Consider the following 268,023-nt stretch of genomic DNA (forward strand, 5'->3'; position numbering starts at 1 on the left):
AGTGCAAAAAGGGATTAGAGGAAGTTAGAGGTGTGCATAAAGAGGGAGGTGGGTGTTCAAAAGGATGGGAGGGTGATTCGTGTGCATGAATCCTGATGGTCCTCTGGCAGATTGACCAAAGCCGAATTGATTCGCTCCACCCGTATAAACAGAGAGCAACAGGAACAAAAGAGGCTTAAGACTGAAAAGCAAGCATTTCACTTTGAGATTAAGAGACAGTGGCAGACTGAAAAAGACGGAGAGATAAACACAGAAGAGGTGGACTGACAGAGAAAGGTGAGTAAAAAACTTTCACTTTTTGTTCTTTGCTCAGATGTGCCTCTGTTTGGGTTCAATATTTCATTTGACACTCTCATTTAAAGCTGAATTGGGGCTACTTAAAGTTAAATAGCTTGAACAAGTTTGTTATCATTGTTTATGAAACAGTACTCAATACTTATGCAGCTGTATTTTTCCAATTGGGTTTTCTGGGCACAGCAGCATCTATTGGTCTCAGTCTTTCTCTTTTCCTTTCTATCTGTCTCTCTGTTAGTAGTTAATGGCTAAGAGAGTGAATGGCTCGTGGATGGGGTCTACCTCTGTCCCGTCCTCTGTCCCTCATACCTTCCGCTCACAGCTCTCTTCGTCTGCTGACCTCAGCATAGCCATCTTTCTCATCATCACAGGTCAGTTATTAGTCTTTCATTAAATTCAACATATATCATGTTTTTGGGGGGGTCTGACATGGGAGTCTGCTCTATTTATTCAGTCAAGAGCTGATCTGCAGTCAGAGCCTATGCAATCTAAAGACACTTGTCCTCTACAATCAATACACTTCTGTGCTGATTTGCACAATAAATACAACTGGCATTACAGAGTCATTTAAAAACCGCAGGGCAGCAAGAGGTGCTCATATGCATTGGTGTGTTTGACCAAATCAATATTTTTAGCTCCTTGCAAAGAAAATTGGATATAGAGCATAAATTGCTCTAAAAACACTGGTTCATTGGTTGACCATAGTGTTAAATTACATGTAGCCTACTGTAATTTTTAATAGGGAAATACCTGTAATTTACAGTTAGAGTTAATAAATATGAATACAGTATACAAATATGTGACCCTGGACCACAACCACAAAATCGGCCATGAGTCGCACAGGTAGGATTTGTAGTAATAGCCAAAAACACATTGTATGGGTCAAAATCATCAATTTTTATTTTATGCCAAAAATCTAAAGATCACGTTCCATGAAGATATTTAGAACATTTCTTACCGTAAATATATCAAAACTTAATTTTTGATTAGTAATATTTATTGCTAAGGACTTCATTTGGACAACTTCAAATGTGATTTTCTCAACATTTAGATTTTTTTGCACCCTTAGAAAGTTTATTTATTCAGAAAACAAAAAACAAAAAGAGCCTTATGACTGGTTTTGTGGTCCAGGGTCACATATATTAAACTCTAACTGTAAAAAAGTACACGTAATGTCCCATTAACAATTACAACACGTAATTTTCAGTAACGTTAAGAATAAATACTGTGTAATTTATGGTGAAATATTTACTGTTTTCAACAAAACTAGAACTATTAAACTCAATACTCAAAAGTCAATACTTTTAGCTCACTTGCAATATTTTTAAGCTTACAGCAAAACTGTTATTTGAATGAGTACAAGTTATCTTACTGTTTAAAATACATATACATTTACTTTTAAAAGCAATACAGCAAAATGAATCGTCCTATATTTTTAATATATATATATATTTCTTTTTCTTTTTTTTACCATAAATGTAATATAATTTTTGGTTGTGTTTAGATGGCCCTTAGCACTATGATCTATAATTCTCTCTGTCTGTCCTAGGTGTGGTGTCGGTGATTGGGAATGGGCTGGTATTGTTGGTTTACGGACAGAGGAGAAAGAAGCTCAGAGTGCACGAGCTGATGACCATCAATCTGGCTGTTTGTGATTTTGGCTACAGCCTGCTGGGGGTGCCATGCCTCATCATCTCAAGGTACCACCACTGCACTGACTGCAACTGATTTAGATAGCACATTTACACAGCGTGATTCTTAACATGCATTTTGAGGGTTATACTAAGTTTGCTTGGCATGCCAGTGTACATTACAAGTTATAAAAGCTCTCTTGAAGCCTATCTGGATAGGCTGGAGTTTGTGAGTGTTTGCCAAGACAAGAGGGTTGTGTTTGTTAAGAAAGAAGATTGACAGTGCGAGTATAAGCCACTGATGGTATTACATAATGCAGAACATAAACGCAGGGTATATTATAGATCTGGTTTGACTTTAGAGAGGATTTAAAATTTAACAGGCATTTGGTCAAAATACTTTAGATGTGCTCTTGAATCAATTTTGCTTTATTTATTTTTTTAATTCATGTGCTTATGCTACTCTGAATGACAGAAATAGATTTTTGTGGAAAAATTGAAAACAAAAATCCTTTGAAATCTCAAGTCACTAGACGTTTCATGGTATTTAGAGTGCATTCTCAAGGGGCCAAAAGGGTTTCACTTTTATGTAGCTGAAAGTGTTCTTTTTTACCCACAAACCACCAAAACATGCCCTCAGGTGGGGGATGATTTGTGAAGAAGAAGAAATGCATTTGTGAAGAAAAAGAACATAGATATAACTGGGCCTCTAACATCTTGGGTCAGAAAATACAAAGCTATATAAAAATCCTCACACTTGGCTTCTTGGTTTCTGAACTTGAATATATACAAGAAGAAATTAGTAAGGTCCGGTCTCATAGAAAATAAACTTAGAAAAACCTTAGATCTGCAGAATTGGAGCATATTAAATATGTAGAGTTATTCTAGTTATTTTTGGATTTTCTGTGCTCAGTATTTTGCTTCTGCTCTGAAATGATTTTTTTTTTCTCTTTCTCTCAATTTATCTCTCTTAGTCTGTCGCATGCTTGGATTTTTGGGGAAACAGGATGTATGTGGTATGGGTTTCAGGGCTTTGTTTTTGGCATTGGGTCTCTCATCACTACCTGCCTTATCTCCCTCGACCGCTGCTTCAAGATCTGTAGCTTTCGATATGGTAACTCTCCATTTTTATCCACTGAATTTTAGTTGCTTTATTTTATTATATTATATGATGATGAGACTTGCAAGTTAGTTAAAATATTGGCCTACCCAATCATTCATTTCCACATCAGGCATTACAGATGAAAGTACAGAATTTGGTTATTCTTGTTCGACAAATAATTCAAATAAGAGCACATATCAAAGAAATAATATAATTGCCTTAGTACATAGTGTTAATATTGCTGAATAATTAGTATGATAAGTGGAATCTACATTGTAATTATATTAAATGAACTAAATTTTTACTGAACTATCTTGATCAGCTTAGTCAAGAATGAGTTTCAAGTACTTTATTGAAATTAAATGAAATATGCAGAGAGTTTCACTGCCTGCTTTACAAAAAAAAAAAAAAACTTTTTAAATCTCAAAATCTTTTTGTTGTTGAAAATCTCTTACAAAATCATTCAATGGCACTTATTTTTCTCAGACAGAGTGAAAACAAGGGAAGGGAAGTGGTGTGTGGCCAAGTGTGGTGACCCATACTCTGAATTTGTGCTCTACATTTAACCCATCCAAGTGTACACACAGTAGTGAACATACACCCAGAGCAGTGGTCAGCCATTGCTGTGGCGCCCAGGGAGCAGTTGGGGGTTCGGTGCCTTGCTCAAGGGTCTCACCTCAGTCATGGTATTGAGGGTGGAGAGAGTGTTGGTTATTCACTTCCCCCACCTACAATCCCTGCCGGACCTGAGACTCGAACCCACGACCTTCGGGTTACAAGTCCAACTATCTATCCATTAGGCCACGACTGCCAAACAAAGCATGTACTGAGAAAATGAGATCACTCAAGCTGGTTTGTGATTGAAGAAATTTATTGCATTATTTCCATAATTAAAGTTTGCCTTCCTACTTGAAAGTATAGAATATGTCATTGCACAAGATTAGAGATAATAGTAGTCATTTATGCATATCCAGTGCACAACATAGATTTCTAATTCTGATGGACTGCATATCTTTCTCTCAGCTAACAGTATCAGTCTATGACAATTGATATAATAATACCCGGCTAATACATTTCAGTCCTATCCAGCAACTAGGAGCCATCAAGTAAGCTTTTAGATGTTTACTAATGTGCTTGTTCCTTTGTCTCAGGTCAGTGGATTGAGAGAAAACATGCCTCTCTGTCTGTGGCTCTGGTGTGGATCTATACGATATTCTGGGCCTCACTACCTGTATTTGACTTTGGTAGTTACGGCCCAGAACCCTTTGGAACCAGCTGCACCATAAACTGGTAATGAACCATAAACATTAGTAACACTTGTAAATGAGTTGCTAACCTATTCCCCAAAGATTAGTTGGTATTTTCAGAGAGCGTTCTCAAGGGACAAATATAGCGTTCACTTTCAAGCAGCTGAATGTTATTTTACCCACAAACCACTGAAACATTCACACATCACAGAAAATATGTGTCGATGTGTTCATGCATTGTTTCCTGTGGCCTCAGGTGGAGAATGAAGTCTTCACTTAATGACAGAGTCTATATTTACCTGATTCTATCACTCTGCTTTGGAGTTCCCACCTTCACTATCATCATTTCATACCTCGCTATCCTCATCAAGGTGAGATAAATAGAGAGACTATCAGTATTTATAATGATTCTGAAACACTTGAAGCTAAAACGAATGTTATTTGATTCTAATGTTGACTGAATTGAAGTGTTGCTACAGTGATGTGTGATTTCAGGTGTATCGGTCTGGTCGCATATTGGCTTCAATCCCTTCATCCAATGTCACTCACAACAGCAAAGATCTCCGACTGACAAAGGTACCAGCTGTGGTTGATCACCCATCATACCGTGGGAAAGGACCCACTTAGGGTCCTTAAGTGTGAAACAATGAACAATTAAGTAAAAATGGACAAAAACCAGACTAAATTGAAATACACATTAAAAGTGAATAAAATAATCAAAATAAGACAATGGTTGCCTTGCTGTTACCTGCACACTACTGTTCAATTTATTCCTGTTCATGATTCACGTACAATTTCTTATTTCCTTCTTGGATCACACAGTTCCTGAAATGTTTTGTTGCAGATAGCAGCAGTGGTGTGTTCCTCATTTTTGATTGCCTGGACTCCCTATGCGATCGTTTCGCTCTACTCCGCTTTGACTGCCAGAGAGGAGCACACTGGAGAAGACGGAGGAACTGCTCTCACGGGTGGAATGTCAGCAGCAGGGGTCGGCCATGGTGGAGGGTTGTCTGACGTCTTTGGTTTTCCCTTCCTCATTAACTGGACCTCTTCAGAACACTTCGGGGATTCTTTTGGCTCCTGGAGGAATATGACTTCTGATCATTCACATCATTCAGTAGGGCATCATGGATCAAGTTCAACTGTGGGTTCTGCACATGGAGGAATGAATGGACATCAGTCACATCTTGTGTCCATACTAAAGCCAGAGGTCTCACTCATTCCGGCTATTTTTGCCAAGTCACACTGCATGATAAACCCCTTCATCTACCAGATCATGAACCGCGACTTCAGGGAGGACATCTATGATCTCCTGTGTCTGAGAGGAAAAGATGGAGAGAGGAGGAGAACAAGGAGCACAGATGGCAGTGATTCTGATGGTCAGGAGCTATCTATTGTCTGTCTGTCTGTCAATACTTATATATTTTCATTAATTTTATTTCTCTGTCTAAATTTCTTCACATTTCTGTTTCTGTCTCTGTATTTTCCACACATACAGGGTATCGTGGAAGCATCACACTCTCTTATATTCACAGCTGGAGGAGAAGAAGCGCAGCTACCAGTCAGTCGTCTGAGGAGCGTGTGAAGAAAGACTCCTCGCGGAAGAGTAGAGGTAGTAGAGGGAGCCGAGGGAGTAGAGGTCAGAGAGGGTCCTGTCAGGACAGTACAGCAGTCGGGTGGGCAACCTTGGATACTACAACCTTAGATACGCAGACCAACTTAGAAAGAGAGAGAGGGAAGGAGGTAGAAAGAGAGATGAAAAAAGAATTTAGAGAACCCACCTCTAACAGCTTGTTGACAGGTGAGGAGTGATGCTTGCTGTCTAAATAAACAGAAACAACATAGTTCATAATGCAGTTTGTTAGCTCAAAATATCTGTTGCTTTAGTTAAAAAACAGGGTCCCACTTTATATTAGGTGGCCTTAACTACTACATACATGTTCTTACATTGTACTTATATATTTTAAAAATACCTATATGTCGTTATATCTGTAATTAATTTCTGTAATTACATTTATAATTACACTGTTGACCCATCCTTAACCCACCCTTAAACCTACCCATACCACCAAACCTGTCCCTAACCTTACCCGTATCCCATCTCAATAGCAGCAGAAGTGTGTTGCAATACAGTATGACCACAATAAGTACACTGTACTTATTTTTTGATGTAAGTACATAGTTAAGGCCACCTAATATAAAGTGTGACTAAAAACAGTGTTTCTTTTATCCATTAGTGTCATCCAGTGTGTGATTTTTGCACACTATTTTGCACCTATCCAGTCTCACACTGGCACGACACGTTAAGCTCTATTTAGGATTTTCATATTGATTTTGTCCTTTGTATGTTTATAACTGGATCCTGTGTATCTATTTATTGATTTATATATATATTGTGTATCTAAATATTTAATGGATTTACTTATTGTATTTATGTTTTTACATATTTAGAGAGCACTATCCAGGCCAAAGTATTTCAAACAACTATTTCTGAATAAATGTGCAACGTAAATAAAGTTTACAATAATGAAACGACTTTGATGTTTACTTTGCATTTTCCAAATAGATTTTAAAAATCCTAAATCAGAAGCCCTGTAAGTCCCAATAAAGTACAAAGGCTATTTGTTGCAGATCTGTGACGTCAGCGTTGCTTTGTTATCAAGATGCATGAGGTCATGCCTTTTTACCGTAAGTACCATTCTTAGACAAACTCACAAGGGGGAGAGCACACGGAGAGCTGTTATTCGCCATCGGACAGTGATAGATTATGTATAAAGACAATTTTGCGCAAAGCCATCTACCAAATATTATTTTGCGCCACTGAATATTCAAGTAAACAGACACCAGCTGAGAGCTACTGCTGATATTACGGTAAAGTCCGCACTGAAGCGCTGCAGAGAGACTCGAGAGCGCAAGTGTATTCAGGTTTGCAGCCAAGGCACAAGATATTCGTTTGGACCTATTTTAACTGTATTTCGCTGACGTTAGTTATTATAATATTCTTTGCTTGTTTGAATAAGGCTTTTGCATGCTTTTATAGTTTTATATTTTATATCTATCGGTTGCTGCAGTCTCCATCAACGTCTTACTCAGCATTCACGCGCAAGCTGTAATACTCTTAACTCGTTACATAAGGTCTTTGGGTCGCCAAACACCACTGACCTTTGAAATCAAGCCGTTAATTATTTTGAAAGTCAGACAAAGCTGGTGTTCATGCCCGATCTGCAGCGCTTCAGTTTTCCGCACCGTAGCATGAATTCTCTTCATCAGCATCAGCAGCAGCAGCACCAACAGCATCAGAATCCAGAAGGACCCGGTCATCCCGATTCTCCCTCCGGTTTACTCCCCGAGGCGGCTGTCCTTGGAGCTCCTGACCCATCCTCGTTTTTCCTCGGAGAACAACCCGGTACACAAACCGCTCTTGACCTTACGGCATCCTCTTATCTGCACTTCAGCCCATCGCTCCACTGGTCCCAACCTCCTCCACCTACAGCCATGGCATTGAGAAACGACCTGGGATCCAATATAAGCGTCCTGAAGACCCTCAATCTGCGGTTCCGATGCTTTCTGGCTAAAGTGCATGAACTGGAGAGACGCAATAAGATATTGGAGTTACAGCTTCAGCAGGCTTTAGACAGCAAAAAAACGGGTGGATGCGTGGAGGACGGAAACACCAAAGATATTGGTGTGCAGACTGGGTTTATTGGGCCTATTGCTGTCCGGCCTGGGTCTTTGTCCTTTCAAAACACCAATAACTCTGCAAAACGACCCACTACGTTGTTTATGCCTTCTCTCACGTCTGTCCTCAAGCTTGAGCCCAATAAAGCTGACGATGAGAGCACAACTGACCCAAACACTAATAGGAACCCAACCATCACGGTTAGTCTCTCAACACCCACCACCGAACCCGCCTCGGCCAACACCAACAACTCCAATAATGCTCTGCATGTGAGCAGCGTTGGCACCGGGACGTCTCCCAACCTTCCTCCTCGCTTCCTGCCGGGCACTATCTGGTCCTACAAGCACACCCGTAAACTGGGAAGCGGGTCAGAGACTCGGGTCACCAGTCCTGGAGTGTCTTGGGTCCACCCGGATGGCGTGGGTGTCCAGATAGACACCATCACCCCAGAGATCAGAGCACTTTACAACGTCCTGGCCAAAATCAAAAGGGAGCGGGATGAGTACAAGCGAAGGTGAATATGGAGAATATAGATGCTTTTTATGGCTAAATGTTTATTAATGAGAAAGAGGTTTCTGTTTTGGGCCCTTATGACAGGTCTCTGTTGCAAAGCATCCTGCTTTTCAGGAGTGTTTAGAGAATCATGATGGTTTTGAGACATGATTGCTACCAGTTTGAATGACCTCCTGAGATCTAAAAACTGTTTTGTGTGTTTCTTGTTAATATATAATTAGGGATATTAAAATTCTAGTTGATACTGATAAGCTGATAATAGTTTGATGTTGTGGCTGAAAACTGATAATTGGACCATATTAATTTGGTATAAAAAATAAATAAATAAAACACTAAAAACTAAAATGTTTAATGCTACAAGTGAATTTAGGCATCACAACATTATCATGTACAATATGAAAAATGGATAATCATTTTCAGATTTGCTAAAGATATAATTTAATAGTGTTATTAAATTATTAGTGTTTTTGAAGATTAACATTTAGTAAGTGTTAGATGATGAAAAAGGTAATGTACACTACCGTTCAAAAGTTATCAGAATGTTTTCTAAAGTGGCAAAAATGTGACAATGAAACCTGCATTAATTGCTGCTGAAAAATTCAGCTTTGTCATTATATTTGAAATATATTCAAATAATAAACAGTTATTCTAAATGTAACAACATTTCACAATATTAATGTTTTTACTGTATTTTTGATCAAATAAATGCAGCTTTGGTAAAGAGACTTCTTTCAAAAACAATACAAATATTTTCCAAACTTATCATTCTATACTAATTATTCCAAACCTTTGAACAGATGCAAAAATAAAGGGTTAGTAGGTGAACAACTAAACATTGAAAATATGACATGCAAATTTTAATTCAAACCTGAAAATGAAAGTAATTTTTTAGAATTGTGTAATAATGTGAATTAACAAAAAAGATATTTAATAATAATAATAATAATACAGTAATAATATTCATGTCTAGGTTACTAATAAGTGCATTTGTCACAATAATCATGTGAGCTCTTAAAATAAAATAATAATTTAAAAAAACATAAAATATCAGATTTTCTTGCTTCCATTGAAAAAGAAGCTGCTCTTTGAATCATATTCAAATCATGGTGGGGAAAAAAAACACACAAATATGTGGAGTTCATGCAGCTTGAGTGCTGCTGTCATTAAATACCAGATACTCCTTTTTTTTTTAATTCACAGAATTAGGAAATTGTCTTTGCTTGATAATTTAATTTGTAAAAAAAATATGTAATTTGTCAAATATTTAGAGAGACTTTTAAGCCCATTATATATATATATATAATGTATATGTATGCATATATTGAAATCTCAGTGCCAAAGCCTTATTCCTGGATCTCAGGAGTTTAAGACTTTAAGACACCTGCACACTGGGTTATTTCTGCTCTTCTGCTGCTGAGAGTGCCTGATTCGCTCTGCCCTCTGATAACCTGTGCATCAGTCACCAACATCCCTGCTTTAATGCAGAGCAGTCTACAGTCACTGCCTCACATGAAGTGGTTACTTTTTAAACCTAAAAAAGGCTCGACCCTGCAGGTGGTCAAGACACAACAACAAAGTGGTCATGAGAGTGGAATCTGTTAAAAAAAGAGAATGAGTTGTGACTTGCAGCTTTTGTGGGATAAAATAGAGCATAAATCATTTTCAATTATCTGCTGTTAGTCATGTGCAGAGGCATGAAGTAAGGCCTATATATTTCATTACTTATTTCTAACAGCTGCTTTAGTTATTTGAGTCAAACTGAGGTTACTGAATGGAGTATTGCAAAATCTATGGCATATAAGTGCTCTTAGTAAAACTGTGAAGGTGATATGAGGAGGTTTTTAGGAAGGGTGGACTCATGTACATAAATAAATACCGAAGTCTTTTATTAGTATCACCAAGCTAGAGTTGAACATGAGAAGCAAAAGTAAGGAAAATCATATGTGCAGAATGTAGAAACAGCTGGAGGGGAAATAACGTCTGTGTTTCTCATAAATGGTGGTATTCAGTCAGTCTCACAGCTCTTTATGTCCAGACCTGCAGCAGCCGGAGCGCCTGCGCATTCCACCTGCTGTCAGTCACGTATAGCAGCTTTATTTAGGGCTGAGCAGACCGTCAGTTCGCAAACTCATTACTGTCTGTTGACTCATCAGGACAGGTAAAAAACACTGTTGAAAAGCAGAAAAGTCATTTGGGTTCTCTGTCTTAAACCCTTCTGCTTCATAACAGATGTTATCGTGCATCTCTCCGTCTGACTTCACCATTTTCCTGGTTTCAGCTCTTCTCAGACTTATTTATTTTCTGTTTTGGCTTTCTAATTTAGTAAGCATTCTTTCACTGTCTCATCCTCGAAAGGGTATTTCTATCCATCTATGATATAGCTATAAAAATATCACATTTTTGCTTTTTGAAGGAACCATAATTTCAGCCAAGCAGATTCAAAATTTAGTAAACTACTATAAAATTTTTGTTAAAAATAATCATGACATGCTTTTCACTATATTAACACAATATTTTTCTATGTTTTTAAAATAAGTCTTTTAAGATCATCAAGGATGCATTTTATGATTACAAACACAGTAAATATTTTTTATTGTAATACTGTGGAATAATATTACAATTTAATATCACTCTTGTCTATTTTAATATATTTTAAATGTAATTTATTTCTGTGATGGCAAAGCTGAATTTCTTAAATCTTTAGTGTTCCTTCAAAAATCAATCCACTGCCATTTTTACTTATTAATGTTTAAAACTGTGAAGAACAGTTTTTAAAAGAACAGCATTTATTTCAAATAGAAATCCTATGTGACTTTATAAATGTCTTTACTGTCTCCTTTGATCAATTGCTTTGATCAGTTTTGCCGATCAAATTTTAAACTTTTGAACACCATGAGGCCAATGTTATGTAGACACCCCTTTCTAAAAACTAAATGCTTCATTGAAATTCAGCTTTGTTATGACAGTTTTGTAAAGGTCTTTTCTGTTCCAAAACAGCCTGTGCAGCAAAGTCCATAAAGAAACTGTTGACCAACACTGTAAAAAACTTCGCTGACTTAAGATTTTTAGTCTATTCAGCTAAAATATTCCAGTTGTCCTTAAAATGTGTCCTTCCAGTAACTTAAGTCAGCGGGGGTAACAAATTATTTTAAGTTTTTGAAACTATTTTTTGTTTTTTACAGTGAAGTCTGTTGTGACTTAGTATCCTAATTGAACACCTTTGGGGTGAATTGGAACTGCAAATCAGGTCCCTTCACTCAGCATCAGTGCCTGACCTCCCTGATGCTTTTTTGTCTTCCTGAACATTTAATTTGAAAAGTGTGGCAAACAGCATTAATCTCCCCTTTGCTGCTAGAACAGCTTCCTCTCTTTAGAGACGGATTTACACTAGATGTTGAAACAGGGATGCAGGGATTTGGAGAGCATCAGGGACGGCAGGCAGTGATGTTGAGTAATGGGGCCTGTGTTCTGAATCATCTGAAATCAATAACAAATCTAACAAAACCTTATAAACAGCTAAATTTACCAAAGTATGGTTTAATGAAAAAAAGTTTTAATATGAAAACTATTTTTGAATAACGCAAACAAATTGCTGAATTACGAATCATTTACATGGTCTGTTCAAACTGATTAATCAGAGAAAAAGTATTTATTTTATATTGTGCTATTTTTTACAGTATTACTGTTTTACTGTATTTTTTGATCAAATAAATGCAGCCTTGAAAAGCATAAGAACATAAAACATAAAACATTTTAAAAAATCATACTGACCCTATGTTTGAATTATAGTGATCACCAAAAATGATGTGCTCTTTCAGAAACTTAATGATCAAATAAAAAGCATATTTCTATCATTTAGGCTGCTCCATTACAGCCACAGTATCCTGCAGCAGTGATCCATGTTGTATCTGCATTGCAGTACATACACAAGGACTCAGAAGAGCTGCAGAGAAGCAACCTCTCTCTCTCTTCCTCCCTCTCTCTCTCTGTCTGTCTCTCCTCTCCTCGCTCCTGGTATCTGACACTCCTCTCTGTAATTGTATGTTTGCACCTTGAATTGGCAGTAATGCACAGCCTCAAACCAACCTTGCTGTCCAGTGAGGATGTTTAATAAATATAGAGGCTGCTGCAATGCTCTGAATGTCAAGTAGCTTTACATAAGGGCAGGGCTTGTTTGCTTCCACCTCATTGCTTTATACTACTGCACTGGACAATATTTCTGTTGAACAGCGACACAGTAAATTACTGTAGGGCTGACTGGGCTGATGGATCAGTTAAAAGGACTGAATGGATGCAGTCATTGCACTTAAGTTGAGCTATAGCATACTCAGAGAAATAAAAACGCTTACACATGAAGATTTTATGTTTATGTTTTCTTAAAACTGTGGTAATAGGACCAATACGTGTTTTGCAGTTGCTTCTTCCTGCTTCACAAGATCTTCCAAACAACATTAAATTGTATTTCACTGATTGATTTTACTTCTTTTGAATGCACCAACAATATCTTCAGTAAATAATGACTTTACATTTTAGTTGATTTCTCAAGCAAAGCTAACCTGTGGTTTCAGAAGGCTTTATATATTGTGTGAGTCTTATTGACCAATTGTTTTAAGAAGGTGCTGGCTTGTTAAATAAATGACATTTTAAAGTTCTTGTTGTTGGGGCAAACTATGCTGTTGGTTTTGATGTTCTGGTTTTGTGCTGTCAGGTGGGAAGAGGAATACACCATGAGAATGGACATGGAACAGAGAATGAATGATCTTCAGGAGGTGAGGAACACTTTTCATGTGCACTTATACCAAGTGCTGTCTACAACACTTGACTTAATTTAATTTCTGTTTTAATGTTCTAGAATAATGTTAAAGACAGTCTTCAAATTTTTGCACATTCGAAAATTTGGGGTTGGTAAGATTTTTTCTTTTTGAAAGAAGTCTCTTATGCTCACCAAGACTGCATATATTTGATCAAGATACATTAAAACAGTAATATTCAGTGTCCTTCAGAAATCATATAACATATAACATGCTGATTTGGTGAGAGAAATCTTTCATACGTTTTACTTTCACTTCTGATTGGTTTAATCTGAATAAAAGTATACATTTCTTTAATAAAATCATACCGACCCCAAAATTGTGATCAGTAGTGTATATCACTTGAGCCTGTGAAAACAGATCAAAGAAATGATTTTGGCTGTTTTGGTTGAAGCTTTAGTTCATATAAAGAAACTCTCTGAAACAGTTCGGCCCTCGAGTGATTCATTTTAGCTTGAGACTTTTGGAATGTTTTACCTTTGGGATCAAATGTCACTGTACTTTATATAAGTAACAATTCGATGATTTTGTCCAAGAAAATGTCCATGTGTTTGTATAGAAATATAATAATTATGGCTATGCATTTGTGTAGGACCTACAGGAGAGTGAGGTGTGTCAGGATGAGCTGGCCCTCAAGGTGCAACAGCTGAAAGCTGAACTTGTGCTCTTTAAAGGACTCATGAGTAATGTGAGTATGAGAAGCAGAACACACTCCCAGTACACTCAAACACAGCCTGGGCTACAGCATACAGGACAGGAAATTATCATCCAAAATTAAAATTATATCAGTTACTCGGCCTCATATCATCCTTAACTTCATGTCATGCTCCCTTGTAAAAGAGAAGTGCCTTTAATTGTATTGAATGTGCACTTGTAGTGTACTTCAGATCTTAAAAGTATATTTATCTAATATAAATAACCAATATAAAACCTATATTTGCAAATAATATAATATTAATGAAATAAAATGTTTTCATGTCTTTTTTCAATTACGTCAAATGAAAAGATTTCTTTAAAGTACATTTTAAAATTTTTACGTTTGAATAATATTTTGTCACGCTATATAGAATTACAAGAAAAAACAAAAGAAGATATCTTAAAAATGTTGGTAACCAAAATGTTGACGTATCATCAACTTCCGTAATGTTTTTGTCCATGCTATGGAAGACAGTGGCTACCATCAACTGTTTGGTTACCAACATCATTTCTGGGTGAACTATCCATAGAATATATTTGAAATGTACTGCTTTTCAACTTCCTCATCACAATTGTGTAATTGCAAATATATTAAAACACAAGCTTGTTTTGTTTTTTTCAATAAAATGTCAATTCATGTTCCAGTCACTTTTTCTTGGTTAAATAAACATTACTTACACTGTCAGAAAAAGTAAAAAATAAAAAATAAAAATTATATTTTATATTTTTACACTAACAATGTAATCAATATTCTATTTATTAAAGCCAAGTATGAATCTCATCAAGTTAGAGTTTTTAAGAATTTTACATTTACAGTATTTGCAGTAACAATATTTAAACAAGATATTTTATTTGTGAAGTTATGTTCAGCTATTTTTTTTAATAGTTAACTTTTAACTAATTTTGAATCATTCAGTCATCAAAGCTTGGTAAATATTGGTCACAGACGCTGAGATTTACTACCAAACTGATTACTCACTAAAACCTCCAACAGATCATGTTTTCAGGCCATTTCAAGCCTTATTTTGACATAACAAAGTGGTTATTATCTAAGTGTATGACAAGAGGCGGGACTTATCGTATGAAACAATCACAGCCAAACATAACCAGTCATATCCAATCATATCGCAAGGCATTGCCTCCTCACGTGTGACTTTCCCCCATTCATTCTCAAATACCCTTAGCAAACCCCCTCCCCTGTTTGTTGTCCCCTGTTAAAACTCAATGAGCTCAGGGGAGGCAAGACAGATGCCGACTTCCACTGTAACTTTACCTGTTGGTGTCGCTGTAGCACAGTGTATCTTTAGAAAATGTATACACTTTTTAACGTTATATTTTGTAATATTTGTGTTTTATTTTTGTACTACAAATTTTTCTCATTCAGTATTTTGGGGAGGCACTGCCTCCTTTGCCTCCTCGGAGGAAACATCCCTGATGTACATTCAGTACATTTGGTAGTACTCATTAACTATATTTGAAAGGCAATAGAAATAATTATGAAATTACATATAAAGATGTACTGAAGTCCTACATAAAGTGGGTCTAAAAGCACTCAAAAATCTAATTGCATTTAATATAAATGTAATCTATAATACATTTTAATGTTTTCTGAAACATTAAATTCAGTTAAGAAGCATTTGTTTAAAGTATATTATTTCTGTAATAACTACTCCTTTTAAATGTATGCTAAAGTGCACTTTTTCACAAGGGCTGTTTGTGCTTTTCCATGCAATGAATGTAAATTTGTACCAGTTAAAGGGTGTCAAGATCACATTGGTTGACCAGCAATAAAAGCAACTCTAACCCAGCATGAAGGAATTCATGATGGTCTTAAATAGTTTTTCATGGCAGCCAGTTGATTTCATTGCATTACTCACGTAGAGTTTAAATCAACATATCACACACACTCAGGGGTTTGTTTTCGACAAGCTCATGAACAGTATGTGCTTTCATAGCAGCTACACTCATAGCACTCGCATTTTTCGAGACCAGACACAGTCATCACATTTTCTGGAGAAATGAATGTGCTTTGTGCCTTTGTTCACATAAATGCTTACACACAAACACGTGCCAAGTACATGTAGAATTTCCCACCTCTATACTTTCCGCAATTAGCACTTTATTTAAATCTTTGAATGTGTTTCATGGAATGTTTTATCTGAAAATGAGACATTACCCTCCTTTGTATCAAATACTTTTCCCAGAAATGATTTATCACAGAGTTCAAAGAGTTAAAAATAGCTTGTTTTGTGAATGAGTTTAATACACGCATGCTGTTCGCTGCAAATCCAAGGAACCATACAGACATCAGTTTACCTCATTGTGTGCCACAATAGACGTGGCAATGCGGTTTCAGTTTCATATCGTCTGAATCTCCAGTACCTTGAATGCTAAACAGAATACTCAGAAATTAGTTATTAGTTCTCTAACCCACGCAAATCTGCTCAAGCACAGAACCTGTCAGAGCTGGACAGTAAGATCCAGGAGAAGGCCATGAAAGTGGACATGGACATCTGCAGACGCATTGACATCACAGCTCGCCTGTGTGATGTCGCCCAACAAAGAAACTGTGAAGATCCAATCAAGATGTTTAAGGTATTCAGAAACTCACACTTCTGCATCTCCTCTTTGTTCCCTGTTTTTCGATTGTTATTGTTATACTTCATGTTTAATCTCTGTTGCTGATCTTTGTCTGAACACTGATTTTTTTTTGGGTGTTTTCTAATAAAAAAAAAAAAATTGTAAATCCTTACAAGATAAAATTACTTAAGGAGCAAAATTTCATTATATATGAAAGAGGCGAGGCTTTGAGAATGCAAAATTAATATTAAATTTGGAAATGATGCTGCGTTCCAGGCAGGTTTTTGAGCTCGTAAGTCACGACTTCAAACCACGACTCACGACTTTGTAGCGTTCCAGGCAAGTCACGCCAAAGTGATTTATTTCTCATTTATTTCTTTATTTTTTATTTCTTTCTTTATTTGTTTGTTTTATTTATTTATCCTTTTTGATTTATTGATCTATTTCTCACCGTGTACCACCTGCATAAACACCGCATCTGTAGGGGCTGCCATTGTTGTTTCGCGGGCGTGACGTCAGAGCGCGGAACTGGGAGTACATCGATCTAGTACGAGTTCACGGGTGGAAAGTCACGGGTTTGACTGCCGTTCCAGTGCACTTTGGGTAGAAGGTTGGAAAAACATGGGTTACGGGTTGCCTGGAACGCAGCATTATACAACATTACAAAGTCCCCAACTTTTTGTAAATGGTCTCTTCTTTTCTGATAAGCATTTTAATAACAATTTCATAAGAAACACCTTTAATGTTGGTTCCAATCCTCCATGTAAATCTAATTGGCTTAAATCTCACTTTATATTATGGCACAGCGCCTGGACAGTACCTTATAATTACGGTATTTCTAACAAAATTTAATAATTTACAAAATTATTCATATTCATAACTTTTTTTTTAATTACCTTTCTGTTTCAATGTGGACTGATATATATTAAAAAAAGGACATGGCAATTTTATTTTATTTTTTCTTGAAATTCTAAATTTAGAAACTTTGACATTTTACTTTATTTTGAAAACCCAAATTTTTCTGAAAAACTAAATTACATTATTATAATATTTATTAATGAATTTGGCAAGGCAAGAATAGACAAGAATAACTCAAAAGAAACCATCGTATATTACCTTTTGTAATAGTGATCTTACAATATGCTTTTAAAAACAAACTAACTTATAAAAATTATTAGAAGCTCAAGATTTTTTCTCACTCCATTTTCTTAGCAAATTGTTTTCAGCTCTGTATATAAAGTGGAATATATTAGTATGCCGCAGAAGTATGTATATTATCACCCAACTCTAATCTGCTGAATATCTAAGACATGAAATTATTAAGATACTGTAATAAACATTGTCATTATGGTGTTCTATGAAGCTGCTTTGAAACAATGCATGCTGTGTAAATCTAACAAAATTTAAGGAGGTTTATGCTTAATACAAGAGCAATTTAATGCCTGATGCTTCTCAAGTAAATGTATAGTTTTCAGTTTCAATCTTATTACTGTAAAACAAACCAAATTGATCTTCTGCAGTGAATGTCATCTACGGTGTAATCTTGCACCCTTGTAATTCATACGACACCCCAGCCCCCTCTCTATGTCACTGACTCAGCTGCTGTGAGTTTCTGCTGACGCCTGCTATAATGTCTGAGGCACAGAGAACTGATGTCTATTGCATTATGGGTAGAAGAGGGGAGCGGTCCAACCTATAAATCATTTTGCATGTTTGTTTCAATACTCCGCTGGGTCAAAAATGTTAAGGCTATGAAATGGCCTAACCATCTTTCTTTTTCTTGTCATCTCAGGTCCCCAGCCCTCAGAACGCCATCACCTCTCGTGCCCGTAAACAAGCCTCACAACCTGCCAATGGCAGCGAGACAGATGAGCCAGTCAGCACGTCTGAGAGTGATGGAGGTGGTGCGCGAGACGATGAAGTGTGCACCCCTTCAACCCTCCAGATCAATGAAGAGATGCAGAGAATGTTGACCCAACTGTGAGCCATAGAGCTGTGGTTCCTAACTGTTCTTTTTACAATATGTTTATAACTAATGTAATGACTTAACCGTGTCTTTGACAGGCGGGAATGTGAGTTTGAGGATGACTGTGACTCTCTGGCATGGGAAGAGACTGAGGAAACGCTCCTTCTGTGGGAGGATTTCCCAGGATGCACTTTAACAGCAGACACCAGTCAGGGGGAGGTTAGTGCACTGCATTCTGAATTCATTCTGGTTTATATGTGGTTGATATTTGTGGTTGAAATACTGTTCTTACTGTTATTTCTTACTACTTCCTTATTTAGTAAATGTTTATGTACACATGAAAATTTCCACATGATTAAATGCCGTTTTATAATTCAAGTGTCCATATCATATCATTTATTTTTCAAACTTTTTGCCCAACTTAAAATGTTAAAATGAGACATTTTTTTTTAAATTAACATTTTCCAGTGCTAAAATTAAACATGGTGTTTCTACAGTACGTTTATGCAAATTACCTCCGTTATGATTGGCTAGCTTCTTTGAATGGGAAATAAAAATGCTAGCGAGACCCATATAATTGCCACTGGCCCATTTTTCAAAAACAGCCTTCTGTGCAAAGATTTCATGACAAAAAAAAAAATTCAATTAATTGAATTGAATTCTTGTATTTCGAAATAGCAAAAAAAAATTTTAGATTTTACCTCCATAATAAAAATTAAACAAAACTGTTATAAAACATACAATTAAAATTAAAGAAGGAACAATAAATAAATGATATTTCATGTTAAAAAAATGTGCAGTCAAAATCATGGAAGAGGCATAATTTACAGAAAGGATCTTCAAGACGTTTGATTATATTCCAAGAATCTTATTGGTGCACCTATTAAATATTCTTGAATTTTGTTGATTTTTACTTTTTAGTATTCATCTAATTCATCTAAATGTATTTATTCATATCTTGTTCAGGAGGATTGGAACCAACATTAAAGGTGTTTCTTATGAAATTGTTATTAAAATGTTTATCAGAAAAGAAGAGACCATTTTCAAAACGTTGGGGACTTTGTAATGTTGTATAATTTGCAGTGGTTTCGTTTCTGAATTTAATAGTAATTTTGCATTTTCAAAGCCTCGCATCTTTTATATATAATTAAATTTTGCTCCTTAAGTAATTTTATCTTCTTACGAGGATTTTTTTCAGTACGAGTAACGTAAATATCAAGATAAATTGAGAAGCAAAATGAAATAAGGCTTTTGATAGAAATCGAACCCAATTTGATGAGGTTTCTAAAAATTGATGTTTGTGGTGAACTGCTGAGTATTGCTTCATCTCTCAGCGTGGGCAGCTCAGTTAGAAGCCAGGCAGTGGCAGAAACTCAGATTTACATGCTCGCCCGAGTGTCCAAAGGAGAACAGGATTCTGGTCATCCAGTCATGGGGTTCACTCATAGGACACATGCAAACACACACTCTCTCTCACACACACACACACACACACACTGCTCATATTTAGGTCATTGTACTCAGTCCAGTTTGCTGGGGGGGTGGTTCGATACTAAACATTACTGACATTAGTTAATGCGATGTTGACTAGAAGTGTGTTGCGTTTCATGGAAAGCTCAAAAGATTCAAAGTGTTTGGAGTTTTCCATCAGCGGGGTCATTAATCTAGTGTTTTATTTTCCCTCTGGTAAAATCTGATCTGCTGGTGAGTGCTTATGCTTCAGCATGAGATAATGTGTCTGTGGGCTTTGTCTCTCTTTCTATCTATCTGTCTGAGCAGGAGGAGTGCTTGGAAAAGGTTATTAAGGACACTGAATGTCTTTTTAAGTCAAGGGAGATGGAATATCAGGAGACTATAGACCAGATAGAGGTGAGAAGTTTAGATTAACCAGCATTTTACTTTACATTCATGCTTTATTCATTCTGACTGATTGCAATATTATATTAAGCAAGATAATGTACAGTCAGCTGAGCATCATCACAAAATAAACCCTTTGGTTATTGAAAAATATCCTGTCAGGGATGTAGCACAGTACTTTTTCTCCTTCATACAGTCATAAATCGTATATTTTATATTACTCTTTTCTTGTAATTTATACTGGATGCTAAATGCGTAGTGAATGCAAGTGAATAAATGTGCATAGAAATGGATGTTTAGCAGCCCATTAGCCCAGTTTTTATGCAGTATGTTTCTCTGTAGCTGGAATTGGCCACAGCAAAGTCGGACATGAACCGTCATCTTCATGAGTACATGGAGATGTGCAGTATGAAGAGGGGACTGGATGTGCAGATGGAAACCTGCAGGAGACTCATCACACAGAGTGGAAACAAGTATGCAAACATCCACAAACATATATTGGCTTTTGACACTTAGAACTGTTAGAATGGTTGTTCTTAACCCTGGGTTATCTTGTTCATACCATGTCCTAGTTTTGAGATTTCACACTTTACCTTTGTAAACCATGGATTTACATTTTTATTTGCATATTTATGAAGCAACATTGATTGGACAAATACAGCATGCAAGGAGCATTCAGCCTGTTTTACCCACTGCTGTCCCATCTGTGTAGATGTGAGATGGTCCTCACTGCAGAACACAAGATACAGGGGGCGAGGTTGGATCCAGATCCAACTCCTCCCACCTTACATATACCTAAACCTACCCGTCTGCACCCCCTGATCCCTAAACCCACCCATCTCCACCCCTAAACCTACCAATCTCCACCCCCTAGATGTGGACCCAACCCCGCCCCCTGGATCTTTGTTCTGCAGTGAGGGGCTACTGGTAGATGTTGCCATGCTAATCCATCATTTTCATAGTTCTGTAAAATTCTGTCATTATTTACATTATTTATGGTTTTTCTCCATACAATGGAAGTCAATGGTCACCAAAACTGTTTGCTTGACTTACCAACATTCTTCAAAATATCTTGTTCCACAGAAGAAATAAATAAATAGAGACAGACATTTCATTTTTGGGTGAACTGTCCCTTTAAGTATTGTGAAATGTACAGCAAAAATCACTCAAGTTAAAACATTTTTCATTACTATTCATCTACTATTTTCATCATATTCATCACAACTACAACGATTAAATTTTTTTCCTAGCTGATAAAAAATAAAAACATTGACAGCCAATCAGAATCCATCCTGCTTTAAAGACATTGAGCACTTATAGTGGCAAACGACATAACTGCAGCGTGCTTATAATAAACAGAATGTTATTATCCATAGGTGTGGATGCTATAGGGGTGTGACGCTACACAAACATGACGGTTTGCAGCAGGGGGAAAAACTAAACATAAAATTGCTTTTTTTCATTAAACAGTGGTTTACTCAAGAAATTGTTCTTTCTTTAAATGAAGTCAATTGTAATTAATTTTTTCTTTGGGATAAAAACCTACCTCAGCTTACGCTCTACTAAAAAAAAAAAAGGTTGAGCCAACTTAAAAAATTTTAGACAATAAAAAGTTGATAATCAACTACAAAAATAAGTTGAGAGAACTCAAAAATCTGCTGAAGCTGGTTGCCTTAAAATTTTAAGTTGGCTTTTTTTTTTCTTTTTTTTTTACAGTGTATAAGGTTATAATTAACAACAGAGCCCAAACTTAAATTTAATTACTATTGGACTTTTGCAAACATGTAAATTGCATATAATGCAGTTTTTAAATAAACTTGTTTGTTGTTGTAATATTCATTTACACAGTGGCTGTCATAACTTGTTTCATAACAGATTTATTTAAATATACATTCATTATTATAAGACATCACTAACAGGAAAAGTAAAATAATGAGTATACAGTCTAATATTTCGTGAAATGCTCTTCACTAGACTTAATTTCTGTAGCGAACTAACGAGCTGTAGACACTGACGACTTGCCTGAGGTAAATGAAACCATTACACCCATAATGCTAATATAGTTATCGTTATAGTTTTTTGTTTTTTTTAGTTAATGCTCTTTGAGTGAACGGGCCTTAAGGCAGTTAATGATTGATTTTCTGTTGCTAAACAACTCTAGTTGTTTGATTCTAGCACTGTATTGTTTCACACTTCATACTTCTGGCACCCTATTTGGTCTCAGCCCCACAGAAACTGAGCAGAGTTTCATAACCCAGGGAATTTTTTTTTTTTTTTATAAAAGTGTGAAATGTTGCTTTACCCACGGTTAAAAGTGGCCTAACATTTAAAAGACAATAACTGCACTATTTCCCACAGTATAGGAAAAGTATAGATTTTTTATTTTTCTCTTTGTCTCTTTTCTCACCACACAGTGAATCCACTTCCTCTATACCTGGAGGTGGTACAGATGCAAACGGAGAAACAGAGAGGGATAAAACCAAGGAAGGAGGAAGATAATGATGCCATCAGATCTGAAGAAGGTGTTTGCGTGAAGAAGAAAAAGCGCCCCTCATCTCTTCATGGCACCCTTCATCAGCCCTTTTCATGTTTTCGCAGTCACTGCCTCTAGTGGTGGTAAATGGAATTGCATTGTGTGTGCTCAGTGCCCAAAAGGGAACATTTACTGTGACATTTTTCCCCTGTGGTTGTGCAGAGCAGCTTTACTGTTTTCACACCTTCATAATCTTAAAAGATGAGAGTCCTGACAACATTGTTTGCTTTTATCTGCTTTCATTGAGCCCGTCCACCGGCGGGTATCGATTATGTTTTCCGATCCGATGCCCAAATGTCTGAGTCATCATATTTTCAGCACTGAATACAATCACTTTTGTTTTCATTTGTCTGGTAGAGAATCACTGAGAGTGTTTTTGCAAAGTTTCCATTTCCAGAGACTCCGAGGGGACATTTGCTCTCTTATTGTTGCCGCATGTACCGTTACGTGCCGCTGTAAACCGTGGGTCAGTAGGTGTGTTGTGCTTCCTGTCTGAGCTGTTGTAAATACTTGTCTGTTAATGCTAACGAAGGGTGGCGGTAACTATAGCCTGCACATCCCCCATCTTTGTGCTCAAATTCACACGAAATATATGACATTTCATGTTAACGGTATTGTGCTGATGGCAGGCTGCTTCGTAGTCTCGGTTGTATGTGCTCTTAGAATAATGAACGCTTTAACTTCCTCTCTTGCGGGTGGAAAACATGAGTGATGGGTGAGGTCAGATGAGTGAGATTTGAGGATGTTATGGCTCGGTAATGTCAGAGCATTATGCATGTCAACTTCTGTTATTTCCTTTTTACTTTTCCCCTCATTTTCTTTGAGATCAGCGATATTGAGGCTTTTTCTCATTTCAGAAAACTGAATTTCATGATAATGCTGTATATGTAACGCTGCTGTAGATGTGAGACCTGCTTCAGTCCATAAAATATCTAGGATTTCAAAAGTCTTTCTATTTTGGATAGTAAAATCCTTTCAGTGCAGTTGACCTTTGGCATTTTTCTGTTTCGGAGACCTTGCATCTTGCATCGATAGCCTCTGATGGCTGAGATTGATGCAAAGATCTGTTTGTTTGTCTGACCAGTTGTTTTCATTGGGATCAGTCTTGTAGTCCAGTATTTTAGAGCAAATTGCCTTTAGAAAGTGAGCTCCTGATAGGCTAAACTCACCAATGAAGGATCTTACTAAAGACTCTATGAAATGTTTGACACACTTTGGAACTTACAAACAGCTGGATCTATTGGAAATCCTTTTCTGCCTCAGAGTTGAAAAAAGATAACTGTGACTTTGTTTCTTGTAATCACGAGTCAATATCTCAAAGTTATGACTTTATTTCCCATAATTGCAAGGTTTAATTATCGAGTTTGTTTCTTGAAATTACAACTTGATGCCTTGCAGTTGTGACTTTATTTCACATAACTGCAACCCTATATCTTACATTTGCACCTTTATGTCTCACAATTGCAACTTTATTTTTTTCATAATTGTGCTTTTATCTCACAGCTGTGACTTCGTATCTCATTAAGACATATTTCTTTTAACTTCGACATATCTCACAGTGACTTTGTTTCTTGTAATTGCGACTTTCTGTCTCACAATTACAACTTAATTTTCTACTGACTTTATATCTTATAATTTGACATTGTTTCATGTGATTTTGACTTGATATCTCAAAGTTGTACCTTTGTTTTTCATAATTGCGATTTCAAGTCTCATAATTGCAACTTTGTTTATCGTAATTGTGACTTCATATTTAACAACATTTGTTCTTGTAATTTAGACTCTATATCTCACAGCTGCGACTATTTCAAGTAATTGCGACAAATTTTTCTCGTAATTTTGACTTGAAATTGGAAATTTGGAAAGGTGGAAAGGGGGGATATTTGGAGACAGCATTTTGGAGAAGATTTTTGTATGCATCCTGCAAAATAAGATTGGTTGAACTATTGAGTGTGAGATCTTTATGGGTTTGATCTATTGGATTAGACCCGCTAGAGATCTTAAAAATCCCATGAAATAGTTGGATGAACACATTTTCTTTTGTACCCACCTAAAAGAGTGAGATCCTAATGGGTTAGATTCACATGAGAATGATCTTTCAATCATTTTCTTGAGTAATCATGCAAATTAATGTAATCTGATTCTAGTCTAAAAATCTCAAGAACCTCACATGATTTGTAATAATCAGCTCTTTTTTTGGCAGAGCACTCTCTAATTCTGATCAAACGCCCACAGGGACTAATACAGTAGTTCCAGAAGAAACTGACAAACCGACTTCTGGTTGGCTTTGTTGGTCATTCATATCTGTAGTCAAATAGGTAGTCTGCGTGCAAACTACAGCTTGAATTCAAGAATAGAGACTAAAACTCTTTGAAAGAGACCTTTCGAGTGCCAAATGTGCAATAAAACAGTCAGGAAAGATACTTCACAGTGAAAATGAAAACCTCATGCTTTTGAAAACATGGTGCTGTACACCCAGCATTTAACTTTCCGCTGTAGAAAAACAAAGAGTGAAAGCTTTAATAAACATATTGCAGTGCATATCACTTTCTCTGATGAGCCAGAACAGAATTTAATCTTTTAAACAGTATGTTATGTACCATCCTCAGGTTGTTTTTCTTTTTATGTAGTTCTAGTGTTTGCATACTGACTGATGAACAACGCTGTGTGTCTGCCTTAGGTTTTTCCCTCTGACCACTGTGAAGTTCTGTAGGGGTTTTGCAGATTCACTGTAATTTTATTTCTATCAACAACTCGATTATTTCATTCAAAAACAATGTTCTATGGGTACCAGTTAAACAGTGTGTAAAAATCTTTGTTTGATTGAGAAAAAAAAAAAAAAAACTGCCCAGAAAAATAAAAGGATGAGCTTGGCGATTAATTAAAATGTTACAGTTTGATTTTGAGGAAAATGCTTTGTTTATCTGTGAACTAAATATTGCATTTCTGCTGCCAGTAAGAAGCACTGTAAATGGCTGAGCCATTGTTTATTCACAGATATTTTTTCATGCTGTTTCGCAGAACTATGTGTGTAAGATATGTATGCATGTGCACTCCAGGTTTCTGCAATGAGCAACTGGTTATTGTCTACAGCAATTTACTTGTTGTTTGTTGCTATATGGCCTTAAAACAAAAGTCTTTTACAAGAATTTTGTTAACAATTCAATAACCACAAATCTGGTCTCGTATGAAATATGGAAAATGACTCATTGGAACTGACTGAATTTTTCTTAAAGGGCTTTTGGATATTTCAAATTTGCAGTGGCTACAAACAATGAGTAAATTCCGCACAATATCTTCACCAAAATAACAGAATTTGAAAAAAGACAAAGTGCTTAGAAAGAATGCTTATAAATGTATGAATGCAATGATGCTGTAACCTAGAAGAGACAAAGGAAGAGTTGTATCTGCTCAAACGCTGGCTATGCAAGCAAGTCCTGAACCTTAACAAGAGAATTACAACATTTGAAATGATCACTTGGGACGTCTGAATGATTTCAGAGTCATTCCTAGCATCTCCATGTCATTCTGTAACATCTCACAGGAATGATTATTGTTCCTAGTGTGGAATCGTAGGGATGTTTCTGTTTTAGGGACCTCCGAGGGTTCTCTTTACATTTGCACATGTGCCACTGTGGTTGTGGGCATCAGATGACCAGGACCCACCTGAGCATCCAAGGGGAGGAAAAGGACCCTGACTGCAGCAATGGCGCATGTGCATTTTGATTTAAAGAGTAACAGGACTATATGTATATATAAATATGTATGTAACCCAAAGCAGAACAAGAACTGCTCGCTGCACTGCAAGTGTACAGAAAGACTGGAGCTTTAAAAAGATTTCAGAATAAAGGTTACTGCTGAACACACACACACTGCGAGGAGTGGAGTTTTTGTGTCATAGTGTGTTTTTTGTTGTTGTTTTCTTTTTCATTCTATAGGTCATTTTTTCCTCTTAGTAGCTGTTTTTCTGTCAGACTGTTACGCACTTAGTTGCTTAATAAGGTAGTACTGGAAAAAAAAATGCCAACGAAATGGCATAAATTGAAAAAACATTTAAGGTCATAGCCACAGACATTTGTGTGAGTTGACCTTTTGTCTTTGTCTGCTTCATGACGATGATTTTAGGCCTGGGAACATAACACTTAAAATGAGTTTAAAACAGAACAAACGTTTCAGTTTTATGTCCAACTAACTCCTTTTTAGTGTACATGTTTGCACGGAGCTGCACGCAAAAAGAAAATAACTCATTCAAGTTATTTTCTTTTTGTGTGCAGCTCTGTGCAAACCTGTCTGCAAGCATATGAATGTGAGGCATCCCAAAACTGCTCCAATTAGAAATACAATCACATTCTGAATGTGTCTTATAGCTTTAATGAAACCAGTAATAATGAAACATCAATGAGACCGTGACAGCCACACAGTGAAGCTATTGCTTCTCTCTCTCTTTTCACAACAGTAAGCAGGTGAAGGGCAGTGTGAGAAAGAGAGGGAGGGAAATGACAGGAAGAGACAGCAGGTGAGGAAACGATGACATGAAATGATCAGAACAGAACACAGACTGGCAGAAGACACAGAAATAGAGACGGAAAGCATTTGATGACATTTTGGATTCGACTAATTGTGAGGTACCGACTATTTTCACTTATATCGCAGCTATTGTTATGCTATTTTTTCACTTGCTTGTTTTTTTTTTTAAGTGCAGGTCTTTCTTTTAAGATGTTGACTACAATTTAAAATGACTTAAAGTTACAGTAGGAGCCAGTCGCATGCTTATTTGTTATTTTTATCAGATCCACAAATCTACTTCCCCCTTTATCTTGGCAAACTCAGCTGTTGCATAATACAATATATTATTTTATTAGTCATGAACATGTGAACATTGAAGTGAAACTTTAATCACACTCCTAAATCACACTTGTTTTATTCTAAAGTTTAATTGAGTTTGTTCATATGGTCTCCAGTGAGTGACAGAGGGTGTGTGATATGTTGTAGATCACTGATATAGTTGTATCGTTTACAGATGTTTGTGACAGTCTTATCTGTAGCCATGGTGATGCTGACAGGTCACCTGATGTATGGGCTGCCTATGGTAAATTATGTTATATGTACTATTTATATTGTTGCTAAAACACTAGAGACTTGTAGTATGCTGCATGCTCTGTGTTCACATTAATTAACTAATCTGAATTGTGATCTGAACTAGTGCAGAACCGTACTTCGGTGTGCATTTTAAAAACCATTATACATTTTCTTGTTTTGAGCAGGACGGAAAAATTAGAAATCTGAGGGCCCTTTCAGAAGAGCTGTGTGATCCAGGTGAGAAAGCATTTCGGCCCGATATTTCTCTCAGTCTCTTGTATCCGGTATCACTTTCTCTGAATTACCTTTCTATCACAACACTTCCCAGTATTACATATGTGGTCTGAGCAAGAAATCAGGACATAAATGGTTGTTTATTAGTTTTTTCATCACCGTTCTTTCTTCTTTCTCTCTTTCTTTCTCTCTCGTGATGGGAAATGGTACGTTCTGACATAGAAGCATAAACCACTTCCTTCATTAGAATGCCACTGCCACTGTTTGAGCTACTTTGTAACGTCCTGTTTTTGAGCTATTTCTCATCTCTCCCCTTAAGAGACCTCATTCAGCAAGTCTGAGTCTGTGCAGAAAAGTGTGTGTGCATATATGTGAGTGTGTCTGTGTGCGAGCACCCACATCCGCCTTTAAAAATTCAACATGTGCCCTTTGAGCTGAATGTCTGTGCACAGTCAAACACAAATGTAGTTATTACACTTTTAAATGGGCTACGATAGCCATTTTAGTATCTATGCAGTGAATTAAGTTAAATACTAAAGGGACATGATGGGAGAGATTTCAGTGTTTTTACATTCTCTCACAAAACCTTTGCACCCTGATAAACTTTTGCGTTCACTTGCAAAACCTTTGTTATGGAAATTATTTGAGGTGGGAGGGAAAGCTATTTCAGTGCTTTTGCGAATGAAAGAACGGAAAGAATCTCATAGGAGTGCGATAGTTTTGCTAGAGAATGCACCATTGATTCAAAATGTTCAGTAACAGTTAGTGAAATTAATTATTTTTTTGGATTAAAAAAGTCAATTTGAATGGTTTGACAAATTCATTTTGTATCATGGTCTGAAAGTGATTTCATTTTCATGAAAATTGGAGTAACGGTCTAGGATGAATAGTTTTTTTTGGAAATTCTAAATGGAATGGCATTTTGTTAACGATGGAAAAACGTGTGCAAGTTTGGACAGTTGGTGGTGCTAGAAGGACTGAGTTAAAGACTCCAAATTTGCTATGATTAATGTTCATACACTTTTCTATCAATGTGCCAAATTTCATAACTTTCATGTAAATGGTTCTATGGGCTGCCAAAGACTCAAGAGCAGAACTACCATGCAGTTCACAGTACAGCAACTTCATGATACCCAAAACACTCATGTAGTATGAAAGAAACAGCGATCTGATGAATTGAATCTTCTGACACGGCATCATAAATTTGCACTCACACAAGTGAGAGATGTAACAGCTAAAGACATCCATCTGACGCCTGCATACCTATATTAGACCAACAAGTGTGGCCTCTGTCTATTTTAGACTGATAAACTCAACTGACTCTAAAATGTGGTGGTGTGAACTATAGTCCAATTATAGGCTTAAAGCCACTAACATCTTTCGTTTGAATTCATTTGACCTTAATATCCTTGTCTTTTTTTTGTCCTCTGCATTTCCACTTCCTCTTTTTCCACTCCATCTTCCTTACTGTTCATCATCTCTTAGGATATTTCAAGGATGGTGATGACTGTGTTCAATGCAAGTCCGGTTTCTACACCAGTGAGAAAAACAGAGAGCAAAGTTGCCATCGCTGCTTCCAGAACTGCATTCCAGGTATGAAGCTTGTTACACTTAATTAATCCATGATAGTATAAGATGAAGTGAAAATAGAAACAGGAAGTATGGTAAAACATGCTTCATTTTGAAAACAAATGTGTCTATGTGTGTGTGTGCGCGCACTAGATTTCAACATGGAGGTGAAGAAGAATTGCACAAGCACATCAAATGTGGAGTGTCGCTGTCGAGAGGGTTATGTTTGTTCCGATCCACACACACACCTATGTGGCAGCTGCATTCCTGTCTCCACCACGATCCCATCCTCCACCTCTGCTGATGTCCCATCATCCACTACATCGACAGAGATAGCTAAGAATAAAAAGGGTAAGCAAGCACTGTTGTTTTCTTCTGCATGATGTGTGTACACTTGTATTCTAAGGGTAGCATGCTTGAAGCAAGTTTGGATTATGGACTGGGCCAATGTTTTAACAGGGGCTTCCAAAGCATCAGGCCCCATGGCCAGGGCCGGATTTACGCATAGGCATTCTAGGCATGTGCCTATGCTCATACATCCAAGAGGGTCCAATTACAATAAGGAGAAATAATTAACCAAGCAAATAAATATAACACACAATAGGATAAAAACAACAACTATTTCTATGTTATCCTGAAGATACGTCCTTGATGATAATTGTTTCTCCCGCTATTTCGCATACAAAGAGACTTTTTAGACTTTTAGAGTAGATTTGCAACTGTCAAGCATACCATTTCTCAGTATTGAGGTGGTAGTGTTTTTTAAGATGTTAAACTTGCATATACGCCATTCTTCTGCCAAACACTGTTGAGTTGAACAGTTGGACACTGCTGTAATGTTGCTGTTAAGATTTGAAAAGTTACAAAGTCAACTCCTATTTAACAGAAAACACTTTCATGAACTGCAACAAACGGCTTGCTTTAGTAGCACATTGTTGCAGTTATTGTAAGGGGCGTGACATTTCCGGAACATGCTCTAAGCAGTTCGCCAGTCCTAACTCTCTGGGCCAGCTGACCAATCAGAGCACATTTCATATTTTGAAAGGAGGTGTTTCATCGAAACAGGAACTAAACAGTGCGTTCGAGACAGATTTGGAAGAGAGATGCTGCAATAATGTCAAATATGTGAAAAATAATCTGTTTTTGGAACGATCAAGCACGAAAACCTTTTCTAGTAAACCCTCCAAAACCAAATCAATGCTTTATAAAAAAGGGCATAATAGGACCCCTTTAAAGTATAGTAAGTGGCCTGCCACTAGGGGGAGCAGGAGGTGGGGTATAATCCTTGAATCCTGATTTTTGTCAACTTGTAACCCAATAGGATTTCCTATTGGTTTTTGGATTTTTGTAGAAAATAAACTCTGTGACTAAGCAATAAATAAATAATTACTAAGTCAAATAAATAAATAAATATGTCCTCAGGAACCCTAAAGCAATAAAATCACACACACACACACACACACACACACACATATATATATATATATATATATAATATCTTTAAAAAAAAGTATTGCATTGCTAATATATCATTATATATATAATATATCATTATACAAACATTATTTCAGGAATCAACAACACATTCAAAATTATTTCCAGGTTTCAGGGGTCATTCGTGCAGCACTTTAGAAAGTCAAAACAAGTCATTTCATGATATTCATTAGATATTTAATTGCAGACATTCATTTTTGCCTGTTTTAGTTCTTAGATTACTCTTGCTATTACCTCATATAACCTTTTTGGGGAACTGTTTCTAGAGGAGATCTTTCCCTTATAGGATCTTTTCCATTTAACCTGTTCAACTATTCATCTTAACATAAATGATAACTTACATCCTTGTATTTATTTTACAGGTGAAAGTAGGGCTGTGGTGTGGATTTTATGTGGATTAAGTTCTCTAATGTTATCCATTATCATCCTTATGCTGTTCCTCCGGCTCTGCAGGAAGAAAGAGAAGGAATGTTTTAAACAATGTGAGTAACAAAGTGAACAAACGATTAATCGCATCCAAAATAAAATATTTATTTACATATGTGTGTGTGTGCTGTGTATATTTATTATGTATATATAAATACACAAACATACAAGCATATATTTTGAAAATATTTACATTTATGTACATGTATATATTTATATATATTTTATATCAAATATAAATATATAAACATAAAATTTTTCTTAAATATATACATGCATGTGTGTATTTATATATACATAATAAATATGCACAGTACACACACATATTATGACAAAACTTTTATTTTGGTTGTGATTAATCGCGATTAATCGTTTGACAGGACAATTTTTTTTTCAGATGTTTTGTGAGTTAATCTTACCTTTCACTGTCTCTTTCTGTCATTAGTTGTCAGGCAGTGCTCGTTGGGAAATATAGAGGTAAGTAATGAGCCACTGCACATTTTGGTAGTACAAGTTATGAATTATCTGACCCACAGTCCTTCAATTTCATCAGGTGGACGGTGAGACTACACCTCCTACTAGTCATGAGCAGCCGCATGCCCAGGAGATGCTGTCACATGGCAGCACACCCACCAATCACAACACAGACTCCACGTTTCCTCAGCCAATCAGTTCAGAGGAGGCTGTGCCTCCAGCTGGCAATTTAGGTACTATAAAGGGTTGCTGTTTGCCATTTTCTTCTTTTATTAAAAGGATTGTGAAATATTTGATTTGACTGTGAAATCATGTCAAGTGGCCAAACCAATATACATAAACATGCAGTAAAAAAAACAAAACAGAAAATTATATCATAAAGAGGACCACAGCAGACCCTCATGACTGTGTGGCAAGGTCAATAAGCTGCTTAAAATATCACATAAATTGATTGTATATATATTCGTCTAGGCTATGTATAAAAATAAATGTATAACAGACTTTTCACTTGAAGGTTATGCAGTTACACCACATGACATTTGTATGAATTATTCATGATATAATAATAAATTAAATAGTAAATAAGAATTAAAATAACCAGACATATAACAATAGAAATACTCATTTAAAAACATATTATAATGCGTGTGTATGTGTGTGTGTGCATGTTTATGTGGTTTATGAGGACACACATTTGTATAATGACATGGGTATGACAGAGGTATTACAATATGAAGGTGGTTTATGAGGACACTGCCTATGTCCCCGTAATTCAAAAGACTTAAAAAAACATACTAAATGGTGTTTTTTTGAAAATCTAAAAATGCACAAAGTCTCCTGTGAGGGCTAAGTTTAGGTGTAGGGTTGGTGTAGGGCAATAGTACACACAGTTTGTTCAGTATAAAAACCATTACGCCTATGGAGAGTCCCCATAAACCACAAAAACCAACGTGTGTGTGTGTGTGTGTGTATTTTACCCCATGGAAGCCTGTTTCCACAACTGAATAAAAAATAAAACAAGGTAAATGTGACTTTTTATCTCAAAATTCTGACATTTTTTCTCAATTGCGAGTTTACATCAATTGCGAGATATACACTTGCAAGAAAAAAAGTGAGACAAAAAGTCATAATCACAAGATTTAAACTTGCAAGATTTCAGAATTGTGAGAAAAATGTCTGAATTGTGGGATATAAACGTACAATTACGAGGAAAAGGTGTGAATTGCGAAATATAAACTCGCAATTGCAAGAAAAAAGTCTGAATTGCAAGTTTATATCAAACAATTCTGACTTTATAACTTGCACGCTATTGCGATAAAAAAGTCTGAATTCTTGCAATTATTATGAAAAATTATTAGAATTATAAGATAAAAAGTCACATTTACCTTGTTTTATTTTTTATTCAGTGGCAGAAACAGGCTTCTATACGTAGCTACCCTATAAAAAAGCAATGGGAAAAAACAAACAAACGTGCAAATAGTATGAAAATTCAACATTCTCTCTTTCTCGTAGGCCCTCTTCACATCTACGGTCCCCAGACAGTTTTTGTTAGTTTGCTCAATCAATTTGGATGGGATGGCGGTGAGAAAAAAGCACAAGAACTCCAAAAAGAATCGGTAAAAAACGTCAACGTGCCCAACCCTCAGTCTCCCCCCGTCCATCTGTCTGAGGAGGAAAGAAGCGGAGAGAACGATTTCATCTTCTTCCCATCTCAGGAGCAAGGGAAAGAGTGCCACATATCTAAAGAAGAGGTGCTGTGAGGGGAGGGATAACGGAATATTTGTGTCCGTCTTCTTCCGTAATGCTCGACTGCTGTGTGGTTTGTTTTAACTGATGCTTCGTGAGTGCCCAGTATTAAAACTCTAACCCTGGCAGGGGATTTCATCTGGAGAGTAACAGGCTGCGTTTGGGGAAGGCCTGGGGGTGTCACTAACAGTGTGGACGACATAATTGTTGCGTATGAGCTTGAGTTCATGCCAGCTTTGCAATATCACCCATAAAGTACATTTATGCGTAACCACTGATTCTAAACCATCAGAACGGCAGTGGGATGCTTTTGTTGGCTGTAGGAAGGAAGAGTCGATACCAAAGGCTTTCACGTCTTACGATGGCTGAATGACTCTCAGGAAGTGTTTGAAAGCAAAGAGCAGCTCTGAAACACTCCGAAGACCAAAGATTCACATGTGTTGCGATATTTATTTCATGTAAATTTATTGGTCATAGTAACTGCAATGTGTCCCATAATTTCCTTTAAATCTATTGACTTCTGGGGCATTTTGAGTCTTGATATTATTGAATATAAAACATTTACATTTATTTATACTCGTTAATAATTCTATTACAAATGTTAAAAACACAAAAACAGTTTTTTGTTCTCACGCAGTTTATCAGTGTTCAATCATGTTAAGTCCCTGGTTAATGTTGTCAGTGTTCTTCCTCTTTTCTTTGGTTTTTATGCGACAGACATGATGGATTGTGCCATCAAAAAGCCCTGACATTTTGATGGTGGTCAGGAAATGTCAGCATTGTTTCTTCATTTAGAAGTCAATAAGCACAGCACAGGAACACGCAGTATTATGTTTTATATTCGCTGTAATACACATTTTTAAACTTGATATTAATTGCAAAGTGCAATAAAATCAATAAAGGTTTATTTTTTGGTATGTTTCTCAGAGTACTTCATTAATTTCACTGCAAGATAGCAAATACAACTATGTTTTCTGTTATATACAACTGGGTAGGAAATGACATGCTATATTCCCATCAAAAACTCATTTTTAAAATATTTTAAACAATATTTTGTTCATTCTATTTTATAGATGCATCTTCTATAACCTCATATTATTTTGAGATATTAAAATAAATGAAAAACTTCATAAAAATAACTTCATAACTTCAAACTTACACTTTACCTTATATTTATATACACTTAAAAAAGTCCATGGGCAACTTGTGCAAAAACTACCCAATTATAAATACAAACAAGCATGCAGAGAATAAAACCTTCATTTGTTGAAAAAGATCAGCTCTATGTTGTATGTTGAGTGTGTCCTTATGTGCAGTGGCAACACAAATCTCTTATCTCCGCATTTCTCAGGAAGGACAGTCATTCTCACAGAACCTTCAGATGGGCCACCTGAGTGCAGATTTTCTCTTGCGTAAATGGCAGCAGCAGGTTTGAATCAGAGTAAATATTCAATCGACAAACGCATCAGCGGTCTTCTTCCTGCTCTTTTCTCAGACATCCTCCAGTTTTTCAGTCTTTCCGCACATCTCCTGCACTGGCATTGGTACCTCCTCTTCCTCTGTGCACTGACTGGATCCAAAGTTGCTCTTGATGGAGCGGCAGAGATCTGACAACCCAGTACAATACACATCATTAAAGTTGTGAAACACTCAAAACAGATAGTCAGTCCATCTTAGATTTATATTATATTATATTATATTATAGTATATTATAGTATATTATATTACTAGATATAAAAGCTGGAAAATGGGTATTAATTATATAATACATATAATATTTATTTTATTTTATTTTATTAGATATAAAAACTGGGAAATAAACAAAATATATGGTCAGTCCATTTTAGATATTATTCTATTATATTCTATTATATTATATTAAGAATATATTAGATTAGATTAGATAGGATTAGATTAGATTATTAGATATAAAAACTGGGAAATAAACAAAAAAATATGGTCAGTCCATCTTAGATATTATTATATTAGATTAGATTAGATTAGATTAGATTAAGAATATATTATATTAGATTATATTATTAAATATAAAAGATGGGAAATATGCAAAATAGAAGGTCAGTCCATATTATATTATATTATATTATATTATATTATATTATATTATATTATATTATATTATATTATATTATATTATATTATATTATATTATATTACCAGATATAAAAGTTGGGAAAATGGGTATTAATAATATAATACATATAATATAATATAATATAATATTATATTATATTATATTATATTATATTATATTATATTATATTATATTATATTATATTATATTATATTATATTATATTATATTATATTACCAGATATAAAAGTTGGGAAAATGGGTATTAATAATATAATACATATAATATTTATTATATATTATATTATATTATATTATATTATATTATATTAGATTAGATTAGATTAGATTAGATTAGATTAGATTAGATTATTAGTAGGGCTGTAAACGTTAACGCGTTAACGCATGTGATTAATCTAAAAATTTTAACAGGTTAATATTTTTTAACGCAAATTATTAGTTTGATAAGGTTTGACCCCAACTTTTTGCCATCATCGCAGCGCGGAAGGAAATTATTGCCTGTGTCCCAATGTGCACACTATCCATCCTAAATTCTATGTGATATTAGTAATTTTCAATACTATTTAGGGCAGATAGGGTGTATATTATGCACATTGGGATGCAGGGATTGTGTGATTATGAGGTGCCGGGCTCGACAAAAGTGAAGCGAATGCAGAGAGAGAGAACGAGTGTGTCCGAGAGAGAGAGAGAGAGAGAGAGACAGTGCACGAGAGATATGTATACTCATATCTGATAAGGGTACAGCGAACCAGTGTTGCCAGGGTCGCGGTTTTCCAGCACAATTGGGTGCTTTTATAATGTACCGCGGCCGCACAAAGTGTATATACACATGTGATTGCAAAAGGATGTTATTACAAACACTCCATGGTGGTTTAAAGTGAGTTCTGAATAAAAGTGTACTATTAATCTCATAAACTGTCTTATGTAGCATGACGCTAATGTTAGCTCTAATGCACCTGCAGAACAGGTCCAATTCTTCTCCATAATGCATTTTGTCATAATACTTCATGTAAGGTCGCAAGAAAATGTTTTGTTGTATTTATTTAGAAATACTTTTGATAATAGTTGGGTAAATGTGTACTGGGATTGAAGCAATGTGGCTTGGTAAACGTTTTATTGCCAGTATAAAGGCTGATAATGGCTGAATTTAAATAAAAGAATAATATGGATTATGTCTCATAACTGGCGGAGATGTGAAAGGTTCTGTTTCCTTAAACCAGTTTGTCATGCATTTCTTTATTTCAACACATTTACAGGTAAATCCTAGTATTTTAAATTTGCGATTAATCGTGATTAATCACGATCCAGCACTGTGATTAACGCAATTACATTTTTAAATTAGATTAGATTAGATTATTTTATATACAAGCTAAGAAACACTCAAAACAGATGGTCAGTCCATCTTAGATATTATTATATTATATTATATTATATTATTTTATATACAAGCTAAGAAACACTCAAAACAGATGGTCAATTGATCATAAATATTAATATTATATTATATTATTCATGCAATAGAGAATAGAGCGAATAAAGAGCTGGTTTTCTTTGTGAATTAAAGCGTTGATGTGTTGTTTATAGTAGCACTGACCGGATGATGTTGACATGATCCATCCACATTGTCGTGTATGTCTGCTGATGAGAAGGAAACAGGTGAGCAGAACGCACACACACACACACACGCAACACAGACTCACCAAGATCCACATTATATCTGGAAGAGGTTGATAGAAAGGGAGAAAATGGATGGAGAAATGGAGAGAGAAAGAGTAAACAGGTCAATAGAGAATACACCTGATATACTCTGTGTGTGATAGTCTGTTTGCCTTAAACAGCAACTAATTTAACAGACTGACAACAACGGGTCAGGACACTCACCATGGGTGGGCGGTATTGTTTTAGTAGATGTCGGAGTAGAAACTGTAGTTGTCTGAATTTTCTCACACTCATTGCATTTACTGTCTGTGCATCTGTAGCCCTCAACACATGTACACACTGCATCACTTGTCGCTGTACAGATCTTCTCATACTTCATATCTGCAACATTAAAAGAGTGAAAGGGCTTATGGAGAACTGTAAGTGTATATCAGTTTCTTCAACTGTGAGAACTCACACTTATCAAACAATAGTTCATTTAATTTCATTTTTCCCCAGAACTTATCATTTCTAACATTATTACCACAATTAAATGAATGCTGATTTGAGATGAGGCGGATATAACATTGATTGATTGATTGATTGACAGATTAAACTGTCATTTGAAATTTTGTAACAATTGTCAGAATTACTGTTTGATTGTAAATGACCCACAATAGAAAAATATTTATTATTCACATTTACCTTGACTTTTCTTTGTTTTAATCACATTTCATCTCAGAGATGCTTTATTCAACCATTTGGGGTCAGTAATGAATACTTTTATTGAGCAAGGTCACATTATATTGATCAAAAGAGACCGCCAAAGTATTTATTGTTACAATAAAAGACTTTGATTTTGCTGTTCTTTAGAATTTTGTATTCAACAAAGAATCCTGAAAAAAAGGATAACGGCTTCCAGCACAACCGTTTTTCAACACTGACTTTCATGTGCACCAAAGATTATTTTTAAGCACCAAAACAGAATATTAGAATGATTTCTGAAGGATCCAGTGACACTGAAGTGTTCAAATGTGACCATCTTACAAGAAAAAGAACGAAACCCTCTAAGACATAAAAGTGCCTGAATTCATATATGAGCACAGTCATTTCAACAAGACACAAGTGTCAAAATAAAACAGCAAGCTCAAACACAGTTTTTTTTTCTGCTGACTCACAAATAAACTCGCACAGCATCTCAGCATATTCACTTTTCGTTTCTGCTCATCTCTTTTTATCACAAGACTCCTTAGCCTGGTCATTTGACCATAGGCATCTACAATCATAGAGCATGTTTGGCAATTTGCAAACATTCTGCAAAATTGACAAGGATTTTTTTCTACGTCTATCTTTGGTGAATTAAAATGTATGCTGGGCTTTTAAATTCTTGTTTGTTCAGTTACTTCAAACGTTAGTTTTATCTCGTATTGCTCGCTATATCACCTTTTCTTCCCAAACAACAATTTTTCAAGTATTTTGTTTGTTTAATCGTCAAATTCAGTTTTTAGCAGGATACAGTATCTGCTTATCAAAACATCTCAGTAGGCAGTTATTTCCATTACCACTAAGGTGCGCTTGTTTTTTTCCAGCGCTACACGTGTATTTTCAAGATTTTCTGTCGTATATCATGTTTGTTACCAGACGGCTTTCAGACCCCCACCTACATTACCTCCATACTAAAAACCCACCAAGATCTGAAGGGGAAGCCCCCGCTTTGTTTTACTGTCATGTTTGGTGTTTCTAGTTCATGACTTTTCATACTGATTCATCTGAAGATTCAGAACATATCATTCTAAGAACATACAACCTGTTTTGTGATCATAAAGAAATCGAGTGGACATACGCTCTTTGGTGCACGTCGTGCAATGTTTGCACCATTTGTAATTGTTGTTATAGCTGTCCATGAAGAAGCCGTTTGTGCATGGGACACACTTAGTTTTCAGACTTCCTTTGCATTGCTCTGACACATACTCTCCTGTATAAACAAACACAAAGGCACGGAAACATGCATGTAATGAGATGCACTGAGACATTAGTGTGGCAGTCATGCTGACTCTACTGCTGTTCAGACAAAATTATAACATTTATGAACACAGATTTCAACACTGACTGGTTTGAGAGTTTACCAGGGTGAGTTCAGAGAACAAGTCATCCTCATACGAGAAACTTGATGTGTCATTCTAAGACCTTAGGTAAATGTCATTAAACCAGACTATAGCTGAACCCTGAAATATTCTTACATAATGCAACCGGCACATCCTGGCCTTTTCAGGATCTAATATGCCTCAAAAAGCCGAACATAATTTCAATTGTCTTGATTCGGTCTGCATAAACAGTCTACAATCAATTCTATAATAATAACATTGCCTCAAACTAATGCCTAATCTAAACTCAGCTTCTTTTGTTTCAGTACACTTTACGTTAATTATCTAATCTTAACTGAAGAACAGCTTAGCTCTTTCTCATCTTAAATTCAACTCTGACTCAACTCTGCTCACAGTGATGAGGTAGCTGATTTCATTTACCTGGTTTACATTTTTCGCAGCATGTTTTTTCATTTAAGTACTGTGTTTTGTCATCGCACGATATTGATTGGACGAGAGGAAGGACATGTGATGAAAGCAGGAGAACACTGAGTAGGGCCAGCATCTTACTGGAAGAGAAAAAAAAAGAAGCGTGTGAAGGTTCAGAATGACACATGAGACCTGGAATGACTTTAAATGTGTTCGCAGAGAATGTAAAGAGTCATACAAATCATGAATATATTACTAGGCTGTAACTGGCCGTACTTTGTGTTAAACGTTTAATGTGATAATTACTGATAAATAACTTTTTGGTTATATTAGGTTCCCTTCTTTTATATTGATCTTTTGTCACAAATTATGATCAATTACATCTGCAATATATAAAAGCAATATATATATATATATATACATACACACATAGTATTTAGCAGAAATTTTATCTTTTCATATTTGTATTTATGATTTTTGTTTCACTTTTGATAAGTTATAGATTAAAAATCACTTACTTTTATTACAAAACAAACACAATTTACAATAACTTCATTTTGCCATTATGAGAAATTATAAGTTATATATTTAAAATTACATTTATTCCAAAACACATATACATTTGTTGAAACAAACAATGAGTCAATAATGTTATTTTGCCATTGCTCATCTCTATACTCTATAAGTGGCAATGATTATACAACAAACTTTTGAACATAGTTTCAAAAAACAACCGACAGATCCAGCCCCTCACTTACTAAATTCAGCTTGACCTAGTTAGGTTTTTGTAGTTGTCATTCATTTGAACTTTTAATTAACATTGATAAAAGCATTTGCTTTCTTACAATAAGAGCACTATAGATTTGCTGCAACATCACATGGTACAGCTCAACAAGTTAGCCATTTTTTTACCATCCCTGTTAAATCACACATCCTTTAAATACGCTCTAAGATAGTGAAGTCTTCGAAGATAGTGACTGAAGTCTTACCTTGAAAGTGTGTACCAGACAGGAGACAGTGAGTAAAAGACGAGAGCTGTGAGTTAGTCGGGCCCCTCTGAAACTTTGAAGATGAGGGGACAACTCTTCAGCATTAAATCTTTATCATAAATGTCAGATGAGTCATATTTAAACTAAGGTCAACTAACGTTATGAATGACTCTACCTTAGGACCCTCAATAGCAGCAGCAGGTTTTCTGTTGATATTTCTCCTGCGCCTCTTTTTCTTCTACCCCAAACGTTCAACGAAACGTTTTCTATCTTGTTATAACTTTTAACTAGTTCCAAAACAAACTCTCTCTTTCTCTCCATCTCTCTTTGAAACGAATACATGCGCACACAAACACTCTAGATGAAAAGGGTCTTGTGTCTCATTCTGAGTAAAAAAGAAAAGAAGCTCTAACAGTCACTCATTCTGAGATGTGAAATTAGTAGTGAGGCCAGTGGTTGAATAACGTCCAATCACACAGAATCCATGAAGCTCATCATTTAGATTAAAAAGTATGCTTAGCATAAAGCACATTATGTCTGAGAGCTCCCATAACGGTTTCTATTTTGGCTTTATTTTCCAAAACATGAATTCACTTAATCTAATCTTAATCTGCTAACTCCTTCCCCCTAACTATTACTCACACTTATGAGCTGTCAGTTTATTGGTTTTATTCAGTGGAACTGATACCACTATGAAAGAAGAGTCATGTCCTTCTTGTAGTTTGTAGATCAGACATGCCACCGCAGCACACGTGCACACACACAAGCGAAATAGTGTTTACAGTAAAAGGAGGGCTCACCACAACATCGCTACAACTGCAAAGATATAAGAAATGTTACATCAGCACCTGCAGATAACATCGCCTGCTAACAGGCAGGCAGCTTTACTGTTAAAACAGTTTTCCCCTTATAAGTGAGACCCCTCCTCTAAGCAGTCACATGAGGTCAACTTGAATTTCTATTCCGTCACATACCTGTTACTGGTGTGGTGTGTTTTTGTATTTAAGCATGTTTCCTCTCAATATTTTCACACTTTCCTTTATAGGTGACAGCTGAAATTGTGAACTAACCGGTGTTCTTTTGAAGGTTGCAGATGAAAATCCTGACTGATAATGAAATGTTTTCTTTTAACATTTATACTGTCATTTTTGTCAACTTTAGTCATCTCTTGCAGAGAAACTGTATTCCGCCATATGTTCAGTAGCCAGATTCATAAGACAGGAGTTATAAAAATTTCTTAAGATAAATTTGGTGTAAGTGTAGTTCTTGAAAATGTTCTCATATTGAAGTATTTTCAAAGGCTTGAAAATGACAAGACTGAGTGGCATATTGAAATGTGCTGTGTGTTTGAAATAGTTAGAGTCTGTCTAAAGTAATATATTTAAAATAAGCCGTCATTTATTCCATACTAAGTATAGTTCAAATCTATTAACATATTTACTGACATATCGCTTGAGACGTGCTGATATAAAAATATAATTAAACTTTATTTGGAGTTCTACTTGTGCACAATGCACATTTCTTAATATTATAAGTAAAATGTGTTTTAATATCACTATTGATGAGGATTGTATGATCTTTGAATTTTATCAGGCTTTAATGCAAGATATTTAAAGTATACCTGAAGTAGTTCCACTTTAGCAAAGTCAAATATGCTTCAGTATATCTTTAGTTGGACTTCAGCACTACTTCTGCACAATTAAACTGCATTAAGTACAAAGTAATTAGTTGTTCCAATAGCAGGGTTTAAGTATACCAGTTTAGTATGCTAAAAGTACAATTGCAGGGTATTTTTATTAAGTGCATAAATATGTAAATGTATTTGTGGTATATGAAATAAATGTATTTAAAATACACATTTATTTTTCATTAGGGGAGCCTGTTGCATTGAAGAGAGTTACTGAATTTCGAATTTAGCAAAAAACTCACACATATCCATGGCTTATCATTGTTTACGCTCTTGATCATTCGTGTCACTTTAGAGTTTCATGCACAACCCTAGTAGCTATCGTTGCAATATTTAATAACAACAATTATTCTGAAACCAATAAATTCACTTAAAATCTTACCTTTTAGAATTTAAGAGAAGAACAGGCCAATTAGGGTAATGATGATGGAAGAAACCGTCTTAGGTTACGTATGTAACCCCAGTTCCTCGAGGGAACGAGACGCTGCGTCTGGAGACGCTTTGGGGACGCCTTCACACTTTCATGTGAGCGAGAACAACATCTCGATGTTGAGCCGCCATCCGCTCTGACTGAGCGAGAATCAAACAATCGTCGATGTAATTGAGTATGCGGATGCCCTGTAGCCACAGCGGAGCTAACGCAGCATCCACACACTTCGTGAAAGTGCGGGGTGAGAGTGCTAGGCCGAAGGGAAGAACCCGATACTGGTAAGCTTTGCCCCCGAAAGCAAACCTCAGGAACTTCATGTGAGTGGGAAGGATGGAGACATGGAAATATGCATCTTTTAGATCGATCGCGACAAACCAGTCCTCGGACCTGATTTGAGACACGACCTGCTTGAGTGTAAGCATCTTGAACTTCAGTCTACTGACTGAGCGGTTCAACTGACGCAGATCTAAAATGGGACGCAACCCTCCATCCTTCTTTGGAACTATGAAGTACCGGCTGTAGAACCCGGAATCTCTTTCGTGAGGAGGAACCACCTCGATGTCTCCTTCCTTAAGAGAGCAGGGCTCACAAAATCGCTAGCCCGACGTCCCGGGGCTATTGTGTTTTCCAGTCGGGCTACCAAAATGTATCACTGCCCTGCCCGACAGGCTACCTTAAATACAGGGCTCCCATGCAGTGTTCCCTCTAAGCTGAGCGCGCGCAACCGCGCGTAAGAAATAATTGTGCCTCGCGCACACAAAAATGAGTTGGGAAGCCATTTGATTGAATGCCGCCAGTAAAAGGGAAATAATAACAATGCTCGGGCAAACTGCTATAGAGCTGATGTCACGACAGAGTTCGAACCGGTTTCATAGAAAGAGAACAATATGCACCAAATGAGTCGCTGTAGAAACTGAATACTTCAATGGTTGAAGTGCGCTCAACACGAGAGACAACGCAAACGCAATGACATGTGAAATAAAACGTCCTCATGTATTAAAGAAGAGCGGCTTGATTAAGTGCTGGAAATAGCGGAGGATGGGCAAAGAACGGTAACAAAACTCTGAAACATGTACAGTCACACACAAGAGTATTGTACAAACTGTACTTCATAACGATGTTTAGACAGCTATAGAAGAATTCATATTTTCACGTTTTTTTTTTTATATTTAACTTACAGATCTCAGCTTAAGTTTTGCTTCAGTTTGTATTCTATTCTATTCTATTCTATCAGTTTAAATAGTTTGTTATGATAATATATTATGCTAGGGCTATATTATAAACCTGATAAATAATTGACCTTGTTGTTGAGTCTTTGACTTTGAGTCTCTTGCTCATCAAGGCTGTATTCATTTCAAAAATACAGAAAAAACATTGATATAGTTTGATAACTGTTGTGCTGCTTCATATTTTTTTGGAACCTGTGTTACTTTTTTCTTTGATTAATAAAAAGTTTAAAAGAACAGCATTTATTCAAAATAGAAATATTTTCTAACAATAGAAGTCTTTACCATCAATTTTATCCATTTAACACATCCTTGCTGAATAAAGTTTAACTTTCTTTAAACTTTTTTAAAGTATCTAAAAGAAAAACATTTCTGACCCCAAACTTTTGAATAGTTTATATTGTAACACAAAATCTCTATTTTGACTAAACACTGTTCTTTTTAACTTTTTGTATTTTAAAAATATCACAGGTCCCAAAAAATACAGTATATATATATAAAAAAAGCAGTACAACTGTTTCCAACATTGATTAAAAATCTTCTAAAGGATCATGTGACTCTGAAAATACTGCTTTGCTTCACAGGAATTAATTACATTTTAAAGTATATTAAAATAGAAAACATTTATTTTAAATTGCAATAATATTTCACAATATTATTTTGTGAAATAATATTCAGTATTTTTTTATCAAATAGATACAGCCTTGATGAGCATAAGAAACTTCTTTAAAAAACTTTATTGATCCAAACTTTTGAACTGCAGTGTATTGTACAGTAAAAATGTTTTCTCAGGTAACCTAAAATGTACATCATTTACTTACATCAAGGGTCAAATCAAATATAAATAGCACATTAAAGTTAAAAGTTACACACTTTTTTTGTGTGCATGCTGTACAGGTCTGGTATAAAGAATGCTTTTGCTCAGGTGCCCGAAATGTCCGCCCAATAGAGAAAAGTTTTGCTCAGCAAGAAAACAAATTAGAGGGAACACTGCTCCCACGGGTCCTTAAATTTGATAGAACTAAACTGAAGAGTTTTTAAGGCCTTAGACAGTTTTAAATACGTTAAATGGTATAAGAAATATTTTTTCAAATTGCCTTAAATTAAGAATTCTGCAGATACCTTGTAAATAGTAAAATAAAACTCTTTCCTTGATATTCGTTGATATTTGTGTATTGAAAATGTTTTTGATTGACATTTATGGTCTTTATTTTATTTGGGCTAGTTAAATTAATTTTCGGGCGACCAAAATCTGAAGAGTACCTGCCCGAAGGGTTACCAGGGATTTAGAAATTTTGCGAGTCCTGGAGAGTATCTACCTCTTGTTCCATTACCAGAGCCTGCTCGGGGTCCACCAGAGTGGAATTCACCCCGTTGAATTGAGGTGGACGAGAACCGAACTGGATTCTGTAGCCTCTCTCTACAGTGCGCAGGACCCACTGAGACACATTTGGCAGTAGTTCCCACACTGCAAAATAGTCTACTAAGGGAACCAGTCTCTCGAGACTGGCTTCTGGTGTAATCAGAGCGGTGCCCTGGAATGGCACACCGGCATGGAACGGCCGAACTAGCTGCTCCAGAGACCCCCGAAGGGGTGGCGAGCATCCCAGTTCTGCTACGTTTCCGGGCAGAAGAAACTGGGATATATGCTCGCTGGAGATCGCTGTGCCCTGGAACACCGAACGTGGCAGGGTTGGCAGACCGATCTGAGGAGAGACGGGCACAGAATACAGCTGTGTAAGCCGCTCTTCCCCAGCGGGACCTGCCCTCATGAGTCCTGGGCCATGGGCACCAGGACTGCCTCAGCCAATGTCTCCTATCGAATCAACTGTCGTCAGACCCGTCATCTTCTAGGAATACTAGACTGGTAGAACCAGAGCCTGCAACGCAGGACCCAATGAGACATGCTTGGTAGGGGCTCCCACACCGCCAGGTGCCCACTAAGGGACCCAGTCTCCGGAGACTGGCCTCTGGTGTAATCAGAGTGACTAGTTTGGTATCCTGGAATGGCACACCGGCAGGAGAAAGCCGAACTAGCTGCTCTAGAGACTCTCAGAAACCGACTCTAGAGCATCTCAGCTCCGCTACGTTTCCGGGCGGAAAAAACTGAGATGTGTGCTCGCTGGAGATCGCTGCGCCCTGGAACACCGTACGTGGCAGGGTTGGCAGACCGATCTCCTGAGGGCACTGAGGAGAGACGGGCACCGAGTACCGCGATGTACACCGTTCTTCCCCAGAGGGGCTGGCCCTCAGAAGTCCTGGGCCATAGGTGGCAGGATCTTTTAGCCGAAGACTATCCAGCAAGAATGACGGTCCGCAGATCCGCCTTCTGCTAGAAAGCTATGGCCCGGGAGCGCCACTCTGACTCCAGCAATCTGGGGAGTACGAGAAGTGACGCCCCCTAAATGAGGAGCTGGAACATTGGTTGGGGCTGCTACAGCATTCATAATGGCATTCATACAGGATTCATAATATGAACGAGAATGACGTAATGCATGCGTCGCCTCGGCAACACACGCTGCAGTTCACAATAAGCCCTCTCTGTCTGGGGGGAAGAAACCGCGGTGCGGGCTTCCGAACCCAGAGAGTGGGCACTGGATCTGATGGAAAGGAAGAAGAAGATCGCCCGTCTTCATTCCCTCCACCTGATCCATCTGCGATCCCCACGAGCGCAGCCGCCAACCCCGCCCTTTTCGGTGAAAGCGGGGCCGGTACCACGAGCAACGCTGGTGAATGCTCCCTCCTCAAAGAGAGCCCTCTGAGAGCAAGCATACGCAGTGACAAACGCTCACAAAGCGGGCAGTCAGCTCCCTCAAGAGCTGATTCTGCGTGCTCTGCTCTCAAGCAGACCACACACGGCCTGTAATGCGATCTGCTCTTGCCCAAGTGCTAGTTCCCTGCACTTAAAGACATTGTGGAGCTTATTTCAAGTGACTGTAAAACAAACAACACTAAATAAGACTTACCTCATAGATCGACAGACACACACAGAGTAGCGGTTGCTGAATGACAAAAAGCTGACGCCGGTTTCACCGCACGTGCTTTTATACCAGCTGGTCATTACGTCACCTCGCCCGTGGCGTCTCGCCCATCCTTTGGACAGGTTTCACTTGTATTCAGAGATGGTTACGCTGAAGGCGTCCCCAAAGCGTCTCCAGACGCAGCTCGAGTTCCTGAAGAGGAACTGATTCTTCAGCATAAGCCACGAGTCATAGGGAAGTTACAAAAATGATAATGCGGTGGAGAGAAGGTGCAGCCATGGAGGGAGGGAGTTAATGGAGGGAGGTACTAGGATGGAATGAGGAGTAGAAAACCAAAGTGGAGCAGGAGGGTCACAAACTCTTGGATAAGGAGATGAAACACGATCATGATGGATCTGGCAGAATAGTAAATTGTGGTGAAGCCGGTTACGCCAAAGGTCCTTGGGAGAACAAATTGAGCAGAAGGATGAGGAAGACTCAGATGAGCTTAAAGTATAGACCTGTGCTTCTCAATTCCAGTCCTCGCGTACCACCGCTCTGCACATTTTGTATTTATCTCTTATCACTTCAGACGTTTGCTCTACTTGACCTGCGAAGTGGACATCACAGGATATTCCACCATGATTCCAGTTCAAAAGGAATGTATAGCTATGTTCCATTCAACCCATTTTAAGGCTCTTATGGACTGACTTATTTCAAGATAAACAAATTGGGAGTCATCTGAACAGTTGCAGCAGTTACCTGCAGTGTTTGATTCACTACAATTATTCAGTTCATGGCAACACAAACACCATTCATCCTTTTCCTCCCTCTCTCAAGCTTTTAGCAAGGCATTCTTGGAAGTTTAATGGAATACAACCAGTTTTAGTATTTTTTTAACTACCATTAGATAGAAAAATGAAAAATAGCTAAATATAAAAATATGTGCTTAGTGTACAATGTGAATTAAATATCAGACCTTTAAGAAGATCTTTAACACCAATAATATGTTATTTGTTTTTGTTTTTAATTAATTTTGGCACCATGCTAAAGAACAATCTGTGGGCATTTGTACAATCTCCATGGTTACATTGCAGGTCACAGAGGAAATGGAGACAGGATGTGGTTTCAGAGGTGAGGAAGTTATTTATTTGCCTCAGTGCGCAGTTAAGTACGTACATTCTGTCTGCAATAAAAAAAAAAAAAAAAAAGCTTTTAACTTCTTCCTTAACTCAGTGAAGAATTGAAGTTCTTTATTAGGTCATATTACCTGGAGACAAAACATGCTATTTCAAAACAAAGATAATTTCCTTAGTTGTTATGCAATGCAAAAGCACACACATACTTTTTCATACATACATTTATTTTTATGTTAAGTCTGATATATGGCCTTACTGATAGTTCACTCATAAATGATAATTCTGTTGCTCACCCTCAGATGAACGCATTTGACTTCCTTTCTTATATGGAACATAAAAGAAGAAATTCTGAAGAACTACTCCTCCGATCCATGCATTGCTAATGAATGGTGAATGAAGATATCAAGCTTCAAATGGGGCAAAAATTCACCATAACATGACAATGTTACGCGCTGTGCTGAACAAGGAGCACAACGAGGAGCAGGAACAATTAAACAGTCTTTTTAATATACAATCCAGGAAGAAATACAAGGAGTCTCAGCGAAGCAACAGCACTAACACGGAAACGTGAAATAATAACCAACAAACTAAAACTCAAATGCAGGAACTTATAAAGGGTAGCTAATGAGGACCGACAGGTGAACACAATGACTAATTAGACAACACGGGGAAAACTAGGTCAGAAGGGAAGACACAGACATGTTACAGTTCGCCCCCTCCCGGAAAGGCGCGTCCTCGCGCCGTAATCCAGCTGAGGAGGGAGGGTGGGGGCTCTGGAGGAGGGAGTGGAGCAGGAGAACAGACAAACACCACACAGAACATAATAAAAGTCCATGGGGGAGTGGAGGGTGGGAGGAGCCAAGGGGAAGCCAGGAGCAGGAGGAGCCAGATGAAGACCCAGGCCACAGTCACGATGGTGGCCCACGGAGGAGCCGACGGAGGGAGGAGCCATAGTGGAGGAGTGACCGCCAACTCCATGGGGCCGACCAACAGTGGCGGAGCAGGTGGTGGTGGAGCCCGAGGTGGCGACAGAGAGCCGAAGAGCCAGGGTGAGGCCGAGGATCCGGAGGGCCAAGGCGGAGCCGGGGGCTTCGGCGACCGAGGTGAAGGCGGAGTTCCGGAAGGCCGCGGTGGAGCAGGAGCGACAGAGGACTGAGGTGGAGCTGGAGGGAAGGAGGAGCCAAACGGAGCCAGAGGGACGAAGGGACGAGGCGTAGCCAGAGGACTGTAGTCCCGAGGTGGAGGTACTGACCAAGGCAGAGCCGGAGGGACGAGGGAGCTGGTGGACTGATGGGCTCCGGTGGAGACGAGGCAGCTGGAAGCCCAGGTGGAGCCGCTGGGTCGCAGGACCGAGGCGGAGTCTGAGTCTCGGAGGCTGAGGGCGGAGACGAGGGATCCTCCAGACTCAACGCCAAAAGAGCTGGAGATCGTCAGACCAGCGGCGAGCCCACGCCACAGATGGTGAGCTGAGGGTGAGCAGAGGGGCTGACGAACTCCGGCGATGAAGGTGTTGGGATGGGGACCAGATCAATGAGAGGAGGTGGGAGAAGGAGGTTGGGTTGGATAAATTCCCAGGAATATAACTCAGGAGATGGCTTAAGGATGAGTGTGTCAGGGTGAAAGTCAATGAGATCTCCCAGGTCCAGTTCATGCTCACCCCCAGCGGTGGCACTGTGGGCGGGGCGTTCCATCGCCCCCACGATCTCCACAGCTGAATCCACCGTCGGTTGAACTGCCGGCTCTCGCACCTGGTCAGACACTTGGGGCTTGGGCTCCGGGACGATCGGCAGCTCCTGATGGCGATGGCTCAACGACTCTGGCTCTTAGGCTCTGGCTCTCTGTCTGCGGTGGGCTCGGGCAGCTCCGCAGTGCGGGGTGGTAAAGGACTGGGCACTGGGTCCCAAATGGGGCTGGTGTCATTATCTGCGATGTCCACGGTGAGTTTCGATTTGCAAGACACCAGCACTCACTCGATGAATGCGGCGAGGCTCTCTCGAGGACCGTCCCCGGACAACTGCGCTCGTGTGGAGGTGTTCAGTCCAGTTTGATAAAACGAGCAGAGGCAGCTGTCCGGGTAGCTCGTATAATTCGCCAGGAAAACGAAATCCTCGGTGTGGTCCTCGAGAGAGCGGTCCCCCTGCTCCAGCAGGAGGACGAGGACGGCAGGATCAAGTATAACGAAAAAAAATAAAAACTGGCAAAAAACGGGAAACAAAACGGGGAAAAACACGCCGCTAAACTTCTGTTTTGGTCGGTTATTCTGTTACGCGCTGTGCTGAACAAGGAGCACGACGAGGAGCAGGAACAATTAAACAGTCTTTTTAATATACAATCCAGGAAGAAATACAAGGAGTCTCAGCGAAGCAACAGCACAAACACGAAAACATGAAATAATAACCGACAAACTAAAACTCAAATGCAGGAACTTATAAAGGGTAGATAATGAGGATCGACAGGTGAACACAATGACTAATTAGACAACACGGGGAAAACTAGGTCACAAGAGAAGACACAGACATGTTACAGACAAACCCACATGACTGATTTTCTGAAGTCATGCGATTGCTTTGTGTGACAAACAGACTGAAATTTTTATCTGCAGACTTGCTCAACTGAGGTCAGCACATCCAGGCTGCAAATTAGGGGCAAAAGTCATGTAAGTAGAGATGTCTGATTTGTGAAGAAAGATTTGAGTCGGATCTTTTCAAAGAATCGGTTGATCCTATTCATAAAACCGCTCTGAATGATTCAATCTGATCGTGTTCTAAGTTCAAATCATTCAGCTGAAAGTTGCAACCATTAACCAGAATATTAAAAATGTCTTCTTTTTTTTTTCACAAATTAAGAAAGTCATGACATGAGGGTGATTAGGCTAAATTGATTTTCATTTTGGGCTTAATTGTGGCATTTTTAAGTCTAGTTTGACATTCTGATATATAAACCCTAGTACAAAAAATAAATAAAATTAATTAATATAAATACATTTATTATTTATAACTAAGTATAGTTCAAATCTATTAACATATTAACTGACATATCACTCGAGACTTACTGATATAAAAACATTTACCGGTCTTTAAATGCAAGAAATTTTAAGTGCACCTAAAGTTTACTTGCAATAGTTCCACTTTATCACAATAAAATATACTTCAGTCTTTAGTTGGACTTCAACACTACTTCTGCACAATTAAAGTGCAAAATTTGTTGTATACCAGTTTAGTAGACCTATAGTGCAGGGTATTTTTATTAAGTACATAATATGTAAATGTATTTGTAGTATACTTATTTCAAATACATTTTAGTATATTAATTTTTCACTAGGGAAGGCTATGTGCATGCATATACTGTATGGTAAGTCTCCAACGCCCAACAAAAGGCATTCAACAACACAGACAGTAATGTAATAGGCTACCTTTAGTGCATTGTCCAAGGACGTTTTGCGTCCCACTATTACTGTGTAAATACTGTGATTTTCTCGAAGTTGTTACAGAAGCTTTAGAGTGCTTTCGGTTTCATCCAGCCTCTCGAATTCCTTCAAGAGAATTGGCACGCGAGGAGGAGCGGTGCTGTTGTGACGCATAGCGTTTCCAGTTAAAGACTGCCCTTCTCCTCCGAGGAAATGGACGGTAGCGATACTTCACCCATCTCACATTTTTAAAAAACGTTTTTAAATGTAGGCTATATTTTAGCTCTATCGGGGATGACAGACCGCGTCTGGGAGAGTAAGAAAAGGCAATGTTGTATCGCCATGAGTAGAGGTAAGTTCACGCGCTGTAAAAGCTCCATACGGAACTCGATTGTTATCTCTAATGTGGCACTTTTAAGTGTGGGTGTAGAGATTGTACCGTAGGTTTGAAACGGATGGAAATGTTAAAGCTTCTCCCCGTTTGCCGTCTTTCCTGTAGCGTGCATGTCTGTAGTGGTCTCAGCTGGCATTAACAATAAAAACTGTATTTTAGATGTTACTGTGTGTGGTTTTGGTTTGATTATTAGTTTCTCATGTAGCCTAGGGACTATTTCGCAACAGGTTACTGTAAGAATAATCTGCTTGATATAGGCTACAAGGACATCAGAGTTCATGAAAACTGATGTTTTTATTTATTAGATAATGCTGTGAAATTAATATTTTGTAAATCTACCTACACTTCCCCCCTCTTCTGTCCGGACAGTGTGTTTGGTGAAGTGAGAAGTACTGCTTTAGCGCCCCCTATAGCTGCCATGAGGAAATGTCAGCTGTTCGCTTATGTTTTGCTGGTAAGTTAGTACCTGCAGAGCATTTACTCAGCAGTTTTGTGTGCCCCAGGTGGCCATTTAAAATACTTAATTAAAATGTTTGTTTTGGGACGCTTTTCATCATGGTTGACTATGATTAAAGGCATGTTTCAATTGGTTAATTATTCAGTGATTTTACCTATACATAAAATGAATAATCAGGTTCCATAATCTAATTTTAACTAAAACATATAAACATTTTAGGACAGACCTACATTGAGATTTTGTAAGTTATGATGAGTGTAAGCCATGAGTCAGTGTAATTTCATTAAAAAATAAAATTAGGACTACCTTACCCATAATTCTAAAGAAATATCCACCAATCACAGAAGCTTCTCTTTTATATTGTTATAGTTCATTCCTCCAAATAATTTATGAGGTATTTATTTTTCATTACTCATTATTTGATCGTACTTCTACATATATATTATATGTATTATATATAAGATGAACACTGAACACAAAATTAAACATGTGACGAGGCTAGCATATGAAATGAGATAATGTGATAGCAATAGCATATTAATATTTCAGTAATTTATCATGTATTAATGCTTGCTGTTGGTAATGAAAACTGTATAGTTTTCATAATAATGTCTGACACAGCCTGATCAAATAATGAGTGGAAAAGGTTTGAATGAGGTTTATTCACCAGACTAGAAAGGAAAGGAAAAATAAAGCACTTTTCATTGTGGAATACAGTATTGCACTGTGCACTCACACATAATATAAGGTGCATGCTATCATTTCCCATGATATTTTTAACCTAAATGGTCTTTTGTTCCCCACAGGCTCTAATCAGCCAGTCATATACATTATCACATTTTGCAATTGGTGGAGGTCAGACTGTGAAAGGAACTTGTCCTGATAATGAATACTGGAATAATAAGGGATTCTGCTGTAATAAATGTCATATAGGTAAATCAAATTTAAATACAGGATCTATGTTATAGATGTACAGAGTGTATATCCTTTCAATAAATGCTGTGACTGCTGTGTTTTTTGCTTAGAAGAACATTTATCATAAAATGGAACAAAGCTGTTAACATTTAAAACAGTTAACTATGGATAATGGGTAGCAACAGGGTGTGTTTTTGTTTTTTCAAAGAAACCCTTTGTTCAGCTTTCATTGATGGCTTTGTTCTGTCCTTTGTCCTTCTGTTTTCTACTCTAGGGTTTAAATTGAAAGAGAAATGCCCTGAACCAAATAAGAGGTCTGTATGTGTAAAATGTGAGAATGGAACCTACCTAGATAACGCAAACCACAATGAAAACTGCTTCAGTTGCAGGAAGTGCACCAAAGGTAATGTCATTTTAAAACTTTGATTTTCATATTTCTTGTTATTGAAGAGGTGGTTAACCCAAAAATGAAAATTCTGTCATCATTTACATAACCGTTCCATCGTTCCAAATCTGTATGACTTTCTTGCTTCTGCGGAACCCACTTTGGAAGAATATCTTAAGAGTTTTTGTCTAAACAATGAAAGTGAGTGGGGTCAATTTAATTGACTTTAATTGTTTTGACAAAAAAACACCAAGTCATTTTTTAAATTATCTTCTTTTGTGTTCCACCGAAAAAGTAAATGATGACAATTTTCATTTTAGGATGAACGTATCCCTTTAATATGTGGATGATTGTTAAAAAACTTCACACAACCAATTAATTTGACCTTTGCTCAGTTTTCATATGTCTTTCATCCTTTAATCACAGCTCATTCCATAGAGAAATCACCGTGTACAATCAAAACTAATAGGGTGTGTGGGTGTGAGACTGGATACTACTATAAGAAATTAGGCGACTTGGGATGGGAATGTTCTCCCTGTAAGACGTGTGGACCTGGGCAGATGATAACTGGGGAATGTAAGTCCCTCAAGTTTAATAAAGCTTCATAAATGAATTAAAGTTATATATTAATCTTGGTTTTACATTATAGGATACCCTTAATTAATGTTTTCACTTTTGTCAGGTACTGAGGACCAGAATACAAAATGTCAATGCAAAGAAAACCATTATGCGGAGAGCAAAAGCCTCTGTAAGCTATGTGTTCAGTAAGTCATGCTTTGGTACTCTTCAATATCTTGCTGGCACCTGTTATGATGTGGCACTTGTTCAAAGGTTAAGTTGATGAATTTTGTTTTTGAAAAGTCTACAAGTACAGACTTCCTTCCTTGCATTTATGTCTGCTGTCCTGAAAATTTTATGTTAACGGTTAAGTGTGTGTTGCAATACTTTACATCACATACTAATGTGCAGAGACATACTCTAGCATTTAACAGAAGCATTTAACTACACAAGCTCAATTTTGTGCGTTGTTGCATTTTGAAATGCGTTTAACCGAAATTAATAACTTAATACAAGTACCCATCTTGGATATTATAGTCATTTTAAATTTTTAATTGATTCTAAATAATTTTATTTTTCACTGTTTTGTTGGTTTTAGTTTAGTTTTTTTTTTTTTGTATTTTAGATTTTTTTGTATTTTATTTTTTATTATTGTTAATATTTTATTATTTTTTAATCATATTATTATTTTACTCTTAGCATTTTAGGTCTACTACAATTAAGATGCTAATTGGTATCCTTAAAAAAAAAAAGTTTAACGCCACTAAATTTGCCATTACAGTTTTGATCTAGTGACAATTACAGGTTGGAATCTATTTTAGATTAGTTTCAACTTTTCTCACTTATGATTTATTTTTCAGTTCAAAATGTATTCAGTTTTCATTTTTTGTAACAATAATAATCCATGCTGTAAGCAAATGAGAATCAATTTAGTCTTTTTTTAGATCAACTACTGTCAGTATGAAGAGAACCTTCCTGAGCCAGTTAGTTACATGCATAAAATATGCATTTAATGTTGTAATGACGCTGACCAAGTTCTCCTTTTGTGTTCTTGCATAAATGTCTGGCCTGCAGACAGGATGATTCACCATTATTTTATAAAAACTGAAGTGAGAATATCTACAAATGTTAAACTATCCTTTATAAAAACCTTTATACGGAATGTATTATTCCCCGTTGTTACCGGTCATCCACATACTCTCCAGCACATACTTCTGGTACACCAGCATTCACTAAAGTGTTCTGAATTAGCACATGAAAATTATTTTAATGGGTAATGAACAGATACATTTACAGATCTGTATAACATTAGACATGACGGACAAAATAATCAACGTGTGTTCTTTATATCTTATAGATGTCAGGATGGGTGTCCACACTTGTGCAAATCCAGCACACCTCCTATCCCTGTTAAGACCTTCTTCCCAACCACTCCTCCAGGTGAGTACTGATCTGGGACATTTCCTCTGAGGAGGCAAGGGAAGCAGTGCCTCTTCAAAAAAACTGGATGAGAAAACTATGCAAATATTGCAAAATATGAAATTAAAAAGAAAATCACTAGTTTTTTTTAAGTAACACTACAACAGTGATTACAGAAGGAGGCTGCATCTCTCTTGCCTCTCCTAAGCCTATTGAGTTTTAACAGATCCCGTGTGGTGGGGTTTGTAAGGGGTACAGTAAATTGAGAATGAATCAGGGAAAATCACATGAGAAGAGCCAATGCCTCCATCGTGCTATGATTGGTTCATGCAATAAATCCCGCCTCCAGTTTTTGTATTTCTCACACATTCGCTTATCAGTCTGAATGAACAAACTGATGACATTAATGGGAAGCCTAATTAAAATGTAAAAAAAAAAAAAAAAGTCATATCAAAATAAAACTTCAAATGGCCTGACAACATGATCTGTGGGTTTTTTTTAGTGAGCAATTAGCTTCTTTTTTTTGTTTGCTGAGCTTTGATGACTGATGATCTGAAAAGTTGACTATTAATAAGAAAAGCTCAATAGTCATTATTACTGAATAGTAATTATTTTGGAATGAGTGTAAAAAATGCTTGAAACAGCTTGGTGATATTTCTACTTGGTTTTAATAAATAGAACATTACTTACATTATATTGTTAACAAAAAATTAAAAATAGAATTGGGTAACACTTTAATTTAAGGTGTCCTTGTTATACATGTTGCATATACTTACTAATATAATAACAATAAATTATGCATAATTACGTGCAAGTAACATTACACAGTACTTAAATGTAAAATTACACTGTAACAAGGACACCTTAAAATAAAGTGTAACCTAGAGTAGTACTTGTTTTTGTTTTTTGATACTGTAAGTAATGTTTATTTAACCAGGAAATTGCGTAACTGAGACAAGAATTTACATAAAAAAACACCACTGCAAACCTCTGGTACTGATCAACATTCATCCAAAAATGTGTATCCTTCAGAAACAGAAAATATTGAAAAAGTTGTTGATGTCTGTTGGTTTTCCTAATATTGTGGATGCCAGACAGGCGACTGTTGGCAAACTATGGCTTTAGAGTGTATCGATAAAGAGAGCTAGTACTAAAATTGTTTAGAAAGCATGAGTAATCTTGGGAAGTCCCCTCTCATGTTCCTTTGAATTTGTCTAGCCATGACTAAGCAAAACGTCTCTGTGTGGTCCAAAAACAACACGTGTCCTCAGGCAAGAAATAATATTGAGGGGTGATTTTAATTTGCTTGTTTCTCATCTCATTGATGTTTCAGGCTCAGCACCTCAAATACTGGTCCCTGTGTGTGCCTGCATCACGGTTCTAGCACTGGGATTGTTCATGTCATACGAGGGCATCAGACTTTGGAAGAAAAAGAGGCATGCTTTGTCATCACAGAAATCATTTCCTGCTTCTGACGATCAGGTAAAATGCTTGATTGAACTATGACAAACAATGACAAAGACACCACAACCATTCTTCTTCACAATGCGAGTGATTCACATTTGATGCTAAACACATAATTACTGTAGCTCTGTTTGCATAGAAGATGATTCAGCTTTTATCGTAAATAATAATACTAATATTCTTATAACAGGGACGCCCATCTGAACTCTCGGCCTAAAAATAATGACAAATAATATTAATAGAATTGCACTAATGTCTTTCAGAAATAAATGCTAAAGTGGGGCTGTATGAACTGGTTTCTATTTTAATATATTTTTAAATGTAATGTATTCCTGTGATGGTAATTCCGAATTTTCAGCAGCCATTTATCCAGGCAGCATTTCTTCAGAAATGATTTAATACGCTAATTATTGTCATTGTTGAAAACACTTGTGCTCCTTAATACGTTTGTGAAAACCGTGATTATTAGTCCATTATAGACACTTGCAGTATATCTTCATGGAAGCCATGTTATGATCATGTGAGCTGTTATATCCTATTTGACTGGTGCTGTTTTGATTATTGTGTTGTTTATTAAGTAATTAATATATATTTTTAATGTTCTCCACAGACATTGATTATCACAGTGGCACCAGACACAGAACACAATGAGAGCGTTCCTCTCACAAACCAGCCGTGCGAAACAGAACAAAATGGAAAACTCCCAGACTGCGTCCCAAGAGAGATCAAAAGTATGTCTGTTTATTTGTTTCTACACAAAGCCTCTTGGGGGCTTAAGTTATCATGCTTAAAGATGATTCACGTGTTGTCGTTCTCTTTCTCTGACTTTCGCTTTTGTAGTTCACGAGTTCTTCTATTTTGTGCTGGACGAGGTGCCAATCGGAAGATTTAAAGAGCTCGTACGTCACCTTGGTGTTTCTGAGCAGAACATTGACAGGGCGGAACAAGACCACAGGAACAGCAAAGATGCCCACTATCAGATGCTGAAGGTTTGGAGTGACAGTGGCAGTGGAGGAGGGAACAATGTTTTGCCATGTCACCGCATCCAGATGTTAGTAGACACTCTGAAGGACATGTATTTGGTTAACTGTGCAGACAACATCTGGAGCAGGTTCCTTTCACAGGACACAAGCACTTCACACTGAGGCCATTAGAAGAGAAAGAAGAAAAGGGCATTAAAAGACAACTTACCCTTCCACCGACTTCCTTTGTTTTCCTTTGAGAGTGGAAGTGCGTCTACAGCTGTTTTTGGCCATGTCATATTTCCAGTTGTCTGAAGATTTCACACTAAATTTTTTTTATGAATATGCATATGTTCTTTGTTATATGTTTGAATGCTATCCAGGCTTTTATTATTTCTGTCAAAGTAAATGTATCTGAATGAGGGTGGTGGGATGGTTGGGGATGGGTTGTAATTTTTTCAGATATGTAATGGAGATAACATACGCATATGCATATTCTCTCCAAGTTCTCCTTATCATGGCACACATCTCACAATAACATGTCCAGGTCACACACCCCCACACACACACATACAACATTGTTCAACATTTTAAGAAAGTTTTTTATGTTAGTTTTTTAAGTTTTTTTTAAAGAATTTTGACAGAAGAATATGTTCACTAAGACTGCGTTTATTTGATCAAAAATTGTCAAAAAATATTTTCCTGTGGTTTTTGCAGCCTTCTGTCTGACTCCAGTCTTCAGTATTAAACTTGAAAAACTTTGAGATTCTTATTCCTTTCTTTTAAATTTCTTTTGGCGGTGACCTGGGCATGTTCTTGATAGGTTTTGTGAGAGGCCTTATTGCTCCTTAACTGTATAGATGAATTTAATTCTGATAGCAATGGTATTTGCATGTGCAAAACAAACACAGTTTATAATTGCATCTGTATTTGAGGGTATTTTATACAATTTGATAGGTGATTTCTATTATTGCTTTATTCCACAGGCTAATATGGGGCTTCAGCTAGAAACTAGCATTAAAATTCAATGCAAATGCAAATTATGAAGCTAATTTAACCACAGATGTTTTTTTTTTTTTTGCCTTAATGGAAAATTCCTATATGAAAAACACATATATCCTGGCATAAAATGGTGCAGTATTTTTTGTAAAATGACCTTGAATAATTTTTGTCACTTTTTTTTACAGTGGGAGAATAAAAATATAAAAAAGCCATGTAAATGTATTTTTCCCCAAATACATTTTGATATATTCTATCTTCTTTTTACATTTAATTGCAAAAAAAAAGAAATCCACAAATAAACAGCTTATATATTTTTAATTCATGTGTAATTTGCTTGTCATTCTAATTCATTATCATTTTAGATGAAACCTGGAAGTACATGCTTTGTAAAAGGCCTCACCAGCACTAAATCTACAAGTGTTTTGTCTCCTTTAATGAAGGCGCATCTGTTATGATCTTGCGCAATGTTGCTTTTCTTCATTCCTATCCCACTGAATTTATTCCTGTCTGATATTTCTCAGGCCCTCTTTCACTTCCTTTTTTAAAAATCAGCTGAGCTACACGCGTTCACAGCTTGACTGTTACCGCACAATCTGTACTATAGACATGAATAATTTTAACAGATGATCAAATGTTCAAAATCGGATTTACACTAAAGGAAGATCCTTTAAATCTGCAGCCAAATCTAAGTGTACCTAAATATTACCATGGCATCATGTTGATGGGTTTTTCTTGGGTAAGCACCTGTCAAATCCTCCCAGCATTTTAATTTCCTGATTGGAGACAAAATAACATCTTTCTTCCTTATTTTGCATGTTTATGTGCATGTGTGTGTGTGTGTGCATGCTTGTCTTTGTGGAACTAAACCACAAACCTGTCATCCCTGTCTAAACAATTCTAACTTTACATGTTATTATGTACCTGTGATCAATGGCTGGTTGGTTGTCAATCACATCAGAAAGCACTAATGGCCCAGTCAGGTTTATCTTCTCAGGGTGCAGCCATGCCTGAAATCTAAGTATGAAGAATCTGGTCTCGCTTGCTCAACCTGTTACTGAAGGAAGGGTTAAAGAAAAACTATATAGAAAGACACTGAGGACTCCGAAAGACAGATTCAGGGAGACAAGAGGGACAGAAAAGACCTTGAAGATGTCTGTGTGAGGGAAATGGACATAGTTAAATCCAGGTATCTGTTGGGGAAGACTTGCCTGAGGAGGGATGTGTGCGTGTGTGTGTGTGTGTGTGTGTGTGTGTGTGTGTGTGTGTGTGTGTGTGTGTGTGGTAAATGAGATTGTCTAAAACTAGAATCACATTAAATAATTAAAGAACTGAGATTGTACTGAATCTAGTTGTGCTTCAGACTTTGTGGGACTTGCTGATGTAAATTGCATTTAAATCTACTTTTACATATCTGATGCTGAATTTGTTTTCAAAATTATGTGTTATGACTTTGTGTTTATGGTATATTCAATGTTATGCCTGTATGTGTAACTACAAATGTGCTTTTGCAAACGGTATATATGTGCATGTATATGGCTGTGCGTGAGTGTTTGTTCGTTCGGGGTATTTTACCCTGAATTGATGGCTGATGATAATGTTGACAGTCAAGGTGAGTCTGAGCGGAATTGGTTTATTGCCAAAAAGTGATGTCAAACGTGGGCGGATATTCAAATCTTTCTCAGAACATGTGTGTGTGAGTCTCCTGAATCACACACCAGTGTGTTTTATGACCGTGAGATTCAGGGGAAAAGTGACTCACTTGAATTACAGTGAATTATGAATCAGAGTTGGCGTGTAAGAATATGTGTGTTTATAAGCTTCAGCTTATCTGTGCATGGCCAAGTCTCTTGTTTATGGAGTCCTGGTATGTAGTGTGTGTGTGTGTGTGTATTTAACAATATATTTACTTGTATTTAAAATTATACCTCTGAAGTGAGCTAAACCTTCCTTTGGGGATAAAAATACTTTTAAATGTACGGTTTTGGGAAATAAAAGAACAAGTCATCCTATAATTTCAAAATGAAAAAAAAAATCTATCATTGCCAGAATTGCCTGTGTGATGCTTCAACGTTCAATGATTTTTCATTAAAAAAATTATAGTGATTATGCTTTCAGCAGAAAGGGTCTGTTAGAGTTAGTGGTTTAATTTAAATATTTTAACTTAGTTATTTATTTTTGTAAGTTACAACATTTTTAAACTGCATATATATATATATATATATATATATATACACAGTCAGGTCCATAAATATTGGGACATCGACACAATTCTAACATTTTTGGCTCTATACACCACCACAATGGATTTCAAATGAAACGAACAAGATGTGCTTTAACTGCAGACTGTCAGCTTTAATTTGAGGGTATTTACATCCAAATCAGGTGAACGGTGTAGGAATTACAACAGTTTGCATATGTGCCTCCCACTTGTTAAGGGACCAAAAGTAATGGGACAATTGGCTTCTCAGCTGTTCCATGGCCAGGTGTGTGTTATTCCCTCATTATCCCAATTACAATGAGCAGATAAAAGGTCCAGAGTTAATTTCAAGTGTGCTATTTGCATTTGGAATCTGTTGCTGTCAACTGTCAAGATGAGATCCAAAGAGCTGTCACTATCAGTGAAGCAAGCCATCATTAGGCTGAAAAAACAAAACAAACCCATCAGAGAGATAGCAAAAAAACAAAACAACTGTTTGGAACATTCTTAAAAAGAAGGAACGCACCGGTGAGCTCAGCAACACCAAAAGACCCAGAAGACCACGGAAAACAACTGTGGTGGATGACCGAAGAATTCTTTCCCTGGTGAAGAAAACACCCTTCACAACAGTTGGCCAGATCAAGAACACTCTCCAGGAGGTAGGTGTATGTGTGTCAAAGTCAGCAATCAAGAGAAGATTTCACCAGAGTGAATACAGAGGGTTCACCACAAGATGTAAACCATTGGTGAGCCTCAAAAACAGGAAGGCCAGATTAGAGTTTGCCAAACGACATCTAAAAAAGCCTTCACAGTTCTGGAACAACATCCTATGGACAGATGAGACCAAGATCAACTTGTACCAGAGTGATGGGAAGAGAAGAGTATGGAGAAGGAAAGGAACTGCTCATGATCCTAAGCATACCACCTCATCAGTGAAGCATGGTGGTGGTAGTGTCATGGCGTGGGCATGTATGGCTGCCAGTGGAACTGGTTCTCTTGTATTTATTGATGATGTGACTGCTGACAAAAGCAGCAGGATTAATTCTGAAGTGTTTCGGGTAATATTATCTGCTCATATTCAGCCAAATGCTTCAGAACTCACTGGACGGCGCTTCACAGTGCAGATGGACAATGACCCAAAGCATACTGCAAAAGCAACCAAAGAGTTTTTGAAGTTATTGGACTGTTATGCAATGGCCAAGTCAATCACCTGACCTGAATCCGATTGAGCATGCATTTCACTTGCTGAAGACAAAACTGAAGGGAAAATGCCCCAAGAACAAGCTAGAACTGAAGACGGTTGCAGTAGAGGCCTGGCAGAGCATCACCAGGGATGAAACCCAGCGTCTGGTGATGTCTATGCGTTCCAGACTTCAGGCTGTAATTCTGAACAAGTCCCTTAACAAGTGGGAGGCACATATGCAAACTGTTGTAATTCCTACACCGTTCACCTGATTTGGATGTAAATACCCTCAAATTAAAGCTGACAGTCTGCAGTTAAAGCAAATCTTGTTCATTTCATTTGAAATCCATTGTGGTGGTGTATAGAGCCAAAAATGTTAGAATTGTGTCGATGTCCCAATATTTATGGACATGACTGTATATATATACAGTGGTGTGAAAAAGTGTTGGCCCCCTTCCTGATTTTTTTTTTTTTTTTGCATGTTTGTCACACTTTAATGTTTCAGATCATCAAACAAATTTAAATAAAGATAACACAAGTAAACACAACATGCAGTTTTTAAATGAAGGGTTTTTTTATGAAGGAAAACAAAATCCAAAACCACATGGCCCTGTGTGAAAAAAAATTAAAACATAACTGTGGTTTATCACTCCTGAGTTCAGTTTCTCTAGCCACACCCAGGCCTGATTATTGCCACACCTGTTCACAATCAAGAAATCACTTAAATAAGACCTGCCTGACAAAGTGAAGTAGACCAAAAGATCCTCAAAAGCTACACATCATGTTGAGATCCAAAGAAATTCAGGAACAAATGAGAAAGAAAGTAACTGAGATCTATCAGTCTGGAAAAGGTTATAAAACCATTTCTAAAGCTTTGGGACTCCAGCGAACCATTATCCACAAATGGCGAAAACATGGAACAGTGGTGACCCTTCCCAGGAGTGGCCGGCCGACCAAAATTACCCCAAGAGCGCAGCGATGACTCATCCAAGAGGTCACAAAAGACCCCACAACAACATCTAAAGAACTGCAGACCTCACTTGCCTCAGTTAAGGTCAGTGTTCATGACTCCACCATAAGAAAGAGACTGGGCAGAAATGGCCTGCATGGCAGAGTTCCAAGACGAAAACCGCTGCTGAGCAAAAAGAACATGAAGGCCCGTCTCAGTTTTGCCAGAAAACATCTTGATGATCCCCAAGACTTTTGGGAAAATACTCTGTGGACTGACGAGACAAAAGTTGAACATTTTGGAAGGTGTGTGTCCCATTACATCTGGCGTAAAACTAACAAAGCATTTCAGAAAAAGAACATCATACCAGTAGTAAAATATGGTGGTGGTAGTGTGATGGTCTGGGGCTGTTTTGCTGCTTCAGGACCTGGAAGACTTGCTGTGATAAATGGAGCCATGAATTCAGCTGTCTGTCTACCAAAAAATCCTGAAGGACAATGTCCGGCCATCTGTTTGTGACCTCAAGCTGAAGCGAACTTGGGTTCTGTAGCAGGACAATGATCCAAAACACACCAGCAAATCCACCTCTGAATGGCTGAAGAAAAACAAAATGAAGACTTTGGAGTGGCCTAGTCAAAGTCCTGACCTGAATCCTATTGAGATGCTGTGGCATGACCTTAAAAAGGCGGTTCATGCTCGAAAACCCTCCAATGTGGCTGAATTACAACAATTCTGCCAAGAAGAGTGGGCCAAAATTCCTCCGCAGCGCTGTAACGGACTCATTGCAAGTTATCGCAAACGCTTGATTGCAGTTGTTGCTGCTAAGGGTGGTCCAACCAGTTATTAGGTTTAGGGGGCAAGCACTTTTTCACACAGGGCCATGTGGGTTTGGATTTTGTTTTCCCTTCATAATAAAAAACTTCATTCAAAAACTGCATGTTGTGTTTACTTGTGTTATCTTTGATTAATATTTAAATTAGTTTGATGATCTGAAACATTAAAGTGTGACAAACATGCAAAAAAAAAAAAAATCAGGAAGGAGGCCAACACTATTTCACACCACTGTATCTGTATATGTATATATATATATATATATATATATATATGCAGTAAACACAAATATAAAATATATTTTAATAATTAAAATAATATTTGTGTAATATTAAAAATAATAGTATGCTATATTAATATATTTCTACATGTTATAATATTACTTCCATTAATAATTATTAGGTTTTTAATAATGAATTAATTGAAATTATTAACATTTTATCAAATAAAATTATATTTTATTAATATCAGTATACAGTATGTTTTATTTTAAGGTTAGGGTTATGGTTTAGGTTAGAATTAACCTGTATTTTTACATTTAATGCCATATAAAACAATAGAAGTCCATAATATGTCCTTATTTAAATAATCAAATGCATGGGAGGGTCAACTTTTGTCTATATTTTGGGGTCCAGAAGACCACCTAAGGATTGCAAAACCTCAGTTCACCTACAGGGGAGCAGCTGACAGTTCCCACGGCGAAAAATGCCTTAATAACATAGTAAATAATGTCATAATGACAATATAAATGAATAAAATGTAAAACATAAAATGAAAAATAAAAAAATTATATAAAAATGGTTTGTGCGAGGGTTCAGATTGAGGGGGTAAAAGACATCATTAGCTCAATATAAAAGCAAGATACGTCAATGGAAAATGATAGAAAACCCACCCTGATAGAAAAACAAGTGTGTGTGTGGCATGCAAGGTCAGGTCATGAGATGTGAAATGTTTTGAAATTTAAAGGTCACATCAGTGGGCTTCAAAAGTCTGGTATCAGTTCCTTCTAGTTGCGGTTTACAGTTTTTTGTGGGTTTTAAATTATGTATTATGCACAGCACAGAGATAAATGAAGCATAGCGGCTTTTTTTTGTAATTACTCAATGCTGCTACTATTTTCTCTTCTACTTTCCCTGTTTATTGTTGCACTGTCTCTGATCTTATTCATGTGTTAGACTATTAATCCTTTTATTGTAATCCTATCTGTGTCTATTAGTAATCCATCAAAAGGACCGGAACTAAGAAATGTCATGGCCCCAGAGGAAACTGCCACCGGGGACAAGAGTGATAGACAGGGGAAGGAAGAGAAAGAGGCAGGCCCCGACACTCCTGATGGATTCGTTGCAGTACCACCAGTCGCTCAGCGGAGGGCACAAGAGAAACACAGATACAACACTGTAGGCTACCAGGTACTGAATTCATCAGATTATATTCAGCACTGGAATTTGTTTTGCATTATGCAGATGCTTTCATATAATCTGACTTTTAATGCATTTTAGATCAATAGCGTGACAGTCCAAAATGGTCAAAAATATAGGGTACTATAGTAATCAACATTTTAAGTGGATCAAAATCTTTCATCAAAGTTGTCCTAAAACAAAAACAATACTCGTTCTTGCCTTAGGACAACTTTGATTAACTTTTTTCATCCACTTCAGATGATGACTTCTGTATGGTTCTGATACCATAATTAAGAAAAAAGACCTCATTAAAAGATGAAATTCTTCAGAGGAAAATTTTAAGTACACATGATTTTGACGCATATTGTTTTATTAGCAAAAATCATGTGGTCATGTGGTGCGACCAGCAAAGTCAAGTGGTGCGACCACAGTGCTGAAGAAAACCAAAAAAAGGAAATGATATCAGGACCCCTAAAAAATAATGTGTTATGACATGATAAGGTTTGTAAAATATTGTGTGGTACAACCTTCCAATATGGAGTGCCAAGTAAGTCAAAATTAAATAATTAAAAAAAAAAAAAATTAATAAATGATTATATTTTATATATTGTCATTATTATTAAATAGTTAGGCTAAAAAAAGCACCAGAAAAATCTGTACATTAATTTTGAATTCACTACGCAAATTCACGAATGACTGTAATTTGGCCCTCCATATCCCAAAAACTTTATATTTATGATTTTTTTTTTCTTTGCTGAAATTGAATGGTATGTAAGTTTTTAAAAAAAAAATCTATGCATCTATAATCCCTGGGAAATTATCCCAAAAGCCAGGACATTGGATTTCCCTACTTCCAATTTTTAGTTTTAGAACACCTCACACATAGATTCAGGCTTAGGTCTTTTCACCAATTAAAATTTCCTCTGGTTTCATTCTCCAACTCACATGTTCAGATGTCCAGACAGGCACTGTATTATGTGTCCTCAAGTGATTTAACCAAATAGAACATGGAACAATGTCCTTTGTTGGTTCTGAAATAATATTTCTATCAATCACGCTATGAAGAATGCTTTTCCAGGACCAACAAAGGATGTTTTTGCAGGATCATGTTCTAGTTAGGTAAATCCTGTTGTGCTTTATAAGCAGTCACGGATTTAATCAGGCTTTAGCTGATTGCTGTCAATTCAGCTTGTCACATTTATCAATTTTCGTTGTCAGAAAAAGAAGCAGAGGGCAGCTGTGGACTTTTCTACAGTGAGCAAGGGAACATCTGCCGGGGGGAAGAGCAGAGGTACATTAAAGCAGGCACTTTTTAGCCAGGGAGTGTCTGACAAAAATGGCACATTTGAGGTAGGCCTAATTAATTTTTTTTTGCCTGAACTGGTTCATAGTTGGATACATAGACTGATTACATTATTCTTATTCCAATCTCTCTCTCAGGAACGATCAGGTGGTATACAGGGGCAGGTGGATGCGCTGAAGCAGATTCTGGTCTTATTCAGTATACCAGAGGACCTGAGGTGGACATGGGGGGAGGGAGGGACTGAAAAAGCACTGGAAAAGAGCTGGACAGACATAGTGGAATCCCATGAGGTAACAGGGCTAAGGCTAGATGGTACACAGATTCAGCTATTGGGCATGCACACATCAATATAGCGTAAATTTTGTCAACTGTACAACTATAATTACTGTTTTTGCATTATTATAAGAGGTAGGTTTAGGGTTGAGCTAGGCGTAGAAGTTAATAAAACACAATCTAATATAGGTAGAATACTGCACAACTGTTTTAGCTCTATCCCTTCTAGCCACAACCAGGTAACAGAGAGAAATAGAAAATAGCCTACATTCGCAATTCAGGTTACTTCCAAAATCCGACATATTTCTACAGAACCCCAATATAGAACAATGCTTTTTCGATGCTTTTGCGTAGGACTACTTGTCAATAACATTTATAAAACATTTTATAACATTTATAAATAATAAATAACATCATATAAATTAATAAGAAACCTTTCACCTAAATCTTTTCACTAAAATAGTTTACATAGCATGTGATTAGTGATGTCTGCCGAAAGAATAACACAGAATCATGCGCAATACCAGGAATGTGCTGATTTAAAAATAAAAATAAATCAGATTGTATGTTGTATGTTGGAGGAGTATTGGTGACATTCTCTAATTGTCTCTATTTCTAGTCTATGTCAAAAACCCAGCGACACCAGCAGGAGGCGCTGTGGGAGCTTATTAATACTGAGCTAACCTACATCAACCAACTCACTACAACCAAAGAAGTATGCCATAACATTACCGTTTTTTATTATTAAGGATTTATTACAGTTTATTTGATCAGATATAGACAATCAATTCACTATAACAACAAAAATTAGAATAATAATATGTTTATGGTGTACAGATATTTTTGAACTCATTGTTTCTCAGTTCTTTGTATTTTCATTCGTGCATTTTAAATGTATTATTTACACTCTTGCTAAAGCTTTGGCTAATGCACATCCTCTTTTCTGCACAGCTCGTGATAGCAGCATTGTCACACTGTCACAGATATGGATTCCTTCAAGAAGTATGTGCATCTCGACTCATCTTTCATGTTTACATGGAACCTTTTTCTTAAGAATTGACCTTCTAGAGTTACATACTTAGCATATCTAAATGGCAGGCAGACAGACTGCACAGCTGTATGTGATGGCAGAAGTGCGGTCAAATAATGTGCAGCTCACTGTCATCTGTCTGAGATCACTCATTCTGCTCAGTCTATAATCTAGAGCATTACCGGTGATGTCAGAAATGGAAACATTTTGTACGGACGAGATGGAAAATAATTTTGCTCTGTTGTAGAGCGTGTGGGCGACACCACCTGTATCAATTAATCTTTTTCCATTTCTGTCTGTTCTTTCTTTCTGTCTGTTCTTTCTTTCTTTCTTTCTTTCTTCAGGTCCACCCCACAATGCTCTTTTCCAATCTTCCTTCTATCCTTGATGCACATCGACTCTTTTGGCATGAAGTGATGTATCCAATGTTACAAGAGGTCCGGCTCACTGGGAAACCATTTGACCCTCTCAGACTTGAGGCAGGATGTTTGCAGGTATTATAAAACAACAGTACATACAATTCTCAGCGATAAAGCTAAATAGATCAATTTTTGCCCCCCAAAAAAATTCAATCTTTTTACCTCATTTTACACCTGTTTCAGTTTCCTGACCGTTTTCCTGCATACTTTGAATACTGTTCGGAAGAGGAGAGAAATGTGGAGCTTACACGCAGACAGCTTGACACAAACCCACACTTTCACACCTATCTTACGGTACTGAAAATCACATTAATATGTTGAAAGCAAGGAATTATTCTATTGGAAAAAAAAAAAAAACTAATTAAGAAACAGTATCAAGAGTGATGATGCTCTAAATATTAGCATGATTCGGCTGTAGACATGAGGCTGAAGGTAGTCACAGTCACACTGAATATTAACTAACTTACATTTTATTCAATAACTGCTTCATTAAAACAGTCACTTGGTTCATTTCTGAACAAGTCAGGGGTCATCAAACTTGATCCTGGAGGGCCGGTGTCCTTCAGAGTTTTGCTCCAACTTGCCTCAACACACCTGCCTGTATACCTAGTAAGACCTTGATTAGCTGCTTAAGGTGTGTTTGATTAGGGTTGGAGCTAAACTCTGCAGGACACCAGCCCTTCTGGACCGAACTTGGTGACCCCTGAACTATAGGGTCACAGAAAAACACCTAAAACTTTCAAAAATATAATGCTACAAAAAATCAAAAATCCCACTTCTGCTCCAGGCCAGAAATCAACACATTTGGAACACCAACAAACCGATGAAATTCTAGTTGTGTTCAATGTTAATATTTGCAATGTTGTCTTTTTCCGTTCTTGTTTCTCCCTTAGGTTTAATTCTTGTGCTGTGCTGAAGGACTTTACCAAATTTTGTGTTCGCAAAATGACCAGCCTTTTAAAAATGTATAGTAAATGTACCATTATGGTACAGTATATGATCACCAAATCTTGGATTGAGTTGTTTTGTCAACTTGTTTTCATTCATTTAGCACAGGTTTTTTTATTTATTTTTGGAACTGAGTGGTTGTATGCCTCATTGACTGACCTTGTGGAGATTTTGAGTGAAAAAAAGCAATATTTGGGGACATTTTTGCCAATATTCACTGTGTATAACCGCAGATCAATGGGGCCTACGACCAGTCAATTTCAAATTTAAAAAGAAATACACAAACTGTGAAATGAAAGAAACTGTGAACTGAATGAAAGAAAAAAGACTGATAAAAAGACTGAATCCTATATTTGGTAATTAGTGAGACATTTATAATCAGTATTTTGTAGGCTGGTCATTTTTTACCATTAAGTGTAACAAAGTGTAGGAAAAAATCCCCCTAAAAGTACAAAAATTATAAAAAATTAAAAATTAATAAAAATAAAAAATTGACATTGTTATACCCTGTGTGAGCAAAGTCAGTAGGTTATAGCCCACACTGTAAAAAAAAAAGAAAAAGAAAAAAGTTGAGCCAACTTAAAAGTTTAAGGCAACCAGCTTCAGCAGATTTGAGTTTTCCCAACTTATTTTTTTTAGGAAATTTCTCAACTTTTTGTTGTATAAACTTAAAACAAGAAATTGAGAAAACTCAAAAATTTTAGTTTGCCCAACTTTTTTTTTTTTTTTTACAGTGCTGTGCGATAATATTAACTAGCATTTTCAGAAAATCCTCTCCAGACCTTAATGTGCAGAACATGTTTGAAAAGTTTTGAAAATGTTCTGAACTTTAAAAGGAAGATTTTTTTTGTTTATGTTAGTTCAAAAAAAAATTGAAGCTAAATTAAGGCTGGAAAAAATGGTCAAATATAGACATACAAATGGGTTACGAGGTGTGAAATTGTTTTCCACATTTCAGATGAACTCTTTACCACACCAAGTTCCCCTGCCAATGTTTTTGTCACCAGTGGACATTATGCAAAGTAAGCAGGGTAGAAATGACTGTGAGATCGCCTGCCTTTATGGTGGTTTGACTGTAGTGGTAGGTTAAGGGGGTGTGCTGTGTCCTGAAGGGTACATAGTAGAAATAACTGCACATTGCGCCCTGAAATTGCTTAATTCAATTTATATTTAATTGTCTAGCTGTACAGTAAAATGAAATTCAAAGATAAAATGTCTATGCTGAAGTCAACATGCTATTGTGTAATCATTTAATCATTTAATGTAATCATTTAAGCAAAATAAGTTTCGTTATTAAATGAGTTCAAATGCACATTTCAAACCACAGATGAACATGAGCTATAGATTACAATCGAATATGTTGCATGAAGAAACATGCATGCATGATTTTCCTGATTACCTTGATGTAATCTGTTCTGCAGTGGGTGGAGAATCATCCACAGTGTGGGCGAATGAGACTGGGCGATATGCAGGCCAAACCACACCAGAGAATCACCAAGTACCCTCTTTTGCTGAAAGCTGTTCAGAAGACCACAGAAGACCTCCCCACCAAAAACGCACTTGAAAATATGGTGAGACTGTGACCCAATCGTGGTGAATCACATCATTCACCATACATTGAAAACAAATAACAAATTGCATTGTGAAAATGACATAAGGTACTAAAAAGTAATCATTGGCCTTTGTGTTGTCACTTGACTAAAGCAAAATGACTTTATGAGATGGAAAATTTTATTTTTTTATTTAAATATTTAATAAGTAAATGTAAAAAAAAAAGAAAGTATTTCTTCATGATGGACTAACTGATGGTGAGATCAAAATACTAACATCCTTTAAGGATTTGAAGCATGATTATAATGAAATTGAATAAAAAAGATTTATACTTTGCAAACACTTGTTAATGCAGTTAATGCAGCTTAAGTGCTGCTGTCATCAAAGCAAAAACAGGGACAAATATAATACATTTTTAAATCCAATTAAATTGTTACTATGAAAAAAAATAATAAAAAGAAGAAGACATATGAAATAGAAAGGAAATAGAGGCACTTTCCCTTCTAGTTGGTCTTAATTACAGTAGTATTATGTGTGAAATATCACAACATGATTGTGTCAGACTAAAAAATATGAGAAAAGTCAAACTCTTGAGCTGCATTGCCTTTGTTATCATCTTTGTAATCTCCGTCTCACTCTCTCTCTCTCGAATATGAGCTGCTTGCACAGCCTTTATTCTATCATTGAAGTTAAAGATAAAGATCTGCAGTTTCTCACTCACTGTCTCTTTTTCTCCTGCAGTTGTACAGTGTCATTAATTTTCTAGAATCTATCAATGGCTATTTGCAGCTGAAAGAAGATACTGTGGCCCTCTCTCTTGCTGCTCAAAGAATAGAGGGATGCAAAATAGAAGGGCTGAGTGAAGAAATAGACAAGGTACACAAGAACAAAAAATCTTGATTAACCATAAATTGTACAGGCTTTGCTTATATAAATAAGGCTAATAGAAAGATCTCAACAACAGTATGTTCGTGAGTTCTGCTGCTTTGATTTGATGAGGCCAGTGAGGGGGGTGGGACCAAATGTCATACGGAAGCAACTGATGGAAGAACCTTTGAAGGTCAGAATGAGAAAGGACACCAAGGCAAGTGAAAAGACATACAAGGTGCATGTGATGTATTAAGGATTTTTGTATTGACCTCATAATTTCAGCATTTGTTTCTGGTTATGTTAGGAGCTTGTGGTCCTTCTCTTCACTGATGTGTTGTTGATGACCAAAACGCAGAAGAAATCAGACAAGCTGAAGGTAGTGCGCCCGCCTCTGCCTCTGGAGAGAATACACTGCATTGAGCTCAAAGATGGATGTGAGTGTGAACAATAACTCCTACATTTAACAATCTCACCTGCCTGACAGAACGCTTTAAACTGGGCTCACAGCAGTATGAAAGGGCAGTTAATATGCATGGGCCATTTTCATGCCCTGCTCACAATATTTTACTGAAATCTTTCTGAAATACATTCTGAAATCTTTATATATAATATATACTTTAAACTGTTCCAAAAATGTTTGATACATTATATGTATGTTATCATATGCACCACATTTTTAGAAAAAATTTAAAATAAAAATCTGTAGAAAAACTGAAAACATAAAGGAAATTTTCTGCCAGGACAGTATCAGCTAAGTTTACAAAAAATGTTAACCCTAAAACACAACACTATGCAATGGGTGATTTAAAATGCTATCACTAAAATCAATTCCTTTACATTTACATTACATTTTAGTTTCTATATACTGTAATGTAACAAAGGGAGTCTCAGAGAGCAAGAGTATGATTCAATTGCAGTGTTTTTAATGAAGTGGTAATCATGAGGACACAAGGAACCATGGAATAAGACAGAACTACAACCTCAAATATACTGCAGCGAAAGCATAAAGACACAGAATGCATTACTTACAACCAGTCAGTTTGAAAATGCACATTGATTTTCCAAGTCAAGTCAAGTCAAGTTGAGCTTTATTGTCATTCCGCTACATGTGGAACGAAATGTCGTGCCTCGCAGGACCACGGTGCTACATAAATACAGACATACAACAATGAAGTAAAAAACACTATACACAACTAACCTACTGACAGATTTGAACTATAAGTATACTATATATAAGTATTTACCCTATACAAACTAAAAAAATAAAAGATAAAAATACAAACTATACGAATGCTTCACATGAATACTGTACATGTGCAAAGAGAAACATTTTGAGTCAAGCAGTTGGTTGGGGAACAGTGCAGGATGATTTGTAGTGCATGAGCATGTAAACATACATATATTACTGAGTCTTTTGTGGGATTGTGTACACGCAGCAGTGTGTGTAAAGTGTCTAGTGCACATAGAGGAGAGTGTGTTACTACAGGTGGTTTGTACAGGCCCACTCACCTGTGTGTAGCACACTTCGAATTGAACAAAAAAAGTTCCATACAGTTTTTTCTTTGGTGTGGTAAGGTTTGGGGTGGGGTGGGGTGTGGTCCATGTTTCAGCAGGTAGGGGTTTGCATGGGGTTTCAGAGGGGGGCGGGGTGGTTTGAGTTCAGGGCTCTCACAGCCTGGGGGAAAAGCTGTTGGTGGAGCGGGCTCTGATGCTCCGGTACCGTCTTCCTGAATAGCATACTATTCTTAGCAAGTCAGGGCACAGCATGGCATATTACTTGATAAACTGGTTTCTGATTGGCTTTTTTGAGAATGGCTCCACCTAAGGTTTGTCAAATACCTGCTCATCCAAGTAATGGTACATTGTCACAAAAGATTCATTATGATTATGTAATTGTGAATTCAAACATACACATTAACTGAACATGGAATTTGTAGCACATTATTACCTCAAGAGAACTTAGAACAGAAACGTTTTTTCCTATAAATATTTATTATTTGAAGCTAGATTAATTCTCACACTATGTCTATTTCTCCCCTCTTTGTTCTGTCTGGTAGATTCGTTTGTGCTGGTGGAGGTTGGGGATTTAGGTTGTGCTGTCAGTGTGAATTTTCTGTCCACACCCAGTCCAGACAGCTGCGCGTCATGGGTGTCTGCTCTGCGTGAGACTCAGGTACTTGCATTCCTATTGCAGCAAACACACTAGACACCAGTGCGACAGGATATACAAGCCCAATCCTGAAGAAATGTAGTTTGTTTTTGCAAACGTTTTTCTACTTTTGGCACTTTCCACGAATAGGGTACAAAATAGGGTCTGAAATAGTTGTTGTTAAACTTCTATTTAATAAACTATTCATTGATAGTTTATTCTTATTAAGTCACAGAGTTGTAAGTAACAGGGTTGTAGACTTTCCCTTCGATTAAGCTGCTGCTCAGTAGGGACCTATGATGTTTTGTTGAATTTGAGAATATTGAATGATAATATTTACTTTTCTTCACTCCATGTTTTAAAAAGGAGCTAATGACAATAAAATAATTTGTTCTTGGGGGAAATTGTGCAGCAATATAGGTGCATGCGTAATGTGGCAAACAGGTAATGCCTATATTATGCAGTATTAACATTTTAGTTATGCTTCTGGTAATTAAAATTAGTAAATAATTTCTGAGGAGAAAAACATAAGATTTTTGCATTTAATGCTTTATTAAAAAGTAATTGTAGTGGACACTAAATATAACATGGAAAGTGACTTTTTATACCATAATAGACTCACTAAATTTGTGAGCAGAATACTGTATCAGGACATCAAATGTGACCCTGGACCACAAAGCCAGTCTTAAGTCGCTGGGGTATATTTGTAGCAATAGCCAAAAATACATTGTGTGGGTCAAAATTATCGATTTTTATTTTATGCCAAAAATCATTAGGATATTAAGTAAAGATCATGTTCCATGTAGATATTTTGTAAATTTCTTACTATAAATATATAAAAACTTCATTTTTGAATAGTAATATGCAATTAGTAATATGCATTTTTGAATAATAAGAACTTCATTTGGACAACTGGTGATTTTCTCAGTATTTCGACTTTTTTGCACCCTCAGATTCCAGATTTCAAAATATTGTCCGATCCTAACAAACCATACATCAATGGAAAGCTTATTCAGCTTTCAGATGATGTATAAATTTTAAATATCTAAAAATTGACACTTAAGACTGGTTTTGTGGTCCAGGGTCAGAAATATAGTTGAATAGTTTGTAACTATAAACTGGTTCTTGTTGATGATCACAGGCAGCCTTAGAGACCTTGAGGAAAAATGAGACCAACAAAACACTGAAGACAAGTATGACAGAGTTTGGTGGTTCAGAGAGACCTCCCATTCAGGACGAACTGTCTGACAAAGTCATAGGGGATCCTGATGGCCAATCAGTATCTGATAGATCTGATAGTGATATAGACCCAGCTGAGTTGGTGAGGCTATATACTTTGGATAGGCGCAAGTCTGAGACCGAAATGTTGATGGAAGAAGAACAAAGTAAAGTTCAGCAGCTGCCAGAGGATAGGAACTCTCCACTGATTGGTCAATCGAATTATCAGAGCCAATCAGCTCATGAAGAAGTTGCGGCAAAAACTACTTTAGCTGGATTAAAAACTGAAGAAGGAAGAAAACAGTTGGAAGAGGAAGAGGCCCCATCTAAAAAAATGTCAGAAAGGCGAGTTACATGGAAACATGGACGACGGTCATCTGTAAATTCAAATGATGTTACACAACAGGACTTACCTGTGAGAAACCAGTCGAATGGACCATACTTCTTGATGCCTGGTGGAGTTGTGGAGACAAATAGCACTTCTGTTCAATCCCTGCCAAGCACTTCTGCATCAAACAAGCCTCCAAGAACTGCATCAACATATGGGGCAACTGCAGAAACAGGGGAATCAATGCATCAGGATCCAGATGATGACTCATCAGAAATCATGAGGAACTCTTTGTACGGTCAGTCAGTAGATGACGATGGGCTCCTCACAGAATCAGGGAGGTTCTCTAGGAAGCTGAAGTCTCCTCGCTTTCGGAGGAAACGTCCAAATAATTTGCAACCATCTGTTCCCTCAGATATTTCCAGGACAGATGTGAACGGATTGGAACTTACTCCCAATGCAAACTCCAATGGAAACCAGAGAAGAGGATCCAACCCTGTGGATGGTTTAGAACTTACCTCTAATGAAAGCTCCAGTGGAAATCAGAGAAGATCATCCAATGCTAGCATTAAACCCCAGGATTCCCACCGAGTGCTAAAGCTGGGATCTCTAAAAAACAACCATGGAACGTTATGGAATGTTCCTGAAAAAAGATTGTCACCAGACCCTCAGATGCACTCTGAACCTGAGCAGATGCGTGATGGGAACGTTCAAATGAAACCAATCAAACTGAAGACACAGAGGAGTGCCTCCATCCCAGAGATCAACTCCTCTCAGAGTTCCCTTCCACCTTCTCACAGGCGCAGCCCCTCGCCCCCACCAGGCCTGGACCCCCAGCTTCACCCTTCTCCAATCCAGGACCTGCTGCAGAGGGCAAAGGAACGGGAACGAGAACGTGGACTGGGAAAAAGAGAGGGAAAGAAAAAAACGGTATCTCTACAAAATTCTCCTACTGTTTCTGCCTCTCCATCACCATCGGTCAGTGAGGGAGAGAGAGAGGCAGAAAGAGAGGAATCGGCAGTAGACAGTATGATATCTGCTCATGGATGGAGAGAGGGGAACGTGGATGGAAGTGAGGATGAGATGAAAGAGAGGTGAGTCTACATGTTGTCACCACTTCTCTATGAGTCATTGCTAAATGTGAAAGCACAATTTGAAAACCGTTCTTAACAGGGTTGTATCAGGAAGAATCACATTTTTTTCTTGATCTTCTGAGATGAAAGAGTTTGTTGCACTAAAAACATCAGATGGCGTCATGCAACCATTTTTCTGTTCTGACTACTTATTCTAAAAGTGCAAAAAATTCTATTCAAGTCCCAACCTAACATTGTATGATGTTGTTGTTGTTTTAACTGGACTAACAGTGATCACATTGTCTTTAGCATAGATATAGATTTTGAATTGTAATAGTCAGTAATTTTGTGTTAAATGGAAAACAAGTAATATGTGAGTAATGATAAGCGAGGGATGATAGGTGATCCTGGGATTTTCAGTTCATTTTCAGCTACATGACCCACTAAGGATAAAAGTAAGGTTATATATATATATTTAATTAAATGAATTAGTTGATTATAATATAATTTTTGTCATTTAACTTTGTATAATATACAATATCATTTATAATTTACGTAGAAAGGAAGCACAGCAGCAAAAAAGGGTCAGAGAGGATGGAAAATTATTTTTAAAAAATTAAGTATAGCTTGTAAGTATATTTTATTTATTTTATATATTTTTATGTTATTATTATCATTATATATGAATCTCAATTATGAAATAATATGCAAGATATGTGATAAATACATGCATAAAAATGTGTTATGACCCCTATAAAATCCTACTGCATCTGAGTTCAAAACACAACTTTGAATTTGTATTTGTGTGTGTGTGTGTGTATGTGTGTGTAATTTTTTTGCTTAAGATATAAATATTCTTTCTTTTTAAATTAACCCTAAAAATAACCTTAACTGTCCAGTGGAAAATCAATCATTTTCATTTTAAGTATATTTGTTCCATTTGTGAGATATGACTGTAGAGAGTCCTCACTGTGCTGCGGAACTTGACAGTTTCATGTGCGTTATTTCTTCTCTCTGCCCACACGCACAATTCTTCTGTGTACTGTTACATAAAATCCTTTCTAAATTATTACATTCAAACCTTCACTGGAAATTGTATTCAAATGTGACAACGTCATTGTCCTAAAATGACATATTAGCACTTGTTACTTCTTTTGGAATATAGACAAATTATTTCTTCATTAGGACCATTAGGAGTCAGGCTTTCCCCTGAACAATTGCACTTAGAACATTTCTTTAATAACTCATCCAAAGCTATTTAATGCTCAGTACAGATGAGTTAATATAAATATTAGAGACACACAAATTAAAGTTGCATGACATTTCTGATTATTTGAATATAGCTTGAGCTTTTATACTCATGGTTTAGGAGTCTGTGGACCCTTGAGGGTCTTTTAAGGTGGTCTTAACATTTTTAGATTAATATAGCCTATATATATTAACAAATGCAGTTTTTGATCTTTAAAGACCTTTTAATTAAAAAAAAATAGATTCATAAGTAATGCTTATGAAGCAGTGTTCAAATTTAGAAATGTCAAGATTTTTATGTTTTTTTATTTTTTTACCACAGACCCCTAAACCATGAATATAAAAGCTCAAGCTACATTCAAATAATCAGAAATGTCATGCAACTTTAATTCATGTGTTTCTAATATTTATATTAACTCATCTGTACTGAGCATTACAAAGCTTTTAATGAGTTATTAACAAAATGTTCTAAGTGCGATATCATTGCATGCAATCCTTTTTATTTATATATATAATTTTTGTTAACAATAATCAAATTTATTTATTATTTTATTAATTATCACCCCTTTTTCTTTTAAACAATTTTCTCTCACATAAAATAATAACAAAGAAATGCCAAGTAACACAGAACTTAACATTACATTTTTAAGGAAAAATACTTTTTTGTAAACATTGTTTGTTTTATTTACAACTTTGAAAAAATCTTTTTCTACAGTGTAGAGAAGACAGGACATTAACCTTTTCTTTTTTGAAGACATTTACCCATAAACCCCTGTTCTCTTCCTTGAAGCAATAATGTCCAAGAGGGCATCAGTGTGGACTGGCCAGGCTGGTGTTTTGATGAAGAGGAGGTTTTTGACTTTGAGGACTTTGAAGATGAAGACTGGCTTGACAAGAAGCTAACGACAAATGAGCCTCAGAGGTCAGAGACAGAAGCATCAGAGAGGCAAGAGGAAACAGAATGTAGTGAGGTGTAGTCTATTAAATGTGTAAAAAGTGTTTGGAGAAATGTAATATATAAAGTTCTGTTGTGTTGTTTAATGATTATTTAGCATGACTATTATAGTCAAATATATTTGAGTGATACATACAGCCTGCACATGGTTTTTTATGGAAGATCGAGTAATATTTTGTCTATTGTTATTATAATGTTTACTTAAATTTATGTGTGTACAGAATGTTTTCTCTGTATAGTGATATTAGGAAACTGTTTATAATATATTTAGTGTGCACAAGAAGCAAAAATAAATTAAAACATGAGAAATAAGTATGTTTTCCCTTTATTTACATATATTTTACATTCATATTTGAAAATATAGTTGCACCAAAATTTGTTTTTACAAAATGTACACATTTATATGTCAGTGATATATTTACAGTTTAACTGGACTGCTACAATTGTCTGCATTTAAAACACACTCACACACACATCCACATAGGCATCTGCCAAACACACACACACACGCGCGCGTTTACACACACACTGGTTTGGGATCTCCGACACAAGCTTCAGCCATTTTTGGCCTGCTCCTCTCTCTCTGCTCTCGTTCAGTGGCAGCCTGATGGACGATGGTTTCCATTGCAGGGTAAAGAAGCATCATCCTCTTCTGTAAGGAGGAATAAATGAGATGAATATGAGAGATGAGATACAAATAACCCACACTAAATCTATTTTAGAGAGCTGTCTTTTGCAGCATTGAAATATCAGTATCAAGTAAGCATGAAGCAATGCATTATTAAATCAAGACTTGAGGAGATTGAAACATACCCGGCGATAGTTTCTGTACATTTGGAACAAAACCAGGAATATCACCAAGAACAAAAACCCAAATCCCATCACCATAGCGGTTTTGTTGCCAGAACTTGAATTTTCGCTCTTTACAGCACCTGTAAAAAATGACCAAAACAAAGAATCAATCAAAATGTACTGCTTCTAATTAAAATTAGGCTAATTTATGTATTTTTAAATGAATTCACAGCATGCTACTGTTATTTATAAAGATCATTTACTGTAATATAACTGCTCTACCTACCCATCACATGAAGTTCATAAGTCACGTTCCCCAGAACTCCTTGCTTCCCGTAGAAGCGACAAACCCATTCACCAGCATCTTTCTCATTCACTTCTTTAATCCTGAAGCTCTTTGCCTTTTGAACAGAGGTCACCGTTTGAGTGTCGTTTGGTCCGTAATTCACACGGAGCCACTCATAGGAAGTGATCTGGCTGGAGTTGCTGAGATGGCAGGTCAGGGTCATGGGTCCGTTGCTGCTTGATGATGAGGATCTCAAAACTAAGCAGAATTCAAAGAGAAATTCAGCATTCAGCAAATTCGGAATACCACAAAGCAGAAGTTAACTGTAAAGGAACACCATTTGGATGACTAAAAGCTGATTCTAAAATGATTTGAATGCTGATAACTGATTTATGATGTATAAACCTTTTTTATTTAGTACTATTTACAATTTTATACATATGTTATTATTATATATAATCTTATCTAGCCACAGTATTCTGAGTGTTCTAATGATATATTATTCTACTCACCTCGAGCTACAACTAGCTCCATTGTTCTTCGTACTTTATTACGCTCTCCATTCAATCCCTTCATCATTCCCGAGCATGTATACATCCCTTCATCTCCATCCTCCACTCTCCGTATAGTAGCTGATGCTGAGGGCCCAGCAGACTCATTGAAAGATGCAGGGAGAGGAAGAGGAGAGTATGATGTTTTGGAGTTTCTGTTCCACATCACAGTGTATGGGATCAAACCATCAGTAAAGATGCAGGGCAAGGAGATGGAGGAACCGACAGCAGCGTACACCACTGAAGAGTTATCCTGAGGGGTGACGATTCCTGGAAGACCAACGGATAAGGTGGATGAGCAACTCTTTCAGACGTTATTTTAAAGAAGAAGCTATTTTTTTAAATGGACACTCACCTTTGACCTGTAGGGATGTGGTTGCCTCTACCATTCCACCATTGTATGCAACCTGACAGGTCCAGTCTCCTCCATCTTTCTGAGACACGTTGGAGAGGCTGGTTTTCCTTGTTAATGTGCCGTTTCGTTTCCAGCTCATTTGTACTAACTGTGTCCCAGGACTGACATAGCAGTTTGCCTCCATTCTTAAGCCCTCAACCACTACGGCAGGAGAAAATGACGCTGCGAAGAAAGAGAAAACATTACCGATAAGGCTTCCAGAACACAGCCAATGACTTAAAGAAGAAGTGACAGCTGTTGGTTATTACCTCTTACAACTCTGAGATTGATGACCTTCGTCATCCGAATCTTTCCTTCAACTTCACAGATGTATTTTCCTCCATCTTCGATTGTTGTTTCAGTGATGTGAAGGCTATAATCAGCCTTTCCAAAATTCGGGACAGGACAGTTAACTCGTGGTGGGTCTCTAACAGGACGAAACTCTAACCCGCTCTTCTCCCGACGCCAAACTGTCTTCAGTGCACTAGGATATTGAGAAAGAGAGCGAGACATTAAAATGCTGATTGTCAGGTTTTGGATAGTTGTGTTTATGGATGGATGGATGAAATGTTCTTACTTTCCAACTATCCTGCTCCAGAAGACTGCAGTAGGATGTGAGAGCGCAGAAGTCTTGTCTATACATGGAATCACTGCTACAGAACCATGAGCTACAAACACTTCATGTTCCTGACACTGAGCACCTGCAGAACACAGAAATATGGCACATTTAAATCTACAAGCAGACAGAATTTGAAACGAGGTGAGGAAGACAAAACAATATTTTACTCATTCACTATACTCTAAAATGACATGCTTACCTTCAAAAACCAGCACTAACCCCAGAATCATCAGAAACTGTTTCTTATTCATGTTTAGCTCTTCCAAGCAGATGTTTCTTTTTCTTTTATCTGCTAGTTGATTTCCCCTAAAAACCCTTGTGCGTTTAATCCCGTCTCTCAGTTCATGTGTGCCGTCTCTGGTCTTTGTTTTTGATTATATAGTGTTGTGGGTGGTTGCGTGGGTTGCCATGTGGTCGGAAGGAGTTGCTTGCTGTAGGTAGTTCCTCTTCTTCTCTGCTTCCCAACATCACATGACTTGTAGTGAAACTGTTGATGTGCGGTCTGATTGACGTACTTTGGAAAAAGTTAGAGAGAAAGAGAGATGCTCAGAGAGTAATAGAACGAGGGAGAGGCAACTCTCCCACGGATTCACCAGGTCTATCTTGAATTTTCTCTCACCACGTGAAAACGTTTATTTGAAAGTATGTCAAACTTCAAAGAATGGAAACAAATGTGTTGAAATAAAACAAAAAAAGGAACATGGAAAATTTACACAAGCAAGAATGTCTGTGTTTATAAAAAATTAGGATACTATACTTTAAATAGGGGAAGTCGTGGCCTAATGGTTAGAGAGTCAGCCTCGTAATCCAAAGGTTGCGGGTTCGAGACTCAGCAGGGATTGTAGGTGGGGGGAGTTAATGTCCAGCGCTCTCTCCACCCTCAATACCACGACTGAGGTGCCCTTGAGCAAGGCACCGAACCCCAAACTGCTCCCCGGGCACCGCAGCATAAATGGCTGCCCATTTCTGCCCAATGGCTGTGTTCACTGCTGTGTGTGTTCACGTTGGATGGGTTAAATGCAGAGCACGAATTCCGAGTATGGGTCACCATACTTGGCAGTATGTCACTTCACTTCAGTCACTTCACTTGTATAAATATATGTAATTGAATTGATCTGCATGGCGCTTTACACAATGCATATTGCTTCAAATCAGCTTTACAGAAAATGCATGCACTGTAAGAAAAAATACGTAGAAAACTAAAGCAGAAAATTACAAGTAAATTTTCTGGCAATTTACAGACAATTCCTTCAAACCTAAAACACCACACAATGCAATGTGTAATTCAAAATATGGGTCGAACACCTGTAAAAAACAAATCAATACAAAAAATTCCTTTGCATGCATTTTTATAGTTTTTTTTTAGAGTATGCATATATTATCATTAGCAGTAGTATTTGGTATTTAAATTTTATTTGCACATTTACATATTTACTACTGTATACTTGCCAAGATTTTCTATTGCATGCAAAGATAACAAGCATTGAAATAAGTTAGCCAACATATAAATAATGTATGCTGTTTCAGCATGCAAGAAAATCCATGCCTAATTTGAGAATATATATATAGAGAGGAAGTAGGGAGAATCAATAAATTATGAAGACTTGTAATTACAAAGAATGTAATCCTGTAATCAATAAAAAGTAACTGTATTCTGATAACATGTATCATAAAATATATTTTAATATAATTACATGTAATCTGGATTATATAATGAGATTCCAAAAATTAAGTACATGTAATCAGTTACTACCCAGCTCTGTAGGGGTTTGAATACTTTTTCAAAACACTGTGTGTGTGTGTGTGTATATATATATATACACACACACAGTGTCTTGCGAAAGTATTCAAACCCCTTCATTATGTTTCACGTTTTGTTATATTGCTGCCTTATGTTAAACTGCTTTAAATGGTAACACTTTATTTCGATAGTCCACTTTAGACATTCTACTAACAGTAAGTAACTTTGTAACTACATGTCAACTAGCAGTCATTAGAGTATTAGTAGACTGTCTGCTTAATATCTTCTAACACTTTATTTTGATGGGTCCACAACATACAACATACTGACTATGAGAACCTTTGCAAGCATGTCAACTTATTCTACTAACCCTAAACCTAACCTACTGAGAGTTAGTAGACATGTAGTTGCAAATTAATGAGAATTAGTGGACATGTAGTTGACATGTAGTTAAGTAAGAAGTTACTTATAGTTAGTAAAATGTCTAAAGTGGACTATCGAAATAAAGTGTAACCCTTTAAATTACTTTTTCCCCCTCATCAATCTACACTCCATACACCATAATAACAGGCTTTTAACATCTTTGCAAATTTATTAAAGATAAAAAACCTAAATGATTCAATTGCATAAGTATTCATGCCCTTATCTGGGATAGATGAAATTTTGCCCTGGAGCATTCATTTTGCTTGTAAATGTTACCACACTTTGAGTGAAGCTAACCTGTGGCAAATTCAGTTGAGTGGGAATGATTTGGAAAGGACACCTGTCTTAATAAAAGGTCTAATAGCTGAAAATGTGTGTGTTTGTATGTATGAATTTTTTGAAATGCCAAGACAGCATAAATTATTTATTTGTACTGAAACTAAAACACCCTAAAAAACACTTATGAGATTTGAGCCTGCACCACGGCATCATTGTTTGTTTATGTGGTTGTGTAAGTGTGCTTTCTGTTATGTCAGCCTAGTATCAGAGCTGAGCTTCGGAATGCATTTGATTCAGCCGTTGATACGCGGATGTGCAATCAGCATATTCTAAAACAGCACCACTTCCAGTAAAGGCAGAGAGACTGTGTGCGAGTGACATGAATATGGGGGATGGAGTTGTTTTGATGAACAAAAGAGTTTGTGGCTGACTCAATCGCTCCCCTCCCATTTTTGCTTTGTTTTTCACTCCTCCTATCTCTCACAATCCAGTTCAAGAAGTAGTATATTTTGTAGTTTTTAGCATGCAGTGTATGACTCTAATAATCGGAAGCATCTAAACATCAAATTCCCTTCCTTTTTGTAAAATAACCCACAAAAAAAGTTTTAGACTGTGAATTTCATTGAATGAGCTAAGTAACATATCCAAACAAATTCTGATTTTCTTGTGAGCAATTTTCGCACTGACTTTAACCAAATGATCTCAAGGTGTTTATTAATGAATTTGTGAAGTTCTCACTGGTGTTCTACAGTAGTAGAGTAATCATCACATTTTCTATAGGTTTGTTTTATTAACATTTGGCAACCAGCAAGTATCTATCTCTTGATATCTATCTACATAATGCATCATTTTTAAAAAGTTGGATTTCTGAGGCTGCTCTACACAAGCTCAGTGACGTTTGGACTTTTAACCAAGTGGAAACAGTATGCTGGCTATTGAATATACAAATATGTAAATCCATGGAAAAAGCAGCAGGTAGGTATGCCTTCATGAGTTAAAGTATGGGAGGATAACCGCAGATCTTCAGACTCTTTCATTCTTAGATTCTCATCATTTCCTTCCTGTCTGTATCTTGTGAGTTTTCATGCCCATTAGGGCCCCATTTCACACAAAAACATCCAAAATATCAACCTTGATCGACGTGAACCGCTGCTATGTATCTGGGACATGTTGTGGTTACTTACAGCGCACAGATATCAGCGTTCACTTTCATGCTCTCCTTCTCTTCAGAACAGAGGGGGTGATATGAGAGAGTGATGGGGTCTTTCCTATTTACTGTATGTGGCTGATACAGCTGATTTGAATAACAGGAGAGCTGGGGAAGACCTTTGTGAGCCCCTGATGTGGAAAAAAGAGACTGTCATGAGTGGGAATATTATATGCATGCATATAGCAGCGTGAATGGAATGTATTAACACTGATTATGCTTGATGGAGGGATTGTTACATATACCCTCCCCACGTACCCTATCAGTCATTTTCTAAGAAGAACAGACACCAACGTTCTTCAGATTCATCTGTCTCACTCTCAATCCTTTGCTCTCTTGGACATGCTGAATTCAATTATTATTTGTGACCCTGAACCACAAAACCAGTCTTAAGTCGCTGGGGTATATTTGTGGCAATAGTCAAAAATCTATATTGTATGGGTCAAAATTATTGATTTTTCTTTTATGCCAAAAATTATTAGGATATTAAGTAAAGATTATGTTCCATGAAGATATTTTGTAAATTTCCTACTGTAAATATATCAAAACTTAATTTTTGATTAGTAATATGCATGGTTAAGAACTTCATTTGGAAAACTTTAAAGGCAATTTTCTCAATATTTAGATTTTTTTGCACCCTCAGATTCCAGATTTTCAAATAGTTGTATCTCGGCCAAATATTGCCCTAACAATAACAAACCATACATCAATGGAAAGCTATTTATTCAGCTTTCAGATGATGCATAAATCTCAATATTGAAAAATTGACCCTTATGACTGGTTTTGTGGTCCAGGGTCACATTTAGAATTATTTGAATATATACTTTATTTCATTTGAACATACTTTAGCAATTGTTAAATGCATTTTCCACATGGAGAAATTAAATAAGGCAATTTTAGTGACAGTAAAGTGGCATGTAGCACAAGTTCTTACTAAAGTTGTCTATTAGTATTGTAGTTTTTCATTTTAAAACCATAAAATCGTTTAAACTAAAGTTAAAAAAACACTATTTTTCTGCCAGGACATTATCTGTTTATGCATTTCGTTCATCTCTAAAACACAACAGATCGCAATTAATGATTTAATAAGGGTGAAACAACTACATATGCAAAATGAAAAAAGTTGTAATTGTTAATTATATAAAAAAGCAGTAGTTTGATTATTTGCAATTTGCTAAACATTAAAGATGTTCACTATATATTTGGTGATTCGATTTGTAAATATATGTATGACTGCAAAATTGTAATTAGATTCAATATTTAAAAGAGTGCATTTAGAATTAAATGGGTATTGTATGAGGCCTTGTATGCATATTCATAGAAACCCAGAGACACATTTTATTCAGAATGCCATGCAAAGTGTGATTTGTAAGAATTTGAGTTATTTCATGTATTACATCCTCTTTTCAAGTTCCATGAAAGCCATCAGTGGATCAAATGAGCCCACAGTTTCATTCAACACTTTGAATCACAGACCATTTCTCCATAGAACTTACTCGTTTATAGAATAGATGAATAGATAATCGTGACATACAAAGGATACGAGTCTCTGAGCGTCTGTCTGTCAGCAGATTTGTCTGCCACTTACCGTTACTTGCATCATGGCATAGAAGTGTTTCATCTAGAACATTTTGTCCTTATATAGAAAACCAAAAATGTGTTTTAAATTCAACGGACATCCGTTGGTATTCACAAGGGCTTCACATTGCGTAATATAAAACCATTTAGAAATTAAATAATCAGTGGAAATTCATTCATTGTTCATTATTAGTTATGACACCATCACATATGGCCGAAAATGCCCACAACTGCCTACTGAAATCTTTAATTTGTCCTCTATATACTGGAAATAAAAACCACAGGTTTGCAGATCAAAGGCAGTCTGTTTCTGAAGTGTTTACTCATCAATAGCAAAACTCCTTTGAATACCAGCCAAGCACTTCCTTTTTGTTTCCACATACTTCTGCTGTTGCATTGCTCATCCAAGTTGCACCATTTTTCTTCTATATTTGCATGGTCACCCTACAAATATTTTAGATGAACAGAGTTCATCAATTGAGGGCATTATAATTTATATGGCTTTCTCTCAAAACCTCTGAAGTGATCTGAATAGACTTAATTAGTTCGGTGCTCAAAACTGTATTTCATTTAGCCTACAAAGTAAAAAAAAATACTATTCTTGCATGCATTTACTTTTTTGGCAAGATGACATGCCATTGCAAACAGTGACAATAATGCCTTACAGTGCAACAAACTCTAAAACTAATTGTAAACCAATTCTTCCCGGACAAGTTATTGCCTTCCATAAAGAGTTTAGAATATTTTAACTTTTGATAATTAATTTCAACCATAATATATTACTGAAATGTTGCAAAAAAAAAAAAAGGTGATTAAAATAGCACTAAACTTGCATAAGATAATTTAAAAAACACTTTCATGAATTTCTAAAATTGTGAGCAAATTTATATCTCACTCGGAAACTTTTCATAAATGTTTAACTCAAACTGCTTAGAGCTTTTGTGCAATGTATGTGCAAATTAAAATGGAAAATTCAAGGTTGATTCAAGGTCTGCGCACCTTTCCCCTGATGTCAACTTCTTTTAAGTTGACAATTAGAATTTGTGATCTTTGAGTCAATACTGAAACCGTATTGGAAACCATACACATATACGCACATGTACAGTTGTCAACAAAACATTTCATCATTAGGTTTGCTTTTTCCACCTGATGTGGTTAAGTCACAGTCATTTCAGTGCATCAGGTGCATGTAGGGTGTCAATTTCACAGCAAAGAAGATTCAAAAAGGAAAAAGTAGTCAGCGGACTGCTGCAAAACACTAAGCTTTTTTGAACGGATCATAAAATTAGACGAAGCAACTCCAAAATATTGCTTTTGGAATATTACCCAATCTTTATTTGCATTACAATATTGAATACAAAAAGACAGATGTTTAGTTCTTGTATCCTCGGCTGGCTCTGCGACCACGGGCACGCTCGAACTTCCTGCCTTTGGAGCGCACATAGGGTCTAGAGAACAGAGAAACATGCTTTGAGTTAAACTGTTCATCAAAATGATCAACATATCAAATTCAATTTTATGATGGCTTAAAATTAAAGTGCATATTGTTTCTTTACTTGGTATGGCTGTGGGGGGTTCCAGGAGCTTTGCCAAAATGCCTGTACACCTCTCTGGCCTTACGGGGTCCTGCGGAAAAACAAGACAGGAGCATTAACAACCCTGAGCTTAGCTGAAAACAAAACATCTTCATAGAAACAACAGGGTTTCTGCTGAATTTTTAAGCTCAAATTTAAGACCTTTTTAAGACCTATACATATAAAATAAATACCATATGAGTGGGGTAGGGCAATGTCTAGAGTACCATATTAAACTATAAAAAGCATATTTTACAGTTCAGAGACAAGTTATCACAAAAACAAAGGTTTTATAAAATGATACACTTTACATTTCAGCCTTTAAACGATTTAAGAAAATTGACTAGTCAAAAGTATTTATTATATTAATTTAAACAGTATCAATAAATTATATCAATTAACAAATTAGGAGTGTGCAATATTGACAAAATTATATCTTGATAATTCTCTGAGATTTTATCGATAATTGTGCTGACAGCTGACTTCTGAATTTTTTAATATTCTTTTATGGGCATTTTTATCTTTAAGCCATTTTCTCTAAAAGTGTGCACCATCTTTTGAGTCAAATTCTTGCATTTGGGCTGTTACCAAGCAAATGAAATCAGTATCAATAAAACTGATCTTTGCAACGCAGAGGAAACATTAGAAGTGGCATTCAGATGTATTTACACTGTTTAATGCAGCTCTGAGGGGCATGGAAAACTTTAACCTTCAGTTACAATTGCATAAATAATGTTTTGATATTTTAAACATAAAACATTGAAAACTGATGTTTGAAATTATTTAAAAAATTAAAAGGTACCTTAAATGTGAAATTAAAACCGCCAGTTAAGTGAGTTATTGCGATTGAACCGAATCATTTAAACGGTTGATTCATTCAGGTACGAAACACCGTCATGTTGCTCAGAGAAGCAAAACAGCATCGTGGCTGTGTTCAGAATGATTTTTGTTGGAGAAATAGAGCAAAAACAGGAAATATGGTCTCTAAAACGTCTCTAAAGTCTGTTAATATTAACTTGTTTATTGAACTGTTGTATGAATCAATATCACATTTGCAATCATGCTGACTGAGGAAAAAAAAAAAGGCACTCTTCGTGTGATATTAACTATATGAAATGATATAAATATATATTTACTGCTCCATATCTTGAATTGTGATAATTCTAAATGCATTTTAATAGACTGATTCATGCAGTGAAAGAACGCACTATAATGCACACACGCACTAGTCTGCTAGAATTCATCATGTAATGTATGCGCGCACTCTGTAGGCGTTTTGTTTGCTTTTCGCAATATACTCGATAATATTAAATCGCACATCTTTAAAACAACAAGTACGATATTATCGCAGACCATATATAATCACACACCCCTATACGGTTTAGATTGTTAGAATGCATCATCTGATCCACCAGATCACATTTAAAGCTCTGCGTGTTAGCAGGGTAAAAACATGGGTTGATTTTTGCATTTGTTCTCTGATCAAAACAATAGTTTTATTGAAAATGCTTATTCATTATCTGGCAGCAGGTGGAGAATTTGGTACAAATAATAAGTTTCCCCAGTAACAGCAGTACACAAAGTAGCACAGCACCGGACTTTGAACGTACAGCACTCACGTTTATTTCATGAAACAACAACCTTTTTAAGTTTGTCACATTCAGTCATATCGCAATTCTGGTCTTTCCGTCCCCCAAATTTAAGACCTCTTGAAATCATAATTAAGACTTTGTTGTACAATTAAAGACTTTAAGACCCTTGGAAACCCTGAACAATTAATTTGGGTGGTTCGAGGTGGTTACGAAGACCAATTTGACTGAACTGAATTTGTACTGAAGTTGTATCCTGGCTTTACAAACACGTACCTGACAACAGAACGGTGCCCTGTCCTCTAGGTGCAGTAAGTGCCAGCTGGTCAAAGGTCATGATCTGTCCACCAGCCTTCAAGATCCTGCTACGAGCACGGTCGGTTAACTTTAGGGCACACACCTGTGAGAAAACAGGAAAGAGAAATGATCATTTAGACACCGAGACAACCTCACACTCTGTGCTTTCATCGGCAGGTGAAACAGCAAAACTACTTTGCAGCTGCCAACAGAGAGAGAATTCAGATACTTGTTTATGTATCAAAAAATAAAAAAAATCAAGACAAAGCAGCAAACAGCACCACTAAATGCAATCATTTAAAATGACTTAAAACTAAAATGCAATTAAACAAAAAATAAATAAACAGTACAGGCTTGTTTGTAGGGCTGCACAATTTGGCCAGAAAATTGATACATCACCACATATCACTTTGTGATTATGTATCAGCGGGGTAATAAAATTATTCTTATTACCATTTCTCAAACACATCAATAAAGAAATTAAAACATGACAATTTTAATATCTACATTTTCATCCATTAAATTGTGTTTTGCTTCAGGCTTCTCATTACAATTATGAGAAGATGGGTGGTCTATGTTGCGTTCCCAAAAGCATGGTAAGCATTTAACAAAGGAACAAACACAATGTCATTGAGCACATATGCGGACATACTGCTGTATCAACTGCCTTTCTACTTCTAACTTTTTTCTAAACTAAGCTAATAGAGTGTGTACAAAATATAAAAGATTGGATGACCAATAATTTCCTCCAATTAAATTCAGATAAGACAGAGATATTACTTATTGGACCCAAAAAAAAAAAAAAAAAACAGTACACAAAATCTCTTGGATTACAATTTGCAACTAGACGGATGCACCGTTACATCCTCTAAAGTCAAAAATCTGGGTATTATTTTAGACAGCAACTTGTCCTTTGAAAATCATATTTCCCATGTTACAAAAACAGCATTCTTCCATCTTAGAAACATTGCCAAGCTTCGAAACATGCTGCCCGTTTCTGATGCAGAAAAGCTAGTTCATGCAAAATCTAGATTAAAGACATCTCTTTAGCCAAGCATTCACATAATGCATTTTATAATCTTGTACTGCAGTTATATCTGATCAAATGTACATTATTATTATTCTTTAGCTTGGGTTGAACAAATCATTTTTGCGTAGATGGAACAGCAGCTACGCTAATTATGTCTCTATTTGTTTCTCTGTTTCTGTCACGGGATTAACATCCCATGGTAACTAGGAATGACAGAAGCTTCAGTCTGGATCCAACCCTTAAATGATCTGAGATGACCGAACACCTGAGAAAAGATAATGCCAACCCCTCAGAGGATGCCAAAGCTCAGACCACATAGAGAATGACCAAATTTTGCCATAAGTTACAGGGGTAGACAATAAGGGAAATTTGCCTTTGAAGTTCACTGGCCCAGGTCAACGCGTCGGGTATTGATCCCAATAATCACGAAAAAGAACAGATTGCTTGAACAACATGAATAACTTTTTTTTTAAGGTAGGTTTAGTGCAAAGTGCAGCAAAACTGTGCAAAAACATGAAACAAGTGCAAATAAACCTATTGCATAGGATTCATTCTCCGTAGTCACACAGCAATTCATTATATTATGTTCATACCATAGGTTTCATACACGTTAACTTTTCTCTAACTTACTTGCCTGCATATGTGGGCATTGATCTGCAGAGCTCACAGTAAACCTTTTTTTTTTCTCTTGATCGTAGCCCAGCTAGGGGTGGGCGATATGGGAAAAATATCATATCACGATTTTTTTTTTTTAAATATCACGATTCACGATTTTATCACGATTCTTTGTCATGTTGGTTTTACAAGTTGTCTGAGCATTACAGCCAAACTAGAAAGACAAAGCCTTTCAAGGTAACAAAAAAAGACATGGCAGATATTTAGGCCAAAGTGGGCGAAGATAAAAATCTTTGTCATTATTTTATCTTTCTTATTAAAAAATAAGACCAAAGATACAAATTACAAATACACATAATATACAAATTAGGGGTCGACCGATATGTGTTTTTCAGGGCCGATGCCGATACCAATTATTACAGACCAAGTAGACCGATAACCGATATATTGAACCGATATATATGTCTGGTGTAAAAATGAAAATGAATGTCAAAATTAAGAATAACAAGGGCTCTGACAAAAACGGCCTTCCCTAGTGTTGGTTGCACTTCTTACTCTTGTCTTCCCCCATGCATCCATCTACAATAAGGGTAATATATAAAGAGAGAGTTAAAAGTGGGGCCACTGTATGCTTCATGATTAAGCCTATGAATACTAAATACTACAGCTAAACAGCTTGGGGAAATGTAAGTATTTGGCTTCAATAATTTACATGTTAGAAATGTATGTGTAATAGCATAACCTCTCATAATTCTTCATTAATTATTTTCGGTTGACTAAATCATAACCTACAAGAGGTGACTATTCAATTCATCATCTAATGCACATCAGTTGATTTAATTTAAAAAGCGCAATGTATATAATAAGTGTAAATAATTTAATTGTCTTCATAGCTCCATTGTAGAAGTTGCGAAGAAGACCGCAACTATTTTAATGAAACTATAACACTAATAGCCTGTTATAGGCTCACTTGGTTCAATAGCCTATTGAAATGTCCCAATTTCCGTCATCCTAATCTTGGCCTATGTGACAGTAACTTAATCTTGGCCTATGTGACAGTATCTTAGTCTTGGCCTATGTGACAGTAATTTCCATTAGTTTTCATTTACAGAACAGTGCAAATGAAGGCATAAAACATTAATTTAATTTATCTTTTAATCAAATGAGAGTTGAACTATTTTTTGGCAAACAAATGGGTTTACTATTAAAATTAAAACATGTAAGAAATAGCGTATTGTGTGATTGTTCTTTTAAACAAAAGTTGTAATAATTGTAGTACCATTAGTAAATAAACCGAACTTTTATTTTGATGGGTTGCCGTCAGGACCTCTTAAGTTTCTGTAGCCTATTTATGATATGACGATCGTTTTACTCAAAAGAAACAGTCAAATGCTCATTAAGTAACTCTCAGAGCAGTTCTGGGGATGATGTTCATGTATTTATGTCCTCATTTAGTGACATGGCAGATGCGGAAAACACCGCGAGCGTCGCGCACTTCAGTGTGTGTGTGTGTCAAAACCGCGCGTCTGTGCCTTTCACATATACAGAGACACGCCGAACATGCAGAATTCATATTTAAATAGTCTTTTAGCAGCTTAATGTTTACAGATAGTCCATATCATGAGTCGATTTAAGTGTACTGACCTACTTTTGATTAATTCATCCAAACTTTGACTAATTCCGTGACTCCGCGTTATACAGTAAATTCCATATGACTGGATTCCGCGATTCCCCCTGCGTTTCCCCCATCTCGGAAACCATAAATAGATAATATTGAGGTTTTTACAACTTCAGTGTAGTGGATTGTAATTTATTGCAACTTGAACAACGTCTGCTGCTGCCTTTGAGAGAGAACTGATGCGCTGATGAAGCAGCACCTGTTAGCAAGCGCTTTCGGTGTGAGAGCGCCTTTAGTCTTCCACGTTGATTGGTCGGACTCCTGACTCTCAACAAATCAGATGCGTGGTGGGCGGAGACTGCTCTAGGCCACAGAGTGGTGAGTTCCGACAGGCTGCATCAGAGCCAAATAGCGCGTTTCATAATTAAATAATTTTATCGGCACATCGGTTTTGAAAATGACCGATGCCGATTATTATAAAAATGCTTAATATCGGTGCCAATAATCGGCCAGGTCGATAATCGGTCGACCCCTAATACAAATAAAACAAACAGTGCTTTATTTTCAGGTACAATAGGTTTAGCAGGAGCATTCAATGAAATTGAATGAACAAATATAAAAATAAAACACTAGATAGACTGATTCCTAAAGCAACTGTATTAAAGTTTTTCAGTCAAGAATAGTGAGTGATTTTTCTCTTTGCGTTTTGTTGTTTTGTCAACGTTAAATGAATAGTTCCCCCAAAAATAAATATTCTGTCATCTGTCAATTCTGTCATAATGTTTTATTTTTATACCATCATTTACTCAAAAGTTGTTTTAAACCTGAATGAGTTTCTTTCTTCTGCTGAACATAAATGCTATTTTGAAGAAGGTGGAAAACCAAACACTTGCTGGTCGACTTCCATAGGATTTTTCTTTCCTGCTATCAAAGTCAATGTAGACCAGCAACTGTTTGGTTACCCTCATTCTTCAAAATATCTTATTTTGGGTTCAGCACAAGAAATTAATAGAGGTTTGGGACAACATGTGAGTGAGTAAATAATGACAGAAATTAAATTTTAGGGTGAACTATCCCTTTAATGACAGTCAACAGCATGTTTAGTACTGTCCCTTTAAGAGCTGCAAGCATCTGTTTCTCTCTTAACTATTTACTTTCATTTTAGAGATAACCAACTGAGTCTGTATGTAAACCTTGTGTGTTTTGACAGTATTAGCGCAAAAAATAAGTTAGTTGCGTAATCAGGCGCTGTTAGACAGGCTTTTTAGTGTGCGTGCTTCAGGTGTATGCGCTCAGAAAAAGCGCACGTCAGACCAGCGCGCGAATTAAACATTTAACCAGCAAGGCTTGTGTGCAAATAATGTACTTTTGCGATCGCGAATAAGTGCAGTGTCCTGTCAGAGTAACTCTACTGCTGTATGTGGTGTTGTACAGTATATAGAGACGGAGACCAGAACTGTATTTGATATAATGTGTGCTGTAGCACGATACTACCATATTTCTTCAAAAGCAGATCGTGGAGACATTTTTATCGTCCACGATAAAAAATCGTCATATCGCACACCTCTACAATTCCAGCGGTCTCGCCACTGGGGCTGAAACTTTCTCTGCCTTTTCGTATTCCCTTTCACTTTCCCTCAATTCCTCTGGTGATTTTCTCTTCCTTGCCTTCTCTTTTTTACCCGACGTTTGGCCGGGTGATGTGGGTTTCAGAAACATGTAGCCTAGCTTAATAGTAGCTATAGGTAGGTGCTGAGCAGCAGTGTGCAGTTTGCGCGCGTAACCGCGGGAGCGAGCAAGGCGGTGCAGACGGAGCGGCTGTCGGGATCACGTAACGTGTTAGCGGTGGTTACAGAGACGATTAAACAGAAATCAAAACACAGAACCACAGGTAATTAATGTGAAATTAGACTTTTTTAATCGAGGCATTATTTTTACTGGCCCCACCGGGCTAGTGGTTGGAGCGATCTGGTGGCCCTGACGGTTTTAAAAGTACGTCCGGGCCACCGGGCCAATTATATTGTCGACCCCAGAGTTAAATATATTAAGGTTCTGCAAAATATAAATATATTGTGGAAAATTAATTTCCTGTACAGCTGCTTTGCAACGATTTGTATCGTAAAAAGCGCTATACAAATAAACTTGAACGCTATTGTTCAAATGGTTTTCTGTGTTGCATAATATGGAAATTGGCAGAAATAAGTTCATGTATTCTCTTACTTACATAAGGTAAAAATTTGACTCTTTTTCGCTACTTTTTTTTTTTTTTAAATACGTTGCATATATGTTGCAATAACAGCCCGTTTCAAATGCTTATGTGCTCCTCTTTTTGTTCCTAACAGCTCCCACTCACTGTAGTGGAGTGGTGATAAAATACTGTTCTTGTGTCCATCTTTACAAAGCATGCAAATTACCACAAAGCACAGTTACGGTGCTTGCCAAAGGTTAAAAAGCATTAGCAAAATAACACTTAGATTTATCCCTTCTAGTAATCTCAGAGATTTGGATTAAGATTGCAATTAAATTAATACACAAACTTGGTGTGCATCAAGAAAACAATAGGTAATATTGCTGGGAATTTTTTTACCAACATTCTATATTTAAGCGGCAATAAATTATAATGCTAACATACACAAAACCAAGATGTAAACAAAAGTCATTTAGGCTTTCAGTAACTATTGTTTTTACTGAACACATTAAATTTAAAACCCCCAAATTATTTACAGTTTATTAAATACACTGACACTCCCCAATTTGTTAAAGAGACCACTTTTTAATACCAGAAAAAAATATATTGGCCTAAATATTCCTGCACTAAATTTATATTACTATTATTTATATATAATAATAAAAATATCAGCACATTAAAAAAGTGCCTAAAGGAATCTAGACAGCATACTTTAATAAAAAGAGGACATATTTAATTATTCACATTTAGCAATCACAAAGATCAACCATGCAGTTCGGCTTCTCTTAAAAACAAATTTCTCATGAACACATGGAAAGAATCAGAAGATGGATGTGCAGATGTGTGGACAGACAGACCTCGAACACAAGGGCTTTATACTAATAATGTTATATGACTTTCATTGTCTGGTCTTACCTTCAGTTTAGGGATTTTCTGAATCCTGACGTCATCAGTAATAGTTCCCACAACAACAGCAGTCAGGTTTTCATGGCCTGGAAGCTTCATCTTACGGATCTAGAAGCAAAAAAATAAAGAAATTAAGTTTACAAAAAAAAAAAAAACTTGTTCATCTTTTTGAACGTAACAGATTGTTTGCTTAAGTGACAAGGCTCATCACAACAGGGCAAATGTAAATGAGATGAGTGTATACAGGAGTAAAAATGGGGTTGAAACCCACCAGTCGGGACAAGGCCATTGGAGGGCGGTTGGTCTTGCTCATGAAGAGTCTTCTCAGAATGACCTTGTTGAAGGGAGCATCAGAACGGCGAGACAGGAATCTGTACAACTACAATACAACAACAAATGCATTGGTAGAAAATTAAAGCAACAAACAGCCAACCTATGCAATCAGCCATATAAATGCACTCTCTCAAACTTAAGTTTTTTTGCTTATTTATATATGTCTTAAGATTCATTATGGTTCTTACCTTGACCAAGAGCCTCAGGTAAATATCCTGACTTTTGGGCTCCTTCCTGTGAACCTTACGGTCCTTGTTGTGTCTGATGTCAACTCCCTTTTAGATCAAACACAATCAATTACACATAAACAGAAAGAATCATTATACAAAACTATATAACTATAAAACTAATCATTATACAATAGAGCAGTGTCAGATTTAGCACGCTCTCGGTTGATTACACTAGCGAAGAACTTAAACATTAGCTAGCCACAATGATGCATAATGGCTATAATAACGACAAAACCAACGTGAAAAGAAAATAACTTCATAACACTCCTATTAATACATTTGTTTCAGATACACAGTGACTCGTGCGGCTCAGAGAACCGCATACTGCTAGCACCAACAGAGTTAGCTTAGCCAACACGAGTTTGCTCTAGCACTCTTCCGTCTGTCTAGGAAACTAAATTAAATATCAGTAAATATTTTAGGAATATCTGGGCATACAAAAACTTAATAAGAGTTAGCCATCTGTAAATATTTTAACACACGACACATTAATGGGATTTCCGCTTCGCGGCCCGATGTGCGCTAGCCGACATTTACTTATTAAATCCACTACAATACACATATTTTTTAACTTGTAGCACTATGAAATGCCTCTAAACATCATCTGCGGCAAAACTGGTAGAGATATAGCTGAGGATGGAGGTAGATTTTGGACACTGGTACTTTCCATAAGAAATCAAGCTACCTACCATCTTGAACTCAGAGTGAAAAGGGAAAAGGAAAGCTCGCGAGAGGACGTATAGCGAGATTACGGAACGCCAAGAGTCACGTGACTGTAAAAGTGAGTCTGGATTGGTTCAGGCTTCTACTGAAGAATCGTGAGCTGTTGCTGCTGCTGCTGTGCTGATATGAATGGTTACGACAAGAATACCGCGAGGGTTGTCATACATAATAGCACACTTAAATATTTTCAACTACACTATTTTCTGAAAGTCATTCTAAAACGTGTTTAACCAAACAAACAGATTCAAATGTAAGGCAAATACTCACACCAGCGCTGTCTATTTTAGCTAAGTTACATAAAGTCTAAACGAAGGTGACTGCAAGGAATGAAATTTGCATTTGTTTTCAGGAAATCTTAGTGACTGGTATGCTAAAATTACCACCAAGACAAAGAAATAAAGATTTTTACTTTTAAGCAGCTGAAATAAACTGAACTAATATTGACTTTTGAAAGACAAGCCACAGTATTTTTTTTCTTAAAATAAAAATAGTATAATTAATGTCTACTGTCCCTGAAAAATAAATATTATATATTTTATATAAATAACTAAGCTATGTAAATTAATAAATGCAATAATAATAATATAATTGTAGGTCCCCCATCATATATATTCTAACCAATTCCTATTGTTTTATTTCAATAAATCTATCAAATCTCTATTCTAAGCATGCATCATGAATAAAATGAAATCAGCATGAAATTAAAATTCACCCAAACTATTTTCTAAACTCTGGTTTTAGATGTTTTTGTGAATGATTCATCTGTGTACTGCCCACATAGCCTATCAAAATCAACAACCGACGCATAGAACCAAGTTCACACCCTTCATTTGTTCTTTTTTGATAATCTGTTTTACTCTAATTTTTGTCACAGTGTGGAAGTAAATATCTTTCGCTACCACCATTTCGGGGTAATCCAGTCCAATATAACAAGCAAAATTATTTGCTCAGATTGCATGTTGTTTAAAACATCAGCCAGATTTATTGCATCCCTTATATGTAACATGAATATATACATTGTATGTTGCATGTTGATTAAAGACCACTCTGTGTTTTGGCTAAACTCAAAGCCAAGCAGCTGCAGAGTAAAGCCTAAGTCAGGAAGTCACTCTTCTGTTGCTTGAAATTACACAAGAAGACAGTCCAGATGAGAGCGACTCCTCCAACAAAAACAGTACGAGTCACCGGCGGGATCAGCGAGAAGTTCACAGCCTGAGACATGAAGAATATAATTTAGGGAGAAAATTAGGAAACCTCTTAGAAACAGATGAACAGAAGTAAACAAATGGATGGACTAATATAGTACCTGCATTGTTGACCAATACACTACTCCAGTCTACCGGAGAGAGAGAGAGAGAACAAAATAAATCAGTGTGTCAGAATTGCTCCTGAACCTTAAATATTTACATTTATGTTGAATAGTTCTTGTGTTCTTCCTGTGCTCCTTGTGGTTACCTTATAAGAGGTCCAAAATTTAGTTCTCCAGTCTTCAAGGGGATCTTCTGCACCCTCCAATGTGCTCAGCCCTTTAGAAGTGTAATAAATGCTTTAGTAAAACATTTCCAACTATGAATTCATATGCACATATATTTATGCATTGATTTCGTTTAATTATGTAGGTAGAAGTGGAAGTATGACGAAAAACCCCTGGTTCTCACCAATGTAGAAAGCACTTATTGTCATAGGAGCTGCAAATAGCTGGTCCAGAAACACTTTAAGTGACACTCTTCTGATCCCTCCTCCTGGAAACATCCTCTCCAGTCCACGGAGCCAATGGTAATTGAAGTTGGCATGAAAGCAGAACCCAACCAGTGCCACCCGAGCAGTCTGGGCCCAGTTGATGCTGTGAAGCTGTGGAGCATGTTGTACTGGAGCTGATGTTTTATTTATTTCCAAAGCTTTTTCATTTCCTTCTGTGTCCCTTATTTTGTTATCATCATTTGTCTTGGCTTCTCCAGCCACAGTAAATTCCTCAATGAAAGTGTTGGAGGTATCTTGTCCCACTCGATCCAGTTTGTGAACTGTAACTTTGTCCTGAGATTTTCCCATCATGCTTTGCTGAATGAGGTCTGCTGTGGCAAAAAGCGTTGTGTATCCCACCACATTGGAGATGTATGGATGGGATTTAAACAAAACCCATGCTCTGCTCATGATGACCACTAAACAACGATGATAAATATTTTATTACACTGAAATTTGCACATTGGTTTGGCCTGATCTAAAAATCATTTAATCTTAATCTAAGTTTTTTTTATGTTTACAACTAACAATGATAGATAGACAGACAGACAGACAGACAGACAGACAGACAGACAGACAGATAGATAGATAGATAGATAGATAGATAGATAGATAGATAGATAGATAGATAGATAGATAGATAGATAGATAGATAGATAGATAGATAGATAGATAGATAGATAGATTTGTAATGGTTTTTAAGAGTGCATAAACACACTGCTTACAGTAACTCACCATGTAGCTGTCCTGTTTCAGAATGAATGACAAATCACAAGGTTCACTTTGTTGGATCCCTCTGACTAATTCTTGTAAACCAAGCAGGCTGGTTGGTCAAACATAGACCAATCGGACCTGTTTGTTCTGTGGTACAAAGTTCTAGTAACAAGAATGAGTGTTGATGATAACATTTATCAGTCAGTCAAAGATTGTGAGAAAAGAACACATGGTGAGAACCAGGGAATGTAAGTTAGAAAAGGAAAAGGCATTAAGCTAATAATCGGTATACAATTTTCTGTTAATTCATGATAATCATACAAAATTAAATGCAGAAATAAGATGCACAATATGAAATATGAAGCTCACCAATGTTAAACTTGAGAGAAGGACATTGTAACACCAGGCTGAAAGCTGAGGTTCTTTAAAACCGAGAGAGAGAACATGAGCTGCAATGACAGCAGGGACATGTGTGTGTGTGTGTGTGTAGTTGTACTAAATATAGTGAAGAATCTCCTGTCCACAGACCACTGCAAATGTTACCATAGTGCTGAATGATAATGGACCAATAATGATTAATATAACAACATTCAAACAAGATGCTTACCAATTTAACATCTGGGTGCTGTTAACTAAAACTACTGAAAATTGTTTATTATTTCAAATAAAGCAGAAATGCATTAGAGGAAAAACAACAAAAAAATGTAAATAATAGAAATGCTGCCTTGTTAACTAACTGCAATACAATTTTCTAGTCTAACATGACAGTGCCTCTGTGTATAAGGCAAGGTTCAAAAAGACATGATTGATTCAGTCAGTGTGGAAGAACTTGACTGGTCTGCAGAAAGCAAAGTCCTGATCCCAGCTGAACACCTCTGGTGTGACTTTAAATGCAGACCATGAGCCAAAAACTCATCACCAAACACCAATGACTTGTACATGGGTTCAGTCATTTTAGACACTTTCAAAACTGTTGCAACAGAGGTGGAAATACAGTTTTTAAATACATAAATTATGCTTCCATTTTTGTTGCCACAGTTTTGGAAGTGCCTTCTTCTGTTCTAAAGAAGGGGGTGTCCCAATACTTTTGTCCATATAGTGTATGTACAAATCATTGGTGTTTGGTGATGTGTTTTTGGCTCAAGGTCTGCATTTAAAGTCACACCAGAGGTGTTCAGTGTCAGGATCTTGGACCTGTTTTTGTTGTGTTTTGCTCCCCATGTGTTCTGTGACCCAGTTTCTCCCTCATGTTAATTGTTAATTTGATCCCAGGTGTGTCTCCTTAGGTCCCTCGTTATCCTGTGTTTATAAGCCCCAGTCCTTTCAGTTAGTTTTGTCGGTCGTTGAATTGTCTTCCCTGTCCGTGATGTGTTTCCTGTGCCTCCCATGCTCCTAGTTGGATTAAAGATTCTCGTGTTTGTGAATTCCTCGTCTCCTGGTCTCCGTGTCTCCGTGCTCCCGGGCAGAGTTGTAACAGAACGACCGACCTAAAACAGATACCTCTACTTTTACCTTCCGTTTTGTTTTCCGTCTTACCCAGTGTTTTTCTTTCCGTTGTGACCCATGGATCCCTATGTCTGGCCCGAATTCCTCCTCCTCCTGCTGGAGCAGGGGGACCGATCTCTCGAGGACCATACAAGACTGTTCCTCTTGTTAGCTAACGCCACCAGCTACCCGGACGACGTGCTCTGCTCTTTCTATTATGGAAGCCTGAACACCGCGTGCAGAGCGCTGTCGTCCGAAGATGGTCCTCGAGAGGATTTCGCCGCTTTTGTGGAGTGGATTCTGGTGAGAAACGGATCGCCTCTCACAGTCTCCTCAGAGGATGATCTCGCCAGAACCACTCCAGACCCAGAGCCCAGCCCACCATCTCCCCACGGTGCGGAGCACCAGCCCGAGCCCACCGATGACGGAGAGCCATTTCCCGCCGCGATCTGCGAGCCAGCGCGAAGCCGAGCGACTGAGCGGATGATCGTCCCGGAAGTAGAGCCCAACCCGTCAGACCAGGTGCGAGAGCCGGCGTCAGTGTTCATCACGAGGGAGCAAGCCGTGGACGGTGTGAGCGCGGAGTGGAGCTCCGCCCCCTGCACCGCGGCTGAGGGTGAGCTGAGGAGAAATCTGGGACTGCTGGACAGAGAGGGGGCGTCCGACTTTCCCGTGCCGGCTCCCTCCAGCCCTCCTGAGTTCCCGCTGGTTCCGCCCAGCCGTCCTGAAGTCCCGCTGGTTCCGCCCAGCCGTCCTGAAGTCCCGCTGGTCCCGTCCAGCCGTCCTGAATTCCCGCTGGTCCCGTCCAGCCGTCCTGAGTTCCCGCTGGTCCCGTCCAGCCCACCTGAGTTCCCGCTGGTCCCGTCCAGCCCACCTGAGTTCCCGCTGGTCCCGTCCAGCCCACCTGAGTTCCCGCTGGTCCCGCCCAGCCGTCCTGAAGTCCCGCTGGTTCCGCCCAGCCGTCCTGAAGTCCCGCTGGTTCCGCCCAGCCGTCCTGAAGTCCCGCTGGTTCCGTCCAGCCCTCCTGAGTTCCCGCTGGTTCCGTCCAGCCCTCCTGAGTTCCCGCTGGTTCCGTCCAGCCCTCCTGAGTTCCCGCTGGTCCCGCCCAGCTCTCCTGCGTCTCCACTGGTCCCGTCCAGCTCAGCTCTTCCCGAGCGCCCCCAAGTGTCCGCGCTTCCAGAGCGCCCTCCAGTGCCGGCTCCACGCACGTGCCCTCCAGTGCCGGCTCCACGCACGTGCCCTCCAGTGCCGGCTCCACGCACGTGCCCTCCAGTGCCTGCTCCTCGAAGATCCCCACCCTCCCACCCACTCCTGCCTCCTCCACCGCTGTCGTCTGGCAGCCCCCCCGCTCGCCCTCAGCCCTCTATCGGTACGGTGCGAGCCCCGTGGGTCTGCCATCCTCCAGCGTTGCCGGGGCTGGAGTATCCCTTACCTCCGCCTCCAGCCTCCGAGGCCCGGACTCTGCCTCGGTCCGTAGACCCAGTGGCTCCACCTTGGCTCCTAGCTCCCTCGCCTCCACCGTCACTCCTCGATCCACCAGCTCCACCGGGCTCCCTCGTCCCTCCGGCTCCGCCTTGGTCGGGCGCCGACCCGCCATCGCCTCTGGACTCCTCTCCTCTGGCTGCGCCTCGTCGCTCCGTCCCACCGGCTCCGTTGGGCTCCTTCCTCCCTCCAGCTCCACCTTGGTCCTCAGTCGCTCCGGCTCCGCCGCGGATCTCCGGGTCTCCGCCTCCACCTCGGTCACCAGAGCCCTCGGCTCCACCCTGTCCCCCCGGATCCTCGGCATCACCCTGGCTCGTTGGCTCTCCGTCTCCGCCTCGGGCTCCTCCACCACCTGCTCCGCCGCCGTTGGTCGGCCCCCTGGAGTCGGCGGCCATCCCTCCTCCATGGCTCCTCCCTCCGTCGGCTCCACCTTGGGCCATTTTCACGGCTGTGGCCTGGGTCCAGCTGAGCGCCTCCTGCTCCGGGTCCCTCCTGTCTCTTCCCTGGCTCCTCCCTCCTTCGTCACCGCCTTGGTCTCTGTCTGCCGGCCCCCTCCCGGGTATCCGCCCTCCTCCTGAGCCGCCTCCCAAGTTCCCACCCGCCCCTCCCCTTTGGATGTTTCTATGGTGCGAGGACGCACCTTCCGGGAGGGGGGCGATATGTCAGGATCTTGGACCTGTTTTTGTTGTGTTTTGCTCCCCATGTGTTCTGTGACCCAGTTTCTCCCTCATGTTAATTGTTAATTTGATCCCAGGTGTGTCTCCTTAGGTCCCTCGTTATCCTGTGTTTATAAGCCCCAGTCCTTTCAGTTAGTTTTGTCGGTCATTGAATTGTCTTCCCTGTCCGTGATGTGTTTCCTGTGCCTCCCATGCTCCTAGTTGGATTAAAGATTCTCGTGTTTGTGAATTCCTCGTCTCCGTGTCTCCGTGCTCCCGGGCAGAGTTGTAACATTCAGCTGGGATCAGGACTTTGCTTTCTGCAGACCAGTCAAGTTCTTCCACACTGACTGAATCAATCATTTATTATTTAACCTTGCCTTATACACAGAGGCACTGTCATGTTAGAATAGAAAAGGGCCCTATCCAAACTGTTGCAATAAAATTAGAAGCACACAATTCCCTAGAATATCATTATATGCTTAAACATTAAGATTTGTACTCATGGAAATGACTAAAGTAGTCAAACCTGTTCATTAGAAGGGGGTGACCCAATACTTTTGGCAATATAGTGTATATAGTATTTAATTAAAAATAACATTGAGCTTGGTGTTTCTTAGACTATTATGTTATAGGTGTTCATCTTTATTAAAATTAACAGAATTACCTTTGTGACTTTTCTTTTTTCATTATATGAAGGTATTTTGTGTGAAGGAAACAGGAAAATCAAGGAAATTAAGATAATAGTAATATATGCTATTATTATGCATTTTTTATGTCAAATTATGCAGATGTGAAAATATTGTTTAATTGTGTGTATAGTGTTTCCACAACTAAATGCTATCAAACATGATACATAATTTTAGATGTGATTAAAACTACTGCCACGCCTGTTTTGGGTTTTGTTTCATTTTCATGTTTTCATGTCTTATTTTGTAGTTTAGTCATGTTCCTGTCCAGTCATATGATTCCCTTGCCCTCACGTTATCCTGCTATTGGTTCTTTGGTTCATGTGTCATGTTCTCATTGGTTGTCTTAGTCATGTGTCTCGTCTCTCATTGGTTGGTTCTTGTCATGTGACCTGCTTTGTTTGATTTAAGTAGCCATCATGTTGCCTATGTCCTTTGTCGAGTATTGTCTCTGTGCCTCTGTTGGTGAGTTCTTGTTTATGCCAAGTCTGTTCATGCCATGCCATGCCATGCCATACCATGCCGAGCCGAGCAGAGCCGAGTCGAGTCTTTTTTTTTTTTTTTTTAGATATAATTTTGTTTAATAAAGCTGAACTTGGCTCCTCCACTCGCCTTCAGTGGACTCTCATTACAGAATACTCGACCCTAACTATGAACCCAGCAGCTTGTTTATTGCGCCTTCGACAAGGCATCTGGGCCATTGAGGACTATGTGGCAGACTTTTGTGAACTTTGTGACCAGGTGGGTTTCAATGACATTGCTCTTAAGGACATTTTTCATTTCAGATTAACAAAAGAACTATCATGTTTAATCCTACCACAAACCCCCACTGGTCACTACAGCAATATGCATTCCGGTTGAGTGGCTCTGCATTTACTGTTGGGATGGCTGATGAGGAGCCTTGCAATTCTGCAGTAGAGCCTGCTCACGTCATGCCTGCCAAACCAGAGCCTGCTCACGTCATACCTGCCAAGCCAGAGCCTCCTCACGTCATACCTGCCAAGCCAGGGCCTGTTCACGTCATGTCGGCCACACAAGAGTCTCTTTGAAAGATGGCTGCCACACCTGAGTCCCTAGCTAAGATGACCGCCACGCCGGAGTCCTCGGCCAAGATGGCCGCCACGCCTGAGCCTCACCACGTCATGGCCGTCATGTCAGAACCTCATCATGTCACGGCTGCTACTCCTGATTCTCGACTCATCATGACTGCCATGTCAGAGCCTACAGTAAAGATGGCTGCCACACTAGAGCCTTGTCATGCTGTGGATGCCATGCAAGTTTCCCCTAAGAATATTTTTTTGGGGGGGCTATAGTACCCAAGCTCTTGGGTACTAGTCTGATGCTTGGGCCAGGACTGATTGCCAGTGTAATGGACCCACCTTTGATGCCAGTGCGAGGAGCTGGTATCCCCAGGGTCTCAGCACTGGCTATGACAGAGACTGTTCCCCTATCCTCGGTGTATCCTGTTATGGAGGTAGCCATCCTGTGCGTTTGGACTATTACTACTCTGTTATCCAAGTCCACGAGACTGCCTCAGAGGCCTCTCCTTTCCACAAGTCTGCCTCAGAGGCCTCTCCTCTCCATGAGTCTATCCCAGAGGCCTCTCCTGTCCAAGAATCTGCTTCGGAGGCCTCTCCTGTCCTAGAATCTGCTTCGGAGGCCTCTCCTCTCCACGAGTCTGTCCCAGAGGCCTCTCCTTTCCACAAGTCTGCCTCAGAGGCCTCTCCTGTCCACGAGTCTGCTCCAGAGGCCTCTCCTGTCCACAAGTCTGCTCCAGAGGCCTCTCCTGTCCACGAGTCTTTCCTAGAGGCCTCTCCTGTCCACGAGTCTGTCCCAGAGGCCTCTCCTGTCCAAGAATCTGCCTCAGAGGCCTCTCCTGTCCATGAGCCTGTCCCAGAGGCCTCTCCTCTCCGTAAGCCTGTCCCAGAGGCCTCTCCGTAAGCCTGTCCCAGAGGCCTCTCCTGTCCACAAGTCTGCTCCAGAGGCCTCTCCTGTCCACGAGTCTTTCCTAGAGGCCTCTCCTGTCCAAAAATCTGCCTCGGAGGCCTCTCCTGTCCATGAGTCTGTCCCAGAGGCCTCTCCTGTCCATGAGTCTGCTCCAGAGGCCTCTCCTGTCCATGAGCCTGTCCCAGAGGCCTCTCCTCTCCGTAAGCCTGTCCCAGAGGCCTCTCCTGTCCACGAGTCTTTCCTAGAGGCCTCTCCTGTCCACGAGTCTGTCCCAGAGGCCTCTCCTGTCCACGAGTCTGTCCCAGAGGCCTCTCCTGTCCAAGAATCTGCCTCGGAGGCCTCTCCTCTCCGTGAGTCTATCCCAGAGGCCTCTCCTGTCCAAGAATCTGCTTCCGAGGCCTCTCCTGTCCAAGAATCTGCTTCAGAGGCCTTTCCTCTCCATGAGTCTGTCCCAGAGCCCTCTCCTGTCCATGAGTCTGTCCCAGAGGCCTCTCCTGTCCAAAAATCTGCCTCGGAGGTCTCTCCTCTCCATGAGTCTGTCCCAGAGGCCTCTCCTCTCTATGAGTCTGTCCCAGAGGCCTCTCCTGTCCATGAGTCTGTCCCAGAGGCCTCTCCTGTCCATGAGTCTGCTCCAGAGGACTCTCCTGTCCATGAGTCTGCTCCAGAGGCCTCTCCTGTCCACGAGTCTTTCCTAGAGGCCTCTCCTGTCCACGAGTCTGTCCCAGAGGCCTCTGCTGTCCAAGAATCTGCCTCAGAGGCCTCTCCTGTCCATGAGCCTGTCCCAGAGGCCTCTCCGTAAGCCTGTCCCAGAGGCCTCTCCGTAAGCCTGTCCCAGAGGCCTCTCCTGTCCACAAGTCTGCTCCAGAGGCCTCTCCTGTCCACGAGTCTTTCCTAGAGGCCTCTCCTGTCCACGAGTCTGTCCCAGAGGCCTCTCCTGTCCACGAGTCTGTCCCAGAGGCCTCTCCTGTCCACGAGTCTGTCCCAGAGGCCTCTCCTGTCCAAGAATCTGCCTCGGAGGCCTCTCCTCTCCGTGAGTCTATCCCAGAGGCCTCTCCTGTCCAAGAATCTGCTTCCGAGGCCTCTCCTGTCCAAGAATCTGCTTCCGAGGCCTCCCCTGTCCAAGAATCTGCTTCAGAGGCCTTTCCTCTCCATGAGTCTGTCCCAGAGCCCTCTCCTGTCCATGAGTCTGTCCCAGAGGCCTCTCCTGTCCAAAAATCTGCCTCGGAGGTCTCTCCTCTCCATGAGTCTGTCCCAGAGGCCTCTCCTGTCCAAGAATCTGCCCCAGAGGCCTCTCATTTCATGAATCTGCTCCAGTGCCTCCAGAGGTGGTGGCGTCTGCTGCAGAACCTCCAGAGGTGGCAGCTTCCGCTGCAGAACCTCCTGTAATGACCATGGAGGCTGTTGAAAAACTCACTGTCTGCCTTGTCATGGCCAAGGAGGCTGTTCACAAACTCACAGACTGTCCTGACACGGCCAAGGAGGCCGTTCACAAACTCCCTGTCTGCCTTGTCACAGCCATGGAGGCCGTTCACGAACTCACAGCCTTTCCTGTCATGGCCAAGGAGGCCATTCAAGAACTCTCTGCCTGCTCTATCACAGTCAAGTGGTCTATCCACGTCTCTTCTCCACCATGGATTCCTGATCTGCTGACACCACCCTGCCTTCCTGCTCTGCTTGCTCCGCCAGGGCTCCCTGATCTGCTGTGGTTGTCTTCGGCTCTGCCTTGGCTCCCTGCTCTGCCACTGCTCCATGGGCCAAGTCCTCCTTCCACTGTCTGCAACTGCTTCATGGCCCAGGCCCTCCAATGTTTCACAGACTATCACTGCTCTATGGCCCAGTTCCTCCACTGTCCCACTGCCTGCCACTGCTCCACGGTCCAGGCCCACCTCTGCTCCATAGTTTAGACCTGCCCTTGCTCCAGGGTCCAGACCCACCATTGCTCCATGACCCATTGTCTTGCCCATTGTTTGACGGTCCATGTAATGATCCAGGTCCGGTTCCGCTTCATGGGCCTGGCCCTCCATCCCACCCCTGGGCCACCTCAAGTCGTCCACCCTCCTGGACTTTTTGTTGTTTGGGTTGGAGTGGGTGTTACGTTTGGGCCTCTGGAGCCACCCATAGAGGGAGGGATCTGTCAGGCCTGTTTTAGGTTTTGTTTCATGTTCATGTTTTCATGTCTTATTTTGTAGCTTAGTATTGTCCCTGTACCTCTGTTGGTGAGTTCTTGTTTTTGTTTATGCCAAGTCTGTTCATGCTAAGCCAAGCCAAGTCAAGTCTTTATTTGTTTGTATTTTGGATATCACTTTTGTTTAATAAAGTTGCACTTGGCTTCTTCAACTCTCCTTCAGTGGACTCTACTACACTGTGGTGTCCTTCTCATGAATTTTCCAAAAAAAAAAATTTCCACAGAAGAAGGAACGTCTCTTCCAAACAGGTTTGGAACATAATGGTGAGTAAATGATGACACAATTCTAATTTATAGGGGTAAACTATCCCATTTTTCCTTATGGACATATTTGGAACTAGTTTAATTTGTCTATTAACAACTGTCCAACAGAGAACATACATACATTACAGCAGAATTCTTTAATTTTAAATGAACTATCACTTTAAAAATGAAATCTAATTTAAAATATAAATGCTATATGTGGATATAGAATATTTCATTTTCTTTGGAGTTATAAATTAAGCATGCACAGTTAAAATGAATATGTATCTGCTGCTCTGAATCATGTCATATTTCCTGTCCTCTGGACCTCGTTCCATTATGTTGAACGCCCCCATAGATATGTAAAAACAACATTTTGTCTGAGGGCTGAAAAGTGAAGGCAATTTGTCTGTGGCAACCAGCAGAGCTCTCAGAAAGGAGAATGTGTTAATGAGGATCCGAGATTAAAGAGATCAATTAAAGGCACGTTAAGCGCTTACCCGGTGCGCTGTGTTTGCTAACACTTAACAAGCGCTGTTTTTGACAATGCTTAAAGAGCACATGGCCCAAACCAGTTGACTTCTAGGTAATTGCTTTTCTTTTCATTTTGCTGCGCTTCTCTGTCCTCTTTAATGGTGCTGTCTTGCCATCCTTTATCTAAGCAGACAAAGAAGCGCTCATTCTGTGGCATCAATGAATCGATGCCACCCTCCCCTCATCATTCGCTCTCTCTCTCTCTCTCTCTCTCTCTCTCTGTATCTTGGTCAGTCAGGGTACATGACCTGTGCAAAGCCTTTTGCTTTTCTCTGTGCTTCATTTCAAAGTGGATTCTTACTGAGTAACACAAGGTAAGTTGGGCTTTCATATAGAAAGATTTAATTTGGTTACCGTCAGGTTTTAGAAATCTAAATCTTCTAGTTCTAGATCTAAATCATTTAGTTTTTGTGGTACATGACTGCCAAACAAAGTGATGAAATACTGAGCATGAGCTATTTTGACAGTCTTTGACTATTTAGAAAAGTTACTGAATCTGATGTTGAATATGATTTCCTTTTATCTCTCGGTCTTGCTTATATTTTATCCTCATTGTATTTCCAAAGTTATGCGTCCATCCAGTATTTTGACCTTTGAACCGGGAATGGAGTCTGGAGTGCCATGGGGCCGTGATCTTTTTACTTTTGTGACTTCAGCAGCTGGTCACATGATGAGGACTTTGCAAAGACCACGTAAAAACAAGCCATTAAAACGTCAAGTCAATCATCGCAGGTTTCTGCACAACATGATACAGAGGTATGTTATACTGGATATATTCATATTGTTCAAAGATCAGTACATTTTTAATGTTTTAAGCTTATGCTCACTGAGGCTGCTTTTATTTGATCAAAAATATAGTAGAAAAATATTGTGAGATTTTTAAATAACAATTTTAAATAAATGTTTTCTATTTTAATATATTTTAAAATTTCATTTATTCCTGTGATCCCAAAGCTGAATTTTCTTCACCATTACTCCAGTCTTCAGTGTCACATTATCCTTCAGAATTTATTCTAATATGCTGACTTGGTGCTCAAGAAATGCTTCTTTGTATTATCAATGTTGAATACAGCTACTTAATAATATATATATATATATATATATATATATATATATATATATATTAAAAATACAGGATTCTTTGATAAACAGAAAGTTTAAAAAAATAACATTTATTTTTGAAATATATATTTTTAAAGGTCTTTACTGTCATTTTTGATTCATTGAATGTGGCCTTGTTGAATGGATGTATTTACTTTTTTTTAAAGAAACTCTAACTGACCCCTGTATATTTGTATAATATATATTATTTCTATAAATGTATATAATATTTTATAATTACATAATTATAAATAAATATTTTAAATAATTATACACAGAAAATTTGCTGAAATAGAGGCAGCGAACCATCAGCTGGCGTCTGCTTTATTTTCAACTGATAAACCCCCCGATCATCTAACTCCCAGACTATCTCACATTGTAACAGAAGTCACAGACCAATCACACAAAACTTCAAAAAAAGGTAAAAGACCCTTACTTTTTTTATTTTCAAAACCTGTTTGTTCTGGTTTGGTATAAGTTTAATGAGTACTCGTTCTGTTTTCTAAGGTATTGATACTTTTATAAGTGCTGACAAAACCGAAGCGCTTCCTGAACAACAAGAGGATGTGTGTGACCTCTGGACATTGGACAGTCTTTTGGACACCCATATAGCTGATAAAAGTTTCTCACCTTACAAGTTCTCCAATAGTAGAGGAACAAATCCGAGAACTGAGAAAGATGGCAAAGCTTTGAAAAACAACCCTGCAAACTCAGTGGAGAAGGACATTGACTTCAGCTTCAGCTTTGAAAGGCAGCCAGCATCAACTGATTTAGAAAGCTTGACACAAATGAACAACAGTCTCCTAGAGGACAGCATGTCCTCCTGGTTTGGGTCCATTGAAAGAACAAGAACACATTTGAAACCACCTCTCACCGAGTACCATGACGTGAAGTTGCTCCCCACAGATGTTGATGTTCCAGACCTGACACCTCCTTCTCCAGTGATTTCACTATTGTCTTTGGATTCATGTGATTTGGAGGTCCAGATGCTCATAGATACAGAGTACAATGTGAACCAAATGCAAGATGCCGCCATCATAGATAGTCTCCAAATGGATGTGGTAGACGACCTTGACCTACTGGATTGTTCTGGTACTCGTGGAGATCTGGATAAAATGGCTGAGTGGATGGATCACAGTGAAGAGGATGGACGATGTTTACAGGAAACATGTGCGTTTCCAAGCTCTCTGGATTCAGATCTAGAGAACCTAACAGGTTCTGGTGGTGGGGCCACCAACTCCATGTCCAATTTGGGCCAAACGGGTCATGAATTTTTTGCTAGTGTTCCCTGTAGTCAAGAGCCACATAAACGTATTTTCCATCATGATCAAATAAACTATGCTATGAACCACAATAACATTCTAGAAGACCGTTTTGGTCAGTCTGAACCTTGCATGAAGACGAATGGAAAGGAGGATGGTTATTTAGATACAGATTTTTCTGTCATGGATGGTAATGTTTCAAGCAACCACATGTTCCCAGGATTTGAGAGACAGTTGGAGCAATCCAAAAGGATTCTTTATGATAACTGGGAACAACAACCTCTAAAAAGCTCATACAAGAACTATACAAGTCCAGATCAGATTATGTCGCAAGGCACTAATATCAGAAATGTTGACAAAAACTTTGTACTGGTTGAGAATCTCAACCAGACTTTATCAGGCCCCCAATGCCCGATAACGTGCTGCCTGGAAGGCTTTTGTTATCACGAAGAAGACTCGTGTTTTTACACGAAATTCAGAGGCAGTCACAACTTTGAGGGGGTGGCTAGATCTTTCCCAGCCACATTGCATAAGCTCCACCCCACTCCAATTCCGCCTCTAGATGATGATTGGTTGTTCAGTAATATTGTGGCAGAGGAAGCGGTGAATAGCATGAATAATACATTTGGAAAGTATTGATCAGTGGACAGCAATTGTATGAACTGTATTCGTGAATTTCATTGAATCTGGGAATGTTTGATTATTACACGTTTGTGATTTTAAGATAATTTCTGTGAAATGTTCTTGTCTGTGGTGTGAAAAATTCTATATTTTCTGTAATAAAAGATGTATGAGTATTGTAATATAATACAAAAAATATCAATTATTTAGATGGATCAATTTACTTTTCAAATTTAAAATGATTGTATTTAAAGAGCCCTGTGATGGACTGGCCATCAGTTCAGTGTTTCATTGTCTTTGGTCCAATATGGTTGGACAGGCTTAAAAAGGTGCTTTAAAAGTTATTGTTTTATTTTTGCATTCAAGTTACATTATGAACATGAATTAAACTTTGCAATTTGAAATGTCTATTTATCAGTGATTTATTACTTTATGTAAAATTAAGTTATAAATATCTATTTATTATTCATTTGATAAGTGATTTATTGATTAATTTAGGATTAGTTTATTTTATTGTTAGATGTAATCATGTTTTTAAATGTCTAATAATTTGTCAAATTCAACTGTGATTTCTATTTTTGCTTAATAAACTGACAATGCATCATATTTGTTTTTAAGTGTATTTCATTCCTTCATTGCAATTTTAAGTGGCGTTATGCTGATGGTAAATCGATAGTGTGTTAGTGTGAAAATAAACCACACTGATTTCAAAACCAATGGTATATTAAAATTCACCCCAGTCTCATTTTATCATTATAGCAAAATAAAGCAAAAGATCAAATAAACAACATGGTTAAAAATTCAAGTTCCACAAATGCAAAAAAGCACACAGTCCTCTTCAGAAACACTTGTATCTCCAACATGTATCTCCGCTGGAGTTTTAATTCCTTTTCATACATAATCTCTGCTATTGTCCACTCATCTCACACCGGTTCAAAGCTGCATTATAAAGTACAGGTTCAGTATAACAAGGCTCATTTATTAAACAAGAATTTAGGATTCAGAGAAAAACGAATTCGAATGCTCTCCAAATAGTTTTTTTGAGTTTGAACAGCTCTGCAATCTGTCCGCTAAAATCAATTAAAACGACTCGTACATTTGTCAGTGACAAACTGCATTTTTAGCAGCAATGTTGAGTTGCTTGAAATGCAATCAGTCAGATTATAGGCAGATGTAATTTAGGAACATGGACAAATAAGCAGAATAAAAACAATCTGTTGTACAAGGCTTGAGTCTTTTGGCTTGTGTGTGCGATTCTACCTTTTTTCTTAACAGCGTGGTTTCCTCCCTTTCAGTCAACATTTTACAACTGAATACAATTCCATCTTGATTCTAGAGATCAGAATTTAAAAATACACTAAATGAAACATTATTGGGGCAAATTCAAGTATCAAAATGATCTATATAACTTATTACAGACATTTTGCCTACAGAGATAATCCAATACGAAAACCCTGCTTACCGATTTACAGGACAGATACTGTTGCGGAACCACACAGGTAGTAATAACTGTGGTAATAACAGTGTAATAAACTCTTCAGTGTATCAGGGAATCAAATTGTAATTTCACAGGCTGAACAGATCTTAAATATGCTCTAATACTTAATGGTGACACACAATTATTATTCACAGTTTAACACTCTTATCACTTGAAAAACTAGCGTGTGTAAGTCAGGAACAGTGTATTAAAATGCTCATCACCATACAATATCTATGAATGACAATATATAATGAAGGTTAAGGAAACTCATTTGTCATGAATTCATCAATTTAAAAATTCCATTTCAGAACCAATGAACTACTGTAATCTAAAAAGTATCTATGAGAGTCAGATTGCTGTTCAGGGAGACCTAATATTGCAATTTATTTATCAAATTCCAGACCTCGTTCTTATTATTTCACTGATTTTCTCCGTTTTGTATTAGATACTACAGGCACTGTTGACATGCATATAGCTATACTAATGTCCCTTTAGTCATCCATATGCCCCAGATTGGGTGTAACGAACGCTTTGATCCATAAATATTTACCACATTCAAAAATGAACAAACAAACAAAAATACAATATGTCCTTTTGATAAAAAAAAAAAAATGACATTGATATAATGAGATAAGTAATAACTAGCAGCCTTCAGCCCCATGGAAAAACAGGCAAGATATTATATCTTTATATCTTCCAAGTTCACACCATGACTTAGAAACTCCTGATAACAGACTTCTCATTCTTGCCCAGTGTCAAAACCATATTGACGGATGTGTTATTTGAGTTTGATGTGTTCTATTCTTTGAGGTCCACTGCAGCTTATTTAGTGAAAATGTATTTTTATTCTGTCCAGTGTTACTGACTGATACCCTGCTTAGTGTAAACCCATCCTTACCCTCAAATTCTCTTTCATTTCATCTTGTTTTCACTTAAGATTGCAAACTATACAACAACCATGACATGTCTATGTGCAGACAAAAAATCAATACAAAACAAAATAAATAGACTGCATACTGGAATAAACATCTTACTTGATAAAAATTACAACACGCCAGTAGTCTGAAACTGGAGCCGATGTGTTAAGACATAAATTAAGAAATCCTAACTACCTATCTATGTCACTACTAACAAAAGCATCCCTTTAGAGCTACCTAACTATCTACGCACAGTATCTAATAGGGTTCGATCTGCAGCACAGATACCCTGAACTTAATAGGGAGTTGAACTGAATACTAAAGTTTGAATGAGATCACAGAATCGTTATTGTTAAATCTACATGGAGGTGAAATCTGTCAGCTTTGGCTGCTTTTCTTTAGTTTTCTGCTATTAGTCCAGTATCTGTTTGATCTTTTATGTATTTTTTTATTTTATTTTCTGTATCCTCCTTTTTTTTTCTTATGGTCAGGTTATGGCTAAGATGTAAAAGCTATAATGGACAGCTCAAATTTGTAGCATATTAATTTAATAGAAAAGCTTTTTTCTCTTTCTCACTTTGTTTTATACAATCATAGCTTTGTGCGTGTAAATTGCCATCTATGGAAGCCCCTTTTTACCTCAGAGTAAAAACTAAAAAAGATAACTCTGACAAAGTTTCAAATAAGAAATAAAGTCACACTGTGAGATAAAATGTCACAATTATGAGATATAGGGCTAGATTTACTATCAGCTCCTGCCAGCGCAAACCCTCATTTAGCGTCAAAAAACTACTGTCAGGAAGACACGCAGTGGGAAATTTGCGCTGAAAAGACGTGGACACAGTTATTTTTGCAACTCAGCTTATTTAAAATGCATTTGTAGGAGTTTCCCTTTCAATCGGTAAATTTATGGAAGGTAAGTATTTAAAAGAATCACGCAACGCTTGTAAATTCACTGGTATTTGCGCCACTATATTACGCCCAAAAAAGCATGTCTTGAAGCAGGCGGTAATTTGAGCTGCTCTTGGTAGATTGCGCTGGTCATAATGTAAATGAGATGTTGCGCCGGTGTTCTTTAATGTGCACCTTGTCAGTAAATCACCCGCAGAATTTTCCCCTTCCATCGGCGCTTATATGGAATTGCGCTCTAACGCTAATTTGCCATGTTTAGTAAATCTGGCCCATAAAGTCATACTGAAAGACATTAGGTCAAATTTTAAGTTACAAAGCTTACAATTAGTGGAAACAAACTTGCAACTGCAAGCTGTAAAGTTGCAATTGCGAAATCACACAGTGAGATATAGTCACATTTTGAGAGTTATAAAGTCGCAATTGAGAGAAACAAACTTGCAATTGCTACATATACAGTCACAATATTGAGAAAGAAAGTTGCATTTGTGAGATATGAAGTCACAATTACAAGAATCAAAATTACGATAGTGACATATAAAGTTGCAATTACCTTTTTTTTTTCTTTACTGGGGTGGAAATGGGCTTCCATAATCGTCATCTCTGCCTAATTATGTATAACAAAAAGCATTGTTGTCTATTTATCTGAAGTAGAACTATCACTTTTAAAATTTAAACACAGAGATATTCTAAAATACCACAGAGACATCCTTGATCCTGTTCAACTCTCAATTTCTTAAAACATTACATTATTTTAGGAGTGAGAGAGAGAAAGTTTCTCAGTGCTTTGAGGGTTTGATGGCTTGTGCAAGCACAGATAATGCATTTTAGCCTGATCGTGGATCATCTGTGCAATACCTGATGGCCTTTGATTGCCATCAACATGCAAATTTCTCCTAAACACATGGCTTTTGATTGATTGAGAGAGAGCTGCTTGAGATGGCCGTCATAATTTTGTCACAACAAGCCTGATATACTGCACCGATATTCAGTACTTGTATTTCCCAAGGAATGCTGGGAAATGTTGCAGTCTTTTACACTGCTTGCTTGGTTTAAAGAGTACTATAAGAGTACTGCATCAGTCTTTCTCCATCTTGCATGCTAATCTGTTCATTTAAAATCAATAAATCACATTAACTAGTTTCAAGTTATGTGTGACAGCATGGATGTTCTGTTATGCGTACGATGGCAAAAGCTATGTAAGTTAAACCAGTAAAACTGTCCATCTATCACACGCTCCCCTTCTTATTCAGCGTCTGTAAGGCTGTATGGAGGAGGGGGGCCCAGGGCATTGTCTGAGGATGTGGGGGTACCCGGCGGGCCGCTAGACGGGGTGGGAGAAGCACCTGGATCCTCAGAATCAGAGTTCTCCTGAGAAAGGTCATCCACCAGAGCCCTGCGGCCAGCACGCATGGAGATAGGGAGCGGAGCTCGCCTGAGACAGAAACACAGAATAGAGAATAAACTGCAATTCATGCACAAAATATAATATACATATGCAGTGTCCCCAAAACATATTATGCATTAGACACAAAATTTCAAAGCAAGTTTAGACTTTTCTAGACATTCTCACACTATAGCTGTTTAGATCAGAAGTTATTTGACAATATTTTTTACAGTGTACAATTTTTTTTGTCAAATGTTTCCCTATAAATGTTTTATCATATAAACAAAACAAAAAAAAACAAGTGTGTTTTAATACAATACAATAGTGTAATAATGTTTTTTTTTGTCAAAAACGTTTTGCTTTAAAACAATTGTCCTATAAACAAAACAAAAGCTAAAAATACTGTTTAAAACACGAAAAAAACAACACAAGCCAAAAGATGTTTTGTCCAATAAACAAAACAAGCAAAACAAAATGAAACAAACAAAAGAAACGCAAGCCAAAATACTGTGTAATAACGTTTTTGTCAGATGTTTTGCTTTAACACATTTTGTCCTATAAACAAAACAAAACAATAAAAAACAACTTGCATTGGTATTTTTTGCCTAATACAAAGATATATACATTTTGAGTTGTGACTTAAGTGTCCAAATACTTTTTGGGGTCACTGTTTATGAACTGAAAGAAAGAAAGGAAAAAAGAGGAAGCGGAAAGAGTGAAACTGAGTCCATGATTGGTGGAAGAGAGAGTCTGTGATTCATCACCATCTATAAACAGGAAGTGACCCACAATTCAATGTAGACTACACCAGCTTTATATGCCTCTGAATAAATCAGTTAAAAGGACTAAAAAAGGGCACCTCTACACCCCTATACAGTCTCAACAGGGCACCTCTACACACCACTAGAATCAAGAGAAGAGAGGATAATTGCTCAGAGAGGAACATAAAACACATAATGGTCACTCATGAAAACCTACTGTTCTGACTTCTGCCGTTCTGTGACGCTGAGTGGGTGTAGGAGACAAACAAACAAATATAGATGGACACACAATCAGACACATTAGATGAGTCAATGAGTGAATGAAACATGCACATACAGTGAAGAAATGGTTTGATGACATGCACATATATTTATGAACAACGGAATGGCTGGATCTTTCACTGTCCTATAAGCACGAAATGTGGCAAGTTTCCAATTTTTTCTGTTCACACAATGCAAACTGCTGCCAAACGTGACAGTCACAGCCAATTAGAGGAAATGCTTGATACATACTGTAAAAAAAATGATACCACGTGAATGGCAAAATGTCTTGTCATGGTCTGACATGCTTGTTGCTTTTTTGCTGTCTGGTTAGGACATGGTGTTGCTCTCTTTGAATTTAATACATAAAATAGCACTGTCATAACCATCCTAATCTTTACCTGAGTTGGGAGCGGAGAGTGTTGAGCTCGCGGTTCATGCTCTGCATGCTGTCGCTCATTTCCTCTAGCTCTCGCTGTAGTTTCCTGCGCTGAGCGTTGGAGCGAGAGTTCTCTTCCTCCACCTCCTCTAACTGCCTCTTCAGCTGACGGAGACGTCCCATAGACTTATCCAACTACAAAAAGAGAGATTTTAGAATCAAGCAAGTCCAGGTTACTACACTACCCATAACCCTATGGAAATCCTGTGATGAGTTTTTTTTGGGGTAATGAAGGCTGGCAAGGTACCATAAGCTACCTATGTTATGTAATATAAGCTGTTGTAAAGAAGAAAAACAGACTGAATCAATCATTAGAAATGCTTTGTGGGATGAGTTCATTTATTCCCTCAAACTAAAAGTTTAGAACTCTGGTTGAAACTTTAGAACTCTTTATTGAAATGCATTGCTTTATTAAAAGCCTATGAAAAAAATGAACAGAAAAATAGAAACAATTAGTTTAGTGTAACACAGTGTAAAAATATAAGAATGCAATTTTGTTTTAATACATCAAATATATATTTATCCATATTTTATTAATTATATTTGATAGATTGGATTAAGTTAGCCAATGAAGCAGACCAAGTGAAATCCTTTAAAGTTCACCGGTCTGGGAAGCATTTATGATGTTTTTTTTTTTTTTTTTTTTAAGGAGTACCTGTTCTCTATACTGATCCGCATGTCTCCTTTCATCTTCCACCTGTATCAGAACTTCTTTCAGTTTCTTCTCTGTTTTCCTCACCAGCTTATTGGCCATGGCTCGCTCCCTTGGAAGGGAGAAAAGGTAGAGAAGACACACCAAACAGTCATATTGCTGGTTTGATCTTTACAGTAAATTTAGATCCTTAAAAAATAATTCACAAAAAAAAAAATACAATGAAATGTAATAGTAACCATGGCTATCAAGCTTGATTTTTAGAGAATCATTTTAGTTTGTTTGTCACACAAAGCTATCAAATGGCTTCCAAGCACATGGAATATTACATGTAAGTTGTATAGGCCACTTTCATAATACTTTTAATGACATTTTTGTCCCGTTTAGATCTCTACCTGAACTGTAAGTAAAAGAACAGTTTTGACATTCTGCTAACTTCTTGTTTTTGTGTTTTTTCCCCCATGCAATAAGGGGTTTAAAAGACCATTCATATTCAATAAAATTACTGATTTAACTGTACTGACACTATCAGATGAGAACATCATTTCAACATCGTCACTGTTATTGAACTGCATTGAATCAACATTTAACTAAATTGAGCTACTGACACTATTATCTTCTGTAGAGCTGTTTTACAGTTGAAATTCATTAATAATTTCATAACTGACCAATCTTACAACTTAATTTTATTTTCCTGTTCCCTGCTATAATAATAAATGTGACTTCATTTGACTTGACTTGAATAAGAAACCATACTGTTTTGGAAAGACATCTTTCCATTCGACTGTAGCACCCCCACTGTTTTCTTACTGTCTCTCCTGTTCCAGCTGTTCCTCCGCAGATTCTATCTTGGCCTCCAGGGCGGCGACACTGAGGCGATGTTTTCCCTTCACAGCCCCCTCCATCTCACTGAGACGAGTTTTCAGCTCTTTATTCTGCCTGTCCAGAGTCTCTCGTGCACTCTCGCTCTTCTGTGCCAGCGTCCTCTCTCCAGATAACTGGACTGTAAGTGTCTCAACCTAACAGAAACAGAGAGAAGGGCTCTGTCTCTTTGTGCTTGTCTGGTAGTATAGTGTGTGTTTGCATGTTTCTTTGTCTACCTGTAAGATGCTCTTCCTCTGCCTCTCAGCTAGTAGCTCAGCATTAATTTGTTCCTCCTCCAACTCTTCCTCCAGCTGAGTGATTCTGGCTTCAAGACGCCTCTTCTCTTCCAACAGTGCAGATCTGCAGGGGAAACGAAGTTTCACAACATGAGTCCTATTTACTTTTTTAATAAACCTGGTGTTGAATAATGTGGACATATGAATTGTGCACAATAAGTCAAGGAACATCTATTAAGAAAGTAAAAAGGGGAAATCAATTTCATTATAACTGGACCTCAACACAAGCACAGATACTGACTTTCCAGTTGTGCTGTTGACGATTTCATCTGCCAGTTCATCTCTCTCCAGTTGGGCCTGTCTCCGCTGCCTCTCAGAAACAGCCAGCTCCTGAGAGAATGGCAAAAGAAGACCAAAAAAAAAAAGAATGAGAAAGACTCGCATATTAAAATATCTTCTGGGTTTCACAGGCAGAGAAACACACCTCTGTCAGCTGTAATAGTTCTGCTTCCAGCGTCTGCAGCCGTTTCTCGCTGTCCTTTGACTGGGCAACAATCTCATCTCGTGCCAACTTGGTCTCATCAAGCTCACGAATAAGCTCCTTCGTCTGAGTCTGAAAAACACAGAGTAACACACTGAATCTTCACATTAGGGCTCTTCAGCTGTTCAGCCGTCAGGCCAAATCAGATTCATCATTTTTATTCTATTTTAATGAAATCTAGCCTTTTGGTTTACAATAAATATTCCAAACATCACTTCTGATACATATTTAACGTTTAATTAAACTGACGAACCTGGAGACGTTTCATCTGTCTAAGTGCTTCCTCTCTGCCCCGATTGGCTGCTTCCACCTGAGCCTCCGCCTCCTGCAGCTCTGTCTCCAGTTGTTTTTTGACAGTCAAAGCCTGAGCTCTCTGAGTCTTCTCCTCCTCAAGCACTGTTTCAAGTTCTCGCACCTGAATAAGTGATAGAAGAAACAAATATAGGGCAGGAGAGAAAAGGAGGTCAAGATCAATTATTTTCAAATGTTACCTCATCCCTTTACTTCTTCGTTCTGCTGAAGGCAGTTACCTGTTTGTTGAGTGCTCTCCTCTTTTCTTCCCCTTTCTCCTCTTTAGTGCTGATCTCTCTCTCAAACTGAGCTCTAAGAGCCTGAAGGGTGACTTCCAGTCTGAGGCGAGCGTTCTCAGCCTCGGTCAGCTCATCCTCCATCTCCTGGGTCTGTTCTTTCAGAGACTGGGCTTCTGTTTCCAAAGCCCGTCGAGAACGTTCTAGCTCATGAACCTGAGGAGGCGTGACAAAAAGAAAGAAAAACAATTATTTTGGAACAGAGCAAGATCTTGTTATTACTACGCTATAAATAAATATGAATAAATATTATATAAGTGCATTGGTAAAAAGCAAGCTGTACATTTTTGCCCACGTCATCTTGGGCATTGACGAGCTGCTCCATCTCCTGGCGAAGCTGCTTATTGGTTCTCTCCAGCTCATCTCTCTGCTCTGTTGCTTCCTGCAATGCCCTTGAGAGAGACAGGAAACGCGTCTCCTTCTCTCGACTCTCTGCTTCTGCACGGTCCCGTTCCTCCAGCAGCCGAGCACTAACTGCTTTCTCTTCTGCCAAACACTGAAGGTTAAAGGTCATAGGGTGATGAATGTCTAGAGCTGCACTTCTCATTTTCAAGGCATTTTACTTTTTTACCACAGCCAATCCAACAATCTAACCATTTTCATCAACCAGCCAATCTGTCCATCCATCCATCCATCCATCCTTTCACCAGTCAATCCATCCATCTATCTATCCATCCATCCTTCCATTTATCTTCCATCCATCCATCCACCCACCCACCAGTTAATCTATACATCGATACTTCCATTTATCATCCATCCATCAATCCACCAGTTAATCCATCCATCCATCCATTAACCAGTCATTCTATCCATCATTCCATCCATCCATCCACCAGTTAATCCATCGATCCACAAGTCAATCCATCCATCCATTTATCATCCATCCATCCATCCATCCATCTATCCATCATTTTATCCATTTATCATCCATCCATCCACCAGTCAATCTATCCATCCATCTGTCCATTTATCATCCATCCACCAATCAATCTATCCATCCATCCATTTATCATCCATTCAGTCAATCTATATAACATTCATCCATCCAACAGTCAATACATCCATCATTCCATCCATCTCTTCAGCCATCCAAGTGAATCCATTCATGCATCCATTCATCAAGTCAAACCTCCACCATCCCATCAGTTAATCCTTCCTTCCACCAGTCAGTCAATCAATCCATCATTCCATCCACCACTCAATCCATTTATCATTCCATCCATCTCTTTATGCATTCATTCATTCAGTCGAAAAATCCACCCACCCATCCATCCATCCAACCCTTCGATCCACCAGTCAGTCCATCCTTCCAACCATCCAGTCATTCTAACATCTATCCATCCAGGCATTCAATCCATCCATCCCTCCCTCCTTCTCTGTGTTTCCTACTATACCTGATCAAATTTCTTCTGTCGTTTCTCCAGAGCAGTGCAGTTCTGTCTTTCTCTCTGCAAAGCAATTGTCATGTCCTCTATCTCTTCTCTCAGCCGTTCTTTCTGTCTCTCTATGCGTTCTTTCTCTTCTTCTTTGGCTTTCTCTCTCTGTGTGGCATTCTCTAGCTCTCTCTGCATCTTCCTCCTGGCCTCCTCCCCGGCCTCCACCGCTGAATTCACTTCCTCTGTCTGCCTCTTTAGATCAGACAGCTGCATGGACACATTATGGAGCATAATATCATAAAACAGAGTAAAGATTCAACAACAGGTTTTTACTTAGGTGAAAAATGGATGTGTACCTGTTGTGTGTGGTTCTGAATCTGGCGTATAAGTTCTCTGGTCTTCTCCTCCTCCTCCTCTAGTCTCTCCATCAATCCAGCTTTCTCTTCCTCAAGAGCACGTACACGTGAGCCCAGCGCCAACTTCTGCCGTGTCTCTTCCTGCAGTAGCTCCTAAAAAAATAGCACACACACACACATTAAGCATACTTAAGAGGTCATCATATTCACAGTCGCAGAGACATCACAGTCTCCAAGATCTGCTTTAAAATAGAACAACAATCAGAGTGTGCGGAGAATCTCTGGAGGATTTCATTTCCTATTCATCCATCCAACCATCATACAATGTGTTTCTTCAGTGTTTCTTCAAAAGCAGTTCAGTTAAGTCCCATGAGTTTACTAATATGTAGCGGAAGAGAGCAAATTAAAACACACACACACAAGTTACCTGCACATCATGTAGTTGGCTCTCCAGACTGCTGACCTCCTTACTTAGGCGGTGAGATTTGGACTCAGATGAGGATAGGCAACTGGACAGAGACTCGAGCTCCGACTGAGAGAGAGAGAATTCAAAGTTTGGATGTTTTTAAAACTGGTTTGATTTATTGGTTTGTTTGTAACATTGTGGTTGGTAAAACAGCCAATTACCAGCTTGGACCAGCTAATGACCAGTTTGGACCAACTAGAAACCAGATACCATGTAACAAAACAGCCACCAGCTTAAGCTATATTTTCCAGAAGGGGAAAGATTTCTGTTAAATTTTGTGGGCAAAATAGCTTTTTTGCCATTGTCTACAGTCAATAGTGTAGCGATGTACTGTATGAAGCATAGCTCACGGAGAACTCACTTTCAAACCAAGTAGTTTTCCATTGACCAACATAGATAATACACTTAACCAAATTGAACCCACTGCAAAATCTGCAAGGGGAAATATTTTGCCCTCATGCGAAACTACCAATCGCATAGAATCCTACTGAAACGAAAATTGGCCCAAAACACAGATTTTGAACCCAACTGTACCAAACAAACCGAGTTTACATGAATTAGACCACCATAAGGTGCTGTTCCCTGGTGCCCAACAGAAATCAGAAAACTGTTTATTTGCCATAAACCAAGATATTGAACTCTAATGTAAAATAGCCTTGGGTCCACACTGTGAAATTAGTGGCCTTAGTTGAAAGGCCCTTTTCTACCTGGAGTTTACTGAGTCGCTCCTCTCGCTCCTCTCTTTCTCTCTCAGCCTGTGCGAGGCGTGCGTTGAGTTCCTGTAACTGTCCCTCTGCTCGCTTTCTGCCCCTCTCGCTCTCCATCTTCCCTCCCTGTAAAGTCTTCAGCTCAGCACTCAGATTCATGCGCTCCTCCTCCAGAATGACCTTCGCCTTATCCAGAGACTGACGGGACTGTGAAGATACACGCACATCAAAGGTTGGCAACTTACAAATACAAACTTGACTTCCCAGTGTAAAAATAGCTTGTAAACATGATGCATTTGACGTAAACGCTAAGACGCACTCTCTTGGCGTTGTCCAGCTGCTCCTGTAGGGAGTCTATAGCAGCGGTGTGTTTGATGCGAAGCTCTGACAGCTGGGCTTCATGACGACGGGTCTCCTCCTCTAAACATCTCTGAAGCTCTCCTAATTCAGCCTCACGGCGAGACCTAAACAAACACACATGCTTAAAATCTGGATAAATAAAACTGTCCAAAATGCATGTGTTCAAATATAGTCTGCCCTTCTGATAATTGTAATGAATGTGCACTTGAAGTGTACTTCAAATCTTAAAATATACATATTTTTTAAATTGTACTTGTTGGTAATATAATATGAATGAAATAAAAGGCCACTTAAGTGTGTATCGTGAAACTACACTTAAACTGCACAATTAAAGGTTTTAAAGTACAAATCATTGTTTTAATCTTTTGTTGTGTTTTAAAGTACACTTATGTTGATTTGTTGCCCCAAATACTAAAGCACATGTAAAGTACTTAGCAGTGTGTTGAGTAAAGTAACTGTAGTGTGTTATTCAATATTACATTACAAGTTACTATTTTTAAATGTACTAAATTGCAACTTTATCATAACAAATGTGTAAGTACACATACATTTAAATACAAGCTTCATTAAAAATAAGATGAAAGTATATTGTAGTTTACCATAAATGCTTGTCACTACATTTGGCAATACACTTAATAAAATTTTTGACAATAGAAGTGATTATGAAATTATATATGAAAGTGTACATAAGTCCTGTTAAAGTGGGTCATAACAGTATACTGAAATTAAGTTAATTAAACTTAAAATTAAAAAAAAATATTTATACTAGTGCTGTCAAACGATTAATCGCATCCGAAATAAAAGTTTTTGTTTACATAATATATATGAATGTGTACTGTGTATATTTATTATATACATATAAATACACACACATGCTTGTACAGTGGTGTGAAAAAGTGTTGGCCCCCTTCCTGATTTTTTATTTTTTTGCAGGTTCGTCACACTTTAATGTTTCAGATCAAACTAATTTAAATATTAATCAAAGATAACACAAGTAAATACAACATGCAGTTTTTGAATGAATCTTTTATTATGAAGGGAAAACAAAATCCAAAACCACATGGCCCTGTGTGAAAAAGTGCTTGCCCCCCGTTAAAACATAACTGTGGTTTATCACTCCTGAGTTCAGTTTCTCTAGCCACACCCAGGCCTGATTACTGCCACACCTGTTCACAATCAAGAAATCACTTAAATAAGACCTGCCTGACAAAGTGAAGTAGACCAAAAGATCCTCAAAAGCTACACATCATGTTGAGATCCAAAGAAATTCAGGAACAAATGAGAAAGAAAGTAATTGAGATCTATCAGTCTGGAAAAGGTTATAAAGCCATTTCTAAAGCTTTGGGACTCCAGCGAACCACAGTGAGAGCCATTATCCACAAATGGCGAAAACATGGAACAGTGGTGAACCTTCCCAGCAGTGGCCGGCCGACCAAAATTACCCCAAGAGCGCAGCGACGACTCATCCAAGAGGTCACAAAAGACCCCACAACAACATCTAAAGAACTGCAGGCCTCACTTGCCTCAGTTAAGGTCAGTGTTCATGACTCCACCATAAGAAAGAGACTGGGCAGAAATGGCCTGCATGAAAGCGTTCCAAGACGAAAACCGCTGCTGAGCAAAAAGAACAAAGGCTCGTCTCAGTTTTGCCAGAAAACATCTTGATGATCCCCAAGACTTTTGGGAAAATACTCTGTGGACTGACGAGACAAAAGTTGGACTTTTTGGAAGGTGTGTGTCCCATTACATCTGGCGTAAAAGTAACACAGCATTTCAGAAAAAGAACATCATACCAACAGTAAAATATGGTGGTGGTAGTGTGATGGTCTGGGGCTGTTTTGCTGCTTCAGGACCTGGAAGACTTGCTGTGATAAATGGAGCCATGAATTCAGCCGTCTAAAAAAAAATCCTGAAGGACAATGTCCGGCCATCTGTTCGTGACCTCAAGCTGAAGCGAACTTGGGTTCTGCAGCAGGACAATGATCCAAAACACACCAGCAAATCCACCTCTGAATGGCTGAAGAAAAACAAAATGAAGACTTTGGAGTGGCCTAGTCAAAGTCCTGACCTGAATCCTATTGAGATGCTGTGGCATGACCTTAAAAAGGCGGTTCATGCTCGAAAACCCTCCAATGTGGCTGAATTACAACAATTCTGCCAAGATGAGTGGGCCAAAATTCCTCCACAGCGCTGTAACAGACTCATTGCAAGTTATCGCAAACGCTTGATAGCAGTTGTTGCTGCTAAGGGTGGCCCAACCAGTTATTAGGTTTAGGGGGCAAGCACTTTTTCACACAGGGCCATGTGGGTTTGGATTTTGTTTTCCCTTCATAATAAAAAAGTTCACTCAAAAACTGCATGTTGTGTTTACTTGTGTTATCTTTGATTAATATTTAAATTTGTTTGATGATCGGAAACATTAAAGTGTGACAAACATGCAAAAAAAAAAATCAGGAAGGGGGCCAACACTTTTTCACACCACTGTATATATTTAAGAAAAATGTTACGTAAGTATTCTTTTCAAATGTATTTATTTTTCTCTAGGATTTAATAGTGATTTTCTCACTAGCTGAATGTTTTGTGACTAATATCGAAATTTATCTTTTAGTTCTATAGTTTATGCCTTTTTTCAGTAAGTATCTAAAGATTTTACCTAAATATTATTTAAAACAGCACACACACACACACACCTGAGCTCTTGCTGAGCAGCTGTAGTGTCCAATGTATCTTCTAGTTCAGTCCTCAAAGCCTCTAACTCCTCTCCCAGATCTCTCCTCTGTTTCTCAGCTCTCTCTCTCATTCCTTTTTCATTGTCCACCTCCTCTTTGAGCTCAGAGACCTGAGACATAGCCTCTCTCAGGGATCTCTGAGCCTCTGCACGACGTGCCCCCTCTTCTTCCAGCCTGAGAGAGAGAAAATGTGAGAGATGTCATTGTTAAGGAGTATTACTTCTTAAAGTGGCTGTGCTACAAGGATTTGCTATAAGGTAGACTTATGTTTGTGCATATACCGTGTCTGTAGTGTGGTGATCTCTTTCTCTCGTTGGCTCAGGCTGCCTCTCAGCTCAGTGACGAGTAAGCTCAGGTCAGACAGCTGCTCTTGGGCCTCCACTGCCTCTCCTTCCATCCGCCTCTTCCACTTCTCCTGTTCCAGACGGCCCTGCTCTTCCCTCTTCAGACGCTCTGAGGGAAAGGAAGAGACACTTTTGTACCTGTTTGTTTTTAAAAGGAATAGTCCACCTCAAAATATATATATCTTTTAATTTATTTACCATAATGCTATTCCAACCCCAACAATCCCAGTATTTTCATATGAAAGACAAGAGGAACATTTTTTAAGAATCTTGATGCTGTCCTTTTGCATACCAAGACGTTCATATTGAACATCTAAGACAAGGTTCAAAAAGGACCAAAAAAAAAAGTACCATAAGAGTCATGTGATTTGTGTGCTATTTACAAGTCTTTTTAAACTATTCTTATGGTGCTTTTTTGTTTTCCACTGTTGTTGTATGGAAAGGAGATATTCATCATAAATCCCTCTTTTTGTGTATGATGCATAAAAACATATATATATATATATATATATACTGTATATATGGGACATGAGATACACTATCATTCAAAAGGGGTGAGTAAGATTTTTGAAAAAAGTCTCACCAAGGCTGAATTTAATTAATTAAAATACAGTAAACAGCAATATCGTGAAATATTATTACAATTTAAAATAACTGTTTTCCATTTTAATATATTTTAAAATTCAACAACGTCGTTTGCATTGCGCTCCTTCGTTACTTGATCTTTTTTATTTATTTTGGTGCGTTAATCTGTTAAGTCACTTTGTGCAAGAAATTATGATCCGCACTCACGAGAAGAGTCTTTTTCCGTTTAATTCAACAATCATCACCAATTGGGAAAGACACAAACGTTTCGGCTACCAAGCCTTCCTCAGTGTGTAAAGCAATTACATCCTTCCACCCACTTTTCAAATCACCAATTGTGTCGACGTCATCAGTCATTAATCAATGCTGAATCACCACAATCATTACAAAATTTTCCTTTTAACAAACAATTTTCACAACATAAAACATCATATTCACAAGTACATCACACTACACATCCGTGACTATAAGAATTAACAATATATCCACCAATTAACTTTAAATAGTATAACAGTGGAAAATTCAATAATTAGAAACATCAGAAATACATCCGGATTTATTATATAACATCTTAAAGATGAATTCGACCAATTCTAGTACATTAAATAAAAAAAGAAAGTTCTAGTTCTTCATTCATGCCATTTGGTGTCAGTGATTTCAGTTTATGAATCCAAAATGCTTCCCGTTTCAATAGTTCTTTATTTATATTACTCCTCGACGTGACCCAAAAACCTCTTCTATTCCTATACATTCCAATTGCTTGATGTTGTGTCCCATTTCATTAAAATATCTTGCTACTGAAGAGGTTATATCTTGTCGTCGTATACTCGATTTATGTTCGTTAATCCGTAATTTCAATTGACGAGATGATTTTCCTATATATATATATCTTTTGACAGGGACATTTTAACATATAGATCACATTACGAGTTGAACAGGTAATACAAGATGTAATTTTAAAACATTTCCGTGTTACTGGACTCATAAACTCTTTACACTTCACCAAATTCCGGCATGCAGCACAGTTTCTGCACGGGAAAGAGCCTTGTATATATGCATTTGTTTTCTCCTTACTACATCTGAATTTACCATCTTATCTGATAGGTTTCGTGATCTTTTAAAAGTGAACAATGGACAATATTTGAATTGATCATTTAAAGATTTTTCATCAGATGATAATATGTGCCAATATTTATAAATGATCGATTTTATTGTATTACTGTGCTCATTGTATGTCAATGAACAATTTACTGAAATGTATTTGTTTTTTATTGGGTTTATTTATTTTCAAAAGATCATGTCTATTCAATTTGTTCACCTTATCCAATGCGTTATTTAACCAACTTTGTGGATACCCTTTAGAACGAAATCATTGAAATAGCAGTTTTACCTGTTCCTCGAATTCATGCTCAGTACTACAGTTACATTTTATTCTATGTAATTGACTGATCGGTAAACTACGTTTTAAAGGAGCTGGATGATAACTGTCAATAGATAATATTGTGTTTTTATCCGTTGGTTTTCGAAATATTGTTGTATGTAATGACTCATTGATCTTTGTTACTTTAACGTCCAAAACATGTTTCCATTGTAAACTTAATTGATGGAATTTTCGAATTAATGAACAACACAAATGAATCTAATTCCTGTTCAGAACCTGACCAAATCATAAAACAATCATCTATATAACGCATCCAAACTTTAATATTTGACTGAAATGGATTGTTGTTATAGACATGATCTTATTCAAATTTACCCATAAATAAAGGCTTGGTAGCCAAAACGTTTGTGTCTTTCCCTATTGGTGATGACTGTTGAATTAAACGGAAAAAGAAGACTCGTGAGTCTTCTCGTGAGTGCGGATAATAATTTCTTGCACAATATATTTTATTTAATAATTTATTCCTATATGACAAAGCTGAATTTTCAATAGCCATCATTCAAGGCTTTAGTGTCACATGATCATTCAGAAATTATCCTAATATTATATTATCAATGTTGAATACAGTTTTGCTAAAATTATTGTGGAAACTATAATTTCTTTTTTTACATGCCTTTGGTGTGACACATGCCTTTGGTGTGAGAGACCCGGGTTCGAATCCCTGTGAGACACCAATGTGTCCCTGAGCAAGTCACTTAACCCCTAGTTGCTCCAGAGGCGTGTGACCTCTGACATATATAGCAATTGTAAGTTGCTTTGGATAAAAGCGTCAGCTAAATGAATAAATGTAAGATGTAACAAATGCAGTCTTGAAATCTCGAAAACAAAGACCAAATTCAATACATCTAACGAATCATCAACAAAGTTTTTCAAAGCATAATTAACACAAGGACTGTTACCTTCTAAATCAGAGATGACAGCTTCCTGTTTGTTTTTCAGCTTGTTAAGACTCTTCACCTTCTCCTCTTCTTCTGTGAGTTGATCTGTAACTTCATTCAGTCTCTCTTCCAGCTGTTTTTTATCCTGAGAAAGACAGAAAAATTCATGAACCACTGTACCATTGAAGCTGCATTCAAAGAACAATGTTCTTCTCTTTAACTACCTTGCTTAATCTGTCTCTCTGCTCTCCCACAGTCAGCGCCTCAGCCTCCAGACTCTTCACTTTGCTCTCCAGGGTGACTTTCTCCAGCTGGAGACGCTGACGTGTTCCCTCTTCCTCCTCTAGCTGTTCCTCCAGATCCTGAGAGAAAGAGACAGTGATCTTGACAGAAGATATTCAATAGTGGACATCAGACACAGACATGAACACCCATCTTCCTCACCTGCACATGTTGCTGTATTCGCTTCTTCTCATTGGTCAGCTGAAGGGTCCTCTCCTCTTCCTCCTCCAATCGGCTCTCAAGCTCCCCCAACACATCTTCAAGCTCCTGTTTGCGACTGGCCAGCCGCGCTCTCATTTCCTCTGCCTCTGCGAATAACTCCGCCTCCGCCTGCAGCTGGTCAGTCAGCACTGACTTCTCCTCCATCAGCTTTCAAAGAGGACATCAAGATGAATGTGGAAATCAAACAAATAAACACTTTCTTGTTTTGGTTTACTAACATGCTCAACAAAAATGAGCGAAACAAGGAAATAAAGTTACCTGTTGGTTTTTTCTGTCCAGTTCAGAAAAGTCATGCTCTAGTTTACTCATGTTGTCTCTGGCTTTCTGAAGCTGTGCTTCCCGAGCTTGAATCTCTTCATCCTGGCGGGTCACCTGCAGCAAGGGCTTCACCTGGACAAGAGGTCAAAGGTCACAAAGCAAATAAACACAAAAGACACCCATTCCAAATCTCATATTCTAGAGCACTATAAAAAGTGGAGAAACAGGAGAGTGGTAAGGTTTAAGGAGAGATACGTGGAACGTGGGATGAACTCTGTACTGGGGTGGAAGCTGGAGCTGGTAGGTGACTGGGTTGATTTGTTTGGTGATGGTGAAGGGACCAACAAATCTGGGACTTAATTTTCTGCAGGGTAGGCGCATCCTGATGTCTCTGGTGGACAGCCAGACCTTCTGTCCAGGATGGTACTGGGGAGCTTCGGAACGTCGAAGGTCGGCTGTCATTCTGCACCTACGCACTGCTCGTTGCAGATGATGGTGAGCGGCGTTCCAGACCCTCTCACTCTCTCGGAACCAGTAGTCCACTGATGGAACATCCGACGGTTCCCCGGACCAGGGGAACATGGGTGGCTGGTAACCGAGTACACACAGGAACGGAGTCAAACCGGTGGCAGGTTGGCGCAGGGAGTTTTGGGCGTACTCGGCCCAGCCAATGACCTGGTTCCAAGAGTCCTGGTAGCTGTGACAGAAGTTTCTAAGGAATCGTCCAACTTCCTGGATTTTTCTTTCGGTCTGCCCGTTCGTCTGGGGATGGTAACCAGAGGACAGACTGATGGTCACACCTAGGAGCTTGAAGAAGGCCTTCCATACTCGTGAAATGAATTGAGGTCCGCGGTCTGAGACGATATATTCTGGAATTCCGTAATATCTAAAGATGTGGTTGGCAGGCAGGTTGCGTGGGCTTTTGGACATTGCACACTCTGCACAGCCCTGGACGAACCTTCTTACATCCCTAGCCATATTGGGCCACCAGAAGCGATCTTTCAGCAGCAAGAGGGTGTTGTTGGCCCCTGGGTGGCAAGTTCCCATAGATGTATGTAAAGAGAGGATGAGAGGAGTGCATTGAACCTTGGGGATATACTGCAAACCGGGTGGACAGCCCGGCGGAGTGGCCGTGGAAGCATTGGAGGAGGTGAACAGGCTGAAATTCCACCGAATGGGGCTTACTATGATCTTTTCGGGTAGGATGGGTTCTGGTTCTTCTTCAATTTCCTCTTTAGAGTCATGGTGTCGAGACAGAGCATCAGCTTTAACATTCTTGGGACCAGGTCGATAGGAAATGGTGAAATTGAAGCACGTGAAAAAGAGAGCCCATCGGGCTTGACGAGGGTTAAGTCTCTTGGCTTCTTTCAGATACTGGAGATTCTTATGATCAGTAAGGACTGTAAACGGATGTTGCGCACCCTCCAACCAATGCCTCCACTCTTCAAGGTCCAGCTTGATGGTGAGGAGTTCTCGATTACCTATATCGAAGTTTCTCTCCGCCGGGCTGAGTTTGTGGGAAAAGAAGGCACATGGATGGAGTTTAGATGGTGTCCCCTGCTGCTGAGAAAGGATGGCACCAACTCCTGAGGTGGATGCATCAACTTCCACGATGAGCGGTTCACTGGGGTCAGGGTGCATGATTACTGGAGCGTTCGTAAACGCCTCCTTGAGACGCTTGAAGGCTTCGGTGGCAGCGGGGTTCCAGACGAGTGATTTGGGTTTGTTGCGAAGCAAGTTGGTCAAAGGGCTTGTGGTGGTGCTGTACTCGTGGATGAAGCGGCGGTAAAAGTTGGCAAACCCCAGGAACCGTTGCAGTTCCTTAATGGTGCCAGGAGTGGGCCATCCTTGAATGGCCTCCACCTTCCACCTTCATCTCGTCCATCCGGATGCCACCGCTATCGATGCTGTATACTAAAAACTGCACTGAGGACTGATGGAACGTACACTTCTCTGCCTTGAGGAACAGGTGGAAGTCTCTCAGGCGTGTTAGGACCTCCGCAACGTGGCGACGATGTTCGGCCATGCTCCGAGAGTAGATGAGAATATCATCAATGTAGACCAGCACAAACTTGTGGAGAAACTCCCTGAGCACCTCATGCATAAAGTCAAGGAATACGGATATGGTTGACAAGACCATAGGGCATGACTAAGTACTCATAGTGGCCAGTAGGGGTCACGAAAGCCATTTTCCACTCGTCCCCCTCACGTATTCTGATGAGGTTGTAGGCGCTGCGGAGATCCAGCTTGGAGAATACGGTGGCTCCGCGAAAATGTTCAAGCGCTGCTGGGACGAGAGGAAGGGGATAACGGAATTTAACCGTTATGTTGTTCAGGGCTTGGTAATCTATGCAAGGTCGTAATCCACCATCCTTCTTGGCCACGAAGAAGAAACTCGAAGCAGCAGGGGATGTAACCTTGCTTGAGTGCCTCCTCAATGTACTCCTCCATGGCCTTCTGCTCGGGGATTGACAATGGGTAAATTTCCCCACGGGGCACTGGCTCACCCAGTATGAGGTCTATTGCATAGTCCCATGGCCGATGTGGAGGTAACTGGGAGGCCTTCTGGGGGCAGAAGACGTCGCTGAAGTGGGAGTAACAGGCTGGGATATCTATGGAACGTTTCTCGAGGGGACTTTCTTGACAGGAACAGATTTGGGTCTGGGAGTGTTGGGAAAACAGCCGGGGAAGCAGTGGTTACCCCACTTCAGGACCTCACCAGTATGCCAGGCGATGTTGGGCTGATGTTGTAAAAACCAGGGCCTTCCCAGTATGATATCTGCTGTTGAACCTTCCAGAACCAGAAGATGAATGTCCTCCTCATGCAGCGAACCCACTTTCAGGCGGACAGGACCCGCACTGCGGTTGACACATTTACGACTGAGGGCGGTGCCAGTTACCGACTGTATTTGATAGCTGGTTTTGGAGATTGCGGTTGGGAGGTTGAGCCGACGGCTGAGATCTCCCGAGATAAAGTTCCCGGCTGACCCGGAGTCAAGGAGGGCATAGGCTGGAAGAGAGAAGTTGGAGGCAGTAAGCAGAACTTCTATGGCCAACGGTTTTAAATTCTGTATCACTGGCTGGATGGCACTCACCAAAATTCGAGGGGGTCGCACGGGGCATGCTGCCCTGAAGTGTCCTTTTTCACTGCAGTATAGGCCTAATCTGAGTGAGATCCGTCTTTGACGTTCCTGGATGGGCAGACAAGCATGATCGATCTGCATGGGTTCGCTGGCTGGTTCTGGAGGGTATTGGCTGAGTGAGTGGCGGAGGAGTGAATTGCAAAGCTTGTTCCTCAAGACAAGATATCATACGTGATGCGCATCGGATGGAAAGCTGTATCAGGCTCTTGAGTCCACAAATGTCATCATAGGCGGCCAACTGCAGAATCATCGAAAGATTGAGTGGCTGGACCCCCCTGAGCCCAGAAGGTTTCTGCCCACTGTAAGGCCTGTCCGTTTAGGAGAGAAATTATAAAAGCGATCTTTGACATTTCTGTGGGGTACAAGTGCGGCTGCATCTTGATGGCTAGGGAACATTGTAATAAAAATACGTTGCACTCCTCCGCCATGCCAGAGAAGGGCGCTGGTTTGACCATGGGACTGGAGATCACGGTGGTAGAATAACTGGTGGAGCTGTTGACAGAAGGTCAAGGTGGTGCTGGTGGAGGAGTCGGTGTGTGAGAGCCTGCCGGACGAGCTCTTGAAATGGATGCTCATCGGCTGTCTGTTCAGTGTTGGTCCGGTCTTCTGTTACAGAAGTAGGACACAGACTGAGTGACATAATGCGAACGGGTTTTATAGACAGACTTGAGGTGGTGGAATGAATCAGGTAAGTGATGATACAAGGATTCTTCGGTGTTCAGGAGGGATGGTAACTTGAATATCTTTGGCAAACCCCAGGAACCGTTGCAGTTCCTTAATGGTGCCAGGAGTGGGCCATCCTTGATGACGTGCAGGTGCAGGTGATTAGAATTCAGGTGAGGGAGTGCGCTGTGATTGACAGGTGATTGAGCCTGGCCGATCTGTGACAGTTATGTTTTCCTTTTATTTAATTTTATTAAATTAATCAACAGTGATTTGTTTAGCAATAATAATAATTTAATAATAATAATTTGTTAATTGTTACAAAAAACATCAAATACACATTGTTATTTTAAACTTTAAATTTATCAAAGAATCTTGAAAAAAGTATCAGTTTCCACAAAAATATTAAACAAAACCACCATCTTCAACTGTGATAATATGATATGTTTCTTGCACATCAGATCAGTATATTAAAATTATTTCTGAAGGATCATATGACACTGTAGACCGGAGTAATAGCTGCTGAAAATTTTGCTTTGGTTTCATATCAGCTTTTATCACAAAACAAATTGCACTTTGAAATATATATTAAATGGAAAACAGTTACTTTAATTATAATAATATTTCACACTATGACAGTTTTTACTGTCTTTGATCAAATAAATGCAGCCTTGAGAGACTTGCTTCAAAAACTTGCTTCAAAAACATTAAAAATCTTATCGATGTCAAACTTTTGAATGTGTAAGTATGCAGTGAGAGAGTATATTACTACTTCATTACATTATATATTGATACAAAATATCCATACTATTTGTGTTTGCATGTTAGCTTTAACTACATTTTAACTAAACGCATTACCTTAAAGTTCATTAATAGCCCTACTTAATTTTTGTTAATATAAAATCATTATGTAGTGCTGTGCGTTACCTTGGTGAAGAGTCTCCACCACTGCCAGTTTCTGAGCTTCAGGTACGCAGCACAGTTTCTCTGCATCACACGCAGTGCGCTGAGCTGCTGCTGCTTCTTATGGAATGCCCTGAAAGAACAGGTCAGTTAATACGCATGCATACACATGTTACAGACCACCAACCTACCACACACACACACACGCAGATGATTACCTCCTGGCAAGATATCCACGGGCCACACTCTGGAAGTGGATGATAGTGTCAGTGATCTTCAAGTCTCGTTCTTCCTCCAGGTGAGCCAAAACTCCAGCCCGGAAGAACACCTTACTCTGTCCCACCCGGAAAAGGTTCTTGTCCAGCTCCAAAGCACTGATCTGTAAGTAAAGTACCAATGCATAATCAGTGTACTGAACACACTCCAGAATACCAATCAGAGATCTGAATAAAACACTTACAAACCATTGATCCTAAAGCATTTGTGCTGTTCACATTTATTGATCAGAAATTCTAGCGTATAATATCCTTCATCAAATCAATATTGTGAACTCAAAAAAGTTTTAAGTTTGAATGGCATCACTTACCATTAGCTCACACGCCTGTTTGCCATCCATAAAGGTTCGAGGAATAGCATTTGGAGTCAAGATCTCATACCTGAGACAATATAAGATTTTTGATTTATGCAAGCAATGCCTATACACACACGTTTACTTGCTTTACTAATGTAAATGGAGACATTCCATAGACTTCTATTGTTTTTACATATAGCTAGTTATGAATAACCTAAACCTAACCCGCACCGTAACCCTAACAGTAAACTGCATTTTTACGATTTAAATAAAAGTTTTTTTTTCATTTTTATACTGTTTTAACAAATAAGGGTGTCCCCAAAAGGAGGTTTTGACTGATTTAGCTCACTTCTGGGTACAGTTTTTTTCTCAAAATATGGTTTAGAAGAATACACACACCTCTGTCTGAACTCCTGGAATGGGATGCGGTTCGGGAAGCCCTGTCTGCAGATCCTGATTCCCTCCAGCACCCCATTACACTTTAGCTGATCCAGAACCAAAAAAGGACTCAACTTCCCTGCCTGTGACAATTTAAAGAACAAACAATTAGGGATGCTCCAATATTAAAACGATGAAATGACCAATATTGAATTCAATACAAGTTTATAGTCTAAATAAATAAAAAATAAAATACTAAAAATGAACAACAATCATTGTAAACGCTGCACAATGTACAATGAGATTTAAAAAAAAAAAAAAAATGTAACATTGTCAGTAATGGCAGAGTGTCAGATGACAGCAAATATAATCTAAATGAGCATGCATAATATGTACTATTAGTTTTAACGCGAAATAAACATGAATGAACAAATCATGCCTCACGTAATTGCTCAATCAGTGTTTCTACTGCGGAAAGATGTCATTAAAACAGCTTGTAAACAAAATATCACATAGCACTTCATTTACCTCAGGCAAGTTATCGGTGTCTACAGCTAATTATTTGCTAGAGAAATTAAGTCTAGAGAAGAGCATTTTGAGAAATATTAGACTATATATTTCATTATATTTTATTTTACCTGTCAGTGATGTCTTAATTATTTTTTGTATGTTTAAATAATTTTTTTATGAAACAAGTTATGACAGCCACTGTGTAAATGTTTATATTTCAACAACAAATACAAATTATATCATTTAGAAGTTAATTTAAAAACTGCATTGTGTGCAATTTACATGTTTGCATACAAATTTGAGTGTTGATTATTAGTTACAAATAAATAGTGATTCAATTTAAGTTTGGGCTCTGTTGTTAATTGTAACCTTATAGTAATGTAAAACAGGCCCTACAGTTTAGAGCAAAAGCTGAGGTAGAAATTTATCCCCAAGAAGATTTTAATTGTAAAAGCAAAAAGCAATTTGTTCAGTAAACCATTGTTTAATTTTAAATATATACACTCACCTAAAGGATTATTAGGAACACCATACTAATACTGTGTTTGACCCCCTTTCGATTTCAGAACTGCCTTAATTCTACGTGGCATTGATTCAACAAGGTGCTGAAAGCATTCTTTAGAAATGTTGGCCCATATTGATAGGATAGCATCTTGCAGTTGATGGAGATTTGTGGGATGCACATCCAGGGCACGAAGCTCCCGTTCCACCACATCCCAAAGATGCTCTATTGGGTTGAGATCTGGTGACTGTGGGGGCCATTTTAGTACAGTGAACTCATTGTCATGTTCAAGAAACCAATTTGAAATGATTCGAGCTTTGTGACATGGTGCATTATCCTGCTGGAAGTAGCCATCAGAGGATGGGTACATGGTGGTCATAAAGGGATGGACATGGTCACAAACAATGCTCAGGTAGGCCGTGGCATTTAAACGATGCCCAATTGGCACTAAGGGGCCTAAAGTGTGCCAAGAAAACATCCCCCACACCATTACACCACCACCACCAGCCTGCACAGTGGTAACAAGGCATGATGGATCCATGTTCTCATTCTGTTTACGCCACATTCTGACTCTACCATCTGAATGTCTCAACAGAAATCGAGACTCATCAGACCAGGCAACATTTTTCCAGTCTTCAACCGTCCAATTTTGGTGAGCTCGTGCAAATTGTAGCCTCTTTTTCCTGTTTGTAGTGGAGATGAGTGGTACCCGGTGGGGTCTTCTGCTGTTGTAGCCCATCCGCCTCAAGGTTGTGCGTGTTGTGGCTTCACAAATGCTTTGCTGCATACCTCGGTTGTAACGAGTGGTTATTTCAGTCAAAGTTGCTCTTCTATCAGCTTGAATCAGTCGGCCCATTCTCCTCTGACCTCTAGCATCAACAAGGCATTTTTGCCCACAGGACTGCCGCATACTGGATGTTTTTCCCTTTTTACACCATTCTAAACCCTAGAAATGGTTGTGCGTGAAAATCCCAGTAACTGAGCAGATTGTGAAATTGTCAAAATTGCTTAAATCACCTTTCTTTCCCATTCTGACATTCAGTTTGGAGTTCAGGAGATTGTCTTGACCAGGACCACACCCCTAAATGCATTGAAGCAACTGCCATGTGATTGGTTGATTAGATAATTGCATTAATGAGAAATTGAACAGGTGTTCCTAATAATCCTTTAGGTGAGTGTATATATATATATATATATATATATATATGTGTGTGTGTGTGTGTGTGTTTTTTTTCCTCCTGCTGTACCGAAACCATGTTACACCCCTAACTATAGGTAAAACTCTCAATTAGAAACTTTAAAAAATTGAAATGTTAAGCAGTTAAGTTCTTATTGAGTAAAGAGAATTATTATGGCAATTTTTCCATTTCTATTAAGATTCTATAAAAATCTCTGCCTCTTTCTTACCCTTTTCTCATGGTTAGGGATGATGCAGCGCAGGAAGTTGGGGTTGGTGTTGCGGAGGGTGGCCATCAGTTTAGTGAGGGACTCTTTGTAGAGCTGTCCCACCGTGCGAAACATGCCCTTCTTCGTCTTCAGCCCAGCGGCCCCAAAATTAACCGGTCCACTGCTCTCTCCAGATGACACCTGATCCAGACCCACAATCCTCTCCACTGACAAGCACAAAAGAGAGATGTTATTATATAAAATTAGCTTGTGAATGGCATGTTCAGACAGCACTATGGCTCTAGTAGTTCTATTAAAACATACATACCGTACAAGAACCAAAAATATTTTTTTTCTGTTCTGGTAGAAGTCTTGTTCTGAGACTTTAAAAATTTTCCAAACAGAAAAAAAAAAATCTTTCTACATGTAAAGAACATTAAGAAAGATGCTTTATGAAGATAAACTAGAGATCACAACCATCTAATGTTAAACTAAACTAAACTAAACTAACTAGAACAAGCTCTATAGCAACCCATGAAAAACAAACAACAGTCTACTAAACTACAGTGCAAATTCAAAACAGCAACCCACACATCACATCACAATCAGATGCTATGAAAGAGAGGTGAAAGAAAGAGTGAAATGTTAATCAACAGTTAGATGAAGTCATGGAGAGATTAAAAGAGGAATAGCAGAAAAACCTACTGCTGTCAGTGCCATTGGTTTGCAGTGTGGCATAAGAGTCAAAAAAGTACACGCGAGGAAGCGTTTGAATATCTGAGAGAAGAGAAGAGAAGAGAAGAGAAGAGAAGAGAAGAGAAGAGAAGAGAAGAGAAGAGAAGAGAAGAGAAGAGAAGAGAAGAGAAGAGAAGAGAAGAGAAGAGAAGAGAAGAGAAGAGAAGGCAAAGCATTAGTCTATTGTAGATTACAATATTAAATATTAGTAATAGAATGAAATATGAATTATTAATACTGCATTATCAAACATTTATTAATAAAACAATTATATATCATACCTTTGATTGAACTGAAAACTTTAAGGCTGTAATTAAGCCGTTTTACAGTTTGGGTAACACTATATTTTAAGGTGTCCTTGTTACACGTTACATGTACTTACTATTATAATAACAATTAATTGTGCATAATTACATGCAAGTAACCCTAAGCCAAACCCTAATCCTAACCCTAACAATATATAAGTACATGTAGTTAATTAATATTACTCAGTACATATATAATATATAAGTATATAATAAATATATATAAAACTAATATATAATATAATATAGTATAATTAAACTGTAACAAGGACACCTTAAAATAAAGTGTAACCATGCCAGTTTGTTTTATTTATTTAATGTTGTTGTTGTTGTTAATATTAATAACAATAACATTTATATTTATTTATTTAAACAAACAAATGATCACTGTTATTATGAGTAGTAGTAGTTTTCTTGTTTCTGAATGTGACATTTTGGGAAATAGTAGTAATAATAATTATTATTATTATTATTAATGATTGTTTTATTATTATTATTATTATTATTAATGATTTGTTTTATTATTATTATTATTATTTAGTCATTTAGAAAAAGTTTTTATCCAAAGCGACTTACAAATGAGGACAACAGAAGCAATCAATTGTAGCATTAAAACAACTAAAAACAGATCCAAAACTAAAAGCTAAAACTTTAAAAATACTACCTATACTAATAAATTAAATTAAAATGACAAATGCATACAACTAAATTTTAAAACTTAACATTTAAATGAAAAAAAAAGCTAAAAACAATTCAAAATATTAAAGAACAAAAGGTATAAGAGTATAATTTAACATAACACTAAGCCAAACGCCAAAAAACAACTATATTAATATGTATATGTACAACCACACACACATACATACATATATACATACATACATACATATATATATATATATATACATACACATACACATTTACAAATTCTATATATATATATAATTTTTCATTTCCATGTAGTTTGTTGAAGTATTAAAATAACTCAAATTAAATCAAACTTAATAAAAGACCTATACAGACATAATAAATTCAGACATTAACTAAAATTAAAATAGATAACAAATACAAATCACGACAGTATAGTTTATCAGTAAGAAATAACACTGGCAAACACACATGCTAAAAACAACAACTTCCTTACACATAGTAAGCAATGGTTATAAAAACTGAAACAGAAGAGAAACAAGTACTAGTAGGAAAGAGGAGAAATGAAAAGCGATACTTATATCCTCTGCCGGTGTCCCTGCGCGGTTGAGTTGCACGGTAGAGTCGATGGCCTTCACACGACAACTGCCGCGGTAAACTAAGCTTTTTTATACCCATCTAACAAAATACTAATTGAATTTAGCTGGACACACTTTCCTTATTTTCCCACAACAAATGGCCAAGCAAGCGCCGACACTGACAAGATAAACGATACAGAACGAGACCAAACACGATATCAGCACATCTCCACACAGTAAACAAAACAAGCATTTCCTAGCAACGGCAACGATTTCCTTCTGACATTTAGGGAAATTAATAATAATACCAACAACAACAACAAAAACACTATCATTATTTGTTTATTTGTTGTTTCTGCTTTAAATATTAGTAATAGAATTTTAAAAATTGCATTATTAACTATTTATTAATAAATAACGCAGATATATATCATCATTTTGATTGTACTAAAAACTTTAAGGCTGTAATTAAGCCGCTTAAAGGTTTGTATTGTTTGTACCAATGTGTAATTGTATGAAGCAATTAATTAATTTATTGTTGGTGGTGGTGGTGTTAATATAATGTTAATAATAATAATAATAATATCTATTGGTTATTCATTTAAATACTTATTTAAAAACATATTTATTTAGTTATTCCTTAATAATAATTATTTTGTTTTAATTTAATTTCATTTAATTTCACTCACCCTCCCTCCACAGCTCAGAGATGAAGGGATCAGATGACTGATGCAGGAGAGATGCAACGTTATCATTCAATGGATCCATGTTCTTTATCAGCCACTCAGCTGCTTTATAGTCCACCTGGCAGAGTAAGAAAGTATTACAACTTCATGTTGAATAGAAAGCCGAGAAATAGAGAATACACTGTGGTAAAAAATAAATCTGACCTTGCCAGCATAGTGTACAATGGAGAAGTCGGCCTCTTCTTTAAGCTGCCGCGGCCGCATGAACTTTGGGTGTGAACCCTGCTCAGCTGACAGCTTGTCCACAAATGAACGATCAGTTGCCCTCGGAAACCAACACTCCTCATCCAACAATGCCAGGACGCCTGGAGGATGAGCCTGTGGTGCAAACCAGTCAGAAACACTATAAAGACACTGCATGTGAAATCAGGTGGCACGTCAGATGCTTATTTATGATGTGAATTAAGATCTACACACACACTGACCGGTCTCTCAATGAGGTCGATACAGGGCTGAAGATCCAGACCGAAGTCGATGAAGTTCCACTCGATGCCCTCTCGCTGGTACTCCTCTTGCTCCAGTACAAACATGGTGTGATTGAAAAGCTGCTGTAGTTTCTCGTTAGTGTAGTTGATACATAACTGCTCGAACGAGTTAAGCTGTTGAGAGAGAAAGACAAAGAGAGAGATTAATATTTATCAGCTGAGTAATAAACAATCATTAAGACTCTCAGAACTCGCTCACCTGGAAGATCTCAAATCCAGCGATGTCCAGGATCCCGATGAACGAGGCCCCCTGGCGCTGTCTGCGGTCCAGAGCTCTGTTGATCCGGTGCACCAGCCAGCGGAACAGACGCTCATATGTGGCCTTCGCCAAAGCCTCCACTGCAAAATCAGCCTAAACATGCACACAGAAATGAAAAAAAAACATAAAAATTAATGTTTGTATTGTACAGCATTGCTGAAGTAAAAGTAATTGTATTTGTCCTGCAATGAGTCACAAAACGCCAATCAGAACTCACTAACTGAACATAAAAAAACATTTTACTAATGTGGCAAATTTCAGTGGAACAGGATAATCACAATGGGACTTATCGATAGTGAAAAGTGATCGCTTTATCACAGAAGTGGAAGTGTGAAGGTTGAAAAAAATATGATGTAGAAAAGTAGTTGTGATGAGGAAAGTAGTTTTACATTTGGAGCAATTAATTACACTACCGTTCACAAGTTTTTGGTCAGTAACTCTTTTAATTGCTTTCGAAAAAAGGACCCTATTTTCACCAAGGCTACATTTCTTTGATTTAATATTTATTTTAAAAAGTAATTTATTCCTTTAATGGCAAAGCTGAATTTTTGGCATTACTCCAGTCTTCACAGACACATGATCCTTCATAAATCATTCTAATATGCAGATTTTCTTCAAGAAACATTTCTAATCATTATCAATGTTTAAAATGTTTGTGCTGCTTAATACTGGCTTGGACTTTAAGTTTGTTTTCATTCATCCCATGTGTCCCTTGACCTAGTTTCTGTCTCTCCTTGATTGTGTCATTCTGTTCACCTGTGTCTAGTTAATTATCCTCATTTGGTATGTGTATTTTTGTTCTTGTCTGTTCAGGTTCTAGTTTGTCGGGTCTCGTTGATGTGTATGTGTTAGTGATGGGAGAAACAAAGCTTTTCAAAGCTTCGACTCAACTGAACCAATTGCTTCACAAAATGATTAATTGTTTCGAAGCACTGGAAACACCACACACTGGTGACACCTGCTGGTCAAAAGTTTGTAAATGCAACAAATACTCAGGCTAAAACATGCATAAAAAAAGCTTTTAAAGCCCATTGCAAATGTTTTATTGAAAGTATACCATGTTAAATGCAATACAAATAATAAAATACCATTAAATATGAAGTGTCTGTATGATATGTGGTTTTTAAAATATTTTATATTAATTTGCAGGGCTTGCTTTGATTGTTTTATGGACAGCTTCTATATAGAGGCCAGTATGAGACTATTACCACGGATCGCAGTCGGGATGCTTACAATTAACTCATCAGCGGAAAAGTTGGGATCATTTGTTTCTACAATGGATGACATCAGTCTTATGTTCGGTTAAACAGAAGCAAGACAAACAGTGTTACTTACGAACTTATCATGGTTTGTGCTAAGATGTCCGGGGAGGTTTTTGGTGGACATTTCACTTGCATTGCTGGGTCAGTCTGTATGTCTACGCAAATATTCATATTTATTTGTACAGCGCTTTTTCACAACACATATCGTTTCACTGCAGCTTTACAGAACATGCATGTTTATTACAACGCTAAATGAATGCTAGTAAGCTAATCACTTCATGCCATTATTACTGATTTCATTCGTTTCATATAATGTGTTCTTAGTTTGGTCAAGTTTGTTGCTGTGGAACAGTGCTAGAAAGCATTTTAATGCTCTATCTGAGACATCATGTGGTCTCAAATAAACAAGACGAATGCAATCCAATGCTGGCTACCGTGTTTTGCGTAAACCTTTATTAGTTGTTGTTTTTTTTAGATAAAAGTATAGCCTACATGCAGATTAATAAATGCACACACACACTACATACAGTATATATGTGGGTATGTATGTTTTTATGCACATTTACTGTAAACACACATACAGGTAAAAAGTGTGCCCACAATGTTTTTGAAATAAGTCTCCAATGCTCATCAAGCCTGCATTTAATTGATCAAAAATAGACAAAACAGTAATATTTAAAATAATGTTTTTCTATTCTAATATGCTTTAAAATATAATTTATTTCTGTGATCAAATCTGAATTTTCAACATAATTACTCCAGTCTTCAGTGTCACATGATCCTTCAGAAATCATTCTAATATGCTGATTTATTATCAGTGATGGAAAAAGTTGTGCTGCTTCATATTTCTTTATAAACTGAGATCATTTTAGTATTCTTTAAATAAAAGAACAATATTTATTTATAATATTTTTTTTTATAACAACATGCACTACTGTTCAAAAGTTTGGGGTTAGTATTTTTTTTTTTTTTTAAAGAATATGAATAGATTTATTCAGCAATTTTTAAAAAAGTGATAATAAAGACATACTATTAGGAAAGATTTCTATAATTTTGAAAATCCCTGTCAGGATTCAATCAATCAATCCTGTATAAAGTATCACAGGTTCCAGAAAAAATATTAAGCAGCACAATTGTTTCCAACACTGACAATAACCAAATATCAAATCAGCACATTAGAATGATCTCTGAAGAATCATGTGACACATAAGACTGGAGTAATGGCACATCAAAATCCAGCTTTGCATCACAGAAATGAATATAAAGAATATTCAAACAAAAAAACATTCTTTTAAATTGTAATATTTGACAATATTACTGATCAAATAAATGGAGGCTTGATGAGCATAAGAGACTTCATTCAAAAACATAAAAAATAGTAATGTGTCCAGACATTTGACCAGTATTGCATATAAACAAAAGACAGAGACTGTTTCCAGCCAATTAACATGTGATCAATATCAAAAGCAGCAGGCTGACTATGAGCAGCTTTGAGTACTACATTGCATTTCATCCTCAAGTTCTCAAACACATCTGGGTGTTCATATGTTCACATGTGGTTTGGCACTGTCCTGTCTGCCTGTAGCACTCACTGTCTTAGCTGTCTTACATTACAGATGATGGCTTTCCTAAAGACAAAAGTAGAAAAACAATTATTTTTTTTAATGCACAATATTTACAAATAATACTATTGTTTAATACATCAGTACATACTGGAATTAACATTAGATAAGCATAAGTGATGAAAAATGTTTACCGTTAGCTTTTGTAAACTACTGCAGTTAACTGTTTCACTATTCAACATTCAAGTTTAGAGAACACATTTCTATAACGTGTTACTGCATTTATCTGCTGAAAAGATAGCTAGACAACTAATGAGAACTCATATTTAATTATAACCTACATAACGCTTGCAATAAAACAGAAATAAAAGCTTGGCCTTTTTCACTAAAAAAGAATCAAAATGCCTGGCGCATATGTAAACAATGACGAAAACACAATTCTGCATCATCCTTGAAGAGTTAACGTAAATAAATGCAAAGAATCAAATGGAAAAAAACAAGAACTTGTCCTTACCTGAATGGAAATGTGCGCTGTATATCCTAGAGCTGCTAGTGTCTATTCTGCTTCTCGCTTCACTGCTGCAAACCAGCTGCGTTTCTCGGACATCTAACCCTTTAATTTCCGATTATTTATAAATTAATGTTAGTTCCAGCCCAGATGGAGCACCCAACCACCGAGCAACATGGATCTAATTTTAATTTCGACATTTTAAACAGCAGGATTAAAATAAATGAATCGCAATCCCACTGTGCATCAGTTATGATGTAACGAAGCCTCGTTTGCTGAAATCATGTGACGTTTCCAATTTGATGTGTTTCTAATGTAGCGCATTACATTAGCAGCGCAAAAGGTTGTTGGTTCAATTCCCAGGGAACACACATACTGATAAAAAAAATGTATAGCCTGAATGCACTGTAAGCGTCTGCTGTGCATAAATGTAAATGTGATACACACTCTGAACCACTGATTAAAAAAAAAAAGATTTGTAAAAGTTTCAAAGCTTCATGTGTCTCAAAAGCAGCCATCACTAGTATGTGTGTTTCAATCCTTCCTTGTGTGGATTTATTAAAGACTGTTTGCCGTCATTTTTATCTTCGTGCATGTTCTTTCAACACAGCACATGACATATATTTATGGAAACCGTGATACATTTTTTTCCAGGGATCTTTGATGAATAGAAAGTTCAAAAGAGCAGCATTTATTCAAAACAGAAATCTTTTGTAACATTATAAATGTCTTTACTGTCACTTTCGATCAATCTGATGCATCCTTACTGAAAAAAGTATTAATATATAAAAAGAAAAATCTTACTGACACCAAACTTTGGACCAATTCGATTTCGCTGTAGGCAGAGCTGCTACTATCAAAATGTCTTGATGTGTAATGCTGTTCACAGCTGCTTCAGACAAAAGCTGTAATACACATTTTGCTTGATGCTTTGACACCTACTGTAGGTTAATTGTGCATTAAATATGCTGAAATAACACTGCAGTGTGATAAAAAAGGTTCCTTTCTGTATTTGTAGTTGAAATTTACATCTGTAGTATTTCAATGCACTTCATGAAGCCACACAAACACACACCTGCTGCTTGGTCTGGGCCTTCTGGACGTACTCGCGGCCCACTTTGATGCGGGGAGTGAGAATGGCTCGGCTGAACTCCAGAACACTGATGCCCAGCAGGTGGCAGAGTTTCTGCGCTGCTGTGTCATCTGGCATTGAGGCCTGATCTGTGTTCTTCTCTTTGTGAAACGTGATGTTCCCAAACTGCAGCACTGCAGAGATCACCTTTAACATAGCTGAAAATGGACAGAAGGATGGAAAATCACTTCTTTTTGTTCAGTGGTCAAGTACATGTTATATGAAATCTTGTAGATGTTTTCTTCTCCATCTATTTGAGAAGCTCCTCTCTTACATGTGGATTCTTCCTGGGTGAAGCCCATGATAGTCACTGAGTCCATTGTCTGAGTAAAGTTTTCTGAATCGCTCTGACCCGGAACAGGAAGTGACCCCCCGCAGAGGAAGCGGTACTGATCCGCACTGCCCAGCAGAAGCTCCTCTACAGAGAGAGAGAGTGAATAAATAATGACAATGATAATGTTTCCATTAAAGAGAATAAAAACCTTTATATTGTGAAGCTGTGCTATGTGTGTGTTTGTGAGCTACTGACTTCTCATGGCCTCAGAAGCTCCAGAGAGGAGCTGGTAGAAGAAATGGAAGGTTCGCTCGTCTTTAGCCTGACGAATGGCTCGAGACTTCTCCAGTAAATCTGATACACGTGCAGGTTAAAGAAAAATGCACCAATAGAAACCTTGTTTATATACTGTACATTATAGGCTATCATTTATTGAATGAGGTAAAGAGGCCCAAATTTCTGAATGTCGTTGCATAACATAAAATATAAAGCAGTATCTGCAATCAAAGATTCTATAACTTTACATTACTTTTCTGAGGAATTTTGTTTCAATTATCAACTGGTGTTAAGGTGATTTTTAGTGGATGTATGAAGGATACAGGTCTCAATATTAGCACCAACAATATATCCAGCAACATCAAAATTGATTCTGATGAATTTGCCCTAAAACAAATATAAAAACATGTTAGAACAGATCAAAATATCAAGATTAATATCTATGTTCAAGTGATGATGGTTGGATGTGCCGTTGCAGTGCTTACAAATCTGGAAGAGTTGTCATTTTTAACGGTTTTGGCGTTGCCGAAGGCCTCAAGAATGGGGTTTGCTTGCAGTAACTGTCTCTCCAGTTCCCCCTAGACACAGGACAGGAAGAATAGCATGTCAGTGCAGGAATATTACCAACATTACAGCAAAAAGCCCACAGGAAACCTCTGAATGCAGAGACCCCGCAGCATCAGCATATGACTGCACCCAAACAACTCTCACACAAACACACATACATGTTTACTTCACTAAATGGAGACTTGCCACAGAATTCTATTATTTTTAAATAAAGCAAATTATAATTACTATAGACTCCAAACATTAACTCAGTGATTATCAAGATGAGGGGTGTTCAGATGTATTGGATGTAAAACGAGTGCAGATGTACAGGTACATCTAAAAAAAAAATTATATTGTTAAATATTTGATGTATATATTTGAAATATAAATGAAAAGTTCATTTTTTCTTGTAACTTATTTCAAAAAGTGAAACTTTCATATATTTTAAATTCATTACATGTAAAGTAAAGCATTTCAAAAGTTTTTTGTTTTAATTTTGATGATTCGAGCTTACAGCTCATGAAAGTCAAAAATCAGTATCAAATCTCAAAATATTAGAATATTTACATTTGAGTTTCAATTAATGACCGTCCCTACAGTATAAATTCCGGGTATCTCTTGTTCTTTGAAACCACAATAATGGAGAAGACTGCTGACTTGGCAATGATCCAGAAGACGAACATTGACGTCCTTCACAAAGAGGGTAAGTCACAGAGGGTCATTACTGAAAGGTGTGGCTGTTTACAGAGTGCTTTATCGGTGATGGTTTGGGGTGCCATGTCATCTGCTGGTGTTGGTCCACTGTGTTGTCTGAAGTCTACAGTCAATGCAGCCATCTACCAGGAAATTTTAGAGCACTTCATGCTTCCTTCTGCTGACAAGCTTTATGGAGATGCTGATTTCATTTTCCAGCAGGACTTGGCACCTTCCCACACTGCCAAAGGTACCAAAAGCTGGTTCAATGACCATAGTGTTACTGTGCTTGATTGGCCAAGCAAACTCGCCTGACCTGAACCCCATAGAGAATATATGGAGTATTGTCAAGAGGAAGATGAGAGACACCAGACCCAACAATGCAGATGATCTGAGGGCCGCTAATCAAAGCAACCTGGGCTTCCATTACACCTGAGCAGTGCCACAGGCTGATTGCCTCCATGCCACGCTGCATTGATGCAGTAATTCATGCAAAGTATTGAGTGCATAGAAATTAACATACTTTTCAGAAGCCTGACATTTCTGTTTAAAATATCCTTTTTTTATTGATCTTATGTAATATTCAAATTTTCTGAGATTTTGGGTTTTCATTATCTGTAAGCCATAATCATCCAAATTTCAAGAAATAAAGGCTTGAAATATTTCACTCTTATGTGTAATGAATCTATATAATATATGGGTTTCACTTTCTGAAATGAGTGACAAAACATATTGACCTTTTTCATGATATTAAAATTTTTTGAGATGTACCTGTATTGTAAAACGACATGTTCTCAAATCTTGTTTGTATCAACCCCCCCCCCCCCCCCCCCAAAAAAAAATCACTGTATGATAATGCACGAAACAATATATTAAAAAATATAATTAAAAAATATAAATAAAAAAATAATAAATTATTTACATATTTATATAAAATTAAATATAAAAATAAAGCTATTATTTAGGTATAAATAAAATAAAATAACAATCTAGGTATTTTTGACCAAGTTAATCCAAATTTTTCATTCAACAATGTAATTAGAATTTTTTTTTTATTTGCAAAAAGTGATACGAAGTCAGAAGACAAATTGCATAAACCATGTTTCATAAATTAATTCAATCAATCAATACATGTACTTTTGAGATTAATAAATATACACTCACCGGCCACTTTATTAGGTACACCTGTTCAATTGCTTGGCAACACAAATTGCTAATCAGCCAATCACATGGCAGGCACTCAATGCATTTAGGTATCTAGATGTGGTGAAGACGACTTGCTGAAGTTCAAACCGAGCATCAGAATGGGGAAGAAAGGGGATTTAGGTGACTTTGAACGTGGAATGGTTGTTGCTGCCAGACAGGCTGGTCTGAGTATTTCAAAAACTGCTGATCTACTGGGAATTTCACGCACAACCATCTCTAGGGTTTACAGAGAAGGGTCCGAAAAAGAGAAAATATCCAGTGAGCGGCAGTTGTGTGGATGAAAATGCCTTGTTGATGTCAGAGGTCAGAGGAGAATGGGCAGACTGGTTAGAGATGATAGAAAGGCAACAGTAACTCAAATAACCACTCGTTACAACCAAGGTATGCAGAATACCATCTCTAAACGCAAACCACGTCGAACTCTGAAGCAGATGGGCTACAGCAGCAGAAGACCACACCGGGTGCCGCTCCTGTCAGCTAAGAACAGGAAACGGAGGCTACAATTCGCACAAGCTCACCAAAATTGGACAATAGAAGATTGGAAAAATATTGCCTGGTTTGATGAATCTCGATTTCTGCTGCGACGTTCAGATGGTAGGGTCAGAATTTGCCGTAAAGAACATGAAAGCATGGATCCATCCTGCCTTGTCTCAACAGTTCAGGCTGCTGGTGGTGGTGTAATGGTGTGGGGGATATTTTAGCCCCTTAGTACCAATTGAGCATCGTTTAAACGCCACAGCCTACCTGAGTATTGTTGCTGACCATGTCTATCCCTTTATGACTACAGTGTACCCATCTTCTGATGGCTACTTCCAGCAGGATAATGCACCATGTCACAAAGCTCAAAACATCTCAGACTGGTTTCTTGAACATGAACATGAGTTCACTTTACTCAAATGGCCTCCACAGTCACCAGATCTCAATCCAATAGAGTACCTTTGGGATGTGGTGGAACGGGAGATTCGCATCATGGATGTGCAGCTGACAAATCTGCAGCAACTGTGTAATGCTATCATGTCAATTTGGACCAAAATCTCTGAGGAATGTTTCCACCATTGGCAGTTCTGAAGGCAAAAGGGGGTCCAGCAAGGTGTAATAACCTAATAAAGTGCCCAGTGAGTTTAAATTAGGTAAATTAGGGTAAAATTTGAGACTCACTGTCCTAAACCAAACCCTAAAAGAAAACTGTGTACGATAAAAAGGAAATAAATAAAAATAAAAATTAGAGATAGATAACATCTGGAAACATTTTCCGTTAAAGTTGTCCTAAATTAAAGCTAGGTCAGAAACACACACACACACACACACACACAGCTGAAAGTGCAAACTTATAAAATTGCAGCTCAGCCACAGCCTTTAGGTGAAAACAAAACAAAACAAAAAAATTATTTACAGGCTAGATAATCTCTGAGGTTTCCCTCTTACCCATATACACCATTATGGTCAAAAAAATTAATATCATAGCAAAGCTTTAATATGCATACATTGCCCCCTACAGGCCCATAGTGGAAGCATTAGAGCAACCATACTCACATACTGCACAATCTGTTAGAGTCCACAAAAAAAGAGAGAGATGGGGTGGTTGAACGAGTGAACAGGAGATAAACAGGGGACAAAAAATAACATATTGATGAGCAAAAACATAAAAACATGGTTAGAAAAACAAAAACAAATAAATCCACACACATTAATTAGACATATCACACATTATGAGGTTAAAGTGGCAGGACATGAATTAGAACGGCTGTAGTCTGAACTCCTTCCTGTTAGCCGGATGTGTCAGTCTTGAAGAGAAAAGCCCCCACTCACCCTGTTCACAGCACTACTGCCACGACCCAGAGAGCGTGTACCATCCATCTTCAGCGCAGAGCAGAGGACAAAGAGAAAGAGAGAAAAAAAACAGAAGAGCAGAAAGAAACAGCAGGACCCAGGAAAGAGAGGAAACAGGGAGAGAAAAGCAACCAAGAAGGGTGAAAATTGAAATATTAGAGAAAAGCTGCATATAGCCCACAGATACACCAGCATTTACAGCTTTATACTTCAAGAGTTAACAATAAGCTGTGGCAAGTGTGAAAGCTTCCAGCTGACATTATAAACAATATTTAAAACAACTGATGTTATTTTTATTTCACCTTTTTAATATATATTTTGATTTCCATAAAATAGTATAATTTTATTATTTTACATTTTTGGGTTATCAGCACCAGCAGAACAAATTATCATAAGCATTCGTTATTGGCCAGAATTTTAATAATATATAAAACTTAACATTTAATGAAAAATATTTTTTGGCGATTTAATAAAAAATGTTAATGAAAAATTTAACCAACAGAATTTTTATTGGTGAGTATATTGGCAAGTCGAGTACAAACACTGGATCTCCAGAAGATTTAGTAATATTTTTGTAATTATTATTGTATTATTGCATTATGTATAATTTATTCTTATTGCTGAACAGAGTTATTGGAGAACTAGGCAGCAGAAACAAATGAATAAACAATAAAATTGCAAGGCAAGCATGTGCTAACTTGTTAGAAAAGCAGAAAGTAGAAATAGCTGCTCTTTCTCTCCCTTATAACTCCCCATCCTTACCTGTAGGGCGCTGTCTTTGGGACGACCCAGAGTGCCAGACTTGTGTGAGGACGCCACATGTGCCAGATACTGAATCACTTTTTTTGTGTTCTCAGTCTTTCCTGCACCAGATTCCCCTCTGAACACACACACACACACATATATATATATACATATATAAACAGAGCAAATAAACCGCCTTCTGCTGTAAAATAGGTTTAGACTATTTTCAGAGTTATTCAAACAAATACTAGCAGATGACTGGTTTTAACAAGATACAAAACACATATGCTGAAACAAAATTAGCAACACACACCATTAAAGGGAAAGAAAATAATGATGAAAAATCATGTTTAGATTGTCTGGGTCAAATAGCTACATCTCTCCTTATGCTGCAAAACTGTCCAACTTCTTCACATGATATGTTCAGTTAAGTGTTGATTGATTTCCAATCATTAGAAGTCATAAAAAGCATATTTTCTGAACTTTCTACTGAAATATGTAGTCAAAGTCAAATATGCAGCAGTCACAGCCACAAACTTACGTGCACAGGATGGCTTGATCTTCTCTGTCTGTGTGAGGAAAACAACACACATGAAGAAGGACATTAGCATAACAAATCAACAATTACAGAATTATGTAAATTTTGTAACTGTGACTATGAAAAAGGTGTTATTTGAGAAGAAAGATGTACTTATGTAATGAACATAATAATAATCAGAAATAATAACTCAATTATAAGGATTCTAAGGTAGTTCACTGAAAGTAACTCTAAATGACACAGTTAGACAAATATAATAATATTGAGAGCATCTACTTTGGGGATTTTGAACTGGTTTTTGCTTCAGGACATGTTGGACATTGGCGACCCAACATATTTTATTTATTTATTTACTGTTGTTGTTGTAAACTAAAACTATTAAACCTGTTGGTAATTGAAATAAAGCTAAAATACAATAATACAAATACATATGTATATATTAGACAAAAAACTAGAAATTGAAATACTACAATTACTAATACTAAAACTGAACAGAAAAAGCTAAATAGAAATATAAACAACTAATACAAATGACAAAAGCAAATGATAAAACTACCAAAACTTAAAATTAAAACTTAAAATATTCAAAATATAAATAAATAGATGTAAGACCTTCGTTCATCTTCGGAACACAAATTAAGATATTTTTGATGAATTCTGAGAGCTCTCTGACCCTCCCATAGACAGCAAGGATACTACCTCGATCAACGCTCAGAAATGTAGCAAGTACATCCTTAAAATAATCCATGTGACATAAGTGGTAATTTTACAAAGTTACGAGAATACTTTTTGTGAATACTCTCCAAAACGGCGCCCGGGTGACGAGGAGGAGATGAATTGTTAAATAAAGTTGTTATTTTGTTTTCTTTGCGCACAAAAAGCATTCTTGTAGCTTCGTAAAATTACGGTTGAACACCTGATATCACATGGATTATTTTACCGATGTCCTTGCTATGTTTCTGAGCTTTCATCGAGGTAGTATCCTTGCTGTCTATGGGAGGGTCAGAGAGCTCTCGGAATGCATCAAAAATATCTTAATTTGTGTTCCGAAGATGAACGAAGGTCTTACGGGTTTGGAACGACATGAGGGTGAGTAATTAATGACAGAATTTATTAGAAATGAGTTAAGACCCATGGCATAATCGGCATGGCTCTTTTTTCCAGAAAACACACACACACACCGGTCAGGCCAGTTTATTTACCACAGACACACCCTGAAGAGCAGGAAACAGGGTGAAAATGCCAAATCTCAGTGTCTCAGTCATGCATGCGGTTTCCCGCAGTTACTACTAAGTATGTGAAAGAATTCAATCTTCATGCAGCAACATGAAACTGGCTCTTCTGTCTAAATATTGTGATGCAGAGGTGTATGAATAAATTCACATAAACTGAAGCAGGTTAGCTGGTTGCCATGGTACCTTGCAGCATGCTCCTGTAGGCCGCCTCCGATATGGCATAGATATGTGGAGGCATCTCGTGCCGTTTCTTCCCACGATACATCTCTATGATGGATTCTGTATAGACGGGCAGGTTCTTATAGGGGTTGATCACCACACAAAACAGGCCGGAGTATGTCTGTCGGGCGTCACACATAAACACAAGAACTCAGACAGATGGAAATAATGATATTGTATATGTAGAAACTATTTTTGGCAGAGCTGCCCAGACAGACCACCCACAGTCTGTTGACTGACTGCCTGATGGACACTGCACACAAAACTAGCAGTTACAGTACTTATAAAAATCAGAAGCTCAGATCTGATTCGCTGCCTTCACTCAGCTTCCTGAAGTCAGAGTGCTCAGGTTTTATCAGTCCAAAGCACATTTTGAGTATGCTGGAAATAGGCTAATTTTTACTCCCCTAGAGATAAACAGTTGAGTTTCACCGTTTCTGAATCCATTCAGCCGATCTCCGTGTCTGGCGATAGCACTTTTAGCTTAGCTTAGCATAATCAAGGAAATGTTCTGCTGTAACGTGGGTGCAGTGATATTACGCACCGCCTGAAAGCAGTCCCCGGCTATATCATAACTAGTTACCCACGGTACGGCAGCAAGGTTCCTTGATTATTACGCCGGAACGAGAGTATAATTCCTAGCCATATCAGCCTAGAAAATTGCAACTTTTAATTTTCCATCGGTCTTAGTGCACGATGTAACCACAGAAGAGTCAAGTTTTAAATAGGAAAATTATCGAAACTCTTTGGTCATTTTTGAGCGAGATGCAAATGGTCTAATCCGATTCAAGCATGGAAACTGTTATGCACATTTTTAGAGTTTATACACATATTGATTACTTCCAATCCATTTTTTTAAGCGCAAATTTCAAAACCCTTATAAAAATAGTTGGATGTAAACCCAGCAACAATTTTTTGGTCAGAATGAGCTGTGAAGTGGACCAGACTTCATGCTGATAGCCAAAAGAGGCATGTTTGCTACTGTTCACAATGATCAGAAATATGATGCCTGTTCTGAATGTTCTACACATCCACAAACACTGAAATGTGACATTTCCAAATCAACATAATCTTACACACTCATTTAAATTTGATTACTGTACCAAGTCGGGTGAAGTAAACACTGGGCTCAAGTGACTCTTTTGACAGATGCGTTATGAATAAGGGCCCTTGATCTTGTGCATGAGTGCATCTGTGCATGTGTGTTTGTACTTTCTTGGCTGCGTTCAGCATGAAACCTGAGCAGAAATTTGAACTGTGAGCCTGTGATGAACAAACACACACATGTGTATCTGTGTGTGTAACACTATCCTTCTCGCTTACTCAGAGAAAACCCATACACACATGCCCACACACACTCATGTGATGGCAGGGCACAGTGGCAGGCATGTGTCAGGACTGAATGATTGCTAAACACACGTGGGGAACAATTGTGACTAAAGAGAAACACTCACATATATGAGTCCTGAATAGTATCTTTCTCGTAGGTTGTGTAAGACAGAGGCCTCATTGAGGCACGTGAGATCGGCCATGTCTTCAACTTTACTGAATCGGGGTGGGTTCATCCGCTGGAGCTCCTCCCTCGAAAGCGTTAGCTTCTTCCCACTGTCTGTAAGCTCCACCTCCACCTCGTCGCCCCGCTCCTCGCGCACGCTTGCAGACTGACCAAAGGAAACACAGGCAGAAAAATAAAGGATGATGAGAGACTACATGAATGTGCTCTTTGTAAAATATCTTTCATGGAACATGTGTTATCAACTCCACATTTGCAGCTGATGTGTCACTGTGTCACTGTCCTTTATTAAAGTCATGATCACTGTCAAATGTCCGATGTTGGCTTACAAAAATGTCTACATCATATTTCACTCCAAGTAAATAACAAGCAACATATATATATATATATATATATATATATATATATATATATATTATGATATAGAATGATATTATTTTCATGACAAATAAGCACATTTATGTATCTGTACTGTAATGCAATAAAAAATAAATAAAATATTTAGTATAAAATGTAAAACTATAACTATATAAAACATAAAACTATATAAACACAATTTGTGTTTCCGTATTAGTCTTATTTTTTAATTATATATACAATATATATAGATTATTGCATTATTAAACATATATTTCTTTCAATTACATAAAAAAACTTTATATTTACTTATTAATTTTTTATTAATTATTAACGCTGGGTTTATTCAAACGATATTGGGAGATAAACACATAGTTTCAGAGATTGATAATGATGTTTAATACTCAGACTGACTTTCTCACACAGGCATAGTCACTTTGTAGGAAACAGAGAATACATTCATGTTTGATGGAGACAGACAGTCTGAGGGGGGAGTGTGTCAGGGATTGAGAAACAGAAATAGATACACTGAGACATAGAGAGAGAAAGTGTACAGAGTGCCGCCTTCATGACCTCCAACAGGAAGTGCTGAGATCTCCCTCTCTGTTCTCTCTGGCACTCAGTCACATTCTCAACATGGGACACTTTATGACAAGGCCTCATTTTGAATTGCGGTGACGTCTAGCAACCACTGGCTCAACAAGTATATTGCGCTATTCATAGTCTCATATCAAAGCACTAAAGCCCTGACTCAAACACGTGTTTGGTGGGTGGGCTGCACAGAAGTAGCTTTGCAGATTGGAAACTTTAACTAGACGGAGAACAACATAAACAAGGTCAAAAGGTGAGCAGCAGATTAGAGCTTCCTGTCATGGGCTGTAATCTGCTCCTCAAGAACCTGACCATCTAATAGATCTGGCTCATTTTGTGATCATTTACTCACTGTTCTTATGTTTTAAATGCTAATGATGTGCCTTTACTTATTCAGCGGAACTGAAAATTTGAACAATATAACTCAATCTGTGGTCACAAAAGACACGAAAACCAAACCTAGCACAACAAATGAGATTTAAAAGTGGTGGAGGGGAAGATTTTCAAGATTAATAACCTTAAAAACAAGATTAATAACCTTAAAAACAAATCAGGCACAAAATTCATTCCTGTGACAAAGTCTATGGAATGTAGCATATGAGTCACATGGACCACTTTTATGGTACTTTTACAGTGATTTTTTTATCTTCTTTGAATTCATCTTGGAGTGACTGTATGCTGTCACAGTATGGAAAAGACTTCCTGTTTCCTTTGTTTTCATACTGGCTACTTTATGCCTAATCATTTATTATTATATTTCTTATTATTATCCATGTCATATTCACTGTGTTCTGTATGTGTTACCTGGTCTTTATTTGCCAAAATATGATTCCCAGAGCACCCAGACATAATCAGATTACTGAGTGCACTGTTGGTTACAATGTCTACTTCCTTTTTTAGTAACAATTTTTATATGATTGGATTATACTATAATAGGATTACAGAATCAAGAAGTTTCTATTTAAAGTAAACTATTTAAAGCTTTCTTTTTTAAGGGCTTTTTTTCACCATGTTCAAATTATTTGTTTCTAATTTAGTAAATATTATGTCAAATAACTTATATACACACACACACACAGGTCACATATATACATATGTGTGTGTTTGTGCATAGATAGATAGATAGATAGATAGATAGATAGATAGATAGATAGATAGATAGATAGATAGATAGATAGATAGATAGATAGATAGATAGATAGATAGATAGATAGATAGATAGATAGATAGATAGATAGATAGATAGATGTTTTGAACAAGACATTGAACCATTTATTCATTCATTCATTCAGGAAATAAGTAAATTGCACTCTTTATGAATGGCCCATTGAATTATTGGTTCACCTGATTTGTTCAAAACGTGGAAACTATGCGTTGCTTGGAGGTGCACAACACTTCTGATGTGGCTTTAATAGGTAATATCTGCATTGGCAAAACTGATCAAAAACAGACAATACTGTGCCTAAAATATAACACAATATTAAGTTCTTATTTACTGAACTGTTGTATAAACTCAATATCACATTTGCAATCTTGCTATTTGGGACAAAAAAAGCATTCGTGTGATATTGCACTCATTGATTATGTTATATTGCTTAACTATTTCATATGCTATAAATAGAAGACAAAATCTCAAACAGGGGCATTTCCCCCAATCTCTTGAATTCTAGGGCATATAACTGCACTATTTAGGCTACATCACGCAGTGAGCTGTACCGGTGCAACAGTGTGTTCAGCTGTACTGGTGTGTTCGACTTGACACTGAGCCGCTGGTGTGTTAATTGCGTCAATATCTGAACATGTTATTTTTGTCCACATATTGTCCATAATACGCTCTGAAATATCGTCAACAGATTTTAAAAAACACACGGCTCAACCACACTTTGTATCAATCTTACCTCAAACCCATGTTTCTCTGAAGGCACCCATACGAGTCTCTTAGCTGCCCAATCAGCTTGGCTGGAGGCGGAGAACACTGAGGTTGGTGACCCAGGCCCCGCCCCCGTGGACAGGAAGTGGGTGACATCATTAACACTGCCTCCCGCTGGCCTGGACATGGTTGTAGCACTGTGTAGGAGAAAGAAAGAAAGAGACAGCTGTAACTCTTTATGGAGGAAGCACAGCAGAGAGACCGATCATTACCCTTAATAGAATTATACCCATCATCATTATGATGCCACTGAGGCAATCAACAAGTCCATCAATCACAAAGAACAGATAAGGCAAGAGAGAGGGACGCTGAGAGACAAACCAACAGACAAAGAGTGCTGGAGAGAGAAACAGAAAGAGGATTACAGTATTGTGACATTTAAAATTGGAGTTATAATGAAGGACGGTCTGATTGAGAGCCTCAGTACCAGTATGCAAATAAGAAAATATGTGCGTGACTGTTTGTAAAATATGTGCGTGACTGTTCAAATCTGATTGCGAAAATGCACCAACAGATACATTCGTGTGTTTTGGGTCTTGCTGCTGAATATCTGCATTTACATTGACATTTATGCATTTAGGAGACGCTTTTAATCCAAAGATCAGGTACAAAAGCAATTTTCAAAGAGCCAACAATATTCGTAATATAAAATGCCAGCTTTTACATAACTAGATTAGGGTTCTGCTCCACAGCATTACCGAAGAACATTTAACATACTTTACTGAACACTTCACCCATCTACTCCTTATCGGACCAAAAGTAAGTTTATCCATTTGTTAAACCATGTTTTGTCAGGCTGTTTGGGATGCTCAAAGATGGAGAGAGCTATCCATTAGCATTCCTATTCATTTTAATGGCAGTTGCTTGGCTGACGCAGGCGAACACAATACCTGCCATCGTTGCTCATGTGTTCTCAGTTCAATTAGATTTTTTGAGCCCATCACATGAGATGTAAATGTGACTAATGCTAATACTATTCCATGGATGCTGGAAAAACACATTATGATGACCCGAATGACTGTGGCGTGAAAGGCAAAAGTACAAAAGTTTGGGGTCGTTAAGATTTTATACTGTATTTGAAAGAAGTCTCTTAAGCTCACTAAGACTGCATTTATATGATTTAAAATACAATAAAACAGTAAAATTATGAAATATTTTTACAACTTAACTGTTTTAGTTTTTAATATATTTTAAAATGTAATTTATTCATCTGATGACACTTTTGAGCAAATTAATGCATGCTTGCCAAGTAAAAATTATTAATTTCTTTAAAAATGTTACTAACCCCAAACTCAATTAATTTCAAGCTTCTCTTTTTTTTGGAGCTCGCCAAAAGGAAATGGGTACTGTTGAGGCTTCTATAACAAGTTTTACAATTTACATGATATTTGCAAAAATAAAGTTATCTATCAAAATACACTATGCCTTTTGAATGGCTGATTATGGAACAAAATGCTTTTAGCAGCCAGATGGTCTAGTTACAACTACCAGCATCAGCTAGCAGAACCATGCTAACCAGCTAAACCTTGTCTCTTTGGTTAAATCAGAGCAATGTTTTATACCACCACAGTGTTTAGACTTATGGTGGAAATCAACCTAGAAGTAGCTTATATATAATTATCTTTGCATGTTAAACTGAGATAGGAATAAGTATTGAAGCAGACAGAAATGACACACTTGGCCTTTTTTTCCTATCTGTGTGTTTGATGCAGTGCTGTGTGTATGTGCGTGTATGTGTGTGTATGTGCTTGAGTGCATGTGTGTCTGAGGTGGATAGAGGGACAATGTGCATGTTCTGAATTTGATGGATCGATGAAGTGACAACCAGGCCAGAAAGCAAAGAGTGGAAATGAGGTCTAACCTAAAACCAGGCCATTCAGATCATATATTCCAATCCAAGATGCATACTATCAAACAGCCCATTCTACATCATTACATTTTATAACCTTGTGCATTATGGTGGCGGACTACATCTTAAAGTTAGCTGAACACTAAAAATATAAAAGATATAGTTCACCCATTTACTCAGACTCATGTTTCAAACCCACTTTGCTCCCTGCAACACAAAAGGAGAGGTTACAGAATTTCCTTGCTGCTCTCTTTCTTAAAAGTGAATAGGGACAGTAGATGTGGAGCTCCAAAACTGTATTGCTATTGATTGTTATTTTGATAATCGAGTAATCTGCAGATGATTTTGGCAGTTAATCAAGTATTGTCAGTTACACTTCAATAAGGTGTTGTTGTTACAGTGTAATTATACAATTAAGTACTGAGTAATAGCAATTACCACACTTACTATAGGGCTAGGATTAGTGTTTGGTTTATGGTTAGTTGCTTGTAATTATGTATAATTTACTGTTATTATAGTAAATACATAACATGGGTGACAAGAACACTGTACAATAACGTGTTACCCAATAGCTTTTGAAATGACTTTAAATGCATAAACAACATTGGGGCAATAATAATTAATTCAATAAAGCATTAAAAAAATAATCTTAAAATGCATAATATAATAGCTATATATCTATGTAATAGTAAAGCAGACTGTTTTGCCCTACAAGAGAGACAGTTATGCATTAAAATATACATAAACATCATGAAAATTAATCTTGATTTTAAATATATTTAGAATAATGAATGTACTATATGTAAAGTTAGCAACACAGCAGTAAAGTCATAAATACTCATTTTTATGGCACTCCAAGGACATAATTTTCACATCCACATTCATTCTTTTATTGTATGGAAATGAGCATAATGGACATTGTGCAAAATGTGTCCTTTTGTGTTCATACAGAAGAAAAAAAGTCATATAGGTTTGAAACAACATGAGGGTGAGTAAATAACAGAATTCAAAACTTTGGGTGAGCTTATTTCCATATGCCAGGCTTTCATTTAATTGATTTTAATGCGGATGAAAACGAGGAAGTGTTACAATAGAACACATTGTATAAGGCACTAGCTCATGCAATTTTAACAACTCACAAATTTAAAATATTTTATAGTTTGTGTCCACAGAAAGTTTTTTCTTTCAAAAAAACATTTTGTCAGCTGAACAAAAGTTATGTTTTTAAATCAAGTGATCAAGTACATCTTCTATCCTGTCAAAAATTTATTACAGTCCTATACTGACTAAGGTCTATTGGGGTAGGGCATCTCTTACACCTTTCCACTTTATTTGAGTGCACTAGAGAAGAAAAGATCATCATGAACCATTCTGATCTTCAGTGTCGCTCAAATAAACAGGCTCCCTGGTTAAAAGAGTATCGTTATACACAGTATAAACCCATATTCAAATCAATCAGGCTACATAATAAAGCACTCTGTTGTGACATCCAGGCACTGAAGGAGGCGGTGAGCCTTTGGGCAATACAGCCTGCTTGACTGGACGCAGTAGTGACCTCACCCGACGCTGTTTCAAGACCTTTCGTTACGAAAGCAAGAACTTCACCAACGGAAAGTCATCCAAGTTTTCTGACTAAGATTGTGCAACACAAAGGGAATGTGCATGTACTAGCTGAATTCTTGTTTTTTTTTTTTTGTCATCTGCTCTTTGTCCCAGTCCTCAAAATTCCCCAGAGGGCTTCAGAGCTATTTTCCAAAGAACACAGAGTGATCGTAAATGCTGGCTGGTTGATGCATGTCAATTACTTGGGTGTGTTTTCCTATAAGTGTGTTGGCAGGATCCACCACATGACAATTAAGCCAATTGGACAATTCGGCCACTTTGATGAACTTCTAAATTACACATAACATGCCATAACAGACACATGCTCTTTCATATTCAGACTGATGTTTGATCTATAAGGATTTTTCAATGTTTGACTATCAAATAATTATATTTGCCCCTAAATATCTGTGAGCTGCATGTGATCACTACACAGGAAAGTATGGACCCAGGTTACACACCTTCCCCATCGACACCATCCCTCTCACAGAGACGATGAGATCACTTAAATGTCTTACAAGAGGTGAACCTGTCTGAGTGAGTGAGTGTGTGTGCTTGTGCATGACAAATATGCGAAGAATGAGGGTGTATCTCTTTCTTTCTCTCTGTTTTACTCTCTTTCTCTCATAATTTTTAATTTGAAGTGTATCTGTTGGAAGGATTGTTTGTTTAGCATTAAATATTATGAAAAAAAAACTAGAACAATAGGATAAAGTGACAGTATTTTTTACAAAGTAATTCCAAAATATAAGATAAAAAAAAATTCAATTTGGAACAAAAATGAAGACTTCGCTGTTGTACAGACAATGAAGTCAGTATGAATTTTAGAGCAGTGACTGGTATATGCAGTTCATATATAAATTTGGCTGTGACAGATGCATGACTGCCCTCTCTCTCACCCACTCATAGGGATGTGTATAACAATTAGGGTAGTTTAATGCTGGTCTTTCATTTCTGACTAGTGTTATAAGAACATATGCCTATATATAAACAGATGAGACCGACTAAAAGAACATCATAACTATACGGCATGTTTGGCGTATTCAGTCTGACTCGGCCAGAACGCGTCTAGCTGCCTTAAAATGCTGTCTAGGTAGGTAACGTTAGTGCACTAGGTTTTGAGACATCGCGCCGGTGTCTGTTCTGTGTATATGTCTAGCAAAGCTGATATATTCTCATTATAGAAGACCTACAATAGCCTACAAAGAGGAGAAACCACACCTCGGGCATGTGACAAATAAATAGAGCACCTCTGATGGGTTAATGCAGCAAGGAACGGTTCATACTTTCTTAAGATGGCTCAGGGAAACACCCTTTAACGGTGATTATTGACTGTATCTGCATATGAAGATGAAACATTATTGTCTCTGTATGCGTTTGAATTATTTACTATACATCTATTCACTTGATTCTCAAAGAGCGTGCTATTTGAATAGACTTAATACATAATTAATAAAACGTTTTGATACTGCAAATGCGCGTTCATGTGCCCGCGATGTGACTGTTTTTTATAATGCATTTTAATGCCGGGGTCTTTCCAGTTCTCTATACACACTCTTTGAGGGGTACTGTTCCTCTCCGGTGTCATTTTCGGCTTTATTTCGAGGCCCTATAACCCACTGAAACATGATCACGCGCACGGCACAGAATAAGGAGGTCCAGACATAATACAAGACAACGCGTGTCTTACCTTAAATGTGTTAATCCACTCTCAGGATAGAGACGGGAAGAGAAAAGAAACGTGCTCTCGTGTTTTTCTTTTCAGTGTGAGAGTACTAATAGTGCAAATGCGGCTTTTCACATTACAGCGCTCCCGTGAAGCCGCAAACTCATTCACTCTGAGAATAAAATAAGCGAAGTGATGGCAAACGAAGGACTTCACCAATGCGCCGACGCTTCCTCACTCTTGACCAATGGCGTTTAAGATTTACAAGATTAATCCCGCCCTCCAGAATTTTGAAGCTAATTAAAGCCCTTACTATCCCTTTAAACCCGCCTCGTGAATAGGACAGAGCGGTCACGCCTTTGTACTGGCAGCTTCTCGCTCGACAGCCAATTAGACGCGCGACGGATAGATTGACAGGATTGAACGACCAATCAGTGGCGTGGAATGAGTGAGGCTTGTCTTGATTGACGTGGCAGCAGGCCAATGGCAGAAGAGCAGCAGGTGCCGCTGCAGGACTGTGGCGCGGTGGGGTAGAGATGTGCGCGCTCTTTGTTGACAGCAGCGCAGGGTGTCTGTCTGTCTGACCCGAGAATGATCCCTGAAGCTGGACGCCCCAGATTCCGCATTAATGCCGAGGAAGCTGAGGTTCGAGGTCTGGATGGCCGCGCCTAACAATTATAGTCAGAAATGGTGACTACAGCTGTTTAAATTGAGCACACAAATACACCATTTGTACAATATACAAAATAAAATGACAATTTAGCATATTATTATTATTTAAGACACACTAGTTATACATAAACATGTGACAAATGTACAAATGTGACAATCAAGCATAATGATGATGATGATGATTATTATTTAATATAATAAAACAATTAGGCTACACAAGTCACATTCTAGATGATTACAGCTGTTTAAATTGAGCTTAAATGCACCATTTTTACAACTGATAAATACATTTAGCATATATTATTATTATTAATAGTATTATTATTGTCATTTAATTCAATAATTAACATGTTGTTGTTATTAGTAGGTAATACTGACATTACCCCAATTTGTGGGCTACTATTCAGAAGTTCTTCCTTATAAAAATTTGTACTTTTTTTAAGCACTTTCGGAGAAAAATTTGGAATATGAATAGAAATGAATAGGAGACGAGTCAAGAAAGCATGTTTTTTTTATTCTACACATATCCATGAAGCATATTCTGTCTTATTATTATTAACATAATAGTTATACATAACATGTGACTAATTGAAATTTTTTGACAATCAAGCATAATGATGAGGAATATTATTATTTAATATAATGAAATAATAATTACACAAGTCAGAAACATGTTGTACAGCTGTTTAAATTGAGCATAAACACACTATTTTTACAACTGATAAATACAATTACCATTTAGCATATATTATTATTATTATTTTTATTAATAGCATTATTTTCATTTAATTCAATAATTTACATACATGTTGTTATTATAAATAGGTAATACTGACATTACCCCAATTATTAGGCTACTATTCAGAAGTTCTTCCTTATAAAAATGTGTACTTTTCTTTAAGCATATTAGGAGAACATTTTGGAATATGAATAGAAATGTAGGAGACGAGTCGAGAAATCATGTTGTTGTTTTTTTTATTCTACACATGTCCATGAAGCACATTCTGTCTTACAAAGTAATGTGAATGGTATCAAAGGAACAGCACAGAGGCTTGGACACTGATTGACCAATAACATAACTGCATTTAGAAAATAAATAAAGCCACTGGATGCCATGGTGAACTCAGGCATTACTGAATTATAGAGTGATAAATGCATCTGATAATTTGTCAGGGTGATGGTTTTTCTTTAGCATTTAGAAATTTAGAAAACAAAAATGAGGTCAAAGTGCAAGTGATAGGTCCAGTTAGATGTCAAACTAGGGTAACCGGACTGACAGACAAGCACTCTCAAACACACACACACACACACACACACACACACTAGCACAGACCTATATAGAATTTTGTGGTCATGAAGATGATAAACAAGCAAGCTTACATGCAGAGGAGCAGAAAAAATAAAAGTAGATGACAATAGCATATAAGTGGATACATTGTCTATTCAAATAGAGGGCTAGATGTCTACGATTCTCCCAATATAACAACTGTACATAGCCCTAAGTTTAACCTGTGATAGGGTTAAGTCGAGTGTATGTATATTTTAGTCCACACCTAAAACTACACCAGTGGAGAGAAACAACTTGAGAGACAGAGACAATTTAATCTTCTGTCTACTATGAATATGCATTTATATGACTTAATTTGGCCATATATCCACAAAACGTTCTGTGATGCTATGCAATCATATATTTAAGCATAATTACACATTACAGGTATAATGTACATTACTGTTCAAAAGTTTGGGGCAGTTTATTCAGCAAGGATGCATTAAATTGACAATAAACAGTAAATACATTTTACAGTGTTACAAAATATTTATATTTAAATTAAATGCTGTTCTTTAATGTATTCAAATAGAAAACAGTTATTTTATATTGTAATAATATATTAGTGTTTTTACTGTATTTTTAATCAAATAAATGCAGCCTCGCTGACTATAAGAGACTTTGTTCAATAACACCGCATTCAAAAACATGTTCTACAACTCCTAACCTTTGCATATTAGTTTAATAATATATTGTGTAATATGATTATGCATGCAGCTACCAATAACTGTTGCCAATTTTTCTTCCACATTTTGTGCCGTTTATTGTTAAAATGCATTTAAAAACTGCATTAAAAATGCTGTCTCCAGCCTGTTTCCTTCCAGTTGGCCTTTTACTGATGAATCAGTTGCACAAGTAAAATAAAAAATACAAAAAAAATTATAATCATTTGTCAGTTATGCAAAGAGACATTAATTCGATGTCTGCTTTTTTCCCCTCATTTGAATTATCGTTAAATCTTTTTTAGCAAAAATACTTGGATGAAAACTCAGCTCTATTTAACACATTTTACCATATTCATATATAGACTTCAATAGATTTTTCTAAAAGAATTATAATAATAAAATAAATCAGCATAGAAAATGTGGAAAATGTCTACAGGTTCCATCTGTGCCATGTAACATCAGCATAATACAACCTACATTTCTCCATCACTCAAAACAAGCAGGCTCACTTTCAAAGGCACACTGCTGGCAAACTAATTACAAAAACACACAAGAAAAAACCTGTCCAGCAACATACTTTAGGTCAGAATGTTTGTGTGGTTGTTTAAGAATGAATGGAAGACAGGAAAAAAAAACTAAAAATGCCCCAGTCATTACATAACAATACTACAGACTGTAATAAATCATTTACCTTAGTTACTAAATTTACTTCACAATTCTGAAACACTGAGAGAGAAAAAATGAAAGTCAACAATCAAAACAGTGGCTGATGACAGATTCATGTGCTGTCCAATGAGTAAATATATAATATATATAAATATATATCCATACATACAATTAACTAATTCTTTTTTTGGTCTGTGCAATTGTGACAAATATGGTATGTTACAGTATTACAAATTACTCTGAAAGTGCTTCACATAATCTGCTATGTGTATCATGATACAAAAATGCATTAACTTGAATAAATAGAAAATAATAAAATATAGTACATAAGAGAAACAACTTGAAAATGTTGCAGATTTTCAGTAGTTTCCTATTTTGCAGTGACTCTAGCAGGCATTCCCACATTCAATGCAAGACACAAAAGTTCTCGCAACAAGTAATTTGATTTTTGAAAGAGGACTTTTTTTCTATTTCTTACTTACTTGTATGATATTGTCATAAGAAGTTATGTGCAATAGGTATTTCCTTCCAATTTCTAAATTGTAAAATCGCTCATTGGTTGCGGCCCCTAGGGGCCACTGTTGTGTCTTAATCAGGTACACATGCTGGAGCCACTGCAGCTCGTGTTGTGATTCTAAAAGATCGCCAGGTTCAATCAGCCCACTGGGTCGGTGTTGCAGCTCTCCTCATGTCAAAATGACCTTCTCCATCAATCCCTCTATATTCCCCCCACTCTTTAATTTCACTCTGCAGTTCGATCTGTTTTTGGTCATTACGTCTTTGACCTTATTTCAGTGTGATTGACCTGAATCTCCTGGTCAATCTATGTTCCTCTGCACTCTGACTTAAACATTACCTTCCTCCTTTCTGAAACCCATCTGAAAGCCTTTTCTCTACAAAGCTCCTACTTTTTGGGGGGAATTCATTAAAAATTAATAAAGTGTCAATGAGTTAATTTAAATACGGTACACCACTAAACCAGTTAAGATTGCAACAGAGACAGGCCACTTGTATTACAGTGAATAAGAGAATGTTGAAATGTCCAAGATGGTGGCTCTAGTAAATGAAGATCCACATCCCAAAAAAAGCCAATCAGCAAAGTTATCGTTTGGTTTTTACAAAGGTTCTTGGTGTTCAATAACAGACGTGAAGTGCTTGGTTTGTGAAAATTTTCTCTATATGAAGACAAGTGGAGTGCTAGCGAAATGAGTCAAAACCCAAAAACATTTTTGAACTTCTGGTTTTGTCATCCTTAAAGGGATAGTTCACCCAAAAGTGATAATTCTGTCATTAATTACTCACCCTCATGTGATTCAAAACCTGTAAAGCCCCATTCACACCAAGAACGATAACTGTAAAGATAACACCAGCGTAAAGATAAGGATATTAGCGTTCATACCATGAGCGATATCGTCTGTTTTTTCTAAGAACAGGCTGGATTCTGATTGAGTGTCAATGTTTTTATCATTCATCAGCTGGAAAAAATTTGTTCTGAAAGTGATTCCACCGATATTGTTTCTCTGTACCTTTATCGTTATAGCTATATCGTTATAGAGTGATTTTTAGAACTACAGTCAGGTCCATAAATATTGGGACATCGACACAATTCTAAAATGTTTGGCTCTATACACCACCACAATGGATTTCAAATGAAACGAACAAGATGTGCTTTAACTGCAGACTGTCAGCTTTAATTTGAGCGTATTTACATCCAAATCAGGTGAACGGTGTAGGAATTACAACAGTTTGCATATGTGCCTCCCACTTGTTAAGGGACTAAAAGTAATGGGACAATTGGCTTCTCAGCTGTTCCATGGCCAGGTGTGTGTTATTCCCTCATTATCCCAATTACAATGAGCAGATAAAAGGTCCAGAGTTCATTTCAAGTGTGCTATTTGCATTTGGAATCTGTTGCTGTCAACTGTCAAGATGAGATCCAAAGAGCTGTCACTATCAGTGAAGCAAGCCATCATTAGGCTGAAAAAACAAAACAAACCCATCAGAGAGATAGCAAAAACATTAGGCGTGGCCAAAACAACTGGAACTTTGGAACATTCTTAAAAAGAAGGAACGCACCGGTGAGCTCAGCAACACCAAAAGACCCGGAAGACCACAGAAAACAACTGTGGTGGATGACCGAAGAATTCTTTCCCTGGTGAAGAAAACACCCTTCACAACAGTTGGCCAGATCAAGAACACTCTCCAGGAGGTAGGTGTATGTGTGTCAAAGTCAGCAATCAAGAGAAGATTTCACCAGAGTGAATACAGAGGGTTCACCACAAGATGTAAACCATTGGTGAGCCTCAAAAACAGGAAGGTAGATTAGAGTTTGCCAAACGACATCTAAAAAAGCCTTCACAGTTCTGGAACAACATCCTATGGACAGATGAGACCAAGATCAACTTGTACCAGAGTGATGGGAAGAGAAGAGTATGGAGAAGGAAAGGAACTGCTCATGATCCTAAGCATACCACCTCATCAGTGAAGCATGGTGGTGGTTGTCATGGCGTGGGCATGTATGGCTGCCAGTGGAACTGGATCTCTTGTATTTATTGATGATGTGACTGCTGACAAAAGCAGCAGGATGAATTCTGAAGTGTTTCGGGCAATATTATCTGCTCATATTCAGCCAAATGCTTCAGAACTCACTGGACGGCGCTTCACAGTGCAGATGGACAATGACCCAAAGCATACTGCAAAAGCAACCAAAGAGATTTTGAAGGGAAAGAAGTGGACTGTTATGCAATGGCCAAGTCAATCACCTGACCTGAATCCGATTGAGCATGCATTTCACTTTCTGAAGACAAAACTGAAGGGAAAATGCCCCAAGAACAAGCAGGAACTGAAGACGGTTGCAGTAGAGGCCTGGCAGAGGATGAAACCCAGCGTCTGGTGATGTCTATGCGTTCCAGACTTCAGGCTGTAATTGACTGCAAAGGATTTGCAACCAAGTATTAAAAAGTGAAAGTTTGATTTATGATTATTATTCTGTCCCATTACTTTTGGACCCTTAACACGTGGGAGGCACATATGCAAACTGTTGTAATTCCTACACCGTTCACCTGATTTGTAAATACCCTCAAATTAAAGCTGACAGTCTGCAGTTAAAGCACATCTTGTTCGTTTCATTTGAAATCCATTGTGGTGGTGTATAGAGCCAAAAATGTTAGAATTGTGTCGATGTCCCAATATTTATGGACCTGACTGTATATCTTTATTGTTATCTTTATAGTTATCATCCTTGGTGTGAACGGGCATTAAGACCTTCATGCATCTTCGGAACACAAATTAAGATATTTAGCTTTATGACCCTGCTTAGACAGCAGTGCAACTGACACGTTCAAGTAGTGTTGTCAAAAGTACCGACTTTGGTACAAATCGGTACTGAAATTTTAAAAACGTTAATTTCCCGCTAACATTTGAGTGCTGTTGAGCCGATTCTTAAACACTGCTATTTGGCCAATGTGTTCACGCGCTCAGTAGATATAACTGTGATTAGCTACAATGATCACTTCACACTCTCACATAGAAGCACACGGGAGCATTTAAAAGCAGGCATAAAATTGAATTTTATAAAAATGGACGTTTTTAAAATTTCAGTAACGACTGGTCCCGAAGTTGGTATTTTTGAGAACACTATGTTCAAGGCCCAGAAAGGTAGTAAGGACATCGATAAAATAGTTCATGTGACATCGGTGGTTCAACCTTAATTTTATGAAGCTGCGAGAATACTTTTTGTGCACAAAGAAAACAAAATAAAGACTTTATTCAACAATGAACGTGGCAGTTGAGTTTCTGTCTACGCAGGCTCAAAAAGCTCTTGGATTTGCTCTCTTATAAACTATTCTCAAACTTTCTAAGCTTTAAATGAAAAATGAAAGAGTTGGTTGTGACATTGAAGTCATACGACTGTGGTGTAGTTTGTTTATAGCTAGTCTCAGCCTCAGACCGTTGGCTAAACGTCTGATGCATATGGCACACTTTTCTGGAAACACTTCAGGAATGTCGAAGTCGTCATCTGACTGGTTGAATTAAACCGGATTTCCGGGAGAAGCGAGTGTTGGGTTTATTTTCGGTCCGCTGGGAAACAAAGATGCAGTGACGCCAAACCCCCTCACAAAAGAAGACAGCCGTCGTGTTTACAAATGTGACGACGAATGCTTATCAGAGTCAACTAAATGCTAGATTTTCAAAAGTATGTGAAATATTTAAAAGTCACGGCATTGAATCTTTAAAATGCATCCGAGAGTCTCACACGCCGGTCTGTTATTTGGAGACATTTCCATGCCCTGAAACGTGTTCACGCTGAAGGTCTGGCTACGCGAGACTAGTTTATAGCCTACGTTTAGCTTTTTACTTCTGGCGATTGTATTTAGGCTTCAAAATTCATAGTTGTGGACATTCATAGTTGTTTTCATCTGAAAGGTTTTTATGGTGAACAAAACATGTAAGAATCATAAACTTTTGTTGGTCACAGAGCTTATTTTCTGAAATAATGGAAAATTCTGTTGGCTTTTTTCGAGGGAACTCGAGTGATGCTAACTTCGAGGTTTGCCTACAAAAATATATAATTTCTAAAGTGCTCTTTTAGCTGTAACAACCTAATAATGCTATTGAAGTGTGAGAGTTCAGTGTTTCCCTACCCAGTTTGATAGGACCTACTACGACTAAAAATAGCTGTGCTTCCAAGATGGCCGCCTGAATTGACTTGCTTTGAAAGATTATTTGATAACATCTGATAAAACAGGTTTACAGAGGTTAGTGAAGCCGACGCATGCAGAAATACTGCACTAGTGCAACCGATTAGTGAATTCACCCCACTGTCTTGCTATCTTGCTCTTTCGTTCTTTTCTCCCAGGCAATGAGAGGCCCCTTTCCCTTCTGTTCTCCATCTTTTGTGCATTCTGTCTTCTCTCAGCCCATCTTAAGCATGACCTATTGTCATTAATCAGTCCTACATTGTCCCTTTATGCTCCTCTTTGCCTTAGTCCCCTGTCCAAGTCTGTCTTTCCAGCCCTTTGTCCATTAGCTGGTTCTCTCTCTTTCTCCCAACCCCTGGTTCCAACTCCCTCCATCCTGACCCTTTCCCTTTCTTTCTGTATCTATCTCCCTTTCTTTCTTTGACCGCTGCTTTCCCCTGTGCCCTTTCATCCCAGCCGCATGGCTCAGTGTATGTGTGGGTGCTCACTGCAGGAGTCTTGTCGAGATGGTGGTGTGGGCCGAACGAAAGAGGGTGAGGGAGTGGGGGAAGAACAGGGGGATGGAGAGAACTGGTCAGGGCAGGGAGGGACAGAGGGGGAGAGCTGCAGAGCCACCTCGTTCTCGTAACAGAAGGAGGAACGGGAGCCCAAGATGTACTTTTTCTCGTCTAACTCTTTAGCGCTGCAGGTGGGCGTGTCCGGCACCTCGTAAGTCCTGTTGAAGTATGAGTAGTCCACCTAGAGGTGGGGAGGACACATGACAAGTACAAGGCATAACTAGATTTGCATTTCTAGAATAGTCAAGAAAAGAATATTGTTCTTTTAGTTAAGTTTTTGGGATTAGTTCTGCATAAAAAAAAAATTAAGCAGGAGAATTATTATTTTGCAGCATGAAGTTGGCTATAGATGGTTTCTGGTATCGACAGATCATATTTATTAAGAATTGACTGATATTCAGAAGTGAATTGAGAATACCTTTTTAAATTTAAATTCAGTTTAAATTCCAATTCAGTTCCAATTAATTAAAATTGATGTAAAAGCAGATTGAAGGAACTGAAATTTGAATTTAAAAATGCTTGAATTGTTTTTTGCATATATATATATATATTTTTATATATATTTTTTCTTCTCATGAGATTGTGTTGATCATATTTTATTTCATATTCATTTTTTTTCTCTGAATTGCATTTCTACAGCAAATTCTTCGTCCCGTCATTTGAATTCAAATTCTTGTGGAAAATGGCCAGTTACTCTTGTGAGTTATGAATTTAGAATTTTGCCTGACCCTATTTCATATCCACACAAAAATTGATGAGGGATTGTGGTTGCTTAGAAAGTAAAGTTGCTTATTAAGTTACTATATCAAGATTTTTTTTTTTTTTTTTTCACAGATTGCTTATTTTTCTATAAATCTGGCAACACTGTATGAAAACCAAACCAATCACAATGGCGTATGTGAACAGAATCAGAATATCACAATTTAATTGCTGTTGGTTAGAACTTAAATGGCAATAATTCTATTAGTCATCAGATTTGTTGTTGAATGGATTGATGGATTGTGTTAAGTTAAAGGTGGGGTAAGTGATTTCTGGTAGCTAATGTTGAAATTTGAAATCACCAAAACAAACACGCCCCTACCCCAAAAGGGTCTCGCTCCTATTTTGATAGCTCTGCCCCACATATACGTATGCAGCCCAGGCAACGATTAGTTCTGTGAAACAAAGCAAAACCAATGTCACCGTGTCTACACCAGACACGAGCGGAGCGACAAAACCCTATAGAAGTCATTATAATCAGTGTGCTGTCAACACTGGATTCTGCGCAGTGTGACAAATCTCAGACAGAAAACTGCTGCCGCATTCTATTTATGATGTGCTGACACAAATTTCAAAAGATTTTCAACGGTCCAGTGTAGGCAGACTTTAGCTGTTGCGGTGCAGCGCGTCCGGTTTAGACACGGTGTTACTCACCTATCGGGAAGAAACAAAGCAACCTTGGCGTCCGATCACAGGCCTTCCGCTCCTTGAGTTCTCTCCAGCGCTGGAAAGCTGATCCGATATTTACACGGGTCCTACTTCTTGCCTTATCATTCCGCAGATGTTTTCCTATTTTGTTTTTTTATCCGCCATCCCTATCTTTCTGTCGCTCGGCTCGGCTGTTCACTGAATGCTCTCTCCAACACATCATGAGTAGACACGCCCCTTACTGCTAATTGGCTACAAGCTTGTTTTGGTACTCGGCCCCGACTCAGTTTTCTAAAGCGTTTTTGAAAAATTACATACCCCACCTTTAAATGGAGCTGAATTACATAGGTCCTTAATGTCAGGTGGTTTGAAACAAATTCTAACCAGAATGTTGGGAAATATTAGTACAATGTAGCCTAACAAACACAGTAATCAGTCCAACCTGCACTCTTAAAAATAAAGGTGCTTAAAGTTCTTCACAGCGATGCCATATAAAAAACATTTTTGGTTCCACAAAGAACCATTCAGTCAAAGGTTTTTCAAAGAACCATCTCTTCCTTACCTTTTTAAAATCTGAAGAACCTTCCTTCGCCACAAAGAACCTTTTGTGAAACAGAAAGTTTCTTCAGATATTAAAGGTTTTTTATGGAACCATTTAGACAAAAAGGTTCTTCTGTGGCATTGTGAAGCACCTTTATTTTTAGGAGTGTGGTACTTCTATACTTTACATTTACAACCACTCCATTTCCTTTAAACTCCGTCACTTTCCACCCTCCATTTTTTTATTCTCTGTCTCACCTGGTAGCAGTTCTTCCTTTCATAGAGCACAGGTTCAAAGCGGTGACCCCAGAGGATCTCAGAGGCCAGGTATGAAGACCGGCATTGGGTTGTCATGGCAGTGGCCTCCACCATGCCCTCCAGAATCACCACCACTTCCATATCTTTGTCTCCCTCTAGTGTATGTTTGTCCACCTCAAAGAAAGGGCTCTCCTCATCAATTTCATGCACAATTGTCACAGGTGACACCAAAAAGATGCGATCTGTTCCTGTGTCAAAGCCGACATTGAGGTCTGCATTGTCCAATGGCAGGAACTCGCCCTCAGGGGTCACCCGTGGCTGCAGGAAAAGTCAAAAGCACTGTTAAGTTTTACATAGAGTAGATCAGCGTTTTAGTCATTTTTATTGTTTGACATAAATGTCCTTTAGCATATTTAGATTAGATAATACCTAGCCATTTAATATGTATTTTACATGTAATATGTATTAAAGTTTTCCACAATTTTGAACAAGTTTTAATACATATCATATATTTCACATTTGACAAAATTTCTGCCAGTAATTTCGATCACCAAGCTGAAGTGATGAAAGCAGCATTGTGTCATAATCAGACACATTATATGATAAAAAGCAGTAAAAGCTGTCTTCCATGGACAAATCCAATCTGTGTTTTTGTAGTGTTGCTATGAGTGATAGATTTTGTTGGTTGCTTGGTTTCTATTTTGTCACACAAAGAGGCCCCATTGGCAGTGAAATCTCATTGGACATAAAATAGTTTCTGATGGGCTGTAATTGTGTTTCATCAAACAAAATTTTTGCTTTCATTGTTGACAAATTACTAAAAAATCTGTACACAGCACCTGGTGAGACTAATATAAGATTATTAAAGAAGATATTTTAAAAAAAGTAAAACGATTGTATGTATGTGCCTACTGTTTTCAGTCATCTATTTTATTCCAGTCAGTTTAGGCAACATACTGTATGAAATATAATAATTTATTGTCTGATCTCCATGTTCAAACATCTGACCACCTGACCTCAAAAGATCAGGATGTGTTAGAAGCATTAGTATTGCATGTGGATATGAACACAATAAAAGACAAATATAAACATGATCCTCACAAACATTCACACACCTACATAATGGTATATTTGAATACGTTTACGACAATAAGATTTAATTCACTCTTAAACAAAATCATACCGACACAAATAATTTTATCAGGCCGTTAAATTAAGTCACACACACACACACACACACACACACACACACACACACACAGGGCAGACATGCAAGACAATGGTTTGCTCTGGTAAAATTAATCCCCTCTGCAAATCTTATAAACCTCCGGTATGAGCTTGAAGAAAACAAGCCGTCATTAACCACACCAACTGTCCAGATGTCAATCTCTTTCATTCTTTTTCTCTTTCATTTACTCATCTCTCCATGTGTTTTACCTAAATGCAAGGTATTTCTTTCTCGTATACACTAGACTACCCTTTAAAAGTTCGGTAAGCTTTTACAGTATAATGTATTGAAAGATGTCTCTTATGATCACCAAGCATGCATTTATTTGATCAAAATACAGTAATAATGGTAATATTGTGAAATATTATTCTATTTTTAAAATGTAATTTATTCCTGTGATGGCAAAGCTGAATTTTCAGCATCATTACTCCAGTCTTGAGTTCCACATAATCCTTCAGAAATCATTATAATAAGATGATTTGGTCCTCAAGGAACATTTCTTATTATTATCAATGTTGAACACAGTAGTGCCATTTAACATTTTTATGTTAACATTTAACATTTTTTCAAACCATGATGCATTTTTTCACAATTCTTTTATGAAAAGAAAGTTTAAAAGAACAAAATTTATTTTAAATATAAATAATAAGATGTCTTTACTGTCACTTTTGATCAATTTAATGCAACCTTGCTGAATAAAAGCATCCCTTAAAAAGTAAATAAAAATCTTACAGTCCCCAAATCTTTGAATGGTAGTGTACCTTCAAAAGTACCACAGTAATGCCATGGATTTTTAGACATGGGAACCAGTTATGGTAATGCTACAGAATTATTTGAAATACCTTGGAATATCAAAAAATCTAAATATGTAACGTTTATTTATTAAATATATTTATCTATGATATAAATTATATGAATATAAATATATACATGTAAATATTTTCAGAATTGATGTTGTATGTGTGTGTGTTTATTTTATACATAATAAATATACACAATACACATATATTATGTAAAGAAAAACTTTTATTTTGGATACGATTATTCGCGATTAATCGTTTGACAGCACTAATTATAATACTGTGGTACAGTATTACCATCACTGTACCAAGGTACAGTCATACTTGCTAGCATCCCTGTCCCTGTTAATTTTCCCAGCATTCTCTCTGATTCACTCTTTCCAATCATTCACTCTTTCCATCATGACCTCAAAGCAAAATCAACATCCACTTTAAAATTTACTTCAAAACTGAGGTTGAAATTAGCTCTTGTTTTGGGGACAGTTTCCAACACTAACCTTGCATTGTCAAATTATCTTTGGTTTCTTTTCAGAGAATTTTAATTCAGAAATTAATGCTCATCATAGAATAGGAGTTTTGGTATAAGTCACTTTATGTAATGTGTGAATTGCATTTTTATTCTGTTTAAATGAACAGACAGGACAAGACACAAACACACCATATCACTGACCTTTAGTATCTGTGCTCGTACATGGGCCTCCACCAGGTGGCTCTTGCGCAAGTTACCCACTCGCCACATCATGCAGAGTTTCCCGTCCCTCATGGCCACCACAGCCACATCCGAGAACACCAGTGTCTCATTGCGCTTCTTGGGCTTGGCGATCTTAGCCATTACCGCCCCAATGATGAAAGCGTCGATGATGCAGCCCACAATGCACTGCAACACGACAGCCAGCACCGCCAGGGGGCAGGCCTCGGTAACACTCCGGAAGCCGTATCCTATAGACGTTTGCGTCTCCAGAGAGAAGAGGAATGCTGCCATGAAACTGTTCACCTGCTGAAAGCAGCGTTCCTCCGTCTCTGCCACAGTCTTCGCTCGGCTGGAATCCTCTACGGTTTCCAGAGGAGCCAGCGAGGAGGAAACAGACGAAGGAGAAGAGGAAGATGATGCCGGGGGCGCCAGATCCCCGTGAGCGGCGGCGATGAGCCAGAACATGAAACCAAAGAGAAGCCAGGAGAGCAAGAAGGAGAGGGTGAACACCACGAGCATCCAGCGCCAGCGGATGTCCACGCAGGTGGTGAAGAGGTCAGTGAGGTAGCGCTGGCCCCTTTCGCTCATGTTGACGAAGGTGACGTTGCAGCGCCCATCCTTGCCTACAAAGCGCCGTCGGGGCCGGCGGGACTGGCTGCGGCGTTCGTGGGGCGGCGAGGGCGAGGGCGAGAGGGAAGACAAGGACTTTCTCTTGCTCCTCTCCCTCCTCCCTTCTGCCCCAGTCTCCCCCCTGAGCGCCGAGCCAAGCCCTCCTTCTCCTCCCCTCCTCCCTCCCCTTTCTTCATCATCATCATCATCGTCATCCTCTGCATCATCCTCATCCCTCTCTCCGCTCCTTCCTCCATTGCTATGGTGAAGGTTGAGCACTTTGCCGTTGCAGTTGGGTGACGGAAGTGTGCCCGACTGGGAGGAAGTGACATCATCACTCTGCGCCAGCCTCATGACTTCCTCCTCGTCCAGCGGTGTGTCCACAACCGCGCTGAAGCGCCTCTTTACCCGAGCAGCCCCCATTATTGGTGACGACTACAAAATGTTTGGGAAAAATTACGCTTTGCCAGATAATTCCAGGGTCAAAATGGATAAAAAATATGGAAGCAATTATATATATCCAAACTATGAGTTGTAGACTGTATTCCACAGCGAGGCTTATGGCCTGAAAGAGATCGTATTGTCATTCAGATCCCGGCAGCCAATAGTTGCCCAGAGACGGAACACAATCACATTAGAGATCATCTCTGACATCCTCAAAGAGTCTCCACTTGAGTGGTCCGTCCACTGTCTGCAATCAATAAACCAGTATTCCTGGACGATTTTACTGAACGCAAAGTTCCAAAGTTGTTAGATGCAGTAAATTAAGAAAATAAAATCCAGTTTCAATGCAGTTTCTCAGCTTTAGCAGGAGTTTTGCTAAGGTTAGGTGGTGGGCAGAGACAGAGGAAAACTGCTGCTTTAAGTCTATGCGTAACATATAGCAGCTTCATAAGAAAGTGAGAAACGAAAAGGCACAAACAAACAAGGCAAAGCTCAGGCAGAGCAGAAGGATAAAGGAAAGTTGAACTTACATAACATGAGTGTAAAACATAAACAAGCCTCAGTCTGAAGCTGACGGAACATATAGAGGGAAACTGAAAAGAACATGCACTAAACATTTGTGTGTAATAAACAACAGCATGCATATACAGACCAATCTTTCCCTTTAGGACCTCTTCAGCTTCCCTTATTTAAATGGTGAGATGTTTAAAGACACAAGAGAGATGTGCAATTAATATGAAAACTAGTCAACATTTTCTAATACTTCTCAAATGTGACCTCTTTGCCTTCCGTATTGAGCAAATATAACTCTGGAACAGAACTAGTCCATTTCTCAATCATATTAGACATCAAAACAATTCACACAGTCAGAAGTGACATTCTGTCACAGTTATGTTTTCATCTCCAGTCTGGTTTCAGCAGATTTTCCAGTCTCACACCAAGAACCCAGTTCTCCAAAAGAAATGAACATTTTGCTCTAGAAAAATTCTTGATTGAAGTTCTATAACTGAACTATATATAGTGCACACATTACAATAGTAAGTGGGTTAGAGTAAGATGAATTATGACCTGTTGGTTCACTTTGATCTCTCCAAAAGCTTAAAAAAGCTAGGCGATGCTTTGAGATCTTCCTCAGAATCCAAGTCCAATTTGGTCGTCAACCAAACAGATGCAACTGGTGAAATGCTCCTAAAAATGAACATTTGGTAAGAGAAATTTTTAATGTTTTAGATTTAAAAAATTGAAATGATTGGGGGAACTGAACATTCACACCTGATAAGTGCTGTTACCTTTTCATATACCTCCTTTGAGTAACCTGTAGTTTGAGGCTTAATGAACGTGACAGAAGAGAATCTTTAAAAACGGTGTCTAGTCATGAAAAGCCCACTTGAACAGGAACATATTCAAGGATGAAATTAGAAAATATAACACTCAAAAGAGAATCAAAAAATGAGAGCATGGAAAAAGAACATTTCTAAAGTGAGAGGTGACATAAGGTTTCATCTTCAAATATCTGCTGCCCTCGCACTGACATTTGTGGTAGAATATATCCAGGGCAAATACAACTCAAGAATAGTTTGTCAGGTCCCTGTCACGTTCCTTATTATTTGAATCTGCGGTTTTTGCGTTGAGGACATGAACTCCTAGAGAGAAAACATAATATGAAAGTTAAATTTTAATATAAAGATTAGATAAAACTAATAAAAATATCTCTCTGTGACATGAAAGCTGCATTGTAAACATGCTCAATATATGCTGATTAAGTCTGATTATTTATCTCATATGTCATAATTCCAATTTCAAAATTCTAACTATATTATTTTATATATTCATAAAACAATATACATATATATATATATATATATATATATATATATATATATATATATATATATATATATATACACATACACATATATAATTACCAGTGCTGGCAGTTAATGAAGTGCATGGATCATCCCGTGTCTTCTTTCTTTGCCCTTTCAGTCAGCAGAAATCTGCTAAAAAAGATAAAATACTATGTAAAAGATTAGTGTCTTCCTAAAAAGTCATCAGTCCCTCAAATTGAAAATTAATTAATTGAAATAAAGAATGATAAAAAATAGTCATTTTGTTGTTGTAAACTATGTATGAGTAATTCCACATTTCAGTAATAAAAATTATAAATGTGGTATTTGATTACTTCTAATATCAAACATATAAAAAAGATTATTTCAATTTGTTCAGTAAATAGACTTTCAATGTAAACTGCATACACTTTAACCACAATAAAATGTCAAATGTTACAATACTTTCCATTATGATTATAATTGCGGTTTATTTATTTATTTTTATTTCCATTCTTGTACCATAAATTGCACACTTCACCTTTAACACAGAATCAAAAAGCTGAAAGTCCCCTTTGAAAGACAAGAAACTGAATCTCTTTTAATATATTTGAAAATCCATCTTGGCCTTGACTTTGAATAAGTTAAATACATGTCTCACAAGTCATTTTTTAGCAAAAATATTTTGCTCGTAGTGCCATGTGTGTGGTTCACTGAGGAATTTGGAGAGTGTTTGTGTGAGTCACATCTTATCTCACCACCAGTCTTTGACCTCTGACTCTAACCTCTACACACTGTAACCTAGGGCTGTGTGTGTGAGAGAGATCTCATTAGAGCACTAAATCTATTGATTAACACATACACCAATGCTGCTGAAAATATACCATTGACAGAGAGCCATTCAGTATTCATGTTCTCTAATAAGATCATCTGCAGCAGTTAACTATGCATCTTGTAATAAGTTATCTCCCTAAATAAAGACTAATATGAATAATGAAAGGTTGCTCCTTTTGTAAAAAGCTCACTTGCAACAGATATTATTTTATTAACACTTGAATGTGGATTGTGCTCAAATAATGACAATAATGAGTGACAATTGAGTGCAACGATCCTTAAAAAACAAATAAACAAACAAACAAACAAACAAACAAAAAACGGTTTCTAAAGTAACTTTACCATATAATACACTTTAACACTCTATAATAAAAAAAACTTTTAAATACTTTATAACTGTTTAATCATTGTGTGTGTGGCCTCTTACTGAATTAGTTTGATTGGTTTGCAAAGAAAATACTAAAAGGATGTAAAATTCAAATTTAATAATGGAAATATAAAAAAGTATAAGTAAAATAAACAAACAAACAAACAGAATAAGGCATATTTGGCTATTTGCATTATTTCTAAGCAAATGTTTTAATTAATTGTGAATATACAAAAGGTCAGACATTCTTGCATCCATTGAAGCACAAGATGCTTGAGAACTGCTGTCATTAAAGCAAATAATCAACTGAACTTTTTTCAAATTATCCTGATATAATTTATAATGAAAAAAAGTCTACTAAATTTCCACAAGTGGTCTCAGATTTGTAATCTAAAAAAAGCATTATCAACCATTTCAGTGAACGTCATGTATAATACCAGTCAGACTCTCTCACTTTCTCTCTCCTTATCTTTCTGTTCCTCATGTTGGCGGTGTATGGTCAAATCTCCCATGCTGCTTATGAGAGCTGAGTGCTACTCAAACACCCCTGATCCTCTCCAGCATGTGCCGTGTTCAGAGGTGTTAGATATGGGACCAAGGTCAGCGTGATACGGGACATTCTAGAATAATTGCTGGCAGAGCGCCAATGCAGCAGTGCCAGACTTATGTCGGGGGCAGTTGACAGGAAACTATTGAAATCTATGCAAATCAGCTCAAAGGTTACACAACAATCAACTTTTGACTACATAACAAAGTTAATAGCTTAACCTGCCCCATCTGACAGAATATTTTAATAACAGAAGTTGAACAGCTATTTCAACATAAAAATGTCCCAGTACTCTATGAATATCATTGTTTTCAACAGCACCAGTTTATTTTCTCTTATCTCCCTGACACTCAGATTGCATTTGTCACTCTATCCATCCTGAATTCTCTCTCTCTTTTTGTCTTTCTATCCCTCTCCCAGATTACTGTCCATGTTCAAAAGTTATGAAGGGAGATTAAGGCCCTGTGGAAATCATTTCAATAATATTCTGTACAGTGAATAACCTTTTGATATTTTCTCTCTAACATACTCTCTATTTCACCTTTTCACAAATCTGATGGGGATAATCTTATCGCGAAACTCTAGATGCTATTATTACATCACATCGTCATGCAGATTTCTAAAGTACTGTATATGAAAGTAATTTTACTATAACAAAGACTGACAATGCAGACTCATATTCTATATACTTTACAGGCACTTTACAGATAAGAAACATTTGTCTGTAAAGTGACAAAAGTAGTATGTTTGTCTTTTATTTATAGCATTGACAACTTTATGTAATCAGGAAATGCATGGCAGCATAATTCCACAAGAATTCTGGTAAGGGTTTTGTTCTAAAGCACTTTGGGAATTTTATGTTTCTAGTTTTGATACTTTTTAACAGTTTTGGTTCCTGAATGGTTCCATAAATGATTTTTAAGAAATATTTGAAAAATTGAAATGCAATTTTGATTGTCCTCAGCAGTCTATAGCCAAATTAGATCATTTGAGATTTCAATAGAATAGAAATACATTTAATATAATTCTTGTATAAATAAATAAATACATAAATAAATAGTTTACTTTTCACAAATTTTTCAGCACAAGAACACTAAAAGAAACACTAAAAAGAACTGTTTCATAATATTTCACTGCTTCACAAGACATTTGTTCGGAAATCAGACATTACTAGATATGTTTGCAAATTTAGTTGAGGTGATGTAAGTGATAGTAAGAAACACTGTTACAGTATTTAGCCAGAGGAACGCACATTCTAGAAATGTTAGTGGAACTGAAAGACATGAAAACCATTGTTATCTAAAAAACATCAAATAAAAAAGGAACTGGTGATTTAACTCTACTTTTAAAACATTTTTTTTTTTTATAAAAATAAAAATGTAACCAATAGCAACATCATCAAAATATCTGCACTGGCTATTTTATCTATTTGCATTCTGAACTCTGAAATGATTTGTAGTGTTTTTTTTTACGAAAGAAAACAAGTAGAATAGAAAAAAAAGAAAGCTAGTTTTTTTTTTAAGAAAACAAGTAGATAGAACAGAAAAAAAGAAAGATAGTGTTAGAGGATCAGATAGATAAAAAGACGACAAATAGATAAAACAGAATTAGAATAGAGAGAGCTAGAGTTAGCAGGTCAAATAAAGATGGAAGAGATGTGTTTTTAGCCATTTCTTGAAGATGGATTGAGTTGGGCATGGTCATTCCACCAGGAGGGAACAGTTAATGAAAAAGTGAATGAAAGTGATTTTGTGCCTCTTTGGGACGGTACTCTTTGGGGAAGTCATGGCCTAATGGTTAGAGAGTTGAACTCATAATCCAAAAGGTTGCGGGTTCGAGTCTCGGCAGGGATTGTAGGTGGGGGGAGTGAATGTCCAGCGCTCTCTCCACCCTCAATACCACGACTGAGGTGCCATTGAGCAAGGCACTGAACCCCCAACTGCTCCCCAGGTGCCGCAGCATAAATGGCTGCCCACTTCTCCGGGTGTGTGTTCACTGCTGTGTGTGTGCACGTTGGATGGGTTAAATGCAGAGCAGGAATTCCGAGTATGGGTCACCATACTTGGCCGTATGTCACTTCACTTCACTACAATAATGCGTCGTTCACTTGCAGAACTCAAGTTTCTAGAGGGCACATAGGTCTGAAGTACTTAATATTGGTAGCCAGTGCAAATTGATGAACAGAGAATTGAGTTGGGCATGGTCATTCCACAAGGAGGGAACAGTTAATGAAAAAGATGGCTAGAAGATGTGACGTGCATTCTTTTCGGCTCATTAAAGATTAATCTTGCAGCGGCATTTTGGATTAATTGTATGAGGTTTGATGGAACTGCAATAGTCCATGGAGTTTTTCCCTCAGCATTTAAACAGGCTTGTATAACCCCACTTCTTAAGAAACGCATTCTTAACCCAACTCTTTTAGGGAACTACAGATCGGTTTCCCTTCTACCTTTCATTGCAAAAACACTTGAACGAGTTGTGTTCACCCAAGTCTCTGCCTTTCTCACATAGAACAACCTCCTGGACAGCAACCCATCTTGCTTCACAAGTGGACACTCAACCAAAACTGCCTTGCTAAGACTTGCAACAGCGGCTTCCAAGTCTTAATTACTTATCTTGCTGTATCTGTCCGCTGCTTTTGATACAACCAACCAATATATATATTGGTAACACTTCATAATAAGGTTTCATTTGTTAACACTAGTTAATTACATTAGTTAACATGAACTGACAATGAAAAATGCTGCTATAGCATTTAATATCATTATTAATGTTAATTTCAAAAGTTACTAATGCATTATCAAAATCAAAAGTTGTATCTTATTTTTATTCAGTGTACTTGAGCTGACATGAACTAACAGTGAATATTTGTGTTTTCATTAACTAATACTAATAAATGATAAAAGGTAAAAACACAGTAACCAGTGTATTGCTCATTAAGTAATATTATGCATTAACTTTAACTAATGTGACCTTAATGTAAACATTTATACCTGCAACAAACACAAGATTCATACTGAAAGCCATAAGAATGTTAAAGAGGCTAAATTTAATCAGCAGAGAATCAACACCAGAAACTACACTGAGCAGAGACATACTGTACTGTAAATGCTGATTAAGTGAATAAAAAATTATTAGCAAATAACTAATAGTTTTATAATGATAATGCTGATGTAACAACCTCAGTAGTATTGGTACATGGTGGAAATGCATGCTGTGTCACCTGCAGCAGAAGACATGCAGTAAAACAACAGCCTACATACTGCACAACCAATCCATAGTGTCATCGATTCCTCTATGCCACGAAATGAGGCCACAAAATGTCCATGCACACACATGGCCGGGCTGTGTCTCTCTCAGTTTCGCTCTCTGGTTCACTCTCGATATCTCTAACTCACTTTTATTCCCTTATTTTCTGTCTGCTACTATCTCTCTCAGTCTAGATATGCCAGAAGCGTGCGATGAGATTATATGATCCAGCCAGTCTGCTGAAGCCTGGCTGGAAACTAACTCACGTTAATCTGAGAGGAGTAATGAGAAAGTATTAACTACAGATAACATCACCACTCACTGCATTTCTGCACAATATAGGCTTCAGTACAATCTCCTAATCATTAGAACCTAATGCATGCCAAGAAGAGCCAGACTAAATCTGTTAAATGTATGAAAGAGTAATGACAGTTTTTTAAATCTTAAAGGAATATTCTGAGTTCAGTACAAGTTTAGATCAATCCAGAGCATTGGCGTTATGTTAATTACAACAAAAATTTCAACTTAGCCTTTACAATAATGAATTAGGCCAATTCAAGTGTTAAAATTCTGACGGTTTCAATAATATAACCACACAATGTAAATAGTTTGCATGTTAACATGATTTTATTCGGTGAAATAAACGCTTACTAACCTTTTGTGAAGTAGTATCCAATTTTTCAACTTTGCCGCCATAACAACACAAAAACGACTGCAATTAATGTTACTGCTTTTATAAATTTATAAATTCTCCATTTCTGTCATTTAAAAAATGCTTACTAACTTACTAGCTTGCTAAACTTTTCTGTTTAAATTTATATCCAATTTTACAACTTTGTCATATGACAACACAAAAATGGCTGTAATTTAAACAGCTTTACAGCTCAAATAATGCACACATTTAACAGAATATTAATGTTAGTGCTTTTATGAAATTATTAGTTCGACATTTTTGTTAAAAAACACACTGGTAACACTTTACTTAAAGCATGTATAATGCATTATAAAAGTAGTTTTAATGCATTAATTATGCCTCGTAATGCACCTTATACTGCATTGTACATCTCATGAATAATTGTTACCACAGTTAATGCATTATAACATCAATCAATTCATTGTTACACTATGTATTTTAAATTCAGTTATAATTATTTAAGGCAAGATATTATGTATTACAATGCACATTATAAATAATTATAATGCATTATATCCTTTAATAACCCTTTATAATGCATTAAACATAAAGGCTTTAAGTAAAGTGTTACTAAAACACTTTTTTCTACAATTTTATGTCTAAAGATTTATCTAATTTTACAACTTGTCACCATGATGAAAACCCTAAAATTACTATATATATATATATATATATATATATATATATATTATAGCTCATACACAGATTTCTGTTTTTAAAACCTCCAAATATTGTTTGCTTTGTTGTTGTTGTTGTTTTCTATCAATGGGGTTGAACTTCAATTAAACCCAGAATATTCCTTAATAAATACATTTTCAAATACATAATCATTCTTCATGCCTGTCTTTCTCCAGAGTGTGATATAGCATAGCATATGCTGCATTCTTCTAAACTGTCTCCTTCACATAATATTGCGCTCCTCATTCACTTCTCTGTATCCCTGGTTTCCACACTGTGGTCTGTTGCTGCTGAGACAGCACCACTTCAACCCCAGGAGCTTATAAAGTGTTGTGTTACCTTAGATATAGCTTTGCAACCTTATTTCTATAGGGCACTACATTGACTTTATAGGTTATGAATTCAATGAGAAACTGCCTCTGAACTACTGGCATGGTGTCACAGCTACTTGTAACTCATGATAACAGTCTTATCATAGAACTAATAATGTGTATGAGTATGTTTATCACACATTCATTATGATAAGAGCAAGCTAGTTGGTGAGGGAATTACGTTGTACTTTGAACAACAGATCAAGAAAACAGGTTGACATGGAAAGAAACACAGATCCTCAAAGGCCTTGTCGCATTATAATATTCTGTGTGTGCTGCAGTTGTGTCACTTTAAATGCTCTGAATTCTGATTGGCTGTCACTGTTTTTATCGTTCATCAGCTCAATGTGATTCCAACGATCCTCTATATCGTTATCACTATTGATGTGGTTCGGACCTCCCTATTCTCATTGAATTAGAATGGTTATTAAAACTTTATTGTATGATAACAAAAACGACAGAGGAAAAAATAGTTGGAATTACTTTCAGAACATTATTTTCCATCAGAAATGAACTAACTAGAGAATGTAAAAGTGGCAGGCGATGTAATTACAGTGCACACTTACAATAAACAGAACGTATTCATCTGTTGGTGTAGACACTAGTTATCATTTAAGGTCAATGCAGTGATTTTTATAGTTTTCGTTATTGCTGTGAACAGGTTCTAACTCCTTAAAATCTTAATACAGTATGAGAGGACAAAACTTAGTATTAATAAAGAGGATACAGATATTCTGATATTTAGTATACTTCAATGCAAAAGTTCAATAAACAAGCAAGTTACTTAAAATAGTTCCAATACAGTTCACATTTCCGAGCAATGGTGCTTTCTTCCTGAATAAATCAGCATTATTGAACAAATTGGTTGAATTAATGATTCAATGACTCATCATGATAAAGGCAGTCACTTACTAGCACCTACTGACTAAATGAAGTCATCTGAAAAATGTTTCAATGAAAAATCCCCACTAAAGACTGACAGACTGTCTAGACGGAGTAAAATTCCAGGACTGAAGCCTATAGTCTATAGAATTCTGATTAATGCTGATTATATTCCACATATTTTACATGGGAGCATATTTTAATGGAAATATTCAACTCAACCATCTCAGACTCAATTTTCTCTGTACCTCCTACAGCTCTGCCTCTTGCATAATTGAAGATTAATTGTTGGACTGAAATAATGCATAAATCTTTTCATCTCATTGTTATTTTTGCTTTGCAGCGTTTCTCCTGCTCATCCTCTGCACACACGAAAATAAATTAATAAATGTAGTTTGTCAGACACATCATAGCCTATCAAAGGCTCATTTTCATGTGATGTATAAAAAGTGAAATTAATTCATAACTATACACTGCAAAATAATAATGGATAGATTAATTGGGAGAAAGCATAACACTCTCGGCTATCGCTTTCAGATTCTCTCTATCACGTGGAGGAGGAGGAGGATGGGAGATAAAGAACTAATCCTTTAGTCTGAATTAGTTCAGTGTTCATTTTCACATCACCACATAAACTCAAGCACACATTCTCCTAATGAAAGTGATCATGATATTGCTATAAAACAATTTCTACAGAAATCAACCTTTTCAGTCTGTCGGTGAGTCAAATAAAGAGAGCACTGATTCTTAGAACGAATGACCTTGAGGTTAATCTCACTCAACTACAAACTAATAATACTGTAAACAGCGGCAGATGAAGAAGAGAGAAATGAAGCGAAAATCCTCTTTGCAGTAGCACTAAAGGAGGACAATTACATCGATCTTAAAGAAAAAAAATATTGTGTGCAATTGTCTTTCTGTGTCCTTTAATAAAAAGTTAATGCAGCAGTTTATGAAGTTACATCTGTTAAGATAAACAATTAGACTATAAGATTAATTTTGATAGCTGACAAAGACTACTGTATATCACCTGCAAATCTAGACTTCTTCATGTAGTTATATATAGAATGTAAGTACTGAATGTAAGTTATAGAATCAAAAATGAGCTACTATTAAGCCTTGAGGAACCATTTTAATTTAACTTTTAATAGTGGCATTAACAAACATTATAATATAGCACTACTTGTTTAATAGATTACTAAAAATAGTTAGAAATGTCATGAAAGTTTTCACAAATGTTCGTATTTTTGTATGTCATAGTCATATTTGAATACATTCCGATGATCTCTATCATCTATTCATTTTTTTCAATATTGTATTCATAAAAAATCATGCAGCTAAATATCACAAATATTTTCGACAATGTTTTTAACTACTATATAATAGACTATATGGTTTAATTTGGTATAGTAATGAACTATGTCATTCACAACTATATTATATGTACAATCCGTTTTCTTAATATATAAACAGCACTGACACTGGAAGTCAAATCTGAAGTTTGAAGAACAAAAAAAAAGACGACACTCACCGGCTCGTGCACAAATTGTCATCACATTATAGTCCATGTGAGCGTGATGTCTTTTCAGTTTCTATTCCAATCATATAAAACTGTTTTGTTTTGTTTTGTTTCCGTTAATATTAAAGAAGAAGATAAAGCGGCTCCTAATTGAGGATGCGTCGCAGCGCGTGAAAGTGTTGCTTGTGCGCTCTCCGCGCGCTCTGCTCCACGCGCGCTCGCCAGCAGGCACGAAAAACTTCAGTGGGAGCTGCATCCTCTCCTCTCCCTCACTACATATTTTCAGTCTAACTCTTCCTCTTTACTTAGTCCTTGTTTCATGCCACTGACCCTCAAATTTACAGTAACAGTAATCTGAGTGTTTTGGTGAAGTAATGTTGAACATCACATCATTAGCAGTGTGTTTGGATGGCAGTATCACAGTAAGTACAATAGGCTTATATCTAAACTCTAAAGTGGATATGACAGACACATACAGCAGCAGAGTATGAAATGTGTATGTCAAAAAATATGAATAGGGCCTACTCTACATTAAAAATACCCTTAATCTCGCTTGAGTCCAAAAATAAAGAGAAAAGAATGAGATTGATCAATGGAAAATGCTCTCCAGGCACGGAAACAGAAAGCAAAGAGAGGCTGATAGAGACAGACAGGCTGACGTGACTGAAGAGAAGTGATTGGCTATCCACTGTTAAGTAATGTTTTATTTATGACATTATTAAATATTTGGTTAGCCTATATTTTAGCCAACGTGTGTTGGTCATAAATATGGAATATGGATTGTAGCCTATTTTACAGCTACAAATGACCAAATATGTGGAGGTTTTGGATTCAGGATTAGGATTTGGATTAGCTGATACAAATACATTTAAGTATGAAGTACTAATTAAACCCATATTTGAAATAACCAAAAGTCAACCTCATTTATTTTCATGCGAGTTGGGGTTGCGCATATGAACCACTAGAGGGCGGAATGTTTCTATTTTTTCAGGGTGAGAATACTGTTTTCATCCGGAGAAGTTGGGCACTTGCTGAACCTGTATAAATTTTGACAGCTAACACGGTTCACTGTGAAAAAGCGGCTTGTTATATAAGTGTAAAAAAGAAGAAAAAAGAAACTCACCTGGACATGGTTATACTGTGACTGACTACTATATAGGGAGGAATGAATATGCCTCTAAATGTAAAAGAATGTGTGGTTTTACAATAAAATGGATCTGGTTTAAATTTTACAAGATGAAAGTGGCTTTAACAGCCATGTACATTTAAAGTTTTAACGTCCCATTTACAATATATCAATGTACTATTATTTTTTGTACAGCCTAATAAACTGTAGGACAGTTGGACTTGTTTTTGAGAAATGCTGATTCCCTCCAGTACCACTCTGTTTTTAGTATATTTCCACACTTCGTCACTATAATTTGTTCTGCCTGACTGGATGATATGCTTTCAATAAAATACAATACTGCAGTACATTAATTAAATAATAAGTGATATAAGATATTAACTGCCCCTTTTCACTTCTGAAGGGACATGTAACTAAGTGTCCTTCTACTCACATAATGTCTGAACTCTGTGGCTTTTCTGTCTGTGATCAAGTACAATGATGTAAGACAAGGGCACACACAAACTGCTTTTGGCTATTATGTCATAAGTATTTGAAATGAAATGGACAGATTCATTATATGATTGGAAAATTGCCCAATTAATAAAAATGCTATTTCAGTATTCAAAAAAGCCCAATTAAGTGATGCATCTCAACGCATGTACTGTACCGTATCTACCACGTCAGTTCTCGGAAAGCATGATTGGTTAATTTTCATGGAAACTGGGATTATATAATCTAACTTTCATGAATGCAGATGTAATCCTGTGCTACCTTTCATCATATGTGGTCCTGGACTAAGATAAACATCCAGCTGAACAGAAGCCAATCTCCACTGGAGTCTGATCCACTCGCTGTAGCTTGGGTTGCCAGATCTATAAAACGCTGAACTGAAAGTCAGATTCACTGAGTTTGCTTTTTGTTCTTGCAGTGGAAAAAGACTCAAAACAACACAATTTTAAGGAAAACTGAGATAAATTAGAGTTAACTAGCCTTTGACCAATTTCTTCATATCACCATCAAAATTAGTAGTAGTAGCAGCCTATTACTTTTGGCATGCTCTGTTTTGAGTAATAGAATAAGAGCTAACTACTACTGAAATTCTGCCAGTGAACATATTTAGGAAATGTGTGAAGGTAATTTCTCTGAAGAAAATTTTCCTGTATGGCCGAGGTCAAAGATGGACTACTTTGCAAAGATTTAAAGGATGGCAGTTTTTTTTCATCATCGGCTGGCCTACTAAAACCATGGATTCTCTCTCAAAAATAATTCAGTCTCATAAAACAAATGCACACTTCTTAGTGTAAGTGAAATTAAAGATTACATTCTGGACTCAAACAGGCTGTCCATCCATGCATTAGTGATGAAGATTTTTAGTGAGCAGGTTACTTTGAAATGCCAGTAGATGGTGACAAGTGAATTCAATCATTGAATCATTCAGTCAACGATTCATTTTCAAGAACTAAATAAGTGAGACAGAGAATCATTCAGTCAAACAATTTGTTCAAATGCACTGATTCTTTCAAGGAATGAAACAAGAGGTGTATCCCAACAATTTTTTTTTACATTGAGTGTGCCCACACAGAAAAAAAAAAAAAAAAAAAAAAGTAGACACTTTATGCTCTCAACTGTCACAGCTTTCCTTAAATAGTGGAGGGGGAGGGGTATCATACTCCGATGGTTGAGTAGGGTGAAGTCTTATCATACTTCTGTATCATATATTTTTAAAATTCAGTTATGAAAAGGCAGATTGGTCTTATTTGTGTTGGAGAAGTGAGACTGATTACCCCTTGGCAACTGCTAGTTGGTCAAACTAGCTCTTAAAGGAACACTCCACTTTTTTTTTTTTTGAAAATAGGCTCATTTTACACCTCCCCTAGAGTTAAACAGTTGAGTTTTACCATTTTTTGAATCCATTCAGCCGATCTCCGGGTCTGGCGGTAGCACTTTTAGCTTAGCTTAGCATAGATCATTGAATCGGATTAGACCATTAGCATCTCGATCAAAAATGACCAAAGAGTTTCCATAATTTTCCTATTTAAAGCTTGACTCTTCTGTAGTTACATCGTGTACTAAGACTGACGGAAAATGAAAAGTTGCGATTTTCTAATATCATTAACATAATATCGTTGCCCCGGCTGCACCCATGGTACGGCAGCAAAGTTCCTTGATTATTACGCCAGAATGAGAATATAGTTCCTAATCATATCAGCCTAGAAAATCGCAACTTACATAGTGCAAGTTGCCCTACATAGTGCATAATAAGCACCACTTTGTACTACATAGTGCATAATAAGTACTACTTTGCACTACATAGTGCATAGTAAGTACATAGTGAATAGTAAATCAGCTAAGTACCTCTAGTTTTGAGTGAGATGTTGAATCATTCAAGTAAACCAATTTGTTCAAAATACCAGTTCAATCAGTTGCGTTAGACATTCCTCCAACACAGTCTGTTTAATGGTCGACTTGCACATAAATTAGATTCATTGAAAATCATTAGGCTTTCTTTTGCTGTATCTATGCTGTGTCCAAAATCACAGACTCTCTGAGTAGGTAGCCAACTTCTTTTAAGTAATTACTTTGCTACTGTTTATCTCTGTTGTATATAATATGAATGTGTGTGGTATGAATCTATTCTGGACTTATGACATTCAGCATGTTGTCATTGATCATGTGACCTACCAGCATAAATGTAATCTCAACTCCTCTCCTTTGTCCTCATGGGATAGTAAAGTGTACACTTTAAAATTTCGCCAAAGCTAGTAGGTCATCCAGGTAATTTTTGCCTACAGGTATATAAATATTGTAAATTTACTTCTCTTTTTTTTTTACCTACTATACAGACTGGAAGTATTCATATATCTATGCAGTCATTGATTTATTCAGTATTTTCAAAAGCACTATTCATTCAGGAACAAAGTAAGTAACTTTCTTTATGACTGAGTCATCTGCGTCCATTCATTTTTCGTATTTTAACCCAAAAATGAAATACAGAAAATGCTGTTTCTTCTTTAATGGTTCAAAAACTGATGAATAGAACAAGCAGACACAAACTAATTTTCATTATTTAAAATTTGTATTTCATTAAAAATCTTGATATAAAATACAAATTAAACTGAAATGATAAAATGACATAAAAATGATATAAAGCTTGTTTTTTAATATAAATGCTAAATTTAATTTCTAGCTTTTTTAGCATCTCTATTTTTAAATATTTACACTGTATATGTACTGTACGTTCTTTCAGCGACCATGCATGGTCCTCTCCAATACCACAAAATTTGGACAAAATTATACCCCAATATATAATTTCATGATGAAAGTTCACAGGATTCTGCAATGTTATGCAATTTTAAAATAGTTGTATTAGGCTGTCTCTGCATTGTTCACAGCTCTAGTTCTCAAATGAACATGCAGGAGAAGCATTACTTCTAATTTTGCCAAAGAAAACGTGTTCAAATTGACATTTTTTTCTAATTTGTGCATTTTCCCATGTTTATTAAAGGTGCAAAAAGTCAAAAAAAAAAAAAAAAAAAATCTGAAAAGAAGTCAATATTTTACTTTTTCGGGCAGCATTTCAATTTTGGTTTTCAGCATAGAATTTAAAAACACAACAACCAATCTTTTTTTTTTTCTTCATGGTTAAAAAAACAAAAGATGAATGGATGCAAATGTACACAGACCTTAATAAGTTACAGATTACAAGTTCCCCTATTCAAAATGTAATAAGTAGTGTTAACTAATTTACAAAAATATTCAGATGTAACCCCCTTTGGAATTGTTAACATTTTCATAAGTAACTGTAATTTAATTACACACTTTTCTCAGTAACTGTAACATATTACAGATACATTTATTTTGTAATCAAATTACGTAACACCATTACATCTAACTAGTTATTCCCCAACACTGTGAGTCATTGAATTATTCACCTAACCTATTCATTCAAAATTCATTTAGGGATGGTATTTTGAGTGTTGCTTGTGAATGTGTGATATTATGTCAGCCCGCTGTGTTCACTGATCAAGTTGTTGGTCCAAATTATGAATTGATAAAAACAAACGTGTATGTGTGTAAACACATGTGTGGCAGTTGCAGCATAGATACAGCAAAAGAAAGTCTAAAGATTTTCAATGCATCTAATTTACGTGCAAGTCGAGCATTAAACAGACTGTGCTGGAGGAATGTCAGTCCTTTGTCTTTATTACAGAAGACTACTGAAAGTGACGTGAATATAAACATCAACACCAGAGATGGAGGATCAATATTTCATCTTGAGCTCCACTAATCAGTCTGCAGGGAAACAAAACCGTTTGTTACACGCAAAAATGTCCGCCCATTTAATTAAATCTGCTGTATGGAGAAGTCAAACAAGTGGGCAATCTGTCAATGGACTGGCGAAGACTTTGGAGAATTAATTAACATAATGTAAGCAAAGCACATGGGCGGTTTAAAGCCATTTAAAGGGTCTGTGATTATTTATGTCAAGGTACCATAACCAGATTGTTTTTTGTTAGAAACCCCTGTGCACTGGCACAGCACTGAAACACACACGCAGGTTGAACCGGGGGTCTCGGTGGGGCTGGACTAGTGTGTCTGGCAATTATGACCCCTTTGAAGTGAAGGGAGACACCCTGGGAAGGGCAGGACCTTACCCTTAAGCTTTAGGCATCAAGACCACCACGAAATCTGATGTGTTAATCTACACAGAAGCCTCATGCCAGCAATCAGTGAGAAATAAGAATATATCTGTTTATTCATAAATTTATGAGGTTTGAAAAGGGCAATGTTTACCTAAAAATGTAAAAGCAGTTGCTTGATTAATGCATGTATTTTTGTATTTGATTTCTATCTATCTATCTATCTATCTATCTATCTATCTATCTATCTATCTATCTATCTATCTATCTATCTATCTATCTATCTATCTATCTATCTATCTATCTATCTATCTATCTAGTGCATAATATTAATGACAATTAAGTTAATACCTCGACCCTCAATACCATGACTGAGGTGAGACCCTTGAGCAAGGCGCCGAACCCCCAACTGCTCCCCGGGCGCCGCAGCAATGCTGCCCACTGCTCCGGGTGTAAGTTCACTACTGTGTGTACACTTGGATGGGTTAAATGCAGAGCACAAATTCAGATTATGGGTCACCACACTTGGCCACACACCACTTCCCTTCCCTTAATTACAGTTTTTCTCGATTGGTTTGGCTCATTTCTTGAAACCGAGATGACATTCTCAAAATAACATGGACAAATCTCCAAACCACCTTGCAATTGTTCACAACAGAATGTCATTTTTCATTGGTTTTATCAAATTGCAAATGCTTTAGTACATGTCTCAAGTGACTCTGTGCTTTTTTTCAAATGATTATGTACAAGTAGCTACAGTTAGCACAATGAGCCCACATTTAGCACATTTTCCAAATAAATAGATCTTGCTGATCTAAACTGATTAGTTGATTTTTCAGTGAAATGGTTACTCTCTCCAAAACATATCAGCATGGTTTCATTGTGTAAGTCATCATATGCACAATTGTCTGTTCAACTGTCAAAATTAGTCAAAGATATAATACCATGAAAGAATTTCTTGGAACATTTGATAAATTTATGACAGTACTTGACAATCAATCAGGTCAAATTAGAACTAACGAAGGAGCAGTTTCCCACATCTCAGATGACTAATCAAACAGTTTGTTTAGTTACCTGACAGGTGTTGTCTATGATTATGACTGCTGCCAAAAGTATATAGACAGAGCTTGGCCCGGGGCCAGTTTCATTTGCAGTGTGAACATGGAAGCACCTCGCCAAGTACAACAGCAACTTCCTGCTCGAGGAAGAGGAGGAAGAAGAAGAGGAAGAGGAGGAGTGAGAATGCGTGGAGGAATAGGGGGAAGAGGCCGAGGAGCACGGAGGCACCATGATGTCCCAGATGAAATCCGGGCCACCCTTATTGACCACGTTATAAACCATCGCCTCACAATGGCAGAGGCAGGTCGCCGAGTGCAGCCTAATGTGCCTCGGTCTACAGTCTCCTCCATCATCCAAACCTTTCGCAGGGAAAACAGGTACAGAACTATTCTATTGAACTATTCAGTGTTGGTGTGTGTGTAGGCCTAGAGTACTGTAATATCTTCATGTGATGTTATATGATACTTGTGCAAAAGGCTCAAGTGATGTGAACATGGACAGAGCATGTACAGCGAGTGTTCGTTCAGACCACGCCCCTTTTTCTGACATGTTGCGACATGCCCTGGCTTGTAGAGAACGGCTGTCAGTTTCAGTTTCAGTTAAGATAATCTTCGCATAGTGTTCGTGTGCGTCAGTGACCACCAAACACACCTTCACTGTAAAGTGTATGAGAAATAGTGCCTGTGCATCTGTATTTTTGAAGTATATTTATTAAAACCATTCAACGACTATCCCTGACTTCCGTGTCCTGACTAGACACTCCATATTGTTGACAAATTTCCTTAACCAGTAGATCTCCATTACAATACTATAAAAATGACAAAGAAAAAAAAATGGAGAAAATACTGTGAATAGTATTCCAGTCACTGTGCAGTGCATCACACTTTTAGTACCATAAAACAGCAGTACAATTACATTGGTAACTCATTTTGTAACAAATTTACAGTGTTGACCTTTGACTTGTATGTCTAGGATTGGACGACAGCCTCAAGTGGGTGGCAGAAGAAAACTTCTAAATGAACAACAAGAACGAGAAATATGCAACATGGTCATTGCAAATAATGCCATCACACTGAGACAGATTCGTAATGCAATCCTTCTAGACAATGTAATGTTCCAAAATATAAACTCTATCAGCATCTCCACAATAGACCGGGTATTGAAGAAACATCAGATGACCATGAAACAGATTTACAGGGTACCATTTGAGAGAAACTCTGACAGAGTGAAAGAGCTGCGGTACCAGTATGTGCATGCAAGTCAACTACTGGTTGTCTATCATTGTAACACTATTACAGTAAGACATGGTTACCACTTTTTTTTGTTTTGCTTTATCCTTTTTACCTTCAGAATCCAGCTTTGTGTGACTAGAGCATTTTGCCTAGAAATTGTCTTCAGTTTTTCACTCCCTCTTTTTACAGTACTTTAGATCCTCCCTGCAGTATCTGTCTCTACTTGACTGATTAGATTTATTTTTATTCTATTGTAGAGAATAATGGCATTAGAAGGCAACGAAACCCCTCACATCCTAGTGTTCGTTGATGAAGCTGGCTTCAACCTGGCCAAAGGTCGAAGGCGTGGCCGTAACATCATTGGCCACCGAGCCACTGTGGATGTCCCAGGCCAGCGAGGAGCAAATATAACAATGTGTGCCGCTATATCAGAAAGAGGTGTGGCCACACACATTCCCAGTTTAGGGCCCTACAATACACAAAAGCTCCTAAATTTTTTGGACCACCTTTATACTGATCTGATCCCGGAAAATGAGAGAGGTGAAGAAGGACCTCAGCTACCACATTATGTCATTGTGTGGGATAATGTGAACTTCCACCGTGGCCCACGCATCAGAACCTGGTTCACCACCCATCCCCGGATGCTAATGGAGTTTCTTCCACCTTACTCTCCTTTCCTAAATCCAATTGAGGAGTTTTTTTCAGCTTGGAGGTGGAGGGTGTATGAGCATCAGGCTCAAGACCAGAGGGCCCTGCTGCATGCAATGGATGCTGCATGTGAGGACATCACAGGGGATCAATGTAGGGGATGGTTGAGACATTCACGCCGTTTCTTCCCTCGCTGCATCGCAAGAGAAAATATCCGTTGCGATGTGGATGAGAATTTATGGCCTAACAGAGAGCAGCGCGTCGATGGCCAGGAGGATGAGGATGGTGGCCAGGAAAGAGAGGGTGACAATGGCGACCACTGAAAATATTACTGTACTATAGTTCTGAAACTTTATTTACAGTATGGAAGGCTAGAGTTTTTTTGTGTTTTTTTTTGTTTTTTGTTTGTGTTTATAACTGTTCACATTTACAGAATCCTGTATATGTTTTCTTTTCACAGTATGTTCTCCAATGTTAACATTTCTTTGTACGAATAAAAATGTTTACAGTTTCCTTGAGTATGAGTGGTTTATTGGAGGCTGATTTTACTGTAAAATCTTTTAGTTTTATTCATAGTGGTATTCTGTTGCTAGACCTGTGCCTCAGTGACAAAACGTCTAAGCATTTTGACTTGCAGTGCTTAAACAATGCCAAAGGTATAATGCATTTTGGGGGCATTGACTATTTATATGAGAATGATATTTAGTTTTGACACATGGATAAACTGTTTTGGGAGAGAGATGAGCTTTTGCAGGGGATCCATGGTGTTGTGCTAAACCATCCAGGTTATTTTGACAAAAGCACTAAATGAATGCACATGTGCCAAGGCAATTGAGAAGGATCTGTGCTATTTTGACTGTACTGACCTTTTATATGGGAAAGGAATCTGCTTTTGAAGCATGGAAGAAGAGTTTGGGGAAAGATATTTGATTTTGCTAGTGAGCTATAATGTTGAGCAGAACTGTAAGACTGTTTGGCCAAATGACCTTATGGTTTTGAGAATGTCATCTCGGTTTAAAGAAATGAGCCAAACCAATCGAGAAAAACTGTAAATTAAAATGTAATTTAAATGATCAAATGGTCTCTTTTTTCATATTTTCAGGTAAAGATGATGCCTTTGTTGTATTTTCATCTTTGTCACATCAGGTCTGTTTGTTCCATTTTGTATTTTTTAATCACACTCCATCTTTTACTGAGACATCAGACAAATGTTCTGTCTCTCTCTTGCTTTTTTGTCTCTGTCCCGCCTGTCTCTCTTTCTATTAATCTCTCTCTTCTTTGCCTATTTTGGCAGGCCTGTGCCAGGTATTTGTTGAAATTCCACACACCCCGCAGGGAGAGGTATGTTGCCCTTCTTCTCGTCTTGGCCCTGGTGCCTGTCTCTGTCCATCTTGTGTTCTCAAATATACAGCACATGCCTGGGACACGCTAAGCCCAGATCACCTCTCTAAATCCTGCAGACTTCACACAAGAGTTATAACCCATTTTAGACCAACACAGCAGTGGCCTGAGAAAGGATTATCTGTCTAATGCCTCAACAGGCATAATATGAACATGAAATGAAAATCCTGTCATTATTTACTCCCCCTCATGTTGTTCAAAACCAGTGTGCTGCTATTTACAACTTTTTAAAGCAACATAGTTATTTTCCAGAAGAAGTTCATAGTGACCTTGGCTGCTACAAAAGATATTCTGAAAAATATTTCAATTGTGTTTGTTCACGAAATGAAAGTCAGTGGGGTCCAAAACAACACTGGACCTCAATGACTTTCATTGTTTGAAAAAAATAAAAAATAATAAATAAAAAAAAAAATATATATATATATATATATATATTGGAATAGCATGAGAGTGACTAAATGATGACAGGATATTAATTTTGTTGAGTGTAATACCCATTTAAACTAAACAAAGAAATCTAGAAAATGCCATAAAAGTTGTTAATATTCACGATTTTCTGAAGCTGTACGATAGCTTGTGAGAGTATCAGACTGAAATAAAAATTATTCACTGGTTATCTGAACTTCCACTGCAGTTTTCAGATGTTAGAAACTGATTTTAGAAGAATTAGAAGATAGCACAAAAGCCATATTGAGTACTTTTATGGTGTTTATCTGCCATACATGTTGAATGAAAAAGATTGGTGTGAAATATTTAAAAATGAATGAATGGAATAAAATTTAATTTAATTAAATACCAAAATAAATAAATAAAATAAAATAAATAATAAGAAATCCAAAAATTACTTGAAATGACCAAAGTCACAAGTAGTTTGTCATAAAAGTAAAAAAAAATAAAATAAAATAAAAATAAACAATAAAATAAATAAAATAAAAAATAATCATCACAATCAATTTGTCACAAATGAAAAAACTTAAAATAAAAATAAAAAATCCATAGCAACTTCAAATGATCAACATCACAAGTAACTTGTCATATTATACAGAAATAAAATAACGATCAATTTGTCATAACAATGCAAAATGAAATTAAAAATTAAATTAAATTATATTAAAATCTTCATAATTCCCACCATATTTTCATATCACTGAACAACTAACATGTGGTCGCATACATTTCATTCAACTTGACAACACAGTACCAAATGAATTCAATGTCACAATATCCATTTCGGACTGAAGAAAAGTGGTCTGACACTTTTTAAGCTCTATCATTTTATTTTAACTCTAGCAAAACTTTAGCAGTCTGACAGTAGTTCAGTCTTTGTGAATATTTTAGTGACTCAAATGCTTTCAGTTTGACTTATGATACTGCGGTCACAAAATAAGTGCATTGAAAAATACTGAACAGTTAACTCATTAAGCAGAGGGTCCATAGACTGCTGTGATGATCCAGTTGGCTGCTGGTCTCTTGCGGTCAGCTTCACACATACTCTTCTTACTTCATTGATTAGATGTGTTTGAGTGTTGACCGTATCGGGTGTTCAGAGGTGGTGTTAAGTTGAAGTGTGTCTGCGGTGTGTGTGTTGGCGGTAGTGTGGTAGATGTGCAGATATGTGTGTGTTGGCCTCGTGTAGATGTGTGTTGGCACGCGGTGCATCGCTGAATATGGTGTCAGTAGCTCATGAGGAGACGGGGTTATAACTTTTGCTCTCTGTCTGTCTCTCTCTCACTCTATTACTCTTTTTTTCTCACTGGACGGTAATTTATGTCAGTTGTTCCTTTACAATGGACCGCCTTCATCTTATGAGTCATCTTCATTTTACAGGAAAGAACATGTGTCCGCTGACCCAACCGCTAATGTGCTTCAAAGATCCTGAAACCATGTGAAAGACTGAGGTGTTTTTTTATTTTTATTTTATTGTATTTTATTGACATTTTTAACTTTTATTTGCTATTCCCAGTTCGAATCTAATGCGATTTTGGTGTGGATTACACATTCTGACCTTCAATCTTAAACTCTCTTATTTGTTTGTGGTTTACACCAAAATTATATAAAAACAAAGGAAAACCAGTCACCATAATCAAAACAGTATAGAGCTCAAGGATCACTTTCCCAATTTTTTGGTTTCCATTCTTGGTTTAACAAAAGTTCAAAGGGATAGTTTACCCAAAAATGAATATTCTGTCATCATTTATTCACCCTCATGTCATTTCAAACCTTCAGGATTTTCAGTCTTCTGTAGAGTACGAAAGAAGATATTCTAAAGCATTGTTTTGCTATACATTCTCAGAAAAAAAGGTACAAAAGATGTCACTAGAATAGTACCTTTCTCAAAAGGCACACCTTATACCTAAAGGGTCCATGTTGGTACCTTATATTAGAGTTTTCCTCAATCGCTTTGGCACATTTTCAAAACAGACAATATTCTCTAAGCTGTATAAGGGCAATGCTTCAAAACCAACAAATAAAAAGTGTTTTTGTCATTGTGTGAGCCACAGTGGTCAAAATGTTTAGATGCTTTTTGAGGACAAAAAAAAATTATTATATGCACATTTTTGTTTTACATGCTAATTTCATTTTGTTAAATGCAGTTTCATTCCATATTTGTCATATGCAAATTTTTCTCCACTTTTTTGTTGACAGACTGCTTTCTATAGTAAACAAGAATGTCAGGTTTGACTATGTATCACATTGAGCATTTTAGATACATATTTCAACAGTAGGAGGGGAGAATGTATAGGGAAAAGTCAATACTGTAGTACATTAAAAGAAAATGAACATTTTTATTTATACAGTATTTATTTTTGTAGAAATGTGTTACATGTCAACTGAAAATTCACCATTGCTTATTCATTTTTACACACTCTATTGTCTTCCGCTAACACCACCACCACACATTCTTACAATTGCTCTTCCTATTGCTCTTCCATTACAAGCAACTGTGAAGTTTCAGTTTACATGCAACACATTTCTACAGATAAATGTACTGTACAAATATAAATGTATTTATACAGTACTGCTGTAGCTCCTGCTGTTTAGGGTTGTGATGTTCCTCCTTGTTCAAAAATGGTAGTGATTGTGGTGGAGAAACTCCATAAATATATGCTTCCAAACTTGATTTATTGGCAAGATTGTGACTTATTTCATTACAGTGGCAAGGGATGGAAAATTTACAGTAAATTTCTGGAAAATTTCTGAAAATTCCCCAAAATTCAGTAGTAAAATTTCCAGAGGTTTTTCCATTTGCCAACTTAGCAGACATTATAACCCTTCCATGTCCATTATATATTGAATATACTGTACACTCATGTCTGACACATTTTGATAACTGGGTGGATCATTTTGCATGCGATGGCTAACCCGATGCGAGAATGTTTAGAAGTTGTGATCAACGAACCTTGTGCATTTAGTTATTGTGCAAATTGTACTTAAGGTCATTGCACACTGAGTCCCTTATTCTATAGTACCATAGAAAAACTGTAGTACCAAAATGTACATATTAGTATACCTAAAAGGTGCAAAAGTGTACCTTTTGAAAAGGTACCATCCCAGTGACAGCTTTTGTAACTTTTTTCCTGACAATGTAGTGAAAGTCAGTGCATGGGGTCCGAAACAACATTGGACCCCACTGACTTTTATTGTATGTACAAAAAAACACATTTGTCAAAACATCTACTTCTATGTTCCATCGAAGAAAGTAAGTCATAAAGGTTTAAAATGACATGAGGGTACATAAATCACAATTTTTTTGGTGTACTATGCCTTTAAGAATCCATTCATGTGGTTCTAAAGGACAGCATATTTCAGTCTGATCAGAAATGCAAGATGTCCACACCATGCATCATTTTAACTTTTGCATGACTAAGGAGGTGAAAATGTCTTTCCACTAAAACGTTTTCTGTCCATTAATGGTTATGTATTGCTGTATAGTCGTTAGGGAGCGATACCGTATTTCAAGTGATTAAATGGTTTTCACTGCCTCAGCAGTGGTTTGGATTGTGACGCATATCAAAATCCCATCCAACATTTTTCACGCATGATTCAGTTCAGCCTCAAATAATGGGTTTAATAATATGTTCATTTGTCCTCCGAGTACCTGTATAACTGAAATCATTTTATGTATCTTATCATGTTTGTTGTTGTAATTCTTAATAAATTCTCTAATAAATACTACCTAAAACGTTTCTTGCATGCTCCCTTACCCAAATAACTTTGATGGATGGTGGGCATAAATATTGTTTTCTGACATTTACAAGTGTTTTCCTATGGTATACTGACTGTATTGCTTTTGGCACTGGTAAATACTGCTCCAAAGCACAGACTTTTCGCTCATAAAAGTGTTGGTTAAGAATGAGCTGAAGGTATCTAATCACAGGAGAGAAGTTAATGATAACACCACAAACATCAGTCAGGGTTAGAGACTAAACATCAAATCACATTCAGTCTTCTGCCAATGAAGATCAATTGTCTCCATCCAAGGCCATTCATAATAGTGTTTATTATAGACACCCTTCTTTCTCCAATCTTTCTGCACAGCTCCTCTTCTTCTCATCCCTCCCTTCATTTGCTTCAGACAACATAAGAGTGAGAGGAGAGAGGAGTGGACTGGCTGTGACTCAGAGATATTCTACACCATCCTAAAGTTTCTTTAAGTCTGTCCTTAGAGGAACATTTACATCTCGCTGGGCTTCTTGATTTATACCTTGTAAAACACAATTTAATTAGCATATTCTCGAGTGGGATTTTCGTCTCTTTAAGTGTGGGTATAGGTCGACGTATGGAACATGCCATCTCTGAATACTCAATTAAGGGTAAGACGATTTTCGGATTATAAAAAATAACGTTTATGTAGGCGACTGTATTAGCATATTAGTCAAATAAATTTCGTTCGTTTGTTGCTCAAAAATTGAACGAAATAAGAAGCATATAATAGCCTATGTCTAACTGTTGCATTTATTATAGTTTTATTTCTTACATATGATTTTTTTTTCAGAATAACAAATAACAATCTCAGCTGTTTTGTCTAAGAACATGTCGTTCTCAAAAGCGACAACCATCAAGCCTTTTATTTTATAATAAACACAAGGCAAGACCGGAAAGTGTTGTGACACATTTTGCTTTAACATCTGTAGTGACAATGTCAAGTAGGCTTCAAAGAGTGCTGTTTTTGCAATCTTTCCCTCTATCGGGTTGCAATAGAAAGCATTGACCTTTTACATGTAGCTACATTAATTTATTGTGCTTATCAGTTTTACTTGTTCATAATACTAATTATCGCACACCGAGTCTCATTTCACTTAATTCAAATAAAACAAAGAACTATGCATGGAAACAAATAGAGAAATAGCCTAAATTAAAAAAAGCTAACACAACAAACACAGTTTGTGTCAACTGGCCTACACTGTCCCATTTTGTTCAGTCTTTTCCTATAGGCACAGTAGAAGTATAGTCGTCTGGTCAGCTGTGATATTTCTATTTTTTTAACAGGTGAAGGGCTTGTGTGAATGTTAGACTAGCTTATATACAATAGTGATAGAGATGATGGTCTATGCGTCTCTGCTTTGTCATTTAACATTTATTAACATAACATTACCTTTAAACGTTTTACACGCAACACGCTTTTGCTGTCACCTCATGAATGAGTGATTTCACCCCTATATTCTTAGGGAAACATTCCCCTATATTCCCTTCATAATTCAATGCAGACATAGGCCTGCCGTGTTCGACATTTTTATATTATGAAAACAATAAATTACATAAACTAAAATTAATTGTTTTGTTTATTAAATTGCCTTGCTGCATATCTCATGATTATCTAAAACTCATTTGTACTGAATTAATAACTCTAGCAAATCTGTCAGTCGCTGTGTCAGTCTATTAATAAAGGTATTATTTAAAGCACCCTGGTAAAGGGGTGCTGTGCCTGTGCCAGAGCGTCACTACAGCAGCTCGTCTCTCAGGGTCACCCCGCGCCCCCCGGCAGGGCTTTGATCTTCACACGCGTCATAATGATGAAGAATAGAATTCCCAAGAGCCTTGAGAGGCTGCATGAGAATTAAAGAGTTAAAGATATGAAGAGTTCATTTGCAAAAACAGATAGCCTAACTCCGTTTTTAAAAATGTTCAAAAATCATGTTTTTTTTTGTTGTTTGGTTTTTTAATAATAACTAAAAGAATACAGCTAACTAATACAATAAAACATAATACAAACATGATAACACAATAAAAAACATGATTTATGAAAATTAATAATAAAAAAGAGTTATCTGTTTTTGCAAATAAACTCTCCATATACAGTCAAAGGGGTTTCTCATTATCTTTTTTTTTCAGACATGAATTACGGACGTTTCATGTCGTGCTGCTGGACTATTTGACCAATAACTGTAATACTACTACTACTAATAATAATAATAATAATAACAACAATAATAATATTATTAATAATAAAAACAAAAATAATATTAGTCTAGTTGTACCTAGCCTATGTTAACCGTTATTTGCTGTTTTATTATTCGTGTATTTCTGTCAACCTCCAAAAAAAAAAAAAAAAAAAAAAATCGAACAGTATGCAAACTGATTATTGTATATGGGTCGCCTTTTTTCTGTGAATTTTTATTTTTATTTTGCATGCGCAGTTTTTTCGCGCAACTAAAATTCTGTTTCATAAATGATGAATTCAGAATCGTGTCTTGTTATCGTAATTATATTGGAAATATGTAAATCTACAATAAAGTGATAATGATAGGGTACTTTTGACAATTTTCCGTCCAAGCGTACTGTTGCTATAGGTACTGTACCCCCTCAAGCCAACACAGCTTTCGTTCAAAAGCGCCTATTAACACACTCTGACAAACATGTAACTTTTGTCTGATACTGAAAAGTTGCTTAAAACACTCTTAAAAGATAGCTTTTCTTAAACATATCAGACTATGTCAGACCTACATAGTTCAGGTAAACAGATGTTATCAAAACTTTATAAAGGCAAAAGATGTTAACAAAAGTTTATAAAATCACCATTTCCTTTTCTCTTTTTTGTTTCTCTCTTCTATCTCACCCATTAAAGCAGTCTGCTCACAGCTCTCCCCTTCTAATTTGGACTCCCTGATAACCTGGGCTCAGTGCTAGTTACTCAAAAACACTCTGAAGTTACCATTGGCCTCCTTCTCTCAGCGGACGGGAACTCATCTTGGGACTCTTGCTGTCCAGGACAAATGGACGTCTCTGGCTCTACTTCCTTTTCCTCTTCCCCTTCCCCTTCATACACCTTCCCCTTTCTCACTAACCTGTCCCTTCCCTCATCCTCTCCTTCTCTCTCCCCGTCCCCAAGTGTAGCCTCCACAGCTCTCTTCTGCTTTTTCCTATCTCTCCTTTCTCTGCTGGGCATTCTGGGCAACCTCTACACCCTAGGGCTTCTCATTCGCCGCCGTAGGATGTCAAGAAGGCGGCGTAGCGCTCCTACCTGTTGTTACTCCTGCCTCGGCACCTCCTCCCCTTCTTTCTCTCCCTCCTCCTCTCCCACCTCGTCCTCCTCCTCTTCTTCCCTACACCTGCAGGTTCTGAGTCTGGCTTTGGCAGACCTGGTGTACCTCTCCACTGCCCCCTTCATTGTGTACGACAGCCTGGCATCTGACTGGGCCTTCGGTGAACTAGGATGTCGGCTTCTACTCAGTCTGGACTTGCTCACCATGCACGCAAGCATCTTCACCCTCACTGCTATGAGCCTGGATCGGTATCGAGCTGTAGCCGATCCGTTGGCAGCCTCGTCCACACCTTCCTCTGGACTCCTGAGAGTTGCTTTGGCCTGGGGTTTTGCCGTGGCTCTCAGTTTGCCCATGATGATCACTTTGCACCTGGAAGACGGAGAGAACCAGGAAGGCAAGTTGTGCGTTCCTGCCTGGGATGAGCAGAGTTCCAAAGCCTACCTCAGTGTGCTCTTCTGCACCAGCATCCTAGGCCCAGGACTGGCCATCGGAGCTTTGTATGCAACTTTAGGGAGACTCTATTGGGTATCTCAGACGAGACCAGCTTGGGTTGGAGGGGGCAACGCCTACCCACCCCGTGCACCTCGCCCCAAAGTCCTGCTCCTCATCCTGGGGATTGTGCTGACTTTCTGGGCTTGTTTCCTTCCATTCTGGATCTGGCAGCTTCTACCATTGTACAGGCCTAAGGTTCTGCATGTGGTGCCGGTGGGCACGCAGGTGACCATTAATCGCATCCTCACAGGGTTGACTTATGGGAACTCGTGTGTGAATCCGTTCTTCTACACGCTGCTGACAGGCAAGCGCAGGCGAACCAGCAGAAAGATGATAAGTGCAGCTGCCCCACTTTGCCACAAGGGCAGCTCTGAACAACAATAACAGCTGCCCACTATTTTGTCCACCACGCAGGCCATGACCAATAAGACTGTGCATCTTTATTAAACAGATTACTAATTTTGGTGCTTAAGGGCTTGACAATTATAGCTTTATACATGTGCTGTGCAAATAGTAATACTCTGTAATCCAAGGCAATGATGGTGTACGTTCTCTGCTCCCTGGACTACATGTATAATTATAGATAATCTGACCAGCATTGTGTATTAAGGTCCCTGCAATCCAAAATGAAATACTAAGTGATGAATTCTTATGAAAGTGTTTCTGAAATATTTAGGGTTTCTCACCTTTGAAGCAGAAACCAAAAAAATTCTGGTCAAATTGGCGTTAAATATTAGTGGACTAAAACATGTGAAACATCTGTTTTATGGGGCAACTTGAAAGGGACAAACAAGCTTTGTCAGGATGAATTGCCCCAGGATGGTCTAACAACAGGTGTGAACCATTTAACCACCAAATTGGTTTATTAGTCTAAGTGCAAAGGAGAAATTACATAGTATAGATTTGGCTCAAAGCTAAAGGACGTGTCAGAGTTTGCTCTGTTGAGGAGGATAAATCACTTCTGTCATGAAGCCAGGACACACAATCGCTCATTCTCCAATAGGACATTATGTTCTTCATGAGGTAATTCATTATACTCAACTAAAACCTATTTTTTAGCCAACAGATCTGTTATAGTCCTGACTCTGTGTATTTATTGGCACCTTAAATGAATAATTTGTCATTTTTTATTCTACCTGATTTTTTTTTTTAATTAATGGAATTATGCGATTTTAAACAAAATTTTGGTCACTTAAAAATATACTTTTTTCCCCTGTAGCACATCTTCACAAATTTGTGCCATTTTTAAAACTACATCCCATTTCCTGTTTATGCATGTTAATGGACAATAGAGAAACATTTCTGTATCTCTTAAAAAAACTGAATTCAAATGTTAAATCATACTGTATTCAAAACAAAAACTACACAAACATTTTTATCCTGGCATATCTGTATTATATTTGTTATATTTTCCTGTTAAATAATGCATTGCTTTGCACAAGAAAGCTTGCCTGAAATAATCTATAAATGAAATCTGGTGCTTATCATAATATGCAATAAAGAAATATTCTATGTAAGAACACCAGCAGAATGGTTTATGAACTAAGTGAGTCCTCTGGGAAGCTTTAGATGATTTCCTGATCTGAAAAACCCCACTGCCTACATGATACTGCAGAAGCGTAACACTGTAAAGCAATACTGTCCTTATTACAATAGCAGATGAGTGAGTTTTTCAGTGAAGAGAGAGGGGATGTAAGAGAAATTAATAAGAAATGAAGAGAAAAACAAGAACAAGAGAGAGGGGGACATTGAGACTGCAAATGAAATAAAATGAAATATGGTTTTCATTCAGGAAGCATTTATTTATGTGTCTGCATTGGCATGAACTTTGCTTTTGCTAGCATTCAGTTTTTTGTGGGTCTTGCATGGGGTGTGTGTGTATTGCACTGCAGTGCTTGGATGTGGCTGTGTTTTCATTGGATAATATGAGCCTTATTGAGTCTGTATCAGCTTTTTGCACTTTCTGAAACTGACCTACAAATGTGTGCGCGCTTTGACCTTCATGCTATGTTAGTAAACTTGGTAATGCTATTTGTTGTGACTTATTGCCATCATCATAGACAACTACAGACTATCCAGAAGGAAAATTGTATTTGCAATGTGTACAATTCATGCGTATTGTTGAATGGCAGCACTATATTGGTTTGTGGTTGCCTGCTGCTCTGTGACGCACATGAACAAATATTGTTGAAAAGATTGCAGACGACTCTGTGTGTCATGGGGGTGTCCTTAGCTCCTTGGGGATCTTTTTGGGACTTGGCAGTTATGAAAGGTATTTTTAAGACACAAATAAATACTGTATGTGGTACACCTTGAGATAGAGAAACTATTAATCACCTAATCTGTGTTTGAACGTAATTTTCATACAACACTGATGTTCTCCTCATTTAGTCTAACACATCCACCCAGTCTGTACGATCCAGTTTGGAAGAACGCCATCTAACACGGGGCGCCATGAGGACCTGATGTGTGCACCTCCCTACTCTTTTTATTTTCCTTGGGCATGTGTTTCCATTTACCTGACTAACATCAGAGTACGTTGAAGGAGTAATATGTATATGTTCCTACCTCATAGTGTGGCCGTTGAAAGTCATAAATGATGTCCTCTCAATATGGTTCAGTTTGTTCCACTCATCCACACTGCACCTGTGAAAAACAGGTTTGTTATGCATATTCTATACAGTTATTTTTACATATATTTTATATTAAATAATAGTTTACCATTTACTCACCCCATGTTGTTGTAACCATGTATTATTTGCTCTGTATTTTAAGCAGCATGTCTGAGCTTCTGTCCTCCAAACAAGTCAAATGGAGTGATTTATACTGTCAAGTTCCAAAAAAGTACCATAAAAATAGCCCTTATGACTAAGTCACTATATTTAAAGTCTACTGAAGCCATATGCTATTTCAATGTTCATTGATGGGGGAGATTATCAATGGATAATGGCTTAAAATTGGGTCAGTTTTTCACACAAAGTTACCAAATGGCTTGAAATATAGCACATTAATCATATGGACAACTCCTGTGAGATTATATTGCTTTTTGGAGATTGGCAGTATAAATCAATGTTTCACTGTAAGGAAAAGAGAGGCTTGAACATTTAGCCAAACATAAGATTTTGTGTTTCACAAAAGAAAGGAAATAATACGGGGTCAGAATGACTCAAGGAAAGGTAAGTAAATGTTAATTCACAAGAAGAATTGGTCCTTCAAATTTAGGCTGCAGAGCTGATTGATTCATTTAATAGTATTTAACATGAAGTCTTCTGGGCAATGTTCTAAGCCTCATAGTTTAATGACAATATTCAAGTTCAGCTGGAGGAGTCTAGGGTCCTAACTCGGACCCTCTCTCCGTTGTTCTCTCAAGAGGGTCTGAATGATTGAGCATGTGATAAACTTCAAACATATGCTAGTATCCAGCAAACCCAAACAGTGGAAAATATTGCCATGAGGGAGGGCAGCAAATCCATAAGCTGTCAGTTTATATTGGTAGTCACCAAGAGCTGGTATAGTTGAAGTTTCCAACAATAACCACTGCGACTGTGTCGAAGAGAAACCTTTCATTTTGAAGGTGGCAGCAGAAAGCGTCTGAAGACAGACCTCAGAGGTACGTATGGGGGGAAATAGTTTTCTTTTTTTCACTGCATCGTTTTGTGTTACCTGTGTGCTTCATAAATCCAACACATGTTCCTGTTCCTGGAATCCTGAGTGTCTTTCCATCCTCACACTCCCTTGCCTGTGCTGCAGTGTTTGTGGCAGGGGCAGGTGCCCCTCCCTTGGGCAGTCAGCTCAGGAAAGTCTCCTGCTGGGCAGACGAGACTAGGCCGGAGTTTAGGCCAAGCTCCTGCTGAGAGAGAATAAGAGGCTCCCTTTCTCTAAGACACACATACACCGACCCAAATTCAAAATTCCCATCTGGTTTTTCTCTCTCTCTTTCTTTGTATGTCCATTGCTCTCTTACCCATTTTCCCCTCTTTACGAGCAGTTAAAGACTATACAATTGTCCCAAAATATATGCTTGTCATTGCAAACAAAATATCAAAGTGGGGAAAAAAAACAGCACAAAAAATGACGAAACAAGTTAAAAAGCTCCAAAACTTTCGAATCAGTGCTTTGAGATGATTTCAGTAAATGAGGCTTCCTACAGCTGATCAGTGAACTCATGAATGAGCCAGTATAAAATGCAAGGTTGAAACTGATCTTGAGTCACTTTTATAATTAAAAGTTGATAAAAAGTCATAAAACATGTCATTAAACACATTTTACTGAATTTTTGCTTGTTGCATTTACAAGGCTTTAACCAGATGTTCTAGAGAGTGTGGAATTTTGAGCACTTTGAATCTTTTTTTGAATTTGAATCTTGTTTGATTGATTCTTGATTGAAATTTTAAAAAGCACAAGCATTTTTCTAGTAATATATTTCACAAAAGTGTTTGTGAGGTGTTCGTTTATAAAATAATGTACTACTAAAAATTCATGCTTACTCCTGCGTGTAGTGGCTAAGATGACCAGCAACAAGCAATTTGTGCTTTGTATGCAGTGAATGCCAAAATAGAGCATGACGTAACACAATACAGCCAATCAGATCCTTAAGGGTCCAAATCAACCCAACCTAATAAGAAAACATGATTTTTAGAAAAAGCATGAAGTTCCTAAATGTCAGTGGGGCGTAAGCAGATGGTATAAAAATATACGAACGAGACAGCGGGAGTTCATACGAATTAGCTCTCAATATATAGCTATTAAATAGTTATGAAGTGCCATGAGATTGTGTTGGTCCAAATACTTTTGGGGCCACTGCTCATCAATGTTTGTAATGTTTATTTGAGACAGCTTACAAAGACGCTTGAAGAAAGAAACAACCCACAATGACTTGCTGATCGCCGGCTTTATTACTGTAACTTATTTTCACACACATACACCAGAACGTTTATGTCAGCACGTTGCAAATCTTGCAGATGTGACTGAAAACCTGTCTAACACTGCCAGCAAACAGAAGAGGCCAGCAATACAAGTGTCTCTTTGTAGACCATGGGACTGTGGTGCCATAATGCACCCGTCTCCTGCCTCAATCCCTGTCTTCACACATCCATGTCAGCCGCCAAGATCAGGCGAGACCCTGGCTTGCGTACTTTGGAGGCCGGAGGTTATATAAATGAACATCAGAGCCACTGTTCACACTCTGGTTCTGACCAGCAAAACTGTTAAAATGCCATGTCTGCACCTCTCGCCATCCCTCGTTTGTTTTCAGCTAATCGCTCTGCTCTTATGTCTGGAACTCCACACCTCAGATGCATACAAGAGGAGCCCAAAATCTTTTGAAAATGCTTCTATTTAGTGTTTTTTTCTAATTTAACACATTCATTTCTACAACAAAAGAATTTATCAGCATATCAATTCATGCAAGTTAAAAATGTACATACATTTCAAACCTGATGCTTTTTGAGAATGATCCAATGAATGAATGCATGCAAGAACATGACCCTCTGTGGTTAAAATAACATAATTGCTTATTGATTAGTGACCAAGAAGTCTTAATTTCATGCCATACTTTATGTTACACTTCTCAACATTTGAAAACTTTACTTATTTCTAAGTTTTACAGGCAAAAATTCTCAATTTTGGATATCGGACTTTACTTATGGACACTGCAATACAACTGATCAGTTGTAATGCTTGGGGTTTTGTAGAGATCTTGCACCTCCTTGTGGTCTGATGGAACTGACAGCACCTGAAAATCACTCATTATTTGTTTTAGCCTTTCATAGATTCTCTAAATTGATTCCACCGTGAAATTAAGGTTTTAATATTACAAGCTAAAACAAATATGTCATTGGATTTGATTTATTAGGACAACAGGAGACTTTTTAACTGGAGGAAGTATTATTATGGATTATGGACTTATTCTAAATATTGTCTAAATAATAAAAAAATAAATTGTTAGTGAATTCATGTATCACAATATTATAGAGCATGAAAATTATATAGCTGGATATTAAATTAATTGATATGTATTGTGTTGTTAAATAATGATTTTAAAGATTTAAATTAAGTGAACTAGATGACAACTCATTTCAGAATTTCAAAAGAAGAAATAAGCATGCACAATTAAAATTCATTATTAGCCTGATACTGATACAGTACTGATATATTGTGCATCCATAATTACAATGTTTACAAAGTTGAAAAAATCTTACCACTGCAATTGTTAATGGAAGTATTCATGTTGAGTTCCTCAGACTGTCTAGTCTTGAAATCTAAACTGCTGATTGCTGAAGTACCGTGTATTTCACTATACTGACCTCTGAGACGTTGTAAAAGACCCTCTGAAGATACCTCTGTGGAATAGTTTTTTAAATTTATTTGTCAATATTGGTTATTTAATTGTGCATACTCCTTTATTCGGTTTATAAGGCTGTTAAATCGATTAATCGCATCGAAAATAAAAGTTGGTGTTTACATAATATGTGTGTGTGTACTGTGTATATTTCGATATATACAGTATATAAATACAAACACATACATGTCTATATTTAAGAAATACAATATTTATTTGTATTTATATATAATATAAATCATATATAAATATGAATATCCATATAAATATTTCTTAATACATGTACATGTGTGTGTGTATTTATGTATACATAGAAATATACACAGTACACACACATATATTATGTAGACACAAATGTTTATTTTCAATGTGATTAATAGCGATTAATCGATTTGACAGCCCTAGTTTTTACTTTTAGATTATCTTTGCTTAAGCTTTAAAAACACAAATAATACAATAACACAGTTAAATGTGCTCTTAAGCAAATTTCAAAATAAAGTTTATTTGTTCATACAGTACATTACAATGTTGTGATGCCTAAATTCAATTGTAGAATTTAAAATTATGGGTTTTATAAAAAAATATACAATGCCGTGAAAAGGTTTTTGCCCCCTTCCTGTTTTTTTTATTTTTGGTATATTTGTCACACTTGAAAGACTCAGATCATCAAACAAATTTTAATATTACACAAAGATAATGCAAGTAAATACAAAATGCAGTTTGTAAAGGATGATTTCATTTATTAAGGGAAAAAACTGTCCAAACCTACCTGGCCCTACGTGAAAAATGAATTGCCCCCCTCCTGTTAAATCATGAAAGAACTGTGATTAACCACATTATTTTAGAAAGCTGAGTTAAATTTCTCTAGCCACACCCAGGCCTGATTACTGCCAGACCTGCTGAATCAAGAAATCACTTAAATAAACCTGTCTGACAAAGTGAAGCATGCTTAAAGAGCAACACATCATGCTGCAATCTAAAGAAATTCAAAAAATTGTTGACATGTATCAGTCTGGAAAGGGTTATAAAGCCATTTCTAAGGCTTTGGGACTCCAGCGAACCACGGACAGAGCCATTATCCACAAATGGAGAAAACTTGTAACCGTAGTGAATCTTCCCAGGAGTGGCCGACCAACCAAAATTACTCCAAGAGCGCAACTACGACTCATCTAGGAGGTCACCATGAAAGAACCCAGAACAATATATAAAGAACTGCAGGCCTCACTTGCCTCAATTAAGGTCAGTGTTCATGATTCCACAATAAGAAAGAAACTGGGCAAAAACAGCATCCATGAGAGAGTTCCAAGGCAAAAGCCATTGCTGATCAAAAAGAACACAATGGCTCGTCTCACATTTGGCAAAAAATATCTTGATTATCCCCAAGATTTTGGGCAAATATTCTGTGGACTGATGCAACAAAAGTTGAACTTTTTGGAAGGTGTGTGTCCCGTTACATCTGGCATAAAACCAACACAGCATTTCATAAAAAGAACATCATACCAACAGTCAAACATGGTGGTGGTAGTGTGATGGTCTGGGGCTGCTTTGGACCTGGACGACTTGCCATAATTGATGGAACCATGAATTCTGCACTCTATCAGAAAATCCTGAAGGAGAATGTCCGGCCATCAATTTGTGACCTCAGGCGCACTTGGGTTATGCAGCAGGACAATGATCCCAAACACACCAGCAAGTTCACCTCTGAATGGCTCAAGAAAAACAAAATTAAGGTTTTGGAGTGGCCAAGTCAAAGTCCGGACTTAAATGCTGTGGCATGACCTTAAACAGTCCATTCATGCTAGAAAACCCTCAAATGTGGCTGAATTATAACAACTCTGCAAAGAAGAGTGAGCCAAAATTCCTCCCCAGTGATGTGAAAGACTCATTGCCAGTTATCGCAAACACTTGATTGCAGTTGTTACTGCAAAGGGTGGCAGAATCAGTTATTAGATTTAGGGGACAATTACTTTTTAACGTAGGGCCAGGCAGGTTTGGACAGCTTTTTTCCCTTAATAAATTAAATCATTATTTAAAAACTGCATTTTGTATTTACTTAGGTTATCTTTGTGTAATATTAAAATTTGTTTGATCTGAATCTTTTAAGTATGACAAATATGCAAAAAAATAAAAACAGGAAGGGGGCAAAAACCTTTTCACGGCACTGCATTAACATCAGTATTTTAAAAAGGATTTTAATATTAGTGCATCCTTAAAAATATTCTTGAATTATTTTAATTAATGTTCTTATTGAAAATTGTCACAAAATTCTCTGGTTATCAATAAGTCATTCACAATTGGTCGGCTTACATTAAATTCATATAACAATGTTAGAGATTACTTGCCATTTCCAGAGTAAAGATCAGTTTCTTCTTTCAGTTTGTTGAGAGAAAGTGGAACTGGGTGATTAGTGTCAACACCCACAGACATCTCAGAAACTTGTTGCATGCTGCTACTGCAGAAAAAATCTGTGATCTTCCTGCTTCACAATGTCCACACTGAAGGAGGATGAATCTGGGGGTGGACACACAGTTATGAATGCTCTCAAAAGAGAATTATTTTACGTTTGTCCTTACAGTTCATTGATAAAACATTCATATACAATATTAACCAATCAACCAGTAAGTATCATCTGGAACAGTATTTTGCTCAATAGCAGATGCTTGTTACAGAAATGTAAATTCAGCTACACAAAACAATATACTTGCCATTTTCATCCAAATAAATCACCATCTTGCAGCTGCTCAGGTGTTAGAGAAACTGGGCTCCAAGGACCAAAAACCCCTGACTTCTTCTGCTGCCCATTGCTTGAATGAATGTGTACAGTACAAATGGTTGTAACTGTGTATCATACTGTTTGCTTACTCGTCTAATATTACTATTACGAGAATAGTAAAATAGTTTGGCATTGAAAAAAAAAGCATTGACAGTTTAGTTTAGAGTTTTATGTTTCTGCAAACTGCGAGACAAGAATTAGATGTTGTACATGGGTATATGAATAATTTGCCCCAAAAACTATGTAAAAAAAAAAATTATATAAAAAATATATTATGTTATATTATTTACAGGAACATAATTTATTATATATACAGGAACATACATAATATTATTATTTTAATATTATTTAATACCAATATTATTTCAATTAAAATTCGGGAATTGATTCATTCAAAGCCATATATGGTCTATTTGTATTGTTTCACCAGAATGTGACAGACAAAATATATGAGAAGATAAATGTTATGCTGACAGAAAAATGCCCCAGTGCACCTATACTCGTGGGAAGACCAAGTTCAAACAAGGAAAGTCAAATATGGTCAATTAGGAAAGGTCAAAAGGTTAGATCTGACTCTTTTCCATTTTCTCTGTAGGTCTATGGGGCACGATATTCAGAGGACAAGTGCTGGTACAGGTGTACTGTGCAACAGCAAACAGAAGACAAGGTGCATAAAAAGCTGTAAAAATCAAGATTTTATTTATAACTCTTAAACTGACTGTTGTTGTTTTGGAAAAATGAAGGCGAAAAATACTTCCTGAACCAAGGCTGCTAAAAATACACCAAAGTGCACCACTTGTTGCACTCTTTAAGTGGTTAAAAAGTATTTTTGTTAGATAATGTGACACTTTATGCTGAAATTGGTGAAATGCCTTGTTCAGCAGCAGTCACCCATGATTAATTTATTCAGAGACCAAAAGCATCAGCTATTTTGGTTTTGCTTTCCAAAATAGTGAACAAGAACTATAAGACGATCAAGTAATTTTATTATAGCAGCCTGCCTAAAATAATATACATAACATGATGCATGATCGGTTTAACGTTTTTAACAAAAGTGTTTTTTATTTCTTGAGGTGTAATTTTTATTATAGTGAACAAAATAACTTTGAGGACTGCTAAATGACTACTTGATGAATAACTGGCAAAATGCAGAGCTGTTTTTTTTTATTTTATTTTAACACTGATGTGGTTCTCATCAATATAATTTTTTCTCAGTTCTACGTTTTGTACATTGACTATGGAAATACAGAGATTGCCAGTCGGTCTGATTTAGTTGAACTCCCAGAAGAACTGCAAACAACAGGTCTTGCAAAAAAGTACAAGTTCTGGGGCTTTCATGTGTCAAGCGAGCAGGATTCACCAATTTTTTCACAGGTATCTGACAAAACTGGACTGTTTGCCTATGAATGTGATTTTTAAATGCATTTTATATTTGTTTACCGTTAAATGTTTTGCTTTGACTCTCATACAACTGTGTTGTCACTAGGGGAAGTCCTTTCTTCATAATATGATTCATGGAAAAAAGTTGCGTGTCCATAAAAAGTCAGTTTGCTTTGATGGAACCATCCTGGTTGAAGCCTTCCAGGGGAATCTTGACATTGGTGAGGAGCTGTTGAAATTCAAGTTCGCCAAAGTCAGTCTTCCAGGAAACGGGGAGAACTCCCTTCCCTCAGTAAACCTGCAGGAGCGCACAGGACTGTGGCCCACCAGAAACGCCTCGGGGGAATTGGACACACTTGGTTCTCCACTGGGATGCATGCCCAAATTGCGACCAATATTCTCAGATCAGAAACCTCAAATTAAGTATGTTTTGAGACACACAGACAATATTATAGATTTACCTCTCTTTGTGAAAGTGCTTAAAGGTATAGGCGACTCAAATATGAAAATTGTCATAATTTGCTTACCCTTGTGTTGTTCCAAACCTGTATGCATTTTGTGGAACACCAAGAATGTTGGAATTTTTTGTACAATGTAAATCAGTGGGACCCGAAACCATTTAATTACTAACATTCTTCTAAATATCTTGTGTGTGTGTGTGTGTGTGTGTGTGTTCTAAAAAAAAAAAAAAACAGGTTTGAAACAACATGAAGGTGAGTAAATTATGACAGAATTTCCATTTGGGTGGAATATCCCTTAAAGGATAACCATTATATTCACTTTAATCATGGCAGTGGGATCCAAATAATCTTCATGAAGATCTCTTGATGGATGTTCTGATTTATGAATCCATGTTTTTCCAAGTTTTAGGGAGCAGAAAACCACCATTGCTCTCCAGCCTGTGGAGAAACTGAATGCTGGTCAGGAACCTCTTACTGAGATCAAGGCCTCAAAAACTGATGTAAATGGACAGCAGTTGTGCTCTCCGGATACTGAACAGGTGCCGAATGAAACAGAGTCTGAACTACAGGTGGACTACAATTTCTCATTCTCTCAAATATTTGATTGAATTTCATTTCTCACAACATTCACGTCTATGCATTATAAATCAGTGGTTCTAACTGGTAGTTCACTTCTAATAGGGTTGTGGACATCAGACCTGTGAAAAACACTGTTACCACCCAATTGATACGTTTCCCACCTAATATTCAGAGGGATTTAGATCCTGTCGGCATTTGCAAAAGGAAAAGAATATACCCCTATCTTTTGTTATTAATGTCAAAGGGTGTGCATACAGTTTAGAAAACAAACACCGTAAATAGAAAAGCCAACAAATTGAACAATTATATACATTTCAATGCATTTGAAAATTTTTAAATTAAAATCGTTATTTCAGTGAGTGCGTTTGCTTTAGTTTTATGTTTATTTGTTGGCAATTGATGACAAATGTAACACCACTGATTTAAACCGTTGCTCAGCATTAAAGATATTTCAAGAGGGAAACAAGTATAGAAAGTATATAGGTAGTACTAATAAGTGGAAAAAGGACACTTTTACAAATATACAATAGTGTTCAAAAGTTTGGGGGTCAGTACGTTTTTTATTTTAGATTAATACTAATTAATACTTTTACTCAACAAGAACACGATAAATTGATCAAAAGTTGGAATAAAGACATTTATCATGTTACAGAAGATTTCCGTTTAAATTTAAACTTTTTATTCATCAGAAATTCCTGAAGAAATATTTTCAACATTGATTAAAAATGTTCATTTTCTGTGCACCAAATCAGCATATTATAATGTTTTCTGAAGGATCATGTGACACTGAATGCTGGCTTAAAATTTGTGAAAATTCACAATATTTTATTTATTTATATTAATTGTATTATTTTAAAATGGTAGCGTGCATACATTGATACTTAATTCTCATGATGCCACGTAAGAAATCACACTTGATTTTATCAGTGTTGGGTAAGTTATTAGTAATTAATTACAGTTACTAATTCATCAATATTGTATTTAAATTACTTTACTAATTACTCTGTCTGAAAAGTAACTTAGTTACTCAATAAGTAACTTAATTATTCAACTCGCTAATTAGGCTACATCTTAAAATCCATATAAACCTTAATAGAAATTAAACTCTTTCAATTTGAGTCAAACATAGAAGAGTTTAGCCTTTTAGCTTTAACACAACTGTAATACTTAAACTTTTTTTATAAAAAATGTAACCTTCTTTGATTAACAAATAGAAATAATGCAAAATATCTGAATAACAAAAAAGCTTAAAAGTTAAACAATACATTTCAGTTTGGCAAGATGTTCAGGAAAAGCCAAACTAGTAAAATCCGTACAGGTTTATGTAAAAATAACACGTTAAACAATAAGAATAAATGACAGAAATTATCTTCTCTGCTGAATAAAGCCATGTCAGATCGCGCTGTCCTTATGAGGCAAATTCCTCATAGTAGGTCTTCTTTCAAAAATGAAGAAAATTCGATGAATCTTGATTTTTTTTTTTTTTTTTTTTTGGTATCTAGGTGAGGGCGTTTGCGCGCAGGTGACTACATACAGGTGCTGGTCATAAAATTAGAATATCATGAAAAAGTTGATTTTATTTCTGTAATACCATTCAAAAAGTGAAACTTGTATATTAGATTCATTCATTACACACAGACTGATATATTTCAAATGTTTATTTCCTTTAATTTTGATGATTATAACTGACAATTAATGAAAGTCCCAAATTCAGTATCTCAGAAAATTAGAATGTCAATTAAGACCAATGCAAAAAAAAAAAGATTTTTAGAAATGTTGGCCAACTGAAAAGTATGAACATGAAAAGTATGAGCATGTACAGCACTCAATATTTAGTTGGGGCTCCTTTGGCCTGGATTACTGCAGCAATGCGGCGTGGCATGGAGTCGATCAGTCTGTGGCACTGCTCAGGTGTTATGAGAGCCCATGTTGCTCTGATAGTGGCCTTCAGCTCTTCTGAATTGTTGGGTCTGGCGTATTGCATCTTCCTCTTCACAATACCCCATAGGTTTTCCATGGGGTTAAGGTCAGGCGAGTTTGCTGGCCAATCAAGAACAGGGATACCATGGTCCTTAAACCAGGTACTGGTAGCTTTGGCAGTGTGTGCAGGTGCCAAGTCCTGTTGGAAAATGAAATCTGCATCTCCATAAAGTTGGTCAGCAGCAGGAAGCATGAAGTGCTCTAAAACTTCCTGGTAGACGGCTGCGTTGACCTTGGACCTCAGAAAACACAATGGACCAGCACCAGCAGATGACATGGCACCCCAAACCAATCAATGACTGTGGAAACTTTACACTGGACCTCAAGCAACGTGGATTATGTGCCTCTCCTCTCTTCCTCCAGACTCTGGGACCTTGATTTCCAAAGGAAATGCAAAATTTACTTTCATCAGAGAACATAACTTTGGACCACTCAGCAGCAGTCCAGTCAAGACGCTTCTGACGCTGTCTCTTGTTCAAGAGTGGTTTTACACAAGGAATGCAACAGCTGAAACCCATGTCTTGCATACGTCTGTGCGTGGTGGTTCTTGAAGCACTGACTCCAGCTGCAGTCCACTCTTTGTGAATCTCCCCCACATTTTTGAATGGGTTTTGTTTCACAATCCTCTCCAGGGTGTGATTATCCTTATTGCTTGTACACTTTTTTCTACCACATCTTGTCTTTCCCTTCACCTCTCTATTAATGTGCTTGGACACAGAGCTCTGTGAACAGCCAGCCTCTTTAGCAATGACCTTTTGTGTCTTGCCCTCCTTGTGCAAGGTGTCAATGGTCACCTTTTGGACAACTGTCAAGTCAGCAGTCTTCCCCATGATTGTGTAGCCTACAGAACTAGACTGAGACCATTTAAAGGCTTTTGCAGGTGTTTTGAATTAATTAGCTGATTAGAGTGTGGCACCAGGTGTCTTCAATATTGAAAATTTTTACAATATTCTAATTTGGAATTCTGGAATACTGAATTTGGTACTTTCATTAGTTGTCAGTTATAATCATCAAAATTAAAGGAAATAAACATTTGAAATATATCAGTCTGTGTGTAATGAATGAATCTAATATACAAGTTTCACTTTTTGAATGGTATTACTGAAATAAATCAACTTTTTCATGATATTCTAATTTTATGACCAGCACCTGTATAATGAGGTCAGATATGGGAAAGATTGTACTTCAGTTTCATATGGATAACATAATCAGATAACATTCGTTTCCGATTTTAATTCGTTCATTTAAAAGTAGACACTTCAGGCTTTCAGATACAGGAAAGACTGTACCTCGCTTTAGTTTCATATGGATTACATAATCATGAATATTCGTTTTCGATTTGAATTCGTTCATTTAAAAGTAGAAACTTCAAGCTTTCAGATATGGGAAAGACTGGTCTCGCTTTACTTTTATAGGGATTACATAATCAGAAATATTAGTTTTTGATTTTAATTTGTTCATTTAAAAGTAGACACTTCAGATACAGGAAAGACTGTATCTCGCTTGAGTTTCATACGGATTACATAATCAGATAATATTAGTTTTCGATTTGAATTCGTTCATTTAAAAGTGAATGAAGTGAATTGACATACTGCCAAGTATGGTGACCCATACTCGGAATTAGTGCTCTGCATTTAACCCATCCAACGTGCACACACACACAGCAGTGAACACACACATCGTGAACACACACCCGGAGCAGTGGGCAGCCATTTATGCTGCGGGAGCAGTTGGGGGTTCGGTGCCTTGCTCAAGGGCACCTCAGTCGTGGTATTGAGGGTGGAGACATTCACTGGACATTCACTCCCCCCACCTACAATCCCTGCCGGCCCGAGACTCGAACCCGCAACCTTTGGATTACGAGTCCGACTCCCTAACCATTAGGCCACGACTTCCTAGTAGACACTTCAAGGTTTTTAGATTCTATTGATTTTAGTCTTATGTTTCTGAGTATTTAAGGTTTCTCTGTGAATCATCTGAAAGTGAATGTGCCGGCACGCGGAGGGTTAAAGCCGCTGCATTCAATTTTATCTTTAGACGGTAAATTTAGATTTCAAATTCAATATTGATTTTAGAACTGTTGAAATTATTTACTGTATGTAACGCAAGTGCTTTATAAGTAACTTAATTAAATTACCTAAAAATGAACAGTAATCCCTTACTTTACATTTTCAGTGGATAAGTAATTTAATTACAGTTACTTAGTAACGCGTTACACCCAACACTGGATTTTATCATGAACATCCTACATGTGAAAACATGTGAAGTTTTATGAAACAAATCCTAGTGTAAGAATTTTTTCTTTTTTACTAATTTTAAATCTATATATGACCAAGTTGTTTTTACGAGGTGTCTTTTAGGTCATACAAGATTTACACATGGATATTTATTAAAAGGTGAAGAACCACCATCATGCCTTACTTGCCAAACTAAAATGACTGAAACATATTTTATTGGATTGTACTGTTTTTAATGTAAGACAACGGTTTTATTCAGAGGTGTCTTATCTGATTTATTTAAAAATGTAACACCTGAATGTTTTTTAGAATTTTGTACATCTGAAATGTCTTTTATAACCTTTTGTGAATTGTATACCTTGTATAATTTATTCAGAGATCGCCATGAAAATAGCCTTGATGCTGGCATGGCATTAAAAAGTGAATAAATAAATAAGTAACATGTGAGATCATGCCTGAGATAATCTGTGATCGCTGTGCTGTTTTGCGTACCCAGAGGAGGAGAGAGGTGTTAAATGATAAGGACATGGAGATCAAGAAGCTAAAAGAAGGAAGTGCCATCCAGCAGCATGCATCTCTCCTGGGGCAGCAGTTGGAGGAGGCCAGATTAGAGCTCCAGGTGCCCTGAGCGGTTTCACACATTGGGGTGTTGATTGTTCAGTGTGTTTTAGGCCATGACGCAGATTAATTACATCCACCTTATTTTATTAACTTAGAAAAATGCTCACCAGTCTTGAATGTCCGAGGCTTCCAGTGTCAACCGTTTCCATTAATTTTTTTCGCTGTACAAAACAGCTCATTATGCAATTTTACATTCCCTGCTGTCTTCTATTGACAGTGGCATTGCTTATCAGATTTCTTCTGTGTGTTCTGTCAGGTGGCAGAAGTAGAATCACTGGTGAACAGCAGGAATGAGGCCCGTGGTGCTCTCTTATCTGCTGTAGACGACTTCCTGCAGGAGGTGAACAAGCTACCAATCGGTGAACGCTTGGACAAGCTGAAGGTATGTAAAATGAGAATTATTTTAGTATTATTTATATACTGTTACAGTATTTTTGTATTTTCAGCCTTTTTTAAATTTTAGTTATTTTTAGTAATTTTGTTATTTACTCATTTATATTAGTTTTTTTTTTCATTTCTATTTAAGTTGCATTTTTATTTGAGTTTTAATCAATTTAGTATTTAAACTTTTTTTTTTCAGTATAAGATAAGTTTAAATTTTCCATTTAATATTATGTATTATTTTAGTTTTAAATATCACATTCACCTGCCAGCTTTTCATTACTGCATTTTCAACTGTGTTGTCTGCATATAGGAAGTTGCATCCTCACTGACTGCGATATTTAGCACTCTTATGCTGGTGGAGCAGACCAAAGAATGCTCTTTTGAGAAGTTCTGTGAGTGGAAGGAGCACAAACAACAGAAAATCAAAAATGTGCGAAAAACTACAGATGAAGCTCTCCTTGCTCTTAGCTGCTGGGCAACCAAGCTTAGCAAGGTACGTTTGCTAATGTAAACTTGATCAAATTCATGTCTCCTTTTATTGGTAGGTAATTATTTGGCTTTTAATTTAAATGGACAGACATGGTTTATAGTATCAAGAGACTTTATTTACTGCTCAGTAAGATGAAGCCTTTGTTTCACTTTTCATGTTTGATGGAGAAAACATCATTGAATGGAGAAGATGTTGCTGAAGGTATGGATGAGATCCTGATGAATGCTGACAATGCATTGTGTGAAGAACTCAATACTGAATTCTATGTAAGTGTTTCGGTCTACACATTTTTCTACACTATGTCTGCATTTCAGTGTGCGTTCTCTCTCTTCTGAGCAAGGGCACAAACCCCCAGGTGTTCTCCAGAGGGACTTTACTCAGTGCCATTGTTTGGGTAAAACAAAGCACACAATTATTGAATGGAAAAATGTTCCCACTTTTTTTCCCCCACTTATAGGAACAAGACGACCAAGAGAGGAAAATAGTGTTTAATGCCTTTCATAAAGCCATGCAGGACATCCAGAGAGAACAAAGTTTATTAGAGGCAATCAGGCAAAAGTACGAACTCAACACGAAGGTAAAAGAGATTTGCTCTTTGGATTAATTTTGAAAAAATTATTCTATGGAGAGCTGATCTCCACTTTATGGAGATCCATAAATGTATAGATATATACAGTCATGGCCAAAAATATCGGCACCCTTACAATTCTGTCAGAAAATGCAACCCTTCTCTCAGAAAATTGTTGCAGTTGCAAATGTTTTGGTATTCACGTGTTTTTTTTTGCATTGGAACAACACACACAAAAAAAACAGAAGAAGCATCAAATCTGATACAATTCCACACAGAACCCAAAAAATTCACTGGACAAAATTATTGGCACCCTTAACTTAATATTTGGTAGCACCCCCTTTGGAAAAAAATAACTGAAATCAATCACTTCCTGTAACCATGAAGGAGTTTCTTACACATCTCTACTGGAATTTTGGATCACTCTTTTTTTGCAAACTGCTCCAGGTCATTCAGATTTGAAGGTTGCCTTCTCCTAACTGCTCTAACTATCTCGCCACAGGTGTTCTATGGGATTCAGATCTGGACTCATTGATGGCCATTTCAGAACTCTCCAGCGCTTTGTTTGTAACCATTTCTGAGTGCTTTTTGAAGTGTGTTTTGGGTCATTGTCCTGCTGGAAGACCCATAACCTCTGGTGGAGACGCAGCTTTCTGACACTGGCCACTATGTAGCGCCCCCAAAATTCTCTGATAAGAGACAGCTCTTTACACTTCTTTCTTTTCTCCATGCTCAGTGTGACACACAACACAAAGGTTGACTCAACTTTTCTCCATTTTAACGGGTTGCAAGTCTGATTTACTATATTGCCCACACCTGTTACTTGCCACAGGTGTGTCTAAATACAAATTACAGGAGCATCGCATGCTTGAAAAGCAATTATTTCTTACAATTTTGACAAGGTGCCAATAATTTTGTCCAGTCCATTTTTGAGTTCTGTGTGAAATTTGATCAAGTTTGACTTTTCTTCTGTTTTTTTGTATTGTTGCACTGCAAACAAAAACAATAAGCATGTGAATGCCAAAACATTTGCAGCTGGAACAATTTTCTGAGAGAAGTGTTGCATTTTCTGACAGAATCGCAAGGGTGTCGATATTTTTGGCCATGACTGTATATACACTTCATGTGCCATTCAAATGTTTGGCTTTCGGTTGTATCAGCAAGAGGTTTTTTCATGTTTTTCATTGAAAAGTCTCTTATGCTCACCAAGGCCACATTTATTTGATAACAAAATACAGTAAATCAGGTACATTGTAAATATTATTACATAAAATAACTTGTTTGCTCTTTTTAATAGATTTTAGAATATGATTTATTCTTGTCACATGATCCTTCAGAAACAATTCTAATATGCTGATTTTGGTTCTCAAGTAACATTTCCTATTATGATTATTATTAATGTTAAAAACAGTTATGCAGCTTAATATTTTTTGTGGACTTCGTAATTTTTTCTTTATATTTTGAAGTTGAAAATAACAGCATTTTGTGAAGTTGAAAATAACAGCATTTATTTGAATTTTTTTTTAAATCATGAGATCACAGCTTCGCTGGAAACTGGTGGAAGTCAGCTGTCTGGAGGAGGTACATAGCCCTACCTAATGTCCTCTGAGAAACCACATGATGGGGCCGCAATTCACAAAAATTAACATGGTGCTGGGAGCTCAGATGGATGGGGTCAAAATATTGTTTTATTGGTTTGATTTTGATTTGTTTATTAATTATTGTATGCAGTACTGTTTATGCATATCTGTTTATTGATTAACTTTGCCTGCTGTGTTACTGGGATAGCTGGTTGCGTTCTCTGGAAATGGTCAGTTTATCAGTTTGAGTTTCCTGCAGGCAGAAGAACTGGACCTGCCAGAGATTCTTAAGAAGAAGGAGGAGATCGCAGAGATGAGAAATGCTCTCTTTTAAGAAATCAGCCATGAGAAGAAGCAATATGTATGTTTAGATATGTAAAAGGATCTTTCATATTCTTAGATACTGGGCTTAGATTCTAGCACAGACACAGAATGGCAGCACAATACATTATTATTTATCTATGCAGCAGGTATGTACTATATATAATATTGTGTTTGTACCATAGAGCAGTGGTTTGCAATGGGATAGAAATGCAGATGCTGAATTGTTATATAAAATGTATATTTAAAAAATGAATGTGCATAAGTTTTGTGAATTTGTTTTGTTGAAGGTTAAATTACTTAACATTTGTGACCCTGGACCACAAAACCAGTCATAAGGGTTTTTTTTTTTTTTTAAACTGAGATTTATACATCATCAGAAAGCTGAATAAATATGTGGTTTGTCAGGATACTATATGAAAATCTGGAATCCGGGAATGCAAAAAAATCCAAATATTGAGAAAATCGCCTTTAAAGTTGCCCAAATTAACTTCATAGCAATGCATATTACTTATCAGAAATTAAATTTTGATATGTTTACAGTAGGAAATTTACAAAATATCTTCATGGAACATGATCTTTACTTAAAATCCTAATGATTTTTGGCATAAAAGAAAAATGTATTATTTTGACCCATACAATGTATTGTTGGCTAGTGCTACAAATATGCGGGTGTGACTTGTGACTGGTTTTGTGGACCAAGGGCACATTTAATAAGTTTCAACTGGCAAAACGTTCCCTATCTAATACCCGAAATGTCCGTTATATGTTGATGTGCAGATCGTGACGTGTGACCTCATGAACAGAGGCTTTCCTGAGTTGCCATTGATCTATCCTGATGCAGATATCAATGGCTATATGGTGAGTACTTGTTCGTCACTACCTACAAGCCTCTAAGTTTTCTCTTCAAAATGTACAATGTTTCATTTAGCATGGTTTTATGTAAAGGAATTATACCAAATGACTAGAACAGCACAGTATGAGCATAATTGTACTGTAAACTTTTCTTTTTGGGAATATTCACTGACTACAGAAAAGGTGTGTATATTTATGGTCTGTGAGCATAGAAACTTGCTTTCAGAGCTCTGCTGGACTGTTAATGAAGAGCTTGGACAGATACATGTTTGACGCAAAGCCGATGAAAGAGCTGAGTGGGAGGAGACCTCTTCTTAGCACAGACTTCCAGGGACAGAAAGTAGTCCTGAAGGTTGGTTATAGCCAAGAATATTTATTTGCTTTGCTTTAGTCAAGGTACAGTGAGAATATATGTACACTACAAGCCAAGCAAGGACACACATACTCATTATGTATTTTTATATTCCAAATTTCCAAAACAAAGAAAAAGAATGAAATTGAATATACAATATATATATATATATATATATATATATATATAATATATATATTCAAAGGTTTGGGTTGGTAAAGCCTTGTTTTCTTAAGGTTACAAAGGCTGCATTTATTTGACAAAATACACTAATATTGTTACATCTTATTACCATTTTATTTTAGAATGTCATTTATTCCTGTGAATTTTCATCAGCCAGTGAGTGTCACATGATCGTTCAGCATTGCATAGGCTAATTTAGTACTCGATCTATTTTAACAGTTTTTGCTGCTTAATATTTTGTGGAAACCGTGATGCATTTTTTCCAAGATATATTGTTAGATATTGTATGTCTTGTTGCTGTACATTGCTGAATGTTTCTGAAAGAGTTGAGGGTTGTTTGCAGTGCTATGCTGTGAATGAAGAGTCAGAGGCGAAGATGCTTGAACAATCTGCCCACTATCACAGAGCTCAGCAGCAGAATCCTGCCACAACTGTTCCTCTCTTGGCGCTGTTTTGCAGCAAAGTTCTCTTTCATCCTTTACTATACTAGATTCTCACTACCTATTTCAGTGATGTTACAGCTCTGTACCAGTACATGCATAAAATGTCTTCTGTTTTATCCAGTCTGATCCACTGGCATACGTCATGGTACCACACTACTGTAATGGAAAAATCCATCCATTCAGAAATCCTCCCCACTGTCCTCTTCCGTAAGTGAAAATGTGTTTATCTGCACTGTAGTGAAGTTTGTCAGATTGACAAAATTCTTGGAAAACAGGTTTTAATTTTTATTGTAAAAAAAAAAAAAAGTGTTTTTTTTGTCCTCTGTTTTGTTGTTGCCACATAGGAGATTAGGAAGGTGATGAAGGGCGTAGCTCTTGGACTGCAGAATCTTCATGCAGCATCTCTTACTCATGCAGCTCTGCATCCCAACAATGTGTTTGCCATCGGCCGAGAGAAAGGGATTGTTGGAGATTATGATTTCACAAAGACACCTGTAAGTGTAATGAACAAAAAACAAACAAACAGTAAATTCCAAGAAGTTATGGATTCATGTACTTTTTTGGGGGGGATGGGGGAACTAAATGTAATCAGACCTAGTCTTGATTATTACATTTTAGAAATGAGCTTTTATATAATTATTTGTTTCTTATAGGAGCAGAGGGTGTCTGACAGTGGGATGGGGGCTCCAGAGTTGAAGCAGGGTCAGCTGCCTTCCCCAGCCAGTGATATGTATGCCTTTGGAGGCTTCATGCTCTGGGTAGAACTGTTACTTGCTTGCTTACACTACCATTTAAAAGTCTGGAATTATATATATATATATTTGAATATATTTTAAAAAGTACTTTATTCCTGTGATCAAAGCTAAATTTACAGCATCATTACTTCAGTCTTCAGTGTCACATGATCCTTCAGAAATCATTCTAATATGCTGGTTTGCTGCTTAATTATTCTTAATGGTTCTTATTATTATCAATATTAAAGACAGTTGCTGCTGCTTAATATCTTTGTGGAAACCATGATACATTTATTTCAGGAGCCTTAAAAAGAAGGATGAATAGAAAGTTTAAAAGAACAGCCTGTATTTGAATTACAAATCTTAACATTATAAATGTCTTCTTTACTGTCAGTTTTGATTAAGAGTGGAGCAATAAAAATTCAGCTTTGCCATCACACGAATAGGTTACATTTTTAAAATATATTCAAAGAGAAAATGATTATTTTAAATTGTAATAGTATTTCACAGTTATTAAAATAATTTTGTCAAATAAATGCAGCCTTGGTGAGCATACAAACTCTTTAAATTATTTCAAGCATTTGACTTGTAGTGTACTTATTTACCATTTTATATTGTCTAAGATAAAATGAATATGAATGCAATTGTCTTGTATATAAAATATAGTAGAAAAATACATTGTATATAAACAATTTAAAAATCTGTCAGTAAAGGAGACTTGTTTGTTCCCAGCTGCGTGTTCCAGACTTCAGCGGAACTCTAGAGAGAGAGCATCAAAATGTAGAGTTCTCTGGTTTGGGTATGGTATGTAGAATATAAGAGCTGATAAATATTATTACTCCAAAATGATTCAAACATCGATCTCTTGACAGGATGCCAGATTGCACAAGCTCCTCTCAAAGCTGCTGGTTTCCTCTACAAGACTGTCTGCTTCTGAGGACCTAAAGGAAGACTACTTCCTCACAGTTGATGTGTAAAAGTGAATTGTATTCATGTTTGCGTTCTTTGCCCTTTTTCTTTATAATTTTCTTCTAAGAAAAAAGAAACCCAGAGGTGTTTGTTCATTCCTCAAACCTGTTTCGTGTTCTTGGAATAAATAAAAATGTTTATAAAGATGGAAATCTTGCTCAGTACCGAAGATGTTGTGCATTTTCTTTTTGTAAGATGCTTCGTTTTTCCTTTTTTTTTAATGTTTTATCCTGTTCCAGCCCATGTAATTTGAAAGGCTGTCAGCTATAGTCTCAGTCAGTGACAAGACCGTACTTGGAAATTGCCCCATTCGAAAATTGTCTTCATGTAATTTTCTTTGTTCTTTTATTTCATCTTTATCAAAACGGGACTCAAAAGTGGAGTGCAGAAAAATGCTGAAAGGGTGGACAGTTTGGCATGCTAGTGCATCTTCACAGAAATTATGAGAGCAATTTACTGTGTCATCAACAAATTAGTGAGAAAATAACACATTTTGATTAGTGTTTCAGGAACATGGATGCTTTACATGCATTTCTGTGATTTTTGACCTTGGATCCTTGGATAGGTCACCTGGTTTTTCCAGCGTTGTTGGTACTCCACTAGCCACTGTTTTTTCTTTCTTTCTTTATTTTGAACTCATCAATCCTGGCATTGATGAAAGGTACAATTTATGCCACTTAGGAAGAAGCTCATCAGGCTGAGATCTTAAGTGTTATGTAACCATGGTTTTCACTTATTGGAAATCAGACTACAGTCATTTGACTTTGCTGCTATCTGTCGGGATGAGAGATTGCATGACCCAAGGTCATTTACTACAATATAGCACTATATAATATAAGGCTTTAACATTTTCTTTTGAAGAGAGAATTGTGACATACAGTGAATTCAATAAGTATTCAGACCCCTTTATTTCTCATATTTAAATTATGCTAAAATGCTTCAACTTTCTCTGGTATTCAGACACATAAAGGAATAGTTCATAGGTACATGAAAATTGTCATTTACTCTCATGTTGTTCTAAACTCGTATAACTGAATCATGTTCTGGAACATAACCAAAAAAATACTATTAAAAAAAAGTCTCAGTGTTTTGTTTTGGGTTTTTCTTTACCAGCATTCTTCAAAAGCGTTCAGCAGAAGAATGAAAATCATAACAGGGTTGGACGATGAGAGTGAGTAAATTACATATATATTAACTATCCATTTAACTAGTTAGTACTTGGTTTTTAAAGCACATTTGGCAACGATTAAAGTGAGATGATGCAAGTCTGAATAACCTACTTGTTAGTTGCATTCAGGGCGTTTGAGAGCTTTTTCCTGCATATCGTCTTAAGTGTATACCTCTCTTAGATATTGTGTAGATGGCACGCCTTCTTGTCGCTCTTGAGACGTTCTCCAGATATAAAACCCAAGCAATCGCCTTCAGTCCTTCATCTGAGATCAAAGAGAGCTGCGCTGTCAATCAAACCCTCACACGAAATAAGTCAATCATCAGAAGAAGGTAAGTAAATAAAAACCTTGTTTGTTTTATATTATTCGTATATGTTGGTTCTTAGTTTTAACATTAAGTTTCCAGTCAAATATAAGAATTTGTGACAGAGCAAGGGCTAGCTAGCTGTAAGTTTTAGGTCAAAAGGGTAATTAGCAGTGGTTTTATAGGCTACAGGTTTTAAACATCTAATTCAAGACCCTCTTAAATAATTCTTTATCATGTCTATAATGAAAGAAAATTCGTACAGAAAGATTTAACTGTGTTCTTAAATCAATACACTTCTTTGTGTATACTTGCTACTTTTTTAACGAAGTAGCAAAAATGGAAAATTACCACAAATGTTGTAATTAATCATGAAAAACATTTTTTATATAAAAATGGTAATTAATATAAATATATTTTCTAAAAACAACATCAAGCTCCAGTCTTGTCTTGAATTCAAAGAAATGTTCAAAACTAGGCTGCATTTTCATCTTCAGCACCATGAATCATGTGAACCTCCAAATGATGTTTTTTTCTCCCCGAGGATGCCCTCTCATCATTTGGTGTTCATGATCATTGCTGTGATTTGGATAGTGACAGTCACAGATGCATATCCAGACACAGCTATCTCTGAAGAGGACATGACCAAATACTATACTGCGCTACGACACTACATCAAGCTCATCACACGACAAAGGTAAGATAAAAAAGTGTAAATTAATCAATAAAATACAGGAAGCAGGACAATAGCTAGTCATATAGTGTTCAGTAAACAAGTTGAAATTAACTTTACAAAGGAATAAGTTATTTTTTTGCTGATTGTCCTCTCTCAGGTATGGGAAAAGAAGCAGTCCTGAGCCTGTGTTCTTGAGTCTGCTGTTGAGAGAGAGACCAGAAAGCAGTCCATAGACAACATATGAGGAAGCAGGTACTGAACATGACAAGAACAGGTTAAAACTACAACATTTTATTAAGCTAAAGATTGAATATGATCTGTTTGTGCCTTAATTGGTTTAATTAAAAAAAATAAGTTTTTGTCTTAAGTATATATTATATAATTTCCTTTCTTTTTCATGTGTCTTCACAGTTTTTTGCCATCCACCAAGTGATATCAGTGGCGACCAGAGAGTGGCAGTGTGTGTAGCTTTAAACTTTTGCTCTGATAATGTTTTCATATACTTTGTGTTCTGTATTATTTATTATGCAGTGTTTGTGAATTAAATGCATTGAAGAAATTAATAATAGTGGTTGTATATTAAATAAATCGCAGACATGCTTTTAACCTCATAAAAGACTAACAACATTTGGAATTTGTATTCTTAGGTTTTGGCTACTTTTCAGACCTTAAAAGAAATGTAAGTTTCTAAAATATCTTTTAATATGAACAGGGAAGTAGACACTTATTTAAAATAACTTAGGATATATACAATATGATATATGATTAAATAAATGCCAGTGACCATGATGTAAAATGTCATCTCTCATATTCACATTTGTATGGTAAAGTTTGTGGGATATCAGCTGTTAGAGTATATATATATGATGGCTAGTAAAATGGTTATTGTCCAAACTCCTAGTTCCCAAATATATTCTTTATAAAGGGAATTAAAAATGTATAAATGTATGTCATAACATTCAACACTGTTGCATGGTCATACACACCCTGAGCAAGTAATGGTGCATAATGGTACAAGTAAAAATACATAAACGCCTAACATATTTCACAAATGAGTCGCGCATGCTATTATATAGTAATCCTACGGATACAGCCTACAGCCAGTGGGCGTGTCCTTTCGCATCCCGTGCCTCTGATTGGTTATTCCACACGGGCGTCAACTAAAGGGGCAGGTCCGAGCGTCTTTACTGACATATAGAGCACTAGAGAGGATAAGTGTCTTGTTCTGTCTGCTTGGGAAATTCATGGGGCTTTAAATTTCTCACCGGGACGCAGGTCCACCCAGGGGGGTCAGTGAGGTAAGTCTTGAGGACTGGGAATGATTTGGGATGTAGATGCGGGTGTTTGTGTGAGCAGGGCTCTACACGTGGCTGTCTATACAGCTGTCTCACACTGTCTGGGGACACTTTTGATTGGGGCGCTAACCAGCTAAATCCTGTTAGCCGTCTAATAATAAACAGCTGATTGCTACTAGCGCTCCGCAGCTAATCGCTGCAGCCATTTCAAGCTATGAATGAGAGCACTGCGAAAACGAACCGACTTTATAACGTAGGAGAAAACGAGTCAGGTTTGTAAAAGCTGTACTTGCTCCGCGAGAGCCACGCGCTGCGCGTTTCCTTGAAGTTGAATGGGCCGCACGTGCGCTTGTGTTGCCATCATAAAAATCTAATGCGTGATGTTACGCACTGTCCAGCGTGACTGGAAACCTTTACAAATGGTGGGTTATATGAAGTATCTGAATAAGACGTGCCACTGCCAGGACGGTCATCTGTGAGCGAGTTGCCTGTAACAATGAGAGCAGCGCGATTCAAGACGGTCAATGGCCTTTGTGGCGTTATAACCCATTTACAACACAATATAAGTGCAGATCTGAATTACAAATACATTTGCCTCTGACTACTTGAGTGGGGCCGTTTACGTATATAACTAAATCTCAAATAGGCACCAGCAGCCAAGCATGTTTAGCCCTTTAACTGTTTCTCAACCTACTGAATGACCATAATTTAGTAGCAAATCAAGAGGGAAAAACACTGAATCATGCACAGCTGTGATTTATTCATTGGCTCATTGACTCATCATAATTACTTCTATTTTCCACCTTCAAGTAAGCCATGTAGTTATGTTTTTGAACATCACATGTAAGGTAGAGCAGAAAACAAAAAGCAATATTGATTGTGTGTGTGTATATATATATATATATATATATATATATATATATGAAGTCTGAGATGTTAGCTGCTAGTTTATTTTGGTGACTTTTGAGTTTGTTTATTAAGCAAACATTATATGTATTTTTATTTTTTTGACTTTGTTGAATGCGAGCTTCTCTTACATGCTCCTCCACTTTAAAACACCTTGGCCTAGTTACATTTCCCCCATCCCTTTGGCCTCAAGTGTGAACACACTGTTCTACAGCATACTGTGCAACCGCGCATTGTGTACAATGATTCATAGCACACCACACAAGACAGAGACAGCAGCATGTGATTACTCTGCCCGCACCAGTACCCTATACTGTTAGTTGTGCAACAGTGATGGGCTTTAAAATTAGGTTCCTAAAAATGGTGTTGGATGGAGTGATTGAAACACTATATGTGACATTGTGGTTTCTTGTGGCTTCATACTAAATTGTCCCCTGTGAAGTGAGACAGGAAGGCTGCTGTCTTGATCTCATAATGACTCCCAATCAGATTAAACTTCCATGCTTATTCTTAATCTGTTATACACCTGTTGCCACAGTTGTAGTATTGTTCTACTTCCTTAACCAGTCAGAGCCTTGAAATGGATATGCATTGTATTGGACTTACGAAGACATGATTTAGTACATTTTGCTCTGTGCTGGAGGTGTGCACTACCATTCATACGTTTTTTTGTTTTACTGTTTTATTTATTTGCTTGAAATTATAAATGCAAGTTATTTCTGTGAAACATTTTAATATGACGATTTGGTGCTCAATAAACATTTATCGATGTTGAAAACAGTTGTGCTGCTTAATGATTTTGTGGAAACTATTATACTTTTTTTTTTTTTTTTTTCTTTTTTTTTTTTTTATCTTTGAATAGAAAGTTCACAAGTACAGATATTTGAAATAGAAATCTTTTGTAACAAAATTAACTGGCACGTTTACTATCAACTTTAATGCATTCCTGTTGAATTATATGAATATGCTGTATTAATATATTGACCCCTAACTTTTGAATGGTAGTGTATCCGAGTTTGATTTTTTTAGTTCCCTAAAAGATGTGTGTTCTGCCTAAAATGTTAAAAGAATAGTGGAAACACCATCCTCTGTGATCATGCGGAAGTGTGTTTTATTACTCTCAGAAAAAACTTTGCAGTCTTTTGTGAGCTTTTTTTTTTTTTAAATTAAGGTAATGTTGTTATTGCTTTTAGTTATATGCTCATCTTTCCACATTAAACACAAGCATTGATGTCAATCTCAGTGTCTGTGTAATGCTGTACAGTAGAACTCACATTTGGGCTTTTGCAGTTTTTAGTAATGTCGGAAATCTGACCTCTTACAGGTTTTTTTGTCTTCATGGGCTCCAGATGAGAAGAGATTGAGCAGAGGTTCTGTGAACTGCCCTGAAATTCATTTTGCAGGCGAGTTATTACATATGTATTGTTATATTTTGTATCCTCCTTTCTGTGCTGGATTGACGTGCATGAAAATCCTCACTTCCTCAAATGATTATGGGTGATATTATGATATCCAGAGATGCTGAATTAAATGTTGTTGCCATTGGTAAAGTACAACTGAGTTTTCTTGTTTCTATACAAAACCTATTGTATGTGCTTTTATATAAACACACATCATATAGGGTTGTGTAGCTCTAATCAGCAATCAGCAGAAACCGATCCAGGTTTTGCTTGTAGAATATCTTTGTTTACGTGTCTCTGCTCATGTGGATGGACTGTTGTGTGTAAAGATGGTCTGTTTGTGGGTAAAGTCCTTTTCTCTTAATTTAACCTCATTTGTAGTTCAAGGCCCTCCGTACTAGAAGATTTCAAAGACCACTTAAATGGATGATTCTTTCTGATCCACTTAGCTAACACTGCATGGATAAAAATGTCTCTGGGTTGTTTTTATCATAACCGTTTGACTTTCTCATTCTGTTTGAAAAGTAGCACAGAATGATGGAGTGAATAAACATTCTGATGTGGACTTGCTTCTTCCTGTCCCCAGGTGCATGGTTCTCATTGCTATTGAAGACACATTTTGTTTTAGCCGTGAACTTGCCCTGCAATATTGGAATCATGACCGTTGCCAATGCCAAGTCTGGCACAGGTAAGCACCTTAGAGCCTCTTACAGGTTTATAGGATGCTTTTTAGATCATTTGGGTGTGTGATGTTTGTGATATCCAAACATATCACAAACGCATAGATGGGACTGTCGGCATGGCTTCAGTTTTTTTTTTTTTTTTATTAGACTAGTGACAAGTTGATGATATTTAAGAGCTTTATATGGCAGCAACCTTGTAACTCTTTCTCCGACATTTGCTGCATATGTGAATAATACGTGAGGAAAGGTGTGCTAGTATTTCTATCATGACAACGCTGAAAAATTTAGCATGGCAATGGATATGACAGTGTTAATGTATTTGATCTAGGCGGAGTAGATTTGATACGCTGCTGTATTGCTGTTGGCTATTGCTGCTGTTTATTGCTGCTGCAAAGCAAGTACATAGACATACTGCTGCTGCTAGAGTAGCGTGTGTGTGTGTAGTGACCCTGGACCACAAAACCTTAAGTGTCAATTTTTTTTTATTTCTACAATAAATAAGCTTTCCATTGATGTATGGTTTGTTAGGATCGGATAATATTTGGCCGAGATGCAACTATTTGAAAATCTGAAAAGAAAAAATCGCCTTTAAAGTTGTCCAAATGAAGTTCTTTTAGCAATGCATATTACTAATCAAAAATTAGGTTTTGATATATTTACTGTAAGAAATGTACAAAATGCACTATATTGGCAAAAGTATTGAGTCACCCCCTTCTAATGAACATGTTTGACTACTTTAGTAATTTCTATGAGTACTAATCTTAATGTTAAAGCATATAATGATATTCTAGGGAATTGACAGTTTGGACAGGACTCTTTTCTATTCTAACATGAGAGTGCCTCTGTGTATAAGACACGGTTCAAAAAGACATGATTGATTCAGTCAGTGTGGAAGAACTTGACTGGTCTGCAGAAAGCCAAGTCCTGATCCCAGCTGAACACCTCTGGTGTGACTTTAAATGCAGACCTTGAGCCAAAAACTCATCACCAAACACCAATGACTTATAGACACTATAAGGACAAAAGTGTTGGGACACCCCCTTCTTTAGAACAGAAAAAGACACTAACAAAACTGTGGCAACAAAGATGGAAACGTAGTTCATGTATTTAAATTGTATTTCCACCTCTGTTGAAACAGTTTTGGACGTATCTAAAATACAGTACCCTTATGTACAAGTCATTGGTGTTTGGTGATGAGTTTTTGGCTCAAGGTCTGCATTTAAAGTCACACCAGAGGAGTTCAGCTGGGATCAGGACTTTGCTTTCTGCAGATCAGTCAAGTTCTTCCACACTGACCTCTTCAGTCCTTCTAGCCTCCATCATCATCATCATCATCATCATCATCATTCTCCCAGTGTCGAATGTATCCCAGTGTTGAATGTATAAAGCTCTGTGTGGAGCTGGAGAGGAAAAGCGCTGATGAAATGGCTCATCTCAGAGGCTTAATGACCTACATGTATGACCCTCAGCTCCATGTTCTCTTTCAGCTGCTTCTGTTGACACACCGTTTTCTCTGCCATGTTGTGCGGTTTGAGGGAGAGGTCTCTGTGTGGGTTTGTTCACCATGGAAATGGTTACTGTTTGCACTATGCAAATTACTCCACTTCGTGATGAATATGCCCTTTTCGAGGCTCTCAAGTTGTTTATAATTGTCTGAGAGCTTTCTGATGCAGTAATATACACATGAATTTTTGTCATTCTCTGTTACTGGAAAGCAGTAGGTTGTGTAGTGTTGACCGTAAACGGGATCCAAAATCAACTTCCTGCCAAGCTGTAGGAAGCTGTGGAAACTATTTTTTAAATGTATTATCGGGAGTCTAAGCATTGATAGACTTGTTGACCTATGACATGCAATTCATCTAAATTTAAATCCACATCAAACAAAGCTTCTGGTCACCCTACAGAGGCTTTTTGGACTTTTCTTTGAGTCTAACAGTAAGAGGGAGTGATTTTTTTTTTTTTTTTTTCCTTTGGAAGTCATTTGTCTTTTTTGACAAGTTTGTTGCTGTGACCGGTTTCATTCAGCCAGTTCTATCAAACCTTTAAAATCAATTACAATTAACCACCACTGGCTCTGCACCCCTTTACCTAAATTCATTACTTCAGACTTATGTACCCTCTAGAAGCTTGCGTTCTGCAAATAAACATCACTTTATTGTTCATCCCAAAGAGGCACAAAATCACTTTCACGGACTTTTAAATTAAATGTTCCCTCCTGGTGGAATGACCTTCCCAACTCAATCAGAGCAGCTGAGCCCTTAGCCATCTTCAAGAATCGGCTAAAACACATCTCCTCCATCTTTATTTGACCCTCTAACTCTGGCACTCTCTTTTCTAATTCTATTCATAAAAATAAAAAAACTAACACTAGCTTTTCTAATCTTTTTGTATTTTATCTATTTTTCTTTTTATTTATTTTACAATTAACAAAAGCAAAAAAGGCCTCTAACACTAAAAAAAAACAAACCTTGGTACGTACTGCATTAAGCTATTTGAGACTTGTTATAGCTCTTGCATATCATTGCTCTTTTATTGATTTTGATTGCTTCCATTGTCCTCATTTGTAAGTCGCTTTGGATAAAAGCGTCTGCTAAATGACTAGATGTAAAAAAGAAGAGTCAAGATGGACTTTTCTGTAAAAAGCACATCATTAGACCGATTGATGTAGTCGAATTGCTAATCATCCATGCGGGGCATTGGCAGCGTTGCCAGATTGGATGGATGATTTCCAGCCCAAAAACTCACCAAAATCCACCCACCCCAACAAAAACACGCCTAAGACTTTAACTGTCAAAATAATGTAAGAGAATGTACATCAAGGTTGATAAGGATAATTTTTAACTCCATTAAAACAAAACAATGATGACAAAATTATACAAAAATAACATTTAACAATAACATTTCCCAGGAAAACAGATCAAATCAAGGTAAATGCATTAAAGAGAATTACCAAATATTAAAATATGCAAGCAGACAGTGTCTGCTTGCATATTTTTGCACAAAAAAAAAGCAACGTAATTAGCAGGTACTTCACACTCATTTATGCACACACCATGACAGTCAAAACCGTGTCATTCATTGATGCATACTGTTCTTTTTGGACTTTTTTTAATATTTATATATAGAATGAGAGCGATGATTTAGTTCTTAAACTAAAATTTTCATTTTATATATTTTGATACCATAATGTATATGGTCTGTAGTGCTTAAAGATTTAATCATATAAGAAAACAAAGGTTTAAAAACGGGTATCTGCAGTTTGGTGTTTGCGTTATTCTATGATTTCCTTTATCATAATCACCTTAATTACAATCTTGATTTTTATATATTTTAATGATGTGTGTAAATTGTGTGACCCTCAGCCATGCAGCAGGTGCTGGATAACCTCAAGGAGCTGCCGCCTTCAACAGGAGCTAAAGACATCGACCTCATCTTCCTCCGTGGCATTATGGAGAGTCCCATAGTTCGTTCCCTTGCTAAGGTATAAACTAATAATTAATTTTAACTCCTTAAGTTTGATAGCTATTAGCAGACATCAAATAATTGATTAACATTATGCTTGTTATTTTTGAAATCTTTTATTTATCTAAATTATTAGTTAATAAGAGTTATATCTGCCTCCTAAATATCAGCATAAGCATTCACATGTGCACACATTTGAGGCCAGGGGTTGTTGGTTGTGTCACAGGTCATAAGAATGGGATGTACAGGCGGCCTCTTCTTATTCTTAATATAGCTGTGTGAAATTGTTTAGATTGTGAGAAACTGGTTGAGTTTCAATTTGCTTGATTAGGAACAACACGCCTTTGTGAGAAACATATATATATATATAGTCCATGTTACTGTACTGTCTGTAGATTTTTCTAGTAAGAGTTAGTTTACAATTGACTGACGGTTTGATTTGCATTAATGTCCAGTTTGTACGGTCTATTTCCTCTGAATAATCCTGTGCTGACACGGTTTTCAATCCATAATGGGTTTTAAACACTTCCCCTGATAGGGAGCAAACTGAGAGAGCGAGAGAGAGAAATTCATTGTAACTTATTTGTTCACGAACATCTGTGTATATTCATGTAGATCTCAAAAAATAAATACTAGTGGTGTCAAACGATTAATCACTATTAATCACATCCAAAATAAGTTTTTGTTCACATAATGTGTACTGTGTATATTTATTATGTGTGTATATATAAACACAAACACATGCATGTGTATATATTTAAGAAAAATATGTAATGTTTATATATAAATATATGTATATATAATATAAATTATTTATATATTACATATTTATATATAATATAAATTATATGAATATAAATATATACATGTAAATATTTTCTAAATATATACTGTGTGTCTTTTATATATACACATTAAATATACACCGTTGGAGCCCTGCACGGGCTTCAAATTTAGGCCCTGGCCCGAGACGCTCAGGTCAGGCGGGTGGTGATGGCGCAGTGGATAAGACACATGCCTTTGGTGTGAGAGACCCGGGTTCGAATCCACTGTGAGACACCAATGTGTCCCTGAGCAAGACACTTAACCCCCTAGCTGCTCCAGAGGCGTGTGACCTCTGACATAGCAATTGTAAGTCGCTTTGGATAAAAGCGTCAGCTAAATGAATAAATGTAAATGTCCTAGCCCGGCCCGTGTCCGACAGCTTATCAGAATTACCGGCCCGAGTCCGACCCGAGTGTCTTTTTTTCCCTCTTCTCCCAAAACATCTTATACTACTGTTTCGGCTATTAAAATGGTTACATTTTGTATGTAATGGCAAAATTATTGTATTTCGTTTAGTTTTTTTATGAAATTAATTTAGAGAAACGTTTGGAGCATTTTTGTTCGTTAAATAGTAATAAGTCCTAAGTTTTTTTTTTAAAGTAACGACCAAGTGGCCAGCAGCAGACAGTGAGCTGATCATAGCCTATGTTTGATCAATTTAGCCTTCTCAAATCATCATGACTTGCCTAAAATAAAATCTATTGCTATCAGGGTTCCCACGGGTCATGGAATTTCTGGAATATCATGGAATTTTAAAAGGTCTATTCCAGACATTGAAAGTCAGGGAATTTTATATATTTTTTGTCCAAGTCATGAAATATCAGGGATTTTTGTTCGTCAACTCCATTCAGTACTTGCGTGCTGTGACCTGTGTAAACAGCGTGTACAGACAGCAGCGTCTCTCACACGTGCAAGCCCTCAATTGAGTTTCTCACAGCATCTTTCTTGCGCCTGAATGGACAAATATATACAAAAGTATAAAAATGCCCGTCTTGGCAAGTAACTTTGTAGCTTTAACAATGATTAATCTATATTTAATTAGTCTGTAAACGGCCATTAACCGAGGCCAGAGATGCTGAAGACGGACGCAAAGAGGAGAAAATGCCATATCAGGCAGAACAAGATTCAAAATGTGCGAAATATAGGAATCCTAAACATTGAATTTTATTTGAATGTGTTTCTGAGGGGAACTGGTTGTTTTCATAAAAGTTTACACAGCGTTTTCTTTTCATCTTGCCTCTGTATAATGCATTTAAATGAGTGTTAATACGCGCAACACTGCTGTGTTTATAGTGGTAACCAAGGAAATGCTTTATCACTGTTCCATAAGCGCCACCTGCTGTCAGAGAGTGAAATTGTTTTATTCAGCCCGTCTGTTTCTGTTTCACGTAGCATAATTTCACAAAGCTAAAGTCACACCATTATGTTTCTTCAGATTTTGAAATTATGCAGTCTAAAATAAATTAAAAACATTGCATTTTTTTTTTTTTTTTGGGACTGATTCATGATTAAAATGCAGTGGTTGCCTTGCCACTAATTTCAAATGGCAATGCAAAATCAAGTTGCAACACAGAGTGAAGAATATGCAAATGTTATTTTATAAGTAATTATTAAATTTCTGTACCTGAACACCTACAAACATAAAAACTTAAGCAAAATTTCATTTCTATCTTTGTGCTATATATTTAATTTAGCTATTGCTTGCCATTTGTTCTTATTTATCTTTTAAAATTTTGTACGGTGACCGAGAGATCTCAACGCATTGCAAATAGAAAAAACACCTGCAAATTAAGAAAACAACTTCCTCAATTTTACAACGCACATGCTGCAAATGCTCACAACACAACCAAACAGAGAAACGCACTGCATTTAAAATTTATTTGGTTGTATTGTGAGCATTTGCACCACCTGCTCTCAAACTGATGAAGATGGTTTCTTGATTTGCTTTTTCTATTTGCATGCGTTTTCTGAAGTTGCAGCGCGTTGAGCTCTCTCGACCACTGTAGCTTTGGCTACAAAATGACCTCTTCAAAGACTGAGTTTAAAAAGAAAAAGTGTAAAAAATATCAAAGAGCATTTAATGGTAAAAAAAGCAACAACAACAAAAAAAGGCTAATACTGATATACTAAAACAGTTCAAGCAAATAACAATGTTTAAACGTTAAACCTGCACAATAATAATAATAATAATAATGTGCGCTAGCCTATATCCAAGTTTGTGCTGCGAGTGGAAGCTAAAGCGCGCTCTGCAGGACATGGAGGCACCAGAGCAAACACTTGCTTTTTTTTTTTTTAGTGCAAACAACTTAAAATAGCCTATGACATAATTTTATTTTTTTCTGATAAAGGTAAGAGTAATACATCCTTCGGAACTGTAAAGGATCTACTTTTATTTGTGCGTGCACTCACAATATCAACAAAACGGGCTTTTATAAAACAAACATGATGTGCTTTCTGCCTTGTCTTGAAAAGGAGAGCTTCACAAAAATGAACCGAAGCTGAGTGAATACATGCCTCACAGACATGATAAATATATCTATAGAAAGCTTTAAATTATCACTTAATGAAAAAAAAAAAAACTTTTATTATAATCTTAATCATAATCAATAAAGATGCATTTCTCTCTAAAGGCGCGTCTAATGAGGAGACGCGAGTGAGGATCAGCAATTTCATCCTCGCAACACGGACTCAGAAAACATTAGTTTATTAGTAAATAATTCAAATATCTCCTTACTATTTCCCGTGGACACATTCATGGTTATGTTTGCTGGGGCTTTGCAGCAAGCTTTAGCCTATTGCGTGCATTTGAACACAGAACTCTTCAGCTGCACTGAAGTCACTTGCGCTCGCTGCTGCTGCGGGACACTAAATTTTTTCATCATTGATGTCTAAAATATAAAAAGGAGAGACCTAAAACAGGCCTGAGGCCCGGCCCGTGTCTGAATTCTGACGTGAAAATTGGCCCGAAGCCCGGCCCTAGGGGTGTAAAAAAAGTCGGGGCTGTCGGGCCCGGGCCGAAATGCAGGGCTCTATACACAGTACACACACATACACTGAACAAAATTATAAACGCAACACTTGTTTTTGCCCCCATTTGTCATGCGCTGAACTCAAAGATCTGAGACTTTTTCTATGTACACAAGGCCTATTTCTCTCAAATATTGTTCACAAATCGGTCTAAATCTGTGTTAGTGAGCACTTCTCCTCTGCCGAGATAATTCTTCCACCTCACAGGTGTGGCATATCAAGATGCTGATTTTTTTTTTTTATTTTACTAACACGATACAGTTTTATTTTTCATATTTAAAAAATCAGCTTTTAATAAAAATCAAGTGCTGAGCCGCTTGATTAAATAATTTATTCTTAATGACTTTCTACAGTTGTTAAAACACTCTCTTCCATCTGAAGTGTACATGGCAGTGCATTTGTTAATCTAGACGTAATCCATTAATCGCTTTCTTGGCAAGACACTCAAGTTATTTTGTCTCCGCCCACTCTCTCTCAGGCTCACGAGCGATTGGAGGATGTTAAGCTGGAGGCGGTGCAAAGTAATAACGTGGAGCTAGTGAGTGAGATCCTGTCTGATATGAGCAGTCTGACCACTCATGATGAAAGTGCAGCAGAACTCTGTAAGCTCCTGAAGGAACCGCACTTCCAGGTACCAAACCGCATTGTGTCTATCTGACTGACTCTTTCATGATAATATTTTGACTGTTTATTTACAACTATTTATTCATCCTGTGGTCTTCTCATCAGAAAAGGAAGCAAGATCACCGATAAGCACTTGAGAAATTGGACAAATTAGTTGATCCTGTGTTTTTTTTATTTATTTTGTTTTAAAGGAAGATTATTTATTTGGTAACTTGTTGTTTGTTCTGTTCTGTATTTTCAGTCCCTGTTAGAAGCTCACGACAAGGTGGCCTCTAAGTCATATGAAGCTCCTCCCACCAGCACCAATTCCACCAGCATGGCCAGCTTATCCCTCATGCCGGCTGACACGGTTCGCATGATCAGCATCCAGAAGAAGGCCGGAGAGCCTCTGGTGAGTGACAGATGTTGTCAGTTTCACAGGATTAGATCCCACAGTCGTCAGCTCTGTAGATTCTCTATACTAACAGCTTGTGTTTCAAATCCACGCAGTGCCATTTGGTTAGTCTGCGTTGGAATGTTTGTGTTTGGATTAACAACATCTAGGCTTAATTGTTAAACTGGAGCTTCACATACAAAGAAGATCGAAGGCCAACCAGTCTCGAGCAGCAGATCTATAGTTGGCAGGCTGCTGTGTTTTAACACCTAGTAAAATGTCATTGTGTCTCTGCCAAGGTCAGAAATTGACCAGGATGTTGGTTAAAAAAGCCACTGAAAACAACCTTTATTCATTTATTGCACAATTCATTATATTAAAAGACACTGAAAATAATATTTATTAGGGATGTTTTAAAATATGATTTCATCTAAAAAGTCACTGAAAGAAATTAATTTCAGTGGCTTTTAATATAAGATAATATAATGCAATATCCAATAAATGAATGAATGAATAATGTTGTTTTCAGTGGCTTTTAATATTATAATATAATAAAATAATTTGGTCTGGAATACGATTAATTGCATTCAAAATAAAAGTTTGTTTACATACTATGTGTGTACTGTGTATATTTATTACATATGTGCAAGTACACACACCTGTATATATTTAAAAAAAAATATTTGTGTATATAATTCTCGTGTGTGTATAAAAAGTGTATATATACACACACACACACACACACACTATATATATATTAAGAAAAAAAAATTATTTAAATTTTATATATATATCACTGTACACACACACAGTATGTAAACATACATTTTTATTTTGAATGTGATTTATTCACAATTAAATTTTGCAGCCCTAAATATATTATAATTTAATATAATATCCCCCTATATATCATCCCTTAATAAAAAGTATGTCTGACTCTTTGTACCGGCATTTCTGAGATTCATTGTGTCGTCTCTTTTAGGGTGTAACATTCCGGGTGGAGGATGGCGACCTTGTCATTGCGCGTGTTATGCACGGCAGCATGATTGAGAGGCAAGGTATGCTGCATGCAGGTGATGTCATCCGAGAGGTGAACGGCCGAGAGGTGGGCAAAGACCCCATGGCATTACAGCACATGCTGAGGGACTGCAATGGAAGCATCACACTCAAAATCCTGCCCAGCTACAGGGACACACCTCCACCCGCACAGGTCAGCGCACCACCGATTCACAGCAAACCCAATCAAGTTAAATGGCACCAAATTAAAAAATCTTCTTCAACTTTTTGTTTGTTACATGGCAGTTTTGTGGTTAGTTGTTGCATTGCACCGGGTTTCAGTTGTATTTATTTATCTTAGGAATGCACCAATATCACTTTATCCAGAACTGACTGATACTTTTATTTTTGGCACTACTTGGCCATAACCAAGTACAGATGCATGTATTTTCATTGCATTCATAATTCTTAAAAATACTGGGTACAAAAACCAAAAGAATATGCATAATGTTATTTGGCTTAGTTCATTTATTAAATAGATATTTCCTTCAGTTATGCAGTTTTGCACTTAATCCAAAACTGCAGGTTTTTTTATTGCAGTTTTGCACTTAATTAGTAACTTGTGCATTGTTTTACTTACTTGCTTTTGACGCATCCGACCAAACTACAAACTTTCCAGTGACGTCTCTGAAATATTCACTTGAATATTAGATGTTTAACATTATATTAATTACATGCATGTACTTCATATCCTTAATTTCTAATAACTCCATTCTACTCTTTGTTCTGTTGTCGGGGATTCTTTGTCTGTTCACACTGTTCACATGCTGTGTGGTATCTGTGTTTGGACGGTTATGGGACAAATCCATACAAAATTCAATCTGGTGGACATTTGCTGCAACAAGAACTGGCATGAATTTGTATAAGATCATCCTCATCTGAACTGCTAGCATCTTTCCCTCATAATCAGATGCTAAGAGTACAAAATAATCTTGTCCCATAGTCCTGATTTTAGTGCTGTATAACCCCCTGATGGCTTATGGGTTCGAACAGTCCTTGAGGAAGAAAAAGGAGAGACCTTGCCTCTGGGTGACTCAGAATGCCATTGGGCTGAAACTGAACATGGTTATCCCTATTAATAACACGACCTGTGCTAAGTAGGGCAGATGGGAGGAGTTAAACATGCGCACACCCTTACTTTCTACTCTAAGGAGATCTGGGCCTGGAGAGAAATAGATCCTCAAATTAGTCATTAGCTTCTTTTTTTTTCTTCTTCTTTCATCAAATCTTTCTAATGTTAAAAGTGTTTTGCACAACAATGAGTCATAATTGGGATATATAGGACTGTAATGTGCAACATATTTGGTGCAAAGAAATCACACAAGTTAAGCAGGTTTCGCAGGTCCATGTACGATTGCTGGTTCAGATCCTGATCCGAATAGGTTTAGGTCCTCAAACAGCGTGCTGCTTCACATCAACCATGTTACCATTTTGCCACTTCCTGAGAGTGTACTTTAAGCAAGTATGTCCTTCACCCACTTTCTTTGAATAAATACTGTTTGAAAACCTCGCACAAGAGCAAACACCGGGGGCGAGGGTGTACAGGGATCCATTCCTTGTGCCAAACCTAAATTTCTGTCTTTTTTAGACCTGAACTTTACTCAGTGGCTTGGTTATGTGCAGTGAATGACCGCCGTGTGTTTACTGTTGGGAAATTATCACTGATAAAGATCCACCAGGATCCATAAATATTTCATGTGAAAACATACTGTTGTCCTTCATGGAGAAGCCCATTTACAACTCACACCAACATAAGCGGTCTCTGTTACTATTAATTTATTTCCCAGGAGGATGCAGTATTCTATAGACAAAACGTTGACGATGTGAATTGGCCTAGCATTACACAACACAGATTTTGTCCATACAACATGAAAACGCTTTAGCCTTAATGTTTGTTTTTGGTTAGATATTATACGTAAAATACAAGCTTCCCCTCATCATATGCATATGTCGAAGTCAGCATTGATAATTTATTTTGCCTGTGAGCTATGACATGTTTGCATTTTTAGACTATAATTAGCACCTTAAAATGAGTTATGGTAATAAACAGGAGTAACAACACTTTCTTTGCCCTTTAGGTGTATCTGAAGCCACATTTCAACTACAATCCTGACACCGATAATCTGATCCCTTGTAAAGAGGCGGGTTTGGCTTTCTCTAAAGGAGACATTCTGCATATAGTGAACAAGGAGGACCCCAACTGGTGGCAAGTGAGAAGCATGTGATTTGTTTTGGTCTCACTTTATTTTAAAGGGATAGTTTACCCAAAAATGAAAATTCTGTCATTTACTCGCGCTCAAGTAGTTCCAAACCTGTGTGAATTTCTTTGTTCTGCCGAACACAAAGGAAGATATTTGAACAAGTTTGTAACCAGGCTGTTTTGGAGCACCATTGACTTCCATAGTATTTAAAAAAAAAATTCGTACTATGGAAGTCAATGGTGCTCCAGAACTGCTCGGTTTCCCACATTCTTCAGAATATCTTCCTATGTGTTTCTTCCATTCATACAGGTTTGGAACTACTTGAGCGTGAGTAAATGATGACAGAATTTTAATTTTTGGGCGAACTATCCCTTTAAGGTCCAATTCTCGCTATTAACAAACCATTAAACGTTCTTTTTTTTTTTTTGCCTCAAACTCCTCATTTATATTGTATTGTATCACTTATTAATAGTAAGGTAGTTAAATTTGGGTATTGGGTAGGATTTGGGATGTAGAATGTGATCATGGAGAATATGTGCTTTATAAGTACTAATAAACAGACAATATGTTAATAATAGCTATGCTAAAAATTAACTTGTTAATCGTGAGAATTGGTCCCGAAACTAAAGTTTTACCACTTTTTTTTTTTTCTTTTTTTTTTTTTTTTTTTCCTCCTCAGTTCTTTGTTTTGGTCTGATTTCTCCAATTGCTGAAATATTTGACATTGAAGCTTTTTCGTTTAGGCCTGTAATATAAATGGAGGCCGCACTGGCTTGATCCCCAGTCAGTTTCTTGAGGAAAAGAGGAAAGCATTTGTAAGGAGAGACCTGGATGGATCAGGTACAGAGGTTTTAAGTTGTTTTTTTCCTAGTTATGGATTAAATTTATTTTAGGGATATCAAAGTTCTTTCCTATTGCATTTATGCTTAAAACAAAGTTCTGCCTGTGGGTTTGTTTTAGGAATCCTCTGTGGGACATTAACTGGAAAAAAGAAGAAAAAGAAAATGATGTACTTGACAGCGAAAAATGCAGGTTAGATTTTTAGGGGTTCTTTATTAATGTTTAATCTTTCAAAAGTTTGGGTTTTTTTTTAATTTTTTTTTTGGCAAGGTTAGATTAAATTAATCAAAAAGATACTTTTTTTTTTTGTAACCCTATTACAATTTATTTACTATTTCAATTAAATGCTGTTCTCTTGAACTTTATTCATCAAATAATCCTGGAAAAATGTTTGAGTTTTTACCAAATCAACATGTTTGAATTTTCCAGTCTTCAGTGTTACATGACCCTTCAGAAATCATTCTGCTGGTTATACAAAAATTTTGATCAAATAAATGCAGACAGATAAGCAGAAGAGCCGCTTTTCAAAAATGTAAAATAATAAATCTTACCATTTAAAAAAAAAAAAAAAAAAAAAAATGTAGGATGTGATCTTAATGACTCCACTGTTGAGTAAGTATTTTTAAAATGTAAGAATTAACTTTCAAAACTTCTCTTTTTCTAATAGAATTTGACCGCCATGAATTACAGATCTATGAGGAAGTAGCAAAGATGCCTCCATTCCAGAGAAAAACTCTTGTGCTGATTGGTGCACAAGGAGTGGGTCGCCGAAGCCTCAAGAACCGCCTGATTGTGTTAAACCCGCTGCGATATGGAACTACTGTACCTTGTGAGTGTATAATTAACATTAACATTAAAAGGATAGTTCACCTTCAGTCGATGGTCCCCATTGACTTCCATAGTATGGGGAAAAAACAGTCAATGGGAACCAACTGAAGGCAAATTACCCCTTTAATATTGTTAAGTATTACATTAATAATTACTACATTTGTCATTTTACCAATAAAAAGTCTCACTCATCAGAATTTCATGTTTCGCAGTCACTTCTCGGCATCCACGTGAGGACGAAAAGGATGGCCAGTCATACTGCTTTGTGCCCCGGGAGGAGATGGAGACAGACATCAAGGCAAGTCGCTACCTTGAGCATGGAGAATATGATGGCAATCTATATGGAACCAAAATCGACTCCATCCATGAAGTCGTTCGCACAGGACGGACTTGCATACTGGACATCAACCCACAGGTGAGTGGTTTTGTTAATGACACAAAGAGATGTTTTAGTTTGATATTGTACTGTGTGTTGTAATCTGTAATAGACCATAGTCTTTATATATTAATAGCTGGTGAGGATGTGCTACAGGATGAACTAAAAATTTCCTTCATCCTGTCCAGGGATTCCTGAATTTGTCAGCAAAACCCCTTTGACCTAAAAAAAATTACTGAGATTTTAAAGTTGTAATGAAATGGAAGTAGCAAGACATTTTCTTCCATATTGTGAGGCAAATTCAACTGAAACGTATTATTGGAAAATGAAAAAAATGTAGGACAGGCACTTTGTTGATTTGGACAAAGGAAGAGCTGAATGTGAGCTTGCAGTCGATTGTGAGAACTTGTATAAAACTCACCAAGTCATGTGATTTTCAACAAACGAGGCTTCATTATGTCATAACGGTTTTGTTTTTTTTGAACCTTGGTTTGCAAACATTTTAACATTCAGAGGGTTCACAACTAGATGTTTATCTGATGAGCTCATGATTGGCTAGTGGTTTTTAAATGGTCTCAGATTATATGTTATAATGTACATTCATTTTTAATGAATTTTAATTAAAGTTGTGTGTGTATAGAATACATAAAGGAAAATGATACCTAATTGCTTCTAATTTAGCTAGTTTGCCAAGCCCTAAGAACGTACACCCTACCTAATAAGAATTACAAATGAACAAAACACAAATTTTACAGAACCTTCCCATGTAATGGTATTTAATTATTTGTAGATTACATTTAATAGGTTGCACTTTGAAAGTATTTGCAATTGGTTTGTAAAAGGTGTCATTGTACAGAGTTTTTGTTGCGCTCACATTTTTGACCAGAAGGTGTCACCTCTGGTCTGCCTGTGGTCAATTGAGTTCTTCAGATCAGTGAATCTGTTCATGGACCAATTGGTTAAATTGATTCAGAGCATCAAAAAGCTTCTTCTCTCCCTTCACCTAACAAAAATAATTTATTTGATTAATGTGCTCTGCAGGCGCTAAAGGTACTGAAGACATCAGAGTTTATGCCATTCGTGGTTTTCATCGCTGCCCCAGAGCTCGACACACTACGGGCCATGCACAAAGCTGTGCTGGATGCTGGGATCACAACCAAGCTACTGACGGTCAGCCTCATTTCTGTCCATCAAATTCACTTTCTCAATTTTTTTCCCCCCAATAATGTAGAAACATTGGAGTTACCATAAGCTCAGAGTTTGAGATATGGGGCCAGCTTTACTATCAGCTTGCGCCAGCGGTCTTTTGGCAGAGTACTGTCAGGATTTACTCTTGCACTAATTTGGCCCGTTTAGTAAAACTGGCCAATGGTTCTTTAGAAGGCACAAGTAAGTGTGATGACTTCTATTCCTGTCTTTTTAGGAAACGGACCTAAAGAAAACAGTGGACGAAAGCGCCAGGATCAAGCGGGCATACAATCACTACTTTGATCTGACTATAGTTAATGACAATCTGGACAAGGCCTTTGAGAAACTGCAAGCAGCTGTGGAGCAGCTGTCCACACAACCACAGTGGGTCCCTGTGAACTGGGTTTATTGAGACGTACAGTGGTCCAGACACCTCCATCATCATCATCATCATCATCATCGGCGGCACAACCGATACGTCAGCGGCACAGAACACAAGTTCACACTGGACAGACCCAGCAGTCACTATGCAAATGTACACTAGCCATTGAGTCATGACAGACATAAGGAAAGTGTACTTATTTATTAACGTTTTTTTATTTTCTACTGACTAAACTTAAAGTGCCCCCATTATGGGTAATGAAAGGTTCATATTTTGGTTTGGGAGTCCCCAACAACAGGTAGGCATGCATGCAAGGTCAAAAAACACTGTAATTTTCTTATAATATGCCTTTATTTTTACCTTATTTGCGCAACAACTCCCAAACGATTCACTCAGCGATTTTCTTTTTTTTTTTTGAAACCCCTCCTTTGTGTGACGCTAATCTGAGGTGATTGGTCAATTTCACTTAAAGCAGTGTTTGTGAGCGCAGTCAGTGCTGCTAATGTTTCATATGTTGATGTCAACATGAAAGGCTTTGGATTCATTTTAAAAACGACTCGTTTCAATGATTTAGTCAACTCTTTCTTTTGAGAGACAATAACTTTATACACGATGCACTTTCAGATTTAAAACTTTGCAGGATGTTTTCACTCACTTAAAGCTGCGTTACACACTGCATGAAAGGTAATTTTCAAAAATCCATAATAGGGGCACTTTAAGCACTTGGAGGGAAAAAAACACATGGGATTTATTTTATTTTTTTATGGTTTTCATTAAAATAGTGATTTTAATAATTTTCCAAATAAGTATAAGCTGCGTTACAGTATTTAAAGCAGGGGTCTGTTTTCTTGCTGTAATTTTAGTGTTACAATCGTTGGTTTACAGTGCAGGATTCATCTCTCATTTCTTCATCTGTCATACAGTTCAGTCATTACAGAAGCAGCTTTACTTGAACTTAAGATCTTTAGAAGTGGCATCCTATTATCCTTTTTAATTTCAGCTAAATTCAAGGAACGCTAGGAGTAAGCCAAATTCAATTTTTACAATATCACAATAGCACTTTATTTTACAGTCCCGTTGTGTATTACTATAATAACTAGGTACTAATCCTGAACCTAACCTTATAGCCCAGAGTGTACTTCAGTTTTGACGCGAACGCTTAAAGGGGTCGTTCACTAAGAAAATTGTCATTTACTCATGTAGTTCCAAACCTGTCTGAATTTCTTTCCACTGTTGAACATAAAAATATATTTTATTAAGATTAGTTGTATGGTTACCCACATAGTATGGAAAAAATACTATGAAAGTCAAAGGGGACCAGAAACAATTTGGTTACCAACATTCAAAATATCATCTTTTGTGTTCAACTGAACAAAGAAATGCATTCAGGTTCGGAACAACTTTAGAGTGAGTGAATTTTTTTTTTCTTTTTTTTTTTTTAAATCGTGCTTCATTACTACATCCCATCCGTGTGTGTGTTGTTGTTGTTGTTTTTTGTTGTTCCGTCTCATTCATTTCTTTTTCGACTGTGAAACGACATCCCAGGCCACTAATTAGTGCAAAAACATTCAAGGCACATGTGGGAGCAGAGCGTAAACGTACTGCAATGAAGTATACTCTGGGCTTAAGGGCCGGTTCACACAGACCTTTTGTGTTCCATTGCACCATTGTTTTTCATGCGTCTCACTGCTTTTCAGTGTCTTATCTTGTGCAAGTTGAAAATGCATAACCTTGGCTGATTTTTCCATTCATCGGTGCTGCACCTCTGCATCTGGATGTTTTTGCGCAGCTCAAGTCCAAGTTACCTTACATTATATTACCTTATATTAAGTGCATGTACTATAAAATAAAGTGCATCCAATATCATTCTTTTAGTTTTCTCGTTGCAGAGCTAAAAATGAGCTAAAGTCATTGTGTTGTTTGTATGTCATAGTATACAGAATCAGCACTGTATTTAGCTAAATTCCTTTTACACGGGCACAAAATCACATTCAAACATGGAATATAGACCAAGTGTGTCATGACCACAACCTACCTGGCCTCACGGATTCATAACCTGTTATCTAGCTGTATGTAGTGATGTACTTCTGTCTCTGGTGTCTCGCTCCAGTGTCTTTTTCAAGGCTTTGTAACTGATTTTTATCCAGCTTGTGTATTCACTTAAATTCTATATTTTGCGATACAGAGTTGTATTTTCTGAAATTAAACGGCTGTCTAATAAATTAATCTTAATTTTGGATCACTTAAGAATCTTTATTTTCTGGGGCCTCATTTATAAAGTGTGCGTACGCTCCGATTTGATCTTAGTGTGTGTGTGTGTACGCTTAGATCCACGCCAACGCTCATATTTGTAAAAACTGCCTTTGACGTGGAAACGTGTTTATCGTCATGTCAGGGTCTGAGCAGACGTACATACTTTTTCTTGTTCGAGTGCTTACATTTCCGAGGTTTTTGGAAATGTAAGCAGTTCTTGCAGCTCGCTGTTCTAATTTAAAGAATTTGGGCGATGACTGGTGATCTTTTATATGTTAATGACTTTAGGAGTCGTTTACAAGGCAGAGAGATTTGATCATTCGTGAATCATGGGTTTCACATCTGAAAGAGAGGCGCACATGCTTTTTCTGTTCATTCTATGAATGCATATTTGAGAAATGAATTAATGAGATTTAGAATTGGTTTCTGTGCATCATTTTATAAATGAGGCCCAAGGTGTGCAGATTTGCTCTTGTTAAAGAAGTTTAGATGGCAGAAATCTGGGTTAAGGAATTTATGAAAGCATGGACAAAATACGATGTAAACAATTTGTGCATTTACACAGTGTATTTCCAGGGTTGCCAGGTTTTCACATCAAAACTAGCCCAATTGCGTTTCAAGGGAGGTCCCCTGGTAAAAATCACATTCCGGGGGATAAAATGCACTTTTTTTTTTTTGGCAGGGTTCTCCTGGTAAAACTCGCATTTCAGGAGCTACATATCACGTTACTGGGGTCGCTTCAACCTGTGGACATGAAAACCAACCCGACAACAGTGTTAAAGTTAAAGTGTACAATTGCAGACTTGACAATACTGTGTATTTCCACTCTAAAAGGTTTGACATTAGAGGTACTTTAAAAAAAACTTTAAAATGAATTGCAACTACGTAAAGACAATTTCTATAAATCAGCTGAAAGGCCACTTAAGGATCCAATATTTTTTATTTATTTTTTTTCTCTTATCCCAGTTTGTAGATTGTCCACCGCTTTAAGTGTTCTTTGGTCCTCAGCTTCCATCAGATATTTTTGCTTTGCTGTTGTACTCCAGTCAGACAGGGGGCACTAGAGATGCCAAGCTTTTAACAGTAATGCACAGCATGAGAGGAAGGCGATCCTGTGGGTTGCTGATTTTTGTAACCACTGAATCCTTCTCCTTAAACAGTGTCACTTTACAGGAAGCAAAGAGTGATGTAACCTTCTTGAAAACTTTCTCATCGGTTAACGCTGCCAGAGCAGCATCTTTCAGGCAGGACTTCTTATTTGAAGTCATATTTTGCACCTGCAGGACAATAAACACGTCATATAGGCAGAAAAATTAAGCTCTGTTGCTTGCATGTACAAAGCTGCTCAGTTTGTTGTCCTTCAAGCCAGAAGATAATTAGCATGTACAAGTTAATTATTTCCCTTAGGAATTTTGAGTTTTTTTTTTTTTTTTTTTACAATGATGGCTCTGGACTTATGAGCAAATTTAAAGCCTGTTTAACACAGCTTGAGACTTTTACAAAGCTTGCCAACAAAGATTGAGTATTATGTGTTGAGAACCCAGACTGTATTAGTCTAAAAGAAGAAAGTCATATACACCTAGAATGGCTTGAGGGTGACTAAATTATGGGGTAATTTAATTTTTTTTCCCTTTAAACAGGCCCTATTTATTACATGTGGCATTAATGCTTCCATTTTTGATGGAAAACTGTTCTTAATACGGAGTACAGTTACTTAATATGAAGATACTTACAAGATGAAGCAAAGCTTGTAGGGTTGCGTGACTGCAGCAGGATTTGAGCTCAAGCAGGGCAGAATCAGTCATCTCTACATGAGCACATGATTGGTTAGGAGAACAAAGGTCAATCTGACAGCAGGTGTATGATGACAACAAACAACCATCAGGTAAATGACAACGATGCATTGAAAGTGAAACTACTGATTGCTTTTATGACCAGTTAATATACAAAACTTAATCTATGACTTTTTGTCAAAATTCTGTCACTTGAACTGAACTCACCATCTAAGGAGCTGATGAGCAGATGGGTGGCAGTCAGAGCGCTGGGGTTCTTCTGCTTTCCAGAGGTATTAGTACCAGCAGTCTTCTGTACAAGCTCCAGTGTGGCCTTCACAGCAGGCACCTTCTCTAATGTACTGGGACCAGGCTGCCTCCCACCACACAGGTCCTCAAGCTGAGAGAGGGACAAACAAGTCTAAAGGTGTCCAACGTGTCTATCATTACTGTTCAAATGTTTGGGGCTAGTAAGAGAGATAGAATCACGTGACACTGAAGACTGGAGTAAATTGCAGTACATGCTAAAAATGCAGCTTTGTCGTCATAGGAATATATAAAATTTGACAATCAAAAAAATCTTTGAGTATAAGAAACTTCTTTAAAAAACAAAAGAACTGGCTTTGATAACGGCTTGTTCCCAAAGATGTGCTTTTGATGAAACTTGTGTGATCTATCTTTAAATCCATTAAATCCCAACAATAATATTTCAGCATTAGAAACACTAGTGTGACTAAGAGTTTACACACACTGGTGTGGCTTAACCATTACGGGAACATAAATGACAGCTGTCGCAAACCTTACATTGGGTTGTGGTCTAATAAATTTGTTAAGGACTGTATAGGTTTTATTTAAGATGTCTTTTGTTGTAGAATAATTCCGACTGTTTAAAAAATATTCTAAATCTGACATAAGATTCCGTTGTCTCACTCACTGCATCCTCCAGCACGCTGATAGCTGCACTGTCCTGCAGGATCAGAGAGATCTGCTTGAATAATGAGGAACGTGTGCTGGGAGGGAGTTTAGAGAGAACCGTAAACTGCCCCTGGAGTCCCTCCAGATCTAAAGAGAGAGAGAAAGTAAATTATCTTTATCAAAGCATTTTTTATGGAAATAATGTAAACTCTATAGTATTATAACCAACTGTCCTTACTAAAACTCCGTCAGGTCAATATACAACGTTGTGAAATAATATTTGCCCCCTTCCTGTTTTTTAATGTTTTGCATATGTCTCACTTAAAAGATTCAGATCAAACTAATTTTAATATTACACAAAGATAATGCTAGTAAATACAATGTGCAGTTTTTAAATTGATTTAATTTATTAAGGGAAAAATAATATTAAAATTTGTTTAATGATTTGAATAATTTAAGTGTGACAAATATGCAAAAAATGTAAAAACAGGAAGAGGGCAAAAACTTTTTCACAGCACTGTACAACGAATAAACCAAAAATAAAAGTAGGTATTTCTTTTGAATAATTAATCAACCATAAAAACGTATGTTGTATATACTATGAATGTGTTATGAATGTAATCCAGACATTCTGTGATGTCACAGATTCATAGTTTTACACTTTGGGAAATCAGCTTTCCAGTGGCTTACTTTACAGTTGTCGCTGAATAATTACTCTGAGAAAAAATTATGTAATGTCAAAATGTTTTTTTTTTTTAATGTTGTTTTCAATGAAAGATGGATAGAGTAGCTACTGTGATGTTACCTTTCTGCAGTTTGATGGTTGTTTTCACTGGTGCAGCACTAACTAAGCTTGCAGGCTTCACCCTCACAGGCCCGTCAACTACAAACCCACCCTTGACATTTGGCAGCAGGCACAGTTCTGACAGAATGGATGAGAGTACATTCATACGGCTTGTTTAACCCTCCAGAATTACCATTCCTATAATGTTTAAGAACATTTTTCTAAACATCTGTATGATTTTGGTAGTGTGTGTTGGGTTTCCATTTCAATGTAAAGGTCTTTGCACACCGAGTCCAAAATTTTCGCATGCGGTTTTTTCCTCAAAATTCATCATCCTAAAAATTCGTCACACACAGAAACCTTGCACACTGAGTCTGATGCGTTATTTAATCCATTGTGGAAAAATTTGCAAAACAATACAAAATACCGTAATTTTTCGAAGCTATGAAAATATTTTTGTACACGAAGAAAACAAAATTAACTACTTTATTCAACAATTTGTCGTCTCTGTGTCAGTGTAGCGCCATTATGTATCCTCTGGACGCAAACTGCATACTCTCCAAAATGGCGCTATTCTTGTAGCTTTGTAAAATTACGGTTGAACCACTGATGGCAGATGGACTATTTTGAGGATGTCTTTCATTCTTTTCTGGTCCTTGACAGTGTTAATTGTTTGGCAGTCAATGGGACAGTCACAAGCCTCCCGGTTCTCATCCAAAATATCTTAAATTGTGTTCTGAAGACAAACAAAGATTTTACAGGTTTGGAACGACATTGGGGTAAGTGATTAATAACTACATTTTCATTTTGGCGTGGAGTAACCCCTTAAGCAGTGATGATTTTGTTGTCCTCTCTCTTCTTAAAAAGAGAAGAAGAAAGAGGAAATATTGGGTTCATCTGCTGCGAGAGAGAAGTTCCACCTCATCAACGAGCTGCGGGATTATCCCGAGCGATTCAAAGTTTACTACAGGATTTTGATGCTTTGGTAGCAATACTAGAGCCACATATTTAAAAGAAGACCACCAATTTCCGTGAACCATACCAGCATTTTAGCTTTCACTTCTACGGTGGCTCTGAATTGTCAAAACACCTCTGAAAATGCTTGCTACGGATGCGAAAAACGCAGAAAATCGAACCCGATCCGGACAAAAGTTTCGGAGGCAGTGTGTAAACGTGATTGACACAACGTGAGGTCGTATTTATTTTTTTACATGTGAGAATTTCATACGAAAATAGCAAAAACTTGTTACAAAACTTGCAATGAATGATTTGGCAAAAAATGATTTACCGTAGTGTCCAGTTTGAGCAACTTCTAGTTCGATCACACTGTAAGCAATGGTGGTTTTGGGGGGGATGTTGATAGACACATTAGTGTCATACTCAACAAAAGGCTTCGCTTTATCATTGACTGAAACCTGCGGAGAAACAAGAGACAGACGGGACAGTTTGTTTTAGGAGGAGAGGAGGCAGGACCGGACACGTCCCCCTGGAATATTGTTACACCTAAGGGTGTCGTCGGAAAAGAAGAATGTGTGATCACAAAAGCCTCACCTTAAGTGTTCTATTGAACCCAAACATTCCACTGCAGGTACCACCTTCCTGAACATCCTCTGTGATACTGCAGGGCTGAACGGTGACGATTCGCTCCTTCACGAGCGTCAGCACCTCCCTCTGTGACTCCAGTGTCTGCTCGATCAGCGAGTGCTTCAGGTCCAGAACTCTAGAGCCACAGCAGATATTCAAGTATGACAACTGTGTCACGTTGATTTGTCAAAAATGTGTTCATTTACACGTGGCAGGTGTGTCCAAGTCCTTATTGTCTAGAACTTTTCACCTACGTCAATACGCCTGGATCAACTTAAAAAATAAACGGTCAGAGATATATCCATCTTCAACTTTCTGTTGGATTAGTCAGGATGATTTAGATATTTTGACTTTAAAAAAAAATAAGCCAAATAATTTAGTTGTTACGGCATAAAGAATATTTTTAGGTCACATGACAAAACATTTAAAGTGCAGGAATGCTAATTTCACTGAAGGAGATTTAGATATATGATCAATGACAAATGAGGACATAGAAGACAATGAAAGAAAACATTCTTTACACGTGCACAATAGAAATGCCACCTTATCAATCATTTTCCCCCTTAAAACTAGACACATAATTCTAGACTCTAAATTTCTTTACTCTAAATAATTGCTTCATATAATAATATTATGATAAACAATCAAGCATACTTATTAAAGCAAAGCATATTTCTTTGACACCTTAAATCTCAGTTTGTGATCAAGGGCAAACAAAAAATGGAAGTGAGGACTTCGAGGAAGAACAGTTAGAAATATAACAAGAATTTTAAACACAAACAACACGCCTCATACTTTTCATTCACTAGTGTCTGTATCGGAGTTTCACTTGTATTTAAATCACATTCCATATCACAACACTCTCTTATCTGACCAAGCTTGTGAAGACAGTGGCTCTAAACCCACTCATGTATTCAGTCCCTCACCTAGATTTGGATTCCTGTAAGAGCTTCTGAACATCCACCTCCTGTTTCATTAGGTTTCCAAACGATGACTGAAGTTTGCTGGAGCCGGCACCCCCCACATTAATGGCCCCCGCCCCGAGTTCCGCTGTAGCACTGCCACTTTTGTTATCCACAACTTTGCCATTATAGGTCAAAAAGTCTGTTTCAACCACAGCTGTGGACAAAAATAATAATGTACATCAGCTCTCCCAAACACATAACGCCTTGTTAAACACAAAACCTCCTGATTTTAAATAGACTTTTTCAAATTTTCAGATAGAGAACATAATACTATAGTCCCTTGAGAAAAAGAAATGCACACTTATAGTGTACGTCAAATCACAAAAGTATATTTTCAAAAAAAATTAAATAAAAAAAACTTTGTGCAGATAATATTATGAAATAAAAGGACACTTAAGTGTGTTTAAAGAGAACATGTTCCTTAGCACACTTTAGTACACTTTTAAAAGTTTTAAAGTACATTTTAAATCATCGAAGTACATTTTGAAGTACATTTTAAATCATCGTTGTACTATCTTTTGTTGTGCTGTTTTATCTGTTGACTAACATACTAAATAAGTCCTTGATTATAAGGTTACACTTTATTTGGTAACAATTTACGATAAGGGTACATGAATAATCATGTACTAATGCCTAAATGAATACTTCATTCAACAAATATTAATGATTATTAAAGTTAACTAATCATGAATTAATGAAGAGCTATACTTAACTACAAATGGAGTAATATGAGCAGCCTTAATTACATTTTAGTACATGCTTGAAAGTTAATGCATTAATTAACACTTATGGGTAAACTAAATCAAACAGCCTCTTTAAGAAAGAATAAGAAATACTCTGACTTTGAAATAAATTAAAAGAATTTAATATCATAAATTGAGCTTTTGGCATCTTCTTTATTATTGTCTGTTTTGTGTTGTTCTCTTTGCCTTTAAACTCACCCTGCTATGACTTATAAACAGCTAAATAAAAATGAAACCTCAAAATCCACAAAGAACATTTGTAGAACAATCCTGAAGAAATGCCTGGAAACAGTTGACTGTCCATCCAGACGCAGGCCGTGATGATACTGTACCTCCGCTCTCTGACTTCTTGAAAATCCAGACCACATCTCTTCCCCAGGCTAAATACTTGCTGTGTTAGTACACGTGTATTTGATAGTAAGTATAAAATAAATCATGATCTGAGTTTAGTAGGTAGTTAGTAGTGCATTAATTATGATTGGGCCCCCTCAAGTAAAGTCAGGTCAAAATAATACATTAACAAGCCATGAGTTAATTTTAGTGTATGGGAAGTTAATGAGTTCATTATTGTGGGTCCTCCCAAGCAAAGTCATGACAAAATAATGAATTAACAAACCATGAGTTGATGTTAGTGTATGGGTAATTAAAGTCATGACACAATGACACATTACCAAATCATCAAATAAAAACCATGCTGTAAGAGTCATCTTTATTCCTTTACACTACCAGTACAACAAACAACGATGAAGATTATTTATAGTCCTTTTATTATTTATTTACATCATAACATATGGACAAACATGGAAAAAAAGACTAATAAACCATCTCTAATATTTTGTATTATTTGTTTGTATAACGACTTTACTTGAGGGGGCCCCAATCATAATTAATGCACTACTAACTACCTACTAAAGTATTTAGCCTGGGGAAGAGATGTGGTCTGGATTTTCAAGAAGTCAGAGAGCGGAGGTACAGTATCATCACGGCCTGCGTTTGTTCTACAAATGTTCTTTGTGAATTTTGAGGTTTCATTTTTATTTAGCAATGTATAAGTCACAGCAGGGTGAGATTAAAGGGAAAGAGAACAACACAAAACAAGATCAGTTATTAGTGTATTTAGTATTTTCTACACGTGATGAGGAGGATCAACTAATCTTTTTCCACCCAGTAATGTTTATGGCAAGCTGAAGATGTAAAAAGCTCAAATTTTTTAACAACAGTTAAAAAATTATAGTATTAAATTCTTTTCATTTATTTCAAAGTCAGAGTATTTCTCTATTATTCTTTCTTAAAGTTTGATTCAGTTTACCCATAAATGTTAATTAATGCATTAATTATCAAACATGTACTAACATGTAATTAAGGCTGCTGTTATTCATGCGTGAATCCAAGTGACTCCAGTTGTAGTTAAGTATAACTCTTCATTAATTCATGATTAGTAAACAATTTTAATAATCTTTAGCAATTGATGAATTAAGTATTAATTTAGGCATTAGTACATGATTACTCATGTACCCTTTTTGTAAAGTGTTACCCTTTATTTTAAGGGTGTCCTTGTTACAGTGTAATTATACATTTAATTTAAGTATTGAGTAATTTTAATAAACTGCATGTACTTATTATATGGTTAGGGTTAGGATTAGGGTTACTTAAATGTAATTATGCATAATTTTTTGTTCTTATAATATGAAACGCGTGTAACAAGGACCTTAAAATAAAGTGTTACCCTAAACTGCAACTTCATTATTACAAATATATTTAAAAACTTTACATACAAGTCTCAATAGAAATTATATTGAAGTATATTTTAGTTTACCATAAATCCATATTTCAAAGACAACAGAATTATTAAATCACATTTAAAGACGTACTTAAGTCCTACTTAAGTGGGTCATAAAAGCTCTCAAAAGTTCAGCGAGCTGCATTTAATATAAATTTCAACATAAATATATTTCTATTTAATTACAATTAACATCCGAAAATGTCACATTTTGTTTACACTCAAGGACATTATTTTAAAGTGTATTATTTAAACAGTAAATACTCTTTTTAAAATTATGTGTACTTCTTTTTCACAAGGGGTATGTCTTTAAAAGTGATAAATTCAAGCTATCACAGACCATATACTTTTTTTTGCAAAGAATAACAGAAAAGTCTCTCTGTACCTGGATTTATGGGATCTCCAACAAGAACATCATTTAATTTGAAGTCTGATATCAGGTACTTGGGCTGTTGCCAAAACCAGTAGCGGTTTTGCTTGATGACCAGGGCCAGAGGAGCCAGACCATCCGAGTCATTCAGACGGGACACTGGGATCAGGGAACCATCAGTGTCGATCTCAGAGACCATGTTCTTAGTGGCTTTCGCAAACATCTTTCTTGCTGACAGGCAGAAAAAGCACAAAACAGTCATAAGTGTATTTCATTTCAAAGAAATGTACTCCTGTCTCTGTTGTATTGCTTACAAAAAACTACCATAAAGTATCATATTGTCAAGTTATCATAGTATCATAATGCCAGGGATTCGTTGAAGTAGCCTACCTTGGAATATCATTTCACATAAATATGTATTTTACTTTATTTTACAGTGTCATTGATTCACGTTACATTAAAGTAATAACAGTAAATTATACATAATTACAAGAAATTAACCAATAGTACGTTAATTAATATTACTCAGTACTTACGGGTATAATAGCACTGGAAGGACACCTTAAAATAAAGTGTAAACAATTAGTCATATATAATCATTCAGTACAACAGTAGCCTATTACAGCCAGATGAATCTCTGTAGCACAATACTGCCACATTTCTAAAGACATAGAGTTGTGATATACAACAAGCATATTGACTGCGATACATTTATTTGACTCAGTGTATACTATGATGTATAGTTCCGTAGTTATCAATAGCTAACTCGTACCTATACATAATTTAGTATTACACTGACACTGAATGCCAAAAGGTAACGTTACAATGTTGCAATAGAAACATCTATTGTAATCCTTTCTTCTCTTCATAACGTAACAATTTTGACAAGAGTGGACTAACTTAATGTTAAAGTAACCAGCTTTAAAGACGCCAGAAAACTTACCGTCTTCTGCTCTCTTCTCTTCTGTTTGAAGACATCTACTAACGTACCACAACTGAAACAAAAGCACAGAGCAGTCCGGTGTTTTTTTATTAGCCCCGCCCCCACAAATTTCATTGGCTCACTCCCAGAATTTTTCATTTGCTGCACAGGCTGTCAATCAAAGTATAGGCCTTTTTATCTCTTGAGAGAGGGTGTTCTTGTCCAACAAGTTGTTTACCAGTTGCCACTGAGAGAATTCAATTTTATACTTAAAGTTATAATAAGTTTATTTAATTGGGTAACAGCATGTCTTTAACATCTTATCGTTTTATCTATATGTCTGACATGAAACTGTATTAATTTATTTCTGAGTAGCCTATCTCACAGTAGGGAGGTGCAGTCTGGATGGAAGAGATAATGTTAGTCTGTCACACTAACTGGTTAAAGAGTACTGGTGGAACAAAAACACAAAAATCTGAATTGAATTTGATAAATGTCTCTCAGAAATAAATAAATAAATCAGTCAATTGAAAAAAGTCCGGTGGCATCTAATCTTTTTCTCTACTAAGAGAATGTAGCTGAAAAATACACACTTAGAATATTTCAATTAAATTATTTTAGCAACGTGACCCAACATTTAATGTCTTGGAAACCGTAATCTGGATCTTTGCCTTCATTATCTGATCTGACCCCCTTAAGCAGCAGCAATAATGTCAAAATCATTTCTAACCTCTGTGGATCAGTCCTGCACATTGGCTTTTTGCACTGGCCTCACAAGTTGCTCTCTTCTGATCCGATCACAACATTTCTATAAGGTCAGGACCTTGACATGTCCATTCTAAAACATTTGATTTCTTCTGCTTTAAGCATTTTGACCACTGATCAACCTACTTGTGTGTTTTGGGCTCATTATCTTGCTGCAAGACTCACTTTCTGTCGAGTTTCAGTTCAGTACTGATATAATGACATTTTCACATGGGATTAAAAGATCAAACTATCCTGGGATATGTTTCCCAAAAGCATTAGGATGAAGTCAGCTAAAATGGGCCATGTTTTGGTAAATGACTTCTAATGCCATCAAATAAGCTATGCATGAGATCTAATGATATTCTTATAAATTAGCATGGGTCTCTTAAATATATTTACATTTTTTTTTAAATTATGTGCGTTTGAGTATCAGCAGGTACCTTCTTGAGCCGCGGCACAACACTCAGGTAAAATGGGCCAATATAAAAAGAGAACAACACAGGTAATTTCAGCTTAAATCATTTTTTTAACAGTAAATTGACACTATTGTCTTTAGTGTGCCATAGCAACACCATAAATGTATTTCATAAAATAGAAAGTTGAATGAATATTTAATCAAACAATGCAATTAAAAATAAACTGATCATGTTGTATAGGTGTGTGTTTCTGTGCATGTATGTGTGTATGCTTGTATTTTTTAAAAGACTGTTAAGATTTTCTGTGGATACATATCTACAGTAGGCCTATAAACCTATTTTCACCCTCAGTTTCTGTGTAAAAGAGTGTGTGTGTGTGTATGCAGCCCATTTTACTGACATCTTCCTTTCTTTCCCTTTCTCTTCTCGTCTCTCTGTTTCCTTTCTTTGCTTGTTTTCCTGCCATACTGTCTGTAATGCAATTTGTTGTATGGATACATATCTAGGCCTATAACCTATTTTCACCCTCAATTTCTGTCTAAACGTGTGTGTGTGTATGTAGCCCATTTTAGCCAACCTAAAATGAGTTTCTTTTATAATTTAAACTTTTTTTTGTATTTGAAAGAGCATGTCAAAACTTTGTTCATAAACCTTTGCTTTGTTGGTAAGCTTACTTATAATTGCTTTACCGTTATTAGTGATTAATGCAATTTTCTCTGTCAAGCTCAATTACCTTACAATTTGTCTGACAAGCTTCATGTAACACTCTGCCCTGAACCTCC

At 37.2% G+C, this 268,023-nt stretch overlaps 14 protein-coding genes and 1 pseudogene across 23 annotated transcripts; 8 read left to right on the forward strand and 7 right to left on the reverse strand.

The window, feature by feature from the left end:
* Positions 1 to 538: 538 nt before the first annotated feature.
* On the forward strand, positions 539 to 6,803 carry LOC306887425 (melanopsin-A-like; the record flags this gene model as incomplete). Its single annotated transcript, XM_079445124.1, has 8 exons — positions 539 to 665; positions 1,844 to 1,994; positions 2,900 to 3,039; positions 4,179 to 4,317; positions 4,531 to 4,645; positions 4,770 to 4,850; positions 5,119 to 5,653; positions 5,773 to 6,803. The coding sequence occupies 8 exons, from the start codon at positions 539 to 541 to the stop codon at positions 6,084 to 6,086; spliced, it is 1,602 nt and encodes a 533-aa protein (XP_079301250.1). The 3' UTR covers positions 6,087 to 6,803.
* Positions 6,804 to 7,487: 684 nt separating this feature from the next.
* LOC306886850 (non-homologous end joining factor IFFO1-like) lies at positions 7,488 to 22,875 on the forward strand (the record flags this gene model as incomplete). The annotated part of the gene is made up of 9 exons (XM_079444181.1): positions 7,488 to 8,467; positions 13,175 to 13,235; positions 13,870 to 13,965; positions 16,428 to 16,568; positions 18,346 to 18,533; positions 18,618 to 18,738; positions 20,299 to 20,388; positions 20,719 to 20,849; positions 22,791 to 22,875. 9 exons carry the CDS (start codon positions 7,488 to 7,490, stop codon positions 22,873 to 22,875), a joined length of 1,893 nt encoding a protein of 630 aa, XP_079300307.1.
* Positions 22,876 to 27,352: 4,477 nt separating this feature from the next.
* LOC306886982 (uncharacterized protein) lies at positions 27,353 to 34,852 on the forward strand. Its single transcript, XM_079444415.1, has 9 exons — positions 27,353 to 27,534; positions 27,930 to 27,998; positions 28,174 to 28,225; positions 29,708 to 29,815; positions 29,945 to 30,142; positions 31,648 to 31,767; positions 32,157 to 32,188; positions 32,265 to 32,418; positions 33,698 to 34,852. Exons 2-9 carry the CDS (start codon positions 27,930 to 27,932, stop codon positions 33,943 to 33,945), a joined length of 981 nt encoding a protein of 326 aa, XP_079300541.1. The 5' UTR covers positions 27,353 to 27,534; the 3' UTR covers positions 33,946 to 34,852.
* LOC306886983 (CD27 antigen-like) lies at positions 34,821 to 52,157 on the reverse strand. 5 transcript variants are annotated; one of them, XM_079444419.1, is made up of 6 exons: positions 52,038 to 52,157; positions 40,207 to 40,334; positions 39,525 to 39,656; positions 37,925 to 38,083; positions 37,638 to 37,760; positions 34,821 to 35,538 (listed from the first exon to the last, which is right to left on the reverse strand). In XM_079444419.1, the coding sequence occupies exons 2-6, from the start codon at positions 40,328 to 40,330 to the stop codon at positions 35,423 to 35,425; spliced, it is 654 nt and encodes a 217-aa protein (XP_079300545.1). In that variant the 5' UTR covers positions 40,331 to 40,334; positions 52,038 to 52,157; the 3' UTR covers positions 34,821 to 35,422. The 5 variants fall into 5 exon arrangements, with proteins under 5 accessions (XP_079300545.1, XP_079300542.1, XP_079300543.1 ...); XM_079444416.1 differs by lacking the exon at positions 52,038 to 52,157 and adding an exon at positions 47,493 to 47,659; XM_079444417.1 differs by lacking the exon at positions 52,038 to 52,157 and adding an exon at positions 47,493 to 47,596 and having other exon boundaries at positions 37,638 to 37,678.
* A 22-nt stretch (positions 52,158 to 52,179) lies between these two features.
* Positions 52,180 to 59,914, forward strand: LOC306886984 (tumor necrosis factor receptor superfamily member 1A-like). Its single transcript, XM_079444421.1, has 10 exons — positions 52,180 to 52,383; positions 52,795 to 52,879; positions 53,689 to 53,815; positions 54,072 to 54,200; positions 54,609 to 54,758; positions 54,865 to 54,946; positions 56,098 to 56,180; positions 57,493 to 57,641; positions 58,234 to 58,354; positions 58,464 to 59,914. The coding sequence occupies exons 2-10, from the start codon at positions 52,844 to 52,846 to the stop codon at positions 58,766 to 58,768; spliced, it is 1,182 nt and encodes a 393-aa protein (XP_079300547.1). The 5' UTR covers positions 52,180 to 52,383; positions 52,795 to 52,843; the 3' UTR covers positions 58,769 to 59,914.
* Positions 59,915 to 60,665: 751 nt separating this feature from the next.
* On the forward strand, positions 60,666 to 79,797 carry LOC306886941 (uncharacterized protein). 3 transcript variants are annotated; one of them, XM_079444332.1, is made up of 16 exons: positions 60,666 to 60,773; positions 65,964 to 66,156; positions 67,366 to 67,497; positions 67,588 to 67,740; positions 68,343 to 68,438; positions 68,675 to 68,725; positions 69,098 to 69,247; positions 69,356 to 69,466; positions 71,542 to 71,691; positions 72,413 to 72,547; positions 72,636 to 72,755; positions 72,846 to 72,975; positions 74,599 to 74,714; positions 75,832 to 77,330; positions 77,869 to 77,938; positions 79,348 to 79,797. In XM_079444332.1, exons 1-15 carry the CDS (start codon positions 60,754 to 60,756, stop codon positions 77,927 to 77,929), a joined length of 3,117 nt encoding a protein of 1,038 aa, XP_079300458.1. In that variant the 5' UTR covers positions 60,666 to 60,753; the 3' UTR covers positions 77,930 to 77,938; positions 79,348 to 79,797. The 3 variants fall into 3 exon arrangements, with proteins under 3 accessions (XP_079300458.1, XP_079300459.1, XP_079300457.1); XM_079444333.1 differs by lacking the exon at positions 77,869 to 77,938 and having other exon boundaries at positions 79,273 to 79,797; XM_079444331.1 differs by lacking the exon at positions 77,869 to 77,938.
* A 24-nt stretch (positions 79,798 to 79,821) lies between these two features.
* LOC306886942 (lymphocyte activation gene 3 protein-like) lies at positions 79,822 to 82,498 on the reverse strand. The gene is made up of 8 exons (XM_079444334.1): positions 82,354 to 82,498; positions 82,113 to 82,236; positions 81,805 to 82,019; positions 81,497 to 81,718; positions 81,103 to 81,411; positions 80,591 to 80,848; positions 80,326 to 80,444; positions 79,822 to 80,164 (listed from the first exon to the last, which is right to left on the reverse strand). The coding sequence occupies exons 1-8, from the start codon at positions 82,403 to 82,405 to the stop codon at positions 80,030 to 80,032; spliced, it is 1,434 nt and encodes a 477-aa protein (XP_079300460.1). The 5' UTR covers positions 82,406 to 82,498; the 3' UTR covers positions 79,822 to 80,029.
* A 6,192-nt stretch (positions 82,499 to 88,690) lies between these two features.
* Positions 88,691 to 98,616, reverse strand: LOC306887939 (large ribosomal subunit protein eL18). The gene is made up of 7 exons (XM_079445997.1): positions 98,452 to 98,616; positions 97,721 to 97,807; positions 97,471 to 97,578; positions 97,209 to 97,307; positions 90,822 to 90,945; positions 88,939 to 89,008; positions 88,691 to 88,830 (listed from the first exon to the last, which is right to left on the reverse strand). Exons 1-7 carry the CDS (start codon positions 98,452 to 98,454, stop codon positions 88,755 to 88,757), a joined length of 567 nt encoding a protein of 188 aa, XP_079302123.1. The 5' UTR covers positions 98,455 to 98,616; the 3' UTR covers positions 88,691 to 88,754.
* An 834-nt stretch (positions 98,617 to 99,450) lies between these two features.
* Positions 99,451 to 101,413, reverse strand: LOC306887341 (mpv17-like protein). Its single transcript, XM_079444997.1, has 6 exons — positions 101,309 to 101,413; positions 100,961 to 101,101; positions 100,144 to 100,644; positions 99,941 to 100,011; positions 99,792 to 99,821; positions 99,451 to 99,697 (listed from the first exon to the last, which is right to left on the reverse strand). The coding sequence occupies exons 3-6, from the start codon at positions 100,634 to 100,636 to the stop codon at positions 99,578 to 99,580; spliced, it is 714 nt and encodes a 237-aa protein (XP_079301123.1). The 5' UTR covers positions 100,637 to 100,644; positions 100,961 to 101,101; positions 101,309 to 101,413; the 3' UTR covers positions 99,451 to 99,577.
* Positions 101,414 to 113,853: 12,440 nt separating this feature from the next.
* LOC306887905 (uncharacterized protein) lies at positions 113,854 to 165,724 on the reverse strand. 2 transcript variants are annotated; one of them, XM_079445928.1, is made up of 43 exons: positions 165,555 to 165,724; positions 160,382 to 160,550; positions 157,477 to 157,683; positions 155,987 to 156,143; positions 154,572 to 154,599; positions 154,049 to 154,166; positions 152,990 to 153,001; positions 149,494 to 149,586; positions 149,332 to 149,395; positions 148,988 to 149,086; positions 148,733 to 148,876; positions 148,402 to 148,616; positions 143,935 to 144,087; positions 143,676 to 143,849; positions 143,395 to 143,568; positions 143,194 to 143,308; positions 140,260 to 140,465; positions 137,862 to 137,983; positions 137,478 to 137,547; positions 137,110 to 137,270; positions 136,916 to 137,024; positions 132,183 to 132,314; positions 131,865 to 132,071; positions 131,645 to 131,782; positions 131,442 to 131,565; positions 128,454 to 128,625; positions 128,134 to 128,346; positions 125,403 to 125,547; positions 125,084 to 125,290; positions 124,338 to 124,442; positions 123,911 to 124,063; positions 123,573 to 123,821; positions 122,462 to 122,674; positions 122,122 to 122,334; positions 121,845 to 122,006; positions 121,535 to 121,663; positions 121,352 to 121,440; positions 121,051 to 121,174; positions 120,761 to 120,969; positions 119,954 to 120,062; positions 119,261 to 119,433; positions 118,816 to 118,842; positions 113,854 to 117,885 (listed from the first exon to the last, which is right to left on the reverse strand). In XM_079445928.1, exons 2-43 carry the CDS (start codon positions 160,538 to 160,540, stop codon positions 117,696 to 117,698), a joined length of 6,063 nt encoding a protein of 2,020 aa, XP_079302054.1. In that variant the 5' UTR covers positions 160,541 to 160,550; positions 165,555 to 165,724; the 3' UTR covers positions 113,854 to 117,695. The 2 variants fall into 2 exon arrangements, with proteins under 2 accessions (XP_079302054.1, XP_079302055.1); XM_079445929.1 differs by lacking the exon at positions 152,990 to 153,001.
* An 8,033-nt stretch (positions 165,725 to 173,757) lies between these two features.
* On the reverse strand, positions 173,758 to 191,335 carry LOC306887123 (inward rectifier potassium channel 2-like). The gene is made up of 6 exons (XM_079444660.1): positions 191,074 to 191,335; positions 182,020 to 182,094; positions 181,384 to 181,737; positions 179,021 to 181,282; positions 176,323 to 176,640; positions 173,758 to 174,298 (listed from the first exon to the last, which is right to left on the reverse strand). The coding sequence occupies exons 4-6, from the start codon at positions 180,071 to 180,073 to the stop codon at positions 174,026 to 174,028; spliced, it is 1,644 nt and encodes a 547-aa protein (XP_079300786.1). The 5' UTR covers positions 180,074 to 181,282; positions 181,384 to 181,737; positions 182,020 to 182,094; positions 191,074 to 191,335; the 3' UTR covers positions 173,758 to 174,025.
* Positions 191,336 to 208,363: 17,028 nt separating this feature from the next.
* On the forward strand, positions 208,364 to 209,509 carry LOC306887124 (urotensin-2 receptor-like; the record flags this gene model as incomplete). Its single annotated transcript, XM_079444661.1, has 1 exon — positions 208,364 to 209,509. One exon carries the CDS (start codon positions 208,364 to 208,366, stop codon positions 209,507 to 209,509), a length of 1,146 nt encoding a protein of 381 aa, XP_079300787.1.
* Positions 209,510 to 212,286: 2,777 nt separating this feature from the next.
* Positions 212,287 to 234,757, forward strand: LOC306887786 (serine/threonine-protein kinase 31-like; annotated as a pseudogene). The gene is made up of 21 exons: positions 212,287 to 212,301; positions 218,834 to 218,905; positions 219,454 to 219,612; positions 219,725 to 220,041; positions 220,483 to 220,648; positions 225,372 to 225,494; positions 225,753 to 225,878; positions 226,191 to 226,373; positions 226,520 to 226,636; positions 226,828 to 226,928; positions 228,474 to 228,519; positions 228,778 to 228,879; positions 229,620 to 229,700; positions 229,921 to 230,046; positions 230,573 to 230,692; positions 230,794 to 230,879; positions 231,017 to 231,166; positions 231,326 to 231,430; positions 233,736 to 233,875; positions 234,393 to 234,545; positions 234,682 to 234,757. The product of its transcript is annotated as a serine/threonine-protein kinase 31-like (transcript).
* Positions 234,758 to 235,694: 937 nt separating this feature from the next.
* On the forward strand, positions 235,695 to 256,232 carry LOC306887489 (protein PALS2-like). Of its 2 annotated transcripts, XM_079445246.1 has the most exons (14): positions 235,711 to 235,822; positions 238,050 to 238,128; positions 238,712 to 238,813; positions 242,171 to 242,289; positions 246,601 to 246,753; positions 246,988 to 247,137; positions 248,102 to 248,329; positions 250,254 to 250,385; positions 251,120 to 251,216; positions 251,337 to 251,408; positions 251,884 to 252,045; positions 252,257 to 252,459; positions 253,462 to 253,590; positions 253,844 to 256,232. In XM_079445246.1, exons 3-14 carry the CDS (start codon positions 238,783 to 238,785, stop codon positions 254,018 to 254,020), a joined length of 1,653 nt encoding a protein of 550 aa, XP_079301372.1. In that variant the 5' UTR covers positions 235,711 to 235,822; positions 238,050 to 238,128; positions 238,712 to 238,782; the 3' UTR covers positions 254,021 to 256,232. The 2 variants fall into 2 exon arrangements, with proteins under 2 accessions (XP_079301373.1, XP_079301372.1); XM_079445247.1 differs by lacking the exons at positions 238,050 to 238,128; positions 238,712 to 238,813 and having other exon boundaries at positions 235,695 to 235,822.
* Positions 256,233 to 256,743: 511 nt separating this feature from the next.
* On the reverse strand, positions 256,744 to 266,221 carry LOC306887025 (gasdermin-E-like). Its single transcript, XM_079444485.1, has 11 exons — positions 266,100 to 266,221; positions 265,693 to 265,717; positions 265,172 to 265,387; positions 262,225 to 262,417; positions 261,266 to 261,434; positions 261,003 to 261,129; positions 259,736 to 259,852; positions 258,950 to 259,077; positions 258,244 to 258,415; positions 257,977 to 258,050; positions 256,744 to 257,520 (listed from the first exon to the last, which is right to left on the reverse strand). Exons 1-11 carry the CDS (start codon positions 266,211 to 266,213, stop codon positions 257,290 to 257,292), a joined length of 1,566 nt encoding a protein of 521 aa, XP_079300611.1. The 5' UTR covers positions 266,214 to 266,221; the 3' UTR covers positions 256,744 to 257,289.
* Positions 266,222 to 268,023: the final 1,802 nt, after the last annotated feature.

The sequence above is a fragment of the Barbus barbus genome (genome assembly GCF_936440315.1).
Source record: "Barbus barbus genome assembly, chromosome: 21".
Taxonomy (NCBI): Eukaryota; Metazoa; Chordata; class Actinopteri; order Cypriniformes; family Cyprinidae; genus Barbus; species Barbus barbus.

Coding starts and splice junctions, on each gene's coding strand:
- LOC306886941 (XM_079444331.1), top strand. CDS start 60,754: ATGGACATAGTTAAATCCAG. Junction 67,498..67,587: donor ACAAAAATGGCACATTTGAG/GTAGGCCTAATT, acceptor TCTCTCTCTCAG/GAACGATCAGGTGGTATACA. Junction 72,756..72,845: donor GAATGAGAAAGGACACCAAG/GCAAGTGAAAAG, acceptor TGGTTATGTTAG/GAGCTTGTGGTCCTTCTCTT.
- LOC306887123 (XM_079444660.1), bottom strand. CDS start 180,073: ATGGGGGCTGCTCGGGTAAAGAGGCGCTTCAGCGCGGTTGTGGACACA. Junction 176,641..179,020: donor TACGAGCACAGATACTAAAG/GTCAGTGATATG, acceptor CTTTTCCTGCAG/CCACGGGTGACCCCTGAGGG. Junction 174,299..176,322: donor AAAGGAAGAACTGCTACCAG/GTGAGACAGAGA, acceptor CCCCACCTCTAG/GTGGACTACTCATACTTCAA.
- LOC306887025 (XM_079444485.1), bottom strand. CDS start 266,213: ATGAAATTTGTGGGGGCGGGGCTAATAAAAAAACACCGGACTGCTCTG. Junction 262,418..265,171: donor TGGAGATCCCATAAATCCAG/GTACAGAGAGAC, acceptor TTTTGTCCACAG/CTGTGGTTGAAACAGACTTT. Junction 259,853..261,002: donor TGCTCAAACTGGACACTACG/GTAAATCATTTT, acceptor CCATTCTGTCAG/AACTGTGCCTGCTGCCAAAT.
- LOC306887341 (XM_079444997.1), bottom strand. CDS start 100,636: ATGAGCAGAGCATGGGTTTTGTTTAAATCCCATCCATACATCTCCAAT. Junction 99,822..99,940: donor AATTTTGGACCTCTTATAAG/GTAACCACAAGG, acceptor TCTCTCCGGTAG/ACTGGAGTAGTGTATTGGTC. Junction 99,698..99,791: donor TGTATTGGTCAACAATGCAG/GTACTATATTAG, acceptor TTCATGTCTCAG/GCTGTGAACTTCTCGCTGAT.
- LOC306887905 (XM_079445928.1), bottom strand. CDS start 160,540: ATGTCCAGGCCAGCGGGAGGCAGTGTTAATGATGTCACCCACTTCCTG. Junction 154,600..155,986: donor CTACAGGAGCATGCTGCAAG/GTACCATGGCAA, acceptor TTCCTCACACAG/ACAGAGAAGATCAAGCCATC. Junction 140,466..143,193: donor CTCTGAGCTGTGGAGGGAGG/GTGAGTGAAATT, acceptor TGTGCTTGTCAG/TGGAGAGGATTGTGGGTCTG.
- LOC306886983 (XM_079444416.1), bottom strand. CDS start 47,587: ATGACCAGCTGGTATAAAAGCACGTGCGGTGAAACCGGCGTCAGCTTT. Junction 39,657..40,206: donor CTGCGAAAAATGTAAACCAG/GTAAATGAAATC, acceptor TTGTTTATACAG/GAGAGTATGTGTCAGAGCAA. Junction 38,084..39,524: donor CACGACGTGCACCAAAGAGC/GTATGTCCACTC, acceptor TTAATGTTGCAG/ATATGAAGTATGAGAAGATC.
- LOC306886942 (XM_079444334.1), bottom strand. CDS start 82,405: ATGAATAAGAAACAGTTTCTGATGATTCTGGGGTTAGTGCTGGTTTTT. Junction 81,412..81,496: donor CACATCCCTACAGGTCAAAG/GTGAGTGTCCAT, acceptor TTGGTCTTCCAG/GAATCGTCACCCCTCAGGAT. Junction 80,445..80,590: donor TTATGAACTTCATGTGATGG/GTAGGTAGAGCA, acceptor CATTTTTTACAG/GTGCTGTAAAGAGCGAAAAT.
- LOC306886982 (XM_079444415.1), top strand. CDS start 27,930: ATGTTTGTGACAGTCTTATCTGTAGCCATGGTGATGCTGACAGGTCAC. Junction 29,816..29,944: donor CTTCCAGAACTGCATTCCAG/GTATGAAGCTTG, acceptor TGCGCGCACTAG/ATTTCAACATGGAGGTGAAG. Junction 31,768..32,156: donor GAAGGAATGTTTTAAACAAT/GTGAGTAACAAA, acceptor TTCTGTCATTAG/TTGTCAGGCAGTGCTCGTTG.
- LOC306887489 (XM_079445246.1), top strand. CDS start 238,783: ATGACCGTTGCCAATGCCAAGTCTGGCACAG. Junction 242,290..246,600: donor TAGTTCGTTCCCTTGCTAAG/GTATAAACTAAT, acceptor ACTCTCTCTCAG/GCTCACGAGCGATTGGAGGA. Junction 248,330..250,253: donor ACACACCTCCACCCGCACAG/GTCAGCGCACCA, acceptor TTTGCCCTTTAG/GTGTATCTGAAGCCACATTT.
- LOC306887939 (XM_079445997.1), bottom strand. Junction 97,308..97,470: donor CAATGGCCTTGTCCCGACTG/GTGGGTTTCAAC, acceptor TTTTGCTTCTAG/ATCCGTAAGATGAAGCTTCC. Junction 89,009..90,821: donor GGGCACCGTTCTGTTGTCAG/GTACGTGTTTGT, acceptor GTTTTTCCGCAG/GACCCCGTAAGGCCAGAGAG.
- LOC306886984 (XM_079444421.1), top strand. CDS start 52,844: ATGAGGAAATGTCAGCTGTTCGCTTATGTTTTGCTG. Junction 54,947..56,097: donor CTCTGTAAGCTATGTGTTCA/GTAAGTCATGCT, acceptor TATATCTTATAG/ATGTCAGGATGGGTGTCCAC. Junction 58,355..58,463: donor CGTCCCAAGAGAGATCAAAA/GTATGTCTGTTT, acceptor TCGCTTTTGTAG/TTCACGAGTTCTTCTATTTT.